We start from the raw sequence: 288,358 nt of genomic DNA, 5'->3' as shown, positions 1-288,358 counted from the left end.
AGCAGAAATAAATGAAATTGAGGAAAACAATACAAATCATCAATGAAATAAAAAGTTTTTGAAAAACTAAACAAAGCTGACAAAATTTAGCTAGACTAAGACAAAAAGAGAATACCTAAATAAATAAAATCAGAGATGAAAAAGAAGACATGACAACTCATGCCACAGGAATGCAAAGGATCGTTAGAGGCTAGTATGAGCAACTATATGACAATTGGGAAATCTAGAACAAATAGAAAAATTCCTGGATACATACAACCTGCCACAATTGAATCATGAAGAAATCCAGAAGCTGAACAGACAAATAATACATAATGAGATTAAAGCGATAATAAAAAGTCTCCCTGGAGAGTGGGGGCGAAGCCCAAGACCTGATGTCTTCACTGCTAAATTCTACCAAACATTTGAAGAAGAACTAATACCAATCCTACTCAAACTCTTCTGAAAAATAGAGGAGGGACTACTTTTAAACTCTTTCTATGAGGTCAGTATTATCCTGATGCCAAAACCAGACAAAGACATATCAAAAACAAAAACAAAAACAAACCTAGTGTTCTCTGATGAACATTGATGTAACAACCCTCAACAAAACATTGGCAAACCAAATTCAACAACACATTAAAAAGAACATTCATCATGACCAAGTAGGCTTTATCCCAGGTATTCAAGCATGACTGGACATATGCAAATCAAATAATGCAACACATCCTATCAACGTAATGAAGGACAAAATCCATGTGATCCAATTGATGCTGAAAACTATTTGCTAAAATTCAACATTCCTTTGTGATAAAACCCTCAAAAAAAAAACAAAACAAAACTGGGTATAGAAGGAACATGCCTCAGCATAATAAAAGCCACATATGACAGACCAACAGCTAGTATCATAGTGGACAGGGGAAAATGGAAAGCCTTTCCTCTAAGATTTGAAATATGGGAGGGATGCCCACTTTTAGCAATATTATTCAACACAGTACTGAAGTGCTAGCTAGAGCAGTCAGTCGAGAAAGAAATAAAGGGCATCCAAATTGGAAAGGAATAATTCAAATCACCTTTGTAGATGATATAATCTTATATTTGGAAAAACCTAAAGACTCCATGAAAAAACTATTAGAATCGATAAACAAATTCAGTAAAATTGTCGGATACAAAATCAACATACAAAAATCCATAACATTTCTAAATGCCAACAGCAATCTGAAAAAGAAATCAAGAACATAATTGCTTTTACAACAGCTACAAATAAAATTAAATACCTAGAAATTAACCAAAATTAACCAAATAAGTAAAGGATCTCTACAGTGAATATTATGAAACATTGATTAAAGAAAGTGAAGAGCACATGCAAAAAAAAAAAAAAAAAAAAAAAAGAAAAGATATTCCGTGTTCATGGGTTAGAAGAATAAATATTGTTAAAATGTTCGTACTATCCCAGACGATCTACAGATTCAGTGCAATCTCTATCAAAAATACCAATGACCTTCTTTACAGAAATAGAAAAAAAGCTATCCCCAAATTTCTATGGAACCACAAAAGGCCCAGAATAGCCAAAGCTATCCTGAGCAAAAAGATCGAAAGTGGAGAAATCACATTGACTGACTGCAAGTTATGCTGTAGAGTGAAAGTAACCAAAACTGCATAATACTGGCATAAAAGCAGACACATGGACTAAAAAACCAGAACAGAGAACCTAGAAACAAATCCATACATCTACAATGACCTCATTTTCAAGAATGGTGCCAATAACATACATCGGGGAAAGAACAATCTCTTCAAGAAATGGTGCTGGGAAAACCGGATATCCATATCCAGAGGAATGAAACTAGACCCCTGTCTCTTGCCATATACAAGAATTGAAACTAAATGGACTAAGGACTTAAATCTAAGTCCTCAAACTATGAAAGTACTAGAAGATTTTGCGGGGTGCGGGGGCTGGAACTCTCCAGGCCATTGGAGTGGGCAAAGATTTCTTGAGTAATATCCCACAAGCATAGGCACTCAAAGAGAAAATAGACAAATGGGATCAGGTAAAGCTTAAAATCTTCTGCACAGCAAAGGAAACAATCAACAAAGTTAAGAGACAACCCATGGAATGGGAGATAATATTTGCAGACTGTCCAGCTGACAAGAGATTAATAACCAGATATGTAAGAAGCTCAAACAACTCAATTAACCAAATCCAATCCAATTTAAAAAACGGGCAAAATGTTTGAATAGACATTTCTCAAAAGAAGACATACAAATGGCAAACAGGTATATGAAAAGGTGCTAAACATCATTGATCATCAGAGAAATGTAAATAACAACTACAATGATACATCATCTCACCCCAGTGAAAATGGCTTTTATCCAAAGACGGGCAATGACAAATACTGGTGAGATGTGGAGAAAAGGGGACCTTTGTACACTGTTGAGGGGAAAGTAAATTAGTATAACCACTATAGAGAATAGCTTGGATGTTTCTCAAAAAAACTAAAAGTGTAACTGCCATATGATCCACCAATCCCACTGCTAGGTATATATCCAAAACTAAGCACATCAGTATATTGAAGACCTAACTGTACTTCCATATTTACTGTTTTGCTATTCACAATAACTAAGATTTGGAAGCAAGCTAAATGTCCATTAGCAGAAAAATGGATAAAGAAAATGTGGTACATTCACACAAGGGAGTACTATTCAGCCATAAAGAGAATGCAATCCTGTTATTTGCAACAACATGGAAGGAACTGGAGGTCATTATGTGAAGTGAAATAAGCCAGGCACAGAAAAACAAACATTGCATCTTCTCACTCAGTTATGGGAGCTAAAAATTCAAACAACTGAGTTCATGGAGATAGAAAGTAGAATGATAGTTACCAGAGGCTGGAAAAGATGACTTGGGGTTTGGGGGAAGTGGGGATGATCAACGGGTACAAAAATATGAATGACTAAGGCCTAGTATTTGATAACAGGGTGACTATAGTCAATAATAAAAATATACATTTAAAAATAGAGTATATTTCGAATGTTTCTAACACAAAGAAGTGATAAATGTTTGAGGTGATGGATACCCTAATTACCTTGATGTGATTATCAGACAAGGTATTCCTGTGTCAAAATTTCCCATATACCTCATAAATATATATACCTCTTAAGTACCCACAAAATTAAAAACAAAAACCATTTTGGATGTTATTCATTTCTTTCTGGGTAGCATTGTTTGTTTTATTACTTGTTGAGCATTTTAATACATAAAAATGACTTATATTCCCCACTATTTAAATATTTACTTATATCCTTTAAGATTCCAAAAAAGGATTTAATGCTGGTTCCTCTGCTGCTTTATATATATATGTGTGTGTGTGTGTGTATGTGTGTGTGTAAATTTGTGATTTTTAGTAGAAGGTCAATTTGGAAGTTACTGGCTATAGGCAGAGTTGTTCTAATGGCCTCTGATAATCAGAACATGTTACTCACCACAATGGACATCTTTAATGTGTTTCAATTTCCATGAATCCTGAGAGGTAACTCCTAGTGTTTGAGATAGTTTAAGATATAGAGCTGATGTTAGTCTGAGGATGTCCTGTGTCTCATAAAGTGGAATGACATGCGCTAATGCAAAAACATTTTCTAATTACTACAGGTGTTATCACCCCATATTTTGTTTCATAGGGTGGTAACTTTGTGCTTGTAAAGCATTCCCTTCATACTTTACCTTGGAATGCTTCTTACCATGCTCACAGAAAACTGAAGTTACACTGCTACAGTCTTCAAGATCCCAGAACACAGATTAATCAAGTCAGAGAACCAAGCTGGTGTTTTCTATTGTCTTCATCTCTCCTTTCCTCCCTCTAACAGATATGCAGTGCATGACTAATGGCTGTCAGGCCTTGTGCAAGGCACCGACAATATTGTGTTGGAGAAAATAGAAATATTTTCTGCTCTCATTCAGCTTACAAATAATAGGAGAAAGTAGGCATTAATCACAGAATCACATGAGCATCTGATCACAACCTGAGACAAATACTATGAAAATACAGTTCAAGCTTCCCTAGAAGTAGAAGGATCTGACTTTCCAAGAGGCAAGGTGTGGCCAAGGGATAGATGGTCTTCCTCAAGAAGGTGATATTTGTCTGAGACAGGAAGTATGAAAGGGAGGTCAATGGGGTGTAGAATGGAATGGGGTGGCCATTTAGAGGTGTAGGTAATATTCTGGAGAAATTTCTGGGTAGAGAGTAGCATGTGCAATAGCTCTGGGGATTGTGGAAGGCATAATATAGGCTCTTAAGTGAGCTAGTGAGCCCTAGTGCAGACAGTGAGGGAAAGGTAGAGGAAGCATTCTTTGGGGAAGAACCTGAGCGGCGTGGAGAAATGGACAAGAGACAGCACCGCGTGTTGGGGGCTGGGGAAGTGGAGAGAAAATGTGCATGGATGTAGTGGGGAAATGGTTGTCTAGTGGGAACTGTACCCAGTTTTCAGTTTTGCCTAAGGACATTCTTCCCTTACACCCATGCAGTTTTCTGCTTAAGAGTTTATATATCCTCGCACAAGCCCATCACCTCAGTCTAATCATGAGAAAAACATCAGACAAACCCAAACTGTGGCAGATTTTACAAAGTAACTGACAACTACTTCTCAAAACTGTCGACGTCATCAAAACCATGCAAAATCTGAGACAAGAGACCAGAAGCACATGACAAATAAATGTAATGTTGTATCCTGGACAAGATCCTGGAACAGAAAAAGGACCTCAGATAAAAACTAAGGAAATCTGAATAAAGTACGGAGTTTACTTAGTAGTATCAATTTGGGATCTTTAATTGTAACAAATGTATGATACTACTGCAAGGTGTTGATAGGGAAAACTGAGTGTAGCATATGTGAGAACTCTCTACAATCTTGCGCTTTTCTGTAAATCTACAACTATTCTAAAAAAGTTTATAAAGAAAAGTTTTCATAATTCAGAAAATGTATTTTGAGGGTTTCTGAGTGCCAGTAGCCAAAATCCCCAGACTGTATGATACGGTTTGGTTCTGTGTCCCCACCCAAATCTCATCTTGAATTGTAATCTCCATAATCCCCATGTGTTCAGGGAAGGACCTGGTGGGAAATGATTGGATCATAGGAGTGGTTTTCCCCCTGCTGTTCTCATGATAGTGAGTTCTCATGAGATCTGATGGTTTTATAAGTGTTTGACAGTTCCTCCTTGACATTCTCTCTTGCCTGCTACCATGTAAGATGGGCCTGCCTTCCCTTCCTCCATGATTGTAAGTTTCCTGAGGCCTCACCAGCCATGTGGAACTGTGAGTCAACTAAACCTCTTCTCTTTATAAATTACCCAGTCTTGGGTAGTGTCTTTATAGCAGTGTGAAAACAAATACACTATATATGCTAAAATTTCTGAACTTAACAGATCAAATACAATAATTCTATTGAAGATTCCATCACTGACTTTCTTCCTTGAACAAAATAAACATCTCTACCACACATTCTGAATTTGTTTGATGAAAGTAAAATTGCTTACGTTAAACCTTGCATTCTAGTCATTATAAGCCTTTTTAAATTCTCTAACCGGGTTATCTGAGGCTTTTATCTTATATGGCTGATCCCACTACCAGAATATACTTTTGATTTTTCTGGGCTACAATAATGCTTACTCCTTTTTGTTATGCCTGCCCAGCTTTAGTGATCATTCCTCCTAGAAGCTACCTCTGATTTCTTCAAGTGTGTTTCCTTTCTTTCCCCATCGATCCTTTTGCCTCATTCCATCACAGCACTAGTCACACTATTTTGGGGCTAATGGTTTACTTTCTGTAAGCTCCTAGGCAGGAACCCATGTCTTATTCAACATGATATTCCCAATATCAGTCACAATTCCCACAACTACAGCAAGACAGTCAAATAGTTTGGTTAAATGAATAACTGAACAAGTGTTGGTAATCCCTTTAGGATACCTTGAATCATTTCACAGGTGCTGTATAAATGCACAAGGATAACATCTAAAAACTTGCTCACCATAGGATGCTGTGATGAGAAGATTTTGGCTACAACTAAAACAGATGGCTCATCAAGACTGTCAAATGGGTCATTTGGTATCCTGGGCATCACATGACAATGAATTTTGGATTTTCTTTCTAAATGAAATAAGCAGAAGTCAGTGGAGCATAAACCACCCCCTTCTGCCCCACCCCCCACCGATGGAAATTGAGAACAAGGGCATTTGGCAAAGAAGTTTATTAAGGACTTGGTAGAACAATTATCTCCAAACTTCTTTTTTCTTAAGGGAACCACCCTTGAGAAGTAGAATTACTGCTCTATTTAATCTTGTGACTCACTGTGTCAGAGGAAGCAGAGGTGCCTCCCAAATTATGAAGCAGCTTGGAGGCAGCTGGGAAACTATTTCATGTTTCCTTATGGGTTCAAGCTATACTGTCTGACCATTTTTATTTGTCCTCTAGAGGTGTGTCCTTTGAGGTCTTCCTGCAGCTGGGCACCCAAAGCCTTCTAAGGGCCCTGCGAGGCTTGTAGTACCCACTTGCCTCTTCCCCAACTCACATAGTATTTCCTTTGGGAAAGGAGGGTCATGTTCCTCATTAGTCATATTGCTGACTGTCCCGTGGTCCCCAGTCCCAGAGTATTAAATGGATGGAATGAATCGGATTTAGGGCACTGTGCTAGAAGGATGGGAGTGGGTAGAGAGGGTGGTTGAGTATCATGAGAAGCACATGGAGTTTCAAAAAGTAGGATGGAGAGTCTCACAGAAGAGCTCAGAAGGCATTGTTTTGGAGAGTGCTTGAAACACTTGAGGGAATGGGATTCAATTTCTTAGGGTTCCTTTCTTGGGCTCTAAAATGTATGAGATTTAGTTCACAGCCTTGTTTCCTGTGCTCATCTACATAAAGACAGCAGTGTCCGCTCAGTGGCAGGATGTAGACTGCTCAATTAGTAACGGCTGATGGTTCAAGCTGGCTGTGAGAGGAGAGCAATGAGGAGCAGGGCAGGTGAAGTTTGCAGTATATGCCAGAGGAAAGTGACTCTGGTAAGAGGTAAGAAGTGGTGTATGAATTAGACCAATAATAAATCCATGAAAAGCCATGCTGGCACAAATCAATACTAAATCTTCATTACTTACAAATTTAGTTGTAAGAAGAGAAGTTAAAGCCAAGATGAAAATGCCAAAGGAAACTAAAACACTTTGGTCAGCCTAAATGTTTTTTTGACTTCCTTAAGGATTCTTATGCTAGTTTCTGATTCTGCATTAGCAAATTTGCCTATCAATTTACTCCTTACTGCTTAGAACCCTGTTGTCTATTGTCTTGTTAATAGAGATTTCAGTTATCAGAGTTACCTTCTAAGAAAATGATCAAAAGATGATGAATAAAAGCCCAACGTTATTGTTAATCTTCATGGAAGAGAAACTCTACCTTGTTGACGGGAAGTAGTTCTTTGATTTAATGTTTGATTTCTAATTGATACCACTTGATGATGGATGTTGGTGGGTGGGAGTCAAGAAGGAACAGAAAAAGAGCAGAGATAGAGGTTGCATTTGTGTTTCCAATGTGAGCAGTTTTTCGGTTGACAATTTTTTCAGATTTGCTTATTATTAACCTACAGCTTCTTCTGAAAGTAGCCTCTCCCATCAAGCTGGAAGGTATTGCGCTCTTTCTCTCCTTATCATCTCCAGGGAAGAAGTCTTGAAAAGGTAGACACTGCCATTAGCTTTATTTCTTTATCTCTCTTTCCTTTTTCTGCCTGCAGCTCTCTGACCTCACTCTGACAGCTTACCAACATGACTGTCTCCAAGGTCACATGTGGCCTCCTGATGATCAAATCCAGACAGTGCTTGAAAGAATGTATTGTGTATGAGTTTTCTGTTCCATTTGACATCAAGAAGTCTTTATTTTTGTTGAAACTTTTCCTTGGTTTCTGCTTTTCTGATCCTTCTCCTGAGTAATGACTCTTTGTCATTTTCTTCTCTCTTATTCTAACATGTCATTTTCTTCTCTCTGTAAAATGGTACTGACTTTGGTCTTATTCTTTTTGTATGTTCTATACTTTTCCTCAGTAGACTCTTTGCTTGTGTTGTTAGCTATGCTTAGACACCTCTCAAAAATGCATGATCTAGTCAAAACCTTCCTCTTGAGATCTCCACACAAATTTCTGACTGCTTTCTAGATAGTTGCACATAGATATTACACAGGTCTTCAATACAACTTGTTCTTCACAGAATTTAGCATTCTTATGCCATATGCATAAACCCATTCCTTTTCTAGAATTCCAAATTTCATTTGATGATAGTGCTGTTTAACCAGTCCTCATGCCAGAAAGATATACAAGGTCAGTTGTCCCATTATTCTGTAGATCCAATCTGTCCCCAAGTGAAGTGGGTTTTACTTCCATATCTTTCTCTCTGCGTTTTAAAAACAATACAAGTAATATGTAATTATTGTTAAAAATTATACAACCCAGAAACATAAGGAAGAAAGAGAAAAAAATTCTCCTTGAATCTCTCTGGTCCATAAATCCCAGACTGCACAATAAAATTCTGTCCATGGTCCAAAGAAATAGCACCCCTTCAGTCACTCTTTGGGTCTTGCACACCCATTACATAATCTGCTCTGGGTAAGATGGGCCTAGAGAAGTAGAACTACACAGAGGCTTCAGTGAATCTGTGTCTGAGACACCCAGAGTATGATGGGAAAGGTAGCCCTATTGCACTGTCCAGGAGAAGGAGAGTAATCCTGGCCAGAGGGAGAATGGTTGTTACTGGAAGAGGCCCAGATGAAGTGCAGGGCTCAGGGCAGAGAACCCACTTGCCTAAGGGTAGCAATAGCTCATAGTGCAATGCAGGTTTCATTTGAATTAATGCAGAAATTGAGTAGGGCTGAGACTACAAATCATTTATTTTGTTTTTTATTCATTAGATATTGAGTTTTTACAATAAACTGAGTTCTGTCTATGTACAGAAGAAACAACTGGTGAGAAAGCACAATTCCTGTTTTCAAGGAGTTCTCATTCATACAGAACACCTTAAGGTTTTATGTAGATCTTTAGCAATGTGGTTGGGCAGGCAGAGACTATAATATTAATATGGAAAAATTCAGTGGTGACTATATTTCTGTGTATATTCTCTAAGTATTATAAATGTCATATTGCTAATATCAGATTTAAGGATTGTAATTATTTCAGAGTTTAAAATGAACTTAGAGTCTATTGTTAACGTAAATTTTATCTTCAAGAGAAGGGAAACTTTAGGCTTTAGCTCATGATAGCCGATATCCATTATTTTGAGCGCACTGCCCTCTGGTGGTTTAAAAAGCACTGTTTTCATTTTTGTTAGTTTTCCCCAAGGCTCCCTAGAAAGAAAAGATCTAGGGGTCTTTGTTGACAAGATTGTTGACATTGTGAATTTTCTCATTCAGATTTGTTTTTCTACTTATTCCTTTTTTTCTTGCAAAGACTTCCATACTTATTCAAATTACGTTAAAATTGAACAAAATAACTACCTCATGGAGAATTTTAAACAATATTCTGAGAATTGCAGAACATTAAGATTTGGAGAGAAATACCTTGTTAAAAAATTTTAAGATTTCTCAGAATAAATAAACATGAAAGAATGGTCCGGAAACTCTGGAATGCTTACCTGAAAAAGAGGAGGCTTTCAACAAAATACAAATATAAAAGGTATTGTAATACAAAAGATATTATAAAGATACCGTAATCTGAAAAATGTGGTACTATTGTCAAAATAGACATAATGATAAATAACATAGAACTAAAAAAACTACAATTTTTTTTTGTCTTACAAATGTAGCATTTCAAGGCTATTAGCCTATTTATCAAATGACATTGGAATAACTGTGCTGCTTGGAAACAAATTTGAATTGATAATCCAAGCTTATATTAAAACACTTGAAATGTTGAAGTTTGAAGAAAAAAATAAAACTAGGAATATTATGGAGAAATAATTGTTATTTTGGATTGTTAATGGCCTTTGAAATGACATCAAAGTCACAAACTAAGAGGAAAATTTTTGTTAGTTTGTTACATAAATAATAAAATATATTGATAATAAGTAACATAGTGTATGGCATTAAAAGCAGATGTACAAAACAGAAAACATTGCAATATATGATGGAAAAGGTACTCTATAATAGTGCTGTATAAAGAACTTACATATTCATGAGAGAAGGTTCAAGAAGAGCCAATTCATAAAGAAGTATTAAAGGAAAATGAACAGAAAGTGCTTTCTTTTGTAATCACAGGAATGCAAGTGAAAACAGCAATGCAAGATTATTTGTCACATATCAGGTTGACCTAAAAGGAAGCATTGACAAAGTTCTGTATCATTTTGGGGAAATAGGAATTTCATATACTTTTGAATGATGTATAAAGCAATGTCAGCTTTTTTGACAGTAGTATTGAAATGCAACATGTAAATATACTTCAAACGTAGCAATTCCAATTACAATAATTTTCTAAGAATGCCATCACAAATCTGAGCAAAACTATATACTTTCAGATTGTTTACAAAGCTGGTGGAATTTTGTGTCTTTATTTTCTATTTTATGTTTTCATGCATTAGTCTGAATTTTAGAAATTATTTCCACTAATCTTTTAAAATTTTCATTGAATTGACAAATAATTTTAGTCATGTGTCACCTAATGACAGGGATTTCTTCTAAGAAATGTAACCTTAGGCGGTTATGTATCTTTAGGCATAGTATGTAAGTAAGTACAGTGTACTAAGTACTGTAAACTATAAGTACACTGTGTAGTAGGCTATGTAAGTACAGTGTATTTACGTAAACTTTAGGGTACTATGTAGTAGGCTATGCCATCTAGGCTTTATGTAACTACTTTATAAACCTAGATGGCATAGACACACTGGATTATGTTACTTCTAGGCTACAAACCTGTTCAGTATGTTACTGAATACTGTAGGCAATTACTTCACGATTTGTGTACCTACACATATCTAAACTTAGTAAAGGTCATGCTCTATGATGTTATAATAACTAGCCCACTAGGTGATAGTAATTTTTCAGCCTCATTATAATGTCATGAGACCACTGTTGCATATGTGGTTCATTGTTGACCAAAACATTGTTATGTGGTACATTACTGTATATATTTATATATTTATGAGGAACAGTGAATACTTACTATAACAAGCGTTGTGATAAATGCTGGAGGTACAGTGAACAAGATGGATCCACTTAAGCTCAGTTGGAAGACTTTACTACTTTAAAAATTAAATAAAGCAGTGTAATTACTTACACTTACTTTGGCAAATAGCTTTATAGGGTTAATTACAGCTTTATATTGTTTATAGATATTCTATTAAATGTATAATGCATGAAAAATCTCTGTAAACAATGATTTATAGACTTTTATAGGATCTTGTGTTGTATCTATGTATCTGTATGCCTATCTCTCCAACTGTATGGTAAACTCCTTTAAGGCAACCATGTATCAATGTTTTGTCCAGAACTCATAATGCAATGGCTTCCATATGGAAATCGTTTAGCAGTTACGTGCTTTGGAGCTGAGATGAAAGCTAAAAACACGTTTTGGATTAAGAACAAAGAAATCTTGACAAATTGTAAGCAATTCAGATTTTACTCTAGTGTTAATTTAGCCCCAAATACATACGTTTCAACTTAGAAATCCTGTACCTTGAATTCTACTTTTAGTTAGTTATTTCTCAATAAAAACAAAATCACTGATAAGCCTGAATCTGGTGGCGAAGGTTCTAAGTTCTGAGCTGGGATGGTCTGCATTTCTCATTTTCCAGTGTCGTCTTACGTGGGGTTTAGTTCACTTCTTGCTTCGTACTAATAAGGCAGAAAGATCTTAGTTTTTGCTAATATACTTACTCAGCATATAGTCTTTGTTAAGTAACTCCTATCAAACATTTTGTTCCCATTCTTGTTTATTTTTTTCTGCACAATTCTCTAAAGTATGGGAATTTGGTGAGGCAGTGGAGAAGTACTTCAAAACTCTCTTTGGAGGCAGGGGTGTAAACTAACAGGCATTTCCTGGTGGGTGACACCATCATACTTTCTTTGGAATATGGTTAAAATATTGGAATTTGGAATATGGAATTCCAAATAAAATATTGGAATTTGGAATATGGCAGCAGCATGAGGATTTAACCATTTTACGCCAGAATTCACATACATGACATATGTATCTGTTTGTAGGTATATACAAACTCGAGTAATCATTTATTTTGAGAAGTCCTTGTTGAGTATACAGCTATACCCAGTTTGCAAGTGTTTCTGAATTCCAAATATGTACTTTATATTTTGAGACCTAGTGAGCCACATTCCCCTAAGAATCTGCTAGCAAAAGTGTCCGAAAGTTTCTCAGCATGTTAGTTCCTCTCTGTTATTTCTAGTTAAAAGTGTCTGAAAAGAAAGATGCCTTCATCAGCAGTACTGAATATCTATACTTACACTCTAATGTGACTATCACAGGAGAGATCTTGCTGCTTTTTTGGAGAGGACCATTTAAACCCAGTTAAAGGACAATTATGAGGAATTGCTCACTGTTTTGATGGTCATTCTTTTGTTTTGAGATGGAGTCTCGCTTGGTTGCCCAGGCTGGAGTAAGGTGGCGCAATCTCGGCTCACTGCAAGCTCCGCCTCCCGGGTTCATGCCATTCTCCTGCCTCAACCTCCCAAGTAGCTGGGACTACAGGTGCCTGCCACCATGCCTGGCTAATTTTTTTTTTTTTTTTTTTGTAGAGATGGGGTTTCTCCATGTTGGCCAGGATGTTCTCAATCTCCTGACCTTGTGATCCGCCTGCCTCGGCTTCCCAAAGTGCTGGGATTATAGGCATGAGCCACCGCGCCCAGCCTTGATGTTCATTCTTAATGAATCTATCTTGTCTTTTGATGAGAGAAAAATCTGGATTCTTTCGAGGAACAATTTTGGAATAATTGCTAAAATTTTAGATAAACGTATACTACGACCAGTCAATTCTTTTTTCAGGAGTCTGACCTATAAAACGGTAAGACGAGTAGTTACAGGTATAATTAAAAATGTTTATTTTAGTATTTTTGTGATAGCAAAATAAAATATGAGACAAATCAGTGTAAAGGCTTATCAATAGAAGAATGGATAAATATATTTTGTTATAATGTGAAATACCAAACAACTATTAAAATGGAAATTAAAAAGGCATATATGAACTTGTAGAGATAGACATATCCAAATATTGTGAAGTGAAAAAAAGGAATTTTGAAAATATATATTAATTAAGAAATTCTAGACATAATGAATTGAGCAGCATTGCAGGACACAAAATTAATAAAAAATTAATCACATTTTTATACAGTCACAACTAACAATCTGAAAATAAAATTACCACAGTAATTTCATTCACAATAGCATCAAAAAGAATAAACATACTAGGGAATAAATTTACCAATAAAACTTCAAGACTTATACCATAAAAACTACAAAACACAGTTGAAAAAGTTGAAGAAGATCTAAATAAATGGAAAAGCATTTCAAGTTCATGAATCAGGTCAGAAGACTTAATATTGTTGAAATAGCAACATTTTTCAAATTGATCTGTAGATTCAATACAATCCCTATCAAAATACCACTTCGCTTCTTTCTCCCCAGAAATTGACAAGCTGATCCTAAAATTCATACGGAAATGTAAGGGACCCAGAATAACCAAAAAATTCTTGAAAATTGAAATAAAATTGGAGAACTCACACTTTCTTATTTTATTTTATTTTTTTGAGACAGAGTCTCGCTCTGTTACCCAGGCTGGAGTGCAGTGACACCATCTCAGCTCACTGCAACCTCCAACTTCCAGGCTCAAGAGATTCTCCTGCCTCAGCTTCCCAAGAAGCTGGGATTACAGGCACGTGCCACCACACCTGGTTAATTTTTTTTGGTATATTTAGTAGAGATGGGTGTTTTGTCCTGTTAGCCAGGGTGGTCTTGAGCTGCTGACCTCAGGTGATCCACCTGCCTCAGCCTCCCAAAGTGCTAGGATTACAGGCATGAGCCACTGCACCCTGCCATTTAATTTTAAAACTTACTACAAAGCTCTAATAAACTAGACAGTGTGGTGATGGCAAAAATATAGACATGTAGATCAACATAGGGTCCAGAAATCATTATTTTAGTAGTCAATTGATTTTCATCAAGATAATAAAGCACTTCAATGGGGGAAATATTCTTTTCCACAAATGGTGTTGGGACAACTAGATATCCACATTCAGAAGAATGAATTTGGAGCCTTATACACAAAAATGTACTCAAAATGAACAAAATGTAAGAGTCAAAACATAAAACTCCTAGGGAAAAAAAACAAAACATAGGAACAAATCTTCATGACCTTGGATTAGCTAAGGATGTCTTATATATGAAACCAAAACCACAAATGATAAAAGAAAAATAAGTTGAACTTCATTACAATTAAAAATTTTTGCTTCAGACAACGCCATCTACATGAAGTGAAAAGACAACTTACAGACTAGGATAAAATACTTGGAAATCATGTATCTAATATGGAATTTGTATCTGGAATACATAAAGAATTCCTATAACTGAATAACTGGAAAGCAAATAATCCAATTAAAAATAGACTATTTGAAATAGATATTTCTTCAAAGAAGATAAAAGAATATTCAATATGCACACTAGTTATTCATCATCATTAGACATTAGGGAAATGCACATCAAAACCATAATGAAATACCTCTTTATAGCCAGTAAAATGGCAGTAATAATAAGTACAGATGAAAGCAAGTATTGATTAGCATATGAAAAAATTAAAACTCTTAAATTTGCTGGGAATGTAAAATGGTGTAGCCACTTTAGAAAATAGTTTGGCAGTTTGTCAATGTTAAACATAAAGTTACCATATGGCCCAGCAATTCCACTTCTAGGTATCTATCCAAGAGAAATGAAAACAAATGTCCATGAAAGACTTGTGCACAAATGTTCATAGCAGCATTATTCATACAAAACAAAAAGTGGAAACTACCCAAATGTCCATTAACTGATGAATGAATAAACAAAATATACCCATGTAATGAAATAATATTGGACAATAAAATGAAAGGAAGTAGTGATACATGCAGCAACATGGATAAACTTCCAAAACATTCTAAGTGAAAGAAGCCAGACACAAAAGACCACATATTGTGTGATTCCATTTATATAAAATGTCCAGACTAGGAAAACCTACAGAGACAGGAAATAGATTAGTGGTTGCCTGTGACTTGGGGGTGGGGGCTGGTGGAAGAGGAAATGACTGCTGAAGTTTCTTTTTCAGTGGACAAAAATGTTCTAAACTTTGAGATAATGGTTGTACAAAACTGTATAATCACTAAGAACCAATGATTTTAAAAATGTGTAAATGTTATGGCATATGGATTAATTCTCAATAAAATTTAAAAAGTGTGTGTAACAAGGTTCAATTTTTGTTTAAAAGTACATATATGTCTATGTGTTTAAATATCTATATTTTGTTTAAATATATGTATATGTATTTAAGCATAGAAAAAGGTGGGACCATATACATTCTGGAAATTGTTAATGACTCTAGGGAGGGAGGAAGAAGGATTGGGAGGGAAATATTCAAACCCTACTTTATTCAATTCTGATTTATTTTAATATGTTTTAACACACAAATTGATTTAGTATTTCTTGTAAAGAATAAGTCTATCATAAATAAATAATAGATTAGTATAATACATCATGAATGTAGCTTTTGTTAATGATGGGGATCTGTTCATTCATTTGTCAATTATTGACACTACACTGCATCGTGGAGATAAAAAGGTGAATGATATAGTTCCTGATTCCAGTGAACCTGCATCTAGTTGATACAGAACTATAAAAACAAATCATATTTATAAGCTGAACACTTTCTCTTTTAAAAAAGGCACTATTTCTCATAATACTATTTTATAGCAAGAGGGAAAGTAATCTTTTTTACATATCGCTATTTAAAAATCACTATTCATAACATTAAATAAATCTTAAATCTGCTTTCTCTTTTATATAAGATTAACAACTACAGTGTTTTCTTGGATGCATGGACATTACGAAAACAAAACCCTAGCGTACTGCATTTACTTCTACATCCCTGTACTATAAGTATTTCCCTATCCTTTAACATTTCACCAATTTTTAGAATGAATTATAAAAATTATTTATCTGTATAAGTTATTTTATCTCTGTATTTACCTATAGAATGAACCAATAGTTGGTTGTCAATAGCAACAAAGTTCTGAAGTAATGAAAATGTACAAACTTCAGTTAAGCTTAATTTGCAATAAATAAAGAGTATTTGTGTAGTATTCACAGCTTTTTGCAGTAGCTTCCTGGGAAAATAATTCAATTACAGTTTATAATTCTAATCAGGTTCACTTCAGTCAGATGATTTCAAATAATTCATGTATCACCCTATTTTTCTGTTTAGTGATTTTCCATGTATCAAGTTGTTACATTTGAAAATGTAATAGTATTTTACAAAATTAAAAATACCTGATATAGGGAAAATGTGTAATCTTCTGGAATTGAGGTTTGACATATATAGCACTAGACCAAGATTTTTTTATTATGCTTTATATTTTTAAATTTCTGTTAGTATAGGCATTTTCCATGCATGCATTTATTTGAGATATATTTATTGAACTGTTACTAAATTCCACACACTTTTAGGTAATGAGGAAGGGAAAGTGAGTAGGATATAGTCTCTGCCTTAAGGACTCATGGTCTCTCTAAAATAGATAAATAATAATAATGGTAAGAAGCAAAGTGGTAGAAAGTGAAATGAGGTCCTTACAAAGGTGATAGCAAAGAAATCATCAAAGTATCTGAACATAAAAATGTATTTAATTGAAGTACATAAAAAGAAAAGGCACTAAATAATTTTATTAACCTATTAGTACAAAATTGATTATTGCAGCAAGGACCTTGAAATCATTGATAAAAAATTTAAAAATTTAAATGACTTCAACTTGGATCTTAAGATGTTAATGCATTGCAAGAGGGACATCTTATTTAAAAACAACTCAAATTTAAATTATATTTAAAAAATTTAATGCTGTGGCATTGTAAGTCAAAGCAATATTGATACTTTCTATTTTTTTATTCCCCTCATTTAAAAATAATTTAAAAGTGAAAACTGAAGTTGCTTTTGGAAAAAAAATACTTTTTAAAAAGTAGTCCCTCATGTTACACAAGTGTATTAGTTGTCTGATCTCTCCACCCTTTCTACTTTCATTCAAAATAGAAAGATATGTCAGCGTTTTGCTGCTGCCAGAGTCCTTGACTCATGTGTCCTTCGAAACCCTTTATCATTTCAAGTTATAGTTATTTGTAGAGACATTTTAGCTCCTTGTCCAGACTATAAGCCCCTTGATGACAGGAGCTTTGCCTCTTTATTTTTGCATCTGCCACAAATCCAGCGTAGTTCTTGTAGAATAGGTGCTCAGTATTTATGGCATGCATAAATAATCTGCTACTAATCTAGAAAACTTGAACTACTGAAATTCACATCTCTCCTAAATGACAAATGTTGACTTAGAAATATTTCTCTAAAGTCCCTGGAAAAAATTCATCAGAATCTAAATCTATCATATCACTTCTTCTGTACAGTCCAGTGCAACTATTCTTCCAGGCCCATAAAAGTGTCTGGGACATTTGCCACAATGTATTACTTTAAAATTTAAAGTTTCAGCACTTTTGAAATTGTTTTCCCTTTTAAATACTTTCAGAATAATTAGGATTTCCTGCTACAAGGTAGCACTAACAAGCACATTACCTTGAAAACAAAAAGGATTCACTGGGATCTAGACTCTATTTCCAAAATAACCTAAAATAATCAACTAGATCTAAATAACATTAAACAGATCCACAATTAAATATTTGAAGAGAGAATGACATGCTTTGGAAATTCATTAACTTACTACAGTTCATCAAGCATAGATGCCTTTCATTGTAACTGGCAATATTCTTTTTTGTATGACTAAGAAGGAAAATACCTTGCCAATTAAACAGTAACAAAATGCTTTCTTATCACTTAGAAATTTTATTTTATACTTATTGAAAAAGTTATTTTGTAATTATTAGACATAGATGTTTACCTTACATTACACTAGACTATTTCCACGTTTTCCTGGGTATGTGGTAACTTTATTCGTTGTTGAATCATACAGCAATCTTTTTGAGTGCGTTTTGTGGCGATTACACTCAAGATACATGCCCCAAATGCACAAAACTGTTAAAATTGTGACCAAAGACATAGCTATTATGAAGTTGGTACATGCTTAGGTATAACAGTTGTATTGAGAATAACACCAGAATGACAACAAATTTAAGATGGCTGATTAAAATACCAATTTCAGAGGTCATTGACTATTTTATCATGAAACAATTTGAAGTTAGAATGAATAAAATACAATATGTTTAACTTTTCCTGTGTTAATTCAACTCAAACTTTAGTTGATAATTGAAAGCCCTGTTCCAAGTTTTGAGCTCCTTTTCCCACAGCAATGTCTGTTTCTACTGTCCTTTTGAGAAAGCTTGTGTCCAACCTAGTCAAAAAGAGGTCTTTAATTTGCTTTCTCACTGCTACTGAACAGTTAGAATGACACACATTTTAGTGTCTGACTCAAATATTTCTTCCAACTCATGAGACTGAAGATGAAGAGACAAGCTCACAGTCCTCTGAGGTTAAGCATTCTATGACTAGATTCTTTCCAATCACAGAAGTAATTTTCCACTTTGATTTTTAAAGGAGTAAGATATATGCCCAACCCCAAAATCATCTAATTGTACTTAGATTTTGCTTTCCATGTGTTACCAGTGTCTTAAAAGGAACTTGGCATCTGGGACTTTTCTTGCTTTGGCCAGTGCTAGAACATGGTCTCATAAGTTTGAAGACTTATTGGAATTTCAAAAAAATGTCCATAGGAGACCCCACTTTCCTTAATTCTGTATTTACTGATTTCAATTTAGCACAAACATTAGGATTCAAGAAAGGTTATATATTTTAAATATATTATATATTTTAAATATATAACATATTTTAAAAATATACATTTATATAAATTCTGTAAAATATAGTTTATATAAATTATATAAAATCATAAAAATATATTTTATATAATATAAAATTATACATTATATAAAAACATATAAATGTATATTTTTTAAAGTTCTAAGAAAGACACTAAAATCTCAATATATTCTAAACTGAACTCATTTTTCTTCTAGTCTTTTAAAATTCTGTGTGCTCCCTCTTGAGGGTTGATGATAATTGCCATTCACTCTGTTGTCCAAGCCAGAAACCTGAAACATTCAAAGGTTTGTCCCATGGAAGCTCTTATCTCAAGTCTTTAATTAATAGCCTGTCTCCCCCTCTAGATTTTAAGCTTCGATAGAATAGAGATCATGGTTATCCTGTTTACTTTTGCACCCGCTCTCCCTGGTACATAGTGTATATAGTAAGGTAAAAACTCAAATGAAAATTTACTTACTTCGTGCTTTAAGCGAGTGAACTCAGTTATTTTTAGTCAAGGACTGAGGTTGGAGGGAAACAGGAATTTTAATCTCCTACATTAAAGGTTTTATTTTGCGCTTAGTTTGTACCTTAACAGGGCAAACTCATGTATGGTGTATAATAATTACTTAAGACACTCATAGATATACAATATTTTAGAATTAAAAGAGGACTTAGAGATCAGTTTATTCTAAATACCAGGCCCAAGGATGCTATATATTATCTGAATTTTTAAAAAGCAGCAGCAATGATGCAGGGGTTGGGCAGTAGGGTTGACTTGAGTTTTCTTTGTGTTTCTACAGAGTCAAGTGTTGCTAACAGAATGTCTTTATAAAGAAATTAAACATTGTTGGGTTCAACTTACCTTCTGATAAAAAGTTAAAGAATCATTTATGTCTGGCTCAGACTTTGGCTGGTAAAGTTAATGTGTTACTGATATTTTGACATTGAAATTTGAAAAATATCTAAATGTGGATTTCTTTTCTGGGGTATAAAAAGCACTTTTAAGTATATTCAAGCCTGTTATAAGTGAAATGAGAGGGAAAAGTTATGAAAGTTATGCCTTTCATTTCTTAGTTTTGACAAGCTAAATCCAAGTAGTAAGAGGCAAGGTAGTATTCTAATAAAGCATGCTTCACTGGTTATAGTTGAGTTTATCTGTTCTCATCTCTAGCACATCCAGCTGCCAAGAATTTTAACAATCACAGGAGGATTAGGGAAGCTGTATATAGTTAAGTTGGTTAATGAAGGAAAGTGTTACAAGAAGTAAAGTGTTACGAGATGAGAAAAACATTCAGCAAAAATTGACTTTGGTTTGAATATGTCATCTATTTGCTTCTTATTTTGAAATAAATTATGTAGGAAGAAATGTTATTATCCTCTATACTTTCTATTTTCTGTCTTTGCTGGCATCAATTGTTCCCTAAAAATATACTTATTAATAGAAAATATTTTGGAGAGAAAGGGAGTGAGGACTGTTTTAATACCTATGGAATCCCTTGTAAGTGCCAGATATGCTAGGCGCTTAGAGCTTATAGTAACCTTATTGGATGGTTCTTATGATTTCCATTTTAGAGATGAGGAATGTGAGGCTTATGGATGTTAAGTATCTTGCCCAGAGTAAACTGGAAACCAGGATGCCAGGTGGAAGAGTCTGGATTCAATTGCAGTTCTGTCTCAACACCAAGTTGATTTTCCTTCTACTCCCTTTTGGCCACTTCCCACTCTACTACTGCCCTGTAAAACATTTTGCATATGTTCTAACTCAGATTTTGGCTTAGTGCATGGAAAATTGGATCTACAGGACATCAGAGCATAAAGTTAGTCTTTCTTGCTATTACAAACAATTTCTACTACAATAGTAAACCAGAAAAAGAATTGATCACATTAAAATTATTCTTACTGTTTGCCCCAGAACTACAATCACATTTTATCGTATCCCAAACAAATATACAACATTTTAAAAGTGGTTAAAATAAAAACAATAACTCTTTTTGAAGGTTAAAAAGAAATACGATATGCTGGTACAAGTATGCAATTGGGAATCCTAAAGCAATGTAATTTGGATTTAATACATTTTCTCATGTTCTCATCCCCTACCATTATCCTATTTTACAAGAAAAATAAAGAGTAAAGGTAGTTTACTTTATTTCTCCTTCACCCTGAGTTTTTCCCTATTTCTATTACAACAGCTACTGTGACTGCCAACAAAACTTCCCCTGGTCCTTTGAGTTTATCAACCAGTTTCAGAAGAAGGGATCAGATGGTATGTGTGGAAATCTTTTCATTATTAGAGAACTAGCTATTACTTGATCAGAATGGAATTTGTTTTTCCTCTTTTAGGTCAGCAAATGGTTAAAGGATAATACAATTTAAATCAGGGGGAAATCAATAAAAATGTCATCATAAAACTAAAAGTTAAGGTTTACATACATAATGAAAAATTTGAAACCATCTATCTAAGACTGAAATTATTAATAACATATGCTTAACCATAATTTGAACAATTTTATTCAAAATAAATAGTTCAAGTATGTAAGGAGGCTATCCATTATAATTGATTTTTATTTTTAAAGTTTAACAACCATATTTCTAATATAGTAATTAGTTTAGAAATGTATACAACTTGGATATTATTTAAATATTCAGAGAACTCATTCTAAATCAAAGTGATATATTGGAAGCCTGTACTTCTTTGGGTCAGCATTCTTATCTGAAATGGGAATAGGGAAACCTATTTTAAAGCCACAAAATGAAATTAACCATGTTAATGGCTTATGCTTAAATAATAATCTTATAACATGACAACAAATACAATAAATACTCAGTTTCTCGCAGGTAATTTTTAACATATGTTCAGTGAGTTTGTTATTTAGTAAAATGAGTTAGAAAATAGCTCTTTCCTTAAAAAGGCAGACTATAGCACAGGTTTGGTAATTTAATTAAATGTAGCCCTTCAGTTTTCAGTCATTCATTTAAACAGTATAGATCTTAACACATCCATATCACAGCACCTTAATCAATTTAATAAAATATTAATCACAAAAAACTACTCCAGGTTCCCAAAATGTTAGGCTAAGCCTTAAAGTGATTATCTTCTAGAGTCCCTGTGAAAAGTATTCTTTTAGTTAGTTGGTTTATTAAACTTAAGAAAGAAAGATTCTCTATATAACCTACAAAATCACATAAGACTAAAAAAAGACCTTTACAGTTCAATATATATTATGTTGTGTCCTTGATGGTTTGAGAATTGACATATGTTAAATAGAACAAAACTACAGTTATATTTTCTTACAGAATGGCCTAGATTCTAAGGTTATAAATTTCTCTCATGAAGTTTGTTCCTAATTCCCTAATTTTTTGTTCCACTTAAGAATCCAAGAGTAGGAACAGTTGGGAAGGTTTCTATTTCACTACCTGTAAGAAAAATCAAAGCTCTGCTGTGGGCATGATCTTTTCCTTTTAATCAGGAGTGTGGGGTTTTAGAAGAGGTTAACCATGACCACATACCAAAATCTAAATTTGGAACTAATTGAAAGATAGGTATAGAAGTCAGACGTAAGAAGGGGAAAATACCAGCTTCAGAGGAGACCGAACCTGGAGAGACAGATGTGGTGCAGGCATGTGGCCACGCTGGACCTTCTAACCTTGATTGATGAAGTACATAGGCCTGTCCACCCAGTTGCTGGAATCACAGGCCCCCTGACAGGGGCAAAGTGGCTTCTCCTGACAGTGGAGAGGGCATCTGTAACTGGAAGATACGTTGCTCTAACAGAGAGCTCCAAAAGGTGAGCAGGGTGTCATAAACTCCTTTTCCCAAATTCCCCAATCCAAAAAGAAGAGTAAGAGAATGAGCAAAGAATGCACTTAAGAGACAGTAGGAATTTCCTTCTCCCTAAGACAAAGGTAAGAGTAGGAGATGTGTATTCTCTCTCAACTCTAAATTTGCATGTGAAATTGCTGCCTAGTCTGCCAGTGTGGTGACTCATGCCTGTAATCCCGGCACTTTGGGAGGCCAGGGTGGATGGATCACGAGGTTGGGAGATTGAGACCATTGTGGCTAACATGGTGAAACCCCATCTCTACTAAAAACACAAAAAATCAGCTGGACATGGTGGCGGACACCTGTACTCCCAGCTACTCGGGAGGCTGAAGCAGGAGAATGGCATGAATCCGGGAGGTGGAGCTTGCAGTGAGCCGAGATCATGCCACTGCACTCCAGACTGGGCGACAGAGAGAGACTCTGTCTCAGAGAAAAAAAAAAAAAAAAAAAAAAATTGCTGCCTAGTCATTATGCCTTTACTAGGGCAATAGACAAAAAATGTCATGTTAAGTAATGTTGACCATCAAGAAGAAATTGGATTGTTGCAATCAAATGGAGGCATGGAAACCAATACTGGGATGGAGGGTGGAGGTGGGTGGTGGAGGGAAGGATGCCCGGGGGGTACTTCATTCTACTACTGCAGTCAATAGTAAACATTAACACAGTACTACTGCATCCTACACAGGCTTCCTTAGAACAAACGATAAAGGTTTAAATCACCCCGCCAGAGGAAAATCTTCACCAGCTGAAGGTGGCTGAAGGTGAAGGAAAACAGAGAATCAATGATGAAGGAGACAGTATCAATTATAGTTTAGAATAAGTTGCTGAAAATGAAAACTCTGGTCTCTGTCTATTATCCTTAATGTGTTTCCTCTTCCTTTTCTTTCTCTTTCTAGTGCATCTAGGGTATATTTACTGTTTTGCCCAAAGGTTGTAGAATATTGGGAAGGCACTGGCAAGAAACTGTGAGAACAAATATTTCCCCAGATTCAAGATTCAGGGAACACAGGCCCTACAGCATTACACAGAACATTCTCTTACTGATGATCCTTACTCTGTAAAACATTTGATAACTTCAAAGAAATATGAACTTTCTGTGTCACTAAGTATAGAAATACTCTCTTGTTACTAGCTATATCTTGTATAAAAATACAAGATCAAAAAACAAAAAGAGCTCTGCATGTTGAAATAATTAATAGGACATAGAGAATTGTGGATCTCAATGATGATTTCCATCTTGTTAATGCCTGCTTGTAACAAACTGAAAAAATAAAATCAGAAACAAGTGAGGGTATGATATTTTCAGGAAATAGCAATGGATCATAGACTTTACTCCACAAAGTCCTGTTTTGTGTGTGTATGTGTATGTGTGTGCGTATGTATGTGTGTGTATATGTGTGTGTGTGTATATATATATTCCTAACCATTACTAAAAATCACATTTTTATTTTCAAAATAATTTTTGTATACAACACTAAAAGATCAGTTTTAGAGGGTGCTTCTGTGAAGCATACTTTCTTCTTAATCAGAATGCTTCCTTAATTGGGTGGATTCTCCATTTTTGGTCTTCCTCTTTTGCTGTCATTAAATATTAATTTCTAATATCCAAATACATAACTGGTACAATCCCTATGGAAGTAAGAGATAGATGTAATGCAAATGCCTATGGTAGTATTTAATAAAATATACCTTCCTGGTATGTTCAGATTATTTTAATCTGTTGTTTTGCCTCTAATGGATCCAGTTAGATTTCATATGAATATTCCTCCCCTATAAAATGCATCTTTAAATATGTATTTTTCCTTTCTCTCAGCATGTTTATTTTACTATATCATTTTTTCTTTATTTTCAACTTCTCTTTTCCATCCCTTCTTAAGAAAAATCATTATTCATATGGGGCAACAAAAAAAAGAGCTGGTTGGAAAGAAAAATTTGATGGAGGCTAACCAAACATGAAAATTGAAAATCAAATGGGTGAACCATATTTAGAAGAAGACAAAGAACCTTTTCCTGGTGAGAGTTTCAGGACTGAAGTGGCTTTGTGAAGAAATTGAGAGAGATGGTAGATTGTTTAGAAGTGTGTAGCCCCCTTCCCTTTTCTCTTTTATTGCTCCTGCTCCCACTATGTGAGATGCTTGTGCTCCCCCTTTGCCTTCCACCATGATTGGAAGTTTCCTGAGGCCTCCCCAGAAGCAGAAGCCACTATGCTTCATCTACAGCCTGCAGAACTGTGAGCCAATTAAAGCTCTTTTCTTATAGATTACCCAGTCTCAGGTGTTTCTTTGTAGCGATGTGAGAATGAACTAATGCAAAGACTAAGTTATAAAATGAAGGGAAGATTTTACTTTCATGATGTGGATTTTTAAATAAAGCTGTTATAGTGACATCTAAAATAATGTGTTACTTACCTGAGATTCATTAACTAATACAGAGCATGAGGGTTTTTTGTGTTGTGCAATGCAGGTAACTGCAGGGTGTTATTTAAACAGTGTTCCTCTTTTAGCTAAAAATCAGTGATCAGAATTGAATGGTTCGGTTTAAAAGTGTACAGGGCTAGGGTAGTGAAAAATAAGTTTGTCTGTTACATTCGGAAGAAAAAGTAGAATTGTTAAAGTGACTTGTTTTGGGGGCCAGAATTTTTATTTTTGGTGTTTTCAGAATAAAAGGGTGTCATAACAAGGGCCTCTCTGGATTTGGGCCCAGAACAGTGTGATTCTGTTCCATCCATGCTGAGAGTCACCTGCATGTGTGTGGCAGCCTATTCACGGTCTCACGTTGGCATCTCTGTAGGTCTTTTTTACACAGAGTGGAAGATATGTATCTCAGATATCTAGAGTGGCCAATCATACCAGTTTACCTGGGAGTTTCCTGGGTTTGGGACCTTCAGTGTTAAAACCAGAGCAATCTCAGATAAATCGGAGTCTCTGTACTCCGTTTTCAATAGAGGATTAGACATTTTACCACTAACACAGAGCGATGAAAGAAACATTGTGGCCACTGTGTATCAATGAAGTGTCCTTAATGTCTTGATGGGAGCCAGATATTTTTCTTTATCTCTTAGCTAATCCTTCAGAATCAGAAGGTGGCAGGTCTGAAATCTTCAGATAACTTCTTGCCATACCTCTTTGATCAAGGGGTCATTAGATCTTTCACCACTCTCAGAGAATGAGCAAAAAAAACCCAGTTATCTTGGTCACATCACAATGATGATCTGCAGTGCAGCTCAGATCAGAGGCAGATATGTTTCCAGAAACCTCAGTTGATGTGCTACAACCAGGTGGGTGATTATCCAGAGGCATATACTTATTTTAGGCATTTCCCGTTGGCAAAGTTTCGAAGAGAAAGTTGTGTTAATCTTCAGGCATGAGTAGTATAATCTGTCAGCTCAGGGATGTCAATCTAAATGACAGAGAGAGGCTCTCTAAAAGAAAATGACAGTTATTTGGGTATAGAGCACTGTAATGGGAATGTGCATGCCACAGTGAACTCTGCATATTCAGAGAGGTGAAGACAGGCAAAGGTTTTTAAAGGAAAAAATGAGGAGCATTACATAATTATTCTTGGCTACAAGGGTCAATAACAAGAGTGGTGCCAGATGGAGGTTAGACAGGCAGTTGTAGGGCAGATGTCCTTGCAGAAGTATTTCTTGTATAAGTTTGTGATGGCCTTTTTGCAAAATTGTGGTTTTTGCAGTCTTTTGTGATAGTTCTTGTTATCAGTCATGTGTGCTCAAGAACTTTCCATTCTTGACCTTTCCTGGTTCTGTTTATTAGAGTTTTTAAAAAATTTTTTTCACCAAAAGTGAGTCTATATAAACTCTTAACAACTTTCACAGGGCAGCAGAACCAAGCTGTCTTTTAGATGTCTTCCTATGAAAGGCTATAATGACCAGATATTTCTGGAATTATCTTTGCATTTATTAATCCTTGAAGCATTTTGGGGGTTCTGGTTCAGAAGGTAGCCTTTGTATTCTTGTTGCCAAAATCTCTTCAGCAGAAATAGTCATTTGACATGGATTTTCTGATTAATTATAACAATAACTTAGAGTCTCTCTTAATTCTGAAATTTATGGTTCGTTTATTGAATACTCTGTTATCCTTCACTTCCACATCTGTCAGCTTCTTGTTTCCCTCCAGCTCACAATTTTATTGAATAAACTTATGTTGTAGAAATATAAGTTGTCTGATAGAGCTGTTGAAGGTTCTCAATTTTAAGCTTAGGGTTTTTCTGCGAACATCCATTGGAATTTTGGCCAGTTTTGTTTAAGAAGTGTCATGTTGCATTGTGTTTGTTTGTTTCTCCTTTCATTTCATTCATAGATCATTTCATTATGAAATTCTCCATACATTTTTGTTTTTTTCTCATTTCTCATCATATATGGCTTAAAAGTAATGCTGTATCTATAAAACTTGATGACTTGACACCTAGCATCTAAATAGGACAACTCGTTTTTCAGTTTGAACTGGAAAATAGTCTCTTTATCATCAATTTTTGTTAATATATTTCATTTTCCAGAGAGAAGGGAGAAAGGACTGGAAGGGGGTGGGGGGGAAGAGAGAGAGAGAGAGAAAAGAAAGAAAATTAAAAAAAGAGAGAAGCAAAGAAGTAAAAAAAAAAAAAAGGAGGCAGGTAGGCAGGAAGGAAGGATACAAAGATAAAAGCGTGACAAAACATTCTTTATTTCTTTAAAGAACGTGGAAGGTCCTCTAATTAAAGTGTTGCGTGTGTACAGGGCTTTAGTATTTTGTTGAAGAAATGGCTATGTCCAGCCTGATGTTTGATGTGGACTTCCTCGACTGGCTGACAGTTGATGAGTCTCCATAGGATCCATTTCTTGGCCTGGGTGGCTTAGAATCTAAATTTTATCATTTTACTCAGGTATTGATCAAGTTTCTAGTGAATTCAATGAATTCAATTAAAATGTTGATTGAAGAGCATGCCTGCTGTTGTACCATCTAGCTATGAAACAACATTGTAAAAGACAAGGTATTTTGAAAAAGTATTAGAAAATAATTAAAATAAATCAAGATCCTACTGTCGCAGGTTCTGCGTTAATTATAATTGTGAAAGGTATCAATTTGAGTAAAATGTTTCAAAAGCAGATGGAAATGTTAAACACAACCAATTAAGTACTATGTATTGTTCTGGAAAAGTCTTTACAAAGATTTATGATACCTATGTTCTTATTAGCATCATGCCAAAAAAGTGACGCTTTCACTTTTTGTTCCTAGAAAGTCTGATTTAATTAGGCCTATTAAAAGCATGTTATCAGTGATTTGTTTTCTTCTACGGGCACATTTTACTGCCTTTTTTTTTTTTTTTGAGACAAAATTTCACTCTTGTTGCCCAGGCTGGAGTGCAATGGCGGGATCTCAGCTCACTGCAACCTCCACCTTCCGGGTTCAAGTGATTCTCCTGTCTCAGCCTACTGAGCAGCTGGGATTACAGGCATGCATTATCACACCCGGCTAATTTTATATTTTGAGTAGAGATGGGTTTTCTCCATGTTGGTCAGGCTGGTCTTGAACTCCTGACCTCAGATGATCCACCTACCTCGGCCTCCCAAAGTGCTTGGATTATAGGTGTGAGCCGCCGTGCCTGGCCACTGCTTTTTTATTATTTACAATTATAATTGAGGTTTATGATCTTCAAAAATAAAATCTTAAAAATATTAAAAATAAACCATAGCATTTAAAGCATACAAAAGTTCCTAAATATTGAAGTTTAATTATTGTTTTCCAGCAGTCTCATGATTTTAATAAGGAGCTGAAAATATTTCCATGTACTAATATTTAGCTCTTTCTAGAAAGGATGTTTTACAACCTAGAAGAACTTATAGAGCCTGTATAAGTATGAATTATAGTAGAGAGGACAAAACCATCTATTTTATATATCATGTGATAAAATCTATTTTTATATATCATATTATAAAAATAGATCATTTCATTATGAAATTCTCTGTACATTTTTGTTTTTTCTCATTTCTCATCATATATGGCTTAAAAGTAATGCTGTATCTCTAAAACTTGATGACTTGACACCTAGCATCTAAATAATTATTATGTTGCACAGTAAACAAGGAAAGTCACTTAACTTCAGCCTTTTCTATTCTTTAGAATGAAAGATAAAACCCCTCTAGCATGTGGAGTTCTTGGATGAAATGTGCTTTGTGGTAAAATGGTTCCTGTGTTTACTTAGTTTGACACTACTCAGCCTTAGGACTGTTGACTTCTGTTTATTGAAAAAGGTGTCTCAGAATGAAGAATATCTCTTACCAGAGATGCAATTCTTGTGTTTGCCTTAGAGCCATGCTTATTGAGCACGAGGTCTTGTCATAATAGTCACTTGATTTATATTTATATTTACCCCCTTCTGTGATATTGCAAAATGAATACGTGACCTGTCATGGGAAATTTCTGCCTTCAATATCTTTCTTTTCCTAATCTAAATTTATGGGAGAATCTGTGGGATTGAAATTAATGGAAATTACTCATGTTATTAGTCCAAATTCCTGACTTTTGTTTCCCTGTCACTGGTAAAACTTCAAGACCTGTTTCTTCTGGTTATAAATAAGGTATGACTAATGTGCTTGATAAGAATAATATAATCAATTATTTTGTTAAAAAATATTATTTATCATGATATGGAGCAAGTCCTGGATTCTTTTGCAGCCTAATTGTGAAAAAGACACAGCTCAATTTCAGAGCTCTGCTCCCTGTTCTCTAAGGAAGCAAGGTTGAGTATTCTTTGGCACAGCGGAACTTAGAGAAATCGAGAGGATAGTAGTGGGTTCTGCATGGTAGTTTTGATTTAGAACTAGAAGTTGACCAATGTATTGTCACTGGTTTGGATCTGGCATTGAATATTTCATAATTTGAAGTTTAAATCCTTATTTTGGTGAGACTCTTGAGATCTATAAAGAAGAAAAAGCATATGAATTTTTTTTTTTTTTTGAGACAGGGTGTTGCTGTGTCACCCAGGTCAGAGTCCAGTGGTGTGATCTCAGTTCACTACAACCTCCACCTCCCAGGTTCAACTGATCCTCCTGCCTCAGCCTCCTGAATAGCTGGGATTACAAGTATGCATCCCCATGCCCAGCTAATTTTTGTATTTTTGGTAGAGACGGGATTTTGCCATGTTGCTCAGTTTGGTGTCTAACACCTGAGCTCAAGTGACCTGCCTGCCTCAGCTTCCCAAAGTGCTGGAATTACAGGCATGAGCCACTGCACCTGGCCAGAAATTGTTAATAAAAGTCAACAATCTTAACAAAATAGAAGTAGTAATTTAAAATTTGATAGTAAAACTTATGTTTCAAATGAAAAGTCAGCATCTTTCTCTTCAGTTGTAATGAATGGTATAAAAACTGCCATTATTACCATTATTAGTCAGGCTGTTCCAGAAATACAGGCTTATGCAATTAGGAAGGTGCACAAAATAAATGGTAGGAATGCAAACTTCAGCCTTTGCAGATGTTACAATTACACAACTGAAAAACATGAGAACATGTTTTCTGAACTGAAAAAAAAAAATAACGTGATTACAAAAGTGAGTAAGTTATTCAGAAAACAAAAAATAGAATTCTTCATCCAAATAATTACTGGATAAAAATATAAAATGGAACAATATATTGTAGAAACAAAAATAATTGTGCACTACCAGTATCAAGATAACTATAATGAAAGGCATGAAAGAGACTGAAGTGAAAGTAAAAATGAAGACATACTTTGCTCCTGGACAAGAAGACTCAGTAGTATTAAGTTATTAACTCTCTCTTAATTTATACTTCCTTAATAAATTTTTATAATGCAATCTCAATAAAATGAGGTTATTTTTAGTGAAAGCAAAGTGATGTTAATTTGAAAATAAACTAACATTAAAATACAGAGAACAATTTCTAAGATGATGAATAATAAAGGTACAGTAGTCCCAACTCAGTGTTACAATATTTAATAATGTAGGAGACACTAAAACTGTGCTTTACTGGAGTATGAATAAGCAGATGGATCAGGAAAGAGAACAAAGAGTCCAGAAGTATTCATAGTGTTTTTCTGGCTGAGGAACGACTTAATGAAAATAATCAGAAGAGATCTCATCACTCACTTGATTTAAATTACCATCTTCATTGCAGCAGAATAAACTGGTTCCAGTTTATTTAGGTCATTTAGGTTTGGTGATAAAAGGAAAAGCTACTACCAGACCTCCTTGCATTCCTTTGTGTAGGTATTTTCTCTTTTTCACCAAATCTAAATTTGTTTCCTCTCCCTTTTTCTCTTTTACTCCATTGCTTTCTATTTGGGACTTTTCTACCATTATCATGGAGTTTTTAAAAAATGTAATCATTTGTGCCCCTTGTCTCCAGGACCAAATATTTATATTAAAATACATCAAATGTACTCAAAGGGTCTTTCTCTAAACTAACATGTAGGTGAAAAATGTATGGTGATAGATCTTTTTGTTTAAAATTTATAGAGAAGCAATGTATTTTCATGAAGCTTGATTTTATAGCGTTTGTCAATTAACCAAGTTACATGAACTGGAATGAAAACATGCAGGTTTCCTATGCTACTCACCTTATGAGCTGTGAGAAACAGTGAGACCTTGGCAAAGATTGTCTTCAGAGGACGAGCAATCTGGTTTCAGTAGGATCTCTCCATTTCCTGCAACTCATTTCCTATCTCTTAAATCCTCTGCCTTTAAGTCTGCTCTTCTCTGCACCTTACCTCCTTCCCTCCTCTTCTAGTATATAGGCTCCTTGATTTCAGAGTCATGCCTGTTTGCTCATGGATTTTCTTAAGGATCTCTACTTCCTGAGGCAAAGTTGTGCAGATATTTTTCATCAAGCTTTGGTCAACTGAAAGGAAAAAATGACATTTGCCAAACTATCTGTCTTTTAATTCATCCTTAGATGGCAGGTCATGATTCAGCATGGATTTTCAACAGTCTGTATCTTAAACTCTTTTTATTAAGTTTTTATCTGTGAGATAGACATCATTTTCCATTTTCTCACACCAGAGGCTAGTACTCCATTGGTTGAATTTATTCCATCTCCAACAATTTCCTTCCTTATTACACATGCCCCTAGATTCAGAGTCGGTGGCAACCCCTATCATCAGTACACTGCAGTTATTCAGAACTTTAATTTCAATCATTTTGTAAGTGAAAACTTCTATGTCTGAGACTTCTGGGTTAATTTGGTTTGCCCACTGACCTGAGTATTATTATAGGAATTATTAAGAAATTATCTTAGGCAGATAGAAAGAATAAGGGGTCCTTTGGTAAGGTTTTTTTCTTTCAAAGCAGCTTCAGAAACATTTCTTGTCTAACAGAAAAGCAGCTTGAAGGGCCAGGCCGGCAAGCTTTGATATGCAAATGCAGACCATTAGAAACTGGGTCCATCCAATATGGCGATTCCCCCTCTTCTCCTTGTCACCCCCTGTGCCAAGCATCATGGCCGTCCCCAGATAACCCCACGTGTGCAGGACATCATGGCACCCTGTATTTGCATATTTAAAGGCTAGGGTGGGAGGGACAGTTTTTTGGCTGGCTACGTGAATGACACACTTGGTCAAATCAATCCCCTGGGCTCTATGCAAATCAGACATCACCTTCTCCAGCCTCCTAATATCCTAAGATAGCCGCCTGTTCCTGCTCCCCCCACCCCCCACCACCCCACGCTCGGGGTTTCTTCTCTGGGCTTGGAGCCCCCTCCCTCTGTCTCTGTACGGGGGAGTTTCTTCCTTCTTTATTTCTTGCCTATTTAATTCTCTGCTCCTTAAAACCACTCCATGTGTGTCCCATGTTGTTTTATCTAAATCGGCGTGAGGCAAAGGACCCTGGTGTTCCTCCAGTCATCAGAACCTTATCAGTATGTTGCTCAGCCCAGCTGTTGATTTCTCTTCTGTGTTCTTACATCTGATATTTTCTTCTCAAGCAAAGGATTTTTATTTGATTTTCTCTTTGTTAGCTTGGCTTCATTAAAGGAATTTGTTGTCTTTGAAAATTTTACTGACTTCCTTATAAGAGTAGGTGAGCAGAAATAAAATGTAATATAATATAATACCAGTTCTGTTATCTGATGTTTAAAAGACAGTCTCTATACAGCTAAGAGATGTTTAAAAATATTCTAGCTTCCTTCAAACTTAATGTATGTCAATTACAAATAATTCACTTGTCGATTCCAACTTGTAATTAATATCAAATGTTGTCAGTTGTTACTATGTGGCTGTTTAAGCTTTTTATTTCTTTCATTTCAAATTCCCAGCATTCATTTATTATATAAAGTGTGAATGAGATTCTTAAGAAGTAACTTAGGATGAATTTTTAACTTATTTATAGCCTATGCCAGTGGTTTGCAAACTTTAGTATTTATCGGAATCATCTGAAGGCCTTGTTCTAACCCTGACTGCTGGATCCCATCCACAGAGTTTCTATCTGGTAGATCAGGGGAGGGGTAGAATAATTTACATTTCAAATAGGTTCAGGTGATGCTGATGCTGCTGGCCTGAGGATCAGACTGATCTATGTTAATGTAAGAATTTTACAAAGATTTTTGTTTGTATCTTTATTTTACTTAGTTTTAAAATTTCACCAACATACTCCGTTTCCTAAGTTCTAGAATCTGATGTTTTATATATAATGCTATATATTAAAGCTCTTTACAACACATACATACACAAAGACGTGTTCCTGATCCTCTTTACATATTCCAATTCCTTTTCCCAGAAACAAACATTTTCTACCCTCAGAACTCATGATGAACATCAGGCTGGTTTTTAATCATCTAGGGCAACAATTGGTATCTGAAAGAACTGCAATATCAAAAACTCTAATACTTGGGAATAAAAGAGGCCAACAAAGGATAAATACCAAAGTAGATGTTAGAATAAAAATGCCTAAATAGAATAATGGCATGTTTTAAGTTTCTGGGCAATTTGAACATTAGTGCCTAGAAATCCAGGAAGTCACCCAGGAGCTGAGCTGAGGAAGGTTTGGCCATAATTATAAACAAAGATAATCCTACAGATTCAAAGCAATAGCTGTAAACAAATATCTGCTTTAAAAGAGCAAAAGACTTTGGCCTCACCTAGTGAGTCAGTGTCCAACTTGACTCTGACATGTGGATTGTCTTCTCTCTGGAGAAAAATTGGACACAAGCAGCTGTCCTTGCAAGGCTCTACTGGCCCTTTGTCATCCAGGAAGCCTTTAGGCAATGGCTTGACTGTCATTCCTTGTGAAGTCTCAATTGCCAGGTGTATTTTAGTGTCTTGAGTACCTGCTGATACTTTAAAACCATGAATTCCTCCAAGTTCCCATGGTTCTCTTGGGGGAGTTCTATTATCCCAGTTGTTTTCTGCAAGACAAAGCTCCTTTTCTTTTTAACATGTCTCTCCTCTTTCACATTATTAGGAATCTCTTTACCTAAGTACTGAATCTTTTTAAAAGTTACTTTTAATTATTTTATATAATTATTTAAAATGTTCTGCCTTTTAAAAAATGCTCGAGTCTTATTTTTCTATTTCATACTGATTAGATCTGTTTGTAACTTTTCAAGCTTTTCATTGTAAAGATTATAATTAAAGCAGTATATTTCACAGATCATGTGCCTCATGATAATTGAGAAAATCAAAGCCAGCTCAGTAGCAATAGCTGAAAAGAAGAAAGCATAATTAATGTTATATGTTGATATCTAAGGAGGCTAATAATAAGTTATGCTACTTTCTTCACCTCCAAAGTTCAGAATTAATTGAGAACTAAGACACAAGCGTCAGGCCTGTCAAGATATTAGTCTTATTACAGATAAATTCAATAAGAACTGTGGATGGGAATGGGGGTCAAATGAAAATTTCTAATTTTTCCTTCTAAGTTTAAATTGCTATCCAATCATAGACAGATTGGGATGACTACAGCTTCATTCCTCACCCGCCCGACTTCATCAGAGTGTGTGCTACGAGAAACTTGATGATTCTTAAAACTTGGAGTTGCTAAAACTGTAAGAAAAATGAAAACAGTTACCTAAAAGAACAGAATTTGCTAACAGGATTTTCAAAAACCACAAAGTAGATGGGGTCTTTACTTGAACTCCATAGAATTAGCTTGGAAATAGTAAAATGAATGAGTTCAGATATATAGATGAATTAAGAGGACTTGCAAGCAATGTACATTACTAATATCAGTTGAGCTCTTAGAACGAATTTCATGAGTTTGGGCTTTCCTCCAAAATTATGATCCATAAGGCATTGGAACACTACGGAGAACAATTCCATTTGTAATCTGAAATAGTTCAGATTTATGTATTCTACTGGTATAGCTGCTCAGAATAAAGATGTCCATAAGGCATGTTCACATTGACAGCATTTCAGCATTTAAGTTCAGCAGATGGACCACAGAGATCTGCCAAGGGAAAGAACTTGATAAGCCTGGGAATAATGCCATTGCCTATGAGGACACATTGCAAAGGAGGTTTTTTGTCTACTTATCTCCAATTAGCCTAATGAACACACATCTATATTTTAGGGCCCTCTGGGCACTTGGACAATATGTCCAGTTCTCTTCTGGGCTTCATGAAGGAAGCTGCATGTTGTGATTGCTTACTTTACATATTATTTCAACTTGAATAAAAATTAGTGAAGCTTCAAACATCTGTCAATAATTCAGTTCAATCACTTTAAATCATTTATTAACATTTACTGAAAACCAGTAGATACCATACATCATGAGAGTTATTGGAGATATAAAACTGAATATTACACAGTCCCTTTAATCAAGAAATTCATGAGCCCTTTGCAGAGACAGGCTTGAAAATGAATATTTTAAATATAGTATAACACTACCATGATACTAGTGACACAAAGGTATGCTAACGGCACAAAATGAGTGACCACCTTGGGAGAAATCAGGGAAGATTTTGTAGAACTAAATATCAAGAAAATAAATTTGTACAAGGTACTTCTGCAACATTAAAATAATATCTCTAGTGTATCATGTACAATAATTTTTCAGATAATAAACTGTTGATAATATTAAGCAATGCAATGGAGGAGAAAGATAATTTACATAAAGGTATTTTATTACAGAGAAGAAAGTTGCTGACAAGTAAATGTTTTGTTTTTATGTTTTTGTTGTTTTTAATGATAAAAGGAGATGGTATAATATAAAGGAAACTTGTGAGTTTTCCATGACTTTAAAAATAAAAATTTCAAAACAAGCCCAAAGCGAAATGTGCAGATTAAGCTGATGAACTCTATTATTTCCTCTATGTTTAGGAATTTTGTTTGTAAAATATCATGAAAGAAGATTTTGCCAATATATATAATGAGAAAGCATAAAATGAAGGGGGGTGTGTGTGTGTGTTCATTTTAAATTTGGAAGAAGCAATTTACAAGCCTGGTTGTACAAATGATTGTTGTTCACTAGATGGCAGAATACGAAAAGAATACTCTGGCAGAGTGAAATAGTACTCTGGTTTCATAAGTGTGCTAGTTAGTTTGATTTAAGGGATTTCATAGCACTGCTAAATTCCATGATTCATTAAGTGACATTAAATATATGTGAATATTTTGAAATAGCCTCTGCCACAGATGAAGGTAGTTTCCATAAATAAACTATAGCATCTTAGATTTGTAAGGAACCTTTAAAATCATTCCCGTTTTCTCTGGCATGCTCCCAAATCTTTGCTTTTTTCTGTGTTTCCTAGGACAGTTATTTTCATTATAATCATCCTGGCTTCCCAACTCATAAACCTAGGAGGTATTCTTGAATCTTTCCTCTATCTCGCCCACCCTTAACACAATATTAAGTATCAGGAACAAAGGTCTATTGCTGTACCTCCTCAACAGCTGGATAGGGCCTCTACCATTTCTATTACCCCTAATACATTCCAGGCACTGCCCTAGTTAAGCTGTCCTCGTCTCTTACTCAGTCTATTGTAATTGTCTCCTATCCATCTATTGTAATTGTCTCCTATCTGTCTCTTCTGCCTTGAGTCTTGGTGTGACCAAGCTAAACTCCATATTGTCTCAGCACAAGCTTTCCAAAACCCCTTTTTTCATCACATCAGGCTATTTAAAAAATGCTATAGGGATCACTTTTTACTTGTCAGATGGGCAGAACATTCAAAAACAAAATTTGATGAAAACTTGACGTTGCCAAGAATGTGCAGGTAATAGACACTCTCACGATGGTGAAGCTATTAAACATTTTTATTTATGATGAGCACTTTTGTGTTATTTTTCAATATTAGAAATGTTTCCTTTGAACAATTCCACTGGTATTGGTTTTGTTGCAGCATTATTTCAAAGACCTAAACCTGAAAATAACCTAAACATTTATCAATATAGAAATATCTCAGTCCAGTTTGGAATGTTCACATAATGGAATACTGTGCAGTCCCTAAGAATAAAGTGGATCAAGTTGTGCTGTTAAGAAAATATCTTAAAGGTATATTGCTAATTGGAAGAAAAGGGTGCAGAGTAAAATGTAGAGTATGTAATTTGTTTTAGAATATTTGTTTTATATTTTTTTTACACACATAGAAACACATGTAAATATATGTAGCACTGTAGCATAGTTTTCAACAGCATAGGTCATTTTTCCACACACACATACAAAATATGTAGATATATGAAGCATTGTAGCCTAGTTGTTAAGAACATAGATAATGGAGCCATAATTGCTAGGTTGAAGGCCTAACTCCACCAGTTTAACAAACTCTAGGACCCTGTACCAGTTAGTTAGTCTTTCTGAGCTTCCATTTTCTCTTTGTTAACTGAAAACTATAGTCAGAACTACGTAATAAGGCTATTGTGAACATTAAATGGGTTAATATAACTTACTTTGAACAGCATTTGGCATATACTAAGATCTGTATTAGTGTTTTCTATAAATTTGTACATTAACCAACTTGTTTCTGGAATGTGAATCGAAGGGCTAATTAATCTTTTCATTAAAAACAATGCAAAAATGCCATTTTAATAATAATAAAAAGGGGAAGCTTTTTAAAATCCTTCAGTGGTTCTCCAATGCTTCAGGAAGAATTTCGTATTAATGGGCATGTTGTTAAATGCCTTTCATGACCATAGTTGTCTCCTTGTTCAGCTTCAGCTTGCCACTCCCCCATGCTATATCACAGGACTTATTCAACATTGTTTGAATCTATGATGTTCTTCAGACATTCTGACAACATGCCCCTCCTCCTTCAGACTTCTGAGTGATGTGCAAGGCTCTCATGTCAGCCCCGAGGAAAGCCTTCTCTTGCACACCATGCCTCATGTGCTCTCACAGCACGGTATTCCTCTGTAATAGAGCTCATCCTCTTGGTAGTTGCTCCTTTAAATACTTACCTCCTCCACTTACTGTGACATTTGAAGGAACTATGCCTTTTCATCTTTAGATATTTATTGCTTGTCACAGTAACCAAGTATTTGCCTAATAAGTGTTAAATTAATAAATAAATAGAATGTAAACAAAATTCCACCCAAATCCAGAAATGCCTTCTAAAACAGTTTATCAGATATCAGAAAGCAGAAACCTCACTAGGTACTTCAGAGTAGATTAGGGGAATTAGTGACGTAGGTGTAGGAATGCTTAACGAATGTAAAGACAATACTAAGGTATTTAAGTTGAATGACTACAAGAAGAAGCTAGAATAAAACAGGGAAGAGGCAGGTTACAGAAATGATGAATTTGCCTGAAGGACTCTGTGAAGCCAGTGCTTCGGAGCTGAAGGGAGCTCTATTCAATTTGCAGTGGGATTCTGAAGGAGGTGTGTTGAGCGAGTAGGGGTCCTGGTGGGTGTTAGACCTCTCTCTGAAGGGGTTGAGACCTGGTGGGACTTAGAATGCTGAGGTGGTTTACAAGTGGGTGCTTGGATGGTCCCTGACTAAGACTCAGTTGGTGGGCACATGGCTTAACTGGTTCTTGAACTGCCAAAGTAGTGTTGCTGGTTACTGCTGGTGTCTCTGAGGGGGTGTGGAGAAGCTGGTGCTAGGATTGCGGCAGAAAACTGAATGGGACAAGTCCGCAGCTACAGAGGCAATGCTGGCAGGAAGTGGAGAACAGGAAGACAGACCTTTCTCTCTTCCTCAGAGCCTTCCAGTTTTCCCCCATTGCCTACATTGGAAGATCTTAACAGGAAGCTAACTGGCAACGGAGTGTGGGAAAAGTAGTTGGCAGAGTTTTAGCTACAGCATCACAGAGTAGAATACAGAAGGTTTGAATTTTGGTAAAAGACAATAGCAAATTCACTAGCTACTAAAATAATTATACTAAAGGTTTACAACCCACCCCAAAGTTGGATTTGTAGACCTCCCATATCATTAACAGCATCTCTCTCTCCTTTAACCTTCTGTCTCAGGATTTCTAGAAAATATCTTGTATTTATGTAACACTTTATGATTTTTCAGTGCAGTTTCACATATATTCTCTCCTTTTTGGCTTCACGACAAAATAATTATTTCTATGTAACCTATTTTTTTCAGCTTAGGTCACCCTGTACTTCTTACAGAAATTTGGGGGTTTTATTGTTAATTTTTTTCAATTATTTGACAATATCTTAAGACTCAGAAAGTGTGCAAAAAGAGTTCAGAGATGTATTACCCCAGCAATGTATGAATGTGCCTGTTTACTCCACAGCTTTGCCAACAGGACATGTCCTCATACTTTTAAAACTTTGCCCTTTAAAAATGGTATTTCCGTTTTTTTAAATCTACATTTCTCTAATTATAACTGAGCTTAAACTTTTTTCATACATTGAAGGTTATCTTTATGTATCTCATGTAAATTTTCTGTTTATATCTATTTCTCATTTTTCTACCATTTTTTTGGATCTTTGTCCTTCAATTATTTAGAGTTCTTTATATTTTGGGGATTTTATCCCTTTGTGGTGTAAGTTGCAAGTGTTTTCTACCAGTTTGTTCATTGCTTTCCGAATTTATTTATTGTGTTCTTTACCATGAAAACATGTCTTTTCTTTTAAAATTTTTATATAGTCAAATTTATCAATTTTTTCTTTTATCGTCTCTGAATTTGGAGTTAAGGTTGGATAACCTTTTATTACCCTGAAGTTAAAGAGGAACTCTTCCATATTTTCTTAGAGTATTTGTGTGATTTCAATTTTCATGTTTAGATTGCTAATCCATTTGGAGTTTATTCTTGTGTGTGGTGCAAAGTATGGATGTATTTTTCCGTTTTTCTAAATGACTGCCAAATTGTCCCTGCACAATTTATTAAAATGTTCATATTTTTGCTGGTGATTTAAGATGCCATCTTTATCATCTTCTAAGCTTCCATATGTATTTGGGTCTAGTTTGGGCTTTCTATTGTGTCTCACTGGTCTATTTGTCTTCATGAGCCAATACTAGGTACTGTGTTGTTTTAATTATAGAGACTATATTATGTTTTATTATTTGATTGGGCAGTCTTCTAGTCCCCACTCGTAGTTGTTCTTCGTCCGTGTTTTCATGAATATTTCTGCATGCTATTTTTCTATATAAATTTTAGTATTATCATCTCTAACTCCATAATATGCTTATTAGTATTTTTATTGCCATTGCATTACATTTATAAATTAATAAAAGGAGAATTACCATCTTTATAATGCTTCATTTTCCTGTCTAAGAATAGGGAATTATATCCCATTTGTACAAATCTTACTTTGTGTCCTTTTGGCATGTTAAATTTTCTTCTTTTAGGTTTTGCACATTTATTTAGTGTTTTCTATTTTAATATTCTCTGTTGCTATTACAAATGAAAGTTTCTCTACCTGTATAGCTCAACTTGGTCATTATTTATTTAATTTTTAATGTCAGTTTTACATCCTGCCATCTCAATTATTTTTGTTTTGAGTTAGTTTTATGGTTGATTCTTAGATTTTCTAGGTATACTCTTATCTGTAAATAGATAGTTTTACTTCTTTCTAAGCCCATCATATGCCTTTGTTTCTTTTGTCTAATTTCATTAGCTAATATCTCTATTATAATGTAGAATAGTAGTGGAGAGAGTAGGCATATTTGCCTTGTTACTGATATTAGGGAAACATCTCCTATATTTCTCTACTAAACCAGACACTAGCTTTAAGATTAAGATATACATGTTTTACAATATTAAGAAATATCACTCAATTCCTATTTTTGAGTTTTATTTTTTTATCATTAATGGGCATTGGATTTTGTCACAGACTTTCTTAGCCTCTGTGGTGGCAATCATATGATTTTTTCCATATATTTTATTAATGTGATGTATGATATTAATGGATTTCCTAATACTGCATTCTTGAGTAAATCTACTTAGTCATTGTGCATTATTTTCAATATCTGGTGTTGGATTATGTTTGCTAGTATTTTACTTAGTATTTTTTACATATGACTATATGAGAGATATTGATCTGTAATTCTCTTTTTCAGTCTTTATCAGGTTTAGGTATCAGTGTAATATTTGTTTCATAAAAAGACTTTGAAATTTTCCCTTCCTTTTCTCTGGAATAATTTGTAGAGCATTGGGCATTTCTGGTCTTTGAAGGTTTGGCAGAATTACCCTCTAAAACCATTTAAGGTTTTTTCGTGTGTGTGTCTGTGTGTGTCTGTGTGTATGTGTGGAGTAGTTCCTGTTGTCGATTGAATAGTGACCCCCAAAAGGATATATTCAAGTCCTAATTTCTAGAATCTATGAGGATGACCTTATTTGTAAAAAGAGTCTTTGGGTCTTTGCAGATATGATTAAGGTACGGATCTTAGGACAAGATCTTGGATTAGAGTGGGCCCTCAATCCAATGGCAGGTGTCTTTATAAGAGACAGAAAATGATAGAAGACACAGACAGAGGAGAAGGTCATGTGAAGATGCAGGTAAAGATTAAAGTTACGCTACCACAACCTAAGGAATGCCCAGAGCCTCCAGAAGCTAGAAGAAGCAAGAAAGCATTCTTGCCTAGAAACTTCAAAAGGAGTGTGGCCCTGCCAACCTTTGATAGTAGATTTCTATCCAGAGTGAGATAAAAAAATTTCCATCGAGGCTAGGAAGAAACTGCATCAACTAACGAGCAAAATAACCAGTTAATATCACAATGGCAGGATCAAGTTCACACATAACAATATTAACCTTAAATGTAAATGGACTAAATGCTCCAATTAAAAGACACAGACTGGCAAACTGGATAAAGAGTCAAGACCCATCAGTTTGCTGTATTCAGGAGACCCATCTCACATGCGGAGACATACATAGGCTCGAAATAAAGAGATGGAGGAAGATCTACCAAGCAAATGGAGAACAAAAAAAAGCAGGGGTTGCAATCCTAGTCTCTGATAAAACAGACTTTAAACCATCAAATATCAAAAGAGACAAAGAAGGCCATTATATAATGGTAAAGGGATCAATTCAACAGGAAGAGCTAACTATCCTAAATATATATGCACCCAATACAGAAGCACCCAGATTCATAAAGCCAGTCCTTAGAGACTTACAAAGAGACTTAGACTCCCATACAATAATAATGGGAGACTTCAACACCCCACTGTCAACATTAGACAGATCAACGAGACAGAAAGTTAACAAGGATATCCAGGAATTGAACTCAACTCTGCAGCAAGCAGACCTAATAGACATCTACAGAACTCTCCACCCCAAATCAACAGAATATTCATTCTACTCAGCACCACATCACACTTATTCCAAAATTGACCACATAGTTGGAAGTAAAGCACTCCTCAGCAAATGTACAAGAACAGAAATTATAACAAACTGTCTCTCAGACCACAGTGCAATCAAACTAGAACTCAGGACTAAGAAACTCAATCAAAACCACTCAACTACATGGAAACTGAATAACTTGCTCCTGAATGACTACTGGGTACATAACGAAATGAAGGCAGAAATAAAGATGTTCTTTGAAACCAGTGAGAACAAAGATACAACGTACCAGAATCTCTGGGACACACTTAAAGCAGTGTGTAGAGGGAAATTTATAGCACTAAATGCCCACAAGAGAAAGCAGGAAAGATCTAAAATTGGCACTCTAACATCACAATTAAAAGAACTAGAGAAGCAAGAGCAAACACATTCAAAAGCTAGCAGGAGGCAAGAAATAACTAAGATCAGAGAAGAACTGAAGGAGATAGAGACACAAAAAACCCTCCAAAAAATCAATGAATCCAGGAGTTGGTTTTTTGAAAAGATCAATCAAATTGATAGACTGCTAGCAAGACTAAAGAAGAAAAGAGAGAAGAATCAAATAGACACAATAAAAAATGATAAAGGGGCTCTCTCCCCAAGATGGCTGCTGAGGACGAGTTACTGCTGCCGCGGCTCCCCGAGCTGTTCGAAACGGGCAAACAGTTACTGGACGAAGTAGAAGTAGCGACTGAACCTGCCGGTTCCCGGATAGTCCAGGAGAAGGTGTTCAAGGGCCTGGACCTCCTTGAGAAGGCTGCCGAAATGTTATCGCAGCTCGACTTGTTCAGCCGAAATGAAGATTTGGAAGAGATTGCTTCCACCGACCTGAAGTACCTGTTGGTGCCAGCGTTTCAAGGAGCCCTCACCATGAAACAAGTCAACCCCAGCAAGCGTCTAGATCATTTGCAGCGGGCTCGAGAACACTTTATGAACTACTTAACTCAGTGCCATTGCTATCATGTGGCAGAGTTTGAGCTGCCCAAAACCAAGAACAACTCAGCTGAAAATCACACTGCCAATTCTTCCATGGCTTATCCTAGCCTCGTTGCTATGGCATCTCAAAGACAGGCTAAAATAGAGAGATACAAGCAGAAGAAGGAGTTGGAGCATAGGTTGTCTGCAATGAAATCTGCTGTGGAAAGTGGTCAAGCAGATGATGAGCGTGTTCGTGAATATTATCATCTTCACCTTCAGAGGTGGATTGATATCAGCTTAGAAGAGATTGAGAGCATTGACCAGGAAATAAAGATCCTGAGAGAAAGAGACTCTTCAAGAGAGGCATCAACTTCTAACTCATCTCGCCAAGAGAGGCCTCCAGTGAAACCCTTCATTCTCACTCGGAACACGGCCCAAGCCAAAGTATTTGGAGCTGGTTATCCAAGTCTGGCAACTATGACGGTGAGTGACTGGTATGAGCAACATCGGAAATATGGAGCATTACCGGATCAGGGAATAGCCAAGGCAACACCAGAGGAATTCAGAAAAGCAGCTCAGCAACAGGAAGAACAAGAAGAAAAGGAGGAAGAGGATGATGAACAAACACTCCACAGAGCCCGGGAGTGGGATGACTGGAAGGACACCCATCCTAGAGGCTATGGCAACCGACAGAACATGGGCTGATCTTCCCACAACACGACAGGACTGCAGGGTGCACAGCTCCCCCGCCAAGAAAAACCATGCAGTCCTCCCGTCCCTGGGCTCCCGCTTCAGCTCTGTACAACGAAGGCAAAGATGCTAAATCTTGCTTTGCATTCAATAAAGTGTCAAGTGATTAAGTGTGAAAAAAAAAAAAAAAAAAATGATAAAGGGGATATCACCACCGACCCCACAGAAATACAAACTACCATCAGAGAATATTATAAACACCTCTACGCAAATAAACTAGAAAATCTAGAAGAAATGGATAATTTCCTGGACACGTACATTCTCCCAAGACTAAACCAGGAAGAAGCTGAATTCCTGAATAGACCAATAGTAGGCTCTGAAATTGAGGCAATAATTTATAGCCTACCAACGAAAAAAAGTCCAGGACCAGATGGATTCACAGCTGAATTCTACCAGAGGTCCAAGGAGGAGCTGGTACCATTCCTTCTGAAACTATTCCAATCAACAGAAAAGAGGGAATCCTCCCTAACTCATTTTATGAGGCCAACATCATCCTGATACCAAAGCCTGGCAGAGACACAACAAAAAAAAGAGAATTATAGACCAATATCCCTGATGAACATCAATGCAAAAATCCTCAATAAAATATTGGCAAACCAAATCCAGCAGCACATCAAAAAGCTTATCCACCATGATCAAGTGGGCTTCATCCCTGGGATGCAAGGCTGGTTCAACATACGCAAATCAATAAACGTAATCCAGCATATAAACAGAACCAAAGACAAAAACCACATGATTATCTCAATAGATGCAGAAAAGGCTTTTGACAAAATTCAACAGCCCTTCATGCTAAAAACGCTCAATAAATTTGGTATTAATGGAACGTATCTCAAAATAATAAGAGCTATTTATGACAAACCCACAGCCAATATCATACTGAATGGGCAAAAACTGGAAAAATTCCCTTTGAAAACTGGCACAAGACAGGGATACCCTCTCTCACCTCTCCTATTCAACATAGTGTTGGAAGTTCTGGGTAGGGCAATCAGGCAAGAGAAAGAAATCAAGGGTATTCAGTTAGGAAAAGAAGAAGTCAAATTGTCCCTCTTTGCAGATGACATGATTGTATATTTAGAAAACCCCATTGTCTCAGCCCAAAATCTCCCTAAGCTGATAAGCAACTTCAGCAAAGTCTCAGGATACAAAATTAATGTGCAAAAATCACAAGCATTCTTATACACCAGTAACAGACAAACAGAGAGCCAAATCATGAATGAACTTCCATTCACAATTGCTTCAAAGAGAATGAAATACCTAGGAATCCAATTTACAAGGGAAGTAAAGGACCTCTTCAAAGAGAACTACAAACCACTGCTCAGTGAAATAGAAGAGGACACAAACAAATAGAAGAACATACCATGCTCATGGATAGGAAGAATCAATATTGTGAAAATGGCCATACTGCCCAAGGTAATTTATAGATTCAGTGCCATCCCCATCAAGCCACCAATGAGTTTCTTCACAGAATTGGAAAAAACTGCTTTAAAGTTCATATGGAACCAAAAAAGAGCCTGCATTGCCAAGACAATCCTAAGTCAAAAGAACAAAGCTGGAGGCATCACGCTACCTGACTTCAAACTGTACTATGAGCCTACAGTAACCAAAACAGCATGGTACTGGTACCAAAACAGAGATATAGACCAATGGAACAGAACAGAGTCCTCAGAAATAATACCACACATCTACAGCCATCTGATCTTTGACAAACCTGAGAAAAACAAGAAATGGGGAAAGGATTCCCTATTTAATAAATGGAACTGGGAAAATTGGCTAGCCATAAGTGGAAAGCTGAAACTGGATCCTTTCCTTACTCCTTATATGAAAATTAATTCAAGATGGATTAGAGACTTAAATGTTAGACCTAATACCATAAAAATCCTGGAAGAAAACCTAGGTAATACCATTCAGGACATAGGTATGGGCAAGGACTTCATGTCTAAAACACCAAAAGCAACGGCAACAAAAGCCAAAATTGACAAATGGGATCTCATTAAACTAAAGAGCTTCTGCACAGCAAAACTACCATCAGAGTAAACAGGCAACCTCCAGAATGGGAGAAAATTTTTGCAATCTACTCATCTGACAAAGGGCTAATATCCAGAACCTACAAAGAACTCAAACAAATATACAAGAAAAAAACAAACCACCCCATCAAAAAGTGGGCAAAGGATATGAACAGACATTTCTCAAAAGAAGACATTCATACAGCCAACAGACACATGAAAAAATGCTCATCATCACTGGCCATCAGAGAAATGCAAATCAAAACCATAATGAGATACCATCTCACACCAGTTAGAATGGCAATCATTAAAAAGTCAGGAAACAACAGGTGCTGGAGAGGATGTGGAGAAATAGGAACACTTTTACACTGTTGGTGGGATTGTAAACTAGTTCAACCATTATGGAAAACAGTATGGCGATTCCTCAAGGATCTAGAACTAGAAATACCATATGACCCAGCCATCCCATTACTGGGTATATACCCAAAGGATTATAAATCATGCTGCTATAAAGTCACATGCACACATATGTTTATTGTGGCACTATTCACAATAGCAAAGACTTGGAATCAACCCAAGTGACCATCAGTGACAGACTAGATTAAGAAAATGTGGCACATATACACCATGGAATACTATGCAGCCATCAAAAAGGATGAGTTTGTGTCCTTTGTAGGGACATGGATGCAGCTGGAAACCATCATTCTCAGCAAACTATCGCAAAAACAGAAAAGCAAACACCGCATATTCTCACTCGTAGGTGGAACTGAACAATGAGATCACTTGGACTCGGGAAGGGGAACATCACACACCGGGGCCTATCATGGGGAAGGGGGAGGGGGGAGGGATTGCATTGGGAGTTATACCTGATGTAAATGACGAGTTGATGGGTGCTGATGAGTTGATGGGTGCAGCACACCAACATGGCACAAATATACATATGTAACAAACCTGCACGTTATGCACATGTACCCTAGAACTTAAAGTATAATAATAATAATTTTAAAAAAATAGAAAAAAAAATTTCTGTTTCAAGTTATTAAGTTTGTGAAAATTTCTGACAGCAGCCTTGGAAAACTTACAGTTTCTTAATAACTGTCTTCATTGTTTTGGAGATTGGTCTTTTAAAGATTTCTAATTCGAATGGGGTGAATTGTAGTAGTTGGCATTTCCCTAGAAAATTCTCTGTTTTATCCAAGTTTTAAAATGTATTTGCATAGGTGTCAGTAAGTTATTCTTTTTTGATTAGCAATTTTTTCTTGTTTGTTTTTTCCATTGACATTTCTTGTTTCTTATGATTTCTTTTGTTTCTGTTGATCAATTTAGGTAATGGTATCTATATTTTTAATTTTTTCAAAAAATCCATATTTTTGATTTATTGACTGGGTGTACTATTATTACATACCCTGCCTCATTATTTTCTTTTTTCCTTTATTATTTCCTTAGGTTTTCTTTTGGCTACTTTATTACTCTGCTGTTCATTTTTTAGTTTTTTAAAATGGGAAATACATTTATTTTAGTTATTTTATGTTTACTGATAAAAGTATTTAGTATTATAAGTTTTTCTTTAGTCACCGCTTTATATCCCATGGATTCTGGTATGTACTGTTTTCATTGTCATTGTCGTTATTTTCACTTAATGTTGTTTAATAGAAGTTTTTTTTGTTGTTGTCATCGTGTGTGTGTGTGTGTTTTAATTTTTGTGTGGAAAGACCTGTACTTCAAAAGGTGAATAAAATTTACCCAAGTCCGTAACCCACATCTTATCAAATGTACAGTGACTTTCCTGTGACCTCTCAGGGTTCTAGAAAAGAGCTAGCCCAAGGTATTAGCAACACTCAATCTGAGAAATACAAATATTTAGGATATTTCAGACCCAACAGATGAAGTATTAGGGAGTAATATTAAAACTCATCTTAAACTTTGATTTAGGGAGAAATAGAGAAGTAAAATATGAGGGAGTGAGTCAATTGTTCCCATTTCTTCTTCTTTATTTTCAGCTTTATCCAAATACACCTTTTTAATGCCCTTGTTTTCATACTGCCCATTGTAAAATATTTTGATTAAAACATGTAAGTAGACTATGTAAAAACTGAAACGGGCTAGACTCAAACTACAAAAACTAGCTCAGAAGCCAATTCTACAACATAAGTTTATTAAACTGATGAAACTTTTTTTTACGTTAGAAATTAGTTTTTCAGGAATCTACAGTTGAATAAAGAGTAAGAGTGTTAGAAGATATTTTGGTATGACATTTTACATATTGAAGTTTCTAATTGAGTAATTAAGTTGTATGACTGTATAGATTCACTAGCTTAGCTTTAATTTTGATATTTAGATGACATAGAATACCAATAATAGATACATTCAAGGATACAGAAGATATCTTAGGAAATTTTCACTTAAACCTGAATTTAAAATCTTTAAGTTATTTGAGAATATCATCTGGCTTTTCTTTTGTTATCACCGTAAGAGTTACTGTTGATCTTAAATAGCACCTTTCCTGACTCCTAACATACAATATGAATGTTTGAATGTTGGTCTAATTTATTTGAGATTAGTTCTAAATTAATTAAAAAAATTCAGGCTGATTTATTAAAGTGCTTAAAATATAGTATGAAATAAATCAAGTATCTGAATTCTTATGCTTAGATAGAAAAGCAGTGTAAGTAAGAATAATATCGTAGGCCTATTAAATTATCATTACAATATTGTAGGTATTGAATGGACATAGCAAGTGGAATGAAAATAGTTCAAAATCCCCTTTGAATAAAAATAAATCAATTATATATTTAGAGACTGCAAAATTGAAAAGAATAATTAGTAATGTTGAAACTCAAAAGTTTAAGATGAGTTTTAATAGCGAGGTCATCTTTGATGGCTTAATAGGAATTTAACAGGTTAGTAGCATTCTCAGTAGTAATGTACTATTTGATAATATAATTCAAACATAAACTCTCTAAAAACATTGAACAAAATAAAAAAAAATATTTTATAAGTGAAATCAACTGCTGGATAACTATGCCAGATTTATAATTTAGAACATATAATTGGCCATTAATCAAGTATAGCACAACAATTGTTGTGTATTTTAAATAAATGCTGAAAGGGAATATTTAAACAAATCATCTAAAGTTTATTTGGATGGTTCATGGGATTTGGAAACTGAGAACTAAAATTTATAATATAGGCTCTTTCAACCTAATTACTGCATTGAATTGTGTTGGTAGAAGCACGTAAGTGCAAGTTTTACTCGGAGAAGGGTGATTAAACTTCCAGTTTCTAGATGAAATTGAGAAAGGAAACAGAATGAAATCTATCTCTACATGAACACATCACGCCTCTTATTAACAATACTTCCACTATACAGGATAAACTAGGAAGATTTGTAATACCTCAATCCTATTTTTCAGTAAAAACAAGGAAAATGCAAATCATAATCCAGGATTTTACTGGGATAAATGAGAGATTGTTTGGTTGAAAGGACCATTGTGTAGAAGATGAGGAGGAGAAATAATAGTTCCAAACAGGAACTCCAAGAGATGTGAAGAGGGAGTGGGGATGTTATTTTCACCTTGTCACATTCAACTCTAGGAATATATGGGGAAAATGGGGAGTGCAGACTAAGTGATGGTATTCTTCTTGTCAATCTGACAGACATCTCATTTACATTTCATTAGGATGAGTTTGCACATTGGTGTTTGGAAGTTTCCCAGTAGTAATTTCACTATCTTAGGGGTGTGTGTGTGTGTGTATGTGTGTGTGTGTATATGTATATATATGTGTGTGTGTGTGTGTGTCTCTCTCTCTATATATATAGACACACACATATTATTTGTGTTTATATACTTTTCTAGAAACTCCTGAAAATTATCAGGCTATCTGATATTTTGAAGAACTGAACTATTTTCTGAAATTTTCTGATGATTTATTCTCTGCTAACACAATTAGTTCTCAGTGGTGCACAAGAATGTTAGTGAATTACTAAATTGCTCTAGAATCATTCAAGCTTGGAAGATCTCGATTCTATGAGGTCAACACTTCCCAGAACACCTAATTTTATCTAAAGTACAAACCAAATACCTCCCACATAACCATTAAGACTTTTAACAGAGAAATTCTAAAATCATATAAATCCTCTCATTCTCCATTCTTTAAACTTCACTAGTCATCCACTTCTTCATCCACTTCAGAAATTGTCCACAAACTGTGCTGTCTGCTGCCAGAGAATTAAAAAAATAAGCGCAGGAGAGTCATGCCTTTAACAAATGTTTACTGGAAAACTACTGTGTGGCAGACTATAGGATGGTGTTTAAATTTTATTTTAATTCTTCATAAAACCTCCAGAATGTATGCTTCAAAGTTTTGTGACAGAGGAAAGAATCCTGTGGAAAACAAAAACAAAAACATTAAATCCATATCCAATCTGGCTAAGTCTGCTTTTGGGAAAACAGTGACAATGCATCTGAAACAAAAGTAAATTTAACAGATGCCCCAAAACAACAACAACAACAAATTTTTAAAAATCTGTTTTTGTACCTTTTAAATAAATGTGCTGTTTTCCAGTATTCCAATATTGTATTCAAACTTACTCATATTTTGTATAAATTTTGAATTGTTATTTTTTAAAAGGCAAAAGGCATGTTCACACTTTAAGGATTTTTATAAAATCCAGCTTCACCATAAAATAGTTCTATTTATGAATGGGATTTTGGTATATTTAATATTTCTTGCATTTTCCCTTGCTAACAACCTTTTCTTTTTACCATATTGAAAATGTATATTTGTTATATGAGTTGACTATATTAACACCTGACGGCCATCTGACTTAGAGAATCAGCAGAGTAATTTATAAATTAGTCCTTTTATATATTCTTGTCTTCTCAGTGCTATTTTAATATTCTGATGCCAGAAAACTACTAATGTGTTTGTTCATTCCTTCATTTATTCATTCTCTCATTTATAATGTAGACTTTAATGGGAATATCTGTTTATTGTTTTCTTCTAAGACTTGCAGCTGTCTCCTCTGCCTAAAACTCACTAGAGAATCTGGACTGGGGACTAATCAAAGCACGTGTTCTACACACGGTGAAAAACCGCAGCATTAAAAACTTGGTTTCTGCTAGCAGTCATGTATTCTTTTGTATGAACTAGATAAATGGACAGAGAGGGTATAAATGAAAGAAATGTGACAAGAAGAGAGATGGAGGAAGAACCTTGACAGCATTCAGTTCCCAGGTTTCAGTTGAACCTGACACCCCACTGTATTTGTGCTCTTGGAACTGTGAAAAGTCCCCCATTCTTTTCTATAAATTATCATATATTGAACCTAGTCGCAATGTGGAGCCTCTTAATTGTGAGTAATTCACTTCTAACCAACATACTTTAATTTTGTTAAATGAATGTTACTGAATTTCTAATGGTAATGGGCTATGTAGTAGGCTCTGGGAAACAAAGATAAATAAGACATTACCCTGATTGCAGGCAGCCTTAACTTAGGCAAATGCTCTCAAGCGCAAGGGAATGCAGACAGTGTATCTTAAACACTGGTGGATTTCTCATAATACCTAAAAAAGTCAGTAGGGGTCTCTCAAGATTCACTCAACCACTTTTCACAATGAATTTCCAAAGTAGTAAGTATTTATGAGCTTATACATTTTCTTTTCATAATATTGGTAATAGGTTACACTAAGCAATTATACGGGAGTGAATGAGGTGGATTTTGCTTTATAGTGCCAAAACATTTGTCATCCTCTGAGACGCTGAAAATGTCTTCTCCATAATATAAGAGTTGAACTTTCCATTTCAAATACAGAATCATCATTAGAACAATTGTCTTAGTTGTTACTGAGGGGACTGCAGTCTACCCATGCAATACTAGAAGGCTATAAGACAAGAGACTACCACACAAGGCACTTGTGTATATATCAAGACTAAAGGACAGTTAATCTGTAAGAAATAGAGAAACCTAGATTAAAATGAAAATGTTGTCCATATTCCTGTTGACAATATTGACAATATTCTCATTGAAAGTAGAAAGAATGGCTGTTTTCCCCCCTCCTTCGTGTAACTAGGGTTATGTTAAGAAACTTTTAACTGGTGAAAAGAGAATAGTTCAAACTATTTTGCTGATTCCTCTTATACAGTTAGTCCCTTTGTCTGAAGCTGCAAGTATGCTATATGTTTAAGGTCAGCTTAAATGTGTTGTCAATTATAGATGATTAGCCATCTAGGTGATTAAGGAAAATAAGTTAATGAGATTGGTTATGTGATGTCCCCTGAGATAGGAATCTGGTGAACCAGACGTGTGTCTGTATTAGTTCACCAGGGCTGCCATAAGAAAATACAATAGACTGGGTGGCTTAAACAACAGAAATTTATTTTTTTTCAGAGGCTATAAGTGTGAGATCAAGGTGTTAAATACTTTTGATTTCTTCTGAGGCCTCTCTCCTTAGCTTGTAGATGGCCATTTTTTCCTATAGCTTCACATGGTCTGCCCTCTGTGCATGTTTGGTATTTGTATCCTAACATCTTCCTGCAGGGATACCAATCAGATTAGGACGCACTCATACGACATCATTTTACCTAAATTACTTTTTTAAAGATTCTATCTCCAAAAGCAGTAATGTTCTGATGTTCTGGGGTTAGGACCTTAGCATATGAATTTTGGAGGGATACAGCTCAGTCCATAACCATAACGGACAACTTAACTATATTGCCATCTACAGATGATTAGTGGGTAGCTTATTGAAAAAAGAGGCTAAGCCCTGGTGTGATTCTGTCCTGTGCAGCTGTTCTCTAGAGCAGTAGTTGTTTGTCTCCATCCACCTTCTCTGCCACCTGAGTGCCACCACCCCATGGAAGATTCAGTGGACGTGGCAGTGAGCCCCCCGAGGCCTCAGAATTATCTTTTTGGTTGTGAACTAAAGGCCGGCAAAGATGAGCACTTTAAGGTGGATAATGGTGAAAATAAGTACCAGTTATCTTTAAGAATGGCCAGTTTAGGGCCCTGTGCAAAAGATGAATTGCGCATTGTTGAAGCAGAGGCAGTGAATTATGAAGGCAGTCGAATTAAGTAACACTGGCAACTTTGAAAACGTCTGTACAGCCAACAGTTTCGCTTGGGGGCTTTGAAGTAACACCACCCATGGTCTTACGGTCGAAGTGTGGTTCAGGGCCTGTGCATATTAGTAGCTGTGGAGGAAGATGCAGAATCAGGAAGTGGAGGAGAGTGTGAAACTCCTAACTATATCTGGAAAGTGATCTTCCCCTGGAGGTGGTAGCAACGTTCCACAGGAAAAAGTAAAACTTGATGCTGCTGAAGATGATGATGATATAATGAAGAAGATGATTTTGATGATGAGGAAACTGAAGTAAAACATTCAGTGAAGAAATCTGTAGAAGATATTCCAGCCCAAAATGCACAAAACTCAAATCAGAATGGAAGGACTCAAAACCATCAAAGCTAAGATCGAAAGGTTAAGAATCGTTCAAAAATCCGGGAAAAAACTCCTAAAACACCAGAAAAATCTAGTTCTGTAGAAGATATTGAAGCAAAAATACAAGCAAGAATAGGAGAAGATGGTTCTCTTCCCAAAGTGGAAGCCAAATTCATCAATTATGTGAAAAATTGCTTCCGGGTGACTGATAGAAGACTGTTAGAGATACCTGGCAGTGGAGGAAGTCTCTTTAAGAAAACAGTTTAAACAGGTTTTTAAAAACTTTAGGGATACATGTACAGGATGTGCAGGTTTGTTACATAGGTAAACTGGTGTCATGGGGATTTGTTGTACAGATTATTTCACCGCCAGGTATTAAGTCTAGTACCCACTAATTATCTCTCTTGATCCTCTCCGTTCTCCCACCTTCCACTCCAGTATGCCCCAATGTATGTTGTTCCCCTCTATGCGTCCATGTGTTCTCATCATTTAGCTCCCCCTTATAAGTGAGAACATGCGGTATTTGGTTTTCTGTTCCTGCATTAGTTTGCTAGGGATAATGGTCCCCAGCTCCACCTATATCCCTGCAAAGGACATAATCTTGGTTTTTGTTTTTTTTTTTTTTTTTTTTTTTTTTTTTTTTTTTTTTTTTAGGGCTGCATAGTATTCCATTATGTACATGTACCACATTTTCTTTATCCAGTCTATCATTGAGGGGCTGTTAAAATTTTTCTCTCTTATTTTTATAACAGTTGACATCTGGCTGTCCTTTTTGTAATGCAAAATAAGAACATTCCCCACCATGTTTGTTAAATGTTGACCAGGTTCCACTGCTAAGAATATGTTGTCCAAAATGCCTGTTTAGTTTTTAAAGATGGAACTCCATCCTTTTAAGTACCCCTTTTAAGAACTCCAAGTTTTAAGTATGTATGGAATATTAGGATAGGGCAGTAATAGAGATCAGACATGGAAATGGTGAGGCACAGAAATGCACATATGAATTAAACTCATAATTTTAATAAAGTAAAACACACACACACACAGATTAATGAGACTGGTTGTGTGATGTGTCCTAGGATAGGAATCTTGTCAACCAGACCTGTCATGTTGCTATGTTAAAGGAGGTTTGGACCATTGAGACTGTGGTTACCCAGACCTGGATTCAGGTGCTTGGAAATACTGTTTTTTTTCCTAAAATCTGGTCCCATTTTAGTTCACAGTTTAAAATTTATTTCTTCATTTTTGCATGTATAAAAAAAGTATTGACAAACATAATCAGTGTCATGAATTAAAGTATGTGTGTATGTATATAGCTATATACTCAATTTAAACATTTTGTGGATGTTCATTAGTAAGAACTCTTCCAACTTCTGCTAATAGGGAGTTGGCTTCTATAATATGAATAGGTAGCTATTGTATTTTTCTTTAAGCATGGTTCCATAGAGAGTTGCAGTCCTTGCTAAGCACCAAAAACAGCCCACTCAGTAGAAGAGCTGCTAACCATCAGCTATTAAGTAGTACTGCCTCTAAAAAAGATGAAAATCAAAAGAAGAGAGCCATCTGGGATATAAGAAAACGTTTTTATGAGTCTCCACAGGCTCCTTACAAGAATACATATACAAGGAGGGAAAGAAGTCCAAATCTTTGGAAAACCAAAGAGTAATTTAGAAAAAAGAAAAATAGTATACTGAAAAGAAGGCTAACAAAATTATTTAATGCTTACCATATGACATTTAAAGTTAAAATTGATTTTGTTGTTAATCTGTTTGTATGTTTAAAGTTTACTTAAATGTGTGTTTATTTTTAAATATCTGTTTTCAGCTTTCCAATGTTTTCCCAAATAATTATTCTATGCAATATACTATGTATGATGCTACTAGAATTTTTAAGGGGTCAGGGAGTTGGTAGAGTTTATACTGACTGCGCCACTAGGTTGAGTAAGAAGATTCTGGGAAACTAAGTGCTTTATGGTCTCCAAAATCTGTGGCACATCAGCAAATGTTTGAGGAATACAGTATCTTCCATTAACCATAGAAAGACTATTTAAAGGCAACTTATTAATGCAATACAGATTTTATAAATCAGCTATAAAAATGGATCATCTTCCATTTAATCGGTCATTAAATATGGGTCTGGAAAAATTGGATGAGCCTTGTTGTACTCAGAGGGGAAAAAATTGGTCAAGTGCCATTTCTTTGAAATAGTACCTCTTGATCATCTGTAGCAGCACAGAAAGAGACAAACTAAAGTAAAATTAATGTAGAATCTTAGACGCTGGAGTAGCTGTTAGAAAAAACTGTCTATGGTTGTTGGCTTTCTAAGAGTGATGATGTCTTATGCCTTGGCTCATAACCGGGGAAGAGCAAGGAGGCAAGCATTCTTTGAGTCCAGCTCTTGAGTAGCTCTAAATAATAATACATATTTAGGTTGTTACCTGGTAGGAAAGTAAGAGGCCCAACCCCATCTCTCAGTTGAATGCTTGGGCCATAATTCTGAGACAATCCTTATCTTAACTCCTAGCTGCTCTAAACATTAAAAATGCCTATACTGCCCCCTGAATTCTAAGCTGATTGTGTGTGTGTCGTTTTTTGTTTCTTCTACAAAGAGTTGCTAAATTCAGTAATGGAAAGTGGTGCAACATGAACGAATGTAATTTTAAAAGAGACATATAGGCAGTGTTGCATAATAGGAGTATGAGCTGAAGCGTCAGACTGTTGGCTGGGCGTGGTGGCTCATGACTGTGTTCCCAGCACGTTGGGACATCAAGGTGGGAGGATATCTTGGGCCCAAGAGTTTGAGACCAATCTGGGCAACATAGTGAGACACTGTCTCTACTATAAATCCAAATATTAGCTGACTGTGATGGCATATGCCTGTTGATCTCACCAGCTACTCAGGAGGCTAAAGCGGGAGGATTGCTTGAGCATGGGAGGTTGAGACTCTAGTGAGTTGTGATAGCACTACTGTACTTCAGCCTGGGCGACAGAGTGAGATCATGTCTCAGAAAAGAAAAAAAAAAAAAAAGAATCAGACTATCTAGGTTCAAACCCTTGTCCTGTCAGTGTGATCTTGGACAGGTTACGTCATCTTATCTTGCCTCAGCTTTCTCCTCTATAAAATGGGTATAATAATAGTGTGTTTGCCTTGTATGGTTGTAAGAATTAAGTCTGAATAGTATGATATACATAAGAAATCATATTGGAGTCATATTTATCATATATTGAACCATTTATCTTATGGTAAAAGTGATAGTCTCGTTTACCAGATAAAGTTCCTACCTATAATTAACCATCCTGGTAATTTACCAAAAATGTATCAAATTTAAAAACCTACCAAAAAATCCTGCTTGATGTTTTTTGTTCTATCCTCAATATTTATGGTGTCTCTGATCTTTCCTGATAATTTTGATCAAGACCTGTATCAGTATGATATGTCTGTAGGAACTATGGGGATTATCTCCATACCTTAGTTGCTCCAGAGAGCCAGCCTCCTTCCCTTCTTTGCCTTCTCCTTCCTTCTCTCCTCCTTCCATTTTCTTCTCTTTTTCCCTTTATTTGTCAAATATTTATGTACCCAATTTAAAGCATTACACTAGGGTTTTAGACATGAGTAAAGCCAAAGCTTCTAACTTCAGTCAACTGACAGTTTAGGTTGACTGAGGGGACTGAGTTTGTGGCACAGTTACGTAAACAATTTCAATAGAGCCTGGTTACTGCTATCCCAGGATGCAGCACAGAGTTTTAGGTGAGCTATCATGAGGGACATTTAACCCAAACTGGGGCAGTGGTCTAGATGAGGATGTAGAGAGCCTTGGGCAAAGCTTCCTGAAAAGGATAAAAACTGATTCATCCTGCAGACTGAGAGATGAATTGGCCAGATTTGGATGGGAGAGATAGACTGTTAAGGGATGGAGGAGTAGGAAGACATGGTCTAGAGCAATGCCAGTTGGCATGTTGAATAATCTAGAGGTGAGGCACTTGACATATTGGGAAGACATAAACAGATCAATGAAGTGCATGAATCTGGTGAGATACAAAGGAGGGCCAGTTAGTAAAGACCTTTTTAGTCCATGCTAAGGAGCTTGAAATTTTCTTGGAAACTTTGAAGAGTTGTTAAAATTTAAGGCAGAAAAGTGGCATGACTTGATTTGAGTTCTAGATTGAATCTTCCTAGAACTGTGGGGAGTAGATTTGAAGGATCTAAGATTGGAAGTAAGGAGGCTAGTTGAAAGGACATTGTAGCAATGTTTAGGAGAAATTGAAGCCTAGGCTAAGGCAGTGTCAGTGGGGTGAGTGATGTGGACAGAATTGAGAAGTGCAATTCTCAGAACGTGGTGGCTGTTCAGATTTGGAAAGTGAAGAAAGAGGGAATCTATCAGGATGACATTTGCTCATTAGACTGGGGAAACTACAGGTAGTAAACCCAGTCACTGAGATAAGTGGATAAAGGTATGAGGATGGCGTAAATTCATATCTGAGACTTTGAATGTGAGCTGCCTGTAGAATATATCTGTGGAGTCTGGAGCCCAAACTATGTGGAATATAGAAATAGATTAAGGGTCCATGAGGATGTAGAGTAGAGATGGTGACATGGGATTACAGGTAGCATGCAGGTAAAGGGTGGGGAGTGAGATGATAACAAGCCAAAGACAAAGGGCTTTGGAGCATCTACATCTACAGTGTGGCTACACTTTCCATTTGGCAGATGAGGAGGGATACTGTGAGCTTCTGTCAAGACATTCAGTGAATATGGGAATGTACATAGTCAAGTCAGGATAACAGCCATAAAATTCAGAAGAACAAGTTTGTACATGAACATGAAGGGGCAAAGAACTAGGGTGCCAAAGAGAAGTCACCAACTGAGAAGGCTGTGGCCTCAGCCTCCCTAGTAGCTGGGACTACAGGTGCCTGCCACCATGCCTGGCTAATTTTTTTTTTTTTTTTGCATTTTTAGTAGAGACGGGGTTTCACCGTGTTAGCCAGGATGGTCTCGATCTCCTGACCTCGTGATCTGCCCGCCTTGGCCTCCCAAAGTGCTGGGATTACAGGCGTGAGCCACCGCGCCAGGCCCCTATCCCCAACTCTTTAAGATGAGAGTGTTTTCATTTATATGGTGCACCTAAAAGAAGGAAATTAACCTTTCTTCAGCATCTACTGTATTTCCAGAATTTTGAGCCTCTTATATTACCTCCATTATTTTACATATAAGGAATTAAATTAATCAGGTGTAAGTAACTTACTCAGAGCCACGTAGGTATGAGGTTACACAGCAGTTCTCTCATAAAGTAGCTTTTGTAACTTTCTATCATGTTGTTATGGTTCACGCTTGATCTTTTAGTTAAAAATTTGGCATTTGGGAAGAAGAGTCCTCTCCACTCCTACAACTGTGGCAAGTTAGTTATCATCAGAAGAAAAATAATCACAGTTACTGTAAAAATAGAAGTAAAAATTCATTGCCTTCCTGTTATGTTCAGGCAATGTGCTAATCACCTTTTATGAATTACTTAGGTTAAATCGAAAAGCAGCTGTATTAGATAAGTATATTGCTATCCTAAACTTATAGAAAGAAGAAAACTGAGGCTTAGACAGGTTACTTAACTCACCCTGTGTTATATAACAGTAACTGCCAGAGTCAAGAGCTTGAATCACAGGCCTTCAACTTTGAAGCTTGTTCTTTTAAAAAGTGGTCCTGAATTTGGTACTACATAGAAGTATTTTTATTGAAGTCTAATTTCATGTTTTGTTTGTTGGCTTTTTTAGAGCATTGGCACTTGAAAAAGTTGCATTTGTTAAAGTCTGTTCATTAGGTGGTTCAGTGCTCTGTATGTAAAGACAGGATAGGGGAAGAAAAAAACACTAAGATAGCAAATTAGAGATGAGAAAAGAGAAGTAATCACTGATAAAGAGGAAATTAAGATAATAATTAAAGAATAGTAAGTAAAATTTCATGCTAACAGATTTGAAAATTTAGAAAAAATGGGTACTCTTCTAGGAAAATACAGAAAACACAGGTAAAACTAAGTTTACCAGAGTAGAAATATAAAATTTAAATAAAGAACCATGGAAGAAACTAGAAATGTTGTTAAATAATCATCACAGAAACTAGTGCCAGGTCTGGATAGTTTTAACAGGAAAACCTAGAAAGCATTTCTATGTGAAATGTAAAACCATGCAAATTCATGTAAAACCATGAAACATTTCTATGTGATTTCAACTGTTCCAGAGCCACCCCCTACAAAATTTGTCAAATATATGTATGTTTTTTTTACAAATCCAACATTTGTAACACAGCACAGAAAAATAAAACCCCAGACTAATTGTAATTATCAGTATTTATTACATTTATTTCAAACTGAAATGTTAAGCAAATCGAAACATATAACAATACTAATTATAATTTGCCATAATTATAATCTGGAGGAGGAAAAAATGATCAAGTTAATAGATATTAAAGGATTATAAAATAAATATACATTCCCAATAAAAAACTTTTGTTAAAGTATATATACATTATTTATATTATTTTAAAAATATAAATCTTAAAGCAATCAATAGCACTATATGTGATGGTAAAAAACTTGAAGCTGTTCCAGTACTATCAGGAACAAGATTAAAATGCTCATTTTCACTTCTATCAGTTAATATTACTCAAATGTATTTAAGCAAAAATAGCAGATTATAAATTGCAAATAATATACCAGGTTTCATTATGGGACTATATTCTATAAGAATCATAAAAAATTATTAGAATCACTACTTATTATACGAACATTTACTGAGCACTTAAAATCACTGTGAAAATTATGCTGCATATTTTATCAAATTTAATCTTCCTAATATCCTTATGAAGTAGATTCCATTAAAATCATAATTTTATAGCTAAGAGAATTGGAACTTGAATATATACTTGAGGCTTCATGGGGAACACAAGACATTCTGTTAGAGCCAGTCTCAAGCCCATGGTTTCTTGTTTGACTCAGAACAATGTCTTCAACATCAGTGCTCTACCATTGGAACAAGAGAGTTCTGTAAGATGGTTAGCACGGGACAAATGCAGACGGTCTAGCTCATATATAACATCTACATCTATATCTATACTATCCTGGGAAATGTAACAGGAAAAGTATCTCTTTTTACAATAGCAACAACAAAATTATAAAACAAAGTGAAACAAAACAATGACAATAAAAACCCCTTAGGATAATTTACCAAAAAATGTTATATGAAGTAAACAAGCTCCACTGAAGTGTGTAAAGGATGACTTAATAAATGGGAAGATACATCTTGTGCTTGGATGGAAAGCCTCTATGATATTAACACTTCCTAAATTAGTCTGTAATTCAACATAATTCCATCAAAATGCTAATGTTTCCATTTGATAAAATGTTTCCATAGTTTATTTGAAAGAAAAAATGTAAGACTGAAGAAAATTACTGAAAATAAATGTAATAATGGGGTACTTGCCATTCTAAGTAATGTAGACATATGAATTTTTCACCCCTGCTGGTTTATATAATGGAGTACTATCTAACTCTTAGAAAGTATGATGTATATCTGTATTCATACACACATAACATACTGAATTGAAAAAGCAGAATAAAAATAACCTGTATAAAATAAAATTATGTAAAATGATATATATCTATAATTATTTGTACACATAGAATTCTGTGTGAATGTCTTTGAATAGTGATACTTTGGTAGGTGGTTGTCATTTCCTTCTACGTACTTTCTGTATTGTTTACATTTTGTAAAATAGACATCTACTAACTTCATAAAGACAAAAAAAATAAGTAAAAAGGTAAATCAGACATTTAGTGAATAATGTTAGATCCAAATACATGAAATCAAGGTTTGCTGTTTGGCTTGGAGGAAGAGGTTCTGAAGAAGTAGTGGGAAGTGTGCTTTTCCGCCAAGTGCGTTTTATCACAGTAATTGGCACTTTGCTAAGTCCATTAAACACCTTGTTGATTAGTCTTATTGTCTCTAACTGGAATACCAGGTATTTGTTATAAAAGTAATGCTAAAAAAAAAATCACTGTTTATTTTTCAGATCATTGCATAAATTATCTGCCTGTGAGATTGTACTGCTCATCCACCCTTTTGTAGGAACAATTCTGTATCTCTAAGGAGTAACAGTCTACTTTTAAGCTTCTTGGCTTTATGGGCTCGAGTTCATAGCCATAAATGATACTATAATGAACTTCACAGCTGTTAGTTAAGTATTCTTGGAAGAGGCCAGTGTGTTCAAAAGATAGAAAACCAGAGAAAGAAAAATATTTATCTAATGTAAAATAAGAAGTGTGAAGGTGATGTGACACTGCAGAAAATTTTAGAAAAGTTATTCAAGCTTTAGGGATAGCTTCTTCCCTGGGTAGCCACATATGAAGCCAAGTAAGGTGTTTTGTCACTCTAATGTATTGTAATATCTGATCTTTTCATCTATTACTTTTTTCAATGTGCTATAGGTCAATATCATTGCTAATATTTTGAGCATTACTTTGTCATTAATTGTAAAGGTAGGTTTTTTTTTTTCTTTTCTTTTACATATAATCTGAAGAGATTTATTATCTTCTCCTGCAATTAAATTTGGAGCTCATAATATTTAGCAAAATTTGTTTCTGGCTTGCTTTTATATATGAAACATATTTTAAAGAAGTAGTTTGGAGAATATATAACCCAGAAAATAATTCAAAAGTTTATCTGACATATTAAGAAACAGAAAAAACTTGGAGGGAAGGAGATGTTAATGAAGCTTATATCTTAATAAGTAATGCAAAATGAAAGATAATCCAACAGGTAGATAATATGGACTACTCCGAGACCTATCAGTTTAATTTATATCTTTATTAGCTTTTAATTATCTTAATACTTCACATTTACCGTATGTCCTTAGCCCAAATAACTTTACATTTATGCAGGATCTTCCCTTAATCAAAATCTTTACAACTTACAGAACAATTTCATGTGTATTATTTTATCCTCACAAAACACTTTTGAAGACTGGGAAAATACCGTTAGTCCTCTAAATTATGATGCATACTATTATCATTATTAATAATTCTAATCTTTATAGTTTAAATGGTAATGGAGGACGGGTGTGGTGGCTCACATCTGTAATCCCAGCACTTTGGGAGGCCAAGGTAGGCAGATCAAAAGGTCGAGAGATCAAGACTATCCTGGCCAATATGGTGAAATCCCGTCTCTACCAAAAATACAAAAATTAACTGGGCGTGGTGGTGCACACCTGTAATCCCAGCTACTCGGGAGGCTGAAGCAGGAGAATCACTTGAACCCGGGAGGCGGAGGTTGCAGTGAGCCGAGATTGAGCCACTGCACTCCAGCCTGGCGACAGACTGAGACTCCTCAAAATACTACTACTACTACTAATAATAATGGTAATGGAAGAAAATCCACCTATAATCTCACCACATTACAACTATTTCTATATATTTTATTGCTCTTGAAGTCTTTGACCATATGTGTGTATGATATATAGTATATACGGGAAGATATACTGTAGTTCATGTATTCAACAAATATTTTGTATGTGTGCCTATAATTTCCTAGGTACTAGAAATTCAGAAGAAGAGACAGCTCATGTTTCTGCCTTCATGGAGCTTACATGCTAGTATGTAAAATAGCATGCAGATACATCAATAGTTACTATGTTAGGTAATGATAGGTACCTTAAAGAAAAATAAAGGAGACAAGTTGGAGAGTGAAGGAATGCTATATTGTATGAAGTGTGGTCAGGAAGTGGTTCTGCGATGGACTAACATTTGAGCAGAAACCTGACCAAAGTGAGAGTGTGAACTCTCAGCATGTGCAAAGTCCCCAAGACAGGTGTCTTCAAGAAAAATCAAAAGGTCCATATGGTTGGAGAGGATTGTAGGTTATGAAAATATTGTTTAAGGTAGATTTTATACATACATATATATATATATCTTAGCCTGGGCATTGTGTGTAGGTAACGCAGAAGTTCCCTGTGCCCTGCTGCCTGACATACAAGTGATTAAAGGAACCCGGTTGTCTGAGAAGGCTATAGAAGGGTGTGTCTTGGTGCCATGGAGGGGCAGTAGACTTTAGCAGCTGATGCTAGCACAAAGGTCAAATGAACCAGGTGGTGGCGGGCGCCTGTAGTCCCAGCTCCTCGGGAGGCTGAGGCAGGAGAATGGCGTGAACCTGGGAGGCAGAGCTTGCAGTGAGCCGATATCGCACCACTGCCCTCCAGCCTCTGTCTCAAAAAAAAAAAAAAAAACACCTCAGCTCTGACTTCACTTCTTAACCTAGCTCCCCACAAGGCAAATTTCAAATTTCTTGAGGGTAGGTACACAGGGACAAAGGAAGGTTTTACTACCCTAGTCATCACTTTCAACTAATAGTGGTCAGGTACACTATAATTTAATCATCTTGGATAAAATATAATGGAGGTCACAGAAATATTAACCTAATTTTCTATCTATACTGATTTTGCTAAGGTAAGAGCAAGTCCTCTTTCTATAAATCAGAGGCTATTTTAAAAAATGTCAGAATGGCGATCCTAAAAAAGTCTGGAAAGAACAGATGCGAGGATGTGGAGAACACTTTTATACTGTTGGTGGGAGTATAAATTAGTTCAACCGTTGTGGAAGACAGTGTGGCAATTCCTCAGGGATGTAGAACCAGAAATACCATTTGACTCGGCAATCCCATTACTGGGTATATACCCAATATATTATAAATCATTCTACTATAAAGACACATGCACACATATGTTCACTGCAGCACTATTTACAATATCAAAGACTTGGAACCAACCCAAATGCCCATCAATGACAGACAGGCTAAAGAAAATGTGGCACATATAAACCACGGAATACTCTGCAGCCATAAAAAAGGATGAGTTCATGCCTTTTGCAGGGACGTGGATGAAACTGGAAACTATCATCTGCCGCAAACTTATACAGGAACAGAAAACCAAACACTGCCTGTTCTCATTCATAAGTGGAAGTTGAACAATGTGAACACAGGACACAGGGAGGGCAACGTCACACACCAGGGCCTCTCAGGGGATGGGGGGAAGGAGAGAGAGCATTAGGACAAATACCTAAGGCATGCGGAGCTTAAAACCTAGATGATGGGTTGATAGGTGCCACAAACCACCATGGCACATGTATACCTACGTAATGAAAGCATGTTCAGCACATGTATCCCAGAACTTAAAGTAAAATTTAAAAAAAGAATAAAAAATGTCTCCAATGTTACAAAATTTACATTTGACTCAATTTTCACTTTCTACACTCACTTTGCTGAATAAAATGATTTTCCTTTGAAGCTGGGTTAGATAATAATATGAAGGACAAAATATACCAAGTTCTCTCTTCCTCCCTAACTTGAACCTCTTTTCCTTTACTAAATTGGTACGTCTTCATTATCTCATAAAGTGTTCTTTCCTATTAAAGGAATGCAGAATGCAGTTACTCTACATGTTTTCACTTCTCTTTCCTTTCCCTCATTCTATTCAGAAGACATGAATTATTGAACTGACTGGTAAATTTGGCCAGGAGTAACCTGGGCACGCTCAGTTCAGTTCCTCTCATTTCCCTCTTTGGGAGCAAGTGTCCCTGCAAGAGGACCCATTCGTTTTGAGCTTCCCCTTCTCCCAAATTGGGGTTCTATATTACACGCGGAGTGATAGAGCTTTGTCATAGAACCAATATTCGGAGTCTTGAACTTCAGTGTATAAGCACGGCTTTTTTCTTGTTTCATTTGAGACAGAGTCTCACTCTGTCGCCCAGGCTGTAGTGCAGTGGCGCAATCTTGGCTCACTACAAGCTCTGCCTCCCGGGTTCACACCATTCCCCTGCCTCAGCCTCCCGACTAGCTGGGACTACAGGCGCCCGCCACAATGCCTGGCTAATTTTTTGTATTTTTAGTAGAGACAGGTTTTCACTGTGTTAGCCAGGATAGTCTCAATCTCCTGACCTCGTGATCTGCCTGCCTCAGCCTCCCAGTGTGCCGGAATTACAGATGTGAGCCACCGTGCGCAGTATAAGCAAGGCTTTTAAAACATGAGTGGTTATAGAGCATTTATTACTCCTAAGCCTTGGGCAAAAGGCTTTAAATCCTAGGTAGCACACAGTTTTACTTTGGTTGGTATCTGTAGATGAGTGGATTTTTATAGCAATGGGATTGTTCAAGCTTCAGAAAAGGCAAAGAGTCATTGGAAGTGCAACAGGAAAGGAACCAGGCTTTTGTGGTTACAAACTAGAGTATCTATAGAAAAGAGAATCCTTACAAGTTTTTGAGGCATGGTGCATTGAGCAAAATTTGTTTTCTTTAAACTGGAAAGATCCTAACACTTGTAAAGCTCTACTTTCAGATATCCTTAATGCAATCATTAAATAGGCAGCACTAGGTCAAATGTCCCAAATTTAATTAAGAGTCAGGAAGAAAATTTGGAGATATATACCCTGAATTCATATGACTTGTTCACAGACTTAAGAAAAATGTAAGTATTGCAGGTTGACATGCAGGCATTGCCTTCACCAGGAGGAACCAGGCCTAAGAATTGTATGCAGTTCGAAAGTGGAAGAAGAATTTTATGCAGTCTGAAGAACACATGGGTGGGATACTAAAACTCATGAGGCCCCTGGACAAGTCCAGGGTATAAGCATCAATAGTAACTTCAGTTCACATATCTGCTGAGGTTGATTCTCCAGTTGAAACCAAGGTAATGCAATGAATATATTCTTTAATCATCAAGCTTTCGGGCCTAAGAAAATTCCTAACAAGAAGTAGGCGCATTATTTTTGCGGTATGTTCCAAATGGCAATTATCCTTTTCTCAACCCTGAATTCAGTCTTTTTACAATGTGACTGTGTAGCTACTCTACTCAAGAGAAGCTCACATTAAAAAATTTAATATAAAAATGAAACAAACTACCATGATTAAGAATAAGCAAAAACAACAATAATTAAGATCCTCAAAGGCTTAATAATCTAAAATGACTATTAATAAATTTTTTGAAGAAATAAAGATATACTAGAAAATCATGCTGAGAAAAAAGATGATAAAATAGCCAGCAGAATTCAAAAAGAATCAAATAAAACATCTAGAAATCAAAAATGAAATGTTGAAGCTGAATAATTAATAGGTTGAACAACATATGAGGCACAGCTAAGGAAATAACTAACAAGCTAGAGGATATATTCATTAATTCAACAAATATTCACTGACCACCTACTATGTGCATATTTTCGTCCTTTGGAATATATCAATGAACAAATCCGTTAGGGAGTTTGCAGTCTTATGGGAAGTAAAGGACACAAGATAGAAATAGATATAATGTATAATATTTTAAAAGGTGGAAAATTCTATCAAAAGAAAAAAAATAGGTCTGTGTAAAAAGTATTAGGTGTAAAAAAGTAAAAAAGAAAATCTTTAGGATTAACAGGGTGAGTATCATTGGGAGGGCAATAATTTGAGCAAAGATTTGAAGGAGTTGAGGGGGTCTGTCTAAGAACAAGGTCCTAATATACGGCAGAATAGTGCCATATGCCCACTAGTTCGTAAAATTTCCCCATCAGCACACAGGAGGAATACTTTCCCAGACCTCTTGTATCTAGGCAAAACTGTATAAGTAATTCTGACCAATGGAATGAATGTAGGAGAAATTGAGTCGTACATAGCATGTTCTCTGATCATAAAGCAATTTAGTTTAAATCCAAGGAGCAAAAGGCAAAATTCAAAATGCATGAGTTTGGAAATTAAAACACCTTATAAATAGCTCATGAGAAATTCTAATAGATATTTAAAAATATTTTGAACTGAATGATAATGACAAAAGAAACAGCATCGAGAGTTCTAAAGCACATGTGAAACTTTGATACATTCACAAGTGAGACATTTCAAAACAAGGTAAGTGGGAATTCTGGGATTATTTGTATACAGATGGAAAAACAAAATTAGATCCCTGCCTACAACATACTAAAATATTAAATCCAGATTACTTAAATACTTAAATTTGACACAAAAACCTTAAACTTTTAGAATAAGGTGTAGGAAAACATCTTTCTGGCCTGAGAATAGAAAAGGATTTCCTAAAGAAGATACAAACATTGCTAATCACAAAGAAAATTATTGATCTATCTTGATTTATTGAAATTAAAAACTCCTCATGAAATAATATAAGACAAACCACTAACTGGGAAATGATATTTTTAATACATATTGCTAATAAATTATTAGTATCTGGAACATATAAAATGCTGCTACAAATCAATAAGAAAAAGACAAATGAGTAGAAACCTGGGCTAAAGACAAACAAATACTTCATCAAATGCAAAATGTGTAAGGCTAAGAAACACAAAATATGTATAAGCTGCTCACTCATCAGAGAAATTAAAATTAATACCACAATAAAAGGTCATTTTTCATGAACTCTTGGTTCTTGTGTTTACTAAGTGGGAGAAGAACTGTTGCAAAGTAAGATGATACAATATATTCCTTCACACTTTATGTCTAGTAGTTACTGTTTTATGAAACCAATTAAATAAGATTAAACATTGATTCTTTTATTTATTCAACAAATATTTATTGAATGTCTACTATGTGCCAGGAACGCTGCTAACAATGTACCATTTTGTAACACAAATCATTTATTTGTAGAAATATGATGTTTTACAGAAATGCCCCTAAACATTGTCATATTTATTTATTATTTTAAACTTTAAGTTCAGGCATACAAGTGCAGGTTTGTTATACAGGTAAACTTGTGTCATGGGGATTTGTTGTACAGATTATTTTGTCACCCCGGTATTAAGCCTAGTAACTGTTAGTGATTTTTTCATATCCTCTCCCTCCTCCCACCCTCTACCCTTCACCCTCCGATAGGCCTCAGTGTGTGTTGTTCCCCTCCATGTGTCCATGTGTTATTATTTAGCTCTCACTTTTAAGTGAGAATGTATGATATTTGGTTTTCTGTTCCTGCATTGGTTTGCTAAGGATAATAGCCTCCAGCTCCATTCATCTTCCTGCAAAAGACCTGATCTCATTCTTTTTAATAGATGCATAGTATTCCATGGTGTATATATCACATTTTCTTTATCCAGTCTATCACTAATGGGCATTTAGGTTGATTCCATGTTGTTTTTATTGTGAATAGTGCTGCAATGAACATACGTGTGCATGTGTCTTTCTAATAGAACAACGTATATTCTTTTGTGTATATACTCAGTAATGGGATTGCTAGGTGGGATGGAATCTTTGTTTTTAGATCTTTGAGGAATTGTTACATTGTCTTCCACAATGGTTGAACTAATTTACACCTCCACCAATAGTGTGTAAGTGTTCCTTTTTCTACACAACCTTGGCAGCATTGGTTATTTTTTGACCTGTAAATAATAGTCATTCTGACTGGTGTGAGATGGTATCTCATTGTGGTTTTGATTTGCATTTCTCTAGTAATCAGTGATGTTGAGCTTTTTTTCCATATGATTTTTGGCTCCATGTGTGAAAAGTGTCTGGTCGTGATTTTTGCCCACTTTTTAAAGGGCTTGTTTTTATTTGTTATTGTCATATTTCAAAGTCACTTTATTGGTTTACATTTATTGTATTATCAAATATGTTTCCAGATAGTTGTATCAGCTTATAGTTTTACCAATAGTAGATGATGCCAGCACAGAATATTACTATTAAACATATTTAATCTATGTAGGGAAAGGATATTGATTTTTTAAAAAAAGAAATACTCATAATCACGTAACAAAGTAAAAAAAATTGCAGTCTCACTTGTATGTAAATAAATGTAAATTGCGAATTAAGCAGCAGCATGTTTTGTTTATTAGTTTGGCAAAGATTAAAGGATGAAACCAAGTGTTGGCATGAGTGGAGGGAAATGAAGAACTACAGACACAGCTCTTAGGAGCAAATATTGGCACAGTCTTTCCAGAGGAAAACGGTTTCAAAGGTTTAATGGGTGAAGTCTTTGACTCAGAAGTTTTATTTTAAAGAATTTTCCCTCAGGGAATTAATTATACAAATGCACAAAAACATCACGTAGAAAACTGTTCCTTGATGAATCCTTTGCTACAGAAACAAATTGTAAACAAAACATCAAGAAAAAGGTTTGTTTAAATAAATTTTGTTATTTTTATAGTATGGGATGACAAATAGCTATTAATAATTGTGTGGATATTTATTAACACGGAAAGATATTCATGGAATAGTATGTGAAATAAGTTTTAGAACAATATATGTTATATGTATTTCTAAATGCATGTACAAATTTACGTATGTATGTACATGGGAAACATCAGAATGCAGATACAGGAAAATTTAAACAGTGAATATCCCTGGATGTTGGTATTTTAAGTGATATTACATCATGTTTTTTTCTTTGGGGCATTTTTATTTTTAATCTTTCTTTTATTAGATGAACATATATTAGGTGTATAATAATTTTTACAGAACCCAACTTTATTTTGAATGGCAAAATGGTGACATCATTAACTTATATTATTTGAATCCTTTTGAAGTTGAATTTTGCCCATTACTTATTTCCTTGTTTTTCTTTTGTGATTTGTAACCTCACATTTTTTTTGTACAAATTTTTTTATTAGTAGTTTGTTTGTTTCTTGTTGAATTTAGAGGTCCTTATATATTTACAGCAGTAAACTTGGTTTCTTATTACAATCAAATTTAAATTTCATCATCTGACCACATGTGCATACATAGCAATACGAATCTAACTTTGTGTAAGTCTTCACAACATAGAAAGCATTTTCTTGAACTTATCACAAACAGCCCACAACAACTATTCCAAACCATCACAGCCCAACTTGAGTCAAAAGTGCCATTCCCTGTTCTCACAGTCAGCAGGTAATCTGACTTATTTCTTCATAGACTGAAACTGTTTCAAATTCCTTCCTATCCCACTTCTATGCCCTCCCCACTCACAGTCACACAGACATTTATCTATGTCTATATTTATGTCCCTATCTCCATCGCATGCACTTTGATGGAGAGAGTTGCCCTTCCACCTGTGTCCTGGATCCCATTCCCTGCCATCTCTTTAGTGAACTTCAGTCCATCGGTAATCACCCTATTTCTTCTGTATGCTCCTCTTTGTTGCTTTTCTTTTCTTTGTATATAAGCAAGTTACATTTCCATCTGACTAAAATAAAAACAAAACAAACCCACTCCCCAATGCAAAACCCAAGTCCTTCCTTGAGGTTTCCTAACACAGCTAGTGACACAAAAGATCTGTGATCCTGTTGTGCGCCAAGCATTTATTGAGCACTCAAAAAAAGTCTGGCACTACACCAGTTTCTAGAGCTACATAGATGAATAAGTTACATACCTTTGAGAACTTTACCATTGTCCTTTGTGTACTTAGGACTTTGGGTGCGATTGACACAACTCTTACAGTGGAGATTCGTTTGGATATGAACAGCTGTAAATTCTACAAGGAAATCCTTGAATAAAAGAGGAAATGACTAATTAATTAAGTGAAGATACTAGACCTTGTTCAAATATGCAGAGAGGAACTGTGGATGTCAGTTGGCTAACAAATGCCATTGCTCCTTTTTCCTTCTCCATCAAGATTCTGAAAAGAAAATGATTCTTACATCCATGGAGATCCAGCTTCTTCTCTCTTTACTTCGATAAAAGGACAACAGACAGTTTTCTAAATTTTTTCTTTTTCTTGGCTTCTCTGAGACATTTGACATTTGATTCTCTCTCTCTTTCCTAAAAACCCTTTCTCCCTCCAATTTAAGGTTGCAATGATGTCCCCTGCACCCGCCCCCCCCCCCCCCCCGCCGCCTCCATAATGCTGCCTGTTTCCTGACCTCATTTATGAACTCCTTGTCCTCAGTCTTTCTGTCCTGTTCTTTCTTCATATTTTTCCTGGCCTATTTTTGTCTTAATCTATGACTTCTACTCCCACATGTATTTTAATAGTATTTAGTGAGGAATGGATTTATAATTGCTTTAATCCACCAGAAATCCTAAGCAAACTGAGTAAAGGAGAACTTGTATCATTTCCAGTACTTAATGTCCAGTAAGCACTAGAAAAATACTGAGCTCGACCTGGATTTCCTATCCCAAATCTCATCCAGATATTTCTATGCAATTCTTCCAAAAATAATTCTGGAACCATCCTATTCCTTCATGTACTAGGATGTTACATCAGGAATATCTGAAAGGGTGCTTTCATCCTCCTCCAATGACTCTTTGTTTCCTTTTAATGTGATTTTAAAAAATTATCTATAGGAATAAAACTTCCCCTGGATGCTATGATCATTCAAAGATAAAATTATTAATGTAAGTGAGAGTAACAGTGCAATGTACAATATAAGGTAACAAATATTTTTAAAAATAAGCTTATATAGTTCAATGGTACAATAAAACTTAAGCATGTATATACAGTCATGCACCACATAAGGATTTTTTGTTCAACAGTGAACTGCATATAAGATGGTGGTCCCGTAAGATTACAAAACCATTTTTCATGGTATGTTTTCCATGTTTAGCTATGTTTAGGCACACAAGTACTTACCACTGTGACATGCTGTACAGGTTTGTAACCTAGGAGCAATGTAGCCTAGGTGTGGAATAGGCTAAATCGTCCAAGTTTGTGTGAGTACACAATGATGGGATTGCCTAAGTGTGATGCATCTCTGAGAACATATCTACTTTGTTAAGTGACGCATGAGGGTGCACGCGCGCGCGCGCGCGCACACACACACACACACACACAGAGGTATACAGATGTATATCTTTTGCAGAATGCTTTAGAGACATCACATAGCAGAGTACAGGAAAGGGTAGGTTGCTACAGCCTTGACTGTGTTTCAGCTGGTCCGTGTGCTGCAGGTCCTATGTCTGTCTCACAGACCAATTGTCTGCTCAGTTTACTACCGTGCCCTGCTTTTCTGATTTCTTTCTGGTTTGCTGAGGAATCTCCATGGAGCCCATGACTACTGCGTGTGTGCAAAGGGAGGAACAGCCCTTGTTCCCCAATGCCCTGTCCAGGCACTCAGGTTATCTGGGCAGGGAGGGGCTGAGGAACCTCTGATTCTGTGTCCCTTGCAGAAAGGTTGATGGAGAGATGAGGCCAGCTTTGATCAAGTGGGCACAGCCAGTAGGGTTCTATTAGGGTCTTCCTGGTGGAGGACTCTGATTGTCTGTGATCTTCTTGTCTGCCTGCCAGACAAACCTGGGCATATTTGAACCGTATCAGGTAGGCTTTGTATTATGTATGTAGTGTGCACGTGTGTGTGTGAATTTCATTCTTTGGGAATATAACTTGATATATTTACATGCAATATATAAAAATTCAATTACTTTAGGCCTGTAACTTTTAAATACATTTCCAGGAAAACAAACACATGTAAATAGAGGACTTTCTCCACATGAATATAACAAAATACCTTAAAGGAATATAATAAAAATGTAACAGTTTGTTTCTAAGCATTATGCATGCTTATTATTGTCTCTGTTTTGGAGTTTATACTTTTCCAAATTTTAAAAATAATCATCAAATATTACCTACATATTTCCTATCCCAATTCTGTGCCCTCCCCACTCAGTCATAGGAAACACATCATGACTAAGAAACTTTAGTCTTTCTGTGTTAGGATCAGTGGCCTCTAATCTGCAATACTTAGCAATTAATTGATAGTTTAGTGTAGGTAATTATAATTAGGATTAGATTTTTTAACCCTCACTAAGAATTGTTTTGCTGATCTTCTTTAAATGGTCAGTTTACTAAATTTTTGCAGGATTTGTTTTTTTAAAAAAGTTTATAGGCAAATGCTTTGGGTATTGCTCAATCAGAACACTTAATTCCACCAAATTCTCAAGCTGTTAACCAAAGAAGGAAATCATGATGAGATCACTCAAAAGGCAACCTGGCACTTTAGAAACCATTCCACACACTATTTAAGAAAGACTATTATCTATGCCAATGAAATTACGATGACTAATAGTTTTAACATTTATATTATTATGATGCATTAAAGTCCCTGTCTAATTATATCAGAATCTCAGCATGATATATAAATCCTATTTTGTCAGAGGAGGTATTATCTTCATTTACCAGAATGAAAAATTATAGGTAAAAGTGAAATGATTCACCGAAGGACACACACTATTTTAAACACCTGGAAATGGGACTCTAATCTCTAATATCTAATTAAGTGCTCTATTTATTAGAATATATTCCCATTAAGCTTGTGATTTTCATTAAATAATCCTTATAGAATTAATTTATGTAAAATATGCTTGTGATGAGTAATCAAAACTTGACTTTCTTTATACCTGTTAGTTTGGATTCTGAAAATTACTCAGATCTTCATAAAGGAGAAGAGTTAGGGTGTGGAGAGATATCATATAATACTAAGGAATACATCTGAAAAGGTTTGAAATACAATTTTTGTGATAAGATTTTTTTTCTTCCAAATTTTAATTATATTTCAATTGATGACTCAAATTTTGAAGCAAGAGAGAAGTATCATGTGGAGAAGCTTATAAATGTTAAACATTTGCTTCCGATTTGAGCAACATTCTGTCAGTGTTGCAGCTTTCTTTCTTACAGTATCTTTGTTCCATTTTGTTTTAGTCCTGTTGAAGCCAGGAAAAAAAGTGAAAAAGAGAATATTTTAATATTTTAAAAATCTGGGTGAAGTTTGAGATACATGAAGGTCTTACTTTATTATTTGTTTTTAGTTGCTTTGTTCACTTTTAGTTTTAATAAAATGTGAAACAAGACAAAACTCTCTGGGGTATAAGCCTGTTTATTTTATTGTGCTCTGTTTAGTTATTCAAGGGAAAAAAGTTACAGAAGTGTAATCGTTGCCATCTGTTGTATTTGAGTAAAATCTAGCCCAAAAGTCAAAAAAGTCATGGCAACAACTTATAAAAACAACACAATAATATCAACTCACTATGGTTACTGGTGGAACTTTATTTTTCTCCCAAATGAAGTAAATTTCCTTAGAGGATTATTTTAACATTTGATTTATATCATTATTAAATTTGCCTCCAAAATCATCAAAATCTCTAATAACACTGCTATTTAACTCTCTGCCTGATAGGAGATTAGCAGATTTTCCTGTCACTTGGACTCAAACCTCATCAAAACTCCTTGTTTGGAGAGTGTTATTTTTAAGAACTTCTTAGGATATAATTTTAAGGAGAAATGTGTGTGTGGGTGTGTAGGTGTATACATTTTCCCATAGTGTTAAATGGCTACTGTTACTGGCAAATATGAAATGCATGCAAATTTGGTGAAGTATAGGGTTTTTATTGTGACTGAAAACATTGTTCATATAATGGTATTGCCTTAGGCCATATTTTTGTCATGTTTTCCTTTGGAAATTGTAAAACATTATGTTGTCTTTAAGATAGACATGTTTTATACCAGACTACTCTCTCTAGAGAAAATAAAGGTATAATATGGCATCACTTGGCTTCTTTTGAAATGAGCAGAATATTTAAAGACACTCATTGGAATTGCCTATGTTTTTACTCATTTGGATTTGTGGAAAGTGAATTCCAGTTGCCTCTACCAAAGGAAAAATGACCTGCTATATCCATATATAAACACTTAAAAATTGCAGATTTAACCCCTTCTAAATGTTTTTTAAAACATAGAGTTATTGTAGACATTCAAAAATATGGCATATTTTAGAGAAATTAGCATATAACTTACCATGAAGTGGGATGTAAATTTTTTCTCTTATTTTGAGTGAAATAACTATATAAAGTGAAAAATTAAATTATTGATACTAAATTTTCATTTGAATATAAAATTATTGTGACTACTTTTACTATCTACGAAAAGCCGTGTGATTTATAATAAGAAAAAGCATTTGAAAGTAACCTGGGTTTTTTTCAGGACAATATTTTTATGTATACCTATTATTGTAAATTATACATTAGTGAAATTTGAATTAATATAATTTATAGTGTTCATTGGGTTTGTGTGTGTATGTATGTGTTTTGCAGTGAAGAAAACTATGTAGAAGAAAAGTGCACTCATTTATCTAACATATATATTGTTCACTTATGTATGAGGCAATGTGCTAGGTATTGTGTGGAATTCATAAATTAGCTTTAAGAAGTTTACAGTCCAGATCAGATAAGGAAAATAACATATATACATATCATTGCATACCAAGAAGTAAATGTAGAATCATATTTTTAGTAACAAACATTATTTCTATTATAGTCCCCATAATGAAAACTATTTTTCAGCTATCTCTAGGAGTCCATAGATGGTGCTTATAGGTGTTTAGAGTAAAGTGATTTAGCTACAGTAGCCACATGCCATTTTTTCTTTTTCCTCTGAGACAATTTGATTGTGCATGCTCAAAAATCCTGGTAGGTAACTCACCTGGGCTACTAGTTGTTATCAAAAGCTTTAATTTTGTGCGTCCCGCTTGTTGTCTCTTTTCATTCTCATAGTCCCCATGGAAATTTTTATCTTGTGCCTCCAAACGTATAAGTAGCAAAGTGATTGATAACCACAGGGTTTATCTGAGTCTGCCAAATTTGCTGTTGGACCAACTACTGAAAATGTGGTGTCAGAGAAACATTGTAGCTGAAGCTGCTCTGTGAGCTATATGAAGACCCTTTGTGAGCTGGGAAAGCTGGTGGTCTTCCAGCTCTATAGCTATGGTATGCAACCTCAAATACGGAAAATTGGTTCTACTTTTGTGGTGTGTACACCAATAATATTCAGAATTTTAGTGAAGCAGTCATTTATTATTGCTTGCCAATAGTAGCTCCCTCTCTCCCTGGGATTTAGACATAAATAAATCCTCAGGAACAGGAAAGGAAAACTCTATCAAAATCACCTGGACCCTCTGATAATGACGGCATTGCTATTGAACCAGTTTTGTTTTTCTATATATATTTATCTTTGATTAAATTCTTTCCAAGTGCTTACTATCTTCTTGCAGGTATGTTACTTGTACCCACCTCACCTGTCCTGCCAACCTGATGGAACTTGTCTAAATTTTAAAGTGAGACCACTTAGTACATACCTGGGCCCCCTATAAGAATTCACAGACAAGGAGGTATAGGGCTTAAGGAAATAAAAGAAACATTTGTCTAAGAAGGTTTCATAACAACATAATATTTGAGCTGATATTTAAGAGAATTGAGGAGAGGACATGACCAGATATGCAGAAATTAAAAAAAAAAAAAAAGTTGTAAATGGGTGCCAACGAAGCCAGTTGTGTAGCAAATTTTAAGCAGAAAAGGTTTAAATTAAAGGCTTAAAAAAATGCATGGAGGGCCAAAGGAGGGGATCCTATCCTGGCCCTCCAGGGAAAATTTCTAGAGCATGAGATAATTGATTCACCAAAATTTCCTCATACTTCTGTATGGTTGCTATGGGCACTACTAAGTTTAAGACTTGAAGGGAGCTGGTTTCCTAGGATGAGAAAGCTGAACCTTCCACTACTCAGGAACCTGAAGAGGGGACAATGGAATGATTTGCAGGAACATCTCACAGCCTCACAACTTTGCCTCCTAGCAGAGGAAGTTGACCTCAGTCTCACTTGTCCCATTGTAAATATTGTGAGATAGATCTAACTGTTGGTATTGCGTTTGTATTCAGAATTATACCTGAAAGATAGATATGGAAAAATTATACCATGAAATAAATATATTTACATATATTTTAATGATATATAACATATATAATTTAATATGTTAATAATATATAACATATAACATTTATATATAATTTATATAATTATATAATGATATTTACACCATGAAAATTGATAAATAATACTCATCAGACTCCCCCCACCACCAAAAGCCCGCCGATTTTTAAACATTTATTAGTACATCCCTGGTACATCGACTCAATCCATATTATCTTCCATATGCTGCACAGTATATATAATATGTAAATAAAATATACAATACAATTAGAATATTATAAGATTAGAATTTTGATGAATTATTTGGTGTTGACAAATATGAAGCTATTCCTTTTGTTATTTTTTGTAAATAATCTTACGAATGAAGGCACTGGAATTCATCAAGCCCCTCTGGTGTGATATATTAAGAAACTAATATATATACATGTTTATATATAAATATACATGTTTATTTATAAATATATAAACATATAAATATATGTTCCTATTAAAAAATACCACATTTATTAACAACCTATGTCTCTGTCTTGACCCGGTTTTCCAGTTTGAAGCTGTCAAGAAATAAATATTTTATACATGGAATATGATGCAGCAACTAATTTTTTCTACCATCCAAACATCATTGATAGTATGTTCAGTTGAAATTTAAAATATCAGTAATGGTGAGGCAGTTTATTTGCATGAAAATAAACATCAGTTTACATTACAATGAAAATTCTAATATTAGCTTTAAAAGAACTTGTATGTAAGCTAGGAGAAAGGATTTCAATTAGCCTTTGACTTTTTCTTTATAATTAGTTAATAATAATTAAATGCATTTTCATTCGAGCCAAAATTATCTTTTTTTTTTCCTCTTAAATTTCAAAATGTTATTAAGTGCCATATGGAAATAAACTGAAGAAAAGTCAAAATGGCTTGGTTGTTTTCATAGAACCAAGGTTAGACCTTGTATAGAAAGGATATTCTATCCTCTCTTAAACTGTAATTAAGGGCACTGAGGAGATAAAACTTTTAAGAATGGAATTAACTGTGTCATGTAGAAATAATGACAGAAAGCATCTGTCAGCACGTGAGCTCTTGATATTTATTGAGCACTTAGAGTCTGACACTGTACTTGACCCTAGAGATGAAAAAGTCACATAATTTTGAGTAGTTTACAGTTACCCTTTTGTATTTTTTGGGTTCTAAAATTGATTGATACAACCGATGAAATTGGAGCTTCTCTCAGGTAAGGGCAACTTCTGTGAATTTTGAGGAAAATGTTTGAATGAAAGGAATCATGGATAATTACTCAAGTAAAGAATGAGGATAGTCTCAAGTCTGCAGGAGAGAACATTGGCTGTCAGTTAGTTGTAAGGTCAGCCTACCTGACGGGACTGTAAACAACTCAAAGCTGTCTGTCCTGCAGAGTGCAGGGTGGTGAGCTGACCCTGTGAGAAGGGGCTTACCCCTGAAAACTTTGTAACAGGAAGTAAAGTGAGTCCTGTAAGAGAAGAGTCTATAGCCAAGGTCTGTACTTGACTTTGGGGAGGTTACCTCACTTGTCTCTGTGAAATCAGGGAGTCTTGCCTGTCAACTATTACTACATACTTGCTTGGCTCTTTTTTGTTAGCATCATGACAAACGGGAGAGAGTCAGCTTGTTTAGATAGGCTGATTTCCCACATTTTTTGAGAAATAACTTGAGCCAAGAGAGGGCTGATAATACTTAAAAATAACCAATTCCTAATGACATTGGCTTTTTTGGTGCTAGTATTACAAGGATGCACAAACCAATGTTAGCAACATGAAATCCCTGCAAAGTTAGCATTACTTTCCTTCTTTTTATTTTTATTGATTGATTGATTGACTGAGATGGAGGTTTCGCTCTGTCACTCCAGCTGGAGTGCAGTGGTGCGATCAAGGCTCACTGTGGCCTGGACTTCCTAGGTTCAAGTGATCCTCCTGCTCAGCCTCCCGAGTACCTCTGGGATTATAGGCATGTGCCACCATGTCCAGGTTTTTTTTTGTTGTTGTTTGTTTGTTTGTTTTAGAAATAGGGTCTCACTCTGTTTCCCAGGCTGATCTGGAACCCCTGGTCTCAAGTGATCCACCTCTCAAAATGCTGGGATTATAGGTGTGAGACCCTGTGCCTGACCACTTCCCTGATTTTTTTTGTTTTTTTTTTTTATTAGTATACTTTAAGTTCCAGGGTACATGTGCACAATGTGCAGGTTTGTTACATATGTATACATGTGCCATGTTGGTGTGCTGTACCCATTAACTTGTCATTTACATTAGGTATATCTCCTAATGCTGTCCTTCTCCCTTCCCCGCACCCCACGAAGGCCCCAGCGTGTGATGTTCCCCGCCCTGTGTTCAAGTGTTCTCATTGTTCGATTCCCACCTGTGAGTGAGAACATGTGGTGTTTGGTTTTTTGTCCTTGCGATACTTTGCTGAGAATGATGGTTTCCAGCTTCATCCATGTCCCTCCAAAGGACGTGAAATCATCCTTTTTTATGTCTGCATAGCATTCCATGGTGTAAATGTGCCACATTTTCTTAATCCAGTCTATCATTGATGGACATTTGGGTTGGTTCCAAGTCTTTGCTATTGTGAATAGTGCCGCAATAAACATACGTGTGCATGTGTCTTTATAGCAGCGTGATTTATAATCCTTTGGGTATATACCCAGTAACGGATGGCTGAGTCAAATGGTATTTCTAGTTCTAGATCCTTGAGGAATCGCCACACTGTCTTCCACAATGGTTGAACTAGTTTACAATCCCACCAACAGTGTAAAAGCGTTCCTATTTCTCCACATCCTCTCCAGCATCTGTTGTTTCCTGACTTTTAATGATCGCCATTCTGACTGGTGTGAGATGGTATCTCATTGTGGTTTTGATTTGCATTTCTCTGCTGGCAAGTGATGATGAGCATTTTTTCATGTGTCTGTTAGCTGCATGAATGTCGTCTTTTGAGAAGTGTCTGTTCATATCCTTCACCCACTATTTGATGGGGTTGTTTTTTTTTCTTGTAAATTTGTTTGAGTTCTGTGTAGATTCTGGATATTAGTCCTTGTCAGATGAGTAGATTGCATAGTTTTTCTCCCATTCTGTAGGTTGCCTGTTTACTCTGATGGTAGTTTCTTTTGCTGTGCAGAAGCTCTTTAATTTAATTAGATGCCATTTGTCAATTTTGGCTTTTGTTGCTGTTGCTTTTGGTGTTTTAGACATGAAGTCCTTGTCCATGCCTATGTCCTGAATGGTATTGCCTAGGTTTTCTTCTAGAGTTTTTATGGTTTTAGGGACCTAATAGACATCTACAGAACTCTCCACCCCAAATCAACAGAATATACATTATTCTCAGCACCACATCGCACTTATTCCAAAATTGACCACATAGTTGGAAGTAAAGCACTCCTCAGCATATGTGAAAGAACAGAAATTATGAGAAATTCTCTCAGACCACAGTGCAATCAAACTAGAACAAAGAATTAAGAAATTCACTCAAAACCACCCAACTACATGGAAACTGAACAACCTGCTCCTGAATGACTACTGGGTACATAACGAAATGAAGGCAGAAATAAAGATGTTCTTTGAAACCAATGAGAACAAAGACATAACATACCAGAATCTGAGACACATTTAAAGCAGTGTGTAGAGGGAAATTTATTGCACTAAGTGCCCACAAGAGAAAGCAGGAAAGATCTAAAATGGACATCCTAACATCACAATTAAAAGAACTAGAGAAGCAAAAGCAAACACATTCAAAAGCTAGCAGAAGGCAAGAAATAACTAAGATCAGAGCAGAACTGAAGGAGATAGAGACACAAAAAATCCCTTCAAAAAGTTAATGAATCCAGGAGCTGGTTTTTTGAAAAGATCAACAAAATTGATAGACCACTAGCAAGACTAATAAAGAAGAAAAGAGAGAAGAATCAAATAGACGCAATAAAAAATGATAAGGGGGATATCACCACCTAAGCCACAGAAATACAAACTACCATCAGAGAGTACTATAAACACCTCTACGCAAATGAACTAGAAAATGTAGAAGAAATGGATAAATTCCTGGACACATACACCCTCCCAAGACTAAACCAGGAAGAAATTGGATCCCTGAATAGACCAGTAACAGGCTCTGAAATTGAGGCAATAATTAATAACCTACCAACCAAAAAAAGTCCAGGACCAGACAGATTCACAGCCAAATTCTATCAGAGGTAAAAGGAGGAGCTGGTACCATTCTTTCTGAAACTATTCCAGTCAATAGAAAAAGAGGGAATCCTCCCTAACTCATTTTATGAGGCCAGCATCATCATGATACCAAAGCCTGGCAGAGACACAACAAAAAAAGAGAATTCTAGACCAATATCCCTGATGAACATCAATGCAAAAATCCTCAATAAAATACTGGCAAACCAAATCCAGCAGCACATCAAAAAGCTTATCCACCGTGATCAAGTGGGTTTCATCCCTGGGATGCAAGGCTGGTTCAACATACACAAATCAGTAAGCATAATCCAGCATATAAACAGAACCAAAGACAAAAACCACATGATTATCTCAATAGATGCAGAAAAGGCCTTTGACAAAATTCAACAGCCCTTCATGCTAAAAACTCGTAATAAATTAGGTATTGATGGGACGTATCTCAAAATAATAAGAGCTACTTATGACAAACCCACAGCCAATATCATACTGAATGGGCCAAGCTGGAATCATTCCCTTCGAAAACCGGCACAAGATAGGGATGACCTCTCTCACCACTCCCATTCAACATAGTGTTGGAAGTTCTGGCCAGGGCAATCAGGCAGGAGAAAGAAAGAAAGGGTTTTAGGAAAAGAGGAGGTCAAATTTTCCCGTTTGCAGATGACATGACTGTATATTTAGAAAACCCCATTGTCTCAGCCCCAAATCTCCTTAAGCTGATAAGCAACTTCAGCAAAGTTTCAGGATACAAAATCAATGTGCAAATATCACGAGCATTCTTATACGCCAATAACAGACAAACAGAGAGCCAAATCATGAGTGAACTCCCATTCACAATTGCTTCAAAGAGAATAAAATACGTAGGAATCCAACTTGCAAGCCATGTGGAGGTCCTCTTCAAGGAGAACTACAAACCACTGCTCAACGAAATAAGAGAGGATACAAACAAATGGAAGAACATTCCATGCTCATGGGTAGGTAGAATCAATATTGTGATAACAGTTATACTGCCCAAAGTAATTTATAGATTCAGTGCTATCCCCATCAAGCTACCACTGACTTTCTTCACAGAATTAGGAAAAACTACTTTAAATTTCATATGGAACCAAAAGAGTCCGTATAGTCAAGACAATCTAAGCCAAAAGAACAAAGCTGGAGGCATCATGCTACCTGACTTCAAACTATACTACAAGGCTACAGTAACGAAAACAGCATGGTACTGGTACTAAAACAGACATATAGACCAATGGAACAGAACAGAGCCCTCAGAAATAATAGCACACATCTACAACCATCTGATCTTTGACAGACTTGACAAAACAAGAAATGGGGAAAGAATTCCTTATTTAATAAATGGTGCTGGGAAAACTGGCTAACCATATGTAGAAAGCTGAAACTGGATCCCTTCCTTACACTTTACACAAAAATTAATTCAAGATGGATTAAAGACTTAAATGTTAGGTCTAAAACTTCCCTGATTTTTAAAATGTTTACTTGAATAATCTATTTGAGGGACTGTCAGAGAAAATGATTACCTAAACACTGACTTCTAGTTCCCCCTCTTACATTCTCATCTGTAATGACAAAAATAATAGAATGAGAGGAAAATACTGTAAATTTGCCATAACATTTCCGGAATTTGTGCTTGATGGTATAGATCGATGAGAACTCTGAGAGCCAAGTTTGAAATTTTCCCTTTTGGTGAAGTAGGTTAGCATAGAGAATTCTGGAAGACTTCCACAGAAGGCAAGAGTGCCATTGGGAGAGGAGAAACCTTCCACTTGGATTCATTTTCACTGTTTTAATTTAAGACATTTAAAAGAACGTGCATCCAAGGACCCAATGGCCCCAGACACCTGTCAGTAAGGTAGGAATATTATTTGGCAGCTCCATGCTTAAAAGATCATTCTAAAAGTAATGAAAGATAGAAAGTTAAGAGAACAGATAGAGAATAAATGAGAACCTGATTCAGAAACAGTTAAAAACACAAAAGGAGTTAGCTGTGTGAGCTAAGAAAATTAAGCATGCAATAACATAATTAACACCTGCATTATAAGTTATCAAGAATATAATCTGGTATCAATTGCTCTGAGGCAAGAAAGTTAAATTCTCAAAGTCTAGAAGTTGAGGATTAATTTAAAAAACCATGAAAAACAGATAGCAGAACATGAATATAGATCGTTGCTCTTAAAAAAGAAACAGCAACAACAACAACAAAAAAAACAGCTTCTACACGGCAAAAGAAACTATCAACAGAGTAAACAGACAGCCTACAGAATGGGAGAAGATATTCAGAAACTAGGCTGGGCATGGTGGCTCACGTCTGTAATCCTAGCACTTTGGGAGGCTGAAGGGGGAGGATCCCTTGGGCTCAGGAGTTCGAGACCAGCCTGTGTAACACAGTGAAACCTGTGTCTACAAAAAATACAAAAATTAGCCGATCATGGTGGTGTGTGCCTGTAGTCCTAGCTACTAGAGAGGTTTAAGTGAGAAGATCACTGAGCTCGGAAGGTCGAGGCTGCACTGAGCCATGATAGCACCACTGCACTTTAGCCTGTGTGATGGCTTAAAAAAGAGTTTTACCGTTCTTTTATCTAATTCCTTAAGTTGCACAATTAGTACATTAGTTATCTACCTTTCTTATATAAGCATTTATACTGTACATTTCCCTTTAAATTCTCTTTTACTTATATTTAACAACTTTTGTATATAGTATGTATATGTCAATTTTAGTTGTATGTTTAGTTCCATTGTATTTTTAATTGACTTATCAGTTAACATGTGTCTTATAATTTTTAAAATAAAAATATACAACATTTTATCTACAATGATTTCTAATTTATTTACATTCTGATCTGAGGATGTATTCTGTATTAAATTACATATTTTTAAAATTTGTCGAGACTAGATTATATCCTATTACATCATCAATTATCTGCATTTAACTTAACGGAATGTGTATTCCTTAATCCAGTTTAAAGTTCTATATAATCCCATTAGACCAAGCTTGTTAATTGTGCTTTTTAAATGCTCCATGTCCTTTCTGGTTTGATTGACTTATCCATGGTTCAGAGATACATGTAAATGCTCCTACCATGTTGGTGGTACGATGGTAAGATGCCTACCATCTTAATAGCATAACAGATAATAAGATAGCCATCTTATTAAGTGCATAAAATTTTTAGGTATATTATTTTTCTTGTTAATAAAAACTTTTATTAGTTTATAAATCTCTATGACAAATCATGCTTTTGTAATAGCTTTAAGGTTCATTAAATTTTAGGATATATCTTACAAATAATAAATAGCTTGATTTTTAAAGCCCAACCAATATGGCATTTTAAAAATTTGTTTCCACTGTTGAACTCAATCCATTTAAATATATTGTAATTACTGCTGTATTTGAATTTATTTCTACTGTTATATTTTGGGTTTCCGTGCTTCTTTTCTTTTTTTCTTGCTTTCTTGAAGATAAGGTTTTTCTTTAGTTCACCTTTTTCCTCTCTGGTTTAGAGATGATTTGCCCACAATTATTTTGATTGGTATTCTAGAAATTGAAACATGCAACTTAAATTTAATGAATTTAAAAATGATTCAGTCTATATTTTTACTCTCATTTGGAGACTACTTTAACTGTCTTTAGCATATTCCCAGTTCACATGCTATTAATATATAGAATTAGTTCAATCTTTTGTATTTTTATTCCTTAAACAATAGGCTTATTTGGATAAACAGGTTGAATATCCCTTTTCCAAAATGCTTGGGACCAGAAGTGTTTCAGATTAAAATTTTTTTTTTGTATTTTGAAATATTTGTATACATATTACAAGCTGTCTTAGAATAGGACTCAAGCCTAAACTTGAAAATTATTTGTTTCATATATACCTTATGCACATAGCCTGAAGATAATTTTATTCAATATTTTCAATAATTTGTGCATGAAACAAAACTTGTATACATTGAACCAACAGAAAGCAATGGGTTCACTATCTCAGCCACCCATATGGACAACCTGGTTATTTGGTATCACCATAATGCTGAGCAAATTATTGGAAGTTGGGAACCAGTCAGGTCATTATTGCAATCATCCTGGTAAGATGTAGGGTAGATGAGTACATGATAGTGACTCATTGAGACAATGTGAATTTACAGTTAACAGTGATAGGAACAAAAGGAATAAAAAATATCGTTGATCAAAGACCAAAATCTCCATAAATGGGTGAATCACTCACTGCTAGGGGAAATATAAATTAGCCAAATCTCCAGGTAGGGAATTTGGGAATGCATGCCAGAAACTATAAAAATAAAAGTATACAGTATACCTTTCACCAGCAATTCCACCTTCACAAGTAAGAAATTATTCAGGCAAACATGAATGTGTATGAACAAAACCTTTTCATGAAGCTCTGTTTTTAAATTATTATTATTTTTTCTTAGAGACCTGGTCTTTCTATGTCACCCAGGCTGGGGTGCAGTGACATAATCGTAGCTCGCTGTACCCTCGAACTCATGGGCTTAAGCAATCCTCCTGCCTCAGCCTCTCAAGGAGCTGGGACTGCAGATACATGCCACCATGCCCAGCTAATATTTTAAATTTTTTGTAGAGGCAAGATCTGGCTTTGTTGCTCAGATTGGTTTTGACCTGTTCTTAAGTAATCCTCCTGCCTTGGCTTCCCAAAGTGCTGGGATTACAAATGTGAGCCACCACATCTGGCCTTGAATCTTTGTTTTTGACGTAGCAAATTAGAACCAATCTATATATTTGTTCAACAAAATAGAATACAGTCATCAAAAATGAAGATATAAATCTATATATTTGGTCATAAAAAATTCACAATCTATTGTTAAGTGATTAGTATATAAAGTACATCACTAAAAATAATATGCAGGCATGTATAGAAAAGGTTTGAAAGTATATTTATAGCTATAGCTATAATTCTAACAGTGCTTATATTGCTGTTTTCTATTGTTTTTCCTTTTTTGATAATGTATGTGAATTACTGTGTTTTGGGAAAATGGTGATGCCATTAACAGGTACTTCAAAGAAGCCAGCATAGGATTTTGATTTAGTGTAAAATGTAATGAATTTAGATGTCATTTAAAGCTCTGGCCAAAAATCCAATTGGATATGTCTGATTATCAGTTTGGAAGAGACTGATTGTAAAGAATTTGAAATGAAATAGCCGATAATGGTTACCGAAGGCTGGGAAGGACAGGGGGATTGGGTATGATAAGAGGATGGTTAATGGGTACCAAAATTCAGTTAGATAGAAGAAATAAGGTTTAGTGTTTGGTAACACAATAGGGTAACTATAGTTAATAATAATTGTGTACATCAAAATATCTACAATAGTGGAATTAGAAAGTTCCTAACATAAATAAATGATAAATACTTGAGGTGATGAATATCCTAATTACCTTGATTTGATCTTCATATGCTTGTATCAAAATTTCACATGCACCCCAGATATATGCACAACTGTTATGTATCCATTATAGTTAAAAATTAAAAAATGGCTAATGACAAAATTTTAGAAAATTTAAGATGAAATGACTGACGTATTTTTTTTTTTTTTTGAAATGGAGTCTCTGTCACCCAGGCTACAGTGCAACTGCAGTCTCAGCTCACTGCAACCTCTGCCTCCCAGGTTCAAGCGATTCTTCCCCCTCAGCGTCTCGAGTTGCTACAATTATAGCCACCCACCATCATGCCTGGCTAATTTTTATATTTTTATTAGAGATGGGACTTCACCACATTAGCCAGGCTGGCCTTGAACTCCTGACCTCAGGTGATCAGCCCGCCTCGGCCTCCCAGAGTGCTGGGATTACGGGCGTGAGCCACCATGCCTGGCCGCCAGAACTTTTTAATATTAAAAAAATAATAACTGGCTTCCAGGAAGTCTAGTGCTTATTTTTTAATGCTAAGTTTGAAGAATGATGTAAGCCCATATTTTGGTTGCATTTATCAGCCCCTTTCTTTTACAGAGCTTAACTCTCTTCTCCTCGCGTATTCTCAGTCCTATTATATACAATTGCCTTTATCAGTTATTTGAAATCTTTTGTAGATTGATGGTCTATATAGTTTAAAAACATATAGTGTATAATTAAATAATGATTCTAGTGGTCATTATTCAGGACAAGCCAACTGAGAGGGCACTTTAATTAATTTCTACAATTGAATAAAAATCCTGTAGCTATCACTTCTGAGCATCTGACTTTTCCAGGAAATCTTTGAATGACACATTTTTCTATGATTATTTTGTCAATTTCAAGTCTTGATCTTTTAAAATGATCAAGATTTGATCTTTTTTTTTAAAGAACAAAAAGTATTTTTATTTATTTGTTCATTTAATATAATTACAAAAGTTTTGTTTCACAAGAGGATATAATAATCCTAAATATACAGGCACCCAACCTCAGAACACCCATATTCCCAAAACAAATATTACTACACCAAGAAAGAGATAATATAAAAATACCACAATAGTGGAGGACTTTAACATCCCACTCACAGCACTAGACAGATCACAGAAACCGAAAGTTTAAACTAGACTTTAAACAAAATGGACTTAACAGACATTTACAGAACATTCTACCCAACATGTACAGAATATACATTCTTTTCATCAGCACACAGAACATTCTCCAAGATAGACTACATATTAGTCCACAAAACAAGACAACACATTATTATTATTATTATTATTATTATTATTATTATACTTTAAGTTCTAGGGTACAGGTGCACAACGTGCAGGTTTGTTACATATGTATACATGTGCCATGTTGGTGTGCTTCACCTATTAACTCATCATTTACATTAGGTATATCTCCTAATGCTGTCCCTCCCCACTACTCCCTCCCCACAATAGGACTTGGTGTGTGATGATCCCCTTCGTGTGTCCAGGTGATCTCATTGTTCTTTTCCCACCTATGAGTGAGAACATGTGGTGTTTGGTTTTCTGTTCTTGTGATAGTTTGCTGAGAATGATGGTTTCCAGCTGCATCCATGTCCCTACAAAGGACACGAACTCGTCCTTTTTTATGACTGCATAGTATTCCATGGTGTATATGTGCCACATTTTCTTAATCCAGTCTGTCACTGATGGACATTTGGGTTGATTCCAAGTCTTTGCTATTGTGAATAGTGCCACAATAAACATACATGTGCATGTGTCTTTATAGCAGCGTGATTTATAATCCTTTGGGTATATCCCCAGTAATGGGATGGCTGGATCAAATGGTATTTCTAGTTCTAGATCCTTGAGGAATCGCCACACTGTCTTCCACAATGGTTGAACTAGTTTACAGTCCCACCAACAGTGTAAAAGTCTTCATATTTCTCCACATCCTCTCCAGTACCTGTTGTTTCCTGACTTTTTAATGATCGCCATTCTAACTGGTGTGAGATGGTATCTCATTGTGGTTTTGATTTGCATTTCTCTGATGGCCAGTGATGATGAGCATTTTCTCATGTGTCTGTTGGCTGTATGAATGTCTTCTTTTGAGAAGTGTCTGTTCATATCCTTTGTCCACTTTTTGATGGAGTTGTTTGTTTTTTTCTTGTAAATTTGTTTGAGTTCTTTGTAGGTTCTGGATATTAGCCCTTTGTCAGATGAGTAGATTGCAAAAATTGTCTCCCATTCTGTAGGTTGTCTGTTCACTCTGATAGTAGTTTCTTTTGCTGTGCAGAAGCTCTTTAGTTAGATCCTATTTGTCAATTTTGGCTTTTGTTGCCATTGCTTTTGGTGTTTTAGACATGATGTCCTTGTCCATGCCTATGTCCTGAATGGTATTACCTAGGTTTTCTTCTAGGGTTTTTATCGTTTTAGGTCTAACATTTAAGTCTCTAATCCATCTTGAATTAATTTTCTTATAAGGAGTAAGGAAAGGGTCCATTTTCAGCTTTCTGCTTATGGCTAGCCAATTTTCCCAGCACCATTTATTAAATAGGGAATCCTTTCCCCATTTCTTGTTTCTCTCAGGTTTGTCAAAGATCAGATGTGTGGCATTATTTCTGAGGACTCTGTTCTGTTCCATTGGTCTATATCTCTGTTTTGGTACCAGTACCATGCTGTTTTGGTTACTGTAGCCTTGTGGTATAGTTTGAAGTCAGGTAGCGTGATGCCTCCAGCTTTGTTGTTTTGGCTTAGGAATGTCTTGGCAATGCGGGCTCTTTTTTGGTTCCATATGAACGTTAAAGCAGTTTTTTCCCAATTCTGTGAAGAAAGTCATTGGTAGCTTCATGGGGATGGCGTTGAATCTATAAATTACCTTGGGCAGTATGGCCATTTCCACAATATTGATTCTTCCTATCCATGAGCATGGTATGTTCTTCCATTTGTTTGTGTCCTCTTTTATTTCACTGAGCAGTGTTTTGTAGTTCTCCTTGAAGAAGTCCTTTACATCCCTTGTAAGTTGGATTCCTAGGTATTTTATTCTCTTTAAAGCTAATATGAATGGGAGTTCATTCATGATTTGGCTCTCTGTTTGTCTGTTACTGGTGTATAAGAATGCTTGTGGTATTTGCACATTGATTTTGTATCCTGAGACTTTGCTGAAGTTGCTTATCAGCTTAAGGAGATTTGGGGCTGAGACAATGGAGTTTTCTAAGCATACAATCATGTCATCTGCAAACAGGGACAATTTGACTTCTTCTTTTCCTAACTCAATACGCTTTATTTCTTTCTCTTGCCTTTTTTTTTTCTTGCTTCTTTTTTTTTTTCTTCTTTTTTTTTGAGACAGAGTCTTGCTCTGTTGCCCAGGCTAGAGTGCAGTGGCACCATCTCGGCTCACTGCAAGCTCCGCCTCCCGGGTTCACGCCATTCTCCTGCCTCAGCCTCCCGAGTAGCTGGGACTACAGGCTCCCGCCACCACGCCTGGCTAATTTTTTGTATTTTTAGTAGCAACGGGGTTTCATCATGTTAGCTAGGATGGTCTCGATTTCCTGACCTCATGATCTGCCTGCCTCGGCCTCCCAAAGTGCTGGGATTACAGGCATGAGCCACCACGCCCGGCCTTTTATTTATTTTGAGAAGTCATTGCATGTCTTTATGGTTCAGGTAAATCTTTATTCACCAAGGTTTTTTAATTTCACTGGATGAAAAGTTATTCACAAATCCTAACTAACCAAAATGCAGATAACAAAGTAAAGTTTATTTCTAAAACTGTTTGAATCTATCTGTGTGACACAGTTGAAAATGATCCACTCTCTCCATTTCTTCTGGTTCAAATCCTTTTTGCCCCGTGCATTATTGCCTCCATTTGTTCTCCCTGCTCTTAACATCTCCTCATTTTACGTCTTCTCCACATTACCACTATGGTAGTTAATTGTGTAAAATTCCTGATTGATAAATTTTTCACTCCCCATTCCTGATAGGCTAAAAACTTTCATAAGCAATGTCTGTATTTGGGTTCTGTGCTGTTTTCCCGATTCCATTTTCCTCTGCTCTTCTTCAAAATGCACTCTGCACTGTAGCTGCTCAAAGTGCCTGGGGGCATAATTTGAATTATTTTGTTTTCTGCTTTTATAAAAGTAGAGAGAACTTTTTTCCCATACCTTCTGAAAATCCTATTGATCTGTGTTTTCTTTTCAGCTACTATACATATATTTTGGTTAAAAAAATTAATTGACGTAATTGTACATATTCATGGGGCATATGTGATATGTTGATTCATGTATACAAAGTGTCATTATCAAATTACAAAGTGTAATTATATACAAAGTGTCATTATCAAATTACAAAGAGTAATTATCATCACACTCAAACATCTATCATTTCTTTGTGTTGTTAACATTAAAAATCCTCTCTTCTAACTATTTTGAAATATCCATTATTAACTATAGTCATCCTGCTGTGCTATAGAACCCTAGAACTTATTCTTCCTATCTAAATGCAATTTTTTACCCATTAACCAACCTCTTCCTATTCTTCCCTCCCTACTACCCTTCCTAGAGTCTGATAACCACTATTTTACTCTCTTTCTTTGAGATAAACTTTTTTTTAGCTCCCACATATGAGTGAGAACATGCTGTATTTGTCTTTCTGTGCCTGGCTTATTTCACTTAGCATACAAAAAAATTCTAAAAATAGAAATACCATATGATCCGGTAATCCCACTGCTGTTTATATATCCAAAGGAAAGAAATCAATACATTGAAGAGAGATTTGCACTTCCATGTTTATTGCAGCAGTATTCACAATAGCCAAACTATGAAATCAACCTAAGTGCTTAACAATAGATAAGTGGATAAAGAAAATATGGTATTTTGATCCATTTTTGACGTGGAGGAAAATCAGTTGCAAAATCTGTTGTGGCAGCTCATTCATCTAATGACTATATAGATTTCTCTGTTTTCCTTCTTGTGCCAATAAGAAGGCATTATTTATTCTTTAATAAAGAATGGTCTTCCTTGAGGACTCTGATAAAATAGTACCATGTCTGGAATGGTCATGGGTTCATTCCTTTATCCCTTGGCCCCATGAACATTTCTGTTCTTGCCCTTGTGTATTTCCTTCCATTCATGTCAATGCCATTGTTTGTTTGTACTGTTCATAAATTTCATCCCTACTCTTTGGTCTGGATTCTTTCTGTGCATTTTAGTGCCCATTCAAGGGAGGACAATAACTTTAAAAGTGTAATTAATGAGGAAAAAATAAATGTCTGAGCTCCTTGGGGTGGTGGAGATGAAGATTTTAAGTCAAGAAATAGAAAGTATAGTGATATCTCTTATTTTTACCCCTCTGGCATCCTGAGACTAGAAAATATTCTTAATGATACAGTTGGGTTCTAACAGTTATTGGTATGTTCCATGCACTGAATGTTTGTGTACCCTCAAAATTCATATGTGGAAGCTTAAATACCCAGTGTGATGGTTTTGCGAGATGGGTCTTTGGGAGGTAATTAAGTCGTGAGAATGGAGCCCCCATTATAATAGAATTAGTGCCCTTAGATGAAACAGGAGAGAGATGATCTCTCTCTACTATATGAGTATGCAAGGGGAAGATGACCCTTTGCAAACTAGGAAGAGCACTCACCAGACACCTCATCTTTGAGTACCTCAATCTTGGACTTCTAGCTTCCAGAACTCTGAGAACTGTGAGAACTAAATTTCTGTTGTTTAAGTCATCCCATCTATGGTATTCTTTTATGGCAGCCAAAACTGACTTTGACAGTGTGTTATTGGCCTTATTAAATTAACACATGCATAAAAGAAAGTGTCACCCATCCAAATTCCACCGGCTCTCCCCACCTTGAAAAAAGTGCAGAATAGAAAAAAATTAAAGCGTGCTTAGAGAAAACTTTAAATGAACCTGCTTCCTCATATTAGCTGGCTGTAACCTTGCAGGCTTGAGCTGTACCCAAGATCATTGCCCTTCATTAGTCCATGTAATAACTGGGATTTTTTTTTTTTTTAAGTGGGAAGGAAATGAATCAATTGTCTTGCCTTGGTAAGATGCTTAAATTTTTTTCAATAGATTGTTTCCAAGTCTGTCGGAAATGTTCTGTTTCAACTTTCAGTTGGAACAAGATTACACTAAATAAAAGAGCCTCTTTCTTGAGTCCCTTAATAAATTGCTTTAATTAGATGCTTTGTTACATAGTAGTTTCTTACCACTAAATGCTTTAAAATGTAATAATTTTTGGGGGGGTAGAATATTTTCACTGTTTGCATTTTTAATTTTTCTTTTGAATTAGGCATCATAGTAACTTTTCCCAAAATCAGAAGTATGGGTGTTATTTCTTCTTCATTAATTATACTTATTTTTTTCTTTCTCATTTGCTTGTTTCTCTGCTGATAGATACATAGAGAGCAGGGCCAAGCTATAGCTTTGCTTTTGTCCTTTGTTTTCAAACATCACCTGATAAAACTGCAATAATTTTTATCTTAAATGTTTAGTTTGAGCACCTCCACCTTGATATTATTTGGCAGAATATTGAATACTAAAGTTTGACTGCTATCTGGTGAGGAGGTGAGACCATACGCTTCTCTGCTTGTGTTGCTATCACCAGCTTCCTGACGAATTCTGAGTTATTTCTTGGTGTACAAGTTTTCTCTGCCCTCAAAATCTCTATTTGGCTTATTTGACCTAATAGACATGTCTCTTTAAAAAAGACCCAGCCTGGGCCTCTTCTCTGACTGCCCCAATCCTCAAGGGTGCTCCTTCCCATTATCTCTTTGGAACTCGAACTCTTTCTCTGAACAAATGAGTCACGTTTATCTAAACCTTACCTTTCAACTCTGTATTTTGTTTCCTTCTTTTGCTTATGTTTGGGGCCTCTGGAAATCTGAACCTAGCGAAAGAAAAACAAATACTCTAAACTTTTCTTCCTAAGAATGCCTTGGCTCTTACCCTTTTCTGTGTCTCTGCAGCAGACACAAAGCGTCCATATCCATTTCACATAGATCCTTCTCCCCAGAGCTCTTTTATTCCTAAGCAAAGTGAAGAATTTATAGTCATCTGGTGATTCCGGCACAGTAATTCAATTTTTGTACTGGAAGTTTTACTGCTTAATATTTTGGCTAGACATCTTATTAACAAATAGTATTAATTATATTAGCAATAATGACTGTTATTTACTGTTTTTTATGTACCTTGTGCTGAGTTAAGTAGTTTACACAGTTATATAAGAAATCTAGATTTATTAAGTAACAATCACCTCTTTCTTCTAGTCAACATTGTATTTTATGATCCATGTTGCCGACAGTCAATAAAACATGTTTTGGAACATGGTCAATGGATCAGAGACCTGGGTTCAATTCTGTGTCTGCCAAGTAATATGTGTATGACCTTGTATAAGTTATTAAACATTGTTTTATCTGACAAGTATTTTTGAAAAAAAATTATGCCTTTTATTTGTACATTAATATTAAAATTTAAAATTGTGTTGACTGTATACATTTTAGAACCTGGGTTACATTATTAAAAGAAATGATATCTAACTAATGTAATTATAGTGAGGAGAAATAAAGTTATATATGCAAAACACTTAACTTAGTGCTTGGCACATAACAGGAGTCAATAAATTGTAGCTCTCCTACAGTTCTCCGCTCTCAGAATTATCAAGCTGCTGAATTCCTGGGCCAGGACCAGTATCTTATTCTTTATGTATCACAGTATTTTATAACAATTTCTAGCATTAAACTAGCTAGGACAGAACTAATGTAAGGTCATCATAAAGGAACTCCTAGTTAAAATTTTACATTTTTCCATTTTATTTTTTATGTAGGGTGAACATTTTTATTTCATCCAGGAAATAAGTGATTAACCACAAGCCTGATTCTCTCCTTTCAGATAAAAATTTAAAGGCAAAGGCACTCAAGATGTGATGTAACCATTACAAGAACTAGTTTTCTCAGAACACTACAGAATAATTTGTAAACTTAGAAAATGTTGACAAAAGTAAACAAGAAGAGTACAACACATGTTGATTCATAACAATATTAGGCAACTCTAATGAGTTGATGGGTGCTGACGAGTTAATGGGTGCAGCACACCAACGTGGCACACGTATACATATGTAACAAACCTGCACATTGTGCACATGTACCCTAGAACTTAAAGTATAATAATAATAAAAAAAAACAATATTAGGCAGCTCTAATCTGTCAATAAAAAAAGACAAGGAAATGGTTCCATTGTTTTTGACAACTTATAAATAACTAAGTTCAGGTCCAAACACCTAAGCACTGAATTCAAGTTCCTGTCTGCTTTTCATTTTCTTCTACTTTTTTTTTTTATGCAGTACACCCAGACTTGAACATTTGCTCCTCCGTGAACATATTACACAGTTGATGCTTTTGAAATTATGCTAACTATGCTCCTGTGATGCGTTGTGTCAGGATTTCCACCTCCTGGTCAGCCCGGGCCTGTTCTCTATCATCTTTCAAATCTTAACTTAGGGCCTACAACCTCTTCTTTTCTGTTTCTTTTTAGCTATCTTAATTTTTATATTTTGACAGCAATTACAACTATATCTGTAGTGTAGCATTTCTTTTAGTCTATCTTTTCTTATGACTTTTTAAAATAGAAAACTTGAGTTGTTAAATAACATTTAAAGACATTGAATCATTAATCTTTCCACAAAGAAAACATCAGATCTAGGCAATTTTATAAATGAGTTCTACACACTTTTAAAGGTATAGACGATTTTGGTCATAAAAAAATTCCTAGGCAATAGAAAACCACAGAATGTTTTATTTTGCAATACTAAAGTAACCGTCATATCAAAATTAGATGGATGCAGTAAAATAAAAACAACAGGCCCATCTACTCATGAACATAGAGGCAAAAACACTTAAGCAAAATACTAGCAAACTGAATTTAGATAACATACCAAAAATATTAAATACTTATATTCCAGTTTCAAGTTTGGCTTGATATTAGAAAGTATATTAATAAATTTGCTACATTAACAGATTAAGGAATGAAAAAATTCAGATGTTCTCAATAGAAGTACATACATCATTTGATAATAAAAATCCATTGTTGATGAAAAAACATTACAAGTTAAGAATAAGATACAGCACATACTGACAATCTAGAGCAAATATTATACTTAATAGAAGAATGTCAGATATACTTTTTTGAATCAAGAATAAGGAGGATATTCAATATTACTCTTTATATTTGACATTATTTGGGACCTCTAGGTCCTAAAGGTAAGTTTACATGATAATTACCACTGGAAGGGCTCAGAGGGACCACATGTTCCTTCCAGAATCTGGTAACTAGGGTAGCGTAGAGTAGGCAAGGTGGACATGCCCAGCTGAACTGAGCTGAGTATCTTTTCTTTTCTCAGTCTCCACATGGATGTCAAGTATCTAGAGCTGTGCTGTACATTACGATAGTCTCTGTGTGACAAGCCTGAATTGAAATATGGCTACTCTGGATTGAAATGCACTATAAGCATAAAATACAACACTGGATTTGAAAGACAGTATAAAAATGCAAAATATATAATTTTTGATAACATGTTAACGTGCTAATATGTTGGATATATGGGCTTAAATATTACTAACATTAAAATTAATTTCACTGGTTTTGTTATACATTTAAAAAATGTGGCTACCAGAAAATTTAAAATTACATTTGTGGCTCTGATGAGTGGAATGATTATTTCTACTGAACAGCTCTGATATGTGGTAAATCTGATTTGAAGAACATTATTAGTTCAGGGTGTAAAGGGTTGAGACAGCATAAATGCTGGCAGGGTGGAGGAGGAGGAGGAGACGACCTGGCTTTTCCTCCGCACTAGGCCGTAGCCATCATGCTTGGGAGGCTCAAGCTCCATAGGCTGAGGAGCCAGAGCTGAAGACCCTAGAGTTATCCAAGAGAAGATTTCCAACTCTGGTCAGTAGAGGCCGAGGCGGTGCAGACATGGCCTTCCGAGACAACAGTCCGTTCATGATATCAGTGGGGCCGTGAGTGATTTCTGGTGGCTTCCCTGGACATGTTAAGCTTAGGCCTAGACCTTTGAGGCTGGGAGATAATCTCAGGCTATCATCAACTTGTCTTCCTCTCCCGTTAGACTTTATGATTCTTGAGGAGGTCCTGTGGCTTACCTTTTTCCTATCTCATACTATGTAACAACAAACTTTTGAATGGAAAAGCTCCAGACTTACTTGTTAATTCAAACTGGAATTATTTCTTAGTTCAAAAGCTTTCCATGGGACCATTATTCTTAACTTCATTCACTACTACACCCCTTCAGGATAATAAGCATGCAGGACCCATTACCTCCCTAGCACTGGCCAGAGGTAAATAATTCTGTCAAAGTGCATAGCTTCATAGTGTTTTTAATGTATGTTGGAGACTCTACTATGAGTATCATTATCATTTGTGTATAATGAATTCTTTTTTTTTTTTTTTTTTTGAGATGGAGTCTCACTGTCACCAGGCTGGAGTGCAGTGGCGTAGTCTCAGCTCACTGCAACCTCCGACTCCCTGGTTCAAGCGATTCTCCTGCCTCAGCCTCCCGAGTAGTTGGGACTACAGGAACGTGCCATCACGCCTGGCTAATTTTTGTATTTTTAGTAGAGATGGCGTTTCACCATGTTGGCCAGGATGGTCTCGATCTCCTGACCTCGTGATCCACCCGCCTCAGCCTCCCAAAGTGCTGGGATTACAGGCGTGAGCCACTGTGCCTGGCCATGAATTCATTTTTAAGTGGATTTTTATAGCCCTGATTAAGAAGTATTAATATATGATCTGTGAATGTCTCAGTTCACTGAATAGACAGTAAAATAATTGTCTCATTCTTTTGCACCTGCTTTTTTTTTTTTTTGATCTTTTTTGCACTAACATTACTAACAAACAGATGCACATATTTACTGGTGTTGTTGAACATCTACTGTGTAAAGTTTTGTGATGGCTAAAAGATACACAAGACACATTCTCTATCTTCAAGTTGTTTACTGTCTCACGGAAGATTTAAAGACACCAGTAACTTTAACACAAACAGCATAAGAGGGTGATGGAGCTGTAAAAATTCAGGACTGTCACATTGACCAGGAAAGAGGGATCTCTGTCGCCTGAGGAGATTAAAGCAAATATCATTGTTGAGATGACTTCCAAGTGAGTCTTAGATGATGAGTGGAATTTGGATAGTGGAAAAAGTGAAGAGGGCATTATCTCTAGGCATAAGGAATGGCATGAACAATGGTAGAGTCTTCTGAAAATGAGGTTTTTGGCTGTTGAGCTGAGCAACAATTTGAGAATTTTTTGCTTTCTCTCCATAAATAAGAGTACTGTTTAGTTTATCTGATAGGAAATAGGAAAGTACCAAAAACAACGTGAAGATGTGTGACATGATCCAAGCAGTACTTTAGTAATTAAGAGTGTTGTGCAAGGTGACTTAAGGAAGTATCAAAAGACATTATATACTTCATAGGAGTCATAATAGAAGAATGAAAGAAATGTAAACTTCCATCTGGTGAAAAAATTCAAAGCATTTAGAAACTGATTTTGATATAGGTTATGTACTGAAGAGAAGCGTATAACCAAATATCTGTTTGAGACTAGCAAACTGACTAGTGAAAAAGTTATGTTTTTCAATTTTAAATGCAACCAACTATTCAAAATTTCACTCTCATTTTGTCTTTGGTAGCAAACTTATCTCTCCCTTTCCTTTTACTCTTCTAATTTTTATAAAATATTTCTTTATTATTTTCATTATTTTGCTTCCATATCCTTTGAAATCTGGCTTCCGTCTACACCCCTCCACCAAAATTTTTTAGGCAAAGGTCTTTGATGATCTCTGTGTGGCTTAATAGGCTAGATAATTTCTATTCCTTATCTTAACTTTACCTCACTGACCATTTGATAATGGTAAGTAATTCATTCTTTTGAACTCTCTCCTGTCTTGGTTTCTGTGACACCATTATCTCTTAATTTCTTTTCCTACATATTTGGTTGTTTAAAGAACAATGCTTCCTTAACCCATTTCATATATGTTGGTGTTTCCTAACTTTCTATTTTCAGCCTTTACATCTTATAATTCTGCACATGCATTCCCATAGTTTCAAACTTAATTTCTAATGTTTTTTAAACAAATATTTATTGAGTAACTGTCTTTGCCAGGCATTTTGTTGATGAATCCCCAAATCATCATCTCTAGTTCACCTTTTTCTCCTGAGCTCTAGATCCCAGATGTCCATCTGCCTACTTGAGTTAATCTCCTGACTGTAATTGAAGCCCTGTAAAGATAACATTCTCTGTCCTGACCCCTCCTCAGACTAATTCTTACTCTTCTATCTTTTTGCTTAGTGAACTGTAATAACATTTATCCCGTTGACCCAATTAGAATCCCAAGAGCTCTGCTTGACTCTGCATTTCAGTAGATGACAGCATGGACAGTTGCCAATGGCCAGAGACCAGATGTCTTTCTTTCATGAATTACCCCCTGAAGAGAAACAGGAGTAGAAGGACAGAAAATCTTACATAGAAAGCGTTTGAATTTGAAATAACTGTTTTTCCATAGGATTGGCTAAAGAATTACAATGGAGATTCAAAATTGAGATTGAAGTGCATTTCAGAAAAAGTAGGTTAAATTTTTGCTCACCTGAATGCATAGCTTAAAAATATGACTTAATTTTGTTCAATTACAGTATACTTCTAAACATTTTTCAGAAGTTCCTTATAACTTTTAGGATAAAGTCTAAAGACTATAGCATTGGATTCAAAGCTCTTTACAATCAGATTCATGCTTGCCTCTCCAGCCTAATCTCTGGCTACAACCATCCTTGCATTCTACCTTTAAATAAGCATGGTTTTTCTGACTTGTATATTTGCTCTTACATTTTCTTAGCATATTTATTAGCCAATATTCACTTGAGTAATTCTCATTAATTAGTTCATCCATAAACATTCCAGAATGTCTGACAATGTGCCTAGTATTGTCTAGTTCTGAATCCCAAAGATGAAAAAGCCAGAATCCTTGCTCTCAAGGAACTCATTATCTATTGGAAGAGGCAAACACAAGAGATAAGTTTATTGATAGGACATCGATAGAGATGTATCACAGATAGTGTCTCTGGAATTGAGGAAAAGAGCTTGAAAGACTTCACGAAAGAAGTGAACTTATGTGCTGTGATTTGAATGTTTGTGTCCCCTCCAAAATTTGTATTGAAACATAATCCCCAATGCTACAATATTAAAAAGTAGGGTCTTTAGGTGATAATTAGGTAATGAGGGCCTTGCCCTCATAAATGAATTAGTGCCTTCTAAAAGGGCATGAGAGGGCAAATTTGTCCCTTCTGTCCCTTTCACCATGTGAGGACACAATATTCATCCCTGTCTGATAATGCAATAAGGGGTTATGCTTGGAACCTGAAAACAGCCCTCACCAGACAGAAACTGCCAGCACCTTGATCTTGGACTTCCATCTTCCAGAACTGTGAGAAATAAATCTCTATTATTTGTCAATTACTCAGCTTCAAGTATTTTGTCATAGCAGCACAAATGGACTAAGACTATGAGAGCAACCATGTACTTTCCCAAGTTTTTAATGACTAAGGAGTGCTTTCCTATGTCTAAAAGAAATCTTTCTTTGTAGTTGATTTTAGTTCTTTCCATTAGGGGACCAATCAATGATACCCTAAATCAGTGCCAAAGTTTAAAGTGAGGAGCTTTGGAACAATAAAATGGTTTTGCTCATACCCTAACCCTGCCAAAACAGGTTTTTCAGGTGAAGTCAGGCATTTCATCTTTGAAAAACAGTTCTGGAGATCACTGCAATGCACGTGCAAGGTTGAATACTGTTGTTGTTAAATAATAGCTGGCGAGCAAACAAAGGAAAAACAAACAAGAACTCTGTTGGTGATTTACATTTGTTCAGGACTTAGCTTAGATAGCATCCTCTCAGAAATTTGTTTAGTATTGTCATAAGTCTGGGATAAACACCTACAGAAATCTGGGTTTAGCTCTTTTAAAATACACTAAATTCTATATTTCTGTCTTCTCTATTAGACCCGAGGATAGAAACTATGTTATTTGCAAAGTATAGAAACTATATCTTTTATATTGGCATTAACAAGACATAGTGTAGTACCAGAAACATAGAAAATGCTTAATTGACATTGACTGTAATGTAGAGGATATGCATTATGGAATATAGGGAACTCAGATTTTAAAGGAGAATGGATAAATTCTATTTTGTTCATATTGAGACTAAGGTGCCATTGGTTTATTTAGTTTTGAATACCCAGTGAGCAACTAGAAACGTGGGACTTGAAGTTCAGAAATAAGTCAGGACTAGAGATGCTGGTTTGCTAATAATCTTCAACATAGTGTTAGCTGAAGCTATGAAAAGTAGGTATCTATCCAATCATAGTAGGATAGAGAATTAATAAAAAAGACACATCAAAGTCTTTTCTAAATATACAAAGGAAATAAGGAGAATCAGTGTCACATAACTCAAGAGAAGAAAAAAATTCACAGTGAATAATGGGTCAACATTGTTAAATATTATAACTACAGTGTCAAGTGCTATGGAGGGTTGGGTGTGGTGGCTCATGCCTGTAATCCCAGTGCTTTGGGAAGGTGAGGCAGGAGGATTGCTTGAGACTAGGAATTTGAGACCAACCTGGACAACATAGTGATACCCTTTCTCTACAAAACATATTTAAAACTATGGTTGGGATATACAAGAAAAGTTAAGGATAGAGAACATCCGTTTTATATTATAACTAGGAGATGAGAGGTCACATATATGGAAATAGTTTCAGCTAAGTTGGGGGGACAATAACTTAATACTAGTAGATGACCAAATACGTTGTGATAAAATGGTGGAAATTTGGACAGGTGAGAAATTGCATGATACTTTTAAGAACTGACAGGTGAACACAAAAGTTTGCATTATATTGAAATACTGGAAAAGAAGGAGCAAATGACTGATAAAGGTGGGATGGTAGAAAATATTGAAAAAGGAATGACTGGTGAAGGATAAACTTTGGCAAGGCAGTATGGTATAAAGTTGCAACCGCAGAGGGACATCGTGACAATTCGGGAGGCACCTCTTTGCATGACATAGAAGGGAAAAAGAAAATAGATACAGAATCATTTTGAGGTTGAAAGGGAATTAATTTTAGGTTTATTAAAACTTCCCAGGGCCAGGCGCGGTGGCTCACGCCTGTAATCCCAGCACTTTGGGAGGCTGAGGCTGGCAGATCACAAGGTCAGGAGATCGAGACCATCCTGGCTAACATGGTGAAACCCCGTCTCTACTAAAAATACAAAAAAAATTAGCTGGACGTGGTGACGGGCATCTGCAGTCCCAGCTACTCAGGAGGCTGAGGCAGGAGAATGGCGTAAACCTGGGAGGCGGAGCTTGCAGTGAGCCGAGATGGCGCCACTGCACTCCAGCCTGGGCAACACAGCGAGACTCTGTCTCAAATAAAACAAACAATATCTTCTCAAGAAATTATGGCATTAGCTGAAGATATGTAAAGTATAGAATTAGTGTCAAAGTCTGAGGCAACTAATCAAGCCTGAGGAGCTTCTGTGAATTAATACAGAATTAGTACAGATGGGGATGCTAGAAATTTAAGGAGATGAGAAATGCAGAGATCTTAAGAGGAGTGACACTGAGTTAAGTGACCATTTGGAGTGTAGTCGGTTAAGGCTATAGTGAATGAATGGATTGAGAAATATGGTGTAGGGATCCAAGGAAATAGAGGGAAAAAATGGGTTTAGAAGTTCTAAGAGTAACTGACTCAAAAACCACAGGATAACAGGCACTTACAGTTAGTGAAAGGAGAATCCTTTTTTTCAGTTGGTGGGTATTTTTTTCAAGTTTTTCCTCCTCTAGTGGCCCATGTGAAAATCTTATTATTAGAGTCTCTGTGATTCCCAAATACAATTTCAAATTTTGATGACATAAAATTGCCACCTTTAGAATATTAAAATTTATTTTTGACAATTAAGGGCAATAAAAAACTTCCATCTGCTCTATGAAAAAAAGCAAGATAGGCAATATATAAGAATTTAAAACATGGATTTTGCAAAAGAGCACATTTTACAATTATGTTAAAACCTGAGTTTAAATTTATATACTCATATATATGTATGATATAATAATACAGTAAAATGTGTGTATTTGTGTGTGTATATATATGTATACATATATGTGTGTGTGTGTGTGTATGTGTGTGTGTATATATATCCTTATTGTATCATTATTGCCATAACTTATTTTTTGGTTTATTTGGTCATGAAAGCTTTGCTATGATCTGGTAAGAGACTGATTACTAGAATTGGGGTCCTGAAGAAGTGATACTTCTTTTGAATGCTGAAGGAATAGGCATTAGGCAAGTAGGTGTTACATAGAAGAGTATTCCAGATGGAAGGAACAGCAGTGTAAAAGCCTTATAGCAAGGGAGATAGTGGCAAGTTTGAGGAACTTAAATGTGAATGTAACTGAAAGGTGGAGGATGCCATAAAATGAAGATGTATAATGTAGCTGGAAAGAGGAAGGGGTGGAGGCTGAAGGTGAAATGGTAAGTTTTTTGTTTTGTTTTGTTTTGTTTCGTTTCCCCTCACTGACTGCTCACCTCCTGCACCACTTGCTTCCTTTTCTGAGCACTTTGGGAATTTGAACTATGGGGAGGTAGGGAACTGTACTGAGTTGAATAGAGTCCTCAAAAATGCATGTCCATACAAAACCACAGTATCATTCTCATTTGGGAATGGGCTATTTGCAGATGTTACTAATTAGGATGAGGTCATACTGACGTAAGGTGAGTCCTAACTCCAGTATAACTGGTGTCATTATAAGAAGAGGAGAGATAGACACATAGGGAAGGTCATGTGAAGAGGGAGGCAGAGATTACAGTGAGGCATCTGTAAATCAAGGAACACCAAAGATTCTAGCCAGCCACCAGCAGCTAAAAGAGGCAAAGGAGGAACCCTCCCCTAGAGCCCTCAAAGAGAACACGCCTTGTTCACGCCTTGTTCACGCCTTGTTCACGCCTTGTTCACACCTTGATTTTGGACTTATAGTCCCCACAACTGTGAGATAATACATTTCTGTTGTTATAAACCACTGAGTTTGTAGTAATTTGTATGGAAGCCATAGGAAACTAAAACAGAAAGATGAAAGCAGCAGATTATTTCTTATTTGCAAAATTTCCCATGCTTGTTTTATATTCTCTGGGCTTACAGGTATTCAACATTGACTCCTTTCTTTTGTAAAGTACTTATGTGAATTATTTTTTTATTTTAAAAATATTTAACAAAAATTTTATATGTTCAATGTATAGAATGTGATGATTCAGTGTATATATGTGTATAATGCATTGTATTATAATGTAATGATTATCACAAATCTTACGCTATACATTAGATCCCCAGAACTTGTCATCTTATAACTGAAAGTTTTTACTCTTTGATCAATATTTTACCTTTCCCCCACCCCCGAGCCCTTGGCAACCACTGTTCTACTCTGATTCTGTGAGTGCAACATTTTTAGACTCCACATATGAATGAGATTATATAATATTTGTCTTTCTGAATCTGGTTTAATTCACTCAGCATAATGTCCTCTGAGTTTATCCATGTTGTCACAATAGCAAGATTTCTTTCTTTCTTGACTGAATAATATTCCACACACATATATCATTTTCTTTATCCATTCATCCACTGATGGGCACAGGTTGTTTTCATATCTCAGTCATTATGAATAACGCACACTCAACAGGGTGGTGCAAATATGTCTTTGAGATACTGTTTTATTTTCTTTCGATATATCCTGAGAAATGGGATTGCTGGATTATATGATAGTTCTATTTTAATTTTTTGAGGAATCTCCATACTGTTTTCCATATGTCTATTTACATCTCCACCAACAGTGTACAAGGGTTCCTTTTCCTGTATATCCTCACCAACACTTAGCACCTATCTTTTTGATAATAGCCATCCTAACAGGTATGGAGTGATAGCTCATTTTGTCTTTGACCTGCATTTCTCTGATGATTAATGATGTTGGACACATTTTCATATACTTGTTGGCCATTTTTATGTCAATACAATCCACATCAAAATTCCAATGGCATTTTCACAGAAGTAGAAAAAAATGCGTAAAATTTATATGGAACCACAAAAGACCTCAAATATCCAAAGCAATCTTGAGAAAGAAACACGAAGTTGGATGCACTGTTCTCCCTTATTTCAAACAATATTTCAAAGCTGTAGTAATCAAAACAGTATAGTATTGTCACTGAAACAGACACATAGACCAATGGGGGACAGAGTAGAGTACAGAAAAAAAAAAAAAAAAAAAACAAAACTATACATATATGGTCAAGGAGTCTTTGACAAGAGCAGTACAAATACACAATGAGAAAGGAAAATGTCTTCAATAAATGGTATCAGGAAAACAATATCTCATGCTTTTGTACCTTTGTCTTACACCATATTCAAAAATTAACTCAATATAGATTAAAGAAAAACATAAGACCTGAAATTGTAAAAGTTTTAGAAGAAAACCTAGGGAAAAAGCCCCTTGACATTGATCTTGGCAATTTTTTTGGGGGGGAATATTACATCAAAAGCATAGGCGACAAAAGTAAAATTGAATAAGAGATACCTACATAAAACTGAAAAGCTTTTGCACAGCAAGGAAACAATCAATTACATGAAAAGGCAACCTGTGGAATAAGAGAAAATAATTGCAAACTATATATCTGATAAGGGGTTACTATAGAAAATCTATGAGGAACTTGCATAATTTAATGGCAAAAAAATCACAAATAGTAAAAAATGGTCAAAGGACCTGAATAGGCATTTTTCTAAAGAAAGCATACAAATAGCTGGTGGATTTACAAAAAGTTGCTTATGTGTTTTTGTTTGTTTGTTTGTTTTGAGATGGAGTCTCGCTCTATAGCCCAGGCTGGAGTGCAGTGGCATGATCTCGGCTCACTGCAAGCTCTGCCTCCCGGGTTCATGCCATTCTCCTACCTCACCCTCCCGAGTAGCTGGGACTACAGGCGCCCACCACCATGCCTGGCTAATTTTTTTGTATTTTTAGTAGAGACAGGGTTTTGCTGTGTTAGGCTTATGTGGATTCTTAAGACCCACTGCTGCCCTCCAGCAGGAGAGATTTCTCACTGACTATTTCTTGATGTAAGTGATGTTTTGACCTGTAGTTCCTTTTTTTTTTTTTTTTTTTTTGTAGTCTCTAGAAATCCAGGGTGGCTTTTAACTTCTCTCTGCTGTAACCAGTTCACTCTTTAGGTAGCCTTCATGGGATGGACCGTAATATAACTAAACACACTGAGTCACCCCTACCTGTGGCCCACATCTGGTCCATAGAAACCTTTAAGTTTGTTTTGCTTTATTGAATTCTGGGAATACAGGCTCATTCCAACTCAGCTCCCGCCCTTTGCTTCACTATCAGAGTGATTCGCCCATTGTTTATTGTCTGAACACTTCCCAGATGTGAGGCATGGCAACTTCCAACTTTAAGGTGCACATATCAAGTTCTCTGAGGAGACTCCTTGAAGCTTCTGTAATTAAGTTTAAAGTTAGAGGCAGATACCCATCCTCAGCTGTTTCCCCTGAAAAAGTAGAGGAATTCACAACCCACCAGTTTTCTACTTCTGACCCCTTTCTGCTCTGGAAGGGAGGAACTTACTGGTTGTTTAGCTGGTTTTTATATAAACCTCCTTTGAAAATACTTACTTTTGTCTAGCCCCTCTCCTTGATTTCTGAATCTGCCATTTTAAGGTATTGGATAAAACTCCTACTTTATCATCTTTTTGTATATAGTCAGTTGTTTATTGTTTGCTTCTTCCTTAGAAGAATAAAGGTACTTTCATGAAAGCTGAAATATTTTATTTCTAACAAATGGATTCCTGGTACCATCTTAAATGCCTAACTTATGGTAAGCCAATAAAGTATGTATTCAATAAATGTGTAAGTGAATGATAAAATTACAAAAGAAACACGTTTCCCAGGTACTAAATTTTAAAAGAAAAATTCATGTGATGCTTGCATAGGAGTTTATGTAGAGATGAACAATGTTCTCAGCATCAGTGTTATAGATGTACTAAACTAATATGGCTTATATACTTTATCCCTAAAATCAAATTTTCCCAAGGGGTGTATTAATGGCATGATCATTAAGTTATCTTTTCTAAGTAACTTGTTTTCTTAGCTCACGTTAAAGAAAGTCATAAAGCAGGTTTTTATATTTATTTTATTTGATGAATATAAACATGTTAATGTCTATAAGACTGATTTATGACAGGTTCATAATCTGTAGAAAGTGGATTATCAGGTGATATTGTTTAACATTTCCTTATATATATTGAGATATTAATATTAATAATTTTTCTAAATCAAAGGATATCTTAGGTAAAGAAACTACTAGTGCTGTATAACAAATTACTCTCTGCTATGGTTTGAATGTGTTTATTGCCTCCAAAATTCATGTTGAAAACTTAATCTCCATTGTGGTGGTATAAAGACATGGGGCCTTGGGGGAAGTAATGAGCTTATGAATGGATTAATGTCTTATAAAAGGGCCTGAGAGAACTAAGTTAGACCTTTTTTGCCCTTCTTTCTTCTGCCACGTGAGGAAATAATATGTCCCTTCTGCCATGTTAAGTACTCAGCAAGAAGGCCCTCACCAGACACAGACTGCTGGCATCTTGATCTTGAACTTCCCAGCTTCCAGAACTATAAGAAATAAATGTCTGCTCTTTATAAATGACTCAATCTCAGGTGTTTTGTTATAGCAGCAAAACAGACTAAGGCATTCCTGTACATAGAAGGTGAAAGCAATGAACATTTATCATTTTACATTTTCTGTGCATTAAGAATCTGGTGAGAACATAAATAGATACCTCTGGCTTAAGGTCTCTTTTGAGACTGTGGTTAAGTCGTTGAATGTAGCTGTGGTATCCTCTGATGGTTTCATGGGGGTGGGTGGGTGGAGGGATTTGCTTCCGAATTTATTCATGTGGCTTTTGGCAGGCCTCAGATCTGCTTCAAAGCTCATGCATGTCGTTGCTAGTAGGCCTTAGCTCCTCACCATGTGGGCCTCTTCAGAGGCTCCCTGAAAGTCTTCACCACAGGACAGCTGGTGATCCAAGAGACAGAAAACCTGAGAGTGAGAAAGAGGAGACACTCAAGTTGGAAGTTAGTCATTTTATAATCTAATAGTAGAAGTAACATTCCATTACTTCTTATGTATTTTATTCATTAGAAGCAGTCAATAAGTTCAGCCCACACTTCAGGGGAGGAGTGTGTATATACTAGGGCAGGAGGACCAGGGGCCATTTTAGAGGCTGCCATTATCTGTATCAGGACCTAAACCAAAACATTTTCTTGAGGTATTCACAGTTTTACACTGAAGAACATATGAATATTCTTTAACAGTTTTGAAGACATTCTTACTATTTGGCTACTGGCACCATGGAAACTTTTTAAATGATTGTTTCAAGCAATATTTGAGAGTATTAATAGTGGTGACTATTAGGATAGTTGCTATTGAAATATCTTTGTAAATATTACATTGAGAGAAAGACACTGTTTAAGAGAAACCTGCCATGTATTGAAAAGATAGATATCCAACTCTCATTTTTATGTTTATTTCTCTATCTTTTTGCAATATATATGGGTACATTTCCCAGATCTATCTTCATTAATTTTTTTTCCCTTCAGCTGTGTGAAATCTGTTTGACCATATGTTGATTGATTTTTTAAAAAATTGGTGTTCATAATTTTATTTCTATTAGATTTTTATTAGTTTTCAAACCCTCCTGTTCTTTTCTCAATGTCCTCCTTTAAAAACTTAGGATTTCTATTTCTTCTGTTGTGTCTTTACCATTCTAAGCATAGTTTTAAAAGTTTACTTTGGATGGTTTTTTTCCCTTCAACCTGGGGATGTGCAGTACTTCCTGCTGTCTTACTTGACAGCTTCTGCTCAGGTTAGATTGCTTCCTTATATGGTTTGTAGTTTTTGGTTTTAAACTTTTCTTTAATAAGTATTTTCTCCCTGTGCAGAATACTGTGGAGTCTAGGTACCTAAAGTGAAGCTGTTAATATGTATCATGCTATGTTTGTTCTGTTGTTTTAAAACAAGTTTTTAAAATTGAGGCTTGGGAATTCTACCACTGTCCTTAAGGACAGCATAGTGCCATGAACTATTTTGTTTATTTTATTTTATTTTATTTTAATTTTTTGAGACAGAGTCTTGCTCTGTCACCCAAGCTGGAATGCAGTGGTGCAATCTCGGCTCACTGCAACCTCTGCCTCCTGGGTGCAAGCAATTCTCTGCCTCAGCCTCCTGAGTAATTGGGATTACAGGTGCCCATCATCCCGCTCAGCTAACTTTTATACGTTTGGTAGAGATGGTTTCACCGTCTTGCCTAGGCTGGTCTTGAACTCCTGACCTCATGATTCACCTGCCTCGGCCTCCCAAAGTGCTAGGATTACAGTTGTGAGCCACCATGCCCGGCCTTGTTTTAATTTTTAAAGGAGAATTTTATTTTATTTCTTCACTTAGATCCTTAGGCCAAATCAAATATCACTTCCCTAGGGGTTATTATTTTATCGCTCTCTTCAATTGCTCAGAGGTCCCCCTTTTATTTTCCTAGCTGTCTATAAGGATCTCAGGTTCAGCATCTATCCTCATGTAAGTCCAAGGTAATATTCATGTCTCTATATGGACAGTTAATCTGCATCCCCTAGAAATGTGGCTTTTCCTGAGCCTGATAACCCCTCTTAAACATCTATTGAGCCATTTTGCAAATTATCTGGTTTTACATTTCTTCTTTGTTGTTGGCGCCTAGGAATTTCTCTTATTTTCCTTTAAGCTCATCTGTATATTTCACTTCATTATTTTGATTACATGTTATTTACTGTTTACTTATGTAGCAAGAGGTGTGCTTTGTTGCTACAGTCAGGTTGTAAGAAGTGTACTGAAAAATAATAATATAATTTGTTGTTGAACCAATTCCTTTATTTTCTTTATTTATCAATGTTTATCTTCCTTCCCATTCTTGATTTCCTTTATTTTGCATTGACCCCATGTAGAGACAACCTCATAATTTCAGATCCTGTCCTAAGTGAAATCTATGTCTATGTAGAGTCTTTCATTTCTTTTCACCCACCAAATTAGTCTCCAGATGTGCCTAGGTACTTACTGTATAATTTTTTACCCTATAATTTAAAACTGTATACATAAAATACTTATGGGGTGAGAACGTATAAATTCTTCTAGCTGAAAGAAATGTAATTAGTGTTTTGGCAAATTTGAGTGTGTCATTGCAAAATTCTGTTCTGTAGGTTAGTGGTGTGGTTTGCTATAAAGGGAAGTGATAGAAATGTTCACAACAGAGACCCAGGATATAAAAGTCTCTTTGTGTTTTTCATTACAAGGTCATTACTTGCCATTCTTTACAAAATAAACATGAAGAATTGTTTCCAGGTTCTAAAGTTCAAGAGTTTTTGGACAAGCTTAGCAAAATGGTAAGTGAAATACTTAAAGAACGGTAACTGAAAAGCAAAAATTTAAAGATGTATATTTTCATAGCAATAGAGATAGGATTATTATTTCTAAAAGCTTAAAGTGTGTCTAAACATTTCCATTCAAAAAGGCTACATTAAACTTCTGCAACTTTACAATTTATATAACCAAGAGGTGGCAGTATTCCATTTAGTTTCCTTTGGAAACTCATTCTTTAGGGGTAAAATTTTCAGATATATTCTAATTAACTTTTAAAACAAGTATTAATAAATACTACTATTATCACATGTACTTAAAATAATTATAATTGAGTAGCACTTTTTGAGAATAAGAACATGAAAGCATTACTGTATAGAATAGTTTGATCTGAACAGCCAAAAATTAGACATTTTCAACATTAGCATATGGGTGTTTTACATCTAAAATGCTTTGTTACTAGATTGTCTCTTTGGTGTTCTACTCTGTCTTAAATACTGATTAATTTATTTTATAACACTATGAAAACAGTGATTTGTCTTCAGGCCTAACTAGTTAATAAGGGGAATAGTTTGGATTGAGAGTTCATAACATCATCATTATCCTTCAACATTTTCTTCAAGAAGAAAATAATAAACGTTTATGAACATTTTCATCTATTGAAAATACATACAAATACAATCTTCAGCTATTAGTATTACAATGAAAACAGCTAACATAAATAATTTAAACAGATTTCAATCCCAAATTCTAAATATATTCCAAAAAATCTTAAATGAAAGCTTACTGGAGGCACAAATTCTCTTTTACAAGTATATCCTGGCAAGAATTGACTTAACGGTCAATTATTACAAACAAAATCCAGGTATCTTAATTAAAATACAAAATATTGGCTCTCCTACTTAGCCTGAAATAAGTTATGGAGGAGGCTGCAATTATGCTGGCGCCTTCTAATGCCACTGATGGTCAGAGCCTGTCAGTGTTTGTATAAAAACCAGTTTCTTTAGAACTTTGCAACAGTGCTGTGGATTGTTACTTCCTTAGCAAAAGCTTGGCATCAAAATTCTAAAACAGAAGTTTAGGGTTTTTTTTTTTTGAGTTTGGTCTGAACACCAAAAGACTTTCATTTTTACTCTCATTAACGTGGAAAAAGTAAATTCTACCATTTATTATAATTAAGTTTTTGAACTTGAGAATTTTATATTTAAATATGTATATAAAAGTTACGAATTGGGTATATTTGGCAAATACTAAATATAGATTAATGAACCACTCATAGCAATTTTGAAACAAGTTTTAAACAAAATCTTTATATATTTGAGTGATAGTTATTTTTATTTGGTAAGCCCAAGTAAGTTTTTATAATTGATTTTATCAAAATGAATAAAATGCATATATTTTTCAGTTATCAGTGTTAGTGGCAAAGTCTTTTTAAATGACTTATTTATTCATGTAAGGCTCCTTAACCTTATTACTTAAGAAAGACTTCTAGGACAGAATAGGTTACACTAGTTGTAATTTTATCTTTCTTCTACTCACTTGCTTCTCAATTGGAAGAATGGAAATGACAGTCAAATTGTCTACGGCTGGTCAGTGAGACTTGGGAAGAGAAAGAGCAAAAACCATGAACTGATTTTTATACCTTGGATTCACACTATGTTTGCTTACTTCTATGTAGTGTTTCTCAAGGAATTTAGTGTTGTTATAGGTCTTATTGGCATAAGAAAATATCCTTTAGTAGATAATCTTTTTGACTGCTATGTATTAAACTGGAGAATGCATTTTTTGAGCTGCATTATCATATAAACTATGTAAAAGCTTATATGGACCAGTCACAATTGTGACATACATTTCTTAAACTTTGATACAGTATTAGTAAAGTAATAAATGACATGAATAATTATTAATGTTAATTTAATAGTTGTCATTGCTTATAGATGGTTTGTAAATCTTTTTAAGCGAATTTCACTCTATGGATATTCATTCTATTGTACATCTATATGTCAAACACTGTTTCTACAACACTGAGCTACAATAATGCATAGGAAGAAATTTCCATCCTTCAAGAAGTAGTAAAATATTACAACACTTGACACTTATTATTTATTTTGTGTCAGGCCCCATGCCAAGTCTTTTTATGTTTATTAACTTATTTAAACTTCATAACACCCTAAGTGATAGCACCTGCCATTATCTCCATTTGACAGATCAGGAAACTGAGGCAGAAAGTGGTTACACAATTATGAAATGGTGGAGTCGGAATACAAATTTAGTCTAGTTCCTGAGCAGAGGCTTTTAATTGTGTTATTTTGCTTCTCCTTTTATATCAAGACAGATGTACTCTTTTCCAGATGTTCTGGTTGAAAATCAGTCTTATGATATGTTTTGCATGACGGCAATCAGCTCCTTAGATAATCACCTACTTAGCTCCTTAGATAATGTGATTCCATAGTAAAATTTGTTTGGAAAATGCTATATACTATACCTCCCTTTCACTACCATATTTTTAAAAATCTAAATGTGCAGTAGCATGCTAAATGCTTTGGGCTGTCTCTTTGTAAAGGTATGGAAATTATACACTTCTCCACTGTGATCTGAATAATACATGTGACAAATGCTATGATAATGATTACTTTACATTTATGAAAGAATATTCACATGCTGCATCCATTGACAATTATAAAAATTTTCTGAAATATATATTATTAATATCCCTCTTTAAGGTGAAGAAACTGAGGCAGAGGTGTTAAGTGACATTTCTTACATGTAACAAAGCAGGCAGTAGCAAAACCAGTGCTTGAAGGCATATAGGCAATTATCTGTATGTTTTAGATGATTCTTATACCAAGCTATTAGTTGGTTGTGTATTGCTTACTTCAAAGATGAACAAGCTAACTTTTTCTCTTTTCACTCATCATATTCAGAAGTTGACAGCCTCCCTTAACACTAATGGAAAACCTCAGGGTAGATGTGCATTTTAATTTTATTTCCTTGTGCAGTGGAAGAACAATTAGTCAATCAAGCCTATTTTTCTCTATTGCTACTGCACTGGGATACCATAGGAAAAGATTTGAGATGTGCTGTTAAAACAATGAGGAAATGTCACTAAGGAGAGAAATGCTGTATGTCCTCCAGGATATTAGGAGATTGTACAGAACGATAACAGCATGAAATCCCTGGCTTTGTCTAACTTTGTCTATCCATAGACATAACAATTTTATTTGGGGAAATGATCTTTTCATAGTAATTCTTAAGTCTTTTTCTCTTCATCAAGTGATGAAACAGAAATACAAGCTTTGAGTCCCAGGTTGTCAGTGTGAAGTAACCAATGGAAAAGCTCACAACAATCTCAGTTTTACTGGGCGAAGTGCCTATGATAATAAGTTATGAAACATGTTGACTTTTATGAAGCATTTTCTCATACATGTTCTCATTTAATGGGTTCAACAGCCTCATGATAAGGGGCTCTTTTTTTCTCCATTTCACAGATGAAGAAACTAAGATTCAGAAATGTGACTCTTTGCTGTTACTCTGTAGTTGTGTGATTCCACTGTGACTTTTCCAAGGTCATTCAGACAGTAAGTGACAAAACCAAGATATAAATCTTGTTTCCTGGCTTTGAGCCCTATGCACTTTCCTTGGCAAGCACCATGCTTCTTAAATATCCCTGGCATCAGTCATGGAAGTGGAAAAACTATAAGCAATGGGAACTGAAAAATTTTTACAACATTCTTTGATCACATGATAAGTGATAAGGAATAGAAACTTTCTACTAAAAAGTTTCAAGCATCCAAATGACATTTGGATAATTGCAAATATATAGTATTCATATCATAGAATAATGAGTTTTAAGCTTATGCCCTGTAGTTACTGATTTTATCCTTCCAAGAGATTGTGATTTTATCATATATGGATGATTCATATTTCAATTTGGTAGGAAGATCCTGCTAGCCTGTTCTTGGACTTGTAATTGTAGAGGCAAGCGCCCATTGAAATCTGTATATTTAGATTTATAGAGAAAGCTGAGAGTATTTGAACTGCTCTAGATTTCCATGGAAATAACTGGGCATCTAGAGAGCTCTTGAAAAGCTGACTAGTTGTGAGTGTTGACACTTGTCTGACTCTGTTTAAGAGATGTTATTAGATTGATCTTTTTCTAATGTGCCTTTATCACTGATTTAAGAAGCATGCTTAAAAAATATATATAGGTGTGTAGTATATTTACATATGTGGAGTGTCTGGATTATTGTAGAAATTGTAGACAATTTGGCTTAACTTTATTTCCCTAGAAGTGGTTGGAGGAAAACATACAAATCTTAGAAGACTTTCTAGAAGACACAGTATTAAGTGGGATTGCATATTGGATTAGAGCCTACTATTAAGAGAAAATATCTCATGCCAGAATGTAAAATTATTGGATGGTAAGAAGGTAATTTCTTAGACTCAAAGATAATTATTCATTATAAGTGTGAACTGACAGGATATAATCTCAACAGCTACTTAGGTTATTTTCTTGTATTTTTACTATAAGTCTGCGTATCTCATTAAAATTCAGAGTTATTGCTAGATTCAGTGGCACATGCTTATAAGTGTTAGCTACTCAAGAGGAAAAGGTAGGAGCATTGCCTGAGCCTAGGAGTTATAGTTTATAGTGTGCTGTGATCACGCCTGTGAATAACTGTTGCACTCCAGGATGGGACACATAGTGAGACGCGTCTCTAAAAAACAAATTTAGAGTTATTATTACTGTTATTGTTGTTATTATCATGGTTTGTTTTGGCCAGAAATAGTGAAAAAGTTGTGAATATTTCAAAAGAATGTCTATCTACATCTGAAAACACTGAGCTTCTTGGGTTGGGTAAATAGGGTACAATATTTGCATCTGTTTCCACAAAAGCAGTTTAAAAGTAAAATGAAGTTGTAAGATGGGGAGAATATTATTATATTGCAGATTGATGTCATCACTGCCTTGCTGATGAATGTGCAGCTATAAAAATACAACTGTTCTAGAAGAAAGAAGAACTGGAGATTAGGAGAAGAGATGGTAGGATTAAATCCCTCTCTGTAGGAAGAAAGGGGCGGTGAAAGGTGAGAGATAAAGAAAACAGTTACACACTTGAAAGAGAGTTCTAGATAAGAAAACTAGGAGGGATAAGCCTTTTAAAAATGGAGACACAAGATAAAGAGTTTCTTGTAAAATAGAGGAACAAAAAAGATATAAACAGAATGCAAAGTATAAGAAAATAAAATCAATACATTTTAAATGTAGGAAGTAACTGGGAAATGAAGATGGAAAGGAGATCCAGTGTAAGAGGAAACTTCAGAAACAAACATTCGCCTCTGAGGAAGATGCATGTGCATGCACACACATGCACATGGCTCTCTCTAAAAACCAAGAAAATGGGAAACTTCACAACTGAACATATCCAGTATAGATAAGAAGGCTCTTTTTATGTGAGTTCAAATAATGACTGAATTTTTTAAAAGTAGATTTTAAAGCCTTGTAGTGGAGGAGGCTTTATAATTCACATGATGCTATAATCTAAGAAAAAAACTGTAAATAAGAGCAGAGGACTATGTAACAAGTAGATACCATTTTGAAAAATATATTCTTATTCCCTCTGTGAAACAGTAGCACTTTGTGTCTAAGAAACTGCATTTTAAACTCAGTATTAGAAAGACAAACACTTAAGGAAATTGTTCTAGAAACAACTGACCTCTAATTTGGGGAAGAGTAGGAACTGTTTTAATTACTGCTATAGTAAGTACAGAATAGCCTAGTATTTAGTCTGTAAATGGATGGAAAAGGTTTTCTTGATGCAAGCAAGCATTGTGTATCTGTTTAAAGAATAATTTATTACATATCATAGAAACTTAGCAGCAATCAGGGAAAAAATAAAAAATATTTCTCTAATTTGAAGTTGTTATATTACTGAAATATATAGCTTATTATATGTGATTTGTATGTTGCCAAGATTATTTGTTAGGCGTTCTCAACTTTGGCTACATATTAATTAGTATTGAAAAATACTAATGCTTGGAATCATTCTCAAGAGTTGTGGTATAATTGGTCTTGGGTGTGGTCCCACCCTTAGTATTTCTTAAAATGTCCTCCTGTCCCCATTTGTGATTCTAATGTGCAGCCTGGTTTGAGAACCTTTGTGTTAGAGGGATATTTACACGTACAGCTTGAATATTAATAATTATTGTTATGTTCCCCACTATTATATTTCTTTAGTGTATTATATCTTAGGAAGCAGATAGTCCATATCCTCTCATATCACAGAATATTAATGGATTTTGGATGATGTACACACAAGTTCTTTATATTCCTGATGGACGATTTCTGTCATGTATCTTGGGCCAGTTTGTTAGGCTGTAAATTTATCTTAAAGGTTTTGAAGAAGACCCTATAAAATATTGTCTGCTTCCTAGAAAGAAATAATGCTGTGGAATAGTAGGGCCATTTAATTAAAACATTACAGATAATAGTAAGTCTGCCATCAAGGCCATTTTGCATTAGGTAATTTTTAAGTTTTCTCCAAATTGTCTCATTGTGAACATATCATGACTAGTGACATTTATAGATTTTACTCTCTACTCAGGATCAAGGTGCTGTTAATGGGAATTTTGGGGTAAATTGGCAGCTGTGTCTTTCATGAACTGTCACACTACTACAGGTTTTGAATTGGTCAACTTACTGGTAAGATACTTGTAGTTAGAGTCAGCCATCTAGAAAAGTATAAATAGTGTGGGCTTATAAGCATTTACTTTGATACTCACAGACATGCCTTTAGTGCATTCTTTCATGCTCCAGACCCCACTTCATCTCAGGTCTACTGTGTGTTTCATGTCTGCATGTACCTACTGAGCCTTAGCAGGTGTGCTCTTTATTGCTAATGTTCCTTAAACAAAAATGGTCATTTTCAGGGCTTCTTACATTGTAATATGGGTCATAAAAACAGCACCAGCAAAACAAAACAAAACACATACAATAAGCAATTACAGTGCAAAGGAATGAGGTGTTAATTGACAGGAATAGAAGTTGCTCATTTGGGTCAAGGGCTACTTCAATTCAGTAGGCTGTTCTTGTAATGATAGACCAAGGTATTTTGCAAGTTCTTATGTAATTCTTTACATAATGCTTTCACTTCTGAGTTATTACAATTGCCTAGTATTGACAGAAGTTTGTAGTTAGATTCATAACTCTGAGTAAGATGCGTAATTGGCAAGTTTCTTTATGAAAGGAAACTTCAGAAGGTCAGGAGAGCCTACATACTAAGTGATGCAGCAATTCATCAACTCATCAGCTTAATGAATCCTTATAACTATTACTTCAGCGAGAACTGCCCTTAAAAAATTCCCTGGAATATTGTTCATCTTTGTTAAGAAAATGGACTGTTATGCAAATATTAACTGAACCACTAATATGTACTGCTTTATACCAGTGACCAAAATAAACTCAGCCCTTCTTTTCATGCAGTTTGCTTTACAGTTAAAGTCTCAAGAAAAAACTAGAAATCTCCCTTGATTAATAACTACATTGAAATAATAATTTTATGTCCTTAAATATATTCGTAGGATAACATTTACTCTCGAGAAATAATATAAAAACAATCTTAGGAACATGTAATAATACAAAGCATACTGAAAAATCTTCTGTTCATTTAAAACTAGTCAGTAATGTCACCATCCATGAAAAATAATACCCAACATTTCAAAAGTTTTTGGTGACTGTATTTTATTATGCATTTTCAAGTCTTCCTTAACAACTAGTAATCAAGATGGACAAAAAGCCTATGCTGCCCATGATTACAATCCCTTTCAGGTTATAACAAGCAAATCTAAGTCAGATGGTGGTGGTGTGGCACTGCTCTGCCTTCCTTTGGACCACACCGTATTCTCTATTTATATGTTTTTCACTCAAAGAGAGTGAACTGAAGTAATTTAATACCATAGATGCTGCTTTGTTATGCATTTGTGCATGTAGTCACCAAAAAGAGTCTAGAAGGTGATACCTTCCCTAAATTCCCCCACTTCTTCCAGCCTCTTCAACATTCTAAGTGGCCTTATCTCCACCCTTACCCCTTACTCCCTCCAACACAATCTAAGATAGCTTTTGCTTAAGATTTTATAATCACATTCAAAGGATTTTGAATTTTGTTTTAATTTGAGAGACAATTTAGAAAGCAGATGCCATTTACATTGGGCATTTTTCTTTCACTGCAGTCATATCTTTGTATTAAGAGATTTTTCTCCTAATTGAGAGAAAGGAAAAATGTTTTCAAGGAGAAAACAACACAAAACAAAAAGCCAAAAGTGAAAAAGAAAGGTCCTTCTAGAGCAACACAGACTTAAATGCTTCAAATTTTTTTGGAGCAAGTTTCTTTTAAAAAGCTAAAAAAAAAAAAAATTGGTTGATTGGACATAGTTGGTTTATATATCAATGGATGAAATGTGTCAGATTTTAATGAGAGAGTGAAAAATGAATAGAAAGAATGACAGTGGAGAAATACTTCTTACATGAATTCCATTGTCTCTGTTCCACACCAGAAATTTCCTAACATTAGGATATATCCGGGGAAATACTACATTGTGAAAAGTAGATTTTTACAAGGCTCCTTTTTTTTTTTTTTTGAAATGTGCTTATCTTTAGACACAATTATTGTGATGTCCTGGGTGTTTTTCCTGTCCCCATGTCTTCTTTCTCAGCATATGCTTATTCCGTATGTTCAATGCCTTATACAACTTTAAATACATACTCTGAAATTTGGAATGTTTATACTTTGAAGTTGCAAAATACTTTATCCTTCAAATTGCTCTCACTACAAATCTACCTGAGAATTCAAATGATGGAGTAAAATACATGTACTTTTAGTTGAAAATGAATCTGACTTTTTGTTTGGTGGTTACTATTTCCTCTTTAATTCCTGGAAGGCTTTTTCTTTATTTTCTTTCCCTCACTGTACAAGTTGATCTTTTTGAAAAATAAGTGTTTGCCAAATCTAGTCTGAGTTGGAAGGGAAAGTCGGCGGGGAGGGTGATTACTTAATATTCTGACTAAGAATACTAGCAACTGATTTCCAATATAGAGGTAGGCTATATGCCTGGTGAAACAATTAAATTATAATTACACTGATTGATACTATAAATCATGCTTTGGGAAAATGAGTTTTAAGACTTGTGATGCCTAGTCTCATTTTTATTTTTCACATGTATCTTAGAAAAAAAATCACATATGGAAGATAATAAGAGTTGTTTCTTCCTCTAGTGTGGTAAATTTTTACTTTGTAATTCTGTGCTGTGCTCTAGAGACAAATGAAGCAAAATCATAACTTTGATGATTTATTTTAAAATATTGAGAACTGTAGCCTACTTTAGGATGTTTTATAAATGCAGATAAACTTTTTGTCTTAAAGCAATTGATTTGACTTTGTTTCTTAGTTTGGTTTGGATATTAAATAAGCACTGTCAAGAATTTTAGCCATTTAAACTACTTCTTTTTGAAGTGGTGTTTCTTAACTTACTTTCAACCTGCTCTATTGCTATTCTTTGTGAAACCTATTTTACAAGGGTGTTCCATGTATGTCAGCATTTGGGTCTGCTACTGTGGCATCCTACATGACTATTCATAATTAAATTTCAGTAAAGCAAATATTAAATAGCAACATCAAGTTTTCGTGCAACAACTTTGTATAAAAAAATGACGCATACAATAAGATTCTGCAAGCCCTTTCAGTATTCTGCATTCACCAATAACTGAAGACTTCTGAGAAATATGACTTTTCTTTATACACTCAGAGGAAATATTTAAAAAGAAATTAAACAAGAAACCAGGCGCCTGTAGGTAGAGTAAAGGAAAAACATTAAAATTTCATAACAGCTCTAGAATTTGCTCGATAAATTTACGTTGGTATCAGAATACTATCCCAGACAATGAAAGTACTGTGAGCCCTAAGGTTAAGTGAGAGCCTGTAAGGAAAATTAGAGCTGCACAAAAACATTGTAGACTTCCAAATTTTAAAGGCATTAAACATTAAGGATAAACACATACTTTGCTCATTTCCTTGGATTAAGTATGGTATTTTAGAAAGGTGTGCACTTTCCCCATTTTACCCATCAAATTTTAAAAACTCAAATTTCAATCTGCATGTAGTCATGAAGATTTGATTTGTGTTTATTTGCATGGGTTAAAACAAATCAAAGTATTGGGTACAATTTATGGGAAATATCTAATTTGTAGGTCTGTGTGTATTTCAACTGAAATAACTTAAAAGTTATGAATCATGACACTACATCTTAGGATATTTGTATTTCAACTTTCTGCTTAAAATTTTAATATTTAAAGACACTTAAAGCTAGGTTATCTAATCACTGTTATTGAATTATTACAACTACCATTTTGGCAGCTAGAATATATTTATTAGTGATTAATTCTCTGCTGTATTTTATTTTAAAAGGATTTTCTGTCATTAAGAAACAGTGAATTAACCTCAATTTACAACTCATCCTTTTATTTTTTAAGAAGTGCATTTTAATGACATACAAAAGCTAGAAATAATCTCAAATATAGAACTGAGATTCATCAAGCTAACTTAGGCACAACCTGAGACTTAATACAGAAGTGTATTAAGTACATGTCATTGAAAAAAAAGATCTAAAGAAGTACTACGTAAAATGGATGGCAAAATTTTCAGTGTACTACTTGAAAACTGCCTTTTATTTCCCCTAGAATTTGTATGCCCCATGCATCACCGTTCTATGTTAGATGCGTGGTTATAAAATTGTGAAAATGGAGACTTTTCTGGTAGCAAAAGGGTTAAGTTCTTTTTGCTTTACCAGTTTCAAATTACAATGAGAAGCCTCTTCTTTCCCAGCAGGGTTGTGCTTACATTACTCTTTAGATCTCTCTTGAAGAGGGCTGGTATATTTGTGCCTGCTGGAGGTGGAATTAACAGTAAGAAGGAGAAAGGGATTGAATGGACTTACAGGAAGGATTTCAAGTAAATTCAGGGAAACACATTTACTTGAATAGTACAACCTAGAGTATTATTTTACACTAAGACGACACAAAAGATGTTAAAGTTATCACCAAGCTGCCGGACAGATATATATTCCAACACCAAGGTGCAGATCAGCATAGATCTGTGATTGAGAAATCAGGATTTGTTTTGGAAAGAGCTCAAGGGTTGAGAAGAACTCAAGAGCAAGTGAAGATTACTTTGGGAACTACAGTTTATCAGAAGATCAACTTTTGTTAATTCAAATACCAAAGGCCTGATTATCATAAATTCATATAGGAATGCATAGGTCATCTGATCAAATAATATTAGTCGTCTTCTGCTACATCAATGCAGCAAAAACTCTTAACAACTGTGGATAATTGGAAATCTGAGTTTCAGCTTTCTTAGAAATAACTACTCTTGACACTTTCCAAAATATTTAAAATAGGAAAGGAAAATCAGTGAGGATGTTGTGCTCAGAAATGTCACTGTCATGAAAAATAGGTAAATTTGTTTTTTCAGCTACTGGGAAAGTGTACCTCCTAGAAACTTAGATTTTTTTTTTTTTTTTTTAAGAGGACAAGAAGGACTAAAAATATCAACTTTTGCTTTTGGACAAAAATGCATCTGACTGTATTTTTACTTAAGGGTATTGTGGGTTTCCTCTGGAGCTGCTGGGTTCTGGTGGGTTATGCAAAAGGAGGTTTGGGAGACAATCATGTTCACTCCAGTTTTATTTATAGAAGACTACGGAACCACGAAAGACGGGAAATACAAAGGGAAATTCTCTCTATCTTGGGTTTGCCTCACAGACCCAGACCATTTTCTCCTGGAAAGCAAGCATCCTCTGCACCTCTCTTTATGCTGGACCTCTACAATGCCATGACCAATGAAGAAAATCCTGAAGAGTCGGAGTACTCAGTAAGGGCATCCCTGGCAGAAGAGACCAGAGGGGCAAGAAAGGGATACCCAGCCTCTCCCAATGGGTATCCTCGTCGCATACAGTTATCTCGGACGACTCCTCTGACCACCCAGAGTCCTCCTCTAGCCAGCCTCCATGATACCAACTTTCTGAATGATGCTGACATGGTCATGAGCTTTGTCAACTTAGGTATGTTGTTCATTTGTTTGTTAATCTATGTTATTACAAAGTGGAAGTTTTTCCTAATAGTAAAGGAGCTGCTTGGTAGGTGGTCATGTTTATATAAAGTCATTTTCTCTAACTCTCCTCTTTAGCTTCTGTTTTGTTTCTTTCATTCATGCTATGTAAGATTTTGCCTTAGGCAAAAAGTCATATATATGTATATATATTTAATATGAATAGTTAAATTTAAACACTGATAGTGTGGGTCTTTTTAGATCTTGTTAAAATTTCAACCTCACTTAAATATATGAATGCAAAGGCAATAGTCTAAAAACAGGGACATTTATGAGGATAGCTATGCTATGGGTAAAAATAAAAAAAAGAAACGAGCACTTACAGATGGGAAAGTAAAAGTGACATTCTGAACCACTTTTTTTTTAAGTGATTTAAAGCACATATAAGTATATATTCACATACTACTTAAAAATCTCTTATCTAGGGGAAGCAACTACTGTAAAAATATAGATGTAAAATTAACCAAGATCGAATAGCACCATAAAAGATTACTATCAAGGAATCAAGGAAGGGATTCTGAAATTCTATAATAAATATTTCAGAAATAAAGTTTCAATCTAACAGTTCTTAACTGTAATGTGTAAAGTATGTTCTACCTACTTGATTTTTTTCACAGGCAAGAAAAATGTAAAACATGCTTTAGGGGTCTTTATCTATACAAAATTTTCCTTCTACATGAGATAAAATATTTAATTGTAATTTTCTGTAAACCACAACAATATCAGTGAGAACATTTTAAAATTATGTCTTAGTCATAGCTGGTATTTCATGATGGATTTTAAATACTGATAATGTCAAATGATAATTTAGTTCCCAGTATTCCCTCTCACAATAATATTATGGATTACCAATTTCAAATGATCTTATAAGGGCTGTTGTTTTCTTTAAATGTTTTAGTAAAAATCGAAGGTGAAATTTACTATCTTCTGGCAGGCAAAGGAAAATAACATAGAATGTATTTTATTTTTGAAGATTAAAAATTCTATCAACAAATTTAATCCACTGGGAAGAATTGAGAACTTTATGATGTTATAGCTTTTAGAACTTCGTTTTACAAATGCAATCTGCTTTGACTTAAAATTAACATGTTTTATAAAACACTTAATTAAAAACTTCCTCATGTAACATCTCAAAGGAAATATTCTTTGAAAAGTCAGATTATCAACAAATCTTAATAACATATGAATGCTTTTATAATATATGTTGCTTAATATACTCTGCTCATTTGCTCTTAGCAATCCTAGCATGAAGGATAAGGTACTTAATAAATCATATGTTTTATGTTACTAGAGACAAAGCTCTCATTATTAAGTGAGTAAGTCATCATTTGTTGCACTAATCAGGTGTCCTGGAGGCCTTTTCTTCTACATATAATTAACAGACTTCACATGGAACTTTTTAGCCTTTAAAATATAGCTTAATGTCAAGTTAATTTGATTGCTTTTACCTAGTATAAGGGACATGAAAACGTAGCTTGTGGTACGTTTTGCTTTGTAACATTTCTAAAGTATTATTCAAGAATTTAAAGTAGTGTAAATATTTTAGTAGAAAAATTTCAATCTAGCAAAATTTATATATTCATAAATCATTGAGAAAATCAGGTCATATCATCTAAAATCTGACAAAGAAGCATATATATGTTACATATTTTAATAAACAATAGCTCAGTCATGAATGTCATATTTTATTAGAATTGTTCTGATCCTTTACAAGATAAGTGTAAGCATGATTTTTTAATTTACGTGTTTATTTTTTATAAATCTACGTAGAGTAAGAAAGTCAAAACAAATAATAGTTTTATTCGTTGATTCCTAGAACTTTTTTATTATTGAGAAACACATTTAAAAATAAATGACATTTTAGTTACATTGTTCAGATTATAATAACATAGCAGTTTATTAGCTTATTGCCTATATGAAGAAATACAATTATTCATTAGACTCTAGAGAAACAATGTTAGTTATAAGCTTTAGAGAAATTGTGTATTTATTTTTATCATGCTTGAACTGCTGAGTAGTACTTTATACTCAATAACAAGCTATTGTTTCTTCTTTATTTAATAATTCCAAACTGTCTTACATGAAATTACTGACAAACTGATTCTGACACTAGGTGAGTTTTTCTTGGTAGACTTTAAGGAAAATTAAACAACAGTTTAATTATCCTTTGATCATGCCTTCTAATAAATCCAAAACTTATAGTCGATCACTACTTAGTAAAATGCTTTAACTTTTGCATTTCTTTTATAATCAAATAAATAAGCATACTCAGAAAAGGTGAAAGTGTAATAACATTATTAGCTGCAATAAGAGTGTCAGTGCATTTTAAATGTAATATCCATTAGCAAATATTACCTGTAGTTTATTTCATGTTCTTATAAAACTAAAAAGGATTAGATTTTATTTTTTCAGTATCTTAAAATATATGCATATAGCTGAGACTAAGTACAAATGAGTCACGTTAGTAATAGTCAAGGGATTTGTATTGAGGAAGTCACCTGGATATTTAAATATGTGAAAAGAATCTGTTGACATTTCCCATAATTAGAAGAATTATATGAAAAGGATCTAGTAGCATCCTTTTCAAAAATGCTTGTGTGTTGTCCTTCTCAAGTCAAATAACGGATTTTCTACAGTTACCTTTTCATTCAGAAATTCTTTTTTCAACATAGTTTTGGTCATGAAGAACAATTAAGCTTAACCCAAACTCAGAATCATGTTTAACAAAATACCCACTGTTTAAAATTCAGATGAGATTAGCTTTATGTTCATAAGTGAAAAATAGATTTGAATTTACTAAAAGAAAAATAAAATGTAAATAAATTGCCTAAGGCATGCAAACATCTGAATGTGAAACCAAAAACATCATTTTAACCTTTATTTTACTGAATTGTTTATTTTGAAGAAATGAATATAAATTATTAGTTGTGTGAAGAGAAATATTTTTTCTATCATATTCATTATTCTTAGGCCACTTTTATCAGTCTCATAGTATTAAATTTTACAGGTTGAATTATTTGCTTTTTCCCTAAAACTGTTGAATGTCGGTGGAATTTTTGCTTAGTCAATATAACATTATTTTGTTAATAATAATGTCTTTCTGTTTAGTTTTCTTTTTTAACCATCTTTTTGTCAAAAGTGCTAAGTGTTAGTATATGTATTAAATACCAACACAAGTTAAAGGCATGATTAGATAACTTGCTTACAATATTTATCTCTTGTTTACACAAAGAAAACATGTAGTGTATTTCTAAGATCTTTTAGTTAGAAGCCAATTTTGATTACTTGATGACATTGTCCCCACAATGACATAACACTAGATGTTTTAGAGGAAGTAAAAAACAGTAAAAACAGGAAAATTACTTTTATATTATTCTTTGTATCTACATATTCCTCTGGAAAAAGTTGAACTTTGAGTTTATTAATGGTTTTTCTCTTAGATATATTTCAAGAAGATGTTTTAATTCCAAGCATAAAAGTATTTAAATGTGCTGTTAATTTTTTTAAATATGAGAACATACTTAGTATGTTATCATGAAAGAAAAAACGCTTTCAAAAACTTTAATCCTTTTTTGCCTACTTACCCTAATCATTAAGTTCTCTTGGTACTGGAAGGAAAAAATGCTTATGTTCTCAGTTGACAGATTTGAAAGGCATCATTGATAATTTATTGTTTTTGGCTGAATCAAGTGCCCAGTGGAAAGGAATTTATATACAAATCTGCCTAAAGATGCCTATCGATGTAGTCTCTTCAACAGTTATTAACACTTGTGCAACATAAACACACCCATAAACACATGGAAGTTTTTTTTGAAGGGGGATGGGTTGGAAGGAAAGATAATCTAAAGCCATTATAGGACATATTCACAAATTATGCCTGGAGTAACTAATGCTAATAATGGGTAAAGCAACAATCATTCTGTAAAAGTTTTAACTTTTGAAGAGAAAAATATTGCTGAGTGTGGAGACCTTTTTCTCTCTTCTTCAACAACCCTTCACATTCATAATCGTGACCCACAGGATTCTTTTTCTCCTTTAAAGATGATTGATTATCAAGTGACTGGCATGACAGACACATGCAGGGTTGCCGGAGATAGTTATAATCATAGTTTAATTAAATGCTTTTTTTTTTTTTTTTGCAAATTGTAATGGTTACTTACAAATATCAAATTTTAACGATTAATGAGACCTATTAGCTGGAACTAAGGAGGACTTGGGACTGCCTCAGCCGCCACCTCTGACTCTTTCCCTTTCATTCTTCCATTTTCTGTAATATCACCACTCTCCCTCCTCCCTTCTCATCCCAGCAATTTTTGGCCTTTCCTCCTTGTTCTGTGTCTCTGTAGCCCCAGGCACTCTTGGCACCCCTCTCCTTACCACTCCCACCCTTCCTGGGGTCTGCCTTTGGTCCTGGTTTGCTAGAGGCTTAAATTAGTTGAAAATCAATTAGTTACAGTTTGAGAATTGAGGTACACTCTCCTGTTTTCTCTCCAGTTGAGGAGGAAAAGGTTATGACGTGCCAATTGCAGCCTCCACCCACTGGGAGAAAAGCTCCCCAGGGCACCAGAGCTGCCCTGGCTCTTGCCATCCCCTGTAATTGTTTCTCCATCATCCCATTCTTCTTTGCCTCTTCATCTCTCCCTAAGGATCCCATTGACAGAATTTAATTGTGTTTTGCCTTTATTTTATAAAATAACATTTAAAAGGGAAAATTTCAAGAAAAGTAAAGAAAGAAAAAGAAATCAACATCGAACAAAAATAACACTCATCAAACATGCCAGTCCTATTTAGTTTATAAAAAACTTTTGCTTATATTATCCTTAATATTCTGTCACTTCCATGAAGAGATTAATTTTGTTTTGAGAAGAGATAATGAGAAAGAATAAAGAGACAAAGAGTAGGATTTAGAGGCATATAGGAATAAGGATGAGACAGAGAAAGAAATAAAATATTTTGGAAAAAGAGCCTGAAAGAAAGAAAAGGAATGAAATGAGTCATTAAAGGCTGGTTTTTGAGTTGTACAGGTGGAGGAGGTGCTGGGAAATCCTCAGTCTACCTCATACTGAACAGCAGCTAATTCAACATCCCCAACCACATCAGCTCGAGGGGAAAACCCTTTCATCCTTACACACTAAAATACCGAAGTGGGGAAGGAGGGGGGTTGTCTCAGTATGTGTGTACAAGGAGCATACAGACAGGCTACTCACATTTACAGTCATAAATAATGTAGTAGCTCAGCTTTAAAAAACCACAGGTTAAAGGAAGAGGCTTCCCTGACGCACAGGAGAGGGGCTGAGATCAGAGGAACCACTGAAAGGGTTGGAGAGAAACAATGAATCCCTTGTTCTAAGTAATATTTATGAGTGCTTCTTTGCACCTTAAGTTCATATTTTATTGGCTGGACTGTGGGGTTTCCCATTTGCTCATCTCTTAAAATAATACCCTTGGCTAAGATATCCTTTAAAACACACTAGTCAGCCCTGACAAACAGCTCATTTATTTAGGGGGAAAAGGGATCTGTTTTGATTTTGATGTCAGATTGGGATGTTTAAGATTCAGCTCACAGTCTGAGAGTAAGATAAAAATAATGGTGGAGTATTCACCTGACTTTTTCAGAGATGTTTAAAACAATCTGCACAACCAAGTAGTAGTAACCTCTAGTTTGTATGAGTCTTGCCCAAGAAGTTGTGGATAAATGAGAATTTTAAAAGGCAGAAACAAAATCTATTAAAATATACAGTGTTTAAAAAGAGAAAAAAAAAGACTATTTGTAGATTAGTAAGAAAGGTCTTTAGTGGTTGGGGAGTAAAATAACAACAATAACAAAACAAAAACCCATAAATCAAAAAGAATGCATTAACCTCAACTTGGAAGGCAGTGAATTAAATACATATTACATAACTCTTAGAAACCAAAACCTTGTATAATTCTGAATATTTGGATGTTGAAATTAAACTGGAGATTGTGCTGTTTTATGACTTCTAAGACAATGAAGATCCTTGTCTTCGATACTGTGTTTGTTCAATTTCTTTCTAGAAAATAATTTTAGCAACTTTTATTGTTCTTGTTAAACAGGTTTCCTGGAGTTGTTAGGAATAAAGAAAATAGTTTTAAAAAGTCAGGATCAACAGATGTAAATCCTGCTTAGATTTTATGCAGGACTATAAGACATGTCTAAACCAAGAAAAGATTTATTAACATGTACACAATCCTTCAGCTATTTTAATGCTCTAATGAGATGAGAAGTTCGGTGTTATTTGTTGGGCAGATTTTCTGTCTCTGTTCTGACTCTGTGATTACCCTTTCTATATAGGAGACACAGCCATCTCCAGAATCTTAAGTTCATGGCATATTACTGCTCACATGACTTTAAAGTTTAATTATAAATTAAATTTAATTGCTTTCTTTTCTGTGATTCCATCGCAGAAGTAGAGTAGTGTACAGGAAGCCAGAATGCTTGGATTGGAATCCCATATTACATGCTTACTAGCAGCATGAACTTGAGCAAATTATTTAAATTATTTGTGCCTCTGGTTCCTTATCTAAAGATGAAGTGTAGATAATAAGATAATAAGTGCAAATCTCAACTCCATGAATGTTGAGAGAATTTGCAGGAGCAGCTGCATAATCTGTGGACCCTGATGAAAATGAAAATGCAAGCCCCTTGTTCAAAAATTATTAAGAATTTCAAGATGGTGGCAGCAGAGCATTATACCAAGAGCAGGGACCTTCTAAGCCCAGGGCCCTGTGCAACTGCACCGGTCACTTGCCCGTGAGGCTAGTCCTACATGTTTGATTACATGTTGTGGCAACAGAAACCATGTCCCATTCATCACTCCCCGCCTGCCCCACCCACTGAGATGTATCAGCGTTCCCAAAAGAAAAGAGACAGAATGTGCAAACTGAATCATTTAGGAGAGTTTAAGTAATGTTATAATGTTTATAGTGTTGTGGGCAGAGGTTTTGTTTTGTTTTGTTGCGGCAAAACAAGGGATCATATAGTATCTTGGGATGGCAGGGTAGCCTTCACTACTCCTGGGTAGGGGGCATAGTTACCAGAAAGCTCAGAGGAGAGGTATGTGGGGAAGGTGCCCTGATAGAAACTGTGGCATTAGGAGAAAGATGCCATGCATCTAATCCCTACATACTCAGCAGGGAGGGGTACAGATACCAGGGGATAAACACCCAGACTATATGTTTTGGTCTTCCCTTGGTTCACCCTCACTGAAAGCCAGAGAGCCACAGAACCCATTGGTGAGGTTCCTAAAAGTTAGTCTCTTGGTGAGAATAGCAGAATAGGGAAATGCGAAGAGTGGATCTTGAGGTACAAATGGAAGATATTCAGCACAAGTAGATAAACATTGGTTGTTTAGTCAGCAAGGGTTCTAGAATTACTTCAATTTCAGTGCAAGTTACTGATATATATGTTAATCTTTGTCTTAGTTAATTTATAATAAAATTCAAGAGAATAATAATTTAGTGTGAGAGATAACTACTTCAGGAGTTGGTGAAATAAAGTGATAAATATAAGCATGGCATGCTGAAAAAAATCCTTCAATTGTGTTTGGGTCAATAATTTCAGCTGATATATTAAAATTTTAAATAGAGAAAATTGAAATTAAAAAACAAAAATTACCCAGAAAACAAAACCCCCTAAAACAAGGAAAAGTAGCGCTTTCAGATCACAATATGAACTGTGGACTGCAATTGCCAATGAAAAAATTCAGTAGGGGAATGAGCAGAATATATGCAAATATGTAGAGCAAAATGAAGAGCAATATATTTTTCAAATCCCTGTTTATTCTCAATTGTATGTTATACCTCCTGAAATGATCCATGACTGTGTGTTAGAGCTTTATTGAATTCTGAGTGGAATCATATGATATTCTCACATGCAGTGTTCGCATTCCATAGTTAATGTTGCAGGCAAAAATAATGTTAGAATGAGGGAGATAGGAATTATTGTCTTTCTTCTTTGCTACCTTTATTCTCCTCTGGCAGAGCTCCTGTGACTCAGAGAGGCAGAATTTAGTAGTGGAGCAGGTATGTCAGCTATTTAGTTCTCATAAATAATCAAGCACTAAACCTTGAGGCCAGAGCCACTCCCTGCCCTTCAATCACAGAGAAATACTGAATAGAACAACTCCTTTCCAGTACCAGTTTGTGTTTTCCATCAAAGTTGCTACAGTTGGCAATTTCACTTATGTAATTATTAAAAGAGGAAGAGAGGGTGCAACTCAGAAATTGTGTAGCCTCTTCTGCAAATAACCTTGATGCAGACACAAAATACTTATCTAGTGGGGAAGAAATGAAGGTTATTAATTAAATATGCTTTATATCAAAATTTGTGTAGATGTATTCTTCGCTCTGGGTGAAGGAGGGTCACTTGGTTCTCCCTTAACTGTTTTAGTAGGGTTTCAGTGTTAGGGCTTTGGAGCCAGACTGGTTTGAATTCCAGCTGTGTATCCTTGAGCAAACCATTTCATTTTGTTGAAACTATTTCCGCATCTAAGTGGAGCTCATAATAGAGAATTGGAGTTAAGATTGTGTAAGGTGAGGTCCTAGACCTTTGAGTCTACATGAGACAAATAATTAATGGTGTCACCTGCTATTACAACTATTTCTACTAGAATATACTATGGAGATCTAATGTTAGAGGAAATCTACGTTCAGCCTACCAGACTTCGTCAAATAAATGCCTTGCTGAAATTCTGAAACATTATGCACATAATTTTTCCTCTGTCTGAAAGAAAAACTTTGAATTTCATTGACTCTTTCTTCAAGTTGGACAGCTGATGTACTCTGTTCCCCCACCAGGGTGCTTTGGAAAAGGTCAGTCTGTGGCAGAGCCTTCATGAGACGGATTGTGGTGCTTTCCTCTGAGGACCCAAAAGCAACATTTTCTGTGATTAGCTGCTGAAAGGTGCTTTTCATATTACCTTTGGTCAGAGTCCTAGAACTACTCCATGGTTTTACTTTAATTTTAGATATTACCTGTTCCATTTCCTTGCTTGTTAAGGAGAAGGGGAAACTGATTAGAAGCCAAGGCAGTAATATACAATTAGAAGATATTTGGTTGTAAAGACATGGACACTCTATAAAGAACCCTTTGAAAGAATGTTAAAAAAAAGTTTTTAATGCTTATTTTCATAAGTCAACTCATTTTGAGGGTTTTAATTTTTAAGAAGTTGATTCATGATGAAAATTTAGGTGTACAAACTTTTAAACTCTAAGCAGGAAGGTCACTCTGTTCAAATAATCTTTCAATCTTGGAGCTTTTAGTATCGTCTGTAACCCAAATCATGTCTGAATTTATGATTTATAACTTGCAGCTATTCTCATTACTATTTAAATCATTATTATAATTTTGTTTCTACATAATACCATTCAGCCTTAAGTATTGTGACTTTCCTCGACTATTTGGGTTTTTTTTTTTTTTTTTTCCAGATGAGGCTGTTAAATATTTTTGTTAATTTTCTTGAGTTGTTATAATATAATAACTTATAATGTTTTAAACGTGATGAAAATGTATTTGTTTGGTCTCCAAAGTCACACAAAAGGCCATACATAAACTGTGGACATCTTCTATTACAGGATGCACATTGTAAAATCATCACATTGATTTTTGATATTTCATAATATATTGAGTGGGAAAGCATAGATTTACTGTTTTCTCATTATTTAATAAAATGCTGAAAGATAAGCCATTAATATGATGTCTCAGTCTGTTTGTGTTGATGTAACACAATACCTGATACTGAATAATTTATAAGGACAAGTTTGTTTGGCTTATGATTCAGGAGGCTGAGGAATCTAAGATCAGGCAGCCCATCCAATGAGGGTCTCGTGCTGCTTCAACTCTTGGTGGAAAGTGGAAGGGAATGTGAGTCTGTGCAGAGATATGCAGGAGAGACTGGGCTTATAACAACCTGCTCTCAAGGGAACTAATCCATTCCCAGGTGAGCAAAAACTCACTCCCTCCCACAAGATGACATTTATCTATTCATAATGGCAGTGCCTTCATAATCCAAGCACCTTTCATGAGGTTCCAGTTCCCAACACTGCCGTATTGGGAATCAGCTTTCAACATGAGCTTAGGAGAGGACATACTCAAATTGTACTGATAATCACTGCTAGATTTTTAATTGTGATGGGTAAAGTTATTAAAATAAGTATACACATTCCAACTACATATTTATTGATATATTCAAATCACCATTTAAGGTTTTTCTCTTTACACTTTACATTAAAAGTTATCATTCTTCCATAATTTACATTGAGGAATAATTTTATTTATCATAATTAAGAGAGCCATTTTTTTTGTATGTGTGATACATTTGCAGTTATGCATCATTTAAAAATGGGATGTACATTCTGAGAAACGTTTCTTTAGATGATTTCATCACTGTACCAATATCACAGAGTGTACTTACACAGACCTAGATGGCATAGCCTACTACACACCCCAGCTAGATGGTAAAGCCTATTGCTCCTAGGCTACACACTTCTGTAGAATGTTACTGCACGGGATACTGTAGGATGTTATAACACCATGGTAAGCATTTATGGAAACATATCTGAAAATACGTAATTGGTTGTGCTACATTATGATGGCTATGATGTCACTAGATGATAGGAATTTTTCAGCTCCATTATAATCTTATGAGACCAGTGTTGTATATACGATCTGTGTTGATCTAAACATTGTCATTATGTGGCTCCTTATAGTATATAAAATTTCATAGTATAATTGTAGCAGTGATAATTAAAGGAACAATAACAACAATAAATGTAGTTCCCGTGACAGAGACTGGACTCTGATTTTTATGCATTATTTCAGTGTATCCACATTTAATTCCATGGGTAAATATTTTTCTGTCAATGTATTGATGTAAAAATTGAGGGTATTCAGAGGGTAAATAACTTACAAAAGTCACCCAGCTAGTAAATGGCGGAAACATTACTGGAGCCATGCTCTGGTGACAGATTTTATATTCTTTGCCATTATTCTTTGCTTTATTAACCAACTTTTAGAGAAATTAAAAAGTATACAATTTTTAACAACAATAGTAATAATGGCTTACATTTTTTAAAAGCGCCTTTATGTACATTAGGTGGTTTGATCTAAATTACTGCAGTATATAGCACTCAAGGAAGTAGATATGATCCCACAACACACATCTATGGAAACTGGAGTTCTGAAAGGTCATTCATTCAGTCATTTAACAAATAAAAGCTGACTACCTACTATTGGGCCAGACACTGTGCGAAAGACTGTGCCTGTTTTACTGCCAAGATCACAGGGCAAAGGAGCCAGGTCCAGGCCCAAAATCCTTCATTCTTGTGCCAGGATTTTTTTTTCTTTGCTCAATGTCACATACTTTAAATAAATCACACCAAAAATCTAGCACCAAGTAAAATTAAAAACACTAACAAAAAATCCCTTTAAATAATTTTTTTTTAAAGCCTGTTACCAGCTGACAGAACCTATGGAAGCCTTTTAGTCTAAAAAGACTTGAGCAAAGGTAAAACCAAATTGCAGCAAAACTTGAAGAGTCTGTTAGAAGCCTGTTCGTATAGCTCTGGGAAATTATTAGTATGGAGGCTGCAGTGACTTTTAAGGAAATATCCGAAAAGAAGGTTTTATGTTTTACACTGGATGCTAATTGTACATTCCAAAATATAAGTGTGGCTCAAACATTCATTATTTGTGTTGTATTCAGGAAATAAGGATACAAGAGCATACAATTTTTCAAAATTAGGTTGTCGGAGCTGTCTAAATCTTGACCCCTAGCCGTATCTTACTTCTTCAATTGTGATGGATAAAGATTTTCCTCCAGGTTTTACTGCTAACAAGAATGTATAAAGTGTTTACTTTGTTACTTTATACATTGAACATAATGTAGTTTCAGGATATAATGAGAGTCAATGGAGATACAATTATACATTGAAATAAAAGGGGATTCTGAGAATTAGTATAAGGACCACTTTCATACATTTCCTTGAATCTACTTACAGTATTGGGGATTGGGCAATGATTACTTCAAGTTGATTGTCGAGAAAAATTGATCAATATTCTATGACTTCCTTACTCTTTCCTGACAGTTTACTGTGATTGTGAAGTAAAAATTACATCAAAATATGGATATAAGTGTACTGGTACACCATCACAGTTGTTAGTGTTCATCTATCAATTCACATCAACAAAGCATTCTATCATAAAAGTGAAATAATAGAAGTGGAAGAAGTTAAGACTGTAATGATTTCTTCTCTAGTGGATATTCTGTTTGCTGCAGCTAGCATAGTGCTTATGATGTGCAAGAGAGCATGCAAATAGCATTTCAAGTGCTAACATTTTACATTTTCATAAAGTCACTCAATTTTATAGATGAGGAAATAGAGACCCTGAAGTCCTTTGTCCAAAGTCCTACTTCCTGTAAGAGGAGGAACTGGATTCAGAGCTCAAGCTATTCACTGATATGCTATGCTGCCTTTGTCAGTGCTATTGAGAAGACTGCTGTTGTGGGGATATTGCTTGAATTCTTTTTAAAGTTCTATATATTTTCCACCATGTTATATATTGAATTTGCACTGTTTTCACTTCATCAGTAATGGACATAAAATGTCACAAAATGAAATAATAATATTTTAGAAGAAAGTCTCTAATAATGAGTTTACCAAGAGTCTTCTCCCTGGAGTTCAACTGTTACGGGTTTTTGATAGATGAGTTGTGTTGCTGGCCTTCCACAGGAGGCAAATACTCATGAAACAGGAAAAGAAGCACTTTGCAGACACCAAGGATACTGACCTTTGTGACATGCAATCTAACTGGTCAGTACTAAGGAGTGGAAAGGTTGATCTGTGTTATTGATTTCCACTTTTAAAAGACAGATTTGGCATAAACAAGATTAACATTTGGCCAAATAGAAAAGAGGTAAAATATCAAAGTTGCAAACAGTAATAGGCCTTAAAAGAAGTGGTTGGAGATTGGAATAAAGTAATAGTGAGTTTATTTGGATGCTGGATGATTTCCAACCTGCTGGCCAGTCTAGAAGGCCATATAAGCAGGGCTGCCATGCCTCTAAGTATGCCTTGCCATGCCCCAATTGGGATTGACCAGCGAATTAGTAGAAACTTACTAAAGTGGAAATTTGGGCTTCAGGAACATCTACAGCTTACAAGTTAGGAATCTCCTACTGCTTGCTGCAGCTAGAAACTGACAGATAACTTCTGCTTCATCCTGCTAGTCATGACTGAAACTCCTCTGTGTTATAGATAATATTTAATAACATCCCGTATTTAATACGCATCCTTTGATTTGTAGCAGTTACAGCCCTAATCTCTTGCATGTGTAAAGTGAGTTTTTTTTCCATAGCTCACTCATTGCCCCTGTATCACACAAAAGCTAAATACATTTTTTCTGCTCCTTTTGTATCTTATGAATTAAAGGGTAAGGACTTGGGATTTTTTTTTTTTCCAAAAGAAAATATTTCTGGAGCTACAAAATTTCTCAAAGCAAAATGCGAAGTACATGAGGACATTTCAGACCTGGCTATCCTCAGCTCTCAATACCAAACAGAGGGAACCACACAACGAATTATAAAAAGCAGGTACAGTTGTTAACATACTGACTTTTAGTTATAACACTGAAAACTAATCTCTGCTTTGAAAAGCAAGACAAGAGGTAGCTAAGAGTAAAAATGAGCATTTAAGACATCACCTGCTGCTTCTTAAAAATTCTATTTTATCTCTCTCTCTCTTTACCTTTAGCTACTCGTACCCAATCTACCAATGGCCCTATTGTAATGCTAGAAGTGTGAAGGATCTTAATATCTGATTTCTAATTATTCAGTCTGAGACATACTTAGGAAGTCAGATGAACTTATGAATAGGTCAAACATTTTATTTAATTTATATTAGACTAACTTCATTGACATATGATAAAGCAGGTGCTTAACTATAATTATATTCCAATCTCTTGTCCACTTTCAATCATTTACTCTTTTTAATCAGAGTTCTTTGTCAGGGTTTCCTAAAATGAATTTCATTGAAAACATTACTTAAATTTTTTTTTTTTTTGAGATAGGATCTTCCTCTGTTACCCAGACTGGAGTTCAGTGGTGTGATCTTGGCTCACTGCAGCCTCCACCTCCTGGCCTCAAGCAATCCTCCCACCTCATTCTCCCAAGCACCTGGTACTACAGGTCCATGCCACCACGCCTGGCTAATTTTTAAAATATTTTTTAGAGATGAAGTCTCCCTATATTGCCCAGATTGGTCTCAAATCCTGTGCTTATGCGATTTGCCTAACTCAGCTGCCCAAAGTGCTGGGATTATAGGCATGAGCCACCAAAACATTTCTCTGTCCTTTTAAGAGGGGTTGTCTGAAATTATGTGGCCAAATAAATTTGAACTATGCAAAGAAACTAATTCAATAGGTTTTTATGTTTCCAGGACAGGATTCCTCAGTGTGTTCATTATGCTAATGAGTATTATGAATCTCTGCAAGGAGGATATAGGTTATAGGGTTTCACATGATTGATCATTGGTATTTGGGAGAAACATTCCTTTATGGAGAAACACTGTTTATAGAAGCCATTCTGGCAATACAGCAAACAGAAAGTTATTATACTTTAATTCATTGACATTGTAGTCACTTTTATGTCAAATTAAAAAGGAGCAGGAAAAAGTTGCAGTTCCAATATCTAGGGCCAATTATTGTTGGTTTTTGTACATTTCCTTTTATACTTTATACCTTTTTGTAGAGTTGACCTGTTTATGTAAGGTTGTACCCTTACTTAATTCTTGATTTTTATGCTTTTGGGTTTTCTCATTTGTTCATTTTCTCCTTATGAATATATTTTTGATGACTGAATAATATCAGCCAGACAATTCATTGTCATTTGCATAAACAGTATTTTATTATTGGGCATGCAATCTTTTTAGCTTTTACTATTGTTTGCTGTGTTGCAATAGATATCTTTACTCATGTGTTTATAAACATTCCTGACCAGTTTTTTAGAGTCTGTTCTTAGAAAACAAATTATTAGAGCAAAAGGTGTGATTGTTTTGATGCAATTACACAGAATTACATTGAGGAGTTCCTGAGGAAAATGAACCCAGAAACACTGATTATTGAAACTAACCAGTGTTTCAGTATCACTGCTAAATCACTTGCCATCCTATACTTTTAAAATATTTTTTTTTAAATTTTACTTTAAGTTGTGGGGTACATGTGCATAACGTGCAGGTTTGTTACATAGATATACATGTGCCATGGTGGTTTGCTGCACCTATCAACTCATCATCTAGGTTTTAAGCCCCGCATGCATTAGGCATTTGTCCTAATGCTCTCTCTCCCTTTGTCCCCCACCCCCTGACAGGCCCCAGTGTGTGATGTGCCCCTCCCTGTGTCTATGTGTTCTGACTGTTCAGTTCCCACTTCTGAGTGAGAACATGCAGTGTTTAGTTTTCTATTCCTGTGTTGGTTTCCAGCTTCATCCATGTCCCTGCAAAGGACATTAACTCATTCTTTTTTATGGCTTTATAGTATTCCATGGTGTACATGTGCCACATTTTCTTTATCCAGTCTATCAGTGATGGGCATTTGGGTTGGTTCCAAGTCTTTGCTATTGTAAATAGTGCTGCAATAAATACACATTTAAGCCTCCTGAAAAATACACTTAATTGCTTTTCAGTAAATTTGATTCAATTTCTATTTGTACCAGTGGAAATGTTAGTATTATTTTACCAGAATGAAACCTGAATTAATTTATGTATTTACATTATTGATAGTCGAAAACATATCTCTTTTATTTGCATTTCTTCTGAGATTTGTTAATCTTTTATATTTTCTCTTTGGGGAGTTTAGAGTTTACAGCTTATGCTTAGCTAGGTATTAATAATTATTTACTTCCCTCCCCCTTTTTTTTGCCTTGATCTCTTTTCAGTCAACTCATTATTTGTAAATAACAATTATGTGAAGACATTTCCGGATATTTAAGAATTTTTAAAACATACCATCAACATTCTATTTTGAAAATAATTGCTCAAAGTCATCCTATAGGTAATTGCTGAAAAAAAATGGAGAAGAATGAGGTGTTTATAATATTCAATGAGTTAGAGTTTTAGAATTAAAATGAGGTAAGCAAATAGATTTGGTCTAAATAACTTTATGTTCAAATAACCTTCTATAATTTAATTATAAAATGTTCAAGTATACATGAGCAAAGAATAATTTGGATGGCAGAGATGTAATACCTCATTTATAACACTATTTAAAGGTATTGGCCAAGTGTGGTGGCTCATGCCTGTAATCCCAGCACTTTGGGAGGCTGAGGAAGGTGGATCACCTGAGGTCAGGAGTTCAAAACTAGCCTGGCCAGCATGGTGAAACCCCGTCTCTACTGAAAACACAAAAATTAGCCAGGTGTGGTGGTGCATGCCTGTAATCCCAGCTCTTGGGAAGCTGAGGCAGGAGAATCGCTTGAGCCTGGGAGGTGGAGGTTGCAGTGAGCCAAGATTGCACCATTGTACTCCAGCCTGGACAAGAAAAGTAAAACTCTGTCTGAAAAAAATAAATAAATAAAATAAAAAAATAAATAAATGAAGTTGTCATTTTGGGATTGCAGAGGACTACTAAATAAATGTATACATTATTTTTAATTGAGTTGTAATTGCATGCATTTACCCACAAATTATATACTTTATAGTTTAGTATCAAGGTTGACTTTTGAGCCAAAACATTTCTTTTCACAGAATCTCAAGATGTTTTGAAACTTTTTGCCATCAGCAATTATTTAAGTGATCACAGTGATATAGGATATTCATAACCCACTTTTAGCACCTTGACCTCTTTAGTATCTTCTAGATTGATAGTTACTTCTAAGGGATATGAAAGAGTACCAAAGTATGGCTGCATTTTTGTTTTGGCTAAACCTGGTCTCTAAATGATAGGTTTTCATTATACATGTTTATCATCTTACCAACCTTTCTTAGCTTTAAGCATTTTATAATTATACGTAATAACTTTTTGAGTCTCAATACTGTATAATAGCATAGTTTTTAAAATGTCATTTAAGCAACAATTAATAATGTATATTCAAATAACATTGTGTTAACTGCAAAAATAATGCAACGTAAGCAGCAGTTGAGTGATTTGATAAACTGTAAATCAAAGAAGGCATATCAGAACAGCATGAGCAGAAGAAAACAGGTTTCAAAATTTTATATTAGTAAGTATAGGATTCAAAAATTGAATGACGTTGAACAAAACAAGTCACTATGATCATGAACTACATAAAACTTTACAAAGCTCCAGCAGTGCCAACTCTGTATATGGAAAGTAATAAATTAAAATGTATAAGGTCAAGATGATTAGAAATGTAACTAAAAATTGGTAGAAGCAAAATTGTAGTATGAAATCTTTCCATAAAGTTAATACTGCATAATAGCGCGCGCGCACACACACACACACAAAAATGTAAAAATGTAAAATAATGTACTTAAATAATACAATTAATAAGATTAAATTAAATGGTACATAATGAGGATTATACTTTGATGTATATTGATATGTATGAAATCATGTAGAGAATGACTTGAGATTCCATGGAACAGTTAAATCATCACTAATCAGGTGGTATTGAGCTTAAAAGTATAAAAAGTATAGATAATAAACACGTAAGAAAATGTTCAACACTATCAATTATTAGATAATTGCTCCTTAAAACTGAGATATTCTACTACACATCATAAAAATGGCTAAAATAGAAAAAGAAATAAAAAACTCCGAATTCAGAAAACCAAGTGCATCAATGATGCAGACCAACTAAAATGCATATAAATTGCTGGTAGGTATGCAAAATAATACAACCACGTAGAAACATCTTACAATTTTTTAAATAGTATTAAACATATACTTGCCGTTATGACACAAATCTCACTTCTAGGTATTTACCTAGAGAAATGGAACCTTGGGTTCACACTAAAACCTGTACATGAATGTTTATAGTGATTGTATTCATAATTCTCCCAAACTGGAAACAAACATCCTTCAGTGGCTGAATAAACAGTGACACATCCATTGAATTAGACTTCTTGGCAACAATAAAAGGAGAGAACTATTGATAATGCTAAAACATAAACCTACAATACATCTAGTTAAGTGAAAAATACCAGGCCCAAAGGGCTATATATTGTATAATTTCATTTGTATGAAATTGTGGAATAAGCAAAATTGTAGCTATAGGAACAGATCAGTGTTTGCCAGGGATTAAAGGTAGGGTGAAAGATTGACTATAAAAGAGCCATGAGCAGGTAATAGAACTATTCTGTATCTTGACTGTGGTGGTGATCACCGATTCTGCATTTGTCAAAGGCATAGAGCTAATGGTAGATTTCATTGGTAAAAGCAAATTACAGGGGCAGATATATGCCGTATTTACAATCAAGTATTCATAAACTATATAAAATAGCTATTTAAAATAAATAGCTATATTGAGAGGAAATTAAATGTTTAAGGAATAACGTTGAAAAAATACATAAACATTTATCAAAACATAAAAGTAGCAGCCAAGGCAGAACTGTATGATAAATTAATGTGTTTGGAAGTTTGGCACCAAAAGAAAAAGATTAGAATACATGTATATTGATAAATTAAGCATCGGATTAAACATACTCCACGAAATCCTAGAAGGACTACATGCAGGAGTGAAAGCAAAATGTACTGAGTTAGAAGACAAAAACAATAGGATTAATTCGTGTAAGGGTTGTTAATTTGCAAGACCAAGTAATCAACAAACTTCTGGTAAGCTTAATAAAAATAGAAAAATCCCAAACAAACGAAAAGGGAAATAACATAAATATTCTCTAGTACTTTAATGATTACTACATTAATGCTATGCTAATATCTAATATATTAAAAATCCGCCTTTTTTTTTTTCTTTTGAGAGAGGGGTCTCACTCTGACACCTAGGCTGGAATGCAGTGGCACCATCCTAGCTCACTGCAGCCTTGACTACCTGGGCTCAAGTGATGCTTCCACCTTGACCTTCCACATTCTCACCCAAAATAAATAAATACAAATAAATAAATGAATACAAATAAAAATAATAAAAATTAAAAAGAAAGTGTTGAAATTACAGGTATGAGCCAGCGTGCTCCACCCACCTTATTAAAGATCTTATTGAGATACCCCAGGAATGAGAAACATAAATAGGTACACAATATTGGTAGTTGCTGAAAATTTGATCAAAAGTTTTTTTCTGTTTTCTAAAGGAGATGAAGAAATTTGTCATTTTAGGGGAGAGAGAAAAAAAGAAACACATCAAATGCTACATTAATTGGTCCAGAATATTTTTAAAATATGAAAAACTGCATAGTAATTTTTAATAAATTAGCATAACATGCATATGAAAATATAAAAAAGAGTCTTTTTGCATGGCAGAAATCTTAAAATTATTTGCAAATCAAAATCAAAAGTACTGTGGAAAAAAATTAAAATACTTGCAAATTGAAATTGAGTGCTTTTGAAAGAGTCATTTACCTTTACCAATTGATTTTAATTCTAGAAATGAAAGGATGATTTAATTTTAAGGAATCTGTCAATTCAATGAAGCATATAAGGTAAAATTGGGAAACTGGTCTGAATTTATGGCATACCTAAAACATTTGGCATTTAGAGCCAATCATTTCAGCACCTTGCTCCTCTATGTGACAAAATTATCTTCAACAATAATTGTGAAATGAATCTAGTAAAATAAGGCTAAATTAAATTATTTTTATTGAATGATAAATATATATGCATATATACACACATATACATATATGTGTATGAATGCCAATAAAATAAGAAAATACAGTATAAAAAAGAGACATTAGATTAACACTTAAATTGTATTAATTTTTTTGAAATGAAAAAATATTGATCAATATCAACATCTTGGTCAATTATATAAGAAATAGTTTTCATTTCCAAGGTTTCTGCAAATTTGTCAATGACTTTATCAAAATGATCTTTATATATCTGTGTTTAGTATCAGAATGTCCAGATTTGCCTAATCTGTCTTCACTCCTACTTGATAAAATAATTTATATAAATCTTATTTTTGAGGTTTTTCTCATGCACACAACAACATATATAAAAGTAGAAAATGTCTTAAACACAAAGAAATTTGTTAGAAATTCATAAAAACCTTTTTCTCCATCAATTTCAGAAATTATAATGCAGTCTGTCATTGTTTCTTTGGATATGTTATGGTTTTCTAGAGTTTTCACATTTGAAAATGTTTGCTAAAATTTCCTTACAAATAATTAAAGGTATATTACATTTGGTAAAAACTTCTGAAGTATATAGTGGTTTTGAAATTGGTTGAACTTACTTAGGTTGCTATTTGTGTCTCTGAGTCATGTGGTACTACATATTCCTGCAAGCAAACAGTAGATTTGATATAAACAGTGATGGCCCAGTGATCGTAAAGAAAAAAATATAACCATACTTCAATTCTTACCCCATGTGTATTAGGTTTGACTGTATAACCAGCAGTTCTCTACATTAGCTTCCATAGAATACAGTGTTTATTAAAGGATAAATAATAAAAATGTGCTAATTGGAAACTTACATACATATTATGAAAATACAGCAGTTACAACAGCATTTTTTACAGCTTTGCTCAACACATATTTTTTTCTGGGAGGAGTATTTTGACACTCTTTAGAATTGCTGGAGGCATGGTGATAATAAAAAGCAGAATGACTAATAGTTGGTTATATTATTGTTTTCAAATCCTCTACAGAAAGTGAATCTTTTTCTTTCCTGAACCCAGAGTGGCTTGCTCTAACCACCTAATCTTGGTACACCAATGATGTTAATAGGAGATTAATGGCATACAATAAAACTTGATTCTGTTTCCCATTAAAGAAAGAGAGTCAGAGAGAGAGAGAGAGAAGGGGTCGGGTGAGAGAGAGAGAGAAAGAGAGAGAGCTAGGAATAGAAAGATAATTTACTCATATGATAAATAATATCTATCACAAATTAACAACAAATTAATTTAATTTAATTATTTATTTGAGATGTAGTCTCCCTCTGTAACCCAGGCTGGAGTGCAGTAGTGTGATCTCGGCTCACTGCAACCTCCACTTCCCAGGATCAAATGATTCTCCTGCCTCAGCCTCCTGAGTAGCTGGGACTTCCGGCGGGCACCACCACGCCTGGCTAATTTTTGTATTTTTAGTAGAGACGGGACTTCACCGTGTAAGCCAGGATGGTCTCGATCTCCTGACCTCTTGATCCGCCTGCCTCGGCCTCCCAAAGTGCTGGAATTCCAGGCGTGAGCCACCGCGCCCGGCCAGCAACACATATTTTAATAATAAAATTATGTCTAATGAAATTCCACATTAAGGCAAAACAAACAACAGAAGCATGATGGCAAAACAAACTAGTGTGCTGGTTATCACTATCAGTAATTAACAGAGGTCTGGAGGTTTGAAAAATGCTACAAGTTTTCACTGTATACAGTTGATAATATTGCTTTCTTTAGGAATCAACTGAAAAGATACTAAAATTAATTGGTATGACTAAGAGCAGAAATAAGACTAAAAAAAAAAACACAATGGATTTCTTCTATATAAAGAGCACTCAGTTAGAGACTATGATGAAAATATTACGTAACAATGACAGTAGAAGTAGAAAAAAAACACCAAAATAATAATGTGAAAAGTTTAATTGGAACCCTTAACAAGAACATGTAAGATTGTCATGACTAAATTTTATATAAATAAAAACTGGTGTAAATAAATAGTGACACACAATTTTCTGAATGAGAAAAGAGAGATGAAATATTGTCTTTCTATCTGCATATAGATTTACTATCAGTCTAAAACTCTTAACTGAATCTTTCCTGGATCTTGACAGAAATATACAAAAAAAACCCTCATCTTAAAATAAAAATCAGCTAAGAACTAGTGGGACAGCAAGTTTAGTAATCTTCCTACCAAATTTTAATGTACATTATAAAGCCCTACTAAATATTTTAATATCTTATATATTGCTATAATAGAAGCAGTATAGTATTTGTATACAACACATTATATATAGCATGCTTCCTGAATTGAATAGATTTTAATATCATGAGAGTAGATAGATATACTAACAGAAATAAATTAAATTCATTTTACTAGTAAGTGCTTGGCATATAAAAATATTTTGGGGGGATAGAATGGGAGGCATGAAAATTTGAGCTAATACAATTTCCTTCTGAATTTACTGAAAAATTAGTAAAATCTTCAACTTTCTTGCAGAGTCACTCACTCAAGATACCTTTGCAATAAAATAAACTTCTTAACATCTGACATGACCCATACTTAAAAGGAGGCTTTTCATACCTTTTAAGTAATCTTTTCTGTGATTTACTAGAGGGAATGTAGATTTTTTATTATCAGATGCTTTCTATGACATCTAATCATATTATTAACACTGTGTCCATGATAAGTGTTTAAAATTTAAAAGTACTTTTGTAATACTTAATCCTCGTAAGTTGATTTTTATGTTTACCAAAGTTATGCTTGCACATGGTCTAAATTATGCTATAAAGTTTTGTTAAGAAAACAGAAGTTCACTTTGTTTTCCAAGTCCACAGATTCCTTTGCAGTTCAGTGGTTCTACTGCCTATTCTTCTCTCCAGAAATGTTCTAGTAATATTCCCTGGGGTGGAAGCCAGCTTTCCACGCTTCTTCCAGAGGTACTACCACCTGCCTTCATGGGAGAACTGGCTCTGGACGCCCGCTCTAGTCTTGCTTTGTCTACTGCTCCTGCCTGTCTCCCTTAAAAGCATTAGTGTCTCTCCCTTCTCCTGTAACATACATAACATATCCCTCACTCCATGACATTGTCATAGGACTGAAAGAAGCCAGTAAGGAAGTTGTATACAAGTAAGCTGTTTTTTTTGTTTTAAAGCACAATCATCTACTGAAAGAAAAAGTAGCACAGAGACTTGTCTAGCTGCTTAGAATGGGGAGAAGAAAATTAAGAGGAAAAAAAAAGATAAATAACTTTTCTTTTCCTTATTCTATTAAAGTAACAACAACAACAAAAAAGCAAAAAAAAAAAAAAAAAAAAAAAAAGAAAAACCCACACTACTATTATTTTGTGCCACTATACTCTTTGCTCTAAGGAATATAAAGAAAGATATGCAAAACTACTTTTAAGAAATTCAGTCTGTTAGATTAAAGCAATAACTTTGGTAATAGCTATCTTACCATTCAACTGCTATGCAGTGCAGAAAATGCTAGATAGTATACAAACATTTCATCATTTAAAGCATTCTACATCTTGTAAGGTAAACTGTTTATTATCTCCTGTTTTCAGTGAGGAAATTGAGGTTTGGAGAGGCCCACATTTACACAACTAATGAGTTAAGAAGATGGGACTGGAACCTACTTTCCTAATCACGATGCTAAACAGCCTCCAGATATACATTTAGTGGATGCTAAATAAATATTTGATGAAAGAATTTATAATATAAGACAGACATGGCTTATGATGAATGGCAGTGCCTCTATCAAATAAGCATTACTGTGAATGCTTTGTCGGAAGAGGAAACGATTACTGTGAGGAGACAGAAGGTAGAAAATGTGCACAAAATAAGGCTTACACTGGATAAAATTTGGGACAGAGAAACTTTGTGGGATAAAGTAGTAACTTGAGCAGTGGTGTGAATATATAAGGTCTGTATATGTCACTGGGGACCAGCATCACTGATTAGGGATATTAAATATATCCTGGGTAGGGATCTATCTATCTACCTGTTTATCTATCTCCATCTATCTATCTATCTATCTATCTATCTATCTATCTATCTATCAATCATCTACCTACCTACCTACCTACTTACCTAACTACATATCTATAAATACACACATAAGCTTTTCTATCAGGTAAATATGTACGTTCTACTTGACATTTGCCAGGTATGTCTAAGCAATTTATATGTATTAGCTCATAGAATCCTCAAAAACAAAATTATAATACAAATACTATGATTAATCCCCATTTTACAGATGAATAAAAACTAAAAGTCAAGTAACTTGGTAAAGGTTGTGCAACTTGTAGATGACACCTGAGATTTGAATCCAGATTATTCAAGGAAAGGTGATGTGTTAGAGATAAACTTGAAGTGCTGTTCTTGGTCAAAAACTAAAAATGTATGGCACTGACAAACCTTGACAAATACTCTGTATGCAAAGGACTTCAAAATGTTGTTTAACCGCAAGTTTCAGAGGAAACAAATTGATAGGTTCATCAGAAAATGTACTGTAAGTTTAGGTCTTATTAGTAGAGTAGATGATCAAGGGTAGGATGGAAATAGTCTTTGTCTACATGTTGATCAGAGAAATCTAGGATGATTTTCATTCACTTCTGGTCTCCGTGATTTAATAAATATACAGAGAAAGTTTAACATGTTCATAGGAGGTGAATGCAGGGTGTGAGGGTGTTCTAAATCATATACTAGGAATGCTTGAAGGAAATCTTTTAAAAGCTTTTCTTCTTACATAGAATAAAATTCAAACTCCTTACTCTGTTCTACAAATCCCTAAATAATATCTATTTTGACTCTCCCTTTTGCATTTTTCCTAACTCTTCCTGCAGCTCACTCAGCTTTAGTCTTCTCCTCTTGCTCTTCCTTAAGTAAGACGGTGTCCTTCCACAGGGCCTTTGCACCCACCATTCATGCTGCCTAAATATTCCTCTCCAATCTATGTATGTTGCTTATTCTCATGTTAGTAAATTTCCAGTTTTTCAGAGATTTCTTCCTCACTCATCTTATCTAAAATAGCATTCATATTAATCTCTATTCACTTATCTTGGTATATATGTGCACATGTCTGTGTATATGTATGTTCATGTGTAGGTATACACATAAGGCCTTTATCAGCACTTGATATTATTTATATGTTCATCGATTCTTAGCTCTTGCTATTACAGTTTCCTCCGGTAGAATATGAACTCTATAAGGACACGGACTTTGCCACTTTTCTTCACTCTTGTAGCCCCAGACCCCAGCAGTGTGCCTGAAACACAGAAGGGTCACAACAAATATTGATTGAAAGAATAAATGATGGACTATTTAGCTTCAAGAAGAAAAAAATGCAATGAGGCTGATTGTTATCTTCAAATATTTGAATTGCTTTTGCATGGAAGTGTGATTAGACATAATCTGAAATAGAGCTAAATTAATGGCAATCCCATTTTTTATAACAATCACAGTGGTCCCAAGATGAAGTGTATTTATTCTCTGTTACTGAAGATGTTCAAGCAGTGACAGTCTAATTTCTTAGGTAAGATTTAGAGAAGATCATATTTTGACTTAATGAATTATAAGAGCTGGTCTAATCCTGCAGTCTTTGATTTTATGACTGGGGATAAGGGAGAAATGATTCCTGCTGCATCGTTTGTCCCACCTGATAGCTGGCTCATATTTAGAATCATAGCATTTTAGGGCTGACAGAGATTAAAGTCACATAGAGAAGGAAGTTAAAAACCAGGAGATGATATTAGCTTTCTTCAACAAAACCAACTATGATCATCCACGGACCACAGCATAAAGTCCCAACTCCTCAGTCATCAATAAATATTTGTTAATCTCTAACTACTTGCTAGGCAATGTTTTCATCCCTGAGGTTACAGCAGGAAATGAGATAAACAAGAACTTTATTTTCATTGTGATACCATTTATCATATTGTAGCTAGACTTACATGGATGTGCATAAATGTATGTATATATTGAATATATGAACAATATGAATATATTGAATTACAATAATGTATCACTCACCTAAATTTTGTGTGGTATTACTAAATGGAGAAGATAGAGAATCAAGTGTAGTGACTGAGATACAGTGTTCTCTTTGTTTACAAATTTGCATTCTTTTGGCTTTTGAATGATTATACCAAAGTGACAGCTGTTGGTCAACCAGAAACCAGGAGTCGACTAAATTTTTGCAGGATATTTATTTGTACATTAGGGTGGTCTTCCAGGAAACAGAACAACAAACAATATTTTACAAGCAGTGATATAGAAATATACACAAAGCAGCATTCTGGTTGAAAATAGAAACTTTTGACCTCACACAGGGAAGTCTAAATGTAACTTAGGCTACACCAGCAGTTTTGACTAGGAAAGTAAATACAAGTTTTAAAAAAGTTGTTTTAAAATAATGGATTAAAAGATTAACTATACAAATTAAAATCCAATTAATTATCCTTCTAAAGAAAATTAACTGAAGTAGAATTAAAAGCATCCTTAACAATATTGGTGATCTGTATGAAAAAGCTATAGGAGTAGACGTGATGCTATTTTCCCTAGGAGTCCTTTTAAAAATTTTAGAGTGCAATTTCTATTTTTACAATATTGAGATATATCACTGATATTTTGATGGCTAAGATACGCTGCAGTAATGGATATTCTACACAGTGAAGAACTGACTGCATTGTATAAAATTTCTGATCTCCTTCTGGACATTCCTGTAGATGAAAAAGTCAAAATCTAGATTCTAAACTCACTTAACATAAAAGTAAAAAAATTACTGCATTTTTATATACATTGATTTTTTCCCATTAATATATTTGTCTTTGAAGTCAATGAATAATAACATGTTTTTTGGGCCCAAGAATTTAATAAGCAGCATTTTCAGTTTTGATAAATAATATGACTAATGGTAATACAATGGTATAAGTCTGCTTTTAAGGCTGTTGCATTCCTGATGATGTAAACCTATGATCACTTCTGTTGTATGCCCACATTACTTTGTAAAATTCATTTTGTATTGATGTTTTCAAGACAATGAGGGTAAATAGGACACATTATGTAAAAGTTTTGTCTCAGGATAGAAAAGGACACATTACAAACAGCATAAAATGAAGTACTGGGACAGCCTAGGTTGAGAATGACAGGACAAGATGAGAAGTCATGGATATTTATCCTGGGTCTGGCAAAGATGACCACCGGGGCTCTAATGTATTATGGAATGCAATGACTTTGAATTTCAGTTCCACCACTTTCTAAGCTGTGCTACCTTGGGCAAGCAAATCTTTTGGAATATTATATTCTACATCGATAAAATAGGAACTGCAATGTCTAGTCTATGAGATAATGGAATAGAGGGTATACAATGTTTGGGACTGGTCTCGGCCCCTTGCGGGTTACCCTTGCTGGTTATTTTCTTTTTTAAAAAATTTTAGAGCACTAATTTCATATTGAAGTTACTTTTTAATTATAAATATTTACTTCCCTGAAATGAAAATAATTGAAAAATATAATTTACCTACATATGATTATAAAATATCAGCTGAGGCATATACATAAAAATAAAAAGAATAAAAATTATTAAATATTATATATTTGAATATATAAAAACTTGAGTATTACTTTGGTAGATAAAACAATAAAAATGTCAGATGTTTGCACCTACCAGTAATGAAGATATTCAAATTTAAGAGACATGATGTTAGAACCCGTCCATTCAAGAAATACATTAAAATGAAAGAGCAGATATTCAGGGAGATTTGAGCATATGAATTAATGTCTGGATAAATAAGAAACTGGGTCTGTTGCACATGAAAGAGGATGCTAATTTGTGTGTGAATATGAGTGCAAGTTTAATTGAAGAAGAAATACATGACAAGAGAAATGATCTACTATAGAAGTTGAGAAAATGAGAGACTATTACAGTTTTTCAAATGAGGGTATAAGTGATGTTACCATGAACACTTCAGGTTGCCATCTTTTCTAAACTACTTTGGGTGGCATTTCTCTCTAATAATGTAAGTGAGAACCACGCTGAACAACTACCATGTGTCTTCAATAACACCAAATAAAATATTAACCAAATGAAAATTACCAAATAAATATATTTCCCTTTTTATTTGATTTCCTATCTGGATGTAGTATTTGAGTTGTACATTTGAAGGCAGTGTCTTGGCTCCACTTACGCTTTGCTCTCCAAGTTGAACATTCACTGAATTACTGGTATTTTCATGTACATTCTTGTAAAAACTCTTCATTATTAGCGACTAAAGAATGAACAATTTATATTCATAGGAGTTTAGTCTAGTGGGCCATTCAAAGACTGTGTGGGGCCCAAGAAAATAAATTTTTCCCTATGAGGAACTTGTGTTGGAAAATAGCACTTGCTCTTCCGGCTAAATTCCAAGTCTCTACATAGTTCCAAACTGTCTCCAGGAGACAGCATTGCTGCCTCCAAGGTTTTTTGTGCCTTAGAGAGAGGAGCAGGGGTAGGAGTAGCATCAGGAGGGACAAGAAATTGGATTTGGTGTTCTTATTCCCAAATACCTTCTTCTATAAAAGTATGGGAATAAGGAGTTAAGAATAGCTGCCTAATTGGCCAATGTATGTTTTTCAAGAAGACTGACATGAAGGAATTTGATAAACTTGAGTCCAGGGGTTTCATGGTGTAACCTCCAAATCATAGAAGGGGAGAAGCATCACAACCTCTCTCCCTGTGTAAGAGGAACCAATTCTCGATTCACTGTTTTCCTTCAAAGGCTTCTTGCAGTGGTTTTATGGTGGTTCACCTTCATATTTTAATCAAGGTGCATATATTGGATATTAAAGTAATTTTAAATTGTCAGTACAATATTGCTATCACCCAGAGATCTGCATGGTAATTAAGAAACATCTTAAGTTAGTAGGAGACACTTAACAGTAAGTGAAGTGTTACATATTCACACAATCCATGGAAATCCCATCACCTTCTGGTTATGTCACTACATCAAAGCATCCAGATCATTTTTTTTTCAAGAGTTGCTCCACAGACTCATTGTAGGTTCCCGGTGAATTTGCTGCAGAGTGATTTAGTTCCTTCAGGTGGCAAGTAATTTGTGTGGTAAAATCGTATCTCAGGATAATTCAGAATAAAGTTCCATGTTTATTTTTCATTGTCTCAGCATAACTGATTAGTTGTGAAACTGAAACTTTTTGGCAAAAAATATAAATCTCTTTATAAATGTCCATTGAAGTAAATATGACAGCTCTGTTTCTTATTATGCATATGTGCCATGTAAAGATATTAGCCATAAAATGTGCTGAATGTCCTTTAGGGGATTTCAAATTTTAATATGTTTCAAGTAACTTGAAGAACAGCATTTGTTTATGGTTCTTCATATGTATAGACAATAATAAATATAACTGATAAGTCATGTACATGGTGAATTAAACTAAAGCTATATGATATAAACAGGGTGTCTTGTTTTTAAAATGAACTTAAAATGAATTAAACATGTCAAAGTCAATATTTCAAAATATAAAGTTTTAGCCAGACACTTAGGTCTTTTGGAAAACATTTTGGTTGGTTCTAAAAAACATTATTACTTCTTTTTCTAGATGTTTTATTTATTGTATATTTCATTTATATGAAATTATAAGTGTTCTTTAGAATTTCAAAACTACTTATGGCAAGAGTTAAACTGTATATGTACTATATTTTAAAGGTCAAGAAAAAAATTTTCAGAAGATAATGTAATTTATAAAAATTTTAATAAAAAGCATTGATATCCCTATTATTGAATTCACATTGAATTTTAACAATCAGCTGTGAACTATTTTGGCATCTCAGGTTTGGAAAAGAAAGTAATCTGTTAATTTGTAGAACTCATAAAATCACTCTCAAGAAAAAAATCCATTATAAAAAAGGAAATTACTTCTAAGTTAAATATATAACATTAAAAATGAGTTCACAAATATGCATAATCTGTTGTAACTATAAAATTGTATAGCTTTATGATACTATATCTTCCCTATATTGATAGTTTTTGGTTTTAATTTAAAAAGCGTACTATCTTTAGATCAATGTGTTAGGAAAGAGAATCTGCCAGTGTTTTTATTTGACTATCCAAATCAAAATTAGATTAATGAGTCATGATGACAGCAGCACAGTTAAAAGAATAGATAAATCATCAGTGGACCAGCTTCAAACTTTACTTGCTTTTGCTCTTCTGAATATAAAATCTTAGCAGGGGAAGTGGCTTAATCTAGAAGACAGAATAATCAACTCTTAGGCTCATGCTGTGTTAGGATAAATAATATCATAGTTTGTTGAAAGGGTGGGTGGAAAGTTTATTAAACCGAAAACAACCCTTCCTGTATTATAAATACAGATTCATATTCAAGCTTCTCTCTAGTTCATTCACCCTTAGTGTACATGTTCATAGAGATGTGAATTGAGCTAAGTTTGACTTTTCATGAAAAACCATGACTGATACCTAGTAAAATTTCAGGACAATTTCTGTTTGAAAAAACAAGAAAGTCATAATTTGTATTTTAGAATTATTTAGATAAATTGTCTTTCTTTGTTCAAGGCAGGATAATAAAAGTATGAATTTTGAAGTCAGGCAAACCTGCATTTAAATCTTGGCTCAGGCACTATTAAAAAACCTTGTTTACTTATTCAGCACAAATTTATTAATTCAATACTGTGTGTCAAAGATTGCATTTGATATGATATCATACCAGATAAAAGTTTATCCTATTTCATATTAATTTTCCCCCTTAATCTCAGATTACTCCACTGTAGAACTGGAATAATAATAGATCTATAGTTGATTTTTTGTATTCCTAAATAAATGTGCTTATAGAAAAACCGTTTGGTTCTTTAACGATAAAGGCAGCCTAATCTATATGAAACACAGCCTCAATGTGTTACATTACAGCAGAAAACAACGTAACTATGAATTTGAGAAAAAAATACTACAATAAGTATGACCAAATGGCTAAGACGGTATGCAAGTATTTGAAAATTGAGACCCCAAATGTCATTATGGAGATGTATTCTTAATCTTAAATTAGTTTTTATTGACTTCAGAAATGTCTTAATTATCTAGTTTATAAAATGCTTAAATATTTAAAGGAAACTTCTAAAAATTGTATGCCTCTATGAAACAATTTAATGAAATAGCCAGGCTGCTTTAACAGCTTAGTACTTATCAGTAAGTCTACAAATACATATATCCTAACTTATGATATTAGAGAAAAAGGTGTTTTACATGGTGTGATATAGCCGTGAAAATTACTGTTATAAAAAAATTAGGCAAACTAGAAAAAAATCTTAATGTTTTATTTTATTTACTTTTTTTTGCTTTAAAGTTTTCATAAGAATCTGTTTCAATTATAAGGAGAAGATTTAATGATGTTTATACTTAGGAGGCTGCATCTGGTATAAACAAGCAATCAGATTCTTTTCAGTCTCACAGCAAAGATGAAGCAATTAAATGGGTGAAGCGAAATAATATTTTACAGTTGATGTATGTAATTTTAGCTAAACTAAGAAATGTATAAATGTGATTTGCTCTTTCGCTTATGGTAGATTAATTTTAGACTTGTACCTTCAAAGCTAATAAATATAACACAACAAAACAAATAATTCCAGTGAAATTGTGAAAAAAATATATAAGGCAACTTTTTTAGGTATCAGACAGCAGACAATGGAGGATTATAATCTTCAACAGAATGGGTACTCACAAAAGAAGTCCCAGATTTGCCCAGGTTTTCTGTGTTGGGGCATTTTTTTTTTTTTGAGGGGCTAGTGTGATGCAAGAAGGTGAAACCTTAGCTGAGAGCAGCAGCCAGTGAATTGAGGAGGCAGTGATTGGAGTCTGGCATTCCTGAGGCAGTTGGAATTTTCTAGGAAAGACACTATAAATAAAGGTACTATGTGGAGGCACTGAGCTTTCCTTGTAAACCTGGGGAGAATGTTGCATTCTGCATGTGTAGGCTGAGACTCTGCAGGGCCTAGCAGAGAGTAGCTGCTACAGAGATGACTTGAACAGGCACACCAGAAGCCAAGTCATGTAAACATGGACATTCTTGTCCAATCAGGGTGGAGAGAACTTGCTGACTTCTTGGACATTCGGTTAGGACCCCAGAAAGGCCACATCTTAGGAGTAAAGATACCAAGATAGGGCCATGCCATAGAACTAAGAACAAACTGAAATAGATCCACTGTAAGAAATCACAAAATGAATTTTGACAGGACCAAGAGGATTCACTGGACAACTAAATGTCCGGTGAATCCAGACAGCAAACCTCAACAGACTAGAAAATGAAAACATACAAACTCTCTGCAACATATCATTCATAATGTCCAACTAAAATTAAAAAAAATGTTGTAAACTCACAATCAATAGCAGTTAATAGAAATGGACTGCAAGATGATACAGATATTTGAATTGGCAGACAAGGATTTGGAAATGTATAAATATGCTTAAGTATGGAAAAATCTCTCTCTCTCTTTCTCTCTCTGTTTTTCTCTCTGTTATGGGCTGAACTTTGTTCTGTCCAAATTCATATATTGAAGCTGTAGCTCCCAGTACCTCAGGATGTGACTATATTTGGATATAAGGGCATTTAAAATGAGATTAAGTTAACACAAAGCCTTTAGGGTGAAACATAACTCAACTGAGCTAATGTCAATATAGAAAGAGGACATTTGGACCCACAGAAAGACACCAGGGTGTGTGTGTGCACAGAGAGACAGCCATGTGAAGAGGCAGCAAGATGGTGACCATCTGCATGCTAAGAAAATGCCTACAAACAGATAACACCGCCAGACCTGTGACACCTTGAGTTTGGTCTTGTAGCCTTCAGTACTATGAAAAAATACATTTTTGTGGTTTAAGCTAACCAGTCTATGGCACTTTGTTGTGGCAGCCTTAGCAAAGTAATACAATATATAGGGACTCTGGGCCATTATACTTGAAGACAAATCAATAGAAACAATTTAAACTGAAGAAAAGAGAATCAAAGAGTTTTGGAGAAAAACGTTGCTTCAGTGACCAGTGAGATTCTGTTGAGCATATTAAAATAACTTTTAAGAAGTTCTGGAAGGAGAGGAGAGAAAATAAATGAGTAGAAAAAAATAACTGAAAATTTGGTGAAAAACATCAACACCAACCTAATGATCTAAAACAGCAGCCCCTACCCTTTTTGGCACCAGGGATTGGTTTTGAGGAAGACAATTTTTCCATGGATGCAGGGTGGGGGATGGTTTCCCGATGAAACTGTTGTTCCATCTCAGACCATCAGCCATTAGATTCTCATAAGGAACATGCAACCAAGATCCCTTGCATGTGCAGTTGACAGTAGAGTTCACACTCATGTGAGAATCTAATGGCTCTGCTGATCTGACAGGAGGCAGGACTCAGGCCATAATGCCCCCTCACCCACTACTTACCTCCTCCTGCTGTGCGGCCTGGTTCCTACAGACCATCAGCCAGTACTAGTCTGTGGCCTGGGGGTTGGATATCCCTGATCTAAAAAGCTTTAGTGAAGCCTAAGGAGAACTATACTCTGAAATGTACAGCTAGTTACATCATCTTTAAGCAGCTGAAAATCAGGAAAAAAATCTTAAATGCAGCCAGAGGAAAAAAGACACATTACATGGAGTAAATCAATGATACAAATGATGTCTCATTTCTCATTTGAAACATTGGAAATCAGATGACAAAGCAGTAATACTTTAAAAAGATAAAAATCCATACTTTTACAGGAAAACATGACTAAAGTAGGTAAAGATGTATTTTAAATGAATGAAAGTACAAATATTTCAAAGCAACGCAATCTACATTATAACAAATGCTGGAAGAAAAATGTCAGAGTACCAGACAAATAGTATCAGTATCATAAAGGAAATCTATACAAAATTTACAGTTAACATTATATTGGAAAGTAAAATACTGAGTGGATTCCCTCTCAGATAAAGAATAAAGTAAGATTATCTATGCTCACTATGTCTATTCAACATTGAATTGGAGGTCTTCACCAGGAAAATAAATCAGGAGAAATAGAAGGCATAAAGATTTAAAAAGAAGACATAAAATCCTCTCTATTTACTGACAACATAAGTATTTTTAAAGTCCTAAGAAAAACCTACACAGTTAATAAAAGAAAAAAAGTTAGTGGATTCAGCAAGGTCACAATACAAAGTTAATATAAAATATTGTATTTCTGTATACTGACATCAAACAATTGAAAATAAAATTAAGAAATATTTACTATAGCATCAAAATAAATTTAACGAAGAGTGTGTAAGATTTCTATATTAAAAACTGTAAAACACGGCTGAAATAGACAAACTGTGATTTTTATCAAAATAAAAAATTTCTGTTTATAAGACACTATTAAGAAAAGGAAAGTCAGAGCTTCAGACAAAATATTATCAGTATACATACTGAACCAAGGACATGTGTCTAAATTATATATTGATTTCTACAAATAAGTAATTATAAGATAAATAACCTAATAGTATATAGACAAAAAATTGAACAGACACTTAACAGGAGGCAGAGCTCCTCTTATAGGTATATGAATGGCAAAAAAAAGTCTGGAAAGATATTTAATTATCCACTAGGGAAATGGAAGTTAAAATACTGTCTACAATAGCAAAATTTAAAAAGGATGACAGCAACAATATTGGTAAGGAAAATGTACATATAGCCTATGGCACAACAATTGTGTTCCTATGTATTAATGTATTCAAGAGACATTAAACATCTTTGTTCACAGACCAAGCATGGTGGCTCATGCCTATAATTCCAGCACTTTGGGAAACCAAGGTGGGAGGATAGCTTGAGACCAGGAGTTCAAGACTAGCCTGAGCAACTTATTGAGACCTTGTCTTTACAAAAAATTTAAAAATTAGCCTGGTGGTGGTGCATGCCTATAGTCCTCCCTGCTTGGAAGGCTGAGGTGAGATTATTCCTTGAGCTCAGGAGGCTGCAGTGAGCTATGATTGTACCACTATACTCCAGCCTGCGTGACAGAGTGAGAGCCTGCCTCTAAATAAAATAATAAATAAATGATGAATAAATAAAAACAAAAACCTTATAAATAAAAGTAAATAAATAAAACCTCTAAATAAATGAAAATGAAATAAATAAGTAGAATATTTATTGCAGATATATTCATATATAACTAAATTTGAAATGACACAATAATTCATCAATAGATTTATGCAATCTAGATATGTTATGGCATACTCACAAGATGATATAATATTAATACTTAGCACTAAAAAGAAAATGAACATTGATAGATCTGAGAACATGAATGAATCTGCAAAATATTTTCTAGGGAGATGCAAATTATATCTTGATTGGGAATTCAGTTAGGTAAATGTATTCATTTGTTCAAACTCATCAAATTATACAGTTGTACCCTTAAGATCTGTGCCTTTCACTATGTCTCAAGAAAGAGTTCTATTAAAAAACTTAGATATACGAATTTGAGCAATTACTTCACATTTTCTTTAACGTGAATGTGAAAATAACTCTAATGCAAAAAGATTTAGCATAGACAAAATATGACAGAATACTTTGTGTGTATTGTGTGGGTATTTGTATATATCATGTGTATGTATACATATATGAACATACACACACGAATGCATATATACAGGTAGTCCATGCTTTTTGGACCAGTGCCTTGTTAAATTGGTCCATATCAGAATGATGTCCTTGCTTTGCATGGTCCATGGCAACTGCAATCACCACGGAGTACTGCAAAAGGAGGACACAATTTCCTTATACAAAAGTTTAAGTTAACATTGTACCATGCAAAGTGAGCCTGCATATTTGTGTGTGCCTGTGCATGTGTGCGTGTGTGTGTGTGTGTGCAGATTTTGTGGCTGTGAATGGCCTATAGTAGCTTCTGTTGGGTTGTCATTTTGCTATATTCTGATTTTTTTTATTTCAAAAAAGCCTAATATAACAGCACTGTAATTGAAGAATTTATTCAGTTGTTTAAAATATACAGTTAAAAGACTTGTCGTCTCTGCAATTTCTGTACAACTGTTTGTTCAAGCTGTTTTTGAGGTGGATTAAATTCCAAACCAGAATTAGAATGAAAAAACCATGTGGAACATGTTATTTACATTTATAATTGTTCTAGATAAGGATGGCAGCAAAAGCATCACGAAAATAAACGATTATATAAATGATTCCAAGAGGGAATAATAGGATAGATTTTTTTAAAGATAAAGGTTTTTTACATGATATAAATAACCTGGAGAAGGTCCAGATCTCAGAAACATCCCCAGGGGTTTGGGATCACATCAAATTAAAAAGCTTCTGCACAGTAAAGGAAAAAATCAACAAAGTGAAGAGACATCACATGGAGTGGGAGAAAATATTTGCAAACTACCCACCTGGCAAGGGATTAAGGAGCGTAAACAACTCTACAGGAAAAAAATCTAATAATTTAATAAAAAAGTAGCCAAAAGATTTGGATAGGTATTTCTCAAAAGAAGACATACAGATGGCAAACAGGCATACGAAAAGGTGCTCAACATCATTGATCATCAGAGAAGTGCAAATCAAAACTACAATGAGATATCAGCTCACCCCAGTTAATATGGCTAATATCCAAAAGACAGGCAGTAACAAATGCTGGTGAGGATATGGAGAAAAGGGAACCCTTGTACACTGTTGCTGGAGATCTAAATTAGTATAACCACTGTGGAGAACAGTTTGGAGGTTCCTTGAAAAACTGCAAATTGAGCTACCCAGTGATTCGGCAATCCCATTGCTGGGTATATACAAAAAAAAAAAAAAAAAAAAAAAAAAAGAAAAATAAGGGAAATCAGTATGTCAAAGAGATATCTGCACTCCTGTGTTCATTAAAGCACTGTTTACAATAGCTAAGATTTGGAAGCAGCCTAAGTGTCCACCATCAATAGATGAATGGATGAAGAAATTGTGAAACATGTACACAATGGAGTATTATTCAGTCATGAAAAAGAATGAGACCCAGTCATTTGCAACAACATGGATGAAACTAGGTATCATTAGGTTAAGTAAAATGAGCCAGGCACAGAAAGGCAAACAACTCATGTTCTCACATTTGTGGGATCTAAAATTCAGAACAATTGAGCTCATGGATATAGAGAGTAGAAAGATGGTTACCAGAGACTGGGAAGGGTAGTGGGAGGCTGGCAGGGAGATGGGGATGGTTTGGTTAATGGGCACAAAAAAAATAGAAAGAATGAATAAAACCTACTCTTTGGTAGCACAACAGAATGACTACAGTCAATAATAACTTAACTGTACATTTTTAAATAACTGAAAGAGTAATATTGGACTACTTGTAACTCGGATAAATGCTTGAGGGGATGGATACCTTATTCTTCATGATGTACTTATTTCACATTGCCTGTCTGTATTGAAACATCTCATGTATCCCATAAGTATATACACCTACTATGTATCCACAAAACTTCAAACTAAAAAAATTTAAAAAATAAAGGAGTACTTAATGAAACACATTTAAAAGACTTGGCTGATTTAGCCCGAAGTAAACCAAAGTAAATTCCTTCCATCCATCCATCCATCTGTCTGTCTGTCTATCTATCTAAATTAGTTATATTTTATAAGGATATAAAGAGTCATTTTAATTAGTAGTTCCAGCTACTCAGGAGGCTGAGCAGGAAGGATGGCTTGAACCCTTGAACCCAGGAGGCAGAGGTTGCAGTGGACAGTGATCGCGCCACTGCACTCCAGCCTAGAAAACAGAAGCAGACTCTTTCTCAAAAAAAAAAAAGAAAAACAAAGTTACTTTTTTACGTAATTTTTAGCAATTCTTCCCAAACTTTCAATACCAAAAAAAAAAAAAACCACACATTTGACAGCATTACTTCTTACAAATTTGAAGAAGTTTGCTTACAATTATTTTATTTTTCTACATATTTTGCCTGATTTAAAATTTTTATATCCCTGTAGTTCAGTTTAAGAAGTGTTTTAGGTTTTAGTGTGAGACAACATTTGAGATAGATTCAAGGAACTTCCTAACACTGATTCTTTGCGCTGGAATAAAAAATCACAAAAGTACAGCTGTGTGAACATAGAGTTGACAGCACTCTCTGGAATATGTTAGTTGGCACCGGTCTAAAGGCTGGGAGGGTAAACAAGATAACCTGGGAGGTCTTCCAGTAATGCCTACGTGCGTGTGTGTGTTGGTAGGGTGAGGTTAGGCAGTTAAGATCTTTACAGCCTAGATATTGTCAACTGGCAATCTACAAAGTCAGTAGACAAAAATCTCATTCTGACTACTGATTTATCACGTAACTCGGCTAACCAAGTCTTGTCGATTTAGATTTTTCATGCTAGACTTCTAGATTTAAACCTCTCTAGAGTAATAGAAAAAGGTTTCTGTTTGTTTTTACTTTTAAAATATGCTCTCTAGGCTTTGCAAAATAGTTACATACGTACATATTATATAATTTGGTTAATATTTGCTACTTCATGTTAACAATTTTGTTGCAAAAATTCAATAATAATCACTTTCAAGATTAGTTTGAACTGTAGTTACTGATTTTTGTATAGTACTTAATAAAACAATGTGTTTTTAGTCCTCAATTTATTTCATGAAATACTTTAAACACTCAATAAACATCATCTATAATTGAAAGAATTGTTCATCCTCTGATATTTTGTGAGTCTTTTGAATATCTTAATCAACTTTACAAATTTGTTGTTTTGTTTTGGTTGGGAAAATTGAGCCAGGTAGCTTACATTTAAATAAAACTATAGATGATGTTATAATTTTATTTAATATTTAAGAAAGAAATAAAATACTGTATTGTGTTAAATCAAAATGTATTGCAAACATACCTTCAGTGGTATACATTACATCCCTATTCTTTAGTTCCAGTCTAATGCTGTTTAACTTTAAATTCATCTCTTACTTTAGTTTCACGTTTAAATTGAAAACTGTTTGTAACTCTTTTCCCCAAATTGTTTCTGACAGAAAATTCTTTTGTTAGTCTCTTGCCACTGAAGCGATTTTCAAGTGTTGCAAATTTGCTCTATTGTCTTTCCCTCTTGAACACAATGTAGGCTACAGTTGGCATTCTAGAAAGGAAAAATGGATTTCTAAAAATTGGACATAATCCAAGCCTCAGACAGAGGGAGAAGGAGAAGTAGGACCATATACTCCTGAGCAATGAACGACGTAGCGTTAAACACAAAAGTACTGTCTATAATATGCTATAATATGCACTGTTAACAATGAAAGCTACTTTTCATTCACAACTTCAAGCTGAGCAGCTTGTACCTAACAATTGCTCAGTAAATATGAATAGAGCTAGATTTGCAGTTTGAGTTGATTTGCAAGTTAGTATGTAATGCTAAATGTTAAACAGTATTGTTTAACTAAGTCAGAGTTTTCCTGTACATATGCATTTGAAATCCAAGAAATAATTTCTGCTCAGGAAGTTTTGCCCCACCCATGTTACACATTTGCATTTGTTTTCATATGCTTCTGATGTAATCTTGGGTTTTCTTATTTTTTCATTGTTGAGAATTTGGTGGGAAAAATTGGGGACAAGGTCTTGGTTCTCATAAAAGTATTTTTAGAAAATATCTTGAAAAATAATGTAAATATTTTTCTGCTAATGAGGTTGTGTCAAAAGACCAATTAAGAATTGCTATTCACAATGAATTTTTCTCAAACTAACTCCACATAGAATTTTTTTTTTTTTTTTTTGAGATGGAGTTTCATTCTTGTTGCTCAGGCTGGAGTGTAATTTCACAACCTCGGCTCTCTTCAACTTCTGCCTCCTGGGTTCAGACGATTCTCCTGCCTCAGTCTCCCAACTAGCTGGGATTACAGGCACCCGCCACCAGGCCCAGCTATTTTTTTTTTTTTTTTTTAATTTTTACTAGAGACATGGATTCGCTGTGTTGGCCAGGCTGGTCTCAAACCCCCGACCTCAGGTGGTCCACCCACCTCAGCTTCCCAAAGTGCTGGAATTACAGGCGTGAGCCACTACACCTGCCTCCATATGGGATTTTATGTTATTTGTTTGTTATGTAAGCACATATAGAATCTGTTTCTGTCCATTTAAACATGTTATTTATTTTCATAAATAAGTCAATGAGGGTTTGTAAATTATGAGTTTTACTTTTTTGGGGGAAAGGATGGTGTGTATTCCCTTGACAGCCAGTATAGTATCTGCCATATGAAAAAGTTTAATAAAATGATAGTTAAATTTTTATAGCCATAATCTAAGTGAATGTATATTAGCCTGAAAAAAACAAAACAAAACAAAACAAAACATGAAAGCAGCTGAGTGCAAGGTTCCCTTTGAGGCAGTTCAGAATCCTCAGAAACAATGAAGATGGCCTTCTGTGTCAGAGATAAGAAGCAAGGCACATTACATACATGAATATCTAGTTTTACTTATCAATTGAATGCAGATAATATTAGTAATATTTACTTTTATTTTTGAATTCTTTTTTCAGAATATAACTAGGGATAATGAAAAGCAGGATTAAAGAAGCAAGGAAAGGAAGTTTCTGTTAGTAAAGTCTACCCTAAAGTGACTTCAATAGAACAAGACAATTTAAAATTTCAACAAGCAACACATTAATCACAGATGAAAAAATGCTCAATTTAACTAACGCTAATTCCATGACCTATATTTCGTCTAGAATCAAGTCACATCAGAGGGTAATTAGATGATTGCTTGCAGGAAGATACCCTTTGTTCCCCAATCATGTGCCCAAAATGATAACCATTCAATAGATGAGGAAACTGTTTTCTTCTTTTTTCTTTTACTAAATACATATTGTATTAAATTATAGATTTTTGCATAATGTCTCATAATTGTATTAAAATTTTCATAGTCATCATTATTGTTAGTGGTTCTCTCTGGACATTGTGGTACTTCTGAGTATATACCAAAGCTTTATGAATTCATTAGGATTCCATGATTGAATATGGGATATCCTGCATGATTTTGGGTAAGACGAACAGAGACACTATATCCTTTAGTTTCTGTGCCATTATTAACATAGTTAATAACACTATTAGTGTTATTAACTATGTTAATAATGGCACAGAAACTAAAGGACTTTTATGCTTCAGAGATTCCTGTCCTGTTAACATATTGCTTGAATTTACTAGGTAATAAATATTAATGAACTTTTTTAGCCCCTCATTCTTTCAGATGCATTCAGTTTCTCTTTCAAATGAATTCACCTAATCCTTTCCATTACCCTTGTCAGGTCAGCTCTGTTCTGTGTAATGATTATTTACATGGCTTCCTAGAGTTATTTTAAGTTTTGCTGGTTTCCTTCAAAAGCAGAAAAAGAATAAAGCCTGTTATAACTGGAAATATGTAAAGCACGACTTAGGTTTGAGATAATTTTTGTTTTCACTATGTATTAAAACCAATGTGGCATAGGCTGGTTAGTGATGTTGATATGTTTTCAAAGTCATGCCTTATTTGAGGCTGTGAACACACATCAAGGGGCGAGAAAATGAAGCAGAACTTTCAGTACATTTGCCGTTTCTATACAAGAGCAATTTTTGTTGTACTTAGATGTGATTGTAGGAATAACACTTGCATTTTGCAGTCTAAACATCCTATACTGTGGTCAATGCCATGCAGATTACTGAAAATGCTCCCTAGTGTTGGATATTCCTAATATCTCTGATTTATTTATTTTTTATTTCTTAGAGACAGGATCTTGCTCTGTTGCACAGGCTGGAGTGCAGTGACATGATCATAGCTCACTTTAACCTTGAACTCCTGGGCTCAAGTCATCTTCCTGCTTGAGTCTCCTGAGTAGCTAGAACTACAGGCATGTGCCACCATGCCCAACTAATTGTTTCTTTTAATTTTTGTAGAGACAGGGTCTTGCTATGTTGCACAAGCTGGTCTCAAACTCCTGGCCTCAAGCGATCCTCTTGCCTTAGTCTCTGAAAGTGCTGTGATTATAGGCATGAACCACTGCACCTGGATTATGAATTATTTTTAAAGGAACAAAACCCAAATGAAAAGTGAGACACAGAATTTTGGAATTTGCATTAACACTGTGACAGAGCAGAAAGATAAAACTCAAAAAGAAATTTAGTAACTTCCTGTAACGTTTCATAGGAGGCACTGGTGTGGTCAGGTACAGATTTGAATGCATGCTCCATAGATTACTATACATATGAACTTGGATAAGTTAATTTTTCTTCAATTAGATATGTCATGTTTTATGAAATATATTTCACATATAAGTACACGTAAAACCAATTAGTATTAAAACAGATGAGAAGCACAAAGCTAGATATTTAAATAAAGGTGCTTAGTGAATTCTTTCAGAAGACGAGATAAACACAGCCTCTGAGTAAAATCCTGGCTTCATTTGCTTAACAGTTTTTAAAGACTCTTTTCTGGGGAGCTATTGTCCCGGGGATTTAGGGGATCTGCGATGTGGACCAGATACAGTCCAGCCAACTGAAACATGGTGAGGGGAGGTGAGCTTTTCTGCATTCTCAGTTTCCAGGCTCATTGTGATCAATAGACAGCTCTCAGTAGTAGGGAAAAAAAGAAAACAGAAATTCACTAGGGAGAAGTGAGTGTTCTCAAATGACCCAAGAGGCAGCCTGTCTTTGAGGAGAGAGCAAGAACTTCATGAAGACGTCAGGAGAACTACTTGTGGGTACAATTCAAGTCTTGACTAACCCAGACTTTGTCAGGTCCAAAAGATGGTACAAGTGGTAAATGGAATCTTTGTGATGTTAGCCCTTAATATATCTTTCTGTTGAATCACACTGTTCCAATAGGGACTATTTGCCTCCTATACCTGGAGCACAGCTGTTGTCCTGAGATCTTCCTTCATAAGCATTATTTTTGTCTCTCTCTGTGTTAGACCTTCTCTTTCCTGTAACCCATGTCTTCGTCTTTTTTTCTGGTTTACTTATTTCTTAAATGCATGTGATTTGTATTTTGTCTCTGGAAGCCTGTAAAATCTTCTGTTTGCCTCCAGTGTTCTAAATGTTCACAATGATGTGCGTCCACTGAGCTGGGAACACTGGTTTTAAATCTTGAAATTTTTTGTACTTCAGATAAGTGAATTGAACCATTTGTTTGATGATTTCCTTTTTCTTTTTTTCTTCATCTCTCTTTCCAGAAACTATTAATTGGCTAATTCTTTACTTTTTAAAATTTTTTTTAAAGTCTTTTCTAATTTTCCACTTCTAATTGCTCTCTTTTTTTTGAGAATTTCCTTGATTCAGTCTTTCAAAGCAGAAAATAACTTTCTGCTTTACTTCCAAGAGATGTTTTAGCATTGACTATTTCTATTTCTATGTTACAGGATTTATATTAATACTTGTTCCATGGATGCAACAGTTTCTTTTAGCCCTCAAAGGATAATATGATAGTTTTTTAGTAGGTTCCTTCAAGTTTCTTTCCTTAAAAAAATCAATTTTTACGTTTATATCTCATAGTGGAGAATTTTTTCAGCTATCTGGTAATCATTGGTTGTCTGTGAGATATTAAAATGCTGATTAGAAACTTAGCATATGGGTGGAACCTGTCAGTATTATTTTCTCTTTAGGATACTGTTTCTTTGCTATTTTGTGGAAACTTAGTCTTTTCCCTTTGGATTCATCAGATTTCAAAAAGAGGATTCTCATTCTCTTGCCTGCAAGGTATAACCCTGGCTGTCGACATCCTGGCAACCAAGTGGGGAAAGAAGCCTGGGAATTTAGCATTCAGGGTGAATGTTCTTGTCTAGTTCCTCTGTCTTGAGTATGCTAACACACTCTAACTGTGCCTGGTGTTGCCAGTCAAGAACCCTCTGCTTTCCCCTCTTTAGGAAAAAGGAAATGTCTAAACTTCTCATGTAGGAAAGAACAGTCACTCAAAAGCACAGAATGTGAAGAGAGACCTAAGAATCTACCTGCTTTGTAAACATCTAATACTCAAACATGCTTATTTTAACCTCAAACTTATATCTGCCTTATACAATCATTTCTGGAAGTAGTAGATATCATCAATTCCTGACCATTTTGGAGACTATGTGGCTTACGTTGTTTTAGTTCAGCCTTTTCTATTGTAAATTTAGGTTTTATGTAACAGTACATATGAGTTAGTTAGATGGATTACTAAATAACATTAAGAACAAGTCAGACTTAACAGCATAAGCATCAGAAAACAGACCATCTGATAACTAACATAACATTGGATTGGAGACTCAGGAAATTATTAAATTTGAACCTAAAATAAGATGGTCTAACATAAATCTCAAAAGACTTATTGTTGTTTCCAGGTGTGCATCTTAAGAAACTTGAAGGGTTTGTATATTTGAACTCAAAACCAGATACTGCTCAAAGATATGTAGCTGAATTTTGCTCTGAGTTTTGTGGTTGACCTGAAATCCCAATACAAAGGAAAAGCCCAAGAGTGTGAAACCAGATCAACCCAAATATGAGACTGTTCATGTGAAAACTCTGTGAACTGAGACCACTAAGGATCCCTTGACTCTAATTACAGTGTGGTCTCATTCAATAAAATGTAGGAAGATCATGTGATTTCTTTATTGATTCTGGCACCTGTTACATCTTTATTAAATACACATATGTTCTGAAGTAACTCTCCAATTATACAATACATCTTTAAATACAATAAATTGATTCATATAATTCACATTTTTAATAATGTGCTATAAAGAGGTGTTAAGCAAGTCACGTATTATGTATTCTAGTTTCTAACTGTAAACGTAAAGACTGATAAAGTTTAATTTGTAAGGATGATGTTAGGGAAACTTAACGACATATAATAGCAGTTGTAACAACCAAATATAAAAGAAACACACAAAACAACCATACTTTTGAAGGGACCAAATGTTCGTAACACCTTAAAAAGCAGCTTAAAAATTATAAATATGTTACCAAAGATTTGCTTATATTACATATACACAGTTGGGTGGAATATTTTTATATGCATAAGCAAAAAATCAATGAGAATATAAAAATTATGTTCAAAAACATCATATATTGTCTTTTGCAATGCATAATTCATTCTGTGGATGACTTTAATACAATTCTGATAATAATTGTAAGATAAATGTTTGTTTTTTTGCATTGTTATGTATTTTTTCAATTACCTTTTTTCTTCCCCAAGAGTAATATATTCATTAAAGAATTATAGAGATTCTATTACATTAGCATATGTTTTTAAGTACCAACACAGGTAGTGTGAAACTGAAAATAAATGTGTGACATTAGGATTCTGTCTAGCTATCACTATATTTTTGAATTTCTTTTGAAGAAGAAAGTAAAAAATATATATATTATTAGAACTAACATTAATACTATTTTGTGGCATGGCAGGGCTGTGCCACAGTAGATGATTGAGGGGTTCTGCTTTTGAATTCGCTGGAATGGCAAAGTCTGGATTTAACCTCCTTTATGAAACAGTAAAACAAAAAACAAAACAAAAGCTGAAAAAAAAAAACCAAGAAAACCAGCATATATTCCTATATTTATTTATTATACATGTATATGAATACCTACTGTGTGCTAGGGATTGAGGTAAGGAAGAGTGTACGGTAGTAAGCCAAACAAAAGTGCTGCTGTTATCAAGCTTACAATCTACTGGGGGAGACAGAAAGCAAATAATCACTTCTTAGGAAACAAACATGGGCCACTTGCAGTTCTTGCCTAAACAGATACATCAGCTACTCCTATATTAATTTTAGAGTGTATAGGTAATATATTCTTACAGTTTTATTCCTAATCTTAGAAACCTGTAAAATTAAATAATATGTCTCTATTTTATATTATTCAATATGATAATCACATTTCTTTGTGATTATACCTCCATGTACCAAACTTCACTGATGTAATCCATTTGGCAGAAAAATTTATAGTTTGTCTTTTTGTAAAATGACAGATTGAACCACAAATTGAACTTGAGTGAACTCTATGAAAGTTATACCAATTTAAAATTTAAAGTGGTTGATTTGAGATATTTGTTCAGCTACAAAAATCCTCATATCCTTTAAAGTATACCAACTGTGTCTTAAACCCACTCCATTTCCCCATAGAGAAATATTGAGCAAATGTAATATACTTGTCAACTTCTTTATTTTTTCAAGTGTTCTTTTCATTGAGTATAACTATTTTTTTCTAAATAAAATGTTCTTAAAATATACCAAGATGAACATTGAATACACTAAAAATATGATTTTTAAAAAAATATTTCTTTATTATGTAAATAAAATATGCAAACTCCAACTATTGATATACTTAGGGTGAGTGCCTTCACTTTGACATCATATATAAAATGACATGGAGATTACTTCTATATTATAACCTAAAGAATTGAGAATGGATTTCAAGCTAGGCTAAGAGCTACTAAAGGGGATAATAGACTTTTGATGTCTGTCTTTTCACAGTAGCACAATAGCTAATTCATGTGACTTCTGACCTTTTAGTGTCTTGTAACCAAGTATTGGCATTAATCTACTACTTATCTGTCACCCACCTCATTTGATAGTCCCAATCTCTGTTTTCAATTAGCAGTCATTAGAGAAGGCACTGAACAATTTCAGAAGAAAACTCACAAAACCTTTGACCTGTTTTTGTCATGTAACCACAAATATTCACTGTAGATAAACTATCAACTCATTGATTTCAAGATGTAAAGGAAAGTCTTTTCTGTACATGGACTTACTGTAACCTCTATCACCTAAAGGTGGTTAAAAACTGTTTTATTTTACTGATAGAGCAGAAGAATTCACAAGATCATTTAGTGAAATCTGGTGAGATTAGAATGGTTGACCTCTAGCTGCCAGACAATCTATAAAAGGAACAGATTTTTCCACTAAAGAAAATGTAAGAGCTAAATATTGACCAAAAGATGACTATCACACCGTTATGCCTTTATCTTAACTCCTTACAGGTAAACACAAAATATTCTCAAATATTTGTACACAGTGTCATTGGGATACATTATTTGTGTAGTAAATATACTCATTCATCATTAACCATTTTTCATTATACAGAATGAATCAGTCAAGTATCACCATTTATGGGTATTCTAATTTTTGACGTTTAATATTAACATTTCACCCACAAAAGATGCATATTTGCTTCTAACGTTCAATTAATAATTTTTCCTTCCTAAAATGCTCATAATAAAAACAATAGTAAACTATATGTGTACTTCGGAATGCATTGTTATTCTCAGTGATAAAAATAACTAAATGACTTTAAGACTTTAAAAAAATTGTAGCCGGGCGTGGTGGCTCAAGCCTGTAATCCCAGCACTTTGGGAGGCTGAGGCGGGTGGATCACGAGGTCAGGAGATCGAGACTATCCTGGCTAACATGGTGAAACCCCGTCTCTACTAAAAATACAAAAAACTAGCCGGGCGTGGTGGCGGGCGCCTGTAGTTCCAGCTACTTGGGAGGCTGAGGCGGGAGAACGGCGTGAACCCGGGAGGCGGAGCTTGCAGTGAGCCGAGATCACGCCACTGCACTCCAGCCTGGGAGACACAGCGAGACTCCGTCTCAAAAAAAAAAAATTAAATAAAAAAATTAAAAAAAAAAAAATTGTAAGAACCAGTAAATTTGATTAGACTGATATTTCTTGGCAATTTGTGAATGTTCAAATATGTGTTATGTGTTCCACCAATATATAAACAAGACGTCAAGTAAATACAATTATTTTTATCTATCCACAGTCGTAGAAACCTAGCCTGCAGTTTTTTTTAACTCCAAAATAACAAACTTTTTTTTTTAAACCACAATGACATCTACCTTCTAGAAAATTTTATTAAGATACCAAATGACTAATTTACCTCTGCTTCCTAAGAGCATTCAAGCCAGAGGAAAACCCTTCCTCTTAGAACTTTCTACCATATTACTTAACACAATTCTAATGAGTCCTTTCTAACAGCCTTTTACTGAGATTTGCTGTAGCGTCCGTCCCATAACACAAGTTGAAACAAGTCAATACACCCAGCTTTGTTCATCTGCAAGTGTGTTCCCAGTGTTCTGTTGTCTCCACAACACTGACTTAAGGTAGAGGAAAAAGGAAGAAACTAAACGGACAAGAGGAGAGAGCATGCTAAGAATGAGCATAGGAGCTTGGGAGTAAGGCTCAAGCAGAAACATTGTTCTGGAATGGAACAGGAAAACTTTGCCCTGAGACAGAAGTGGCAGTTATTATTAGTTGAAACGTTCATGCAAATAATATTAGGAGTAATAAGATCTCTGGCTTTGTGATAACTAACTCTGTGACAGTGAGGAAGTTAATATTGTTTATCTGTACCATGAGGGAGATAATGGAAGCTCCACCTTGTTGGATCCAATTAGGGGGAAGAAACAAAAAATTAAAATTTATTAATTTTATTAACTCCATCATTAATTTATTGCTACCATTGTTTATTTGTTATTAATTTAATTATTAAATATATATTTTTCATACTAATGCTTGGTATGTATAGCTGTTGTCATTATGGTATTCTAAATAATCACTGGAAGCTCATTGCTAGGCCTAATTTAAAGAAAACAGGAATACCTTGAGACCAACTTCATTCTAATTTTAGAACTTCCTTTATGTAAGACTTAATTCTTTCTGTTTCTAAACTATTATATTTTTAAAGTATAATATATAAATATTTGATCAACAATTAAATTTCTTAAATTTCAAAATTATATGCATATTTTAAATTGATTTGGAAAATCAATTTGTTTAGTTATAGTAGAGTATTACAATTATTTAACTATCTAGTAATTCTTTGAGATTTTACTTCTTTATAAAACTGTATTCATGAAGTGTTTATGAGTATGAGGATCATAATCAGAAAATTTGAAAGTCAATTGAAATTATTCTTTGAAACAAAACATTCAGGGGGACAATTTTCTTTCATTCAAGTCACACATTACTGTGTATTAAAAGGCTCTTAAGACTTCTGGAATCTAGAGTTTTCCACACTCTTTGGAATGGTTATCCATTCATGGAAAACATGTACATACTCTTTCACTGACCAATAAATAAGTCATTATAGAACCAGGTTTGTTTTTTGGTAGACTGGTTAGTGAAGGATATCGTGGAAAGTGATGCATCTTGGTAGTCACATGATATCTTTGCTTTTTTTCTTCACGTTGACAATGCAACACAGATTAGTAATAATTCTATGAGTAATCTCTTAATGATTTTTTGCACTCAGCAGCAAACAATGATCTGTATTCTTTCAACAGCTGGCTAGGCTCCTGGGAGAATGCTATCTTTGCCTTACAGCTACTGCTGCTATTTGTGTCTTCCAAGTTACAGCTCTTGTGTGGGAGATTAAGGCTGATTGCCCATGAATGCATCTCCTTAAAACTGCAGATAAATCACTACAGAGATAAAACTGTAATCCTCTGTTAATTAATTCTACTCTTCAGATAATGTAGACATGAAAATATTTAGCCCAGGACAATTTCCTCCAGTTTCTATTAGTGATAAAGTCATTCAGAGAGATATCTGCTTGGGAGGAAAAAAATAAAAACAAAACAAAACAAAAAAACCAACTTCTATCAGTCATTAACTTCTGTTAAGTTATATCTCAACAATAAAAGTCTTCAGTGTGTTTCTTAAACAGAGTTTAACCTTTGCAGAACTTTGACAATTCAGAGCACTTAGGACATAGTTTGGTGCTTATATAAAGGCAATTCTGCTTCTTTTCACTATCAGTGCATTAATCATGCGATGTGAATGATTTGATTCATATTTTACATCTTGTATGCTTTGATGTTACCACTTTTTAAACCAAAATATAATAATAAATTATTTCTCCTCTTCTACTAGCATAGTTGAGTTTTCTGTTTCTCTAGATAGCTCTGTAGTTTCACATAGTTTGGAGTAGACACAAAAAAACCTGCTCCCTAGAAGCAGAAGGAAGTGTATTCACCATCATTGTTGTGTTTGTGATTTGGGTGATAAAATGTATTAAGTTTTGCTGAAGTTTTAATGGTTTATTTTCTGTGAGTTTGTGTGTGTGTATAGGAAAGCAACTTATTTTAGATTTTTTAGAGAGGACTGTTGGCAACCATCAGCTCAAATAAATAACCCTATGTTGATGGACTTATTTGAATGGAATAATTTTACATGATATTATTTGGGATGATCTACACCTCCATCCATAAAGAGTATCGTTGTAAAGTTTCCTTTTTTCATTTTTATGGTGATATTAAATGGCTTACACCTGGAAATCTTCAAAACTTCTGTGTATCATAAATGACAATGAGAGAAGAGTCTGGGATTAGTGAAGTCTATGTACGGCTGTTTGGCAAAATGCACCCCCTCTTGATCTTGTTAGATAGGTCAGCACATAGAAGAATTTGGACAGGCTGCTGTGGTCTCCTTTTAAATACAATTATTATAAGCAAATTCATTGACGAAAGTGTTTGTTTGTTACTAAACACTCTTTCTATTCTCACATGAGACAAATGTCATTTTTGGTCTGAGATAAGGGGAGGGTACTAGGAAAAAAAGCATTAACCCCTGATCTCAGTATGTCTTTACTCTGTGTCTTTCTATACCCTTTAACAAGTCTGAGTCTGGCTTAACTGAGCCAAACCTTCTGCTTTTTTGTCTTAGTTGTTTTTATATGGTAATTAAGAGATGCTTTTTCACCACCAAAGAGGGAATGTGTTTAGGGCTTTTATGGAGTCTTGCATATCTATATCTGATAAAACAGATTTTGCTAGAAATACTGGTAAAGATTCTGGAAATTCATGGTATTTGGTTGATGTAAAATATACATTAAAGAGTGAATTAAAAAGGCCAAATACATGAATCTCAAAGGCAATAATAGTATACACTTCTCTGCTGTTTTTCTTCTCATTTACTTGTGTATCTTTTAACCTTCACAAGTCATTCACCACTGCAGTAGGTTATAGCATACTGTAATATACAGAAAATCAGAATGCTTAATATTTACCAAATTTGTCAATGTAAATAAGACAAAGATCTTTCCTATAAAAAGCTGACATTTAAGGAGAGTTAAATGTATGTGTTTGTTCTTTTTCATCTACTTCGGGAGTTTTGATTTTGGTAGCAGCCCTGGTGAATAAAAGGTATGAAGGAATTCTGCCAGTGAATCACAATTATGTCAAAATTAAAAGCTATAATTACATTTCACCATATGGTTGTAGTAAAAGCATGTTGTTACATTAACATATATAGTATATAATATTCAAATTATATAATCATTTGTTTATTCATAAAAAATCCTTAGATAAGAAATGTAATCAATATTAAGTAAGTGAATAAAAACACATTTGCTAAGATAAAGATAGGAAGAGGTGTGTTCTAAAAGAATGAACTCAGTCCAGAAAGAATGGCATGTCTATATTAATAGGATCCATCATAAACGGAGGGGGAAGGGTTCCTTGGAGAGAGGATAATGAAAGCACTGAAACAAGGTCAACTTTCCCAAGAAATAATTATATTGAAAACATAACAAAACAATATTCAGAAAAACACACTCAGGCTGTGTTCATGAGGGCTTGGAAACAAATCCTGGGATGAAATCTGTTATCTTCCGATTACAAGTTTTGGGCTCTTTGACAAGTTATAAAACTGATAGACATAAGTAGAGTCACAGGGATTAAATGAAACTTTTTGGTGATCTAATCCCTTATTCTATGGCCTGTTCTTCACTTTTTTGTGAACTACTGAAAGACAGTGTTTAAACAAAGTAATAATGAACTAGCCTCTAAGTGCAGAACAGTAGGATGTCATTATGTAGGTGGTATAGGTATTGAACGAAGATTTATAATAAACTTTAGGAGACAGACATCTGTTACCATGTAGCTGTCATCACCCAATTTCGTATTCTTAAGTCAGGGATATTAATATTTGCCACCTCCCTAGCGTTACTGTTTGAGGTAACTGAGATTACCTTGTTGAATATTTGTGGGCATCATTAGGTTGTAAGTCTTATACCATTACTCACTCCAACATGTCCCATGGAATTTATTGTTGCAATTATGATTCAAAGCAGTAGGATATAAGAGTTTGAGTCAGCAGACAAGTCTGCAATGCAACTTCATTCTGTGTGGTATATTTAATACAAAATTTTATTAAACTCTTTGAAAATGAGTCCCCTTAAGGGTTTAAGTTAAATAGCCTGGATTAGAAAACTGAAATTTTATAATAATGGCTGAAATTCTAGCTTTCTACTTTATTACACTAACATCTCACAGGGGATTCCAGAACGGTAGATGACTTTACATAACATGAATTCAATACTCACCTGCATTAAGCAGGTGCACACTTTAGATTGGATCCTAACAAACTCATGTCTTAATCTTTATTTTTAGGACTATACTTGTTGCTTTTTGGTTAAAATTTTAAATATACAATTTAGTGTTAATGAAAAAATGAATAATGGTTGTTATCACTTAGAATTATGAATATTGTCTTTCAGAATGGAGAAAATATATTTTTACATGGCTGGTTGGTGCATATATCATGAAGTATAGTATTTGTCAAGCAGGGTCTGGGACAGTGCCACCTAGGCAAACACATGACAATTTCTACAGCAAAGCAATAAATATTTATAGAAACTGGGATAAAAAGAGACTTTAAATCACTTCATATCAGTTAACTTCTGGTTCTTCTGTCAAAGGAGCTTGAAAACAAACTCGTAGTTTTCAGAATGTGTTGGATTTGGGACTTGTAAATACAAAGTTTTAGATCTGTGTTAATAAAATAGGACAAAGCAATAGTGTGTAAGCAGACACAGCATATCCTGACATTTAACAACCATGGATTGGTGACACCAAATGCCTGGGTTCAAAGTTTTTGGTAAGGTATTTATTTCCTATGCTTCCACAGTTGCTTCATTTCTAAAATGAGGATAAAAAGAGAACGTACCTTGTAGGCTGTTATGAGGCAGAATATGTTAATGTTAATAAGATGATAAAATACTGAGAATATAGTCTGGCATATAAATGCTATTTAGATATGGTCACATGATGTCATCTACTTCATTTAAATTTAGGATAAGAAAATAACAATACAGTGAGTCAGATTTAGTTCTCTGAAAGCAGAAGTTGTTGCCAGTTTTAGCATTCTTACATGCACATCAGCTACTAGCTACTTAGGTAGTAGGCATTTTCTCCCCCTAGACTTCCACTCTTACACAGCCCAGTCAAATGGACAAAAGGGAGAGGAAGGAGGTGTGTGCAGTCTGCACTATCATGGCTGTCTGCACTATCACCAGAGAAGAGTTTTAAATTATGGACCAAAATAACATCTTACAAATGGGTTTTTTGTCCTTATTTAGGAAAAGTTGATTCATAATCTCTCTAGAAATGGACCTCTCTTAGGACCAAGATAATGATATTTTAAGAAAACAATTTTATGAATCATGCGAGGTGGTGTTAGTGTAGTCAGACAGCCAAAGAGCATCATCCTTACCAAGCTCCACAGGACAAAAATTCTTCCAACTGGGTGCGGTGGGGAACACCTATAGTAGTCCCAGCTACTCTGGAGGCTGAGGCAGGCTTGAGTCCAGGGTTTGAGTCCAGCCTAGCTAACATAGAGAGACCTCATCTGTAAAATAAAATTTAAAAAAATATGCCCCCAAATGTAGCTACATTTTTCTGTATGTCTGCTTTAGAGTCTGCGATGGAGGTGAGGATCAGCTTCTTGCTCTCTCCTGAACCACCTTCTACTCTTCTGGGGAAAATAAACCAGAGATTATTTTGGAGGATGAAGGCAAAGAATTGTGGGTTCCCTTGTCAGAAGCTTCAGATGTGGCCATCCATCTGGCCTTGGAACATGATGGTCTAGTAGCCTGGGCTCCACAGTGTCGTTCCTGATGGTCATTATCGTCTTCTCGCTTCCATAATCTTAATGCTTCTAACTTAGGATCCTAAGTTACATATATGTATAGCAGTGTTGTAAATTTATTTAGTCTTCTAAAGATTTCCAATTTTTGAGCTTTGTGAATCAATTTATACCAGTTGTACAATACACTATCTTACACAGTCAGATTACGTAATAATATGTCTGATACTGTCCTAAATTCTTCAGCATTTCGTAATATTCCCAAAAGGAACAGTTCTTTGACTTCATTTGTTTGGAAGGTTACTAAAGAGCGAAAATATGTTCCCGTCTCAATTCTGAATAATGACAGAGGTCTTTGGGAGACTTTATACTGTACCAGGGGTAAGAATTTATAAAAAATGCTTTAAAAACAGACAGACAACACAAGGCAGGGTAGCTCATGCAAGTAATCCCAGCACTTTGGGATGCCAGAGTGGGAGGATTGCTTGAGCCCAGGATTTCGAGACCAGTCTAGATAACATAGTGAGACCCTGCCTCTACAAAAAATAAAAAAATTTAGCTGGGTGTGGTGGTGCACACCTGTAGTCCTAGCTACTCTAGAGGCTGAGGTGGGAGGATCACTTGAGCCAAGGAGGGCAAGGTGTCAGTGAGCAATGATCACACCACTGCACTTCAGTTTGGGAACAGAGTGAGACCTTTTCTCAAGAAAAAAAAAAAAAGTTTTTGAGAAAAAGAATATTTTATTTGCTGAAGAGAGAAAAACCTTTCCAGGGAAGACATTTTAGAAACAATCTTTCTTGTAAAAATTAGTTTGCTTTATTTACTTGAACTCTGAAAGGTCATAAACACAGTCCTTGTATACTTGGAACTCCTTAGTCCTCTTTCCCATTTCCCTCCCATGGCTGCGCTCTCTCTCCACTCATTTCACCTGGAACTCTAAAGGTTACCATAACATATTCAGAATTTCTGTGTAAAATTTTCTGTGTTCTGATACTTGATACATACTAGCAATCATTTTACAACCTTCACTTTTAAAAACATTTTTGGATAACCTTTCCATTTAGGATCCAGGAATTCGTATAAAATCATAGAGATTATATTGCCTTTGAACTAAAGGCTGTTGGTTTGTGGAATTTCCTTTAACTGGAAACACATTTCAGTTTGTGGTTTAGTGTTTTTCCAGTTTTATACTATCCTGCTTATTTGTTTTCATTTTCAAAGCTGGAGAATTTATCATTAATTTCCATATTTTATAAAGGACTAACTTTTTTCCTCCCCAACCTCCCCCTTTTTTTTCAGTTGAAAGAGACAAGGATTTTTCTCACCAGCGAAGACATTACAAAGAATTTCGATTTGATCTTACCCAAATTCCTCATGGAGAGGCAGTGACAGCAGCTGAATTCCGGATATACAAGGACCGGAGCAACAACCGATTTGAAAATGAAACAATTAAGATTAGCATATATCAAATCATCAAGGAATACACAAATAGGTATAATCTTTTTATTTAACTTATTATCCTGGCAAATATTTGTAAAATTTTAGTAAAAGCTATTGATAATTCATGTGATGTAGCAAACAAATTATCTTTTTTTGTGCAGTTTATTAACGTTTATAGTAAGTGTAGTAACATTTAGAGCCAGGTAGAGATATTGAAAGGTAACAGTAATCGATCTGAAAATTTTATCCTACATTCCATAGCTGCTACCTATTCCTGACACCAATTCGTATACTAAATAGTCACATGCTTCTCAAAATGTGCTTTCTAGTTCTGTTGTCTCATTTCGTAAAGTTGTCCTTCATCCCAGAAAACTTCCACTTTGTTCTACCCACATGAAATTTATAACTAAGATAATGAAATTATTTGGTGTTCTGGAAGTTAGAGAAGCACTGCTTTACTTTTCATTGACATGAGTGTAAGAATAGTGTGTTCATTTTTACGTGTATTTTGATGTCCTCTGTAAGATGGTTAATTCAGAATGGTACAAAAATGGACAGATAGTCTGAAATACTAAATGCATAAAAACTTCAGTTGATAATGACTGCAAATGAACCATTGAAAATAAATGTTAAAAAGGGACCTTAGTCATTTTCTCTGACATTTAACACAATGCCGAAATCACTTGGATAACACATTTTTTTGGGTGATGAATCACCTTTGTCGGACAGCTCAGATCTGTCTATCTATCTATTTCAGACAGACCCATCTGTCTATCTATTAATTTCAAACAGATCCATCTGTCAGTCTATTTCAAAAAGATCCATCTATCTTTATCTATGTATGTATGTATGTATGTATGTATGTATGTATGTATGTATCTATCTATCTATCTATCTATCTATCATGTATCTAAATCTGTTTGAAATCCTATGTTGAGGTGATATATCTCTCTCAGTAGCTTTCATTCCTCAGATCTAGATCTTCCTTTTGATGAAATAATATGTCCTTTTTTGATGAGACAAATACTTAAAGATTGTTATCCTGTCTGCTGTAAGGCCCTGTTCTCTCCTTGTTGACTATTTGTAGTTCTTGATGTTTGATTTGTCTTGGTCTTCCAGTTTGGCAGAAATTCGCAATAGTGCCTTGCAATACTCAATGAAGAAAATAATTAAAAAGCTTCTGAGGTCACGTATATTGGTAAAGCCTTCCTGTTAGACTATCCTCTAAGAGATTCACAATGCATATCAGAATATTAAAGTCTTAAAAAGGCTTTACAGTGACAACACACACACACACACACACACACACACATGTGCGCATGCCCTATCAATTTTATTTTAGCTAATCTTCCTCAAAATTATCTGGCTGTGGATTCATTGGGTGTGTAGTACTTACTAATATCCTGTGGAACACTAGTTCAGCAGAACTCACTTTAATACATACCAACTGATATGCATTGTTATTTTTAACAGCAGTAATTTCAAGGCAGAAATACCTACATTTGTTTCTCGACTTTAACGCTGACTAGCTATTTGTCTGTGGATAAGTTATGTTGTTAAAAAATCTCAATCCAATGGTTTCATTTATAAAATTAAGATGCTAATATTATTTTCTCGTAGGGCCAGGCATATATGATGAATACTATAATAGGTTCTTTTTATGTTAAATAATAATAATATCTTTCAAAATTAGTGAGAAGAGTTGAAAATAATATTCTGAATGTTAGTTAATAATATTGCCAAAACTAACAAATTGTTTTATTATAGTTATCTTTTTCTATGTCTGTTTTCACACTTGGATTATGAGTTTTTTAAAGAAGAGATAAGGATAAGTCATTTATTTTTATCCTCAGCACTACCATTTTCCTCAACTTGATTCAATGCTTTGACATCATTATTACTCAAAATTGGAATACTACTTCCATATACATATCCTAAAATGTTTGAATTATGTTTATTTTCAGTCAGTTATATATATTTTTATGTATGTTGAGTTTGTAGTTGGTTATCTATATCCTAAGTATTTTTTTCGGGAATGATTGGCATACCAGTTTTCCATCTTCTAGAATATATTTATTAGTTGTGTCTAATTGCAGAATTTTACATTGATCACAATTAAAATTCCTATCTTTTCTGTATGCCCACTGTTCTGTCTGCTCAGTATATTTCTGAATGTCATGTAATGAAGCTCCCTTTGAGCTTACTTTTACCTTTCTATTTTCTAAGGATGTGAATGGTATAATTTAACACATGACAAAAATGATAAAAATGAAGAACTAAGAGTCTATTAATAATTTATAGTTTATTTCTAAATAAACTCATGCTTATTTTTATTAGCAGTCCATTTTGGAATATTTATGGATATTGATGCTTAGTTCACCTGACTTTATAGTTTTGGGAAATTTTAATTCTCTTTAAAAAAAATGAGACGTTTATCTTGCACCTCTGGTATTTTTCTAATTATACCTAATTTAAAAAATATTACTCTTAATGTTTCTGCTACTATAGCTACATGTTCTTTCAGTATTCTTTGGTATACTTTGGCTAAGACTTTATTGTAACGTGTTTAAATCTACTCTCAGAATTAGGATTTCACTGATATTTTTCCTAATTCCTTTGACTTAATTTGTAAAATCTAAAGTGCATGTATATCTTTGCCTGGCATTCTCTTCCATTGCCATTTGAAACTCTGGAATGATATGGATTGGATAGGCTTCTATTTAATTTACCAAATAGTATTTTAAAAATTCATTTCAATCTTAATTCCGTTCTACCAAGTTCACATTTTTGAACATCTATTGAATAGTGTTACTGAATTATGATTGTTACTTTATCTTCTAGGGTTATGGTATATTTATTGTCTTCTGTGATATTTGTTTTTGCTAATGTATTTTGATTTTTTTACTAATTATTTCAATCCTGAAATATTCACACTCAGAGACTCATACTTCATATTTCAATTTTTTTTTTTTTTTTTTTTGAGACGGAGTTTCGCTCTTGTTGCCAAACTGGAGGGCAATGGCACGATCTTGGCCCATTGCAACCTCTGCCTCCCGGGTTCAAGCAATTCTCCCACCTCAGCTTCCCGAGTAGCTGGGACTACCGGCACCCACCACCACGGCTGGCTAATTTTTGTGTTTTTAGTATAGAGGGGGTTTCACCATGTTGATCAGGCTGGTGGTCTTGAACTCCTGACCTCAGGTGATCCCCCTGCCTCAACCTCCCAAAATGTTGGGATTACAGGTGTGAGCCACTGCACCTGGCCATATTTCACTTTTATATACTGTTGATAAGGTAGGACAATCTCTAGCAAAACACTTTTTTAATTTTAAAACAAGCATTTGTTCACTGTCAGGAGTTCATTATTCTGCATTGTAAGAAAATGCAATCCTGTGCCTTGTTATTACCTATAGATGCAGGATTCACTTTTTGTACTCCCCCTTTTCTTCCAAAGAAAGATGTTTAAGGGAAATAACATATAGAAATAGCAATATGTCTTATAGAATATTTCAGGTTTCTATGAAGGACTTCAAAGTCACCATAGAAAATAATAATATAGTGCCATAAGAGCATAGACTTTGAAATTCCCAAATAGGGAAATGTCTGTATTTCTTGGAGTCTCAGTTTACAAATCTGAAAAAATAAAAAACAAATGAAAAATATTTCAGATCAAAAAATAATTTTAGATGATGTGGGAAGGGCTAATGCATAGCCCAATGCAAAGACCATAGTTGATAATAAATACATTGGTCAATATATTTTCATATAACTTCATGTGAGTGTCTATTTTAGTTTACAGAACTATATACATAATGGGAAAAATTGGTTTTTATTATAATAACAGTTGGTACTGTTTTCTGACACCTATCTTTTTGTAAAGATAAAGTAAGTAAAAAAAGTGTTCTAGGTGTCTTTAATAAATAATTGATGTTATTACATAATTTAATATATGCAAAATAAATAGGTAGGTTTTGGAGTGTAATAATAAATGCCACCCACTTTAATAGCAATATCATTGAATCTTTCTGTGAACTTAATAGCTAAAAATGCAAGTTTTAGATAAATAGTAAAACTCTTTGAAATACACTTGAAGAAATATGGGGATAGGGTAGTGTGGGATGAGAGAGCTCTTATTTATGAATTTATCTTACAGGAACATTGCAGATATAGACAGATGTAGACAAAGATTCATTTAAAAGTGTTTATTGCTGTATTATTGTTTACAATTCACAAATTGAACATAATTAAACAAGAAAAAAGTTAAGGTATAATTTTTGGAAGAATAGTACAGAGCAAATACAAATTACATTTTTGAAAACTACTAACGCTGAAAAATACTCAAATAATAATGTTAATTGACTAAAACCAAGAAACGTTATCTACATTATTATACTATTTTAAATACATTTATATACAAAACAGATTGAAGGAACCCATCAAATATTCATTGCAGGATGTGGGTAATTTACATTTTAATTCTTCATCACTTTCGGTGTTTTTTTAAATTTTTATGATGAACATTATTTGTATAAACAGAAATGTGAATAATTATAGTTGAAAGAAAAAAGGTAATGAAATAATTTTATGCTACACACATCTTTACAAAATAGCATTCCCAACTTCTGCCAGGTAGAAAGTAAAATATCAAAACAAAGCAAAACAAAAAACACTTATGATTTAAAAATTAGTTGCTCTCATTTTTCTTTAGCTATGGAAGGTATTTTTTCCCATAGGAAATGAAAATAAATAGTATCTTTTTTTATTTTTTGAAAAAATTTACCACTACTTTGGAACTTTGACTTTAATTCTCTGAGGATTCTCTGAGAAGAGTAAATATTTTGTGAAAAAAATTTACCACTACTTTGGAACTTTGACTTTAATTCTCTAGAAGAGTATTGTATTAAAAATACTTTATTTACACATCACGTGATCATGGTTAAAATGTAAAGAATTTCAATTTGAAAAGTAATTTTAAAATCCTATTAATTTTTTGAAGTATTGACTGTTTGTGGCTTCATATACTTCTTAAAGAACTAAAATGGAAGTAGAAAAAGGAACTAGTACCTCTGGCTATTTTTTTTTTTTTTTTTTTTTTTTTGAGACGGAGTCTCGCTGTGTCTCCCAGGCTGGAGTGCAGTGGCGTGATCTCGGCTCACTGCAAGCTCCGCCTCCCGGGTTCACGCCATTCTCCCGCCTCAGCCTCCCAAGTAGCTGAGACTACAGGCGCCCGCCACCACGCCCGGCTAGTTTTTTGTATTTTTAGTAGAGACGGGGTTTCACCATGTTAGCCAGGATAGTCTCGATCTCCTGACCTTGTGATCCACCCGCCTCGGCCTCTGGCTATTTTTAAAGCAGAGTCACCTCTCAAAACTTCTGTGTCAAAGTTGTGGATTTTATCTACTGCATATTTTCAATTAAACTCAGAAACAATTGAAAAGTCAGGGCAGATGGTACTCTTTAATGTAATTTATTTGACAATGCATATGTTTTCACATATGTAAAGTTTCCTTTCCCTAAGGTACTGCCTAGGAGTGGCTGGGTGAGGGAGATCTGTACAGTAATTTTGACTGATGTTTTATGGATATGTTTTATATTCAAGACACAGTCTGACCTATTAACCATCTAGTCTGTGAATTACTTGACAGTGTTATGCATTCAAATTTAAAATATGGCAGATCCATTATGTCACCTCTTTTCTTATTTATCTTAGTGAGATGTATAGCTCTTAAAATTATATATTTTATTCCTACCATTTCTCCCACCTTCCCAATTTATCCCTACTCATATTTAAATGTGTGTAATTTAAAGGAGTGTTCTGATATTTATCCAAATCTATATTTTACTTGGTAAAAAGTTAACACACTTTGCATCATTTCACTTATTTAATCTTTTCATATAAGGCTGACAGCCCCAAATTCTATATAGAAGGCATTGCTCTTCAGTCACACCTCATATATCTGGCATTATTGGGAAATGAGGTTTCCACATGATTGAATTTTCCAGATAATTCAGCTGAGTTTGGCATGCTTTTGTTGAGCGCCTACCATGTGGCAAGCACAGAGGACATAAGGCCGAGTAAATAAGGCCTCAAAAGCTCATAGCCTGGAGGCCAGGGACTGTGGTGGGGCTGCCACACACAGATTTTAATAACTATAATACAAATGTGCTAAGAACGATGATGTAAATATGCACTAAGTGTTGTGGAAATAGAAATGAAGAGAAAGTTAATTTTTTACTTGGAAGAATAAGGGACCTTAGGGAAAGCCTCTGAGAGAAGTTCACTTTTGAGTTGAACTTTTCAAGAAGAGTAGGAATTTTCTACAGGCAAAACAACAAATAGGGAAAGAATAGGGAGAGAGTGAGAGAAAGAGGGAGGGAGAGAGGGAGGGAGAGAGGGAGGGAGGGAGGAAGGGGGGCGAAGAGAAAGAGAGAGAGAGAGGGAGAGAACAAACAGAGGTGTATCCCAGAAGAAATGTTCCTAAGCGCTAAAATGTTTAAGTGTATAATGAATTAAATTAATACAATAAAATGATCAATGCCAGTGTTACTACTAATAAGAATAGCAGCCAGCACTTATGCATTTAATGGACACTCACCATGTGTCTGGCACTGTGCTAAGTGCTTTACTTGAATTAATTTTTTCACAGATATATATATTTATGTATTCCCTAAAGAAAATGTGCTATGTAAAATCAACCTTTTTCTAATGCTCTGCTGTGAATATAAATTTCTGTACTCCATTGTGAAAACATTTTAAGCTAGCCTGCTCGATGTCATTAGCCACCTTCAGTACTTGGATATATTTAGTTAAGCTGTCATCATTCCAGTTCACAGTCAGCTTCATATTTACATCATCTCCCCCCGCCTCCTTCTTCTCTAAGATTTGTGATTCTTCTGTGGACATACTTCAGAAGGTACTCTGACATTTTCCACTCAGGAAGATTTGCTGGGTTCTTGAGAGCAGCGTGCCAGAGCAGGACACTCAGATGGGAGATGATGTTGTCTCTAAAGTGTCTAGAACGGTACTCAAGCATAGCTTGAGTACCTTCAGTGTGCAGGGATCATGCTCTATTTTAGAGGTTCTTACCTGGGGTGATTTTGGTCCCTAGGAGACATTTAGCAACGTATGGAAACACTTTTTTTGTCATCCACAATTGGTAGGGGACAGGTATGTGTGTGTATTGTTACTAGTATTTAGTGAGTAGATATGCTGGGGTAGGGGACAATCCAAAAGGTAGATTTGTAGTTTGTGCCATAAACTAATATATCAGTGAATTTTGCTTTGACTATGTAATATTTTGGATCATAAAGATTCATAAGATTGTCTTAGGAGTTTGTACTTGTACGTGGGTAAAAAACAGTCAAATAATCTCACAGTTGTGTTGAATGAGGGGCACCCCTCCTTGATTAGCAGCATGGAATGACTATGTAATATTCTTCAAAATGAAAGAATGATTAGTAAGATTTATATAATTGTATAATTCCACATTTATTTTGGGGGAAAAAAAGCGATTTACCATTTGAAAACATCAGACCCAATTCAAATTCTAGTCCATATAAGCTAAAAGCTGCTCATGAGAGAACCTTTGAACCTTTATATAAACTCTAGAATTTACCATTAATTTGTAGTCTCTTGAATAATATGATGGTATTTATGACAAATACCCAGAGAGAGATGTATGCTTTCTCTTTGGGTGGCCATCATTATATTTTTACTGGACTTAATAAGCTATTCAAGGAAAACAGGAAATGGAAGGAAGTGAAATAGTTATAATAATAGAAGCTTTGGGAAAAGTGGAGATGTCACTGTGATGAAAATAAAGTAGTGTGGCATCCTTTCCTCTAAAATTTGTCTGTGTAGCTTCTAGATAATTTCTTAAAGCTTTTCTGGACCAGGTATAAGTGCTTCATGATTAGATAGTAGAGTGGCTATCCTATTCGTTTCTCCTTTTTTTTCCTCTTTGTGTATAAAAAAAAAATGTGGTTATCCTCTTGGTTAAGGATAACCTTAACCTTTTTCTCTCTCTCTCTCCATATATATATGGATATAATATATGCATGCATACACACATATACATATATTCAAATAATTGAAACCACAATTCATGAAGGTACATGGATAGTGTGGCTCTTTAAAGTATCTGTGGGGCGGGTCAAGATGGTTGACTAGAAGCAGTAGCCATAGGAGGCTCCCACTGAGAAGAATGATAACAGCGTGCGAATCCTACACCTGCAACTGAGGTATCCAGGTTCTGTCATCAGAACCAACTAGGCAGCTGGCATGACCCATGGAGAGGAAGGAAGAGAAATGTGGTGCAATGGTCCACCTGAGGGCCTCATGGAGCAGAGGGGCTGCCACCCCCCAACCAAGGGAGGCGGTGAGTGAGCGTGCTATCCAGCCTGGGAAAACATGCTTTTTCCACAGATCTGTGCAACCCACAGATTGGAAGATCCCACGCGTGAACCCACGCCACCAGTGCCTAGGGTCCCAACCATGGAACTGCACAGGTTGTCAACAGTCAGTAAGCTAGAATCCACTTAAGCCTGCTGAGCTCATGGAGGGAAGAGTGACCAGAACCACAGCTGTGGCTGACTGCTGTCTAAGCCATTTGAACTCCTTGGGGGAGGGTGAGAGCCAACACCGGGACGGATAACTGCCTAACACATTAACCTACCAGGGCAGGAGAAGGGCAGCAGCCATCTCTCTAGCTCCAGGTTGTGTTTTTCCTTGGCTGGACCCAGGGAGGCTGGATGGCTTGGTCCCAAGAGGTATCCCTCATAGCCCAACACATTGGCTGTGACATACTGCGGACAGAGTGCCTCTTCAGGCCTCACCTTGACCCATCCCTCCTCACTGGGCAGGGCCTTCCTGCAGGAGCTTCTAAAACTCCAACCAGGTGCTCAGGGACAGAACTCTGATCTCCCTGGGCCTGAGCCCCTAGTGGGAGGGGTTGTCACAGTCTCCGAAGACCAGCAGACTTAGTCTTTCCTCCTGCTAGTTCTGAGGAAACCAGGCAGCCCAGATGAGTGGGTCCCCTGCAGCGAAGTACACCTCCTCCATCAAGGGACAGTCAAAGTGCTTTGTTAAACTGGTCCTGTTCCCTGTGCCACCCAACTGGGTGAAACCCTCCAACAGGGATCGTCAGACACTCTATACAGGAGTGTTCCTACTGGCATCATATCGGTGCCCCTTGAGGTCAGAAGTTCCAGAAGAAGGAGCAGGCACCCATCTTTGCTATTTTCTAGCCTCTTTGAGTGACATCTCCAGTGGGTGATGGAGTGAACCAGATAAATAGGGCCTGAAGTGAACTCCCAGCAAACCACAGCAGCCCCACAGAAGAGGGACCTGACCATTACAAGAAAAACAAATGAACAGAAAGCTACAATAGCATCAACAACAAAAAAAGTCCCCACAAGAACCCCATCAAAAGGTTAGAAGCCTCAAATATCGATACTAGACAAATTCATGAAGATGAGAAATAAGCAACCCAAAATCACTGAAAACCCAAAGGCCAGAGTGCCTCTTCACCTCCAAATGATTGCAGTGCCTTTCCAGCAAGGGTGCAGAACTGGACGGAGGATGAGATGGACAAATTGACGGAAGTAGGCTTCAGAAGAAGGTGGCTAGTAACAAACACCACTGAGCTAAAGGAGCATGTTGTAACCCAATGCAAAGAGGTTAAGAACCTTGATAAAAGGTTACAGGAGCTGCTAACTAGAAAACCAGTTTAGAGAGAAACATAAAGGACCTGATGGAACTAAAAAACACAGCACAAGAACTTCATGAAGCACATACAAGTATCGTTAGACAAATTAACCAAGCGAAAGGAAGGATATCAGAGTTCAAAGACCATATTGCTAAAATAAGGCATGCAAACAAGATTAGAGAAAAAAGAATGAAAATGAATGAACAAAACCTCTGAGAAATAGGGGACTATGTAAAAAGACCAAACCTAGGACTGATTGGAGTACCTGAAAGAGATGGGGAGAATGGAACCAAGTTGGAAAACACACTTCAGGATATTATCCAGAACTTCCTCAACCTAGCAAGACAGGCCAACATTCAAATTCAGGAAATACAGAGACCACCACTAAGATACACCATGAAAAGATCGACCCCAAGACATAATAATCAGAATTGCCAAGGTTGAAATGGAGGAATAAATGGTAAGGACAGCCAGAGAAAGGCCAGGTAACCTACAAAGGGAAGCCCATCAGACTAACAGTGAGCCTTTCAGTAGAAACCCTACAACCTAGAAGAGAGTGGGGGCCAATATTCAACATTCTTAAAGAAAAGAATTTCCAACCCAGAATTTCGTGTCAAACCAAACTAAGCTTCATAAGTCAGGGGACAAGCAAATGCTGAGGTATTTCATCATCACCAGGCCTGCCTCATGAAGGAAGCACTAAATATGGAAAGGAGAAACTGGTACTGGCTACTGCAAAAACAATCCAAAATATAAAGACCAATGACACTATGAAGAAACTGCATCAACTAGTGTGCAAAATAACCAGATAGCATCATGATGGCAGTATCAAATTCACACATAACAATATTAACCTTAAATGTAAATGGTTTAAATGCCCCAATTAAAAGACAGACTGGCAAATTGGATGAAGAGTCAAGACCCATTGGTGTGCTGTATTCAGGAGACCCATCTTATGTGCAAAGACACACATAAGCTCAAAATAAAGGGATGGAGGAAAATTTACCAAGCAAATGGAAAGAAAAAAAATGCAAGGATTGCAATCCTAGTCTCTGACAAAACAGATTTTGAACCAAGAAAGATAAAAAAAGACAAAGGATGGTATTACATAATGGTAAAGGAATCAATTCAACAAGAAGAGTTAACTATCCTAAATATATATATACACCCAATACAGGAGCATTCCAATTTATAAAACAAGTTCTTAGAGACCTACAAAGAGACTTAGACTCCCACACAATAATAGTGACCCCACTGTCAATATTAGGCAGATCAGCAAGTCAGAAAATTAACAAGGATATTCAGAACTTAAACTCAGCTCTGGATCAAGTGGACCAAATAGACATTTACAGAACTCTCCACACCAAGTCAACAGAATATACATTCTTCTCAGTGCAACATGGCACTTATTCTAAAATCAACCACATAATTGGAAGTAAAACACTCCTCAGCAGCAAATGCAAAAAAAACTGAAATCATAATAAACAGTCTCTCAGAACACAGTGCAATCAAATTAGAACTCAGGATTAAGAAACTCACTCAAAACCACACAACTACATGGAAATTGAACAACCTTCTCCTGAATGTCTCCTAGGTAAATAATGAAATTAAGGCAGAATTCAAGAAATTCCTTGAAATAATTGAGAAAAAAACAATGTACCAGAATCTTGGGGAACACAGCTGAAGCAGTGTTGAGAGAAATTTATAGCACTGAATGCCTATGTCAGAAAGCTAGAAAGATCTCACATTGACACCCTAATATAAAATTTAAAAGAGCTAGAGAAGCAAGAGCAAACAAATCCAAAAAACCAGCAGAATACAAAAAGTAACTAAGATCAGAGCAGAAATGAAGGAGAGGGAGACACGAAAAACCCTTCAAAAAATCAATGAATCCAGGATCTGGTTTATTCAAAAAATTAACAAACTAGATAGACAATTAGCTAGACAAAGAAGAAAAAGAAGGACTCAAATAGACACAATAAAAAATGATAAAGAGGATATCACCACTGGACCACAGAAATACAAACCACCATCAGAAAATACTATAAACACCTCTATGCAAATAAACTGTAAAATCTAGAAGAAATGGATAAATTCCTAGACACATACACCCTCCCAAGACTTAACCAGGAAGAAGTCGAATCCTTGAATAGACCAATAACAAGTTCTGAAATTGAGCCAGTGATAAATAGCCTACCAACAAAAAAATAAATAAATAAATAAATAAATAAATAAATAAATAAATAAATACAAATAAACAGGACCTGATGGATTCACAGCCAAATTCTACCAGAGGTACAAAGAGGAGCTGGTACCATTCCTTTAGATACTATTTCAAACAATTAATAAGGAAGGACTCCTCCCTAACTCATTTTATGAGGCCAGCATCATCCTGATACCAAAACCTGCCAGAGACACAACAAAAAAGAAAACTTCAGGCCAATATCCCTGATGAACATCGATGTGAAAATCCTCAATAAAATACTGGCAAACCGAATCCAGCAGCACATCAAAAAGCTTATCCACCACGATCAAGTTGGCTTCATCCCTGGGATGCAAGGCTGGTTCAGCATACACAAATCAATAAATGTAATCCATCACATAAACAGAACCAATGACAAAAATCACATGGGCATCTCAATAGATGCAGGCCTTTGATAAAGTTCAACATCCCTTCATGTTAAAAACTCTCAATAAACTAGGTATCGATGAAAAATGTCTGAAAATAATAAGAGCTATTTATGACAAACCCACAGACAATATCATACTGAATGGGCAAAAGCTGGAAGCATTCCCTTTAAAAACCGACACAAGACAAGGATGCCCCCTATCACCACTCCTATTCAACATAGTATTGGAAGTTCTGGCCAGGGCAATCAGTCAAGAGAAAGAAATAAAGGGTATTCAAATAGGAAGAGAGGAAGTCAAATTGTCTCTGTTAGCAGATGGCATGATTCTACATTTAGAAAACCCATCGTCTCAGCCCCCAAACTCCTTAAGCTGATAAGCAGCTTCCGCAAAGTCTCAGAATAGAAAATCAATGTGCAAAAATCAAATCACAAGCATTTCTATACACCAACAATAGTCAAGCAGAGAGCCAAATCATGAATGAACTCCCATTCACAATTGCTACAAATAGAGTAAAATACCTAGGAATACAACTAACAAGGGTTGTGAAGGACCTCTTCAAGCAAAACTACAAATCACTACTCAAGGAAATAAGACAGAATACAAACAAATGGAAAAACATTCTATTCTTGTGGATAGGAAGAATCAGTATCATGAAAATGGCCATACTGCCCAAAGTAACTTATAGATTCGGTGCTATTCCCATCAAACTACCATTGACATTCTTTACAGAACTAGAAAAAACTACTTTAAATTTCATATGGAATCAGAAAGGACCCTGTATAGCCAAGCAAAAAAACAAAGCTGGATGCATCATGCTACCTAACTTCAAACTATACATCAAGGATACAGTAACCAAAACAGCATGGTACTGGTACCAAAACAGACAGATAGACCAATGAAACAGAACAGAGACCTCAGAAATAACACCACACATTTACAACCATCTGATCATCAACAAACTGTACAAAAACAAGCAATGGGGAAAGGATTCCCTATTTAATAAATGGTGTTGGGAAAACTGGCTAGCCATATGCAGAAAGTTGAAACTGGACCCCTTCCTTACACCTTATACAAACATTAACTCAAGATGGACTAAAGACTTAAATGTAAAACCCTAAAAACCTAGGCATCGTAAAAATCGTAAAAATCCTAGAAGAAAACCTAGGCAACACCATTCAGGACATAGGTGTGGGCAAATACTTTATGATGAAAATGCCAAAAGCAATTGCAACAGAAGCCAAAATTAATAAATGGGATCTAATTAAACTAGAGAGCTTCTGCACAGCAAAAGAAACTACCATCAGAGTTAACAGACAACCTACAGAAGAGGGGAAATGTTTGTATTCTACTCATCTGACGACAGTCTGATACCCAGAATCTACAAGGAACTTAAACAAGTTTACAAGAAAAAAAAAAACCATCAAAAAGTGGGCAAAGGATATGAATAGACACTTGTCAAAAGAAGATATTTATGCAGCCAACAAACATATGAAAAAAAGCTCAACATCACTGATCGTTAGAGAAATGCAAATCAAAACCACGATGAGCTACCATCTCACACAAGTCAGAATGGTGATTATTAAAAAGTCAAGAAACAATAGATGCTGGCGAGGATGTGGAGAAATAGGAACACTTTTACACTGTTGGTGGGAATGTAAATTAGTTCAACCATTGTGGAAGACAATGTGGCGATTCCTTAAGGATCTAGAACCAGGTATACCACCTGACCCTGCAATCCCATTACTGGATATATACCCAAGGGACTATAAGTCATTCTACTATAAAGCAAAGACATGGAACTAACCCAAATGCCCATCAATGATGACTGGTTAAATAAAATGTGCTGCATACACACCATGGAATACTATACAGTCATGAAAAGGAATGAGATCATGTCCTTTGCAGGGACATGGATGGATCTGGTCAAGGGAAGGGAGAGCATAAGAACAAATAGCTAATCATGTGGGGCTTAAAACTATGATGACGGGTTGATAGGTGCAGCAAACTACCATGGCACATGTATACCTATGTAACAAACCTATATGTTATGCACTTGTATCCCAGAACATAAAGTAAAATAAATAAATAAATAGAATCAAGTATCTGTGAGTCTTACAGCTTATTGGCACATGATACCAATGAGAAATGTTCAATTATATTTTTAAAACAAGCAAATATTTTTGTCATGTGTCTATAATATAGTACTCTTGATAAAAGAGATTTCAGCAAAAGATAAATGGGCATCCCACCCCAGTGCATATTAGTTTACAACAATGACTCTTGCTAAGAGGCAATTTCATTTATAATGAAAGTTTGCATTTGAACTCTAAGGATAATGTTGTAGAAAGGTAAATACGCATTTGCTGATTCCAGAAGATTTTCCGCACTGTCTACATACATCTCTTCTTACATTGAAATAGTGTGAGATATTCTATCTTCCACATACAAACTTAAATGCATCCTATAGGTAGCCTCATGATTCTCACATTAAAAATTCCTTTACATGACTGTTTGCACCTATTCCCCCAAATTCCACGCTAATTGTCCTATCCACATCATAACCATATTCACAGATATAAAACTTTACTTTTAATTCCTTCTCTTTCTCGTATTTAATTCACCCCTCAATGCACTGTAATTTGATTTTCATAACTCCACTCAACTAGTCATCTACCAACAGCCTCTCCTTACCAGATCTTATGGATACTTTGTCTTTCCTCTTATTCTCCTCAGTATTTGATATTGTTGATCATTCCCTATTTAATATGTGAAATATCCTAACCAGGGGAATATATTAGTTTCCTAGAATTGCCATAACAGATGACTGAAAATTATGATGGCTTAATACAACAGGAAGTTGTTTTCTTACAGTTCTGAAGGCTAGGTTTCTCAAATCAAGGTATTGGTAAGGCCATGCACCCTCCAAAACCTCTAGAGGATGATGCTTCCTTGCCTTTTTCAGCTTCTGGTAGCCCCAGAACTTCCTTGGCTGTGTGAAGATACTGTAAATCCAATCTCCTCCTCTATCTTCATGTGGCCCTCTTCCTTCTGTGTGTCTCTATCTTTGTGTCTCTCCTCTTCTTATAAGGAGATTGTATTGTAATATGGCTTACCTCATATTAACTTTGATTACATTTGTAAGAGATATTTCCAAATAAAATCACATTCACAAGTACGAGGGACTAGTACTTCAACATATGTTTTTGAAAGACACAATTTAACCCATAACAGGAAGTAAGCTAGATGGTGATTGATAAGATAAATAAAATCATTGTGAGTCATAAGGAATAAGAGATTTATTATAGGGATTTGACTTTCTGCAATCATGGGACCTGGTTAAGTAGTTCATGTAAGGCTGTTGCTTCTCCATCTTGTGATGGGTCTAAAGTTTGCTTCCTATAGGCAGCTGGGAAGAAAAACAGATACAGAATTGGAGAGAACAAGGAGAACTAGAACTTTTCAGGATATGCTGGAGTCCCAGAGACAAATTGGAACCCATGTCTTTCTCATGCCTTTGGAGTTCTAATTTTAATGATGTACGTGGCCTGCAGGGGAGATTGGTATGCTTCACCATGAATTCCACAAACTCCTTTGCTTAGGATGTAGAGAAGCTGAAGGAGGTGATCTTGCAGAAGGAATTGTGGGCCAGAATTTGGAGAAGCTGATGGAGCTATTATTCAGTGGAAGCTAAAAGAGCCCAGGTGCTCCCATCAGTAAGGTGAGCTAGCAGATCAGTGACAATGTATGCGAGCAGCAGAAAAGTCTGGCAGTTTACCAATTATCCAATCATAAACTTGGGTGCTGCTTTCGTTCCACTACCCAACTCCTGTTCCGATTTCTCTGATGGCTACCTTCAAAGCAGCCCCAAGCAAATTCCTGAAGGAATTCTGGGATTTGTCACCTCTATTTAGGTAATATGACAATGTACATAGCCACAACAGTCCATCCTTGTCAATTTGGCACTAATATACATCTTTTATAACCATTCATAACTTCCTTTTTTTTTTTTTTTTTTTTGAGGCGGGGATTCGCTCTTGTCACATAGGCTGGATTGCAACGGCGCGATCTCAGTTCACTGCAACCTCTGCCTCCTGGGTTCAAGCGATTCTCCTGCCTCAGCCTCCCAAGTAGCTGGGATTACAGGTGCCTGCCACTATCCCCAGCTAATTTTTGCATTTTTAGTGGAGACAGGGTTTTGCCATGTTAGGCAGGCCGGTCTTGAACTCCTGACCTCGGGTAATCGACTCACCTCGGCCTCCCAAAGTGCTGGGATTACAGGCGTGAGCCACTGCACCCAGCACCATTCATAACTTATAAAAAATGTAATAGCAAAGTAATTCTGCCTTTTAATCCATCTTTGGATGTTGTTCATTCCTTTTCTAGCTGAGCCGTGCTCCCCCTTTGAAGTATTATAACTTCAATACTGAAATATGTGATTAGCTACTATCAACACTGCTTAGATGGGAGGTAGATAGGGAAGAAAAGGGGAAAAAAAGAATTGTTTAATATATATTAGGTAGGTGCAAAAGTACTTGTGGTTTTTGCTGTTAAAAGTACTGACAAAGATACACATATATTTAATACAAAAAACAAATATATTAATTTCAAAATAAGGAAGAAATACCATAATATTACAATACTCATTTCTGCAGCTCGTCAATGGTTGCAGTTAGTATTTATAATTTCCTTCTTTTACTATGCAATCAATTTTCTGTTTATTTTGACAAGCACCATGACTGGTCACTTTTCCTTACCTAGTAGGTAAATCACACATTTATTGTTGAAGTGTCTGGGCCATTAGCAATAATGCCTGCAATGAACCGTGATTTTCCATTGACTTTTGTCATATGACAAGGGAGTACTAAGTGATGTTCCAGGTGATCTCTTGTACTCAATGCATACTCCTCATTACCCATATTGTGGTAGTAGTAGTCCAATTTCCCTTTGATATTTAGAATAATTAATTCACATGGTATAGTAACCTCTTACTGGCTTCTTGATTCACTGGCATGAGGAGTCAAAGTGGCCAGGTAGCTGTTTCAAGTTCCAGTTTAATAGAACCATTGCTACAGACCCTAGAGTTAGCATTGTACCATTGGGAACTAAGAGCTCTGGACCAACATAGCCCAATGTCTTGGGAGTCAGAAGCACAGATTTTGCTAGTTGAATCATGTATAGTGAGTTGAGAGGAACCACTTCCATTTCCACCTATGAGACATCCGGCTATGAGACATCCGGCTATGAGAGAAACAGTCATCCTAGCTATATTAGTTACTGATTTAGAGCATATAAAGCTTCCCTGAAGGATATCAGTTCATTCTTGTAAAATATTGGTACTCAACTGGTGGCATAACTGAGTCTTCCAAAGACCATCCTTTTGATGGGCAGCGTGGGAAGACTGGTGACTTCCATAAGCATGAGCCCATTTTTTTTTTTTTTTTTAATCAGAAGCGATGCAATATGGAATTCCATGAATAAGTGAATAAGGCATTCTGGAAGTTCATGTGTGTTAATTTTGGGGAGAAGCATCATGGACAAAGCAGATTCATGTCCAGAGCACCCTTTCCAGAGACAACAAAGTAGTGCCCTTCCAGTACTGAAGTAAGTGTTCCAGTGTAATTAGCCAAGCGCAAAGTGGAGATTTATCACCCTGGGAAATGCTTCTGCAAGGATTTATGGTAGAGATTTGACCTTAGGCATTCCTAGAGCTAACCAGTCTATTTAAGTCTGTTGCTCTGCCTCTGAAGCTGGGCTTAAGGTTCACAGGTCAGAGAGTCAGAAAGGAAAGATGCACTGCGGGAAACAAGGACAAAACAGAACCTGTGAAGATAATCTGGAACCCATGAGGACAAGGTGGAACCTACCTCCAGGTCTCCAACTTCAATAATGCAGTTGACTTTCTAGCCACCAAGGCCTTCCTTTTAGAAGTGGATGCCTTGCCCTAGATTCCGAGGAACCAAATAAGGAATATTAGTGGGATCTGAAGGAGTTGTACACCCAACACCAATAAGATGAACCAGCAGATCTCCACAGTATGTCTAAGTTGCAGTAACACTTGATCACACGGTAGTCTTCTAAGTTTAATATGGCTATTGCTTCACTGCCACCTTCTAAATGTTACCCAAATTTCCTTTGTAGCCAACCCTAATCCCAAACCATACACTGTAGTTCCAGCTTAGTTGAATTGATATAATATAAAACCACCACGGAGTGTGAAAATATATTAAATTGAAAAAGTGAATAAATGAATTAATAGATAGATGGATTTGTGAAATGACAGTCAAAGTTACTTCTTAGCTGTTTCTACCCATCTTATTTTAGACTTGGCTCAGATCAGTCTTTTAGTGGTCCAGTCCATATATCAATGCTTTTCTTCAAGATAAGAAAAGCAAGTGAGTTATGGTTTGGGAGTAAAGGGAGCTAATATTTTATAAGAGAAAGTGTTGTGAAAGTGGAAAACCAGGTTCTGGTTCCCCTATTGGCTAAGTGAACATGGAAAATTATTTGATTTCTCTTTAAATTTCATTATGAAAAAATAGTTTGGCTAAGTAATTTCTGTCTTACTCAGTTCTAATATTCTGTGATTTATTTTGGTTACTTTCAGAGTTAAAATCCCAGATGCACTGATTTCACATCAAACATTCTTGGTCAATTTTTTTTTCTGTGCTCCATTTATTCAGCTGACTAGAAAATAGAGGACGTTAACATTTCCAATACTACATGCCTGGTGTGCTACTAGGCCTGTTCACATCCCTTATATATCTAATTATAAGGAGAACACATTATCATGATATGACGATATAAAATGATATTCCCTTTACTCAAGTAAAATCAAACAAATTATAGGAAGAAGTAGAATGTTTATACACTTGAATTTTTGTGTAAACATAGGTAGATAATGAATACACTTAGACAAGACTATAATAGTTTAATATTTTGCATACATATTTTAATTTACGTTATATGAAATTATTAATATAGTATTCCTTGTTTCACTCTCAAAACATATATGATGACTTTTTCTTCAAACTTGTCTCATGCATCTTCAACATTATGTCTTTATCACTAGAATCACATTTTTAATCATATATCACAGTGTTAAAAAGTATGTCATCTGCAGCTCCATCTATGTTGTTTGAAAAGTAGAATTTTTTTGTGTATTTGTATATGATAATGTCATTGGAAATACTATGCTATCAAAAGTGCAGGAATCCACGGGTGTGTGTGTGTGTGTGTGTGTGTGTGTTTGTTGTTCTTTGCTTTTTAGCATTTAACTGGATAAATGTTACATCCACAATGCAGTCTCTGACTCTATTCTTATGTAAGGAAAGGGTACTTTGCTTTGTAAAGTGCTTTTTAAAAAGGTGAAGTTTCACTGTGGGGAGGTGTGTGCAAACCTACCCCAAAGTCCCAGGAATCTGACAGGCTGAAGAGAGAGGCTGACAAAACCAGTTTCCTTGGAAGAAATATTTAATAGGGACTTAGAAACAGAAGCCATGTCTGTGTCTTGGGCAGCAGCAAGTTGAGATGGTGGATTCCCACACCATTACCCCCAGAACTTGGGCTTATATATCACAGGGGAGAAGGGATGGTTCAGAAGTGAACTGTAGGACAATTGAAGCATGATGTCATAAAGGTTGTTTGACCTAAAGGCAGAATTTGTGGTAAGTACCTGCTCTTACACAAGGAAAATAGATAAACAGAAAATATTAGAAGCCTTCCCAGAACAGAAGTTAATCAGAAGCCAATAGAGTGGATTAGCTTTCAAGATGGAGTTGCTTTGACCTCCACAGGTAAACTTGTAAAGACAGTCAATAGTTGAATTTTTGAAACAACACTCCCAGAAATACTTTCTAATTTTTTTATGCCTTTTTTACCTCCTCCGTCTCCTTTTCTCCTCCTCCTGCTCCTCTTTTTTTCTTCTCCCCCCTTCTTGTAAATACCAAATTAACACTGATTGAGGTCATTTGAAGGTAATGTGCTTCCCTAAATAATACTTTCCCAAACCTCACAGGTCAAAATGCAGCAATTTAGAGACATTTGTATTATGGCAGACCCTATAAAAGATTGCAGATTTAAGTGTAAAAGATTTAAGATTATGGCAGACCCTATAAAAGATTGCAGATTTAAGTATAATTTACCTCTTAACCAGATAGATATTCAAAGTATTGGACTTTGTCTTGATCAAACCTTTTCAGGCAGGGATTATCATACCATTTTTAATATACAGGGAAACTGAGGCTGAGGAATTCCTTAATTGTTCAACATCTGTCTGATCTCCAAATCTTTATAGCACTACATTGATATGATAAAAAGATGATAAATATTAATTTCTTAGCCACATAGCTTCAATTTTCTCATTCCACCAATTAGCATTTTCGGTTGAGTTATGCTAATGGTAGTAACTTAAATTCTGCTGAATTTTGGTTCCTGTTGCTTAGTCTTTAGTGTAGTGTCCTTCCGGTATTTTAAGATTCTCAAGGTATGTTTGCAAAACTCTTTCTTCTTTCACTAAAATAAAAGGCACTCATGCAAGTAAATATACACAAACACACCAATAGCCCATGTTTAACTAGACATGTTTAAACTTCTGGTCATGATGAGTCAGACCTGCTCAGATGTATTTGTATTGACTATAAATGTATGTATATATTATACATTATTATTCACTTTTGAGTAGCTAAACTTAATATTCCTAAATATTTCATATCTGATAAGTTTATCTGATACTACAAATCTAACTTTATCTGTTAAACATGACTTTGTGTTTAACAATGACATGACTTTATTAACTATATAGGAAGTTATTATACTGATCTATATCATACTCAAGATGAACGATGAAATTTTACCTGAAAAAGAAAAATGCAAATTTTAGTCATGATGATTTCTATTAATATAAATTTACTTTCACATGTTTGTTTTTGAAAACCTCTCAATCTTGGTAAGTGCTATGTTGTCAATACAGACAGACTGTTCACCTCCAGGAATATTTACATCCCTGCCTTAAAACCCACTTTATTAGTGTTATGTATTAGTATTAGTGTTATGAGTTGAATTGTGCCCTCTCCCCCATATGCTGAAATCCTAGCCTCCAGTAACTCAGCATGTGACCTTATTTGGACATAGGGTCTTTGCAAAGGCAGTTGACCTAAAGTGAGGTCAGTAGAATGAATCCTAACCCAATATGACTGGTGTCCTTATGAAAAGAGGAAATTTAGACACAAAGACATGCATAGGAGGAAAGATGATGAGAAGGGGTACAATCAAGGGATACAAGGGATGATGAGAAGACAACAATCTATGAGCCAAGGAGAGAGCCTGGAATAGATCTTTTCCTCCGGTTTCAGAAAGAACCGACCCTGCTGACACCTTGATTTTGGAATTCTAGCCTCCAGAAATGGGAGAAAATCAATTGCAAACTCTAACCTGGTATTTTGTTATAACAGCCTTAGAAAACAATCACAAACACCTTTCTGAAATATTTGCTTATGTACATTCATGTAAATGGGCTTTTTCTTTGCTACAATGTAGGCTTTAATTTTAAGTATTGTAACTGCACCTTAAAGGATTTATGGAATTATTTTTGCTACAAATAAATATGTTTTTTCTATATACATGTATTCTGTCTATTGCACTGTTCTTAAATGCATTACTATTTAAAATGTTCTTTTATTGGATATTGTAAGAAGCTCTTTTAAAAAGTCAAGTAAAACTGGTGAGGCAGGCAACTTTAACAAGTTTATTTTATACTGTTCATGGGAAATACTTAGGATATTTTACTATTCCCGGCAGTATAAATGCCATATTTTAGTGGAGAAATTTTATACTTCAAAAGAAATCCCCTCTAACATTTTACAGAATGGGGTTAGGGGGAACTTGTTTTCAAGAAACTGCTATGAAAGGGACTGTATGAGTAAAAATTACAGAATTATTACTGCTGTGTTTATTAGTCATAGTCTTGATTCTTGTCAAGCATATTCTGTTGTCTATAGGTAATGCAGAAGAGCTTCGTATATGTAAGGGAGAAATTAAAGAAATTGTCAGTCACAAAGTAAAATAGTTTTGACCATTAATAGAAAACTGCACTTATGAAATCAATTGAACTTTCATAACTTTTCAGAGGTGAACTAGAAATATGTGACTCTTTTTAGACCATACCACTTCATCTTGCTAGATTTACTTTCCAATTAATTTGCAATTTGCATCACTGAAATTTAGATATTTAGGACATACGTGATGCTTTTTCTAAATATATACATTAAAACTGGAACTGTTTCCTTCATAGACATGCTGGAAAGTTTTGGGATTTGAACATGGAGAGTTTGGGGAATTTTTTCTTTTCCTGAAGAGATAGCACAATTTAAAAATAATAGAAAATATCATTGAAATGACCACCAAAAGAAATTTGTTAATTTTGTTTCTGAAAATTTACCTCCTTGTTCTTTTTTGTTTTCAATGTTTTTATTAATATCATGCCAAGGGATGACATTATGAGCCTTGCAGAATTGATTAGGACATGTTTGCCATACTTCAAATGAAAGCAGACCTGAAATCAGTGTAGCACTCAAGTATTTCCCAAGGTACAGGGTGACTGCTCCTGTTTAAGAAGTGAACAGTGTAAATGAGTTAATTCCAAGATTAAGGTCTCAGAGATATTTACCAAATATCTCAAAACTTTAAGATAATTCTTATTTTCTTATCTGCTTATTTGGAGGATTTTTCAATTTAGGAGGGAGAGGAAGAATTTAACTGACATGCTATCACACTGGGACTATAAAGGGTTGGACACATTCTAGTGATAACTAAAGGAATCATTTTATTGCTTTGTACGACATGCTTGTCACATATCTGCAGTATCTAAAACTGAGTCCTATATGAAAAAAGTGTTTCAGACCTTCCTTTGGTAAACACTATGACTGTAATTGTGAAAAGATGATAAAACATTAGATTATTTAGATGATTTCATTATCATATTACATTTACTTGAATTTCTCTAGATTAATAGAAAAAAAAGTACAAATCTAGTTAGGAAACAAAGATGTAGTTTCTAAGATACTGACACTTTTTTTTAACTTCATTTTTGTTAAAACAGTTCAATTTTAATTTTAGAGTATTTTTCTTTAAAAAGTATGATTTATTAAAAATGTATTTTCACATTTTGTAAGCCACCCATAGTGACTTCTATGATATATACAGACAGAAAATGCAGTAAAATAGTATTTAACGTGGCTTATTATGACTAGCTCTGTTGTTTTCTATATAAATAATATGCTCTTAAATAGATTCAATACAATATCAAAGGTCATAAAATGCATAAGGGTGTTACTTCTACTCTACCTTGAGGGAGATACAGTGTTTTACAGTTAACCTATTTGAGCCTGAATTTTATCAATACGAAGGAGCTGTTGTAAAGATTAAATGTCACAAATAGATAATTTTAGCTCAGAGACTGCCTGTAGTAAGAGAATAATAAATTATTCATTATAATTCAACAAATGTTTATACATTTGTAAATATAGTGCTAAAATTAAGATTCAAAAATACAAGTATAAATGTTAATAACAGTAACACTGTGCAGATTATTCTAAAGTACATAAGTTCATATTCATAGCCATTACTGTCCCAAGGGGACTTAAGCTTGCAGAAGATATTAACAAAAGTTCCCATAGATTGTACCATTCAACTCATGGGATTTATCCCTTAAACCAGTGGTGCACTCTGTAATCCTATCTTGGTGTTTGGTATCCATAAAATAATTATATAATAAAAATAGAAAAACTATTAGAAAACTCTTTCTAAAACAGATGATTACATTACATCCCGCCTGTGTTCCATTCATTTGAGATTTCACATTCATACAAACTGGAACAGCTACTTTCATTTGTCTCTATTCAGTTTAATCCTTTGTTTTGAGGACTACTTACAGATGGTGGTTACCAGGAACACTGATGACCAGAGATCAAATTAAGAGCACTAAGTCAGTTTATAAAGGCCAGTGAAAAGCAGGAAAATGGAAATTACTTTCAGATAGAGATTACTAATCTGTATCAGGTTTGATTGGGAGCCTAGTAACAAAGGGTTTTGTGTCTTATTACTCATCATTTGAGTCACTTGTTCTACTTGTTCTTTAACTCGTGTTATTTTACAGACTGCTTTTGTAATGTTTTCACTTAAGTCTAGGAAATAGTGATCTTCATTTAAACCTTTAACTTTTTTTGTTGTTCTTTTTCTTTTTAGGGATGCAGATCTGTTCTTGTTAGACACAAGAAAGGCCCAAGCTTTAGATGTGGGTTGGCTTGTCTTTGATATCACTGTGACCAGCAATCATTGGGTGATTAATCCACAGAACAATTTGGGCTTACAGCTCTGTGCAGAAACAGGGGATGGTAAGCACTGAATTTTATATATTTTTTGTGAAGCTTGTTTGACACATTGAGTGTTATTGTTTTTTATGTGATGTAACCAATATATGTTTTATATTTATGATGTCCAAGACAGCACATTCCATAGCGTAGTGCAAAACTATATTAGTTAATTAATCAATTTAGGACACATTCATCCAGTACATTTATTGTCAGACTCTGGGGTGGGAGGTAAAGAAGATGTAGGTACTGCTACTGCTCTCCAGGGATTTTTAGTCTAGTGTTGAAGACCTGTATATGTAAGTTAAGTAGCACTACTCTAATACAACAATACCAAAAGAAAGATATATATAAAGTGATATCGATCTTTATCTTGATTGTAGTGGTGGTTACACAACTATGTAATTTGTAAAAATTTATAGAACTGTACATCAAATAAGAATAAATATTACTATATGCAAATTGTGTCTTAAAGCTTGACTAAAACAAGGATAAACATGTATCAAAAGAGACACTAGGGAAGTAAAGGAGCTACCAATAATACGAAGTGGGAGATGGGGATGGAATGAGTCACAAAAAACTGCAGAAAAATAATACCAAGTTAGTTCCTTACCTATTGCAATGTTTGATCAAAGACTACTGCTCCAGAATTACCTGTGGAAGGGTCTGTAGGAAATCTTCACTTTTGAGAAGGTCCAGAAGTAATTCTTATGCTCACAAGTGTTTATTGGGCACCTACTATATGCTGTGCACTTGTCGAGATTCTGGAGATATAAAAGTGAGCCAATGCAGATGGCTTTATGAGACTTGCATTTGAGTGATGTACGAGTTAGTAATAACACAATAGTATTACTGAATGCATATCACAGCACACTGAGGAGTTCAATGGATCTGTGAACATAGGATGGTGACTAGATTTGAGCTATAATCTGAAATACAAAGATATGATTGGGGAAGAAGTGGGGGGGCAGGCAATTCAGACACATGGAACAGAATTTGCAGACTGTGGCGATGGTGACACTGGCATATTTGCTCAGAAGACTCAGAAAGCCTAGGCCAATATATTCAGAACTTTGTTGCCCTTTGATCACGCAAAGTTCAAACACTCTAAACCCAAATCTAGCCTTGCAGGTCATTTAAAATTATAGTTGTCATGATAGGAGGATAATACATAATTTAATGGTGTCCTATCTTTAAATACTTAATGTTTAATTTTAAATATTTATAAAAAACATCATGGAGATCTACATTGAGCAGTTATTCTCAACCGCAAAAATGTTATCAACAGGGACAGGGAGGATAATTTTTAAAAAGATCATTAATAAGAGAACGTATCGTATTTAAAGTTCACTGCTTCCAGTTGTCACAGAATCAGGCAAGAAAAACATTAGGCTTACAGTCTGCCTCCCTCATTTTTCCTTGCTGTGTTACACAAAAGCCTTGTTTAATAAACCATGGAGGTAAGTAAAAGTTGTGCCTGTCTTGGACCTTTTTCAAGTAGATTTGTTGCTATAAATACTGAAGACTTCATTATGGCGTTGTTTTACCTGCAGCCAGTTTCACACCTATGGGTAATACCATGGCCGATGCTGTGATTGCAAAGATTATGTATATGGAATGAAGTTCATACACAAATGGAATATATTAAAGGGTTAGTCTAGTGAATGTGTTATGGGTCTCAAATCTTGATCTAGAAAAAGAAAGTTCTTACTGAAAGTGTCATAGGCAAAGTTTCAGACCTTTCCTCTGCTGTCAAATACAGATTTTTCCATAGCTTTTAATTACAATGGCTGAATTTTCATAAACAATTCAAATATTCTGGATTATAGGTTAGAGTCAAATTATGGCTTTAAGATTATCATTAAAGGATCCTCAGAGTTCAAGCATTATAAATGTAGACTGAGTAAGGCATAAATTTAAATAATCTTCTAAGGATTCTTAGTGTTAAGCTACTGTACATTTTTGGTCAGAAATATGACTGGGAAATTGGCAGTGGGGAGGTAAGCCATCGTTCCTTCCCTGGTATGTGGCCCTAACAAGAAAAATGAAATTAGTGATATGTGCTTCTCCCACTCTCCTCTTTGGAGATATGCTTGAAATATCTAACTAAACAAATCAAGAAATCTATGAAATATGATCAGCCTGTTTCCTTTTAATTTCCATCTTCCCTCATGCCCCATATGGATTTTCTAAAGTTTCTCTTTTTTATTTTTTTTTGTTACCCCCACTCTTACATTGTATTGGTTCTCTCTTTTACTATTTCCATTATTTAATGTTGTTTTCAGTTTATCTTTTTCTCTTTGAGAACTAGTCTGTATTTTGACTTTCCCTTTCTCTCTGATTAATTTTCTCTTATATTGCACGGGTAATTTGACTTTAAATTACTAGTGTGTTAGTTTTTAGCCTAGAGTAAACTAATGTTTTACTCCTTTAAAAGGTTTCCAAATTCTATGTTTAAGAGTTAGGTTTGAGATATACAGCCTTTTGTTGTTGCTTTTCTTTATCTCTCTGATATTGTCTAACTTGAAGAATTTTCAGATGGTTAAACATGCTAGGCTAGCTGGCTTTTTGCTTTTAGGCAATACTTAACACAGATTTTAACCAGAAGTGGAGCAGATAGGGCCTTGGGAAAGTAACTGATTCTCCTGGCACCTTAGATTTATTAACTGCAACCTCATGGAGAATATACATGTGACATTTCTTTGTAAATATGAATAACCAGATGCTTCAGCTTATTACAGCTTCACTCATTACCATGGCTGGTGTTCTCAATGTTACGTTGCTTCAGAGCAGACAGACCATCTTTTATTTTCAATAATATATTCCGAATGTTTTCTTCTAAGCAAAAGGAGTTGAAAATCATGAAAGGATGATACTCAGGATAGTCTCTTTCAAATTCATTTGTAAACTGTTATTCATTTATCCATTTGTCCAACATACAATTATTGAGTGTCTGTGCATGCAAGGCAGCAGGTTACAAATCATATCACCTAAGAGACAGATATAGGTAGCTAATTTTAGAAAGAACAAAGTGCCCTAATACTGAAAAACAGTGATACAACAAAGACACCAAGGAAAAGCAGAACATACATGGCTAAAGACACCTGGGATGGAGCCAAAGGAGCTATGGTAGAGGTGGCCTTGAAACTGGGTCAGCAGTTAGGATCCTAAGAAATACAGATGAAGAGGAAGGGAAGTCATGGAAGTATGGGAAGCGATGGTGAGGACAGGATAATTCATTCCTGGATGAAGAAACAGTAAGTAGATGCACACCATGTCAAAATGGCATGGAATATTCTGGAAAAATTTAACAGTCCAGGATTGGCTAGAACAACTTTCATGTATAAAATGTAATTGCAGATGCTATTAGGCAAGTAATCTGTAAACAAATCATGTAAGGAGTATGAAATCTAAATTAAATGTAATATCCTCTTGTAGCTTGATCGTGAGCCATAAAAAAGAACTAAACTTATTACTTTAATCAATCACAGTAACACCACCGTGATTACAGGTTTGAATGAATGTCAGTTTCATGAGGTCATGGGACATGTATCACTCATTCGCACTTGTACTCTCAGTGCGTGGCACAAGAGTGGCAGGTCGTATGTATTCAAGATGTCTTGAATGGTAATTGTGTGAGTTCGTAATTAAAAGGCTCTTGTAGTTCATTTGCCACTGAATATGTTCCTTTTAAGAAAACATTCCAAACTGAGTTTTGGATTATTAGTAACTAAACTAGTTTAATGCAACATAGGAGCAGAATTTTGTAGAGCAAACCACAGTACAGAAGTTAAATAGTTTAAATCATAAGGAAAGGAAAGTCAGTGATGTGTATTATTAAATTTTGTTTAGCCTGCCCCTGTGAAAAAAAATACCAAAAAGGTCTAAATATATTTTGGGAATCAAAAGGCTGCTGAAACCAAAAGTAGCATTTTGATTCCTCAGAGAGCCTGTGGAAATTATGTCAGTTTATGAAATACTCTTTTTAGAAATCTGACAAATGAACTGCAATGGATTTGGCAAGAGCGTTCAAGTATATTTTATTATTTTTTCATGCTGATAATTATCAGAGCTCCATATGTTTGTTTCAGCAAAATAATACAAACATACGAGTAAGCAAATGAAAAAAATATATTGCTGCTTCTTAATGGCAAAATTTAGAGATTCCAGACAAGATGTTATATCCGGTTTTACAAAATTGGTTTTAAAGTTCTCAAGCACTTTCTCATGGTGGTTAATAAACCTCTATGATAAAATAAATTCTATTTTTGTTTTTAATAGCAAATGAATAGACTTAAATCTGTCCTAAATTATTGTAAGATTTCCAGTTCTCTACATTATAATGATACATTAATTAACTGACATACTAGGTCTTTATTGACATTGCTAATAAATCTACAGTAATGATTTTTCCTACACACATATGCACATAGTTTATTACACAGATAGCAATTTAGTCTAACTTTAAAGACTCGAGTTTTCCCCCCAAACACTATAATTTTCCATTGTTTGATGCTTTATATAGTTTAAGCCTTCCAAGTAGATTAATTCTTTTTTTCAAACTTGGGTTTATAGAATAATTTAGAGATGGAAAAACAAAGATAGTATTTTTGGGTTCATTAGAATGTCTTTTAAAAAGCCCTATGTTTTCAGACATTTTCAGTTTGGCAATACTCGGAATGAATTTTGCCAGTGACTTTTTTTCTTTCTATTCAAACTTGCTTATATATCAAGAAAAATTCAATCCATATGTTTCTGATTCATTTGTATTCAAGTCATCAAAATGTTGTTTTGTCAGAGAGTTGTTTAATGTCCAAGAAACATTATAAGGTTATTTTTTAGAAGTAGGACTCTAAAAGCCATTTTGAAAACAAAGTCATAGCGTAATTTTCAACCACATCAAGGTAAAACTTTAGGTTTAAAGTCAGAAAGTTTAAAGTTTCACTAAATTCTGTACCCAAATCAAGAAAAAAAGATTTCAGAGATATTAAACTGTCATATTATAACTGATACTTAAATGTAAAATAAAGAAACTTACTGCTTACAGTAACTTAGAATTTAAAGTTTTGATATTTAATTTAAATGAGGATAAATGAACAGATAGCTACATTCTGGAAATAAACATTTTAAAAAGAAATCATTAGGAAAACTAGATTAAAATCTGGGCTCTGACAAAATATTTACCATTTTAGCTATTGCATCAATAAAATGAGTGTGATAGTAATTACCTTACAAGGAATGTGAAGTTGTATTAGATGATAGTAGCTGGCACGTGATAGGGCACAAATAAAGGTCTGTATGATAAATTGGACTAGAGATTGTACAGACTTTTCACTTACATTAGCTCTGGTTATCACTCCTTTAACTTGGGACTAGTTCTTTTATTGCGGAGGTTTTACAGATGATTTAAATAAATTTTAGATAAATTCACAAGTGATAGTCCACAGGAAAAAGGTCAGATTGATATATATTCTGAAACTTTGAGTTGACAGCAGAGTATATAGGCAGTAATGTTATTAAGCTCATGTTTAATAATATTGGTTGATAAAGTAATTACTGGTAAGAAACTTTTAACCTGTTTCAATCTAGGGTATGAAGTCAATAGAAATGAACACTCAGACATATGTATCATGATCAATTGATGCTTATATTAGTTGGCATCAACCAATGATTGATGCTTATATTCATAGACATCACAGAATATTAAATTATTAGTACTTAATATGGTAGTTTTTTGAGACCCATTTTGTTCTTAGAAAAATAACATATTTTTGGAGATTACTAATTTCATCATTGTAAATAAGGGAAACAAGCTTTTTGTAACCTAATAGGATTATATATGGGGCTAATTTATTAAAGGCTAGCCAACATTAGCATAAAAAACTCCTGTTTAAAAATGCCTCAGGACAAATTACTAGTATTTGAGTTAGTAAACCTATTAGTAAGCATTAAACACTAGAATGGATTCTAACAAAGATAATTGAATTTATAAGCAGGATTTTAATGTTCGTAGAACACAAGATCAAATAAATATCAGTAGTCTTTGATAAAGAGTAGAGTCCAATGGTCCCTAATACCTGTTGTGCTGATGTTTATAGCAAACCACATAAACTCTCCACCATATAAATGGTATTTCCCAGAAAATGATCGGAAAGCTGAGATTTGAGATTTTGAGATTTAGACTTTAGAAAATCAGAGATTTTCTAAAAGTACCAACAGTTTAATCCTCTTTCATTTTCGCCAATATTATTCTGCAAACTTCAAATGAAGTATTTTGTTATCAGGGCAATTAACTTGAAAGTGGGTAATTTTACATTTCATTATGCAGGATGTTGCTGTGTTCTCTCCTTTTCAACCTGTGATAATTTTGGTTGTAGTTGTTCATTCCCAGTAATTGACAACTGTTAGAGCTATGTTAACAAAGAACAGGATTCATCTTTTTCTACAACCTTGGGTTGTTTTTCATTCCTACCTGCATAGTAATTTAACATACTGATAACATTTCTTTTCCAAGTTAAAATATCCAGTAATATCTCCTAAATGTATTCTGTTAAAATAAGTTTTTCCAAAATTGCCACGTCTTTTGAATTGCAGTATATTCCTAATTAGAAACATATATTCCAGTATCTAAAGTCCACATGTGATTATATATTAAACAAAGGTATAATTTGCAACTGAATATTCTTTTATGTTTATAAAATTTAAGTGTATTTGTGTGAGAAATGCAGAGTTCTTAATATAATATCTACTTAAATTTAATAAGTCCTAGAATCTGCTATTTTTAAGTGGAAGTATCTGGCCAAGTTTGTTGTGTTATTCTTCGTATCCCTAAGAGAGTTGTTTTTACCTCAGGGAAAGAACTCAAAATTAAGCCTCTGTGTTGTCAGAGGTTTAATTTATCTGTGTCAAAGGTTAGATGATCTATATGGCTGGGTAATCTGAATATCAGCTGACAGTGCTAATAAGTAGCAGAAGAAATTCCGAGATCAAGGGTGATATTTTTCTTTTTCTCCTGCTGTTTTGACTACAGTTTCTCATTATTATTTATCTAAGTTCAAAAAGTTGAATTATGTCCACTTATCTGAGGATCTTTTAAACATTCTAAGATTTGATAATATTTCCTTCTCTTATCTGAATCTTATCTTTTGAAGTAATTAAGTCATTTTTGTTCATAAAACCATATGGCTCCCCTTTTGCTGAATTTATGGTGATGACAATTGGTTTTAAATAAATAAATGAGAGTATCTATATCCAAGAAACTGAAAGAATCACATATCTTGCTAGAGGTTCTGAAAGGAAAAAAGAACATATACACTTATGATTTGCTCTAGATAAATATTGTTATAAATAAGTAGTTCTTTGTGTATTGTCTAATGTTTAAGGATAATTAGATATTGACTTCTGGATTAATATTTTAGAATAAATTAGGAGGACAGCAGAAGAATAGTTATCTTCCAGTACCTGAAGAAATAAAATTAATAAATAAAATTTAACTTTTACTCTACAGTCCACAAGTTAAATCAATGTGCATAAAAGGCAAACTGAGGGCTCTTTACAAAAGACAAAAAACCCTGAATAATGGAAGCCAATGGCCATAGAATTGTTCGTTCCGTGAGGAATAAGCTCTATGTGACTTGAAGAATTCACTATTTAGTTGACTTCTTGTCTAGGAATTATACTGCATAATATACATTTTTAGGTAATTTCTACAGTCACTTACAACCTTGCTGCATCATATAATGGTAAACCAATTGTAATCTTTAAGCATATATTTATACTTTAAGCATTATATTCATGTATATACAAATACTATATGTAGAGAGGGTACAGTGAATGGAAATGCATTGTCTTAGAGGAGGCTGTTATTAAATAATTATATTCAAACCCCAACTTAAGATATTGTATAAAACCAGTGATGGAGAAACTGGTAAAGAGATGCGAGAAAGCTAGGCGTGTTTTTCTGTGCGCATGCGTGTGTGTGTAGACATGGAATACCCAGGCATATACACAATCTCAAGTAATTGTGTTAGGGATCAAATATAAATTCATAGTTGAAAATCCATAATTATTAAAATTTCTAGATAGTTCTTCTTACAGCATTTAGCAGGATTGTGTTTTCTTTTTAAGTGCCATACTAAATGTTTTAGTATCATAGCAAAACATAGAACTCAATCTAAAGTTTTCCATAACATTTTAGAGTGGCTTCTACTTCTATCAGATTTTTTCATGAAATTTCGAAAACATCAAAACATAAATTATCTATGGCCATGTGTTACTTTCTGAAAATCTTTTTTTTTTTTTATAAGAAATCAAGCCTTGGAGAAATATTTAAAAGATGTGGCTAAGAGAAACAACTATGTTGATCATTTTAATCTGAATGTTTAGCAAAAGTGTCCATTGAGAATTCCTGTACATTTATGGTAAAAATGACTAGATTCCTACTGAAAATAAATATGACATAGATATCCCTTGGGGTTTGAAATCAGTATTTGTTAATTTTCCAAACCCATGTAAGCTGTGACCCATGGGTTTCCTAACTCGCGTAATGTCTTAAAGCACATTGGAGAACATAAATCTTCCCTGTATGCTTTAGTTTTTTGTCATTTGCCCACTGCATACAAATGAGCAAAATCTTTACTGTGTCTTTCATGGCAGGAGAAACTGAACGTAAATAATGGATCACTGTTAAATTTCTACTTGGTTCAACCAAATATGTCATTAATTCTCTTATTAGCCGTATAGCATTTTCACAAAATATACTCCATGTATTTCAAACTCATTCTTCTTATCAGCTTATTTTCTGTCTACACAGATATCCTCTTTTTTATACGCTGATTTCAGCAATACCTTTTGCCAATATCAATTTGTTCTTTTATGCTAATATTTAGTATTTTTGAATTCTACATGGTTAATCCAGGTTTAACTGGCTAGGTATATCTGTAATTCATTTTCAGTAAGAATTTAAACCATGCATTTCCTGTGATGGACAACTGAAATCAAATAAATAACATTAGTGGAAACTAACATTGCTGAGAGCTTACTCAGTGTTAAGCATTTTGCTAAGCTCTTTAAGTGAAATATCTACTTCTTCTTAACCCATTTTGTACATGAGTAAATGTAGCTTAAGAATAAATCTAAAAATGATTTGATTTCAGGGCCAGCCTCTTACAAGTTATGTTATTCTTTTATAAATTCTGAACTGAAAAATAATTGTATTGCTATAATTTCCAAATAAAACAATGTCATTAAAAATGATTATTATGGGACAGAATTGAATTTTATGCTGTATCTGTTGGGAATTATTTTTGATTTTTTATATTTTCTCTCTGGAGTTTAACTGTGATGTGGCCGACAATATGTAACAGTAATTCTGTCATATTTTTTATTTTCTAAATCAATCTCTTCAATTTTTTTGTCTCTTTATGTAATTATAGTTAATTTCATAAATTAATAAATCGGAAAGGAGAAAAAGAAACTTTTCTTCTGCCGATGATTCACTTCAACATGTAATTTAGTCAAATTTAATCTCTTTATTTAGAACTTGATAATGAACCCTCTGTTCTTAATTTAGTCTTGTATGATGATTCATAGGCAGAAAATAATTTTTCTTTTTAAATAGATACTGATTATAGAATATATTTAATAATAAATTGAAAGACTAAATTTTGCTGTTTAATCATGTCCATTATATAAACAATATTTTAAAACTAGTCTTTTTTTCTCTTGAAGACTTGCATCTCTTTATTATGTCCTCTTAGGATAATAACATAGTAGTAAACATTTTAAAAAGAATAATATGTGAAACATTTGGCATAGTCTAGTTAGTTCTCTTCTTCAAGTCCCAAAGAAGGTAACATTTGTAAATTGAGACTTGCAGGTTTGATCATACTTAAGAATATCTTAACATAATTGGCAGATCACAATAACTTAATTCAGAAGTGTTAGCTTTTAGTTTAGTTTATATATATTTGAATGAGAGCCACATGGTTAACATAGTTTGCTTATCCAAAGTTTAGCATCACAACTAAAAAACATATATGAAACAAGGTTTTAAAATTATTGACTTAAAGTAAGTAGTGACAAACAGGGAGTTAGTTGTGGTTCATTATCTGGCAAAATATATATTTTACTAATTTTTAAGATTTATTTTAATGAAAAGGGGTTCAGAAGTGCTTGGCTATGTCTGTATTTCTGTTTTTGATTTTTCCCTAATTCAGAACAGTAACTATGGAGTACCAGTCTTACCAAACAAATGCCAAAGTCAGAAACATGTTTCAGTTTTTGTTGTTTGTTACATTTTCTCTTCTAGACTATGTAGCTAAACTAATCATCTGTGGGGTATGTTCATGTTAATATCAATTTAGGGTCCTGAAAAATATAAAATAGTACTTATTGTCATCATACACTGGAGCTGACCCTTTCTCTTCTTTTCTTTCTACTTAAGTTTTACTTATTGTTGACACATCTCTCTCAAAGATATATTGCAAAACTAACAGTAGTGCTGGTATTTGTATCCTGAGCAGAGAGCACAAGTGGGAAGAAGAGAGAATCTTTAATCATTATAAGGCATGAGCAACCACTGTGGCTCTATGCTGCTGAGAGTTAAAGATTGGCATGCCGGTAATAAGATTATAAGAGAGAGAGGAAGACCAAAAAACAAAAAACAAAGGCATCTAACCATCAAATCCAGTAGCATATGTTGGAAGTGGCAATCAAAATTTGGATTAGACTAAGAATACTTTGATAATTAAATTATATATCGCCACTCCTTGAAAATGTATGCTAATGTCTCTTTTTGGGGCATGTAATTGAATCTAATCATATTGTGACAGTAATTGAATCTAAGTTTCAGTTAGAGTAGAATAGCAACTGGGGAAGCCACCTGCCTTCTTATGGCTGGTAAGAAGTACCGAGTCTTCGTCTTCCTACTTACTTACTAACGAAAGTCTGATCCTGAACTTAACAAAAGCAGCAGCTATAACATTGTTCTGGAAAACTATGATATGTATGCCACTGACAGGCTGTTTTTCCTCCATTCTTCTCAAGGTGAAAATACACAGAAACCCAAGATGAAAGTATCCACCAGTCTCTAAAAAGTGAACTACCATGTACTTAAAGGGAAAAGCACACTACTTTAGTAGTGTGACAAGGCCGAGTTAAAAATCTAACTCTTTTTTGAGTCTTATTTTAAGAGTATAACAGTTGCTTTGCTGTGAGGAGTAAATAAGATGTATACAGATCAACTGGTAAAATACTTGTCTTCAATAAATGGCAGCTGTTGCTTCTCTCTTAATTTCAGAAATGTTGAATTGGCTTTTTCAATTCCCAATGTCCCTGATTCTTTGAGACATGCTTCTTATTACTCTCAGGTACCAGTTATGTTTATATGCAGAAGTGTTCTTCACATTATTTTTCTCTGAAGTAACACAACTGATAGAAATATGAAAGTTCTACTTATGCTATGAGGTCAGGTGACACTGCTGACCTAGATTGAGCACAAGGAAAACACTCTTGGAAACCAGCTATTATTTTGCATGCAAATGGTTCAGTATGCTTTTGCTGTGGGGGCCAGCAAGGAATCACGGTGGTGTGAGATTTCACCTTGTAACTGGTCCCTTATGTGGGGCAGGCTAGATGGCATTCTGGCTGTAGCCAGATACATGAAAAAATAGTGAAGAAAAATTCTGCTTCTTTTTACTCAGAAAAATGCTTTATGATCAGCCTTCATATGTGAAGAAAATAAGTCCCAAATACTAAAACTCCACATTTTTAAATTTATTATTTATAATTGAAACAATAATTGCACTTTTTTATGTGGTACAATGTGGTGTTTCAAAACATGAGTACAAAGTATAATGATCAAATCAAAGTGATTATCACATCCATCATTTTAAACATTTATTATTTCTTTGTTGTAGCAGCATTCAAAATGTGTTCCTGCAGAAGTAGTTACTATGGCATATTACATTAGGTATCTCAGTATCAGTTCTCTACTGCATATTTTAGAAAATATATTTTACTTTTTTTTCACTTTCTTTTTTCTGGGGTACAGAATAATTTATTTTTCTTCTATTTTGCTGGTACTAGACTGATCCCAAAGATCCTGGAAGTAGCCTGTGATCATTTGATAGGTTCATGTACAAGTCAAAAGGGAAGGTCAAATATTTAACAAATATGATTTTCTATATGATACGTCAAGGTGGGAGAATCACCTGTGGTCAGGAGTTCGAGACCAGCCTGGCCAACATGGTGAAACCCTGTCTCTACTAAAAAAAATAGAAAAACTTCACCAGGCATGGTGGCACATGCCTCTTGTCCTAGCACTTGGGAGACTGAAGGAGGAGAATCACTTGCACCTGGGAGACTGAAGTTGCAGTGAGCCAAAATCACATCACTACACTCCAGGCTGGGCGACAGAATAAGACTCCATCTCAAAAAAAAAAAAAAAAAAAAAAAAAACATTGGAATAATATAGTAGCTGTAGCTGGTAAAAGAGTATCTCCTTTAGATACTCATAAGTTTCCCAAGTAACTACTCTAAGTTTCAAAGACCTCTTTAATCACTATAGGTAAAATGAAGAATACTAAAATTTCACTGCTGTGAAACAAACTAAAATGTGTTTGACATCTAAAAGCTTTTTGTCATTCATGTTGTAACAAAGAGTTTTTAAAGTTTTTGGTTGATTTCTGCTGAAATTCTGCTTCATTATAGTCTTATTAAAATCCCCCAGGCTTCTGAAGGAAAAGAATCTTTCATTTAAGATATGTACATTTTTTATTTTAAAAAGTCACATAATAACTGGAGAACAAAACAAAAAATAATTCACTGTTCTCATGGTTTTGTGAAAAGAATGTTTCTGCTGTCTTAAAATAAATGAGGGCTATAAGACCAACTGCTAACCAATCTTTTTGGGGCATGTGACAGATGATGTCTGTAAAGTTCATAGGACCTCAGGGGAAAGGTGCTATATATAAAGACAAGAGCTATTAAAAAGTAAGTGCTTTTGTGGAGGTAAACTACAGTTCCTAGCGTGAGATTCATATTTCCAGCGGCTGAAAATAGGGACCAAGTAAAACACATTTGTTGGGCTTGTCATGCCCGAGACAGTAAGCCCCTCATTTCAGAGTGATGTCCCATGGAAGGAAACTAATCATTTTCCATCACCTCAGTCCTGCCCTCCATGCAATAAAACATTTCAGCATACTGGACAGCTTCCACAACTGGGCACAGATCTCTGGCCATGCTGCTTTATGGTTCTCGGCTTCTTTGTCCTCAGGCCCTACTTTCTGGAGCCTCATGAGCTTGGGTTCTCAAGGGTTCGTGTTTCTCCCCCTGCATGACTTTAGTTACCATGCCAGTGTTTCTGACCAAATATCCTGTTTCTTTTCTAAGCCCCATCACTTTATCAAACTGTGGGGCATGACAGTATCTTCTGCAAAATTGTTAGAATGTCAACACTTTAAAAAATCTCTATCTCCTTTAAACTTCTTTATCCCTAACACACCCCGATCATATAGAAAAATGGATTTCTTCTACTGTTATATGTTACCAGGAGTTGTAACCACATTTTTTTTTTTTTTGAGACGGAGTCTCGCTCTGTTGCCCAGGCTGGAGTGCAGTGGCACGATATCTCAGCTCACTGCAAGCTCTGCCTCCTGGGTTCAGACCATTCTCCTGCCTCAGCCTCCCAAGTAGCTGGGACTACAGGTGCCCGCCACCATGCCGGGCTAATTTTGTTTTTTTAGTAGAGACGGGGTTTCACCATGTTAGGCAGAATGGTCTCGATCTCCTGACCTCGTGATCGGCCTGCCTCAGCCTCCCAAAGTGCTGGGATTACAGGCGTAATCCACCATGCCTGGCCGTAACCACATTTCTTACCCACAGAAAACTCTCAACTCTTAGTTCATATCAGTGTGTCAGGGTACTGCTACCAATAGCCCTTCCTGGATTTTATTTTTCCAGCATGTCTTTTTTTCCCCCCTTTACTTATGAGCCACAGAATCCTATGCTTGTTTGTACATATTATTACATTTGTCCCTTCCTTTGATTTTCACACATTACCAATAATATATAATTATCAATATATAATATTGGCAAAGTGGCTTTTTTTTAAAGATTACTCTTTTAAATGTCAGGAAAAAGAAGAGATGAGAAAAGTCCCGCAAAGGTATTGTACACCAAACAATATTCCTGGGTTAAACAGAACCCCAGAATTACTGTGAAAAATCACTCAAAAATCTTATCCTGTTCTCTACAAGGAAAATTTTAATACTTAAAAAAGTTTAAAATCCCAACTTCTTCTCATTTTTGTTTGAATTTATAAAGCAATGTAAACCATTTGAAACCATTTGAAAAACAAGAATGTAATAAGGAGGAAGGCTGAATTTCCATTTGTGATACTTCAAGTCTATGTACTTAAGTCTGGCAACAGGTCTGCGCTTTTACAATGAAACTAAAAAAGACGCAAAATTTTCATCAAAGTATAACAAAATTGAAATTTGTAGCTAGATTACAATATACTTAAGATTATAGAAAATTTAAGTACATATTGAATTTAAGTAGACAAATTCTATCTTCCCCATGTTCCTTAAAATCTGATATAAAAATGATCTATTCTGTATTCTGGGTGGTGAATTCTATACTTTTTAAATGATCAGTTTGTAAAAAGGGTACAATTCGAGTATAATGTAGAGTCATAGAATCCATAATTTCACAGTACCAGAATCAAATTTAATCACAGGTTGAAAATAAGTGAAGATCAGATAGATGTGTGGATGTGAGACAATGCACTGATTTGACTACTGCTAAGGAGTCCATAATGGATACTGCAAGAGTCTTTTTGAAATGAAGGAAAGATAATTTGTGCACCAGTTCCATCACAGGTGTTTTGGGTTAAGCAGTCAATTACTGTGGGTTTAGAGGAGAAAAAAGCAAACTGGAATGTATGCTAACATCTCAAAATGATATCAACGTTTAGACTCTGATAAATCCTCAAATGAATGTTTTTCAAACTGTGTATCCTAGAGGGAAACTCAATGATCATATTTGGAACCACTTATCCTTATAACATCAACATGTGTCTGAAGAGCTGTTTAATGTCAGAATCTCCTTTAATAACTGTGTTTAAAGAAATAAACATTTTGAAAGTCACATTTTCCAAAAGGAGTGGTCTGAAATACAAAACCAGTGAGTTTGGGATAGAGCTTTGGTTTGCCAACCTACCTTCCCTGTGACTATAAATGTGAAATAGTTTCAGTTGTGTTCTTAGGCAAATGTGACCACAATAGCCTGACCTCAGTACTTATATGAAGTCATTTGGGTTAGAGTAGCAGATCTAGAAGGACTGAATCTCCAGCCTCAATTATGGCAAAATTTAGTAGTTCAGAACTCCAGCCTCATCTACATCCTTTTTGATCTCTGTATGAATATAATAATAATTTCTTAGAAGATATAAGTCCAGTCCTATGTTTGTTCACTGAGTTAATAAAACTGTAAAATAATATGCCCACATATTTGCTGCTTAAATTGTTTCACACTGAGATTTCTGTACAATAATTTTGAGGAGAAAATAAGATGAACAAGGTATAAATAGTTCTTAAACTTTCCATGAGCAAAGATTTAATTTTTTTTGTTTTGTTTTGTTTTTTGTTTGTTTTGTTTTTGTAAATCAAAAAAGACGGTATCTATGCCAATAACAAACTCTGGATGCCTACAATTATAGTCATTACCACTTTCATTTCATAATCCAAGTATTATATGACACCCAAACCTGAAATAATTGGGAATAAACAATGTTTCTTTGTGTGTAACTGCCACCAGCAAGATGACTGAAATGTTGGCACATCCTTCAAGAGCCTTTCCAGTCTCCTCTCTGCTGTCTCTTCTTCCCTCCCATTTGTGTGTTTAAGCTTGAAAAGCTCTCAGCAACCAAGCTTTTTACCTCCTATTACCACCCCATCCATTTGGCAGATCACATCCCTACCCTCTTTCCAGTGTCCACATCAAGGCGTGGATATCACACAAGGGAATTTTTCTCTTGCAATTGGAGCCACTTTATCCCATCACTGGCATTTTCTCTTGCTTTGGTATAGTTATTGATGCACATTGGAACTCCCAGTGTTGTCAGATTGCTGCTCCACTCAGCTTTGAGCTGGTACTACTTTCCGAAGTCAAAGCTGATGACTAATATGGAAGATCGTTTTGGAGCTCATTCTGTTGCTGCCATCCTAACCCAATGTGGAACTGCTCAGAAGCCATTCTTCTTATATAGAGAGAATCTTTGTTCACCACTTGTGTCACAGTCTGTTAATGAAGTTCCAAAGTAGTGCTACCTTGTCTTCCCAGTATTTTAGAGACTTTGGGTACAAAGGATGTATTAGATTTTCTTTGATTCCCTTTCTTTCTAGGAGTTACACATGCATCTGTTGGAGCTGTGCCGGAAGTAACTCTGAGATACAGACTTAAAAAAATCACTGTGGCTCATCTTTTTCTTAAGATGACTTCTTGCCCACGAAATTGCTCAATATTCTTTAAATATATGCTTGGTGAATCAAATCTATCACTGTTCTAGCTATGCCTGAATGTGTCTGAATCCTAAGGTGACTAAGCTTGGGCTCAAGCTGGTATCCTTACCATCCTTTATTTTAATGTTCTTTTTGTTACCTCCCCCCCATTTTCATTTCCACTGTATATTCAATGCTTAATCTTTATGTATATTTTTAAAGTAGAAACTACTCTAAAACAAGAATCAGCTTTGAAAATTAAATCCATGGTGATACACACACGTAAAGGTAATGTGTTTCTAAATCAAAATGCTTTAGGTAGGCTTCTTCAGTTATATATTTGCAATATCTAAAGCATACCGTATGTTTAATCATACCATTTTAAAAGTTCAAATAAAGTTTTATAAAGAATTTACTATTTTTTAATACATGCAGTGTAGTCTAGGTTTCTATCAGTACTTCTACTAAAACAATTATTCAGTCTTTGAAAAGGTTTAGTCAGCATAATCAGTATAAGTGTATTGTGTCTGAAAGACTAGGTCAAATAGTTAATGCTTCTATGGTATAGCTCAAGACCAAGGGTAACTGAGCAAGCATTAACTTATGGAATGTTAATAGTCACCCCATTGCTGAAGTAAAAAGGAAACCAAGAGGAAACTTAATAATATTAAAAGTTATTTTAAAGGGAGTTCACATTGGTTTGAAGGGTACTTTGCTTCACATACAATATCCACTTTGTAAAACCCAAGAAACCCGTATTTGTAACATACACACATCTTTACAGTTTTTAGAACATAAATCTTCAGAGTAGTATTATTTCTCCACAGATAAAAATTAAAATATTGAAAGTCTTTGGAATAATAACAAAAGAAACCCCTTTGCAACCCAAAGGAAACTTGGAACTTCTTGTTAAGTGCTTATTTAACTATAAAAGAGTCAGTGTGTGTTGTAATGAATGGAAAATTGATTTTATTGTATTCCATTTATGAACATCTCACAGCAACCTATTTCAGTATTAGAAAGATCATATATTAAAAATGATTTCTGCAGTCACCAATGTATACAAGTTAAAATTTAGTTCCTGTTAAATTAACACTTCATTAAAATATCAAAATAAAAGCTTCGACAAATACTTTATGTTGTACTCCAAGACAGAAAAAAAAAAAAAAATTTAAAGAACAGATTGCCAGTTATTCTATTCTATAACAGTTAAGTTTCTCAGTTCTTTTTTTATTTTTTATTTTTTTTTCTTTTGCTGAGCTCTCTGTCACTGGAAACATCTTAAACCAATTTCAAGTGCTACACCTGAATAAACATGTTGTAAAAGTGTTTATGTATTGAAGTGGGTCAGTTCAAGGTATGGTATTTGGCTGGAACTTCTAATTTCTCTTTTTACAGTGAAAGGGCTGCCAGAAGGAGGAAGTCTGAGCTGAATTAATACATTTGTTACAGTGGAAGTAGAATGGAAACTGCTCTGACCACAAATCAAACTGCCTCTTTCATTTATGCCAGTGATAGAGTTTTTCTAAGAAATATAGACTCTGGCATAGAGCCACTGTAAGTTTGCATTTAAAAGAGAAATCTATATGCTTATTTGTTTAAGGTTTACTGCTTTGATTATTTGTAAGTCCCTTCTCTGGTAGGACTGAGTATAGTGACATTTGTGAGGCAGATGGCCATTTTAATACTTGTAGGAATTGAACAACTTTTCCCAGTAGGTCGTAAGACAATTGTGGAGGATACCTATGCTGTCTGAATTGATGCAGCCTTTTTTTTTAACCAATACCTCCACATTTAAAGGACCCCTGTGTCCCTCTCAACAGCTGCACAGCCTCATGCGACACGGTCTCATTTTCTGACAGTAGAAGGTCTCTGCACAATAGAAGTACACACAAAAGTTTTTATGCTGCCAAAATAAATTTCGTTAAGAGTGAGGGCTTATTTGCTAAAATGCCATCGATGCCATTTCGGGGACTTGCTTTCCTTTTCTTTCTTCTAAGGTGGGTCAGGTTTTATAATGGACTCAGGTTGCTCCACAGTCTTTACTGAATAAATATTTTAAGAAAACATGCACATCTCTCATGGGGCAAGCCAGAGTCAATCATGCACATATTTCAAACCACATTATATTATTCTTAAAAGATTGCTAACTTCTGTATCTAGAGTAGCAACTTTGCATAAGATACAAGTAATTCTTAACTAAATTTACAGTTTAAGGTTTATCATCTTTGAATGATGTTCATTGAACCAGGTATCAATGGTTTTCTTTTCCACATATATAGAAAATATAATTTTCAGTGATTATTTTATATTAGAAGAGCCTAATAAAAACTATTAAAAGAGGATACTGTTAATACCTAACTCTAAGGCATTTGTGGAATCAAATTAAATAATGCATGGAAACTGCTTAGAAAAATGCCTAGCACAGCAACCACTCCAAAGTGATTTGACATAGTTGTAAGTATTATTATTATTACTAACCACATGGGAGAGGTACTTTATCAACTTTATCTCTAGGGCACCTTGACTTTTAACTCACTTCTATATATAGGCACTGGTTGTGTCCCTTTTCATTGATATATAACCACATCAAAGAACTCATAAGGGTCTGAGGCACAGGCTAGTTTATAGGCAAATTTGAGTCTCGAAGCTCATTTGGATTGTTTTTTCTTCTGAGAGTCTCCAGGCTTGGTTTGCCTCTTCTGAATTCCTTTCAGTAAACATTTAGGTGTGTCAAAACTCAGAAGGGGAGGAATTCCAAAGTTCCTGTGTTTATTTCACAATGCTTCATATTGATAGCAAAGGTAATTGCAGTTTTTGCCACTACTTTTAATAGCTGCGGCTTAAAGCAGACCTCCATCCCCAGACTAGGCTTCCAGAATGACTTGTGAAGAGCTTTAAGTATAGTGCAGCTTAGTAAATGTTGCTGGGCACTGGCCAGAGGTGAAGGTGGAAAGGCTATCAGCACTAATTAACACTTGAAAGGTTTCGAATAGGCTGGAGAAAGTAGAAACACCCTGCCAAGTATTTGGCTTTTATAACTTGAAGGAAAATTATAGGGCATTTAGTGCAGAAGAGCCCATAGCTAATATTTTTTAAATTGCTATTTAATGTGGACATTTCCAGGCGAATGAGCAGTCAAATCTTCCAATTTATAATATTCCTAACTTCAAGGTCTCAGAAGCTATCAGTGAGTGAAAGCAGCTGGAGGGTGTTCTGTGGTGGAAGAATGATGCAAGATGAAAAAACATGCATGGATAATGGTCTGTAATAGTAAGCCTCAATATTTATAAGAATCTTGGCCTGTAAGGAAGGCATTCTGATAATGTTTTAAAACTTTTCCCCTTTTCAAAGTACCCTTGGAATTCATTCACATCAGGTAATTGTTCTTTCTTTTTCATAAACCAAGTGCTTTTGTATTACGTTCTAGGACGCAGTATCAACGTAAAATCTGCTGGACTCGTGGGAAGACAGGGACCTCAGTCAAAACAACCTTTCATGGTGGCCTTCTTCAAGGCGAGTGAGGTACTTCTTCGATCTGTGAGAGCAGCCAACAAACGAAAAAATCAAAACCGCAATAAATCCAGCTCTCATCAGGACTCCTCCAGAATGTCCAGTGTTGGAGGTAAGAATAAACCCAAGCAGCAGTTATGCACAGAGAGTTATGGGGTCGTATGTTGCAAATCAAGTAGCCACAATAAATTTACCCTCTGTATATACCTTCAGATGGTATATTAAATCTTCCAGTGATGTTTCTAGCATCCCAGAATGTTTCATCAGTGAATCACTCAGTAATTCATTTTAAAATACGTATGAGTTGCTTTCATATGTTGAAAGATTCAGTTCAAATTCAAATCAGGATGGCAGTAATAGAAATATGAAATGGCTAGATCAACAAAATCTCGCCAGAACTGAGCTACACAACTTGCTGAGCTAACTTCCTCAGGGCCTCTCAAAAATGGATGGGCAACCAGGTAAATTAAACATAACATCCTTTCTTTAGTACTTAAGGCAATACATTTGAATTATGCCACTCAGTTTTATTTTCTGAAATTAGCAGGAGAATGACATGGAGAAGACAATGATTAAAACGATATTTATCTTTTTATTTGGAGGACTGTTATCTAGATAATTTTCTTCAGGTGTGTCTACACACACATACACACAATCTTTCAACAAAATATTACAAATGCACAATTGATGTCAAAGTCCTTGCAAATTAATCTGTTAATTATAGGGGGATCAAATTTCAATTGATCAGAAAGCATCTAACTGCCAAAATTTGTAGTGGCTTAATCGTATTATTTATACTAAGAAGTACCTTGTTTAGTCCAGGATGCAAACAGTAAGCTGTTAGATGAAAATGGTGGCTATTTTAGTCCAAAAAATTGATTTTGTTTATAAAAATAAATTTGAAGGGGGAACTCATCCTGGAACATCTCCATTTAGCACCACATACTTATCTATTTGTCAAATATGCATTATTCTGTGTTAATGGCCAATTTATGCATAGTACTCTGCCAGGAACGATGGATGAACTGATAAACAAGAGTCATGGTTCCTATATATATTATTTTAGCAAATTGAAATTCTAACTTCAAACAGTCTTTGCCATTATTCCTAAAATCTTCATTTTTTCCAGGTTACTTGAAAATGACAGATCATATAGCAGCTATTTATTACTCAAACATGCATGAGTGTTTAGATGAGAAATAGATGAAGACTTTTGTTTGTTTTTATTTGCTCAGAGATGCTCCATAAAATTACTAAGTGGAATTCACTGTACTCTTCCTAAAGGGAAGGCACCAGGAGAATCATGTTAGAAATAAGTCCTATTTGTGTGTCAAGCAACAGAAGCAGGAGGGAAGATTTCTGTATGGAATTGTTTTATACTGAATTAAATGCTACTTATAAAGTGATGTTTTAAAATAATTTTCCAACAAAGAAATTTAACCACTTTTAGTAAAGCATGACACTAGTGCCTTATTACAAAGCTATTTTTTAAAGATCTTCACAAGATATTTAGTTTGGCACAAAGTTGTAATTACTTAATATGAAAGGTGGAGAAAAATAACTTTCTAAGACCTTTTCTTCCTGGTAAATACTAGGCTGTCAAACTTGTATATTTTTCTTTTCATGTAGAATGGTTCTAAGTTCGGTTGAAATGTTTTTAATTTAATGTAGCAGACTGTATTAAAAAAAGTTTTGCTAAACCTTGAATAGAATAGTAAATAATTTTGGAGGAAATTACAAAGGGAAAAGTAGAAGTTACATACTTATTATTAGAGCTCATAATGACTCTGGCAGAGGTGTTCCAGTGACTGAAATCATCAAAGTCCTTTTCCCTATTGGTTAACTCTATTTATCTTTTCTTCCTGACCACAAGAAACAAATGTACGTCTATAACCAGAGATGAATAAAACACATGGAGCAGAAATCATGTAACTTTTCACCAGTTTCCTAACACCATTTAGAGTACAAAAATTATTCTAATATAGACCAATATTTTCTTTCTGAAATTTTGTCATTGGCAACCATTTCTGTGAAATATGTGGTAGATGGTTTTGGAGTGTGTTCATATTTTGATAATAAGAAGAAAGAAAGTAGCTGGTTTGTGTCTATAAGACTTAACCTTTCAATAGGTAGTAATCAAGCAGTCTGGGAAAATCCTCATAGGATTTGGCGTAAAAGACAGGGCTTTAAGGAAAGGGAATGCTAATATAAACAGAACATTTGACACTTTGGAGACTTGAAATGCCAGTGAAATTTAAAAATTATCCAAATATAAATAACAAAGTTGTAATAGTAACAAGATTTTACAATAAAATATTGTGCAAAGGCTCTATGGATAAGAAGGGGTGGGGTTGGGATGGAGTTAGGGAGGAAAGTTGTATTGCAGGTTTGCTTGATTGCAAGTTTTTTTGCAAAGCATATTGTCAGATGTCGAAAATCTCCATTAGTAGAGAAGAATTAAAACTCAAGTCATTTCTGCTATCTTTATCTCATTTCTTTTCTACTTCAACGATTCTTGCTTTCTGACTTCCCAATGTTCTTTTTTTCTTCCATATTCCTGTGGGAGAGCATAGAACAGTAACCAGCACAAAATAGGAGTCCCCAAAATACTTGAGTAAATTAATGTGTTGACAGCATAGGAAAAACTAACTTCCTTTTTCAGGTAAAGGTATATAGAACCATTACTTCCAGGTTTCCTGCAGAAACTGCCCGGCACTGCTTGTTCCTCTTCAGGTTTTGGCAAGATGGTTGAGCAGATACATTGTGGAAGATATTTCCTGTTTCATGTTGAGGCAGCACAAAGGGTATTTCTTTGAATTTGTGTGTGAGAGGAAGAAAAATGGAGCCAATAGCTAAATTCTAAGCTAGCTATTCTTGAAGATATAAAGGCACTAGGTTGATACGACTTTTTAAAAAAACCTCCAGAACATGATGCTGTTTGAAGGAGTATATTCAGTGTTGAAAAGAATAGAGTACAGGCATACGATGTTTTATTGCATTTTGCTTTGTTGTGTTTAAAAGATAATGTGTTTTTTTTACAAACTGAAGTTTTGTGGCAGTCCTGCATTAAGCAAGTCTATTGGTGACATTTTTTCCAAAAGCATTTGCTCTCTCAATTTCTCTGTGTCATATTTTGATAATACTTGCAATATTTCAAAATTTTACTATTATATTTGTTATGGTTTATGTTATCAGTGATCTTTGATATTTATTGGTAATTGTTTTGTGGCACCACAAACTTTACCCATATAAGATGGGAAGTAAACGTTATGGGTGTTCTGATTCCTCCAACAATCGGTCATTACCCCATCTCTCTCCCTTTTCTTGGGTTCCCTATTCCCTGAGACACAACAATATTGAAATAAGTTCAGTTAGTACCCCACAATGGCCTAAAGGTGTTCAAATGAAGATTTGCATATCTCTCACTTTAAATCAAAAGCTAGTAATGATTATGCTTATTGATGAACACATGTTGAAAGTCCAGATAGACCGAAACCTAGGCCTCTTGTGCCAAGCAGTTAGTCAAGCTGTGACTGCAAAGGAAAAGTACTTGAAGAAAATTAAAAGTGTGACTTCATCAACATAATAATGATAAGAAAATGAAATCGTTTTCTTGCTGATGTGGAGAAAGTTTGAGTGGCCTGGATTGAAGATCCAACCAGCCACAACATTCCCTTATACCAAAGCCTAATACAGAGCAAAGCCTTGACTCGCCTCAATTCTGTGAAGGCTGAGAGAGGTAAGGAAGCTGCTGAAGAAAAGTCTGAAAGTAGCAGATGTTGGTTCATGAGGTTTAAGGAAAGAAGCTATCTCCATAGCAAAAAAGTGCAAGGTGAAACAGCAAGCATTGATGAAGAAGCTATATCAAGTTATCCAGGAGATATATCTAAGTAATCACTGATGAAGATAGCTACAATGAACCACAGATTTTTAATGTAGATTAAGAAGCCTTATTGAAAGAAGATGTTATGTAGGACTTTCATAGCTAGGGAGGAGTCAATGGCTGGCTTCAAAGCTTCTGACAATCTGACTCTCTTGTTATGGGCTAATATACCTGGTGAGATTAAGTTGAAAGACAATGCTTATTTACCATTCTGAAAATCCATGGACCCCTAAGTATCATGCTTAATCTACTCTTCCTGGGCTCTGCAAATGGAACAACAAAACCTGGATGAACAGTGCATCTGTTGATAGCATGGTTTACTAAATATTTTAGGCACACTGTTGAAACCTATTGTCCAGAAAAAAGATTCCTCTCAAAATATTACTGCCCATTGACAATGTGCTTGATCACCCAAGAGCTCTGATGGACATACACGAGTAGATTAACGGTTTTTATCATGCTTGCTAGCACAACATCCATTCTGCTGCCCATGGATGAAGGAGTAGTTTTGACTTTCAAGTTTTATTATTTTAAAAATTTATTGTGTAATACTGTAGCTTCCATAAATAGTGATTCCCCTTCAGGATCTAGGCAACCTTCTGGAAAGGATTCACCATTCTAGATGCCATTAAGAACATCTGTGATTTATGAGGGGTTGAAATATCAACATTAACAAGGGTTTGGAAGAAGTTGATTCCTACACCTCTTGGATGAGTTTGAGGGGTTCAAGACTTCAGTGGAGGAAGTCATTGCAGATGTGGTAGAAATAGCAAGAGAACTTGAATTACAAGTGGAACCTGAAGATGTGACTGGATTGCTGCAATCTCATAATAAAACTTGAATGAATGAGGCGTTGCTTCTTATGGTTGAACAAAAAAAGTGGTTTCTGGAGATAGAATCTTCTCCTGGTGAAGATACCGTGAATACAGTTGTAATGACACAAAGGAATTAGCATTTTAAATAAGTTTATTTACTAGAGTAGAGGCAGCATTTGAGAGGATCAACTCCAATTTTAAAAGAAGACCTACACAAAGTAAAGTGCTATCAAACAGCCTTGCACACTACAAAGAATCTTTTGTGAAAGGAAGAGTCAATCAATGTGACAAATTTTATTGTTGCCTTTTAAGAAATTGCCACAGCCACATCAACCTTCAGCAATCACCAACCTCATCAGTCAGCAAGTATCAACAGAGACAAGACCCTTTATTAGCAAAAAGATTACAACTTGCTGAAGACTCAGATGATCACCAGCATTTTTTAATCAATACATTATTTTTAACTAAGGAATGTACATTTTTAAACATATAATCCAATTGCACACTTAATAGACTGCAGTATAATGTAGCCATAACTTTTACATGCTCTGGGAAACCAAAAAAATTGATACTCACTTTATTGTGATGTTCACTTCATTGCAGTGGTCTGGAACTAAATTCACAGTATCTCCCCAGTAAATGTCTCTGACATATGCCTGTATGAAGAACCCAAAAGAACTAACAGAGCAAATGGCAAGTCCTAGATCATTACAGAACTGCTAAGAAAGGTTGCTTATTTATAATCCTTTGGGTATATACCCAGTAATGGGATGGCTGGGTCATATGGTACATCTAGTTCTAGATCCTTGAGGAATCGCCATACTGTTTTCCATAATGGTTGAACTAGTTTACAATCCCACCAACAGTGTAAAAGTGTTCCTATTTCTCCACATCCTCTCCAGCACCTGTTGTTTCCTGACTGTTTAATGATCGCCATTCTAACTGGTGTGAGATGGTATCTCATTGTGGTTTTGATTTGCATTTCTCTGATGGCCAGTGATGATGAGCATTTTTTCATGTGCCTGTTGGCTGTATGAATGTCTTCTTTTGAGAAATGTCTGTTCATATCCTTTGCCCACTTTTTGATGGGGTTGTTTGTTTTTTTCTTGTAAATTTGTTTGAGTTCTTTGTAGGTTCTGGATATTAGCCCTTTGTCAGATGAGTAGATTGCAAAAATTTTCTCCCATTCCACGTATGTTTATTGCAGCACTATTCACAATAGCAAAGACTTGGAATCAACCCAAATGTCCATCAGTGACAGACTGGATTAAGAAAATGTGGCACATATACACCATGGAATACTATGCAGCCATAAAAAAGGATGAGTTTGTGTCCTTTGTAGGGACATGGATGCAGCTGGAAACCATCATTCTTAGCAAACTATCACAAGAACAGAAAACCAAACACCGCATGTTCTCACTCATAGGTGGGAACTGAACAATGAGATCACTTGGACTCAGGAAGGGGAACATCACACACCGGGGCCTATCATGGGGAGGGGGGAGGGGGGAGGGATTGCACTGGGAGTTATACCTGATGTAAATGACGAGTTGATGGGTGCAGCACACCAACATGGCACAAGTATACATATGTAACAAACCTGCACGTTATGCACATGTACCCTACAACTTAAAGTATAATAATAATAAATTAAAAAAAAAAAAAAGATTGCTTATTGTATGCTGGACACTGAGAATCTTTGAAAAAGAATCCAATCATGTAGTGGCCCTGCCTACATCCACGGTGATTTCGCAGGGCAAGTCTTTGGCATAGAGGTGCTCTTCAACTTACAATGGGGTTATATCCCAATAAACCCAACAAAAGTTTACAGTACTATAAGCTCAAATATCATAGCTTAGCCTAGCCTCCCTTACACATGTCCAGAACATTTACATTAGCCTACAGTTGGGCAAACTCACCTAACAAAAGGCCTATTTTACAATTAAGTTTTGAATATCTTATGTAATTTATTGGACACTCTACTGAAAGTGAAAAACAGAATGGTTGTATGGGTGCTCTCAGTATGATTTCTACTGAATGTGTATTGCTTTCAAACCCTCATCAATTTAAAAAATCGTAAGTCAAAGCATTGTAAATCAGATACAATGCATAGTTACTAAAATTGAAACATTCTGCTCTCATTCTCAACTTTGATAGACACTATCTCTTGCCTAATGAATACAATGTAAATTTATGCCTCTTGGAACAACAGATATTAGTCAAAACAAGAAGAGAATTAATTGAAGTTATTTCCATAGAATATTTTATATAATATACATTTTTAGTATTTAGAAATAATAAAATCAAAAAGCTAAACTTCTCCCTTGTTTACTTAATCCATACATAATAGATTCCCTTAATATGCTGATATCAACATGGTACAAACCTCTCTGTCATCTGAGAGAATACATTTTTGTTATATACTTTAAATTATATGAGTTATATATTTTAAAGGTTTAATAAACAATGATTAGCCATATTTCAAATAAGGTGAGCTAATTGTTTTTAACTGTTGTCACATAGTATTAGCATCAGTTTATTTAATCATGTCACTCCAAAAAGACATTTTGCTTTTTTCCAAGTTGGGACTCTCAAAATAAATGCTGTACTGAAAATACTGCAATGCTGCACAAATGAGAATATTTCTAATCCACATAATTGTGACAGTAACTAATATTAAAAATTGCTATCTGTGACCTGAATCGTGAAAAATTTTGGAAACCCCTCCTGAAACAAGTATTTTGATGCATATGATATGTTGTTAGCTAGCTCTATCTATACATTTATCTATCGTCTATCCATCATTTAATATGACTTCACTACTTACTAGTTGTATACTCTTGCACAAGATAGGTTACCTCTCTCTGACTGTTTCTTCATGTTTAAAGTGGGAATGTTAATTATGCCTGCCTTGCAGAGCAGGATTACGTGAGTTGTGAGGATTAAATGAGTTATTACATATAACTAATATAAAATAGTGGTACATGGTAAATGCTCATTAAGAGTTGAACATTATAATGGCTTTTATAGAACTGGTATGCAAAGAGTTCAGACTCTTACATCAGAGAAAACTACAAGTTCACACTCTCTCTCTTATAAGTACCCATACCTGTGGTCACGGGATTTCTTATCTTTGGATACTCTAGAAACAAGGGAAATTTTAGAGTCTTTAACCTAATTTGGCTAATCTATATTAGCAATTAACTACACACCTTAAAAAAGACTTGCCAATAGACATTAAGGCATTGTGTCTGTTGTCAAGTTTCTCTCTAGGAAAAATTCACAGGGATAATATATCTGGGTATAATTTCTTATAATATTTATTCAGTATTAAATAAACTCCCATTATATGCCAGGCACAACATTATAAAACTATATGCTATGTACTATATTAACTATATGGCCCAAAATACTACATGAGGGACTTATCTGAGAACAAATAGGCATTTTCCAGAAATACAGACATGGATGAAACCATTTCAGATTGTAGAAAGGAAAGGGCTCTACAGTTGTGGAGCCATGAACCATTTTCAAATGGCTGGGGGATGCATGTATTTTTATGTGAGAGGACTGTGATATCAGTTAGGAAATTATTCAGGGGCCAAATCATAAAGAGTAGGGTATGTGATGATAAGGAGCAGTGATGTCTTTGCATAGGCAATTGGACAAAGAAGAGCCGTAATCAGATATGCATTTTAAAAAGTTAATTTTGGCCACAGAGTGCAGAGTGGAATGCCAAGGGTGGAGACAGAAAACTCAAATAATGATTAGGAGTCTAGTATAATACTCCAAGCAATGAAGATCATAGATTGGAGAGAGAGATGTAGGAACCAAAACACATGGGATAGGGCCAGCAGGGGTTTGAAGAGGATGGATAACCCAGCACTCTGGAGAGGGGAGTGTTGAGAATAAGTGGAATGTGTAGGGAAAAGATGTAGCTATAAGCCAAATTGTTAGATGTAGGATGAGGCTGACCAAATGCCACAGGAAACAAAGAAAGCAAAAATAATAAAATGGAGCCTCCTTGGGGAACTTCAATACTGTAAGTATAGGCAAAGGAGAAAAAGGAATTCCATAAAATAAGCCAAAAGAATATCATCAGAGACGTCAAAGAGGAGCAGGGGTAAAGTGTTATTTTAGAATCTAAGGTTACCAGAAGAAGACATTGAGGAAGGATGAGGCAAGCAAGAGTGCAAAGGGCTTCCAACAGGACACCTAGATTAAGTAGTGAAATTGATCAACTAATGGGGCTTTGTGGATCCACTTAATACAGGATCTGAGGGGGAAAAATGAAAATCAAGAAGCTTACTAAATTTTCTGTCCTGGCCACTAGGTGACTGATGGTCCTATTAACAAAAATAGTGAATACTGAGTGTGAGGTCAGAAGTAGAAATAGTGAGCAGGAGGCATCAGGAAACTGTCCTTTAGAGGTGTCTGGCAAATTCAGGTTTGTGGATAGATTTTTATATGAAGGAGCTCTAAAGTGAGGACGTTAATTACATGATCCACATGGATACTTTGCTGAGCAGAGTTATGCAAACACATTAGAGAGTTATTTTGTGGTGTTTTGTGTCACACGTTGGTACCTACAGAAACACGAAATTGTGTTAATATATCTACAAAATAAACAACAGTAATTACTACTGGCTTGTGTGTAAATTCAAGTGAATAATTCACTGGGTATAGAAGATAATGATTGAGCTAGAGCAACAATAGCATTTTAAAGCCCCTTATCTTTGGGTAGGATTGTTATTTATTTTTGGATTTATCATGAATTTTTCTACCCCCAAGATCATATAAAAATTCATATTATGATAGTACCATTCCTGCTTTTTCAACTCTTGTACTTCATTCATTTGTCATTTAAAATTTTTATAAATAAATTAAGGTCTTCTGTCCTGATGCTTTAGGTGTCAACTTCCTTTTTCCCTTTTTCTCTTTGGGAAATAAGAGTGAAAAAACTAATATCTCCTCTTTTGCTTTGAAGCAGCAGCATATCATATTTGGCTCATTTAAGCTGTTGTCATGGTTAAATGTTAAATTTTATTTCTAATTTTTATTTGCTTTTATAGCTGTATCTGTGTTTCATCCCCTTAAGAAACTAATACTATGTTCTGAAGAAAAAAAAATGGTGTATGAAGGTTTTTGTACTTGATTGTCTCTTGTCCAGTTCACAGAAAGTCTATCCCATGTTTATTTATTTGTTTTTGTCAGTAACTATTATGCAGAGCTTTGAAAGTCCATGCAGATTTCAGGAATTTGTTTTCATTGATACATAATAATTATACATATTCATGGGGTACATGCAATATTTTGATAGATGTATACAATGTGTAATGATCAAATCAAGGTAATTAAGATATCCATCACATCAAATATTTATCATTTCTTTGCATTGGGAACATTCCTAATCTTGTCTTCTAGTTATTTTGAAATGTAGAATTAATTATTGTTAACCGTTGTCACCATACTGTGCTATTGAACACCACAACTGATTTCTTCTGTACGTTTTTTAAAAAGCTGTATTTTTTTTTATCCATTAGCCAGTTCTTGTTCCCCTCTTTCTGCTACCATTCCCAGCTTTTGGTAACCACCATTCTACTCTCTTATCTTCATGAGATCAATTTTTTTTTTAGCTTACACATATGACTAAGAACATGGGATATTTGTCTCTCTGTGACTGGCTTACCTCACCTAACATCTTCCAGTTTCATCCATGTTGCTCTAATTGACAGAATTTCATTCTTTTTATGGCTGAATAATAAGCCACTGTGTATATGTACCACATTTTCTTTATCCATTCATCCATTGATGGACACTTATGTTGCTTCTGTATCTTGTGAACAGTGCTGCAATATGGGAGTGCAGATATATCTTCAACATATTGATTTCCTTTGTTTTGGATATATACCCAGCGGTGAGATTGCTTGATGATATGGTAGCTCTACTTTCACTTTTGGGAGGAACCTCAAAAAAATGGTTGTATTAATTTACATTTCCACCAATAGTGTACTAGTGTTCTTCTTATCACATTCAGGATTTTTTGTGTGTTTTACCAACTTTTACCTCCACATATTTATTTTGTTTTTCATGATTTTATTGTAAGACAAAAAAATTAAAGAAAATCAAACTAAAGATTAAATTTATACACTATCTAGAAATTGACCATAAAGAAATTTGCACAAGTATTTAACGATATTTTTATTATTTTGGCGTTGGCTTCCTAACATTATTACCATTAAGAGACAAAACAGAGAAGTATTATTGATAACACCTGCACTATGGATAAGACGTGTTGGTTTACTTTTTCTAGTGTTGATTGTAGAACATTTTAATAATTTATGCCATGACTTTTCATTTGTAGGCAGGTTCATTAACAACAGAATTATATCCATTTCATATTAATCTCCTAAAGGCTGCCCATCAGTATTTTAAAAGACATAAATCTAATTTCCTTGCCCTTCCGCCCACAGCTTGTTCTGCCAAGCATTTAGAGTAAACCTAACTGCAGGCTTTTCTAGTTTGGGTACAACATTTACTTCACTCACTATCCATTAATTTTTATTTCTGACAGAATAAGCATATGGTCCTAATGCTCTATGAAATCAGACTCTTGGAACCAGATTCTGTTATAAATTTCATTGCTTGTTACATTTATATGATGTTATATTATATACATCACTTAGCCTGCATAAAAAGACATATATATGGAACAGATATATTTTGACTTTTAAGTTTTATTTTCTTCATTTTTTATAAACATTGAATTCAAATAACTATATTTGTAGTTTATGGCTTTTCATATAAACATGTATGTGTTATTGGCTACAATGTTATTGATATTTAATATTTTCAATTAAGACAAAGATGAATAAATAATATTCCCATTATTATCTAATGCAGAGTTGGAAAAAGTAAGGCCCAATAACCAAATTAAGCCTATCATTTGTTTTTGTATGACCTACTAAGAGTGGTCTTTCCATTTTTAAATGTTTGCTTGGAAAAGAAGGACAATATTTTGTAGCATGTGGAAATCATATGAAATTCAAATTTTAGTATCCGTACGTAAATTTTTACTGGAATATAGCCACACCCATTCATTTACATATTGGCTATGGTTGCCTTTATACTACAGCAGCAAAATTGAATAGTTGCAAGAGGGGGGGACCACTTAGCCTAAAATATTTGCTCTCTGTCTCTTTTTTATTTTATTTTTTTAATACTTTAAGTTCTACGGTACATGTGCACAGCGTGCAGGCTTGTTACATATGTATACATGTGCCACGTTGGTGTGCTGCACCCATTAACTCGTCATTTACATTAGGTATATCTCCTAATGCTATCCCTCCCCCACCCCCCCTCCCCACAATAGGACCCGGTGTGTGATGCTCCCTTTCCTGTGTCCAAGTGATCTCATAGTTCAGTTCCCACCTATGAGTCAGAACATGCGGTATTTGGTTTTCTGTTCTTGCGATAGTTTGCTGAGAATGATGGTTTCCGGCTGCATCCATGTCCCTACAAAGGACATGAACTCATCCTTTTTTATGGCTGCATAGTATTCCATGGTGTATATGTGCCACATTTTCTTAATCCAGTCTGTCACTGATGGACATTTGGGTTGATTCCAAGTCTTTGCTATTGTGAATAGTGCCGTAATAAACGTGTGTGCATGTGTCTTTATAGAAGCATGACTTATAATCCTTTGGGTATATCCCCAGTAATAGGGTGGCTGGGTCAATCTGTCTCTTTAAAGAAAAAGTTTGCTGACCCCTTTGGTCCAAGGCATAGCTAACATTTTTTTTTCCCTATTTTGTATACCAAGGAGTTTGTGAAATCAAACCAATAGTAGAATCAATTATTTCTTTTCTCTAAAAAGGATCGAGGAAATTTATCCATGTCATGTTTAGTGCTAAAGTGCATTTGTCCGTTACCTGAACAAAGTTAGCTCCAAGGGAGATATTTCCCTAAAGAACCAGAATGTAGAGTGTGAAATAAATCCTCTCTCCTCCATTTCCCATTATCTACTTATTTAATCTGTTTTAATGAAGTTAATTGCATAGTAGGAATAAATAACCTAGAAGAAAAATACCTTGATTTCAAAATTTAATCATTAGCTTGTTTTCTAGATTAACATTAAACAAATAATTACTTGAAGTAATCATGAGAGGTAAGCCCCTCTATGGTGGGCTCCTTTGATCTCTAATGTGCCTACACTTCTGTTAGAGGTTGAGGGTAATTCAACTGGAAGGTGACACTTTAACAAAAACTGTGAAACAAATTATTTTTTAATTTTATTTATTTAATATTTTATATTAGAAATAAAGTGGACTAGTTTTTCGAATGTTTGTACAAAATGTGAGCAAACCTCAGATAAGACAACAATGAAAAATGTTCCATAAATCTCTGTGTTTCTTCAGTGTTTTACTTTATTCCAGGTGCAAGATTGAAATTCTGCATTTATATTTAATCATTTAAAACAATTATAAAAAGTTATGGGTATTTCAGATTACATTCCAAAATATGTAATGATAGTATTTCACTTGCCTCAAATCCCTTGTGGAACACTCTGAGAAATTTGTCCATTAACTCTTCAGATACTTTTTTGAATGTTTATTGTATGCCAGGCACTGTTCCTGGCACTAGGGATACATCAGTGAGCAAAACAGAGCTAAACAAGATTCTTGCCCTTGTGAAGCTTATATTTTAGTAGGAGGAAACAGACAAGAAGCCATGCATAAATTAATGAAGAAATGGCATAGTGAAAATTGAGATGGGAAAACATCAGAACAAAGTGAGAGAAATCAGGTGTATCAGGGTGAGAGTTGTAATATTAAAAGGGTAGTGAAGGCCTTGTTGAGATGTTGCTTAAGCAAGGACATGAAGATGCAGGAATTAGCCATGTAGCTATCCAGGGAGAGGGACTAGTGAGAGAAAAGCCTCTAAAGTGGGAGTAAGGCTGACTGTGAGTGAAACAGCAAGAAGGTGTGATGGCTGGAGCAAGGTGAAGGAGAAGAAGAGTGACAGGAAATGAGTCAGAGGGATAGTGGAACCAAAATGTAGAGAGCCTTATAACCACTCTGAGAATATTTCACTCTTAGTGATATGAGGACCATAGAGGGACTGGCAGGGAAGTGATGTAATTAGGTTTACTTGTTAAAAGGTCCACTTGACTAGTTTGCTGTAGAGGAGCAAGAGCAGAAGCCAGGAGACTAGCAATGAGGATATTGCAGTAATTCATGCTGGAGATGATGGTGGCTTGGACCAAGACCAATTATTAAGGGCGTGAGAGGAGGTGCATTTTGGACTTAGTGAAGATAGTGTGTGAGATTTCCTGATGGATTGGATGTGTAAATGAAAGAAAAAAAAAAACAGAACTATTTTGATTCTTGTTTTGTTTTGGTTTTTATTTTTTAATCCAGGCAACTACCATCAGTCAAGAATGAAGTCTACAGGTGGACAGGATTTTGGGGGGGATGATTAGAAGCTCAACTTGTGGTAGATGTTAAAAATTATTGCACAAATATATGTGTGTGTGTGTGTGCGTGTGTATGTATATATATATGTATATGAATATATTAAGTACCCCTAGAATATGAATGAATTAATAAGTATTCATTGAGCAGATGGTACTCAGTGAACGACAGACACCACACTCTGCCCTGTGAAGCAGATGGCCTAACAGAATCCTTGTTAGAGCTTCATAAGGTAAATGGTATTGTCTACATCTCACAGAAGAAGAAACCCAGGACAAGTAACTTGACTGAAGTTCACATGGTTAGTAAGTAGTTCTAGCTTTAAGATTGAAATTCATGTTCCACAACTTCAAATAAAACCCCTTTAAAAAATCCTACCAGTGATCTCACAAAAGAAATATTAGTATATCTTTAAGCAACCATTTATTAAAAATGTGGTTTTCATCTTCAGATTATAACACAAGTGAGCAAAAACAAGCCTGTAAGAAGCACGAACTCTATGTGAGCTTCCGGGATCTGGGATGGCAGGTAAGAATTTTCAGTCAACTTAGGTCCTTTTTTTCTGAATTGTCATAAATCCTTAGTAAGTCATAGTCTTTGGCAGTAAATTTCCAAAATAATATCCAATGATTTTTGACATGACCAGTTAGAATATGGCTTATTCACTTTATTTTCATTTCTCAATTGACCTTTTACCATTGAAACATGATTAGTAGGTTTCACAAACAAAAAAACTATGTTGAATAAAACATAGAACACTAAGATATTTAGGAAGAAAAAAAAAGAGTGCTGTTGTTTAAGTATTACAAACTTTTAATTTTATGATAAATAGAAGATTTGTTCATATTAGTATAAGTAACTCCACTAAGCCTCTGAGGGTCTCCAACTATTGGGCTAGGAAATAGAGCCCTCAACTATAATGTCCCTGTCATGGGGAAGATGACAGACATTTTTTTTTCTTGCACTTAAAAATGTATTGCTATCTTTAGATGGCATTTTGAAACAGGATGAGGAGGAAAATTTCACCAAAGTAATTTTTGAATGGCTCTATATGGTGACAGTTTAAAAAGAAATTTTAAGGTTTCTCCTAATATTTTATTACAATGGATTCTCATATATCAGTTCTTGTATTGAGAAATACTATTAAAATGTAAATATATTCAAAATTTATGATAAACTTTCAACGTGAATAACTCAAGAATTCTTACATTTGTGCCAAATTTTATTTCTCTGTGGGAAAAATATCAAGGCAACCATACATGTACCAATTATTTAGCTTCCCGAAATTTATCATGTTCAGTTTTTAGGAATTTGCTCCAATTCATTTTTTCCAAAGAGACTATAAAGTTAATGAATGAATTGAAAGAAAAACAGCATGCAGAAAAGATATTAAGGCTTTAGGATGTTGTCAGACTTATAAAACTAAGAATGATTCCTTAAGAAGTAATGAGAATAATCTCAATTAACTTCTCCTTTTTCTTTTGGGTTCACTTGAACTTTCCAGACTTCATCATTTCCTGTTTAAACAATATTTAGAATGCTATTTTCTTATAATAGTTTTACTCATGTGTACATGTTTAATACATACTATGAATATCTTACATAACTACCTCTTGGGAGTAATTAGAGAGGACAATTTCTTGTGAAAATATTTATACTTTTGTCCTAAACTTCAGCTTAAAATTAAATTAAAGGGTGTGGGGAAAGTTATTCCATTAGAATAATTGTTGGACCAGGAATGTAAACCTATTCAGATACAATATATTTCAATAATTTTTAAGAATTTTTTTTTAATTTTTACTTTGGTGATACTATTTTTTCTTGTTTTGTGTGTGTGTCAGGACTGGATTATAGCACCAGAAGGATACGCTGCATTTTATTGTGATGGAGAATGTTCTTTTCCACTTAACGCTCATATGAATGCCACAAATCATGCTATAGTTCAGACTCTGGTAAGCTTTGTTTTGAAGGATTAAAAGTAGCTTAGAATGCAAGCATATTAAAAAGTTGTTTTAGAGGAAAGCATCTATTTACAATTTTTAATGCATTATTTTATCTTCTCAAACTCATTTGTTTCTTTTTAGAGCTGAAGTAACAACTGTGGGTATAGTCAGGAAACTCAGGCTGGTTTAGAGTAATCCCAATTACACAATGGAGAAGGATTCAGCTAGGAAAATTGGAGTAATAACATGAAATGGTCATCTTGAACTGTTTCTTCATTAACTGTATGACTAAGCACACAGGTTCCCCGGGGCTGTTTCTAACCTAGCAATTCATTAGTAATCATTGCAAAAACACTGAGTAATAGCTGTACTAAATTTCATCTGAGGGTTTTTAATTATTTAAGAATGTTCTGTAACACACTTTGGTATTATAAAAGTTCTTCAGTGTAGTACACAAATGGGAAACTAATTGACATTTCTTATTGTTGTTCTCCTCCTTCTCCTGTAATCTTTAAAGTAGAAATTATACTTCCTTTTCTTTATTCCTTACTCTCAGAAACTTAACAGTGATTAAATCTCTAATAATCTAGGCTTACTTTTATGAATAAGGTTCTGAAAGGTTGACTTGATTAACTGATTGCATTCTACCTAACGAGCTCGTGAAACCTTTTGAGAGTCTGATGTACCTCATAGTATCTGACCTATTGATTTGGCAGAGGAACACTCTCCAGAAGACTAAACGAGAGGCTCCTAGCAGACATACCAGACTATGTGATATAATTTTAAATCAATATTTGGGCTAATATAAAAATTTTAAATTTTGTATTTAAGAAGAATGGGAGAGAACACATTATTTTAGAATCAAGGCTTGATGGGAGTGGAATTAATTGGTGGATGCCAGTAAGAGAAAAATAGATAGTAGAAAAACCTATCTTTGTGGCTGAAGCATATTTATGGAAAAAGAAAGAATTACTCTTAAGATTTGTGAAGATTTAACTCTCTATAAGCTTGCTAATTTCCCCCACAATTAATTTAAAATTTAAAGCTGAATTAAGGAGTAGCCTAGTTTCCTTCTTAATAAACAATCATCTATATGAACTGGCAAAATCAAATACTTGAATGACTTGATATTTACTGGCATCTTTATTGACTTCATAAAATACTACAGAATAGCTAGACACCAAAACATGTAATCTATAACAACTAGAGCATGAACATTATCAAAGACTGGAAATAACCTTGGGCTAGAGGGCAACAGAAAGATAAAGCAAATATTTTTAAAGCAATTTATAAAAATTCTTCTTTTTATTGATTCATGACCAGTGAGAATACCTACTTTAGTGCCATATACAAGGCATAGAGTAAATTTCTGGGAGGATTTTAAAGTCTGATATGACTTCACCTTTGCTATCTGTAAATATAAGCTCTCTTTATATGGAATACTGTTTCTGGGAGTATGGAAGTAAGTAGGCTTTGCAGGGATGGATGTTTTGCATTCAAACTTCTACCACTAAAATGATTTCTAAGAAGTTAACTTTTCTCTTTGTATATGAGAATTCATGTTGACATGAAAGCATATCAGATAAAGAATGCTGTTGTTTCATCCTGTGAAGAGAACTTCAAGATCACTGTCTTTCTGTAAGGTCGTAGAATAACTCCTATCAGTTGAAGTAATGCTACTTAATTTCTCAGAAAGTTCTTTGCCTCTTTTTATCATCATTTCGATGACTATGAAAGCAGACTTTTGTTTCCTTAGATATGGATCTAATGTATCAAAGATTCACTCAGGCTAAGCAGTGCCTACTTACTGAAAAATACCATTTGTCAAATACCCCCCCTTCTCTCATTTTTTCTTTTTTAAAATAAATAAATACATATGTTCAGCTCTTATGGCTGTAGTAAAGTATCGAAAAACAAACTTAAAAAAAAGTGACACAAACTTGGAACAAGAGTCTGCTCTGTATCTCCACCCTGGGATGTAGGACATAAGTCATAGCAAAACTGGAGCATACCGGGAAGTTTGATTTTTTTTTTTTTTCTCCTGGTGTTGTGCATGCTTTATGTTTGTTCTGTGAAGGACATGAAACAAAAAGAGAGAGGAAAGTATGTTTGTGACTAATATATTAAGAAACCATTCAAGAACAATCCATTTTTTTTTTCCCGGTAGACTGCCAAGGCCATTGAAACAGCGGAATTATCAATCATGTATGTGTGGGTTATGGAAGATAAAGCTGATGAAGGACATAAGCTGCATCAGAAATTTGTAGAAAATATCCAACATTTAGTTTTGTGAGGTCTTAGGAAATTTCAATGTCAGGTCACCTCATTTTTCCTGCTGTTTCTGTCCACATGCAAGGCTCCTATATCATTTCAGCCAGGACGTTGTACAGCCAAAACCGTAAGAGGTTGTATTTGCTTTTTGTGGATCCCATAAGACTCATCAGTGGGATTTCCCATAAACTCCTCTGGGGGAAGGGCCAGAATAGGTGGGTGGGAAAGCGGAGAACTGTGTTCTGGCTCTTTGCTCAATTATTTCAAATCATAGGCAGACTGCCAGTCTGATCAAAATTATTATCAACCCTTAAGCATTTCACTTTCCATGTACAGACACCTTTTTAGGCTTCTGGGGAAGTGGATGTTCATTTGTAAAGCATCTAGGCCCTTTGCTTCTGATTTAGCTTAGCCTGCTTTTTGTCAGTTGTCTAGTGGGCAGGCAAGGGAGAAAAAAGTATATGGATATTAAACTCCAGCCAATGTGATAAAAAAAAATTCTACAAAGAGCTGAAATCATTGCTTAAAGGCAAGTATTGGATTATATGTGGATTTTATTTTATTATGATTTTTATGCTTCTTTTACCATGGAAAATTAAGAGTTGGCATAAAATGTGTGATTTATTGTTTAATTTTCCTTTTAAAAGGGAATTCTTAGATCCAAATCTTTCTGCAACTATGTGTTTTCATTGATTTTTTTTCTTCTAACTTCCATATTCCTCGTGATAAGTATAGAAATAGTCATTTCAACTAAAAGCAACAGACTGCTAGTTGCTGTGTTCTTTCCCTAGGAAAACTTCCACTGAATATTCTATAGAGGAAGTTTTCTTTACTTGGTGAGATATTTTTCAAGGTTCAAACACATAATTGAAATGGGTGGGTTGATTCCAGGTGTTAATGCTTAAGAACACATCTTTCAGTCCCTCACCCTAGTCATGGAACATAAATGGGAGAAGGGCGATGAGCTTAACGGTGTGCCTGATTTTGAGTGATAAAACAAGCATATCATTTTAAAACTGTAAGAAAATGTGTATTTTATTTCTTAATAAAACAAAACTTTTTTTCCTTTCCCAGGTTCATCTGATGTTTCCTGATCACGTACCAAAGCCTTGTTGTGCTCCAACCAAATTAAATGCCATCTCTGTTCTGTACTTTGATGACAGCTCCAATGTCATTTTGAAAAAATATAGAAATATGGTAGTACGCTCATGTGGCTGCCACTAATATTAAATATTGATAATAACAAAAGATCTGTATTAAGATTTATGGCTGCAATAAAAAGCATACTTTCAGACAAACGGGGAATTTCCTAAAATTAGTCTGGCTCATTTTGACTATTTTCCTAATTACAATATCATGTATATAGTCATTTTTATTTATTTAAAGGTATATATTCTCTTTTGTGGATGCTTTATCAGTAAAATTTATAGGCCACTACATTATACAATAGATCATCTAGTCTAATTTTCAATGGGTTATGCTGAGTCCATTCAATTCCATTTCAACATTTTTTTCGAATACAATTTTATGTAATTTTCTGAGATTAGACAGAACTCCTTTGACTGTTTAATATTGTGGAAGGAAATTGAATAATTTATTTATATTGTGCCAATGAAAACCACGATAGGATATTTATTTAGAAATAAGACTTAAAAAAATAACAACCCAAACAAAAATGCTTGGATAAACACAATTTCTCTTTCAGAGTTCCTGCTTCATTAGATAAAGTGAAATGTTGAACTGGATTTGAATAAATAAACAGTAGGCAGAACATAGAAGCTGAAAGATTGCACATAATTGTTTTAACTGTTTGCTTTAATAGAACTGGTGTAACTGTAGGAGCATGTTCCTTTTTGGCTTGTGGATTGTAGATTTTGCAAAGAGCTCAAAGCTTCAGAAGACAGGCTTGAGCCTGTGTCCATAGCTTTCCAAGTTAACACTAACTGTAGTACAACCTTCTTACCTCAGATAAATCATATCTGCCTATTATCTAGAACACTACTGCTGCAGATTTTTTTTTTTTTTTTTTTTTTTTTTAGATTTAAAAACCTAGTCCGAAATAAATAAACATTTACATGGGCTTCACTTTCCTCCCCACGGGCAGGAGTCACTGCATGCATAAAATGTACAAGAGCAGAAGATGCCGACAGAACCATTTTCTTTAACTCTCCTTTATAACTGAGTTTGCTGATTGATGTGATGCAAGGGATTTTATTTAGAAGTAAAAGCACTGAAACTGAACCGGAGGAAATTGCCAAAAGTCCCAGAATGGCTTTGACAGAATTGCCATTTCTGAAGAACAGCTGAAATTCATTTTTCATATCTTTGAGAGTGAGCTCAATGAAAACCGTATTTTGTAAAGGGATTCTGTAAACCTTCTTCCAAGCACAAATAATTCCAAACAGGAAGGTTCTGGGGCGGGGGGTTATGTGGGTGTGTGCATGTGTGTTCTTCCCTCTAAAATTAATTTATTTTCTCTATCTATTGGAATGCCCTGTAAGGCCTTTAACACACACTGACTTTTTGAAGAATGATCTTCAGAATGATAACTTGCTATTTTATGGTGACTCTGTGGTTAGGCTTATTTACAGTTAATCTAAAATATTCATAAAGCACCACTTATTAATCATCCTTTTGGATCTTTCAAACAAAACTTAAAAGTGTCTTCAAAAATGTTACGGCTTTGTTTGTAATTCAGGTATATTAAAATGTTGTTTTGAAATACAGTTTATCTTAAAGAAAATTTGACAGTAACTATATTAATGGGGACGTTAAGTAATATATTTTTGATTAATGGTGTACCATTGAGAGAATAAGAAATGGAAGTCTATTATTTTATTCTTTAAATGTGCTGTTTAAATATATTTCCATATTTTAAAATAAAACAGATGCTAATTTCTGCTGTTCTTGATTTGGTTCTTTATTTAAAAGGAATACAAAATGTAAGTATGTCATAAATTGAGACTATAAGAATATTTATCAAATGCAAAGTGTGGATCACATGATTCTTTGTTGTTCTTAATTGCTAAAATTGTTTTTTGTGTTGTTAATAATTATCTCACTATTAAATGTGCAAAGCAACAATCCATGAATTAAAGATTTTTCTTAATCTGTTCAAACAACAAATTTTAAAAATAGCAAAAAAAATTAGGATGGGGAAATACCTCATTTGTTCTTTTTCATATGAGAAGGGAGATAATTGGCATCAGTGTTTTTGCATTTTCTAGAATTACCTATGTGTATAATATGCACATATACTCAGTCACATTATTTTCTAATAACTATTACAGTAAACTCTTAGTATTAACTTGGTGATACCCAGGCTATTACCAGAAACCAGAATAATTTGGCCTATTTTAACAGATCTTCATTCAGATCTTTTTAGTTTGTTAATGATGTACTTGTTTTTTTGATTATTTTTAATTTTTCTGCTTTATACTTGTTTTTATTCTGTAAAGTGGCCATAATCCTTTTTGGAAATAGAATGGCATAAATCATAAATATTCAAATTCTTTAAAACTAAGGCAAAAATAAATAGTCTACATTAAAGAAATTAAGAAAACACAGGCAGAAAATCCAAAATTATTTTTTTCTCAACTAAGGACTGTCATTTTATAATCCTTGTATCATCATCATCAAACCCAAGCCAGAGTCTACTGGGTACTTCACAAGCTGGCAGATACCATCTCCCAAGACATTTACGATGAATAATTAGCTTATGTTGCAGTTCCATTCAAGTCAGAAGAAATCCTCATTCCCAAACACAAGTAACCATCTAATAACTGTTCAGTCCAGTGCTCACTATTATCTAATTTCCATCTCGGATTACCTATTTTTCCTTTCACAATTTTTTTTTTTTTTTTTTGGTCTGGAAGTTTTTAAAGTTAGAAGTGAAGATGCCTTTGCTGATAAAGCATAAAAATTGTTGGTATACAGGTATACATCTGTGTTTTATCAAGTTTCTTTAAGATCATAATTGAAGAGAAAGTACAAAAAGTAACAATCAATGTCAATGCGTATTTAAGTAGAAAATGATGCTGTAACCAAGTTAGCAATTTTAAATAGCAAAGGCTCTGCCAGATTTTAAAAGTCTATTGTGATATTTATTAAAGGCTGTTTTAAAGACAGATTTCAAAGGCAGGAAAAGTCACATCAGATATAGCCTTTAAAAATTACAAAGAAATTTCAAAAATCAAAAGCATGCATGTTAACTTTTGCATCCTTGTTTCAACTTCACTAAGTCAGCTAGCCTAAAATCAATTCTGGTCCAGGCGTGGTAGCTCACATTTGTAACCCCAGCATTTTGGGAGGCTGAGGTGGGTGGATCACCTGAGGTCATGAGTTTGAGACCAGCCTGACCAACATGGTGAAACCCCATCTCCACTAAAAATAAAAAATTAGCTGATTGTGGTGGCACATGCCTGTAATCCCAGCTAGTTGGGAAGTTGACTCAGGAGAATTGCTTGAACCTGGGAGGCAGAGGTTTCAGTGAGCTGAGATCGTGCCATTGCACTCCAACCTGGGCAACAGGAGCGAAACTCCATCTCAAAAATCAAATCAAATCAAATCAAATCAAATCTGAAAGGTCAAAGTAGGGGATGGGTAGATACAGTAGATCCTCAACTTCTGCAAATTATAGAGAAGAAAATAAAGTAGCTAATACTGCATAAAGAGCCTCAAGAATTCGTCAGTCTGGAAACAGGACCTAACTCAAGAGTTTAGTGAGACATAAGCTATATATATATAAGTTCATTGCGGATAATACTATATAGTTAAATATAGAACTTACTTAAAAAGCTGGACTATATTTTCTTTCAGGTATCTGCAGAAAAAAGTAGGAGAAAAATTCTCAAACTTGAGCATAAGCCCAATAAGAGAGCTTAGACTACGTATCACTTTCTCTAGCAACACACACACACGTACAGGGGAGAAATGAGTACTGCATTAGTAGCATTTTCTGATTTCTATTTGCCCGGAGCTTTGGTTTCAATGACCTTTCCATGCGACAAGAGACAGACTAGAAGTCACACTATGTACGGCATCTACACATACACATATACTCGTGTGCAGTTATGGCATAAATGTAAGTCTTAAAAGTCTCTGATCTGATTAGTGAAGCTGAAAAAGCATTTGAGAGAAGCAAATGCAAAATTTCTCTTTTGGAACTTGACATTTAACCTGTGACCCAAGGAACTCCCACTGAAAATACACTAAGGAATATAAGCTCACACCAAAACAACCAAAGGAACAAACAAACAAAACAAAAAGTATCACAATAAATGTACAAACAAGGCACTATAAGAGGTATAAGAAAAAATGCTAACACCAAACTCGTAACTGTCTTGTTTACTGAATTATTGGATATAGAATATAAGTAAGTATATTTTATGTGATTTTTTCAAAAAGAATAAAAACATAAGTATAAAAAGATTTTAAATGACTAAATAAAACATCTAAGAAGAAAAATCTTTAAACTTTATTGGATGTGATCAATAGTGGTTTTGATATCAAGAACAAAAGAGATAGTGAGCTGGCTGACAGATCTGAAGAAACTATCCAGAAGGCAGCATTGAGCCAGATAGAGATGGAAAATCTAACAGAGAACTAAAAGTACATGGGGACTAACATCCATCTAATCAGTCTTCCAGAAAATTGGGGACAATATTTGGGCTAACAGTACGCTTCTCAATCAAACTCTTCTCAACTTCAAAGTCAGTCAACTTATAATTACTGTCTTTAAATTGATAAGGAAAAATAACTTACTTAGAATTCTATGTCCTGCAAAACTATCTTCAATAGTTAGGGCAAATTAAAACATTTTTGAGACAATAAAACGGAAACTGAAAAAGAATTTATCATTAATAGCAAAGCCACTGCTAATGGCTATACCTCAGGAAGAAAGAAAATAAAGTTCAAAAGGAAATATATGCAAAAATGATAAGTAAAAAATAGTAAACATGGGGGATAGATTAAAATAAATATCGTTTAACAACCATAGTTTAAAAAGCAGAGTAGAGTTAGAATAGTGTTTAAAGAGTTAACACAGAGTTTAAAACACAGTGAAACTATGGACTATATGCTAGAAGGTAGATGACTAAAAATACATGTTTTGCATTTTACTCGATGATGATGATTAAATTTGATTTGGCCTCAGAATTCATGGTAAAGTTTTAAGTGCAAAGATAAAAGACCAGAAAAACAATATATATCTTCTAAATAAGGGTCAGCACGCTTTTTCTGTAGAGACCTGACAGTACATAGTTTAGGCTTTGTAGTTTTATTCCAACTACTCTACTCCGCATCTGTAGTGTGAAAGCAACATAAATAATACCTAAACGAGCGAGTGTAGGTATATTACAATAAAACTTTATTTACAAAGATGTGTTGGATTGGATTTGGGTCCTTGAATTGTAGATTTTTGACCCCTGTTCTAAACCAGTAATTGCAATGTGATAAAATGCAATTATTTCAACAAAATAAAAAAAGGGGCCGGGCGCGGTGGCTCAAGCCTGTAATCCCAGCACTTTGGGAGGCCGAGATGGGCGGATCACGAGGTCAGGAAATCGAGACCATCCTGGCTAACCCGCTGAAACCCCGTCTCTACTAAAAAAATACAAAAAACTAGCCGGGCGAGATGGCGGGCACCTGTAGTCCCAGCTACTTGGGAGGCTGCGGCAGGAGAATGACGTGAACCTGGGAGGCGGAGCTTGCAGTGAGCTGAGATCCAGCCACTGCACTCCAGCCTGGGTGACAGAGCGAGACTCTGTCACAAAAAAAAAAAAAAAAAAAAAAAAAGAAGGAGAAAAAGATAACAAGAGACACATTAAAAGGGAGAAATGTTGCATAGAGTAATATGATAGAAATCCAGGCCGAGTGTGGTGGCTCACATCTGTAATTCCAGCATTTGGGAGACCAAAGAGAGAGGATTATTTGGGCTCAGGAGTTTGGCCAGCCTGGGCAACATAGTGAGATCTCATCTCTACTTAAAAAAATGTAAAATTGGCCTGGCATTGTGGCATGTTCCTGTAGTCCCAGATACATGGGAGGCTAAGGTGGGAGAATGTCATGAGCCTAGGAGATGGAGACTGCAGTGCACTCTGATCATGCCACTCCTCCCTGGGTGACAGAGTAAGACCCTGACCCCACCACTGCCTCCCCCCACCCGGCCCAAAACACATCCAGATAATCTCATAAAATGTTAAATGTAAGTGGATTGAAAAGTCACTATTACCATATTAGATTTAAAAATAGTAACTTCAACCAGTAGCTACATGTTATTTAAAGACCCAAAACCACAGAAAAGTTTAAAGTAAAATGAAGGGAAATACACATCAGGACAGCAATAGTCAACAACAAACAAAAACTCTGACTTAATCATATGTATAAAGTGTGTTTACACTTTAACACAAAACAATCATTACTAGAGACAATGAAGATCAACACATATTGATAAGGTTTTCAATCATTCTTATTTTAAGTTTAATAAGCTTAAGTGTACCTAATATTATGTTTTAGAAGTGAATAAATTATAAATTGTTAGAACTATAAGGATAAATCAAAAGTGTACAATTTTAGTGAAGGATTTTTAGCAAACTTATTGATGGATTAACAGGAAAAAAGATTACTGAGAATACAGCAGATGCCTTATTAACGAATATGACTTAATGGACATATATAGAACACTGCAGAATATACATTATTTTCAAGCAAATATGACAGGTGTATTAGTCCGTTCTCACTTTGCTATAAGCACATACCCAAGAGTGGGTAATTTATAAAGGAAAGAAGTTTAAGGGACTCACAGTTCTACATGGCTGGGGAGGTTTCACTATCATGGAGGAAGACGGAGGAGCAAAGACACGTGTTACATAGTGGCTGGTTATTTGACCATTACTTGTTTTAAAGGTGAAAGTCAACAATATTGTGCCAAACAATACATCTTGAGGTCAATAAGCCTTTCTAAGGTGTTCTACTTAGGACTTTAAATAGTTTGAGATGGCAAACATTTCTCCAAGGATGTCATGATAGAAAGAGGAAATATTTGAAAAATATTGACTATTGAACATAGGGGCCCAATGGATCTGATCTCACACTAACCTTCTATTATTGAGGGCTGTTATTAAGTGAAAATAAGTTTAACTACTCTGTATCCCCCAACGCACCTTGAAAACATTTTTTTAAATTCACCAGTAATGTCCTCTCTAAGTTTTGCCTGCTGATATTCTGTTGATTCCTAGAGACTTTTCTCATTTGTGAATTCCTTCAAAATGACCAAATACACCAACCATGTGTATTTAATCCCTCTAATAAATAACTATAGCACTCTTATTTTGATACATGCTTCACATCATCCTATTACGTCAGTTACTACAGTTATTTGGAAATATACTCCATCTACATTGAAAGATAAGGAAATCTTAGCATGTTCATTAATTTATCAATTCCTCAAAAAGTTATCACAAAGATATTCTCAGAGTTGATGCTCAATAAATGGTTTAGAAATAATTGGAAAATGGCCTAATTTATGGTTTAATGGGAAATAAATAGCACATCTAATAGAAATATCACCAAAATTGAGAAAGTGAGGGGATTTAATTTCCTTATTTTCAAACCAATAGACCCCAAGCATCTCTCACTTTTAGAGTATGCTGATCTAGATAAAACAAGAAACGCAATATGAAACCCACAGGATGATTTTGTTTTTCTAAATTATAAGATGGAAAAAAAGCCTCCCATCAAGGTAGAAAGTGTTGCCTAATTCACATAGTGGTGATACAGAATTGGGCATAGAGACAAAATGAATGATTTATGTAGATATCCATGAGAAGGGCATTTCAGGCAAAGATAGCAACGATTGCAGAAATATGGTTGGCATATTAGAAACACAGCAAGGAGACCATTGTGGTCATGCAGAGCGACTGATGGGAAAAGAGGAAGAACACAAGTGTAGGCTGATAGCAGGAAGCCAGGTTGTATAGGATCTTGAAGGCCACTGGAAGGACTTCGAATTTTTACTCAGAGATGCATAGCCATTTGGAGGTTTTGAGCAGAAGAGGCCATGACTTGTATTTTAAAAGGAATCTGGCCATGTGAGGAGAATACTGGGTGTTACAGTAAAGGCAGAAAGAAAGGAGGGCAGGTTAGAAGACACTGAAATAAGCCAGGCCTAGAAAATAGGATAACTTGGACTAGCATGGTAATGGCAGAGGTGATGAGAGGTGATTGGAATCTGGAAATATTTCACAGGCAGAGTTGATAAGGTATGTTAATGGGGTGTGAGAAGAGAGTGAATGTATTATTCCACTCTGCATTGCTCTAAAGAAGTACCTGAGACTGGGTGAATTCTAAAGAAAAGAAGTTTATTTGGCTCATGGTTATTTAGGCTATACAATCATGGCACCATCTGCTTGGCTTATGGAGAAGGCTTGGGAAGCTTTTACTTATGGCAGAAGGCAAAAAGGGGAGCCAGTGTGTTACATGGCAAGAGAGGGAGCAAGAGAGAGGAGAGAGAGGTCCCAGACTATTTCATACAACCAGATCTTGCTTGAACTCAGAACCACCAGGAGGACATCATGCCATTCATGAGGCATCTGCCCTCATGACACAAACACCTCCTGCTAGGCCTCACCTCTAACACTGGGGATCACATTTCAACATGAGATTTGGGGGGACAAACATCTAAAGTGAGTTAAGAATTCCTGTTAAAATGGCTCAAGTAACTGGAAAGAAGGAGGAATCATTTATTAGGTTCAGTCTAGGACAGAAAGGAATTGTTCCAAAGAGTTGAGACCTTGGTTATGGGCATGTTAATGTCAGAGTGGGATGCCCAGAAAGCAGTTAGAAATATAAGTCCTGATGTTGCAGGAGACATACTGGCCAGAGATACAAATCTGTAAGTCATCAGCATGTAATGGCATTTAAAACCATATCATCAGCGAGATTACTACTGTAGGTGCGAAGTACTGGAAGTAAATAAGAACCCTCCTCCAACTTTTACTGCTCAGCTAAATCACACCAGGGTCTACCTGTGGAAAACAGGTATTGAGGTGAAGTCCATCAGCATAGTGCTGGGGATGTTTCTTATGCCACAGGACTTTAGGAATGAAGTTATCTCTGTTTAATGAGAAGGGTCATTTGGAAATCTCTATATGTTTTTCAGAAAATAAAATCTAGGTACTAGTTACTAAATGTCTTCACTTGCTGAAACTTTCAGGTAGTCCAAGGAGCTTTTGGGAAAATGAATACAGCAGTGAGGGAAAAAAATATAAAGAATGAAGCTAAACATCTGGGAACATTCGTATAACATTTCATCGATATAAATGCTACATGAATATGAATTTTTAATGAAAAACAAAAAAGTAATACATATTTTTCACCAATACTGTATATGTGGTAAGAAAAAAAAGAGCTTAAATTGTAGCATAAAAGGTTTAGGAGAGACATAAAGAAGGTGTCTCTGATTTAAAATACCACTGAACATTAAGATGGCTCTCCAAGAAAAGACTTTGGAAAACCCTTTGCAGAAGCGATATTAGTATTTGATCACCCTCATCTCTCACCATTGACAAGATAGTTCTGCCTTACTTTTGATTAAGGTCCTTTATATATTCTTAAGATTTACTTGGTTTACACAGCTTTATTTTGTGCTAAAATTACATCTACTTTCTTTTTGTAAACTTGCTATATTTTTTGCATTAAGACCTAGTTATCAAGAAAGTTTGTTTTCCAAAGAATACTAAGTACTAGTCCAGAAGAATTTGTGTCATGGGGAAACAATGTTAATATTAATCCAAACACTTCTAGATGTTGCAGTATTAGTGTGATCATTCTGTAAGTGGAACATATTATTGGGATAAGATATGTTATTATTAGATATAATAATGTGTTCTGTGACAATACTAATAAAATGTGTAGAATTTTTGGATGCATTTTTAAAATCTGTGCTGGTTTCTCTTATTTCAGCTTTACTAGTTTTGAACATCAGTACCTCAAGCCTTATCTCTAGAGCCTGAAGAAGTCTTCTAAAATGCTTCATATTTTATCTGTTTTAGTATTCAAGGTTTCTAACAGCTCTCACAGGAAATGCTACATCCTAGATAATGTTGTAGGAGCTGATTTGAAAGAGTTTATCCAAGTTGGCTGTGTGTTAAACTAGAATGAACACATTGCAGAAGTCTGTTTTCTTACTTTTTCTTTCAAGCATCTCCTCATAAGGATATAAAGAGTGCCAAACAATCAATTAGAAAGAAAAATACTTTATCTGTTTGAAATAATCGTTATCAAGCCAGTTATGGCCAAGGGATATATAAAACAATGTTCAACTCCACTAACATTTATGAAAAGACAAAGACCAAAGTAATGTCACAATACACACTGGATTGGCAAATAATTTTTAAAGAATGTTTTAACATGGTTGAAGAGAATATTATTGTGTATTATGTTGCTGGTGGGAATATAAATTGGTAAAATAATTTTGAAAGCCATAAATATAAAAATGTTAAGAAGAGCATTCACACACATACCACCTAAGGATTCTTCTCCTCAATTTTTGCCTTGGAACACTTCTGGAGATCTGAACCTGGAAATTATGCAAGAAGGTTTATGGCAAAACTCTTTATCTTGGAGAATAAAAAATATATGTGCGTATGTTATAAATAAAAATATGGATGTCACACAGATATTTATCTGTAGAAAATGGACAAATATATCACATTATATAGCAGTGAAAATAAATTCATCACAATTCTATAGATGAATCCCACAAACATAATGTTTTAGAAATAAAGTATATGATAGAAGATTACGTATAGTACGATGTAATTTTTATAAATCTCAAAATACAGCAAAACTCAATATTTTAGGCAAATATGTATGTACATTAAGGAATAGCAAGGAAATGGTTAAAAATATTAAAATTCATGATAATGGCTATCCCAAAATTATGGCAAAGTATTTAATAGGTCAGGGAGATGTTTATAATGCTACTTCTTAGTATAAATGATAGTTAAAAATCTCATCTTATAAATTTTTAAAAGTGTATATGTGATTTTTACCTCAGAGGGAGATACTTACACAAAAACACAGCTACAAGAGGCACAAACAAATTGAGGGTTATTACTGCAACAATCTATCACATTTATTTTTATATATTACTTTGCATATGTGCAATATTCAATAACAAAAGTGCTTAAATTTTTTTTTTTTTTTTTTTTTGAGATGGAGTCTCGCTCTGTAGCCCAGGCTGGAGTGCAGTGGCCGGATTTCAGCTCACTGCAAGCTCCACCTCCCGGGTTCCCGCCATTCTCCTGCCTCAGCCTCCCGAGTAGCTGGGACTACAGGCGCTGCCACCTCGCCCGGCTATTTTTTGTATTTCTTAGTAGAAATGGGGTTCACCGTGTTAGCCAGGATGGTCTCGATCTCCTGACCTCATGATCCGCCCATCTCGGCCTCCCAAAGTGCTGGGATTACAGGCTTGAGCCACCGCGCCCGGTCAAATTTTTAAAAAATCAAATGATTAACACCTATGAAGTGATGTATGTCAAGATCTCAAGATGCTCAATGGAAGAAGAGTTATTCTCATTGGTGGGATCAAGTCAGACTCTGTAGCAGAGGAAACAAATATGGGACTAGAAGATATGCAGGCTTAGGGTTTTTGGAGGTCAGAATGCATTGCAATCTAGCAGAAAATATAAGCATAAAGCAAAAAAGGGAAAGGAGGAAGGGGGGATTTTTTTATTTATTTATATATATATACTTACTAAAACAATAAGGTTTAAATGACAGCAACAGGAAATGATACCTTGTATGTAGGAAAGAGTCAGATAAAACAGGACTTGAATAATAGGAGAAAGGGTTTAAAGTTTATTTGGGTGGCAATTAAAATAATTGAAAAATTGTACTTATGAGAATGATATAGAAAAATGTAAGGAAGACTTTTGTTATACAATTTCAGTTGCCATTTCAAATCCCTTTTTTCTCTTCATTATAGACATATAACTGCCCTATTGGAAACTAGCTGCTTACCTTGCAGCTAGTTCTGGTGCCATAACTAAGTTCTCGCTAAAGAATGGGAGTGAAAGTGTTGTGTGCCATATTTTTTTTTTATTTGGATAAAAAATGTTGCTTGTTTCTCTTTCCCTACCCTCCTACTGAAATGTGGGATATTTCAGTCAGTGGAAAGAGAGAAAGAGAGAAACAGACAGAGAGGGAGAGGGGGAGAGGGGGAGAGGGAGAGAGAGAGGGAGGGAGAGACAGAGAGGGAGGAAAGGAGGGAGGAAAGGAGGGAGGGAGGGAGGGGGAGAGAGAAATACATAGAGTGAGAGAGATTTTTTCTGACTTTGGCTTCTCTTCATTAGAGCATTAGCCATTATAGTAGCTAATACAAGCAATCAGGCTGCAGTGTGAAAACACGTGTGTATAGTAGGGAACCACAAATCTTGGCAAGAAAAACAAAAATGATTTATATGCATGTCAATTATATATTTGTAAAGGCTGCATGAAAGACTGTTGAGAAAGGTCTTATGGTAAGTTTACACATTAAAAAATTTAAAAAACTGAAGTTCATTAACAATGTCACTACCTTCATTCTAACCTGTATTGTTTCTCATCACTCTTGCTACAGTATGATGACCTCCGAACAAGCATCCATTTTCATTCTTGCCTGTGGCAGATCACCCAAGGATTAGGTAAGTTCTGCCACCAGAATAATGTATCCAAAATGTAACTCTGATTATGTCATTCTCTTGCTTAAAATTCTTCAGTTACTTCCTATCTCCTATTAAAAAAAAAAAGAAAAATCCTAGATCTCTAACATACCATGCAAGACTCAGCGTCCTGGAGTGTGTTTTCTCATTTTTAACTAAGAATAATAACAAAAAACTACCTGATTGTTCCTGCGAATATTTGTAATAATATTTTCAAATATAGTTCTTGGCACAAAGAGGAAAATTACTGAGTGGTAGCTATAATTCTTATGGCATAAGAATCTTGAGCAAACTCCATTAAAATTTAGTATGGGGTATGACTATAGGAAGCAAGAAGTTATTAAGGCAAACATTGGCTAACAGAGTTCACTGCGTACAAACCAGCCTTGAAGAAAGCCATTTTAATAATGGAATTAATAGTATAATATCTTTGAGACGATTTTTTGAATAACTAATCAAATTTCCTGATTTTCTGAATTTATCAGGGTATAATGATATTCTGAAGATAAGTCTTTCTGTAGCGTCCCGAACATGTTTGTACAACTTTCCTCCTGAATTCCTGACAGCTCAAGTTCATATTAATGAGGCCTGTGAAAAGAACATGAAGATGGTCCTTTATTACCTTCAAATGAAGCTACTTGATTCTTGAAAAATATAGATTACTTATTTTAAAGAAACTGAACATTTTCTTAGCCAAACTTTGGTTATTTGCTATTTGATAATGGACAAGATGGGAAGTCAGAAAGCCTAATACTGTAAGATTATTCTTGATTCTTATTAGGATCCTTGTGAAAGTAATAAGCTCATTATAGAAACTCTGGAATTGGAATCTAAACAATTTCAGGGAGGAGAGATAGTTTAGATAATTGTGGATAAACATCTAAATTTGTTCAAAGTAATTGCTAAAACTATTGCGATTTGTTCATCTTCATTGTTTACCGTCACATTGCATGTATATACCCTGTAAGGAAGAATTTTAAACAATGAAGTGATGTAATAAAGCCGAAAATGCAGAAAGAAAGAAATAATGTAAATGTTATCCTAGCTTTAATTAGAGAATGGATGGAAAACAGGAGGCCAGGTAGGAGAATATCCATTCCTCACACACTTTGTTATTCTTTGCTATTTGGTGATTGCATTCATGTTGTTGTGCATTGGTGTCTACTAGTGCCCCCATTAAAAGGTGATGCTCTAGTGGTGGCCTGCAATACCCCACACATTCCTACAAAGAATGAGCCTCAGACATCACATTCTCCTAAATCACTTCCCCACACAGGCAGATCGATAGAGGTATTTTCTGAATGAGGCCTTATGAATCGAGAGTTTGATTATATTAAAATTAATTGTGAATGTTTGTGTAAGATTAAGTGAGAAATGATATATGTGTTCAAAAGCAAATAAAAATTAACAATGGGAAATATGATGTCTCTTGTGGCCCATAGAGTTAGAGAAGGCAGCCAGAGATAAAGCTGGAGGAGACTCCTATGTGCTCCAAGGAGGCTGATGGTAGACTGTATTAATAGACCCAGTTGTTTATCATTCCCTGCATCGATACCCTTTGCTATCGAACTTTGAAGTTTCTCTCATTAAAAAGGTGAAGTGTGTTTTTCCACTCCTCGCCTTTGAACTGGACCACATGACTTACTTTATCCAATGGAAGGTTGAAGGGTGTTACATGAATAAAGCCTTGAAAAACACTTGTGTGATTGGACTTTCTTTATTGTGACTCTGTTAATGCCATGAGAAGGACATGTTTAGGTTAGCCTGCTGTTCCAGGAAAAAGAAGAGAAACTCTTATGGCTAAAAACCTAAGGTTACATGAAAGAGCACATGTAAAACCAACAGAGCTGCTAAGCTTTGCACAGATTAGATTAGCTGATCACTAGGTAACTTGAAGACTTGTGAATAATAAGTGCTTATTTGTGTATTCTGCTGTGATTTTTGTGGTTGGTTGTTACACAGCATTATTGTGGCCTTAGCTTACTATTACAGAGCTATAAAAATAAGTTAGTATTTTGCTTCATGAGCTTTATTTTCCTTGTCAGTGGTGAAAGACACTTCGTTGATATAAGAAAGGCTCTCAATGTAAATACTACTGTGCTCTCTTTTCTCAGCAATGTTAGCGCTGGACAAGCAAATAGATCAATGTATTTTACAGCTTATTTCTAGAATAAATATATGTTTATTTTTCCATAGGAATGAAACTCAAGATCTACTCTTAGATCACAGCCCCTATTACATTATAATAAAAGAGGAAGAAACTAAAGTTAATTTTGCTGTTCATATCAAGTAAATTTCATTATTGTTGTCAAATCACAAAAGTGATTATTATATTCTTTAAACAAACAACATTTACTTACAATTGAAACTACTTTTACATTATCTCTTATTCTTTAATTTTGTAGAAAGTAAACATATAGTTCTATATCACGTACTTTGTCTTCCATGAATACTCATGGCAATTAAGAACAACTACTGTGTTTCTGTTGAAAGTTCTCAAATTGTCACTTTGGAGGACCAAAAGATTAAGTTATTTCCCAAGAATATTTTTAAAATTTATTTTTAAGTAAAATTTAGTAAAGATCTTGGGGGAGAAAAAGAGTTTATGATTTCATTACGTGGTAGAAATATCCTGAGACTTAGATATTGTCTCTTACTAGCTAATATATTTTGTTTTATAATTTGTATAGCTGTATACAACTATATATTCATATATTCAGATACCTGTATCTTACCTGTATAGTTTTATTATACAGTTATTTGGCTGTCTGTTGGCTTTTTACGTTTTACGTAACATAAGGTTATTTTTGACATGACTGATTTTTTGGGTGAGATATACAAGATTAAAACTTCATTTATAAACTCAAAACACTTATAACTGGAATTTTTTCTGGAAGAGTATACTATAGTGAAATAAATCCACTGGAAAATATTCACTATGTGATATCCTTCAAGGGCTGGTCCTGGAAAATAAGTAGAATAGAAAGACTACGTTCCTCTTTGTCTGACCCTAGCCCTCTTGCTAAGAGAATATTTTTTTCTTAGAACAGCATACCAATTCAGATTCCTTCCCTCTCAGGTATTTGGAAGGCTCATATTTCTTACTAGTCCAGTTTAGGAATGTCTGCATGGGCCTCTGAGACCAGAAATTCCTTTTGTCTCTTCTCTGTTCTCCTTAAGAAACCAAATACCATGTATCACTAGGTCTCATTCTTGATTGGTTCTGCTCTCAGTATGTTTATGTCTGGAAAGTTGTAAGGGTGAGATCATTAGTTCAGTGTTTCATCTTACCTCAAGTAATAGATTTCAGTGTCAATAAAATGAAGACTCAATATGGAGATACAAACTTCAGATACAAGTTGAAAATGGTTCATTTGATAACAGGAAATTTGAAAACTATTCAGTGGAGAAGAGACTTTTGTACAGTTGGGTCATATGGAGAACAAATGGGGTCAGTTCCTGGACTTTTCTTGGCCAAGACTTGATCCTGAAGAATTACTTACTGTAATATGGAGTTTGAACCCCTAGCTATGTTCTTCCTTATAAAAGTCCAACCAATGGCATTGTGTATCTCCATGCAAAAACATTAGCTGCCACAAAAACAAAACAAAACAAAACAAAAACCTCCGAAACAGGAGCGGCAATGATAAACTATTGATAATTGTCTAAAAGTTCTATGTGTTACATAAAACCAATGAAAAGTGAGTTTAATACGAACAAATGCCGTAGGTCTGGCACGATGGCTCATGTCTGTAATCCCAGCACTTTGGGAGGCCTAGGCGGGTGGATCACCTGAGGTCAGAAGTTCGAGACCAGCTTGGCCAATGTGGTGAAACCCCATCTCTACTAAAAAATACAAAAATTAGCTGGACATGGTGGCATACATCTGTAATCCTAGCTACTTGGGAGGCCGAGGCAGGAGAATTGCTTGAACCTGGGAGGCAGAGGTTGCAGTGAGCCAAGATTGTGCCACTGCACTCCAGCCTGGATGACAGAGCGAGACGCCATCTGAAAACAAAAACAAAAACAAATACATGCCATAGCAGGTTTTTTGTTAGCAGAGGAAGAATACTATAAATGCTTAAGACAAGTATTTCAAAAGCAGTAGAGAAGGACCTATAAAATATTGGTAATTGGATCATATCAATCATTTCAATTAGTCTTGAATGTTGATGAGGGTCTTTTAAAAATCGTATGTTAACATTTTAAAATTTTGACTGAAGCATTTTTGACTTATGAAAAGGGTCAATCTAGTTGAATCATAATTGTTCTCTTCTAGATTTCAGCATACCTAACTAAAATGACAAACCAGAGATATGGAGCCTATTTATAAGCATTCTGTTAGGCTGCTAAAACTTCCATTTTACCACAAAATTTCAAACAATACAATTTCAAACCTAGGACAATTAAAGATAAATATCTTAAAGATTGAAATTTGAATATCTTATGGGAAAATTCTTACAATCAAAGAAATGTAACTTAATTACTCAATCACCATAAATAGATACAACTTGATTGTGTTATTTAGTTGGAATATAAGTGAGAATAATTTCTAGGATAGTGAAATAGTTTTGTCAATGGAATCTCATTTTCAAATCAACAATTCTAAATCTAAGGTTGTATAAAGTGTCAATATAAAAATTAAATTTCAAACTCATTTCTTATACCAATGAGAGTCTTGAATGATCATTACACAATTGTCTGAGTTTTATATTAATATGAGTAAAATAAAAGATGGATGAAATAATAAACAGCTGGTTAAATATTTATGTATTTAAGTGCTACATTAAACCGATGAAATAGGCAATTACTTTTTTGTATGGTGAAGATAATGTATAATCTAGTTTCTCAAATGAAAGCTGAAGGAAATGTTTTTGTGAAATTAGGAAGAGTGTGTTTGTGGGAAGAAATTTGTGAGTTAGATTGGGCATTTTGTCTGTCCTAAATTTTCAAGATAACTATTTAATCAACCATAGCACCTGTTGAACCTGTTTATCTCTAATAATCTAATTGTCAGAATTACATTATTATCAGACTTACCATAATGAAGTCAAAGAACCCAAATAATATATATAATATCTTACATTTACTAAGATATGTGTATATTTTATATTTAGGTTCCTGTAAGTGTCCTATACTATGAGACTATAAGCTATCTGAAGGAAAAGATTGTGAATATGTATGGTACTTTTTTTTTTATTTCTAGCATCTAGATAGGTGCCAACATTGTATAGACATAATGCAATTATAAATGCATTAGTAGGCAAAAGGATGCATTGGTTAAATAACTGCATTTAGATTGTTTCATTTATTAGATAAAGGGCAGAGATTCAGACATCAAAATGGATGTTATTGGAATTTTGTCTTGAGCTTAATACTTAGTATTTAAATGAGTATTTTTTGTTGTTGTTAACTTTTCAAATCCAGAATTAATTACCCATCTCTTAACCTTTGATTTTTTAATACCATTTATACCGTTTTTTAGCACCAGACTCACAATACCCCAGATATTTGCCTCTCTAGGACACTCTATTACTTGTGACCTTCAATTATATCTTTAATTAGGTGTCATTACTTCATGGTATAAGCTGTTTGATTCCCACCTTGGAATAAGACTTTTGCTGCCTTCTACTTCATCTCATTTCTCTGAAGAATGATTTCCCACTTCACATTTTCTTTTTAATATTTTATGGTGCAAGAAATAGAAATGAATTGTATTTTAGTCTATGATTCTGAATATATAATGGCTGAGTATCTAAAAGGAAAATTAGGTGAAGAGAGGCCTAGTGAATAATGTCAGTGCTCATTCCAGAACTCTGAATCCCTTTTGACAATCGTGTGCTCTCCCAATTTCAGGTGGAGAGTCAGAACTGGGAATTTAGCTATAAATAACCAGAAAATTTATAGGTGTGTCAGTATTAAAGTCTCAAACCCCTTGTCATCAGTGGGGCAGCTCTGAGGCAGTGCTTACACCCTAGGACTCTTGTGTGGGATCAGGTCAAAGAAGTTCTTTGATGGACTTTGCCTGAGAAGTCCAAAATTAGTTCCTTTGAGCTAAAATCAAAGTGTTGACAGTGCTGGGTTCCTTTTGAAGGTTCTCAGCAAGAATCACATCCTTACCATCCTTGCCTTCCATCTTCTAGAGGCCATATGCTTCCTGTGTTGTGGCTCTATGCTTCATCTTCAAGGCCAGCAACATAGTATCTTCAACTCTTTCTCAGTCTCTGATACTCCTGCTTCCTTCTTTCACTTTTAAGGGCCCTCGTGATTATATTTGGGCTACCTGGCTAATCCAGGATTATCTCACTATCTCAAGATCCTTAATTTATTCACAGCTGTAAGGTATCTTTTGCCACGTAAGGTAATGTATTTCCAGGTTCCAGAGATTAGGACTTGGACGTCTTTGGGTGTGGCAGTTTTCTGCCTATCAGACTTGGCATGTTTCCTCCGCCTCCCCCATCCTGCTCCACGTATTCCCATACCATTTCCCTAGGAGCATTTGTCAATAAATCACTTGCACAAGACGTTCTCAAGATGTGCTACCAGGGAACATGATCTAATACAGGGGGACTAACAGCGAAAAAGTGACAAACATCTATGAAAGTTGGGATCGATAATTGATTCAGGGTAGCTTTTGGTTTCCATGTTATTTCTCCTCTTGCACACTGTTTCATCAAAATGGTTAGGATCAGCATTTTAAAATACAATAATGGTGTTGGGAAACAGAAAAATGTTCTACCAGTAGACCAGAAAGTTTAAACAAACCCTGGAAACTAAAAAGTAGGTGGAATGGGATTAATGGAGAAAACAGAGCAGAAGAATTCAAGCCAAGATTCCAGAAGTGAGAGCAATCAATCCTGATGGAGCCCATGAGGAATTCTAAACTCTATGACATCAACACAAAGAGTAGGAGAGAGTCCTGGGAATCATCATGGAAATTAATTAATTAAACAACTGCTTTATTAATAGCTGGGCCTAGAGAGACCTTTTTCTTCCCCCTCCTCTGGAATATATGCAGATGATATGGCTAACAGCAGTAGTATTTGCCTCCAAGCTAGAACCTAACACTTGTCTGGGGAGGTATTCTAGAATGAGTCTTGGCCTGAGAGAGTAGAGAAGGATTTGAAGTAGCTCCAGACATTTACCTCAGACACCAAGAAAATATCAAGTAAAAGAAGAAAACAAAAGTTTCATCTAGCAGTGAAATACAGTAAAATACTTTATCTCCAGAGTAAAACTCTTCTTAATTTGACAATTGAAGGGATCTCTAGCCTGCCTGCTCCATACCTAAGCACCCTACAGTGGTACTGATTTGTTGACATGACCCTGCTCTCTAAGAGAAATCAGTGGTTGGCCCTGTCATTTAAAGGAGAAGCTCTTGGGAAAATAGGTAAACACAACCAGAGAGAAAATTCTATGACTCAACTTTGTACGTTTTGAGAACTAGGAGCTAAGATCAACACATACTTGGGGGAAGAAAAACCACAAAATAAAAAGAAAGAAGAAAATATGTCCATCAAATCCAAAGGAATTGAAAACGATATATGGAATAAAGAGAATTTTTCATATTTCTAATAGTTATATTCCAGGGCTTCCCAACCTCGCTACTACTGACGTTAAGGGTCAGATAATTCTTTTTTGTAGGGGGCTGTCCTAGGAATTAATTATTGGCTATTTAGTAGCTTTCGTGTCCTCAACCCACTAAATACCAGTAGCAACCCTCACAATTGTGACAAGCAACAATGTCTTCAGATGTTGCCAAATATCTTGGGATTGGGGGGAATTCTCTTAAGAAACACAGAGTATATTTACAGAGATTTGAGATATTATATCAATACATTAAAAACAGCTTCTTACTAAAAATAAACAATTAGATATCAAGACAAAAATGACAAATATTATCTCCAAAAATGAGACAAAACAAATGAATAAACTAAATAATACAATGGGTTAGGCTAAAAAACCAAACCAGTGATCTACAACATAAACACAAAGAACTCCCCAAATGCAAAGCTGAAGACAGATATTAAAACATGAGAGAAAGTAGGAGAGAAATGATAGCTCTTGGAGGTCATTTTATAAGATATCCAGAAGCAGAGAAAAGAGATGGTAGAAACCAATCAAGTATGTGTGTGTGTGTGTGTGTGTGTGTGTGTGTGTGTGTGTGTATGTGTGTGTATGTGTGTATATATATATATACACACACATATTTTTTTCTAAGCTGCCATAAGACATAGTTCTTCAAACTGAAAGAACTCCCAATTGCCAAAAGGGATAGACTAAGAGATACCTACATCTGAATGTTTTTAGGTGAAAAATTAAAATCTTGAAGAAAAAATTCCATCATCCATTAGAGATCAAGAAATAGCTTACATACAAAGAAATTAAGATCAATTAATCACTAATAGTGGACATGAGAAAAAATACAATGACTTCAATTAAAAACAGATACTTCTCAAAAGAAGACATCCATACAGCCAACAGACACATGAAAAAATGCTCATCATCACTTGCCATCAGAGAATGCAAATCAAAACTACAATGAGATACCATCTCACACCTGTTAGAATGGCAATCATTAAAAAGTCAGGAAACAACAGGTGCTGGAGAGGTGGAGAAATAGGAACACTTTTACACTATTGGTGGGACTGTAAACTAGTTCAACCGTTATGGAATACAGTGTGGCGATTCCTCAAGGATCTAGAACTAGAAATACCATTTGACCCAGCCATCCCATTACTGGGTATATACCCAAAGGATTATAAATCATGCTGCTATAAAGACACATGCACACGTATGTTTATTGCGGCACTATTCACAATAGCAAAGACTTGGAATCAACCCAAATGTCCATTAGTGACAGACTGGATTAAGAAAATGTGGCACATATACACCATGGAATACTATGCAGCCATAAAAAAGGATGAGTTTGTGTCCTTTGTAGGGACATGGATGCAGCTGGAAACCATCATTCTCAGCAAACTATCACAAGAACAGAAAACCAAATACCACATGTTCTCACTCATAGGTGGGAATTGAACAACGAGATCACTTGGACACAGGAAGGGGAACATCACATACGGGATCCTATTGTAGGAAGCGGGGAGGGAGGAGGGATAGCATTAGGAGATATACCTAATGTAAATGACGATTTGGGTGCAGCACACCAACATGGCACATGTATACATATGTAACAAACCTGCACCTTGTGCTCATGGATCCTAGAACTTAAAGTATAATAATAAAAAAAAAGATAAATACCAAGAAAATAATGAATACCTGTATTTTACCTAATGGTTTTTATTTATATCAGAATAATATGATATGGAAATATAATGCAGTGTTGACTAAAATATAATAAAAATAGGTGGACAAAAATGCCAAAATGAAAAATAAAAACAAAAAAACATTTTAAACTTAAATTTTCATATCAAGCCACACACAAGAAAGCAAGAGTACAAAATAAAAACATTTAAAAGTATATAACCCAGAATATTTCTCATTCATTTATTCCTAATAAAAATGTTACATGAGAAAAGTAAGTTCCTTAAGTAATTTAATTTTTTAAAAAATTACTTAAGAAAAGTAAGGACAGTAAGGAATAAAAATGGAAAAAAAAGTGCCATAAAAGAGGATGTCTTCAGGTACAAGAAGAATGATAGCCACTTATAACTATAAAAACATTAGAGAATTTACTGGACCTTTGTGTTTGAGACATTCTTTTTTGGGTTTCAGGGACTTAGTGACAAGTGTGCATTTCCTCGTCTAGGTACTTAGTCTCATTTCTTTATTCCTTATTAAATTGCATTTATTAATATATAACCATAATACACTAAATTCTGTTTTTATTATAAAATATTTCAAATCACTCAACAAATTAAAATTGAACTCCTGACAGAATGCTGAGTCAATAAAACTTAAGAATATAAAATATAGATGTAGCTGTTCCAGTTACCTATTGTTGACCCAGAGCCTGATAGCTTAAAACAACAAAAATCGTGTTATTATCTCTCATAGTTCTGGGTTGACCATGTTCTGCTAGGTGTTCTCAAGCTGGGTGTCTCATGTGGTTACAGCCAGATGATGGTGGGGACAATAGTCATTTCCAAGGCTTTCTTGTGAGTCTGGTGCTGGATCTGGCTGTCAGCTGGAGCCTCAACTAGGTCTATTGGCTAGAACACCTAAACATAGCCTGTACTTGTGATCTGGGTTTCCTCAGAGCATGCTGGCTGTATTTCAAGAATAAGCATCCCCACAGAACCAGGAGAAAGCTGGTTGTCTTATATGACCTACCGTTGGAAGTCAAGTAGCAACACTTCTACTGTTTCCACAGTCTGTGAGAGTCAAAGGGAGGGAAAAAACATCCCACATCTTGGTGAGTGGAAAGTCAGCATCATGCTGTAAGATGAGAGGTGGGAGATCTTAATGAGGCTATCTTAGAAAATACAATCTGCCACAATCACCAATATGAGGGATGTGAGTAAGTGGAGAAATGGAGTTTTGGTAAATTTCTCATCTTTTATAGTAGCTAAGCAATAGGTACATTCTACATCAAAATAGAGAAGTAAAAGCATATTATTGGAAGTCATAAGTCTAGCATTGGAAGATGTAATAAGCAAGATTTGCCAGTCCTGAAGTTAGAGAATTTGGTAGTGGAGTTATTTTTTTTAAAAAAACTCTGGGCCAGTATTACTCTGTAAGAATGTTATATGAACTTTTACTTAGATATATAATAGAATATATTAATAACAAATTATGTGAACTTTTATTGGTATAATACAATTTTGTAAAACAAAGCCAAAAAGTGTAAGTTCAAATATTCAACAATTAAGTTTATTTATTTCATCTCAAAAATAAATAGTCACTGGGCAGCAACTGATTACATAGCATTATATTAAAGTCAAGTGATTTTAGGTATAGGCAGCTGGAAGTGAAAGTTAACACTTATTTGGCCTAATTTCTGAGTTTTTCAATGGGAGACTATCTAAGAGGAGATACAAAGCAGATGCCTGCTTTTCCAGCTTCACACAATTTTTTCAGTTGTAAAACAATTGTAGGCAGAATTCTAAAGATGTCCCCACAAGAGTCTCAACCTGGGTTAATCATACACTAATGTAGAGATTGTCGTTAAGATAGAATTCTGCTTGCTAGTCAGGTGACTTTAAGATAAAGAGATTATCATGGAGTATCTGAGTGCACCTAATGCAATCACATCGATATGGTTTGGCTGTGTTCCCACCCAAATCTCATCTTGAATTGTAGCTCCCATAGTTCCTACATATAGTGGGAGAGACCCAGTAGGAGGTAGTTGAATCATGGGGGTAGGTCTGTCCCATAATGTTCTCATGATAGTGAATAACTCTCAAAAGATCTGATGGTTTTATAAAGAGGAGTTCTATTGCACAAGCTCTCTTGCCTGTCACCGTGTAAGACGTGCCTTCCTCTTTCACCTTCTGCCATGATTGTGAGGCCTCCCCAGCCATGTGAAACTGTGAGTCCATTAAACCTCTTTTTCTTTATAAATTACCCAGGCTCAAGTATGTCTTTATTAGTATCATGAGAACAGACTAATACACACATGAACTCTTAGAAGCAGGAAATGAAAATAGCAGAGCCAGACAGAGATGCAGCAGAAAAGGAAGGCTGGAGAGGTGAGGCAGGAGGGGAGACTGAACTGTGAAAAATGGAGGAAGACGGGCACAAGCCAGAAAATGTGGGCAGCCACTAGTAACTGAGAATAATTGTCAGCCAACAACCAGCAAGACATAGGAACCTCAGTCCTACAACCACAAGGAAATGTATTCTGCCAACAACCTGAATGAACCTGGAAGCACATTATTTCCTAGAGCCTCCTGTTAAAAGCCTATCCTGCTGACACTTTGACTGCAGCCTTGTAAAACTCAGAGAAACCAGTTGGGCCAACTTAGATTTCCAGTTTATGAACTTAGAGATAAGTATCTTGTGTTGTTTTAAGCCAGAGTTTGTGGTAGTTTGTTATGGCAACAATAGAAAACTCATACAAACACTAGAACAAAAATCAAGGTCTTCTGACACCTTGTTTTTTTCTCCTTTAAATGGACAAAAGCTAAAAGAGACTGTCTCTTCTCTCAAATTGTTTATAATTTAATTTGCTTGGGGAAAAAAATGTGCACTGAAAAGAAAATATCTGAGGCAGTCCAAACTGGCAGTCCTTTATATGACAGATGTTCTATAGGCCACCCCTCAATAAGTTTCTTAACACCAGCCTGGGACAATAGCTTGCATATTAGACCACTGTTCCAAAGCCTTCCCTGTTTTGCTTCTAATTTTCCCTGCCAGTTTCTATGCCTCTACTTTCTGATATGTTTTCTGGACTCTTGATTTGGACTTATCTCTAAAGCTCACTAAACTCTGTTTCTAGCTTAATTCTTGATTCCGTAAACTTCTCTTATTTCAGTAGCCCCCGCAGATTTTGGTAAACACTTGTTCTCTCTGCCTATCCTCTGGAATTCACTGAATGACCCACTGCCTTTCCCAAGTGTGACTATTTGGCCCAAGCACCAAGTTTGATCAAAACTTCATTTTTGCTATTGTGAATAGTGCCGCAATAAACATACGTGTGCATGTGTCTTTATAGCAGCATGATTTATAATCCTTTGGGTATATACCCACTAATGGGATGGCTGGGTCATATGGTACATCTAGTTCTAGATCCTTGAGGAATCGCCATACTGTTTTCCATAATGGTTGAACTAGTTTACAATCCCACCAACAGTGTAAAAGTGTTCCTATTTCTCCACATCCTCTCCAGCACCTGTTGTTTCCTGACTTTTGAATGATCGCCATTCTAACTGGTGTGAGATGGTATCTCATTGTGGTTTTGATTTGCATTTCTCTGATGGCCAGTGATGATGAGCATTTTTTCATGTGTCTGTTGGCTGTATGAATGTCTTCTTTTGAGAAGTGTCTGTTCATATCCTTTGCCCACTTTTTGATGGGGTTGTTTTTTTCTTGTAAATTTGTTTGAGTTCTTTGTAGGTTCTGGATATTAGCCCTTTGTCAGATGAGTAGATTGCAAAAATTTTCTCCCATTCTGTAGGTTGCCTGTTCACTCTGATGGTAGTTTCTTTTGCTGTGCAGAAGCTCTTTAGTTTAATGAGATCCCATTTGTCAATTTTGGCTTTTGCTGCCATTGCTTTTGGTGTTTTAGACATGAACTCTTTGCCCATGCCTATGTCCTGAATGGTACTACCTAGGTTTTCCTCTAGGGTTTTTAATAATAATAATAATAATTAAAAAAAGAAGGGGTGAAAAAAAAAACTTCATTTTTAACAATTATGGCTGATATTCTCAAAAGCAAGAAAGGCTAGATTACAGAACGAAATTTTACATCAATAGAATATTTCTCAGACAAGTTAACATTTTCCTTTGTGAAACTGGCATTTTTAAACCAGGGTCACACTGTATAGATTGCAGACACTGCAGTATATATGCTTCAGTGCATTATATTTTTGCATGATTTATAGTCATGTCTACATATTAGTACTGTGACTGTGTATGTAAATGTGTAGAAATGAATGTGTAATTTCAAGTCATCAGTCTTTTAAATTTAAAAATATGAAACTGTTTGACTTAAGCAAAAAATATGTAAATTGTTGAAAATTCACACAATGAGAGTGCTGTATATATAGAAATAGGAAGCAGCTATGGATTTTATTGAAAACCAGAGTAAGCACCATTAATAAATACTTCAAAAAAGCTAACAAACTCAAGTATTAAAATAAACATGCAAGACTCCACTATGTATGGAAAGAACATTGCATCTCCCAGCTTTTATAAACAACTTCATCCCTTCCTCTCACTACTCATAAGCTTTTCTTTGTTAAATATCCTTCTCAGTCCCAGTCTATATTTATATTAATAATATGTATGTGTTATTAATAACATTTGCACAGGAAAGAGAACTCCATGCAAAGAAGTTTCTAAAAAGCAAAAGTATGTGTTCCAAAAGTCTGTACAAAGTTAGTTTTCTCTTTATCCCATCTTTCTTTTTTTCTCCTTCTTTTTCTTCTATGACAGAGAATCCCTTAGAGATATTTGATTCAAGAGTAAAAAATAGCCCAGAACTTTCTCCTAAATCTTGGTGACTTCATAGTCCTTCATATGGTACACCTGTACTGACTTTAGGCAATTTAATAATATAAAAGGGTAGAAAATGTTATGCTTCCTCATTATTAAGAGACATTCCCCTTAATTCTGATGCTTCTTTGGAAGAAAGTAGACTTCTATCCTTTGACCTCTTCTCCCAAAAAACACAATAATATATATAGGACATTGAAAATTACTTCCTTCTTTCATTAATGTTGAAGATTTCTATAAATGTAAAGAGTAAGAGTTTGCAGAATGTATATTAATACACTAGGACTGGATCCCAATCAGTAGTATAAAGAGCTTCAAAGCCTTATGGGTCAGATTCTTATGTTTTTATGTTTATTCCAGCCCTTTTGCCTTGTAAATCACATGTTTGAGATTGAATAAAACAACTCATTGTTTTTCCATGTGAAAAAAACATCCATCAATTAACATTTTCTGGTACTAAAAAAAAGTCAAACATTATGCTGGTTTGCTATCCACACAGATATTCTAAAATTAATCTTTCAATGGTATTAACTCATTTTAGTTATATAGGTAACTAATACTTTTTGAAAGGATGAATAAAGATGATCTAAATTTGCTTTTTTTTTTTTTTTTTTTTTTTTTGAGACGGAGTCTCACTCTGTTGCCCAGGCTGGAGTGCAGTGGCGCGATCTGGGCTCAAGGCAAGCTCCGCCTCCCGAGTTCACGCCATTCTCCCGTCTCAGCCTCCTGAGTAGCTGGGACTACAGGCGCCTGCCACCATGCCCGGCTAACCTTTTTTTTGTATTTGTAGTAGAGACGGGGTTTCACCTTGTTAGCCAGTATGGTCTCGATCTCCTGACCTCGTGATCTGCCCGACTTGGCCTCCCAAAGTGTTGGGATTACAGGGGTGAGCCACTGCGCCAGCCTATATTTGCAATTTTTAGCATTTCAATTGTCTAAAAGATATTTCCTTTAAATAGTCTCTTGGTTAATAAAATATGCAATCCTAAGAGTATCTCAAATTGTTTAACATGTTCATTACTAAATTCATTTGGAAGCACTCCTACCATGGCAGCTATTTGAAGGAATGAAACTGATATTTAAATGTCAATTTTTATTTTGGAATCAATCTTATCAACTAAAATTACTTTCATATGCTCAATAAAGTCCTTTTGAGAAACTTCAGCAGTAACAATTTACACAGTTTAAGAATTTCTTTAAGAAAAATAGGCTAAGAATTAAAATCTAAATTTGAAGAATAAAGTTGGTGATCAAATTCATAATGCTCTTTGATGCCAAAAATTAATAGATGAGAATGATTTTCTTTTGTGATTGGTGAACTTTCCTCAGAGATATTTAACATCATGGTTTTAAATATGGCAATTCTGATGGCTAACACTATGGAGGGCAGCATAAATTTGTTGTGCCGATTTTATGAGTTCTGTTGGTTTAATTTAAAGCTTAATTTTTTCATTTTCATATGATAGTAATTCTTAGACAAAGTCAAATCTTTCTCCCTTAAAAATATACATGGAATAAAATTTATCTCTCAATTTACAACATATGTTTTTAATATAAACAATGACATAGTTCTACATGGATAAATAATTTAACTATTTAGAATTCATTTCCTTTCCTTTAGCTGCAGCATGGCCCCCTGAATAATATAATTATAGTTCTTCCCCTTAATTACTTTCTCTGCATGCACATTTAACAATATAAATGTTGAAATGTAGCATTTTTGCATTTCCTAGAGTATTACTACGTAGAAAACCACTTCCACAGGACATTAATGTGTGTTCCAGGAAAAAAAAAAAAAAAAAAAAGGAGATTTGCAATATATATTTGAAAAATACTGAATTAACAAATTTAAACAGGTTTATTTATGGTAGGAATTCTGACTAATGTACATTTTTGATTTTCGGAAGGGAAGTGTAATATTTATTACATACCAAACAAGATTATTTGACAATGGAACTCTTTTACCTAGAGACTATCAAGATAGTACTGTTCTTCTGAATCTTTTTTTATGAAACACTGATTTAAGGAATACTGAATGTATGCCTATTTTACTTATTCAGAAATAATTCTTGAATCATCTCTTACAAATTTAATAAGACAAAGTCTGTCCTCAAAGAATTTACAATTCATAAATGAACCAAACACACACAAATGACAACAACTGGTTACATACAATTATAATTCATTATGGTAAAAGTATTAAGAATAATTAAAAATCTAATGAAACATACAAGAAGGAGGGAGAAAAGGGAAGAAAAAAGGACTGAATCTGGCTGAGGAAAACGGGAAATTTCCTCCATTCGTTGGTGCATCTGTTTTCTTTCTTTTTTGTTTTTTTGAGACTGAGTCTCAATCTGTCGCCCAGGCTGGAGTGCAGTGGCCCGATCGTGGCTCACGGCAACCTCCGCCTGCTGGGTTCAGGTGATGATCCTGCCTCAGACTCCCGAGCAGCTGGGATCACAGACGTGCATCACCACATTCAGCTAATTTTTGGATTTTTAGTAGAGATGGGGTTTTGCCATGTTGGCCAGGCTGGTCTCAAACTCCCGACCTCAGGTGATCCACCTGCCTCGGCCTCCTAAAGTGCTGGGATTACAGGCGTGAGCCACTGCTGCTGACTTTCAAAGTGTTTTCCAGAAGAAATAGAGAAGACATTTCACATGGGGGAATATAAAATGTTTTTGTAAGGTTTGGAACTACAAAGACCTAAAACCATAGTTACACAGTTCATGTGTTAGAAATTATTCATCCTTTGAATTCATGTCCTGTTTGTTTAGAAATTCAATCACTCATATAGTCTATGTAACATACTGTTTAACTACTGGTACGTTGAATATTGAAAAACCGGAAAATATTTGCAAACTCTATGCAACTCATTAGTAACTCATACTAAATAATTAAACAAACTATATGAATATTTAAAACAATTACCTTGCAAAGTTGATACCTGTATAAGAATACAGATTTGTATGACAAAGGATTTGGAATTTTAATACTTGTTTAATCTGATGGCTAATTCTGGTCCTCTGGCCACATGTCTATGGTGAAGGGCAAGAAACCCAAATTTAATATTTCATTTGCTGAAAGATTTTTAGACCATTGGTCTCCAGACATTTTAGAATGATGCATTCTTATCACTACAGTTTTGTAGCATGAACATACATTATGTGTATATTTATTTATATATAAATTACATGCATAAATCAATAGAACGGCAGAAAATTATTGTTCATTATGCTATACCCTAAATATACACTTAAAAGGAGAGCTAAATTGTTAAATTTAAAATAATATTTTGAAATAAATTGATAAAATTGAAATAAGCATATTTGAAATATAATATTTAAGGAATTTTCAATTTATCTTTTAATGGTAGAAACCATTTTAAATACCAATATTGTAGTAAGTGCAACGTAACTAAATTTGCCTTGTGAATTTTAGAATATTTGTTTAGTAATGTATGATACATCAATTTAAACATATCTTATGATTTTTTTTTCTACTTCAGAGGGAGTATTTTATGATTTCAAGGTTTTTTTTTTTTTTTTTGGCTTTCAAGCTTGGTTTTGATGTCATCATAACTAGACAACTCACAATGATACATAGACCTAAAATTTTTGCAATTTGGCTAGTAAATTTTCATCTTCCTTGATTTCAATTGATTTTTCCTGAATATTCTTTTGAAGTTGCACTATTTTATTTTTATTTATGTTTATGTTCTATATCCATAGGTTTTTGGGCTACATGAGTAAGTTCTTTAGTGGTGATTTGTGAGATTTTGGTGCATGTATCACCTGGAAGTTGTACTATTTTAATAATGTTAATAAACTTGTTTAAAACCCATTGAAACTTTTCATTTGGAATGTTTGAAAAGTGGTTAACAACTTTTCTCAAATTAATTTTATGTGTACACATATAATTTTCATAGGTGAGGCACATTTTTAACCACAAATCTTATAATACAAATTTTCCAAAATAATTTGAAAAATTCTCTCCTATGTCCTTTTTACAAACACTAATTTTACTCTGAAGGTTACACAAAACGTGTTTCTCACTCCCCATCCCCAAGTATGTCTTTGGCAACATATAAATATTGGATAGTTATCTTTTGCAGAAAAGGGCAGCACATATGAAACACTTGTTTTTTGTAAAAGAAATATCCATAACTCATATTCTTTCTCTCCCTCTTTGAGGGCAATAATAATTTTTGGAATTGTAAAATAAACCACATATGCAAAAGTGAATGAAAATTTGCATGTATAATTTTAAAACAATAAAAAATGTGTATATCCATATGGCCACTACCAAGTGAATAAACAGAAGCTTGTACTCTAAAAGCTCCTTGTCTATGACTTTACTTGCCCACTTCCAGTACCTCCTCCTGCAATCAGTTAACCATAATATTGAATTTACTGGCTTTCCACAGATTTTATATATACATATATGTAGAAAATCATAAACAGTAGCTTATGTGGCTTTGAACTTTATATAAATAGAATCATAGCATATATTTATTCATGACTTCTTTTGCCCAGTAGTACATCTCTGTGATTTTAATGTACTGATGCCTATGATTCTAATTAACCCATTTTCACTACCAAATCATATTCCATTGTATAAATACACCACCACTTGTCTATTTCCACCGCTGATGGACTTTAGGATTGTTCAAAGGTATTTTGTTTGTTTGACTGGTCGGATGTTGTTTGTTTTGCTATTATTAACAAGGTTGTTATGAACATTATTATGCATACCTTTGGGAAAACATATGTAAAAGCTCCTAGCACCTAAAATAACTCTTGAGAAGTAGGCTTTCTTGGATATATGATACATGCATGTTCAACCTTACTATGTGATACATACCATATTCCAAATATATTGCCCACTTTTTTACTTATACCAGTAACATGATTCTTGTTGTTTCACATTCTCATGGGCACATAGTACTGACAAATTGTGGATATGAAAGGGTATTTCATTTTGGTTTTAATTCTTATTTTCCTAATTACTACTAGGATTGGACATCTTTTAAGATTAGAGCCATTTTGTATCCTACTCTGTGAAATTCCTACTAATTCCTTTTATGTAAAATGGTGGTAGCAGCGTATTTTATGCTTTCTTACTGATTTGTAGAAGTTAAATGTACGTTCAGAATATGCAATATGAGTTTGAAATGTCTGTTCTTGAATTGTCGCTTGCTTTTTATACACTTTTTATGGTATTTTTGATGAGTATACCTTCTTAATTTTTCACATAGTAAAATATATTATAGTATTTTATGCTTCTTAAATTCTTTTTTGGGTCGTTTTCTATTCAACAACTTCTTTTTTTTTTTTTTTTTTTTTTGAGACGGAGTCTCGCTCTGTCGCCCAGCCCAGGCTGGAGTGCAGTGGCGCGATCTCGGCTCACTGCAAGCTCCGCCTCCCGGGTTCACGCCATTCTCCTGCCTCAGCCTCCCGAGTAGCTGGGACTACAGGCGCCCACAACCGCGCCCGGCTAATTTTTTGTATTTTTAGTAGAGACGGGGTTTCACCGTGGTCTCGATCTCCTGACCTTGTGATCCGCCCGCCTCGGCCTCCCAAAGTGCTGGGATTACAGGCGTGAGCCACCGCGCCCGGCCAACAACTTCTTTAAATATTTTGTCATGCAGTAACAGGTGAGTCTATGTGGGATACAGAAAATTTTTCATGATCATTTTCCATTTCATATCAGAGTTATAAATATTCTGTTATTTATAATGATAAAAGCCCAAAATTCACATAAGCAAACAATGGCGTTCAATCTGTGGCAATATACTGAAAAGAAATGAGTGATCATGTGGTACTCATTCTCCCCAGGACTCACTGTAATGCTAGAAAAAGGGACATCAGTGTGAATGCATCTATTTTATAATGTAAAAAAATTATTTTTAAAAAATTGGGTCAAAATATAAATATAGCACTGGTTTATACCCGTACATTGTTGTGGATGGTCTTATGCATCCTTTTGGATTCATGCACCTCGTTTGGAGACCACCATTCAAGACAAGCTGTCTTAAAACTGAGGCACTCAGACCTTTGGGTCTGGACTTAAGCAGACCCAGAATTTTTAAAGGAATCAGTATCCATATCCTCAACTTCCATCTGTACTATTGTAAAACTGATCTACCTGGAGAACAGAGTTTGCTGCTATTCCTTTCCAAATACCCCTTTCACTATTGCCCTTTCTTTATCCAAGTTGTAAAATAAACACATCTCACTCATCCATCCTGATTCTTACTAGGGCATATTTCTTTTAAGGGTAAAAATCTCCCTCCAGGCACAAAACTGAGGGACAGTTGTTCTTGGGGTAACTAAAAAGATCATTACTCTTATGACTATATAATAAAACTTTTCGCAATTCACACAACTTGTTTTCATGCAAAATTAGAAATAATTTAAATAAGATATAATCTGGTATATTATTTAAAATATTTTTGGCCAGGTGCAGTGGCTCACACTTGTCATCTCAGCCCTTTGTGGGCCAAGGTGCAAGGATCACTTGAGCTCAAGAGTGCAAAATAAGCTGGTCAACAAAGTGAGACTTCATCTCTTAAAAAAAAAAAAAGAAAAAGAAAAAAATAGAAAAATTATCTGCGCATGATGGCATGGGCATGTGCCTGTGATTTCAGCTACGTGGGAGGCTGAGGCAGGAGGACTGCTTGAGCCCAAGAGGTCAAGGCTGCAGTGAGTCATAATTGTACCACTGCACTCCAGTTTGGGTGACACACATGTGCACACACACTCTCTCTCTCTCTCACACACACACACATATATATGTATAATGTAATTTTCATTTTAACTTTAATATAAAACTTTGAAGGAGTATTTAAAAAATTAAGTGATAAATCTAGAATTAGACTTCTTTTTTTCCTTTGTAACTATTTATAGGTAACTGAAGTGGTTACATACAGTTTATTTCCCCAAATGTGAAGACTAACTATAAAATTTATGTTGAGTCCTGTCTCATTCCAGCAATAGAAATATTCATCTACGTATACACCAACTAATTTCAGAATCACACCAATTTTATTAAGCCACTTTCAAAGAAATTTTTTTATGTTTAACATATTAAACATATTTATTCAATAATCTGAATAAGTGAATCTTGAAAAATTTTACAGTTAGAGTTACAGAAAATAATGTTATTTAATTCCATATATATATATATATACACACACACACACACTATTGTTATAGTTATGACAAGATGTTCCATATGTAACCTATTTAGGTAAGATTATAATATATTAATAATATTTTTAGGTAGAATTAGATTGGAAGTATAATTTAAAAAATAAAATAGGTAATGCAAAATTTCTGATTATCTTCTCATATATTTTTAAAATTTATATGTACCAAATAGCTATGATATTTACATTTGAATAGTTTTAATTGAACAAATGATTTGACAATTTAGTTCTATAACATCAGTATTTGCAAGCACCAATTATAACCTCCTTTGCAACCAAAAAACTACTGATAAAAAGAAGTTAATTTTATAATATGCAATGGTTTTTTCAAATATTGTATAGGCTATGCAGAAAAAAATTCTGCAACACAATATTTAAGTGAATCAACCATCTGTGCTATAAATTGATCAATATTTAATAGTGATAGTAGCATAGGGTGTTTAAAAACACTTCTGTTTTTAGGATGCTTATAGTAAATAAGGATCTGAGTTATTGAAATAAAATAAAAAGCTACCTTAATCAATATTTAATATATCTTTTCTTTTGATTCAAAGAAAATTAGAAATTTTGACTCCATCTCACAAAACTCTACATTTTCCTAAACAGTTACAAGTTGTTACCAGTACTCATTAAAGGAAAATGAGGGAAGCTCCATGAGAAAGATATAAGCAGAAAACTGAAGAATTGTCCAATGTAGGATTTGCTAATACTTTCCAATAGAGGAGGACCACTGACTAATTGATCTCGACAGTAGTTGAAAAAACTTTATAATCTTAAAGAGTGTCAAACTGGTCAGATTTTCCCTCTTATATTACTTTCTGCTAGCTGGGCTTATTAAAATGAAATTATCTTAAGGTGTTTAAATAGCCTTCTTAGTTTTCCTGGCAGATAAAGTTTCAGGGAAATAATAAAAAAAGGTATATCTAGATCCACTTAAAAACAAAACAAAAACAACTAATGGCTAATAACTGAACTTAAGTTTGCTTTACGTTCTTGGAACTAAGAAAAGAATCAGCAAGCATTGTGTTTGCCCATGCAGCTATGAAATTTGACATCCTGAGGAGCTATTACACTTGGTGATCCACACGATTATCTCCAGTGAAAATTGAATGTATAATGCCTGCCCTGTCCATGGGGGCGCTACTCAGATTCCCAAAGGTGAGGAGGTTACCGTAATCCCTGTTTTAAAGTTACTCCATCACTTATTAAACCTAAGTGCTCTTATGTTTACACAGTTAACTTGGCCAGGGAGAAGAAAAAGGTGAAAAGTGTTCCAACTCTACGACCCAGTTATTTAACAAAAATGCAAATGGCCATTAACACTAGTAGACTTCTTTAGCTCCTGTTAACCTAGGCATTTTTTTTTTTTCATTTAAAGCCTGCTTAAATTGTGCCTAATGTACCCCAACATATATGTACCAAGAGGTTTGTGAAACCATTCAAAAAAAGAAAAAATGCCGAACAATTTTAAGGTCTGGTAGTAGGATATTAGTTACATAAATTGTGGTTCATCAATAGGTTATAATTCCATGTCTTAGAAGAATACAAACTTTGTACACAGCAAATTAAGTTCTCAAAAAAGCAAATAGGTGATAAAATAGTAGGTAGGCTGATACTACAAAGGCTTATTGTAATAGTTGGAAGGGGGAACCAAAGTATTAACTGTGACTATCTCTAGGTGGTAGGATTCATGTGAGATTTTTCTGGTTATTTCTCAAATCATGCATCTGATTTTAATCAGAATAAAATTATTGACTTTAGGAAGAGAAATTAAAATACTATTTAGTTAATGATCCTTTAGTTAAAGTGCCATTAATTTCTTTGGGAACTTACTGCTTAGCTTTGAGAATGTCAATCATGAGCTAATTTCAAGTGCGGTAAGGCCTCTGAATGGTGATTTCTCAAGTGAGCAAGAAAGGGGCTCAACCCTGGTGAACAACTAGAATAAAAACAATGGATTTCCTGAAATGCTGCAAATTTATTTAGTCTGTGTCTGTGTGATACCCGAGTAAAATTAGCTCTTTCAAATCATATGATCCAGGAGCCAAACTCAATAAAATGTAAAAATCAGCCCCCAGGGGTGTGAAATCTAACCCGAAATTTCCCTTTTCGTCATGGGTTTAACAATAGCCTAAAGAGACGAGCAGAAAACAATTTGGCTGGATTATATATATATCTTTTCAAAACAAGAGGAGTCTATGATTTTTTAATGTTAGAATAGGTCTGATTGTATCTATTTTTCTTTCCTATTCGTTAACTTATTAAACAGGGAGTTCTAGCTTTTCCATGCTGTCAATGCTCTTTAGGGGAAAAGATTCAAAATATGCTTAGAAACACCAAATCATCTTTAAAATAAAATTGGTGCTGCTAACCATAGCCTCCAAGGCCCAGTGAAAATCAGTGCCTGCCAAATTTTCCTGAGCTAATTTGCTCGTTATGCTGGTTTTCTCTTTCTTCCTTGAGTACATCCAGCTCATTCCCATCCAGGACCCTTGCACTTGCTGCTCATTCTGCCTAGACAGTTTTTAATATTAGGCCTTCCCATGATTGGTTCTTTCATATCATTAAGTCATAGCTAAAGACACTAATCTCAGAGAGGTTTTCTCCAATCCCACCAATCAGGTACCTTATCTCAAACAGGCAGCCGCCCCCCTCATCTCTCTCAGTGATCACATGACTCTGTTTCATTGTCTTTCTAGCATCAATTACAACTTGAAATTAACTTTATTTACTTGCTGAGTGTCTGTTTTATTCTCAGTTGAATTTGAGATTCCACATCTGATCCTGTAAATCATAGTCTGTCTTGTGAACATGATATCCCCAATGCCGAGAACATAATACTAGTCTTGTGCCTGGGACTTATTATTCTAAACAATATTTATTGAACGAACAAATGAATAATCTTCCTTCAACAGATGATATTTAAATGTATCAATCACAAATATGAAATTTCACATAAGGAACTAATGGGATTTATTGTTCCTAAAAATATTAATAACGTTGACAGGTAAGAAGTGAAAGAAGAAAAATAAATTTAATAACAAAAATTAGTTTCACGAATTAACATGTTTTAAAATCTATTTTCATTTTCCATAGTAACAGTCTTTGTTTTCTTCTTAAACTTTTCTCATGTTCTCTGTATATTACCCTTATCCTAGACCAATTATTGAAAAATCTATATTAAAATAATATGTGTGTCTATGTGCACAGTTTTTAGCCCCCAGTTTCTAATAATACAACTGTTTGATTTGGACAGATGGGAGATTTCCTTTTTGCATGTTGGCCACATTCAGCCCTGATTTGTTATTGTTTAAAATTCTGAGAATGTTTTACACACGTTTACAAAGAAAAACATTTGGCCTCTGATAAACGAATGACAAGCATGATATAAACGCTTGGAGATGATCCTTTCGGATCTGTGCAAAGAGACCTGCACATCTGTCTCCAGCTGTGCAGCTACTCAGCACAGAAATGACTAATCCTGGTTTGGCCAATGCCAGTAATTATTTTTACTGTTGATCTGAAGATCAAAGGTTGTTTCCAGGAAGTAAGGACAGGGCAATGGACTTTACTATCTGAATACAGTGGAGATTTATGCAAGCTATTATTTGGTTCATGGTTATCGCATTAACCTGGTGCTAATGCATATGGATGACAGCAGAAATGTAAACAGTCTTGAAGTGATATTAATTATAATTAGTTAAAAGTAAATTAATCTAGTGGTTTTGAATCATCTTTACCCTTTTGTCTAGCCTCAAATTCTGACCCTAAATGTGAGGAAAATCCAAAACAACTATAGCACACTTTTAAAACAGAGTGTGCTGTTCTATGAAGGATTGTATGAATCCTTTGCTATTATTTTAACATTTTGATTAAATCATGCTACATTGAAATTCTTATTTTAAAGATGAGGTTTTTCATAGGTGAGATTAGTCTAATTCTCCAGGTTGTAACAATTTTAAATTCATGCAAAATCTTAAATGTGTAAATTTTCTATATTTTTTTCTTCCTAACCAGGGAAAAAAAATCTCAGGTCTGGAAACACACTACTCAGAAATGCTGCCCATTCCTATCCCCGCAACAATCCATCCCTGCTTCCTTATCATTTCTGGCATATCTACCCCAAATCCTGCATTCAATAATGTGCTACATTGCTTATTCTCATGACTCCATATTTGAGATAGAGAAGGTATTGGTCTCAAATGCAGATTTAGTTTGGGATCTGCCTGTCAGTGTGTTAATTATGGTTAATTTCTTTTATGTGTTAGGCACCAAGCTAGACATTTAGCACACATTATTTCCTCCAGTCCCCACAATTCCAAGTGAATATGCTTATCCTCATTTACAGATAAGTAAATTGAGACCCCTTAAATAATAAGGATGGCATTACAGTTTACATTTGCTACAATTCAAAATAAGTCCTTTATATGCTATATAACATGGTCTCTAGTAAATGTTGCTTTTAATTTTAAGTTAATATTAACTTCTGTAGTCATTCTAGGTTAGAAAATCTGGTTTGTTCTTCCTTGAATCTTTAGTTTTTACTTATTGTGATGGAATTGTTGCTTTGCAAATGGTAAAATCCATGAAGGGTAGGACTTCTAGAGGTGGCTATATGTTTTCCTGGAGTCATTATAATACATAACTTATTTAAATAAACTTTCAAATGAATTGCATCTTCTCAAAAATAATCTTTCTTATTTTGAAAAAAAAATTTTAGTTTTTATAGTGTCACTTATAGAAATTTGCACCAAACGGACACTTCATAAATTCAATAAATTGTTATACAACAAGTAAAAATACCTGTTGACTTTAAAAATAGGCCAAGTAGGCCCGGCGCGGTGGCTCAAGCCTGTAATCCCAGCACTTTGGGAGGCCGAGACGGGCGGATCACGAGGACAGGAGATCGAGACCATCCTGGAGAACACGGTGAAACCCCGTCTCTACTAAAAAATACAAAAAACTAGCCGGGCGAGGTGGTGGGCGACTGTAGTCCCAGCTACTCAGGAGGCTGAGGCGGGAGAATGGCGTAAACCCGGGAGGCGGAGCTTGCAGTGAGCTGAGATCCAGCCACTGCACTCCAGCCTGGGCGACAGAGCAAGACTGCGTCTCAAAAAAAAAAAAAAAAAAAAAAAAAGGCCAAGTAGGTGGAAAGCCATTTGACTTCTTTCACCAAATGTTTGTAATTATTTGCATGGAACGAGTACATACAGACACAAGATTTTTCTCTATGGTTCATTCTATAATTAATAATTTTAAATCTCTCTTTTAAAGACTTTTATGAGAATTTTTAATTTTATTAAGTCCAGTGAAATATAAAGTCTTTTGTAAAAGTGTGCAAGTATATTGCTTGAGAAAAGAGAATGTGGGGGTGATGACAATTGGGGATAATTGATTTAGATAGAAATGATGCTGCCATGAAAAAAAACAATGCTTACCACGGAATTCATTTCCTAGTGTAATAATTCATTAGGTAGTGTGAAGCAGATCACCAAAGCACCTTATCTCCCACAGCACCTTTCTTAGACCCAGATCATATTTCTTTAGACTAGACATTGCAAAAATAAACAAAAAACCCCAAACCGTATCTTGTTTAATTGCCACTTTTGCTCTTAATTCTGATTTCCACACGGCAGTCAAATAATAATCTGGCATATTTGTTCATGTACCTTATTGCATAAAAATCTCTCAGTGACTTCCCAGTGTCCTCAGGCCCCTGTGATCTGGTACCTTGACACCTCTCCAGCCTCATCTGCTTCTTCACTTTCTAAAGTTGAGATCATCTGCCTTTTCAATCCATTGCTTTTAGTAATCATTCCTCTGGCCACAGGGCCTTGCACATGTAGTTTCTGCCTGTCTTCCCACTGCAGACAGTTGAATACTTCATAGCCCAAGGCCACTGGGTCATTCCAGGATCTTTCTATGTGCCTCTTCTTTTCTCCATTGAGAAGAGGTAGTAAAAAAAATAGAGCAGAAAGAACAGAAAAACTCCAATGACTGCTACAACAGCAACCATTTACTGAGTGTATATTTTCTAGTAGGCATTTTTTGTGCATTAATAACTAATTTAATCCTTGTAATGACGCTTACATGTAAGTGGTTTCAAATGTGAGTAAACAAATCTCATATTGATGCAATAACTTAAACTAGTAAATAGGAAAGTCAGAATTCAAACCTAAGTGTCAAACCTCAAAGGTACTATTACCATATAGCTTTTTAAAATATAAGTCAAACAAGGAAAATTATATATGCTTACATGGCATATCTTGATTTTATGCATCTCCACTTTTTCTTTACTTCATTTGTCACTATAATGAATATTTAAGGAATTTCCCACTGTAAGCAACTGTATTAATGACAACAATTGCAACAGCAGTTCAATTCAGTGGTGAAAAGCCTGGAGTCTGGAGCCAGACTGCCAGATTAAAAAGCCCCTTTATTATTTGTCACCTCTTTGTCCTTAGGAAAGCTGCCTAACTTCAGTTTCCTAGCTGCAAAATGGGAATAATGATATCCTAAGTTTTCTCACAGTGTGAGGATCATACAGTGCGAGTAAATAGGCACAGAGTCATTGGCAAGGATAGGCAGTGTTTTAAAATGAGAGCCTAGTGAGTGTTTTAAACGTATTGAGAGTCTATGGCATGTACGGACTGTATTAGAAATTTCGCATATTCTATAAATTGTTACATTTACTCTTGATCCAATTTTTCCATCCTCTACTAGCTCTATGACTGGCAAAATCTCCTGTAGGTTTCTCCCTCCAAATAAAACAAAACAAAATAAAACAAAACAAAGATTGGTTGTACTGTTTTTTTTTTAATCAAATTTTCAGGTATTAAAATAGTTGACTTTTTCATTATCTGATTTTTAAAATGATATATTTTAAAGGTATATAACATCTAAAATTTTTAATATCATGGGCTTGCAGACCCAGAAGAGACATCAGAACAAGATCAGCAATGGTGCCAGGCAATTGAAAAATGGCTCTCAAATAACTGCCAGCATTTCTCTCCAGAAATGTGTTATGTGCTTTTCAAATGAATAGCCCACTATTATCTGCAAACTTTATATAATAAAATGTATTTCAAACTTTCTGGAGCAATGTTTACCTATACATATGAAAAAGATGTACAGTTAAGTATCAGGGGATCTAAAAGATACTATCTCATTTTAATTAAAAAGGAAGGAATCTACCTACTTAAGAATATCCTGAAGCCTGTGTGCACGCATGAGTTTAAGTTGAATACTTCTTAAAGAAAGGCACTTGTACCTGGGATGAAGCATAAAGGCACAGTTCAAAATAAGCAATAGCAAAGCATCCTTAGAATAGGCCATTATCAAAACTAATGTTTCATACCTTGGCATCAATTTAAAGCTAATTTCAAAGGTGACTAGAACCATCCTTAAGAAACCTTACCAATTAGCATGTAAGTGAACTGACTATCATATGATGATTGTATGTGTGTGTCTGTGTAATTAAGAAGTGAGCTTGACAAGGATCTACAAAATTCTAGACAATAAAAGTACATTTTGTACTTTTATGTGTCTTTGTATCTCTGTTTTATCTTAACTGAACCTAACAGGGCATGTGTTTCCACGTATTTCCTCACCCTCTAGTAGAAGTCCGTAAACCCTGGGAGCTCTTTCTCACTTGTTTCCCCCATTTGGACATCCCTCCACTTTCTTGGCCTCCCTTTACCTCATTCCTTTAACTGGCTTCAGTAAAATACTCCTTGCTTACTTAATGGGTAGAAGACATGGATCCTACACTTAAGAAACACAGGACTTTCAAAATAAGAAGCATGAATTTGGCTCTGTCATTGCTGTTGAACAGAACTGTAGTGTATGAGGTTCTACATTAGGGCAACACTGTGGCAATATGGAAAAGTCCAGTAGAATGAGTCATGAATGTAGACCTATATCTAAATTTCAGAAAGGTCTTACCACAAGCACTTTAATCATGACACTTTTTAAAGGAATTAATGTATGTTTCTTCTCTCTAAAAAGAAGATGGGCAATTCACAAATGTTATTTTTTCCAACCCATTTGAACATAGTAGTGAATGACCTTTTCAATGCTTTGCATTTTGTGGTAAAACTTCATAAATTCTATAAAAATCACAGTAAACAGACCTTTAAAATAACTTGGAAAAAGTTTAGAGAAAAATTCCTTTCTATTACTATGTTTATAACATGAAAAACCTTGTCTCTTCTGTGAACTTTTTACTACCATATTACTCAGGTAACCATTTCAAAGCTTTAAAGCTGTAATACACACTTACTTCGAATTTCTCAAAGAGATTCCAAAAAAAGTATGTTTTCCAGCCAACTTAAAATGATAGGCCCAAAATTGTGTTTAACTTAGAAATATTTGTATTTTGAGGGAGAGAAAAATGTTTTCAATTATGTTTATGTTGAATGCCAGCTCCTCATATATCACAACTGTGGATAAGACAAAGTTAAGTTTATTGCTCACTGCAGTGTGGGAGAACACCACTTGAACAGAGCTTTGGGAATGTCTCAGACCAGGAAGGGCAAGACTGAATTTTATTGGGATTCTGAAACTTGGTTTAAGAAAGCAATGGAGGGAATGGAGCAGGAAGAAGGGGTTACAGGAGGAAACTTGATTAGCTTTGGGAAATTCTTATGACATAAGAGGCTATAATTGGTGCAAGCAGCAATGGCAATATTTTTAGGCAAGGGGTTCAAAGAATCTTATTAGGTTAACTGTCTGTTTATGTCTTCTGTTGAAAAGTTGATAAGTCTTTTCAAAAGTTCCTGTAGTAAACAAAAAAGACAATTCCATAAAGACCACTGAAGCCAGGTTAATGTGGACATTAAGACATATATAGGAATAGGTTCCTTTTTTCATTTGCCAAATAACATAATTAAAAACATACTTAAATATTACTGGTCAGGTGTGGTGGCTCATGCCTGTAATCCCAGCACTTTGGGAGGCCGATCGGGCAGATCATGAGGTCAGGAGTTTGAGACCAGCCTGACCAACATGGTAAAACTCCCTCTCTACTAAAAATACAAAAAATAGCTGGGCATGGTGGTGGGTGCCTGTAATCCCAGCTACTCAGGAGGCTGAGGCTGAAGAATCACTTGAACTCGGGAGGTGGAGGTTGCAGTGAGCTGAGATTGTTGCAGTGAGCTGAGATTGCGCAACTGTACTCCAGCCAGGGCGACAGTGCAAGACTTTGTCTCAAAAACAACAACAACAACAACACAAAACCACTTAGAGATTACTATAAAAATAAATGTTTCCTCCAAATAAGTGAAATTTTTATTGGAACTTTATATAGGCCCATAGAGAACACATATATTTACCAAATTAGTTTGGTAAATAATCATTATACATGAATATTTGTGGTTACACACTTGCTAGAGTCATAAAAGAGAAATATAGCACTTATTTTCTTATCTTTTTTTATATTTTTAAAAGCTAAAAAGCCTTATTCAGGAACACATTGAAAATACTTGAAATAATAAAAACAAAATAACACTGTTAAATTGAACTTTATGTACTATGTAGAAATAAATTGCACAGAAATGTGCTATGAACACATCTAAAAATATTTAGTTTAAAAAATAAGAGATTTAATAGATTGAAAAGTTTAGTAATTCACCAGGAATAAAACATTAGTGAAATGAATAGAAAATATTAGGTCACTATTAAAAGACTTTTGAATTTATTGAGGCTAACCCAGGTCAAGTGCTGTAATAAAAAAGACTGAGAATTTTGAAAGTAGTGTTTACGACTACTTCAGTCTTTGAGATTTGTATTTTCTCAGTAAGAATGCCTACTGTCTTCTAATATAATTTCACAAGGTTACTTAGGTTTATGAATACTACAAGAAATAACTTAAAAATTAGAAGTTTAGGATAAAGTACTAAAATCAGGATGGAATTGCAGAGAAAGGAATATATCAAGAGCAAGAGAGACAGATAATAGATAAGCTGAACGAGGAAATAATTTAAATGTTCTAGCTTTAGAAAGAGGCTTGCATAAAGAATGAGTACCATCTACCAAAAGACAGCATTTTTTAATCAAAACATTTCTGGGTTAAATGATCAATCCTAAGCACTCTTAAATCATTGGCTTCACTATTATAAAGACTGTTTTCCCCACCACTATTCAGGGGCTGAAAGAGCCGAATGTGGAAGCTGACCAAGCAGTATGAAATACTTGAAATATGTCTAACATAATTTATATCTTTTCGTTAAGCATTGCCCTCTTCAGAAACTGCCCTTTAAGACATTAAAAGTCTCAAAAGAGCCCTTGGTAAGGAGGGGATCATAGAACAGAAGGGATTCTGAAGCTGTGAAGTGCTATGAAAAGGACCTTAAGGGTAACAAGAAGACATTTTATTTGCCTTGAAGTTTTGCCTAGGATCTCTCCTGCTTGTAGGCATGAGGTGTCAGGACTTATTTGTGAGTCCAGTTGGGTGTTACACGTTATAAGTTTTATGCCTGCTGAGCAGGAGAAGGTCATCCATCCATGTGTATCTTGAGTTTAAAAAACAAAAACCAATGTCTGCTAAAGTATGATTACCGATTTATTGTTTCCAAATTGAAAATATGAAATTAAACAGTTCAGAATTCATTTTTTTGGATTAGAAAAACTTTGGACATATCCAGGCTAAAGAAAGTTTTAGTTCTTTTAGGAAGTAACACATTTTTATAATGGAAATGTTCAGAGCTTCATAGCTTTTAACTTGTGTAATAACAGTTGGGATGGTTTGCTACTAATTCAATAGTTGAAATGGAAAACAAGAAAAATAGCTCAAATTTCGAAGTTTGGGTGTTTCAGTTTGTAAAATGTCCTAAAAACATGTAGGTATGAAACCAGTGTTCTCATTATGACTTATGTGGAAATGAAGGTTTTCAAGGTACCAATTTTACTCCATATCAAGAGCACAGTTTTACAGTGATTTTCATCAATCATCTAATCATTTTTTTTCTTTCATTACCTGAGATTTACAGATAGCGGATATAATTGTAGTACGTTGTTTTCTAGCAGTTTTATGCTTAGACTTTTTAACATAATAGCACTTCTTTTTCCTTGGAAATCAGTAAGATCTCTCTACTGTGTCTTGCAAGACAAAGGTAATATGTTATGTGAACTTAACTCCTTGGCGCTGTTTTAATTCTTTGCAAAGCGTCCTCTTTGCCACAAAATCACCTTGAAATAATTTCAGTGCTGCTTTATGCATATGTGATTCAAGAAATAAAGAAATAGAGATTGAATGCTTTTTATTTTACACATTTGAAGATTCAAGGATAAGCATATTTTTAGCTGTATTTTTACATTCTTAGTCTTAACGCTTTAGGAAATGAAAAAGAAACTTGCATTGGCATTCTGCATGGTGTAATTTGGATCCTTGGTTTTCTGGCTTCAGTTTGCATGCTAAGGATTTGATGTAGTGAGGGCGGCTGAGACCATTATAAATAGACTCCTGGCTTCTGTAATACTGGGAGCATTATGTTCATAATGCAAGAAAGCTTAAAAACATTGCTTTCATTATAATTGGAGCTGCTATAACAATTCTGTAGACGTACTGTTTATATTTGAATTTATTTTACCCAATATTTCTTTGTAAAAGCCTTACATTTGTATTTTGTAGATGGCTGAAAAAAATGGTTAGATGAAGTCAAGATGCACTGATGCCAGAAAATTGTGTAAGTAATGAAATATGACTTAAAAAGTAGTTTTTGTTCCGACATCATCCAGGCTTACCACTTACACTATTCACAACCATTGGATACTTGCCATTTTCCTTTTTGCAGTAGGAAGAACTGGCCCACAAGTTTCCTCTTTATGGTTTTATGTGGGTAGAAAAGGAAACCCTCTGGAAAAGTTGCTTCAGTAAAGGTTATTGTAATTTATATGCAATAGATCTCAATACTCATAGATAGAAGAGTTTACTTTGTTTTGTGGCTTGATTTAACTGAATTGAGCAGATAATCGAATATCACATGGACAGACTCGGTAAGAAATTCAGTCACTCCTTATGTGTTTGTGAAATATAATACTTCAACATAATACTTTCCCATTATTGCTGACTTAATATTCTACTCTGCCCAGTATCTACATATGTTCTAAAACCAATTCTCTGACAACTCGATGTCCTTTAATTCAATTTAATTCTGACACTAACTACCTAGAGTTAGCACAGACCCCACAAGTTTGTACAAACAGTTGTGAATACAAGACTACACTCACTTTGGGTATCAACTGCAAATCTCAGGGTCACAGGCACACCTGACTGACCAGTTATAAAGTCAGGAGTTCTCACCACTTCTCTCAGTCTTAATAAGTTGATAGAATGACTCAGAATTCACCAAAATCACCATAGTTACAATTACAGTTTTGTTATGAAGGATACATATCAGGAATAGTCAAATGGAAGAGGCATATAGGCAAGGTCTGAGATTAGGTTGGGGTAGGGACACAGAGCTTCCAAGCTTTTTCTATAGAATCTGGCCTATTGCCCTCCTAGCAAATCAATGTGTTCACCAACCCAAAAGCTGCACTGAATCCCAGGTTCAGAGTT

General features: G+C 34.8%; 2 protein-coding genes across 2 annotated transcripts; both read left to right on the top strand.

Moving 5' to 3' along the window:
* Window positions 1-43,095: 43,095 nt before the first annotated feature.
* Window positions 43,096-44,290, top strand: LOC126953301 (immunoglobulin-binding protein 1). Its single transcript, XM_050788788.1, has one exon. It carries the CDS (start codon window positions 43,111-43,113, stop codon window positions 44,128-44,130), a length of 1,020 nt encoding a protein of 339 aa, XP_050644745.1. The 5' UTR covers window positions 43,096-43,110; the 3' UTR covers window positions 44,131-44,290.
* Window positions 44,291-121,293: 77,003 nt separating this feature from the next.
* Window positions 121,294-243,852, top strand: BMP5 (bone morphogenetic protein 5). Its single transcript, XM_050788785.1, has 7 exons — window positions 121,294-122,542; window positions 177,525-177,717; window positions 202,244-202,392; window positions 222,301-222,495; window positions 237,006-237,082; window positions 238,396-238,506; window positions 241,843-243,852. Exons 1-7 carry the CDS (start codon window positions 122,053-122,055, stop codon window positions 241,990-241,992), a joined length of 1,365 nt encoding a protein of 454 aa, XP_050644742.1. The 5' UTR covers window positions 121,294-122,052; the 3' UTR covers window positions 241,993-243,852.
* Window positions 243,853-288,358: the final 44,506 nt, after the last annotated feature.

This window comes from Macaca thibetana, chromosome 4 (genome assembly GCF_024542745.1).
Source record: "Macaca thibetana thibetana isolate TM-01 chromosome 4, ASM2454274v1, whole genome shotgun sequence".
Classification (NCBI taxonomy): Eukaryota; Metazoa; Chordata; class Mammalia; order Primates; family Cercopithecidae; genus Macaca; species Macaca thibetana.
This window is presented reverse-complemented; position numbering and strand designations above follow the sequence as displayed.

Coding starts and splice junctions, on each gene's coding strand:
- LOC126953301 (XM_050788788.1), top strand. CDS start 43,111: ATGGCTGCTGAGGACGAGTTACTGCTGCCGCGGCTCCCCGAGCTGTTC.
- BMP5 (XM_050788785.1), top strand. CDS start 122,053: ATGCATCTGACTGTATTTTTACTTAAGGGTATTGTGGGTTTCCTCTGG. Junction 177,718..202,243: donor ATCAAGGAATACACAAATAG/GTATAATCTTTT, acceptor TTTTCTTTTTAG/GGATGCAGATCTGTTCTTGT. Junction 237,083..238,395: donor TCCGGGATCTGGGATGGCAG/GTAAGAATTTTC, acceptor TGTGTGTGTCAG/GACTGGATTATAGCACCAGA.